The 213,683-nt window shown below is 37.1% G+C and overlaps 4 protein-coding genes across 7 annotated transcripts; 1 reads left to right on the forward strand and 3 right to left on the reverse strand.

The window, feature by feature from the left end:
• Positions 1–31,419: 31,419 nt before the first annotated feature.
• Positions 31,420–204,950, forward strand: LOC126382086 (5-hydroxytryptamine receptor 2A). 2 transcript variants are annotated; one of them, XM_050031811.1, is made up of 8 exons: positions 31,420–31,674; positions 121,358–121,843; positions 151,869–151,971; positions 155,601–155,730; positions 163,013–163,211; positions 186,086–186,209; positions 202,704–202,811; positions 203,148–204,950. In XM_050031811.1, the coding sequence occupies exons 2-8, from the start codon at positions 121,486–121,488 to the stop codon at positions 204,043–204,045; spliced, it is 1,920 nt and encodes a 639-aa protein (XP_049887768.1). In that variant the 5' UTR covers positions 31,420–31,674; positions 121,358–121,485; the 3' UTR covers positions 204,046–204,950. The 2 variants fall into 2 exon arrangements, with proteins under 2 accessions (XP_049887768.1, XP_049887770.1); XM_050031813.1 differs by lacking the exon at positions 202,704–202,811.
• On the reverse strand, positions 67,365–70,500 carry LOC126382136 (uncharacterized). The gene is made up of 2 exons (XM_050031903.1): positions 70,057–70,500; positions 67,365–67,965 (listed from the first exon to the last, which is right to left on the reverse strand). Exons 1-2 carry the CDS (start codon positions 70,328–70,330, stop codon positions 67,376–67,378), a joined length of 864 nt encoding a protein of 287 aa, XP_049887860.1. The 5' UTR covers positions 70,331–70,500; the 3' UTR covers positions 67,365–67,375.
• LOC126382065 (uncharacterized) lies at positions 138,452–145,570 on the reverse strand. 2 transcript variants are annotated; one of them, XM_050031758.1, is made up of 3 exons: positions 144,454–145,570; positions 143,868–143,969; positions 138,452–143,350 (listed from the first exon to the last, which is right to left on the reverse strand). In XM_050031758.1, the coding sequence occupies exon 3, from the start codon at positions 143,247–143,249 to the stop codon at positions 139,371–139,373; it is 3,879 nt and encodes a 1,292-aa protein (XP_049887715.1). In that variant the 5' UTR covers positions 143,250–143,350; positions 143,868–143,969; positions 144,454–145,570; the 3' UTR covers positions 138,452–139,370. The 2 variants fall into 2 exon arrangements, with proteins under 2 accessions (XP_049887715.1, XP_049887716.1); XM_050031759.1 differs by lacking the exon at positions 143,868–143,969.
• On the reverse strand, positions 173,726–178,679 carry LOC126382074 (uncharacterized). 2 transcript variants are annotated; one of them, XM_050031789.1, is made up of 2 exons: positions 178,651–178,679; positions 173,726–178,200 (listed from the first exon to the last, which is right to left on the reverse strand). In XM_050031789.1, exon 2 carries the CDS (start codon positions 177,101–177,103, stop codon positions 174,881–174,883), a length of 2,223 nt encoding a protein of 740 aa, XP_049887746.1. In that variant the 5' UTR covers positions 177,104–178,200; positions 178,651–178,679; the 3' UTR covers positions 173,726–174,880. The 2 variants fall into 2 exon arrangements, with proteins under 2 accessions (XP_049887746.1, XP_049887747.1); XM_050031790.1 differs by lacking the exon at positions 178,651–178,679 and having other exon boundaries at positions 173,726–177,415; positions 178,069–178,631.
• Positions 204,951–213,683: the final 8,733 nt, after the last annotated feature.

Raw genomic sequence — 213,683 nt, forward strand, 5'->3', positions numbered from 1 at the left:
CTCCAAGGGTTCTGTACCAAGTTTGGGATTTTTAACACCAGTACCTCTCATTATAAAATATTACTAATACAGGGCGTAAGTGACATCGTAACGAAAACTTTGAGGGATGATTTAGACTTTGATTCTGAGTCGATATCAAGTGTAATTTTCCATCGCAACAGTATCGAATTGAAAATAATTAATAAAAAAACATGGTGTTGCGACTGAAAATTCTTCTTGATATCAACTCAGAGTCGTGGTCTGAATCATCCCCCTCAGTATTAGTTACGGTATCAATAACACACAAACGTACTTGTATGGTTATGTGGGTACTTGTAATGGTTGTATGTGACATCGTAACGGAAACTTTGAGGGATGTTTCAAACTCTGATTCCGAGTCGATATCAAGTGGAATTTTCCGTCGCAAAAGTATAGAATTTAATATAATTTGAAAAAAAAGCAAAATTCATTTTGCGACGTAAAATTCCACTTGATATCAACTCTGAATCATCAATCAATCATCACCTTATAATATTACTTAGCATTTTACATCGACGTTGGTATTAATTACCATGTGTCTTATGGGTCGACAAAAAGAATGTTTTTTTGGTTTGTGATAATTTTATTAATCAGGATTTTAAAAAGCTTACCTAATCCTGCTTACTACCTATTAAGCATCAAAAGACACAAAAGTCAGACATACAGACCAAGTAGGCCACCAAATCCCGTCTTAAACCCACGCTCTGGAACCCTAAAACGTATGTAAGTAATACAAAATGTTGTCGTTTCAAAACGATTCCCGTAGGGATATTTGTTTTTGTCTACTATACGGAAGTGTTTTGTCTTTCTGTTTTAGGAGCTTGAATATTTAATACGTCAATTTATTCATGTTTATACTGGGAAGAAAAATGTCATGACTTTTATTCCTTGTCACATTTTACAAAATATTCCGGGAGAGGGTTTGGATGCCTTTCAGGATAAATGTACAGACAACAACATAATATAACATAGCATCAAGCCTTTATCACCAAAAGGGTAGGCAGATGTGTATTTATAGTATATTTATATAACCACTCCAGTTGATGGTAGGGCTGGCAGAGGAAGACCGAGAAGGACTTACGATGATCAAATTGGAGATGTCCTTAGAAAAGGTTCAATACGATCTACTCTGAACCGGCGTGCGTGTATGAAGCGATTGATGAATGTGGAGGAAGCAAGAGAAGTGTGTCAGGATCGAAGCAAATGGAATTCTATAGTCTCTGCTTACCCCGGTGGGAAATAGGCGTGAGTTTATGTATGTATGTATGTGTTATATAACCACTCCTCGCCAGCTACGTTTAAGTCCCATGTGGTAAGGGTCGAGCCATTACACCAGACACAAACCCTGGAAACCACGTGATATCAATTATCTATGATCCAAAGATAAATTCAGACTCATAAAGGTCGACTTCAGTAGTTTCGAGCATGAATCGGGAATCGAACCCATGACACTACGATGTACACTTGTACAGTCATGAGCAATATCATGTACCCACTTTAGAACCCTGTCGCACTATCATATTTGACATTTAATGAGACTTACGGTTTAATTTGTCAAAAAAGTTAATGTGACATGGTTACAAAGTGTATATACAGGGTGGCCCAGAAGTTCAGGTTCAAAATGAAAAATTAGAAAGAGGGGCTCATTAGCTACCAGAAACACCCCCATGTATGTTCAGCAATTATTTACGGTTTAGGAGATATGACCCATTTTGTACCTTTTTCTAGATTTTCTTCCATACTTCAGAAATAATCATTTTGTCGCTATCCCTTTCTTAATAATTATTTTATTTTACTTCACAACTATGCCTAAGGCTGTGTACCGCTCAATCAAAGATAAATCAAAGATAAAAAAAAAGTTATCGGAAGTCAAAGTGAGAATTCGACCAAAATTGTTACAGTTGTTAAAACTTCTCCGAAGAATAATAAACACATGAGATTGTCATGGACCCTGAAAGTATTTATAAAAACTGCTCCATTTAATAGGCTTTAAGAAACATTAATAAAAAGTACCCTTAATACGGGCAAAAAACTAAGTAATTAGCCCTCAAAGATTGCAAGACAGACAGATTAGAAGGAAAATTTGACATTCTCATACAATGTAGTTGCTACTTTCTAACGTTGTTAAAGGTGCTCAAAGACACATTTTCAGTTAAAAGTAAATAAAAATCACGCTTATAATCGGTAACAGGGTAGACATAGCAACAATCCGAAGACAAAACTTGCAGTCAATTTTGGTATTCGTATTTTAATGAAGGTACATAGATTTCAAGGAAAAAGTTATTCCCGAACACTGTTGGTGATTCATAGCGATTATAAGCGTGATTTTTATTAACTTTTAACTGAAAATGTGTCTTTGAGCATCTTTAACAACGTTAGAAAGTAGCAGCTACATTGTATGAGAATGTCAAATTTTCCTTCTAATCTGTCTGTCTTGCAATCTTTGAGGGCTAATTACTTAGTTTTTTGCCCGTATTAAGGGTACTTTTTATTAATGTTTCTTAAAGCCTATTAAATGGAGCAGTTTTTATAAATACTTTCAGGGTCCATGACAATCTCATGTGTTTATTATTCTTCGGAGAAGTTTTAACAACTGTAACAATTTTGGTCGAATTCTCACTTTGACTTCCGATAACTTTTTTTTTATCTTTGATTTCACTTTGATTTATCTTTGATTGAGTGGTACACAGCCTTAGGCATAGTTGTGAAGTAAAATAAAATAATTATTAAGAAAGGGATAGCGACAAAATGATTATTTCTGAAGTAAGGAAGAAAATCTAGAAAAAGGTACAAAATGGGTCATATCTCCTAAACCGTAAATAATTGCTGAACATACATGGGGGTGTTTCTGGTAGCTAATGAGCCCCTCTTTCTAATTTTTCATTTTGAACCTGAACTTCTGGGCCACCCTGTATAATACAGGGTGTTAGTGACATCGTAACGAATACTCAGAGGGATGATTCAGACCATGATTCTGAGTTAATATCAAGTGGAATTTTCCGTCGCAAAATTCATGCTATTTTTTAGTTTTTTTAAATTATTTTCAATTCTATACTTTTGCGATGGAAAATTCCACTTGATATTAACTCAGAATAATCAGCTGAATCATCCCTCTCAGTATTCGTTACGATGTCACTTACACCCCATACAAGTACATACAGTAGCCATACAAGTAGGTATGGGTGTTAGTGACACTGTATCGAATACTGAAGGATGATTCAGACCATGATTCTGAGTCGATATCAAGTGGAATTTCCTGTCGGAGAAGTCATGAAAATTTTAGAGCTTATTTAAATTATTTTCCGTTCTATACTTTTGCGACGGAAAATTCCACTTGATATCAACTCAGAATTATGGCCTGAATCATCCCTCAAAGTTTTCGTTACGATGTCACTAACACCCTGTATATATCAGTACTCGTGACCGTAAGCGCGCGACTCTTTCTCGCCTCGACATAACGTCACCCGTCACTCTCTCACAGTACTGCACAGAAAGAGACAGACGAAATCTGTCGCGACGCGAAAGAGTCGCGTGCTTATGATGCTAGGCCCGCTGGAAACCATAAATGTACAGAACATCACCCCATTATTTCATCCTACTTCTTCATGCCTTTCTAGTATAGGAACCTAGAATAATTTGGGCGTTAATATGATACCTGGCTGAAATTGAAAATGGGATGATGTATTCACTTTGGTACCATATCACATTAAGTTATTTGACAAATTGAACTGTAAGTCTCACTCTAAATGTCAAATACGTTAATGCGACAGGGCTATAAAGTGGGTTCGTAATCGACTGTACATAGCTGTACCCAACGCTAAGTTTAACGTTGCATAAGACCCTGACACCTGGATGAAGTCGGTCATCGACCTTACAACCCGAACAAAAGTAGAAGCACAGGTAGTAGATGTATATAAACATTCATAAGCTTCACCGAATGTCCTACAAAATATCTGCGAGGCCGGTTTTCAGCTAAAATTACGTAATGTGGGAGAAATATTCCAAGTATCACGAGGTAACGAAGCTGGCATTCAAACTATGTGGCGCGTCTGGCTAAGCTTTCAGTTTTATTGACCACAATAAAATAAAATATAGCTTGACACTGATTAGTTACTCACCAGACGGGGTATAACGTAGAACCCTTGCCCAGGGATACGGGTGAAGACCTCAACGGTTGCACAGGCGAAGATGACAAGACAGAAGGGGTGAGTCACAGGGACTGTAACCTAGAACCTGACGGAGGGAAACAATAACTGTCAGTACTATTCAGACGGTGTACCACAGGATAACAGTGCAACCCTTATGATACAAAATAGTCTAAACAATATATAAACGATAGATCCACTGTTTCCTACCATAACACCCTATTACGGACCCATACGATGGGCTGCGAAAATTATCGGCCGCTTTCATAGACCATTATTATCTTAGCAGACTATCAGGCCAACCACGTAATAGGAAAATATGGGCAGTGCAGTCGATATCTATCCACTATCAGGTATACATCTGACCATAGAGCGTGGAACCGTATCATGCTCGGCCGCTACAGAGGCGTCTTTATTGCATTGATATGGAACATTGATTTAACACTACCGTAGATAGAGCGCTTGATACAAAAATGTGGCGAAAACATCGCGCTTGTTTACCTATACATTCGTACACAGTGGTATATACATTCAATAAAATACACCAACACCATACTGCGCGCGCTGGCGGACCGGTGGGACTCACGGTTGCTGGCCCGATGGATACGACTGCACGCAGTCAAACAAATATAGTCTGCCGCCATCTGGGGTCCAACCGGCCTCGATGACTTATTTGTTACTAATACTAGATTTAAGTTTGTAATGTTACTAACAAATATGGATGTTTTTTTATAAGTCCGAAATAAACTTTTATTATTATTATTGTATGTCTTTTTCATATCTCGGGCCTATGGAGTCCCGGACTTTTGGAAGGCGTGCGTGGGGCCGAAGCCAACACGAAGAGGCCCCTTAAGACAGTTTAATCTAAATGTGGTGTGACACCAACCGGCGATTATCCCTGTATGCACTATGGGAGTGCACCCAAAGACAATCCCCGGTTCGTGTAGGACTATTGCAGATTATGGGAACAAAGGGAACTGGGCTATTGGGTTGGGGGTTAGTGAACCGGGATACTGGGGCTATGGGGGTAATGTTGGTAAACATGGATAAATGAGCAGGCGGTGACTCGCCACTCACTGGATGGGCCACCTATCTAGCCGACGCGACTGGACGGCAAGGCAGCAACATGGTTGTGAGCAGCTCAGGGTGTCGAGAGGTGTACACCGCTTTCTGCGAGGCGGTTTACCCGCCTCACCAACTCGCGACTTATGCATCTTTCACTTCCACCCTGCGAGCGTATAGCTCTAACGCCCCACTCTGGCCGGCCAATGAAGGCAAGCCAGAGGTGAGAGTCCTGCGGCCCCCGCTGGGGTCCACTCCGGCCGGCCAGTGAAGGCAAGTTGGAGACGGAGGGCCTGACCGACTCTCGGGGGATCTCAGCTCCGTGGTGTCGTCACTCACCAATACTGAGTGCACTGATGAATTCACCAGGTTCGCTGATAAATTCACCAATTATTATTATTATCATAAAATCGTGTCAAATTAAGAAAGTACGCATCGTCTTATTAATAATATACGCATGCACATTGTCTTACTAATATGGTTTCAGAACACTGACATCCTATAAGCAAATAGATATTCGATAAGGAGTTTAACTAAAAAGCGTCCAAACAGTCATGAGCAATATAATGTACCCACTTAAGGACTCTGTCGCACTAACATATTTGACATTTAGTGAGACTTACAGTTCAATTTGTCAAAATAGTTAATGTGACATGGTACCAAAGTGTAAACATTATTAATACTCGTGACCGTACATTAAGTTATGTAGATAGTATAAGTTCGTTCCCTCAAAGATGTTATGGTTGTTCAAATAAAGTACAATATCGGTTGAACAGTAACATTACACGCCGTTGCTTGTGACATGACGTACCACGGACACTTTTTCACAGAGAATAGCTCCGATTCTTGCATACAGCTCCTAATTTTGTTCTAAATTATACCTGTCACGTTCTTATCCCCCGAAAAGGAAAGGGACGGATGATTGACAAATCAATTTGAAAATTAATGAATAACCCGAGCGAATAAAATAGGTATCTCGCTCATATGCAATCCGTTTGACATGTGCTGTCAAATTAATAATAATTCTTTCGGGTTATTGCCCAATATAACATTTTGGAAGGGTTTTTAAAACTTCTTTATAAATATGCCTGTTGATTACCCGTCCCTTTCCTTTTCGGCGGATAAGAAAATGACAGCTATGACTTATAAGATGCTGTGTATTGAAATTGTTTGTTTATTTGTTATGCCAAGCCTATGGTTCAGCATTTAACAATTTCGGTATTTTTCTATGCGATATGGCCAATGTGTATCTATTTAGCTTCCATGCTCTATGACCAACAGTATACCTCTGCCCGTAGTGGCTTCCTAAATAGCTAACCAGGTCACGAGGGCGAGATTTGCGGCCCTTCCGATATTTATAGTTGCAATAATGCTTCTGAAACTTTTAGCCTTCGACTGGAATAGAGTTTTATCTTTGCTATACTTTATACTGGCACATGAAAAAGTGCGGCATTGAGCCATGTCAGTGGGAAAAGCTAACCGCTAAACGTCCGGAATGGAGAGCTTTGGTTCACACCAAAGTTCATGAATTTGAACATCGACGGCGCTTAGAGCTTGACGCCAAGCGCGATGAATTGAAAGCCATATTTAAATGGTGTACTCACATGCCCGCTATGTGTGAGGATCTTTTCCAATAAGATTGGCTATATAAGCCACATGCGAGCACATGAACGTTGGAGTTGAAAAAGTCACCGTAGCCGAAATCGGCTGGATCACATCATTATCATCATCACTTTATACTGGACATACGTCAACTTTGAAGAACTCTGCATCATCACTAATATAAGAGTCACGCTCTTGTCGATGTAGCATTCTCCATGCTACTTTTTTAGGAAAAAACCGGGTAATGGTTTCCCTCTTGCCTTCAGCCGCGCGGTACTCTGTCTGAGGCGAGTGGTATGGCGCTCAGAGAAGACTAATTCAAAGCCGTACTAGGACTACTGTCCTCCGCCCTCTTACAAACCAAAATGTCATGTGCCATAAAAAAGCAACACTCCGTGTAACAATGACGTCATTAATTTGTCCTAATCTCCGTGGTCGGAGGAGGCATAATTCACATCTTCATTGATATATAATTATGTTACTACAACTGGATCGTAGTGAAGACGCAGTTCCGAAGCTCGACTCGGCTTTTAAACCTCTAAATTAAAGCTAAACTCAAGAAAACTACCCAGTTTTCTATGTCATAGAGAAATTATGAAATTCCTGATTACTAAATCTAAAAGTGACACAAAAAGTATTATATCCATTTTGCTCATTTATGAAGATTAATTAAGTAAAAATGAAATGTGAGATTGATCCCACTGAGATTTGATCCCGGGACCTCCGGATCGTGAGCGCAACGCTCAAACCACTGGACTACGGAGGCCGTTATTTTTATTATTAATACAAGTTAAAATCCTATTCCAATTCTCCAAGTTATTCCAAAAATACGACAAAGTTAAAATACCCGAAAATAAACAGTCAAAGCTAAAGCGGCCGACTCCTCTAAACTGACATATATTCACCAGGAGAATTCAATTGTGGAATTGAATTTGATACTCACGTAGGGCTGCCTCTGTGGATTACTTAGTATAGCCAAAGGAGAAAGAGTTCCAGTTCTATTCCGGGTGAAGAAGAAATTCAAAATTACTTTGTGAGACTCTCTCCTCTTTTGACTCTTCTCCTGCCCTGACCCTTTTGTGTAGTATAGGTAAGTTCAGGTATAAAGAAGCATAAAAAAATCCATAGAATTTTATTATCCTATTTACCTATTCTAAAAATACTCACTAATAGACTAATTTCCAACTAGTCAAATCAGTTACTTTTTACTAAACGTCAAATCACGAAAATACTATGGAATTTGTATGAAAAAGCACACTGTGACGTCATAGAAAAAAAATGTAGGACTTGTAATTACGTTTTCATTTATGGAAATTTATAAATACTTTTAATAGAAATAATGAAATAGATTTCATTAGTTTTAGATTTGTATTTTTAGTAAACAAATTTTAATAATTTACCTTTAACCTAGTACACGACCCAATAGTGATTTAAAAAAAAATACGTACTTACTTATATTGTCTACATAAACAATTAATAAAAAAACAGTCATGTTTTATATTTTTATTCTCGGTAGTATGTTTCTTGAATAACCTCTTAGGCTATTTTTCCAAGAATAAATAAAAAGGGGCAAAAAAAAATAATGAATTGTTCACATTCAGAGACATGAGGAAAATTAAGCGCCAAAGGCTTTTCTTGCAGCTACTTTTCCCCGGCTATTTAGAGCGGGGCAAAGTGCGGGAGAGGGGGTTCTATACTTTCGTTCTATTATCTATTCTATGGTTATGCGCTATTTTCGGATGTAAGGCAGCCCTAGACCAAAGCGACGTCAAGCAAACTGACATCGTCGACACCAAATAAATCGTTTGAAATTTAGCCAACTTCTGTATCACCTTTTTCATTTTGAAACCCTATTTTTATCCCTCGCACTATCCCGTTATTCACAGGGTCCGCTTAACTAACCTGAAGATTTGACAGGTCCGGTTTTTACAGCGACTGCCTGTCTGACCTTCCAACCCGCGAAAGGAAAACCGACTCAATACAGGTTAGGTCACATACCTCTGAAAATGCATTCCTCGGAAATGTGGGTTTCCTCACAGCTGAGCACGTTTTTATCCAACCATGAATTCGAAAACAAATTCGACAATCATTGGTTTAGGCCTGTGCTGGATTCAAACCTGCGACTTCGAAGTGAGAGGCAAGCGTTTTACCAACTGGGCTACCACGGCTCAACCCTAAAACCCTATTTTTTATATCAATTATAATCATACATTGTTTTAAGTTTACGCGGTTATTATCATAATTAAAGCACATAATAACGGGTTCTTACCGCGTTTAAATGGGGATATGAGACTCCCGATATTTCGACACTGTTGCAAGTGCCATGATCACGGGATGACTGATGAGATTGGAGTGGAGTAGGTAGATCCATAATTCAATTAATTTTTTTTAATTGCTATGTCTGCCCGTAGAAAATTATGGATCTACCTACTCCACTCCAATCTCATCAGTCATCCCATGATAATGGCACTTGCAACAGTGTCGAAATATCGGGAGTCTCATATCCCCATTTAAACGCGGTAAGAACCCGTTATTATGTGCTTTAATTATAATTATAATCATGACGTTAGCTCAGGACTATATCCAAATGGGGTAGTCAGAGGTAAATCCATCGCAAGAAGAACTAAGTACCCTCACCTCATCGAGCTTTCTATTAGACCAACGTGATAGGTGGTGAGACGTATCGCCGTCTATAATGGCCGAGCCAACTATGTTAGTGAAAACTGCACTTAGGGGTTAGTCCAGTATCGGGATTCCAACCAGCGCTCCCACTTTAGAAGCAAGCTGGTGACTCAAAGGTCACAGTAACCTCGTCCTAAGTGACTCAATAAGTGAGTTTGTGAATAACAATAAAATACAATTATATCGTTCTTTCTTCGATGATAGTCATATACCACACTTCTTTATACTTGATTTGATAGTAAACCAGAAATATTCTTCTTCTGTCATGTGGGTTGTGACGTGAATTACCAACCTCAGCAACTCTGGTGTCAAGGTTATTATTGAGCCGCTAAAGCTTCTAACATAGCTCATGTAACGATTACTTACTGAAGTAAGTGCAATAAATATTAACCGGGACCAACGGCTTAACGTGCCTTCCAAAGCACAGATCATCTTACTTTCGGACGATTAAGTGATCAGCTTGTAATGTCCTAATCAAACTAGGGATCACATTTTGTTTTTTATAGGTCCACACCGGGATTCGAACCCGAGACCACGATCCGGAGATCGTGAGCCCAACTCTCAACCACTGGACCATAGATCTTATTTTAAGAACAATCAGGTGATTCTGCATGCAATGTTTAGGACAATAGTTTTTGACAATACCCCCACATCCAGGTTATGAGCACCATGTGCAATAAAATACTTAAATAATTTACTTCGTAAATACAATTCAAATAAAAATATATCTTTAATTTTAAATGCAATAAAATAATATAATTTAATAATTTTATATTTTTTATAATTTTAATAATATATATTATGTAAAATAATTATACTAAAAAAATTCTCCGACAAATACTCACAAATACCAACAACAAAATTAAAGTAAAGCCGTTACTGAAATAGCAATGTGAGCTAACGATTTTCCAAGAATACTGCCAACGTAAATACTACATATCCGCACCCAGCACATGCGTCACTCGAACCACAGTTTACCTTCCCAGTCATTTTAATAATTACTGGAATCAATTACTGAATCAATTTACATAGAAAAGTTTGTGCTATTTTAAGGTGGAGTATAAATTGTAGCTACTTCTAAATAAGTGGCAAATAGGCTCGCCCCCAATTACATGGGACATTAACATAGCGAGGATTGTGTCTATACACTGTATACTTCTGCCTACTCCTTCGCGATTCAGACGTGATGATATGTTATGTTCTTTTTCTTATCATGTAGGTTTGTAATGTTTAAAATTTAATGAAGAGATGATGATGATGAATGGATGTATGAAATAAATAAAATGTATGCAATGGGTTTACTCGAATTTATTAATTACTAAGAAAACCAAAGTTACACAAAAATATAAATAGGTATTTGGAACTTTTAAATCCTAAGGGTACATTCCAGGTATTCAAGGCCACTGGTCATTCGTTAAGCATTATTAAATAATAAGAAAGGTATTATAAAAACCTCCCTAGCTCGTTTGCCCTCGGCGGCGGGAAGGAAGCCGAGCCGACTAGAAGCAGCTACCAATAAGCTGTAGCTGTAGCAGTAGCAGAACAGCTGTACAAAACACCCGTCATAGAACAGAACAGCCTTCGTAAAACAGCCGTCACAAAACACCTTCGCAAAACAGCCACCCCAAAACACCTTCCCAAAACACCTCCTGTGGACAAAACGCACAGGGGTAAATCAAACCTCTAGGGGCGGAGGCACAACCCAACTAACTCCCCAAAATCGTATAAAAAGACTCACCTGTCGGAGGTCGAGAAGCCACGTATGCGGCCAACGTACGATGACGTCGATGCCACGACGCTGGGACAAAATGGCGGAGCAACGTGTCCACGCCACGGACACCAAAACCACACCTATTCGGAACAAATCGCACATTAGAATCCTGACCGCAAACACTAACACTCACGAGTCACGACAGATGACAGAAATGTATAACTTACTTACCAGAATAAAAATTTACGAAGATTTGGCGGCGCGTGCGACGGAGTTGCGGGCCACCGGTCACACGCTTATAAACCGCCTAAAAGAAAAACAATGACAACATATATCGACACTGATAATTACGATTAAAATGCTATAACGCATTGTAAAGACAAATTCTCACCCGAAATTCACACTAAAAATCGAAGGTGTGGACACACCCGCTCGGCGGAGCGCTGTCTGGGGAATGCGGCAGCTCGCAGGCGCAGGACTATATAAATCGCCCAATTCAACGCCTACGTCACGGACAAAGCTAGTACGACCTCAATCGTCCGTTAGATGACGCCGCCGTCGCACACTCAAAATGCAAGTTATTAACAAGTCCAAGGACAGGAGACACCGAAAATTCCCAAATATAATTTTGTATTAAATATTGGCACCAACATTCTTCAGCAGCTACTTGACAAGGGACTCCAAGATATAGCCTTCCGTATAATATCGGCACACGCCATCTTCCGGTTACTGGTGGAAAGTCGTCGACTGCGGAGCCCAACGATAGCAAGTCGATGCTCACGGACCTTCCATCGATCAAGGCGAGATGGCGCTGTGTTCAATACTACACAGAAAAGCTATAAAACGGATCCCCTGTAACTAATCCGGAGGCTGAAAGAAACGGCACTACAATACCTCCCCACCCAAAAGGATTTCCGAGTGAAAAAAAAATAATTAAAAAAAATAAAACAAACGAGGAAATCCCAGCTGGCCCTCCAGCTGATTCCTCAAACAAACCAAAACTCAAACTTCAACAAAAATATTCAAGTTTAACTTGAAAGAGAAATAACTTTAAAAATTAAAAAAAAAACAGACACAAATGCTATTCAAGATAAAGTCGAAGAAAAAAAATAATCCAAAAAATAAAAAAGTAAAACTATAGCAATGAAAATAAATAAAGGCAAAAAATGCCATTCAGTAAAAACAGTAAAAAAGAAAATCCTAGAAATACAAAAAAAAACTTAAAAAGAATAGAAAAAAAAATAAAGGCAAAAATGCCATTGCCGGCAGAGGCCGCACAACTTAAAAACTTGCCGAGACGGCACATAAACCACCTGTGCTCACCATGAGCACAACAACATCAGATAGCATCCAAGAAATTCTTCGCATCGATAGCGCGCACACGTGCATTAAAAACACGTAGATAAGCAAGTCGCAATGACTCATCCCAATAATAATACGTGTCCGTAGCAACAACTACGTCCACCAACAAACACTGACGACTTCAAGAGGCATCAGTCATAACTACCACTCCCTCAACATCTTAAAACGGTGGGGAAGTGACCTCACCTTACAATTGGCGAGTGCTCGACCCCAACCAATAACAAACCACCCGATTAGGTACTAATCCCTACCTACCGCTAAACAAAAAAAAAAAGTAATAAAAAAAAACGACCCAACTTGTTGATGGCGGCGCGGCGAGCCGCCGGTGCGGCCGCGCGTCCACCCGCAAGCTGCTCGGATATTAAGATAAAAAGAAGAAAAAAAAATGAAAAAAAATAAATAAAATAAAAATAAGTGGACATGTCGACAGTGGCAGTGTGGGGAACCTAGGGAATGCCCACACGTCCACCGTCCACAATTTAATAGGCCACAATTCGCCAGTGGCGGCGCGGCGAGCCCCGCAGCGGCCGCGCGTCCACCAGTAAATCGGCTCCTATACCTAACCTAAGTGATTCCCCAACGCTGCTGGTGTACCCACACCTTCAAAATGTGAAGATGTACTGCACAATTGGTAGTTTGGGAAGGGGCGCATGAACTACCTTGCAAACTTACAATACATACCTTACTGAATTTTAAATTCCCACAGTTTTGAAATCCTTAATGTGCCATTTACCGAGAGGTTTACCGGATTCGTCTTCTAATTCGTAAACTAATCGTGACAATTTTCTCACCACCCGACACTTTTCGTACTTGGGAGACAACTTTGCAGAAAAATGTTTATTAGCGTCACTTTGTTTAAATGAACGTTTCCAAACTATATCACCAATTTCAAAGTCCAGGTCGCGACGACGCTTATTATAATGTTTGGCGTTGACTTGGTGAGCTTTTGCCAATTCAGTCTTCACATTCGTAAATACTGACTTGAGCTCGCCCAAATCTATGGCGTAGTCCTTACGGGACCCGAACACCAACTCATCAACATCCTCGCACTCGCCGTAAACAGTACCGTTTAATATGGCTTCTCGGCCATAAACTAAGAAAAATGGTGAATATTTAGTAGCTATACTAACGGAAGTGTTAATAGCAAATTGAATTTTAAGTATATTAACATCCCAAGTACGATGATCGGCACCTACAAAACTGGAAATAGCAGTCATAATTGTACGATTTTGGCGTTCAACAGGGTTCACCTGCGGACAGTAAACAGGACCAAAATGTAATTGAGGAATGTTATATTTTCCAAACAAGGATTGTACTTCCCGGCCAGTGAATTGCGAACCGTTGTCTGATATAATTGTTTGTGGTATGCCATGTACCATGAACACATGATCTTCTAGCCTTTGTGCGATCACTTTTCCCGTTGCACGGCGCAAAGGGAATAGCAGACAATACTTTGTAAAATAGCAGACAACCACTAGTATATGGCAATTTTGCTGCCTTGACATTGGCAATGGTCCGACTAAATCAATACTAAGGCATTGAAATGGCCGAGAACAGATTCTAGGCGAACCCATAAGACCGGGAGTAGCCTGATTTGAAGACTTGTAAGCATTACAAATGTCACACTCGGTTATGTACCTAACCGTGTCTTTGTACATACCAGGCCAAAAATAACGAAGTTTTATTCGTTTATAAGTTTTAGCCACACCTAGATGAGCAGCCGTAGGTTCACAATGGTTTTCGTGTAATATGTTATTACGAAACTCCTTAGGTATCACCTCTTTCCATTCAAAATCGGAAGCTAATTTACTTTTTGTTTTAGTAAACCGAAATAGTTTACCGTTAAGGGATTGAAAATTTGCACAAGTTCTAGGATTTTCCTGGCAACGTTTCACAATATTCATATACCAATCATCCGACGTCGCTAGTGCTACGGTGGCAACGGGTACCGCGCGCGATAAAGCGTCAGGTACAACGTTATCCACGCCACGCCGATGTTCGATAACGAAATTATAGGGTGATAAACGGCAACCCCATCTCTCTAAGCGACCTGTAGGATTTTTTAAACTTAAAAACCACCTTAGACTAGCGTGATCAGTAAAAATCTTGAATTGCCTGCTACCCTCCAGGTATGGACGAAAATGTTCAACTACGTTAACTACTGCCAATGCTTCTCTCTCGGTAGCGGAGTAATTACGTTCGCAAGGTGATAAAGATCGACTGTAGTATGCGACTGGGTGTTCTTCTCCGTTAATCGTCTGAGTCAACGTACCGCCAATACCGAAATCGGATGCATCGCAGTGTACTGCAAACGGATGGTCAAAATTAGGGCAGGACAATACAGGTGCACTTGATAAGGCAGTTTTTAAGCTTACAAAAGCCTGTTCAGCTTGGTCGGTCCACTGAAAAGTTTTTTCCTTCCGTGTGGATGTAAGGGCGTTCAGGGGACCAGCGATTGTGCTAAAATTCTGAATGAACCGGCGGTAATAAGACGCGGTACCCAAAAAACGCTTGACATCCTTTTTACACGTGGGGGTGGGAAAGCCCGCAATAGCTTCAATTTTATCTGGGTCTGTACGTAATCCCCGTTCGTCTACGACGTACCCCAGATATTTTAGCTCTTTGCGAAAGAATTTTGATTTTGACAGATTGATTGTCAAATTAGCTTCTCGGAAACGTTCGAGAACCACTCGTAAGAGAGAGAGGTGCTCTTCAAATGAGGAACTAACACAAATCACATCGTCAAGGTAAGTGAAAACTTTCCCGCCAAATTCAGGACCGAACAGTCTGTCCATTAACCTTTGTTGTGTTGCGGGAGCCGAGGTTAAGCCGAAACACATCACTTTATAATGAAAAAGACCGCGGCCCGGGATAGTAAATGCTGTTTTTTCTTTAGAAGCATCGTCTAACGGAATTTGATGAAATGCCGATTTTAAGTCAATGGAAGTTAGGTACTTTGCTTCTTTTAATTGATCCAAAATGTGCGTTATGTAAGGTAGTGGATAAGAATCGTGTTTTGATACCTCGTTTAGCTTCCTACTGTCTAGACAGAATCGAAGAGAACCGTCAGCCTTGGGAGCCAAGGTGACGGGACTATTCCACGGGCTATTACTTGGTTCCACTACATCATCACGCAACATTTCATCCAATTGTCGGTTAAGTTCCGTTAGCCTTTCCGGGGACATCCTGTAATACCGTTGCTTAATAGGTATTGCATCGCCCGTGTCAATTTTATGAGTGATAAGGTGGGTCCTACCCAAACCTTTCACTTCTGAGGAAATTTCCTCGAAGGCCCTAAAAAGAGACTTTGCTTCTAGCTTTTGGGACTCCGAAAGTATGTCAAAACTGTGTAAATGCACAGGTGAAACTACAGGAGAACCCGTATATTCGTTAGGGTTCGTCCTACATTTATTTAAGATTTCGGGGGCCAAATTAAATGTCCACCAAAAATTTATTCCAAAAAGTAATTCGGACGTCACGCCCGAAATAACGTAAAATTTAACCAGCCTGGTATCCGACCCAACCGTGACTGGCAAGTTAACGTAACCATTCACGGGAGCGGTGGAACCGGTTGCCGACACTATAACGTCAATATCCTCAGCCCTATTCACCTCAAGGTCACACAAGGACTTCAAAACATCTGGAGTAATTATTGAAATCTCTGAACCTGAATCCAATAGACCGCTAATATGCGAATTAAAAATAGTAACCCTTAAAAAAGGCCTAATGTCATTTCCTTTTACAACATGAACCAAAGGTTTATCTTTCCTAACCTTTTTGTTAGAATCAAGAAAGTTCCTAATAAAATTTAGCCAGGACTGCCACTCCTCAGCGTTAAAATATTTTTTAGTTAACCCCTGGTTCGCAGTTATTAGTTTTTTGGATTTGCCTGCGTGGGTTTATTGCATTTAGGGCAAGTCCTGAAAGTAACATCTTTCTCTCCGCAACGATAACAAATAATTTGCCTAGGGGCCTTACAAGACTTTAATGAGTGACCATATTGTCTACATTGAACGCAAAAATCCCTACGACTGTCAATTGACGCAGACGCACAGCTACTAGGCTTGCCCTTGTACCCTAACTCCGGGGCTAGCACGCTCGTAGAAGCCAAAGGCTCCTTGAACGTCTCGGCTCGAAATTTCGCCTGCTCCAGCAGCTTACAATTTGCTTTCAATTCGCCCCATGTATCTAATTTTGATAATGCCAACTGTGTCGAATAAAACGGCCTAATGTTGTGAAGCACAATTGTCAACTTATCCGCATCGGCGATAGGTTTGCGCAGCCGCGAGAAATAGTTGCTCATTATACTTAAATAATGGTTAATGGACTCCTCAGAGCCTTGGGTTCGCGCGCGTATCTCAGCCATTAAACGGTAATCATAATCTAAGGGCAAGTACTCTTGTAATAATAACTCCCTAAGTGTTACCCAGTCATGCGCCTCTCCCCTCACTCCACGGTACCAAAATAATGCCTCATCCGTAAATAATTCGATTGCCGAATTAAAAAGATCCTCATCGGAAACACCCCGTGACGAACTTAGCTCCGACACACGTTCCAAAAACGAAACAACACAACCTTTGCCACTGAATTTGAGGTTAAGTTTAGCAACACCAGACTTATCCCTACTGCACTGCACCGTAACCACTGGCGATGACTCCCCTGGCTGGGATACACACGGCGCGAAGTCGTCTTCCTGCTGGGTACTGCTCCTGAAAGCAGTGAACAAGCGATCGACCCGGTCCGTGACCAACTGCATACGCCTTTCCAGGTCAACATGTGTTTCCTGATCTCCTGCAGAGATCGGGGACACCCTACCCAAGCGGTGAAACAAATGGTTGCCTAGCGAATGAACCCTATTTAAATTTTTAAGTGTCAGTCTCGATTTGCTACTGACGAGATCAGACAACTCCGACAACTTGACATCAATAATGCTAAGTTCCTCCGAAATGTTTCCCTCAAAAACATCTACTTCATCAGTTGGGATCTGTTTGGATAACACCCCAATTTGTTTTTTGAGAGCCGGGTAAGTATCCTCAGGCACTGCACCACGAATTAATACCTCGTAAACTATTTCATCTTTACGTAATAGATGAAATTTAATTGGACGTTCTTCCAATGCCATGATTAAAAAAAAAATGAATGACCAATGTACTTTAACAAAGATTTAACTAAGTACTAAGTTTTAAAGAAAAAATAATCAAAGAATATTTTCATTAACTAAATACCTACTTGAAAAGTAAAAATAAATGCAAATAAACAAAATGCAAATGTAAAAAAAAAAAAATATAGTTATTTGTAAAACTAACAATGTATAAATGTTGTTTATGTAACGTATTTAATCCAATTCAAAAGATTTACTTATTAGAATTTATCCGGTAATAGAATACAAAACTATTAAGCAAACAATAGCTCAACAATAAAAGATTGTACCACGTAATACTAACGAGCGTATCAAAAAAAACAAAACCAGTTTATTTGCTATAAGCTCAAAAGGAATGCAAGATAGATAACAAGCATGTAGGTATTTATGTATAGCCGTGGTTATACAACCAAGAACTATAATTTCACTAGATAGCAAGTTAAATGTTTAATTGAAATTAGGCCGAAATGCTTTTATAAATTGTTGCTTAATTTGAAAGAATTTACAAATTGTAAATAAACCTTGAGGGTATAAAACAAAAATTTAATTCTAAACTCACGCCAAGTTTCATAAAATTTTGAAGAAAAAAGCTGTATAGCAAAGCTAAGCAGTAAACTAGCAACAATAATAATTTTACTCAAGAATGTTTAAAATTTGAAGTTAAATTAAAAAAAAACCTTTGTAGGGTATATAATGTTTTGTTTTATAAAAGCAAATTTGTGATAAAAACAACAATTAAAGAAGTTTAATAATACGGAAAAATAGCTGCAACGCAGTATAATTTTTTTTTAACAATGTGATGTTATAAAATGCTATACGAGTTCAAAGTCCAAACTTTAAAAGTATGCAAAGCAAAAGAAATATATAATGCAAATGTAAATTTAAAAACACAGTTATACAAAATAGTAGGTATATGTAAATTAACTTGTTTCGTTTAAAGCACACATCAATATGAACACGATAAATCTTATTCACTAGGGGGTAAATGAAGAAACACCACCACCACACAATTTGTTCTTTTTACACGTTACAAAAAAAAAAAATACACAACGAATGACCAGCCGATCCTCGAGCGAAAGACCGAAGACCGGGGGCGTACCCTGAACCTTTAGACCTCAGTAATCGGGCGCCATGTAATGTTTAAAATTTAATGAAGAGATGATGATGATGAATGGATGTATGAAATAAATAAAATGTATGCAATGGGTTTACTCGAATTTATTAATTACTAAGAAAACCAAAGTTACACAAAAATATAAATAGGTATTTGGAACTTTTAAATCCTAAGGGTACATTCCAGGTATTCAAGGCCACTGGTCATTCGTTAAGCATTATTAAATAATAAGAAAGGTATTATAAAAACCTCCCTAGCTCGTTTGCCCTCGGCGGCGGGAAGGAAGCCGAGCCGACTAGAAGCAGCTACCAATAAGCTGTAGCTGTAGCAGTAGCAGAACAGCTGTACAAAACACCCGTCATAGAACAGAACAGCCTTCGTAAAACAGCCGTCACAAAACACCTTCGCAAAACAGCCACCCCAAAACACCTTCCCAAAACACCTCCTGTGGACAAAACGCACAGGGGTAAATCAAACCTCTAGGGGCGGAGGCACAACCCAACTAACTCCCCAAAATCGTATAAAAAGACTCACCTGTCGGAGGTCGAGAAGCCACGTATGCGGCCAACGTACGATGACGTCGATGCCACGACGCTGGGACAAAATGGCGGAGCAACGTGTCCACGCCACGGACACCAAAACCACACCTATTCGGAACAAATCGCACATTAGAATCCTGACCGCAAACACTAACACTCACGAGTCACGACAGATGACAGAAATGTATAACTTACTTACCAGAATAAAAATTTACGAAGATTTGGCGGCGCGTGCGACGGAGTTGCGGGCCACCGGTCACACGCTTATAAACCGCCTAAAAGAAAAACAATGACAACATATATCGACACTGATAATTACGATTAAAATGCTATAACGCATTGTAAAGACAAATTCTCACCCGAAATTCACACTAAAAATCGAAGGTGTGGACACACCCGCTCGGCGGAGCGCTGTCTGGGGAATGCGGCAGCTCGCAGGCGCAGGACTATATAAATCGCCCAATTCAACGCCTACGTCACGGACAAAGCTAGTACGACCTCAATCGTCCGTTAGATGACGCCGCCGTCGCACACTCAAAATGCAAGTTATTAACAAGTCCAAGGACAGGAGACACCGAAAATTCCCAAATATAATTTTGTATTAAATATTGGCACCAACATTCTTCAGCAGCTACTTGACAAGGGACTCCAAGATATAGCCTTCCGTATAATATCGGCACACGCCATCTTCCGGTTACTGGTGGAAAGTCGTCGACTGCGGAGCCCAACGATAGCAAGTCGATGCTCACGGACCTTCCATCGATCAAGGCGAGATGGCGCTGTGTTCAATACTACACAGAAAAGCTATAAAACGGATCCCCTGTAACTAATCCGGAGGCTGAAAGAAACGGCACTACAGGTTGTAAGGTGAAATACCAACCTCATCAACCCTGGTGTCAGGGTGCTTCAGAAGGCACGTTAAGCCGTTGGTCCCGGTTACTACTTACTGATGTAAGTAAGTAGTTGGCGGCTCAATCATAACCCTGACACCACCTCACAACTCACACGATAAAAATAAGTATATATTCATATCACGAACAACCTTCGCCTTTAGCTGAATAATTTGTTAATTCAAGTCGAAAATAGTCGCTTAATTGTTCACTATTCAATTAGTTGCGCAATAATTCAAGTTTATTTATTTAAGACCAATTTAAATCAGTTTATTTTGTATATTTAAAAATCAAATTTACATTTAAACAAAATTCATACATTACGACACTGTAGCCCTTGATGGGTTTAAAGTTCACGTCTGGGGGTGTTAAAATGGCCACATCGAGGCAATTTATCTAAAAAAGCAATATTGAAATTTGTCATTTGCGCATATAAAAAGTAAGTGCGCAATGCGCAGGCCTTTTTAACCCCCCAGATGTGCTCAAAAGTGACAGCTAACATTTCAAGGTCATCCCACCCAGCGTTGCCATTTCGTAAAAAATAAATTACCTACGACGTTTTTATTATTAGCAAGGAAATTTTGAATTTTTAATAAAAGATTTACTTATAGTTTTAATACTTATTATACAATTATGTGACAAGTAGTAGTAAAAATATACGTTCTTGGAATGTTGGGGATACCAAATTAATGGTAACACAGTGGTAACATACATACATACATAAACTCACGCCCGTAATCCCTAACGGGGTGGGCAGAGCCACAAGTAATCAAAGACAACTTACGTCATTAAATGGCGGCTTGTCATAGGATTGAGCATACCTGGTTTTCTTATACCATGGGTCACCGGCAAAAATGACCGAAGTTTCGGGTCAACTCGACCCGGCGGGGTCACCTACCTCCAGGTGACTATCACAGGCCATACCTAGAACCTAAGTACTTCTTCCGACCGTGAAGCTTGCACTTTGTGTGACGTCAAGACAGGAACTGTGCGGCGTTCGTTGCTACTTTCGTGTTAGTAATGACTGCGCCTTGTTCTTTTTAAGTGTTTACGTATTGAAAGTGACTTCGTTGTAAATATAAATGATTTTCATCAAACAAGGTTGAATTACATTCTACAATTCAGATACTTAATTGTACAAAGATGTATCAGTGCTTACCCTCATAAAGCCCTACTTCACTAGGATACCGGGACGCAACTGTGGTGGCGCTATTATGCAGACAAACAATCAAACATACAAACCAACTGTATGCAGAGTTGTATAAAGGGTGAGGTACTTGGTACGAATTTGTTGCCGGCAATCGAGTCTCGAATAAATTCCCGCTGATGGCGCAACCATGGTATCCTTGTGGCCCGTTGGGTGACGACAATTAACCTTTTTTTTTGTGTTTTAATAAAGTTTAAAAAAAATCACCTTCAAGGTTTTATTTAGAGTTCTACTGCCGTAGCCTACGTGCTACGACTATCGTAGCAGTCCGTAGCAAATTCTGAATTTAAACAAAGTTCGTAGTACTTTCAAAAACATTATGGGACATTTTGAAACCAAAGTTTTTGATGTTCTAAAACTTCAAATGAAGTTTGATTGGTTTTTCGTGGAATAATTCATAATTAAATTGATAAAGGTAGTACGCGTATAATAATTAATTTATATACTTTATCTTCTATTGAACAAGACTAAGTAGTTAAGTACTACAGTATAGGGGTAAAATTTTGAAAAGTTTTAAATTTAATTATTCATGTAGATAATTAATTTGCGTATAATTTACGCCCGTAATACCTGTAGGGGTCACATTAACTAAACTTACAATTATAACTTTACGCACCACTGAATTCTACTTTATATTTAGAATTAGGGTTTAGATAATTGATATCACGCGGTTTCCCGGATTTGTGCCCGGTTAATGGCTATAGGCTCATCCCTTGGCGAGAAGTGGGTGTGTAAACTATACACTTACCCCTTGGTATATACAGGCGTGATACTATGTTTATTGCTATGTAAATTACAAAGACAATTCAATGTACATTACGCAGTATGTGATTAGAAATATTTTGCTGTTTTACATTAGTTACGTAATGTACACCAAATACTCGTTGTAATAATAATATGTCATTATTGTACAAATGGAAATTAGCTGGTACAGTCATGAGCAATATAATGTACCCACTTTAGGACTCTGTCGCACTAACATATTTGACATTTAGTGAGACTTACAGTTCAATTTGTCAAAAAAGGTAATGTGACATGGTACCGAAATGTCTACATATTAATGTTCGTGACCGTACTTATAGCACAGGTTCTACCTATTGTAAGAGCCAGCAGTGTTTTAAATTTGTTAATCTTCTAGTATTATCTAATTGTACCTTCAGTTATTGATGTGACAGTTACAACAGTTAACAGTTAGCAGTCAACAGTTATTCAGTTACAGTTGTTGAATGAGTTGGTTGATGGGGTTGGTAATCCACCTCACAACTCAAACGATAGAAGAAGAAGAACATTTATTAAGCTGTTTGGAAAAATAAATACATTTCATTACTATTATTAATTTACAATTTTAAGTTTCAACGGTATTCGACTTACATGAGACGAAGGTTATGGATGCTGCAGATGTCAACAGCATTTTATTTCACCCAAGACATCACTTAGAAATAAATTTAAAGGAATTAGTATTTTAACTTTGAGAAGTGTGTCAGGATCGAAGCAAATGGAATTATATAGTCTCTGCTTACCCCGGTGGGAAATAGGCGTGAGTTTATGTATGTAGTATTTTAACTTTGCCATAACAAAGCGTCTTGAAAACTTAATAGGCATATCTAAAAAATCAAATAGGATAGTTTGGATAAATAGTGATCGGCACATTGTTAATACCAGGAATAAAAATAAACTTTCTTTACGACATGTAAGTCGACTGCAAAAGGTCACTAAATCTTTTAAGGAACAGTGTATATACGTTTTTACGAAAAGAGTCCAATTGACATTCGGAAATTTTCTTTTAACAGTTTTAAGCTTTTTAAAAAGGTTGTTATAAGGTTAGAGGTAATTCAGAAGATATTAAAGTATGGGATTAACTAACTGTCTGGGAATTGATATTAGGCAGCGAATTTACGTAATTGTATAACAATATATATATATTTTAAAGAACGTCTGGGGCTCTATGATGAGATTTTCTTTACAGCTTCTTTTCTCTGCCTACACAATTTGTAAGAAGCTGCAGTAGTTTTAGGCGGATGAAACTTTACATAAAAAATGACGATTCAAAGTGTAACTATGTTACCTACTAAATAAAGATATTTTTAAATTTGATGTCACTGTGGTAAAAGTATCATAAAAATGTACTAACAAATGTACTTTCCATAAATAAACTTTATAGTCTGACATGTTCAGTATTTATGTTACTGCCATTTGGGTGCTAAAGTAACTTTGATACAAGAAAAAAATCTGTACGAAATTTTATGTTTGATACGTGCAATGTATTTTAGTCAGCGTGACTGAATGAGTAGTGGAACTTATTCTTTTTTTCTTATATACAGCTGTAACTTTATTAATATTTATTAATAATAATTTCCTTTTGATATTTTTCTTTTGTGGGGGGTAGTTTTTTATATCATTTAAAATAAGAAGCATCTTGAGTTGAGGCAAAAAAATATTTTGATCATATAAAAATCTGTTATTTTTTTGTTGAAACAAAAAACAGTATTTTTTTTGGTAAAGCAAGTTTTTGCGTCTGTCCGTTTGCCTGTCAGAGGGTCTCAAAGTTCACTATTTAAAAGACTGTATCTTTTGAATCATGTTTGATACCTGGTTGAAATTTGCAGATAATAGTCATTATCATAGCGTATACATCAAGTACTTACTTAATAAAAAATCTGAACGTTAAAGAAGTAAAGCGTTTATTATTAAAGTCATTTTGCCGTCGCTCTGTAAAAAACGACAACACATATGATAATACATTATTTATAACGAAAATAGAGTCAACTTTAAACTTGAAAGATAATCAATAAAATACTCAAAAAGTAGTATACATAAAACAATTTTTATAATGTATTTATTTTTCTAACTTTGTAGTTAAACATCACTAGGTATTTCGTAACTTATCTAGGATCATAACATTATATCACGAGTTAAGCAAGTTCCATATTGTTGAAAAGTTTAAAGAATTTCCAGGCAGTAGCTCTCTCCTGAGTAAAATGAATAACAACTGCGATAACTTCTATCCACCTGGAGCGTAAAGTAGCCGCAAAGTTGCCGAGTTGGGACTAAGTAGGTAGAGTACTGCTGGAAATGGGAATATTGGTCTCCATCGTAATAAGGGACTTCCTAGGCTACGTTCTCCAAAAAAACATACATGGCGCTGTGTAGTTTCCGAGGTTCGCGGCTTCGCGCCCAACTGGGCACCCTCAGGCCTGTTGTCTTAAACGTTGTACCGGGTGAGAGCCTTCAGCGCTTCCCATTTGTCCGGCCAAGTAGTTAATGCCATCTGCGGCAAATGTACAATAAGTCACGTCAAAAAAAAGCTGTGCAGTGTAACCTTCAATTTTTTTTTTGTGCAGTGCCCTTACCAGGTCCATGTTGATACTATAAAACTTACTTCTGTATTTTTATATCACAACAATTTGTACGAACACATGGTCGCAATAAAACATTTCCATTTCTACTTCTATTCAATTACATGGACAACAGACAGACTTCTATGCATCTTCTATCTTTGTTTTTAGGAAGAAATGATGATTCTTGTTATTAAACCCAGGCACAACACATCTTCCACCCTTTATTATTCTGATCAAAATAAAGAGAAGCAATATAGGTAACAACATAATTGTATACCGTTATTTTTATATATGGTCTCTGCCACTACATTATATTTTGAATAAATTTGTACCGGAGCAATGATAAAATAGGTAATTATCACGTTAAATCTGTACAACGCCATCTATATTGTTTTCAGGGAACAGAAATCAGAAATCAGAATCATTTATTCAACGTAATTATCATGGATAAACTTGTTGAAGGTCAATGTAACATTTTTGAATTTACGTCATTTCGCAAGGTGTTATGGCTGAGGAGAAGAAATGACAAGAAACTGCAACAGCAACACATCTTTTAAAAACCAATGAGAATATACATTACGTAAAACCATTATAGACGTCAATACGACTCACCTATCACGTTGGCCTTACAAAAAGCTCGGTGAGTAGTACATACTGTCACAGTCTCCGTGGTGCATTAAAAACAACTGCCAAATTGGGTCGTGTACCAAGATAAATTATGCAATTCTGATTACTAAATAAAGACAGATCTAAAACTAACAAAAACTTTTCTTTTTTTCTATTTAACTTATTTATGAATTTTTATCACGAATGCGTTATAATAAGTGACATTTTATCACGTTTTCTGTGACGTCATAGTCATAGTGTGCTTTTTCATACAAATTCCTTAACAATTTTGTGTTTTAACGTTTAATAAAAAATAACCGATTTGACTAGAAGGAAACTAGCCTATTAAAATAACAATACCAGAAGAAAAATAGTAAAGTATGATTGGCTAGGTGCACCCGAATCTAATAGCTAATAATAATGTATTTTTATTTTCATACTTTTTTGTGGATTTGCCTCAGATAAAATTCACTATTTAGAAGGAATCACAAGTTATAGACCTGAAATGTTCCGTTATTTAAATAGTGAACAAAAACTAGCCTCACATAGCAAAGAATCAATAAACAACAGAACAAAACAAACATCTTAACTATTTCCATTTAAGGTACACAATTGGACTACTATGCCGAGAACGGAACTTGAAAAAGAAATAAAAAACTGAAGAGTTCCACTGTTTACTTGGCAGGAACTTCAATTAATTTGCCTCCTAGTGTTTGTATGTCGACAGCACTTATCGATTCCGCAAACACTCCGTCTGAAACCAACTTTCACACCTTAAACTTGTTTTACTATATTGGTTGTCGACTAAAACACTTCACCGTAAGCTGAGATACGTTTATCTGACTTTTGAAAAAGGAACCATTAAGAAAAACAAAAATACAAAAATCATGAGGAAAAGTGATCCTCGACGCGTGTGTATTTTTTATGTATTTGTATTCATCACTCCAAAGCCGTTGTAGCCCAGTTGGTAGAACACTTGCCTCTGACTTTGAGGTCGCAGGTTCGATTCCAGCACAGACCTAAACCAACGATTGTCGAATTTGTATTCAAATTCATGTTTGGATTATAAGTGATTACCACGTGCTCAGCGGTGAAGGAAAACATCGTAAGGAAACCTACAGGTATGTAACCTAACCTGTATTGGGCTGTTTTTCCCTTCACAGGTTGTAAGGTCAGACAGGCAGTCGCTTCTGTAAAAAACCGGACTTGTCAAATCTTTAGGTTAAGTAAGCTGACCCTGTAAATGTTGATATTGAATAAAGTTTGTATCAAAATGTACCTACTAGCGACATCTAACTTATGAAATGTGTAACCTGTCATATATTGTGTGTGAAGGTAAAAATAAAAATTAGTCTGCACTGAATAACCGACGTGTTTTACTACAGGTTATGGGCTAACGTTTTTTCCCAAGTGTTTTTAAGTTTTACTTAATACGGTCGTGTTGTGCAAGATGTCTATGAACTATTTAGCCAGTGTACCTAAGTTAAAAGGCAGAGAAAACTTTGATGAGTGGACATTTGCGGTGGAAAATTTACTCGTGTTGGAGGGCACGTTACATTGTGTGAAGCCAGTGGAGGGAAAACAGATCAAACCCGAAGATGATGCGAAGACGCGGGCTAAATTATCTCTAACCATCGATCCCGCTTTGTACGTGCATATCAAGAAGACAACGACTTCGAAAGAGTTGTGGGACAAACTCAAATTGCTGTTTGATGACTCAGGATTTTCGAGGAAGATTTCGTTATTACGTCACTTGATTTCAATAAGACGAGAAAATTGTGATAATATGACCACATATGTGACTCAAATAGTGGAAACATCGCAGAGACTAAGTGGTACAGGTTTTGAAATAACAGACCAGTGGATTGGATCATTAATGTTGGCAGGATTACCAGATAGATTTTCGCCAATGATTATGGCCATAGAACATTCCGGCATTACAATCACAGCTGACGTCATCAAGACAAAGTTGATGGATTCGGAACCGTTAGAAATGACATTAGTAACATCGAACGAAACGCAGAATTCTGAATCGGCATTTGCTTCAAAATGGGCAAAAAAGAAACCCAGAAATGGCAACACCAATCAGGGCGGGACGTCAATGACAAATGTCAAAGTGACAGGAGTGAAAAACAAAAACATAATTTGTTATAAATGTAAAACTCCGGGTCATTATCGTAATCAATGTCCAATGATTGAAAAATCAAGCAATAATAAAACAACGAATGCATTTAGTGCAGTTTTCCTGAGTGCTAAGTACAGTAAAGACGAGTGGTACGTGGATTCTGGAGCAAGCGTACACATGACGGCTATCGAAGATTGGTTGCAAAACACTTCGACTTCACAGAGATTACCAGAAATTATGGTAGCCAATCAACAAAAACTTCAAGTCTCGGGTAAAGGGAATGTTAGAATATCAACGCAGCAAGGCTATGATATAACAATCAAAGAAGTTTTATGTGTCCCAAACCTGACGACAAACTTATTGTCAGTGAGTCAATTAATCAAGAATAACAACAGTGTTTCTTTCACAAACAATCAGTGTCAGATATACAATGCGAAGAAGGAACTTGTAGCTACTGCAAAATTAATTGATGGTGTGTACAAGTTAGACATATGTACTACACCAGTGACAAGATGTTTGCTTGCCAGTGACAATGTGATGTTGTGGCATAGGAGGTTAGGTCACATAAATACAAGTGACTTGAGTAAAATGAAGAATGGCGCTGTGGAAGGTGTATACTATGAAGGCAGCCATGAAGTGACAAAATCGAACTGCGTGGTTTGTTGTGAGGGCAAACAGTGTCGTCAGCCATTTTCCACAGGCACAAGAGCAACAAAAGTGCTGGAAATTGTGCATGCTGACGTATGTGGACCAATGGAAACCCAATCTATTGGATTAGCAAGGTACTTCGTACTCTTTATAGATGACTATAGTCGCATGTCATTTGTGTATTTTATGAAAGAAAAGAATGAAGTGTTTAGACACTTTAAAGAATTCAAATCAATGGTGGAGAAACAACAAAATGCCAATATCAAGATATTACGAACAGATAACGGTGGAGAGTTTTGTTCAAATATGATGGAGAATTTTTTGAAAGTCTCAGGCATTTTACACCAAAAGACAAATCCCTATACACCTGAACAAAATGGTATGTCGGAACGAAACAATAGAACAATTGTTGAGAAAGCGAGATGTTTGTTGTTCGATGCTAAATTGAAGAAAGCCTTTTGGGCAGAGGCAGTATCAACAACTGTCTACTTGAAGAATCGTTCCATAGCATCAGGATTGAACGAAAAAACTCCATATGAGATGTGGTATGGACAGAAACCCAAAATGAGTCATATACGAATCTTTGGCAGTCCCGTGATGGTTCATGTTCCGAAAGAGAAGAGGACCAAGTGGGACAAGAAAGCCCGACAGCATATTCTTGTTGGTTATTCGGAGTATGTAAAGGGCTACAGAGTTTATGACCCAGTCAAGAATCAAGTCACTACCAGCCGAGATGTAGTGGTGATGGAAGGAGCAGATTCAGGAGGAACGTCTACAACAAGTGAAGCAACATGGTGCGTGGAAGAAGTTTTTCCTACTCCCGAAGTAGATGATCGTTCAGTGGGGGAATGTAGCAGTGAAGAACGATCAGAGTCAGATACGCTGTACTATACTGACAGTGAATCATCACAGCAAACATTCTTTGGGGATGAGGCAGATGAGACGTATGTTCCAGAATCACTGTTAACGAGTAACAGTCCCATCAGGATGCCAGAACCAGACTCTGAGATACCCCACAGATCTAAAAGGGAGAGACGGAAACCTGACCGGTATAATCAGATAACCTGGTTGGCCACTGCAAATCCAGAGCTGACTGTGACCGAAGCATTGAATAGTCCAGAGAGAGTGCAATGGAGGAAGGCAATGGATGAGGAGTTGGAATCATTCAGAAAAAATGATGTCTTTGACCTTGTGGATACCCCAAAAGGAGCTACAATAGTGAAGTGTCGGTGGGTGTTAAAGAAAAAGTACAAAAGTGATAGTGGAGTGCAATATCGTGCGAGATTAGTTGCAAAAGGTTTTAGCCAAACACGTGGAATTGACTATGATGAGACCTTTTCACCGGTGGTGCGGCACTCTACACTAAGACTATTGTTTGCACTAAGTGTAAAATTAGGATTGGACATTACTCAGTTGGATGTTAAAACTGCTTATTTAAATGGTTACTTAAAGGAGGACATCTACATGTGTGTACCTGAAGGTTTTACAACCAATGTGGCTGGTAAAGTTTTTAAACTCAAAAAGGCAGTGTATGGTTTAAAACAATCTGCTTTGGCATGGTATGAGAGAGTCAGTGATGTATTATGTAAAAATAATTTTAAAAATTGTACTCATGAGCCATGTTTGTTTACAAAGGTAAATAAAGATGTAAAAATCATTATTGCTCTATATGTAGATGATTTTCTTATTTTTTCTAATAATGAAAGTGAAACTGAAAAGGTAAAATGTATTTTAAATTCAGAATTTGAAATAAAAGACTTAGGTCAAGTAAAAGAGTATCTAGGCATGAATATCAATGTACATAGGAATTGTAATAACTATGAGATAACTGTAGATCAACATCAGTACATAGAAGAATTATTGCGAAAATTTAAATTGACTGATTGTAAAACAGCTGATACACCTATAGAGAGCAAATTGAATGTGAGTAAAGCAGAAAAATGTACATCAGGTATTAACTACCAAAACCTCATAGGATGTCTTATGTATCTAGCGGTCATGACTAGGCCTGATATAGCTTACTCTGTTAGTTACTTGAGTCAGTTTAATACTAGCTATAATATTGAACATTGGAACTATGCTAAGAGGGTTCTTAAATATTTAAAGAAAACTAAAATGTATTGTTTAAAGTTTAGTAATCAAGGTGAGACTTTACAAGGATTTGTAGATGCAGATTGGGCCAGTGATAATGTGGATAGAAAGTCCTACACTGGATTTTGTTTTGTATTGTCAGGCTCGGCCATTTCATGGCAGAGCAGAAAACAGAGAGTTACAGCTCTCTCGAGCACAGAGGCTGAGTATGTCGCGCTCTCTGAAGCTAGTAGAGAAGCAATATATCTAAGAGAATTATTGTATGAGCTGACTGGATCTTTAGTTACAATTAGTTTGAATTGTGATAATCAAAGTGCTTTGAAAATGGCCACTAATCATCAGTGCCACAGTAGATCGAAACACATTGATGTTAAACATCATTTTATACGAGAGACTGTCAAGGATGGAAAGGTACAGCTCTATTATTTGCCTACAAATGAGATGCCAGCAGATTTGTTAACTAAAGGTCTAGGTAGTACTAAACACTATAAATTTATGAAAGACTTGGGTATTGTTGAATTGTAATATAAATTATCTTTTGTTGTAGCAGTTTGTTTATTTTGATAAGTGGGGGTGTTGATATTGAATAAAGTTTGTATCAAAATGTACCTACTAGCGACATCTAACTTATGAAATGTGTAACCTGTCATATATTGTGTGTGAAGGTAAAAATAAAAATTAGTCTGCACTGAATAACCGACGTGTTTTACTACAGTAAAAATGAGATAATACTAGGGAGATGATGTACTCATCACTCCAACACTACAAGTACTGATTTTTTTTCTTTTTGTTTCAGTTTAATCTTTAGTGGGCCATATTCATGCAATGAGTTTTTTATTGAATAATCATTGTTTTACATTTTTCAGTAGGTTAGAGTACATATTTTATTTTTCTCTGTTGATTAATATTTATAAGCAAACAGGTTTCTGCATGTTAAGCAAAGATAAATTTCTAATACCAGATATTGCATAATTAAAAACAAAGTTTTCAATTGATGGAATGCTAATACGAAGCAAGATTTAATTTAAAGCGTCAGTGCAGCGTAGTTTACAGAATGGACCTTTTGCAACTGTGTGAGTGTAGAGCGGTAGACACAACAGGTGCGGCCGATGCCATTCGTGGACAACCGTCGCGAAGAACGCACGCATGCTCGCTTCGAAAATCGAACGCGGCCGTCGGAATTTCAAACTTTCGAATTCGAATCTATATAGACAATTACTCGTTTTAATATAAAAAAAGAGATTTTATTCCAAATACAAACATTTATTATTTAAAAAAAAATGTGATTGTGTTCCGACAGTTATGTGAATTTGATTTCGGAACGTAAAATTTAAATTGGTAGTCAAACTGAAATTGGAACGTGCTGTGTCGTCATTTGGAAGTATTAAAAGAAGGTAAGTAACAATTATTTACTTCGTTATCGTTTTAAAAAATAACTTTATTACATTTTTAAATTGTTATGTGCATTTGCATTATTTCTAATGCAAGTAAGTTTATAATATTACGATATAGCGTAAGTGGGTAAATGTTATAAAAATTATAACTGCACATAATATTTTAAATTTCATTGTATGTATCCATTTTTAACACTTATAATTCAAATTAAATTGTAAAAAATGATATTGTAAAAATTATTATAAAATGAAAAATATTAAATGGAATGGGTTTGAGTTATCAACTCTTTACACAAAAAAGTGTGAAAGGGGAACTGAACTATTTACCTATGTTCAGATTTTTCTTTAGGAACACTAAATGTATTCGCATGAGATTTACAATCTGATTTTATCCAATTTATTGCAATAGAAATAGAAATGTTTTATTGCGACCTTAATATTAGTATTGCAAATGTTTTCAAAGGGGTCTAAACTAACCTGTAATTGGGCAGGTTTTTCTTTTGCGTTGGAAGGCTCAACATTCAGTCGCGTCTGTAAAAACCGGACCTGTCAAATCTTCAGGTTAGGTAAGCGGACCCTATCTAAACGGGTAATGATGGCTATTAAGTGCTGTAAATAAATGTGTGTGGGTGAAACCAAGTCAAATCGTTAATAATTCAAATTCAAAAATATCTTTATTCAGTAGGTAACATAGTTACACTTTGAATCGTCAATTTTACATAACGAACGTCTCATCCGCCTAAAACTACTGCAGCTTCTCATTCTTAATATTCATATTAACAGGAATTATAATCCAAAATCATAAACATTACCTTATTAAAATGGCACTTCTTTTTTATTCGACTTTATGGTTTTGTTATTCACGTTTGACTCATAGATAATTGATATTTTCTATATTTTAACCAGGGACTTAAACGAAGCTGGCGAGTAGTGGGTGTGTATAATATACACCACTGCCTACCCTTTTAGGGTAGTAAGCGTAATGCTATGTTAAGTTAAAATGTGTATTTTTTATACCCATATCGTTTTGGAACAGTAAAATGTTTTGTACGCGTATTTAAGTAAGAATTCATTAAGCTGACTTAGTGAAATCTTCCGTTATGAGTTTGTTTTACCTTTTCCCCTTTTCAAATCAACAAGGGTACGACATCAAGGCCGAATTTACTTTTTAAAACAATTTTAAATACAGTTTTACATTTGTTTAATTAACTCAGTACGTACCTACATTGGAGATGAATCTTTAATCTACACACAACTAAATTAAACCGAAAATTCTAATGTTTATACTTAGAGAACAAATCTAACTATTTATTTTATTATTGAATAATGAATAATAGGTGCACCGAAATCTTATATAATATAACATTGAATAGCATAACATTGAACCATGTCAGGGGCCTTTGGCTGCTCAATAATAAATCTGACACCAGGGTGGATGAGGTTGGTAATTCACCTCACAACCCACACGATACAACCAATACGAGTATACGGCAAATTTACATTAACACTTTCAAGGACACAACGTCTACGGACGTTCCGATTCCAAGCCGTCATACTACCTATTATGAACCATCAATGACCCATGGTGTGTCCGTGTTACAAAAGTAAAAAAAAAAAATTAAGTAAATTAAAAGTCCGTATGGGGAATAATATAACCTATTTTACATGACACATGACTTAAGCTCACAACTACGTACATCCCTATTAGACTAGTGAGAGGTACATCTATTGCAAGATGAACGAAATACCCACACTTCACCGAGCTTTCTGTTACCATCGTGATAGGTGGTGAGTCGTATCGCCGACTATAATGGTCGAGCCAATTGTATTAGTGAAAATTGCTTGACTTTAGTTAAAACCTATAGTAAAGTTAAAAGGTAAATTTAACTCTTCAAAATTAACTCTAATTTCACTGTATTGTTAATAACTCAACATGCAGTATCGTTTCTTGCCTTTTCTTTATTGACGATAGAAAACCTGCGCCATTTATTATGTTGCGTAGCAGTATTACTACGCTGCGTAGCTACGCGTCGTAGCATTTATAGATTCGTAGCCCCATGTTTTTACTTCTATATTTGTTATTACCTTTTAGCGTAAACATAAAATAATGTGTGAGTTTTTTTGAGTTTATTAACTTCAATAAGCTCTTCGAGGAACATATAAAAGTGGACTGATTATATGACTTTATGATCTAATTTATACTTGTTTCTGCAGTCATATGCATGTAGTATAGTATTTTGAAATAAAGTGCGCAAATAATATTTATCAGACAGTATAAAGAGCGTATCCGACAAACGAGATTCATTAAACTAATTAAAATTTAATAATTAATCGCTTAACGCAATCACCAGCGGATCTCATTATTATTGTTAATTTAAAAGGATAATATAGCTTTGTTGTGACAATAATGCTATGCATGTATTTTCCATACATACACATACATTTATAAGTACAGAAAATCATCGAGCAGCCAATCCTGTTATTTTTTTTAGGTGTACAATTTTAAATGTTTTGTGAACCGCATCCTTTCAAGTTATTATTTACATTGTGAGGACACTCGCATTCTTAAGAAAAACGTTTCGGAGTAAACGTAAAAACGTTCTCGTGAGGGTAGCAAAGTCAATGGCCTCATCAACCCTGGTGTCAGGGTTACTATTGAGCTGCTAAAGGCCCTTGATATGGCCCAAAAAACCATATCTCACTAGGACACAGTCGCGGCACTAACAAAGTGTATGTTGACAAGTAGCGTTTATACCATTTCATGCATATGATTGGTGGAGCGACCGTGGTTGCGCCACTGAGGTGTCCTAGTGAAATGTGACCCTAAACTATCATGTTAACAGCGATAGTCTAACGATAACAATAAAAACAATTCCTTGCGTCGCAAGCCTTAACGAAGCGATTCTTCGTTATAAATGAAAATTTTATTTGATATTGCCCGTTCGTTAGAGACTTTAGCTTCTGAGAAATTGCTTTAGCGTCGATTTCAAAACTTTATAATATTAAATTAGTTACAAGTTGGCAAACCACTATTAACGAATAGAATGTAATGCAATTATTTTCTAGGCTATTAAACCTGTTTAGCTGTTTATCATTTCAAACGAGCAATCGACCAGGGAATGTCTTGTCAAATACGATGAAACTTTATTATCATCAGTTTTCACAGGGTCCGCTTACCCAACTTGAAGATTTGACTGTCTAACTTGCCTTTCAATCCGCAAAGGGAAAACCAGCCCAACAGAGGTTAAGTCACATAACTCCGAAACGTATTTCTCGGAAATGTGGGTTTCCTCACGATGAAACATTATAATGGGTAAAAATCTAACCGAATATTCCTCAAACCAAAATCAGAAATCAAATCAAATCATTTTAAATCTCACCTGTATAATAATTGGCTATGTGATAAATATTATGTTGTGTTATGTTGTTGTTATACAATAATAACATTTATCACATAGCCAATTTTCCAGGTGAGATTTAAAATAATTTGTTTGCCTCGCGGTATAATTATCATTATAATAAATATACTTGGTATCAAAAGTAATTGTGCCTTAATAAGATAGGTAGGTAGATTCATTAAAAACATCATAGAAGGAAAGCTAGAAGGAAAGAGAGGAAGGGGAAGACCAAGAAGAGCTTACATGGAACAGATTAAAGAAAAGGTTAACGTCGTGTCTTATAGGGAAGTCAAGGAATTGGCCTTTGATAGACGGGAATGGAAAATGCTACACCGACAAGAGCGTGGCTCTTAAATTGATGATGATGAAGATAGAGCCTTTAAGTATTTTATCACATACGTAACATAAGCTTACGACTATATCTCAATTGGGGTAGAAGGTTCATCCATGGCAATATGAACTTAGTACCTACACCTAATAAAAATAACCAGTAATAATCAGTTAATATTTATTTATTTATGTAGGTACCACACAAATAATTATGGTTCACAATATAAATAAAATAACCTGATGAATTCACGGGTATCAACTGCATACATTTTGTTGGTGGCGCGGCTATGACTCCACCATGGTGTTTTAACGGCCTCCGTGGTTCAATGGTTCGAATCCCGGTGGAGACATAACACAAAAATCACTTTGTGATCTCTAATTTGGTTAGGACATTACAGGCTGATCACCTGATTGTCGAAAAAGTAAGATGAACGTGCTTCGGAAGGCACGTTTAGCCGTTGGTCCCGGTTAATACTTACTAGTGTAAGTAAGTAGTCGTTACATGAGCCATGTCGGTAGCTTTTGGCAGCTTAATAATAATCTTGACACCAGGGTAGATGATGTTGGTAATTCACCTCACACACAACCCATACGATAGAAGAAGATGGTGTTTAATGATGATTGTGTGTGATGGTGTGATGGTGGTGGTGGTGTTGATGGTGTGTTGGGTGTGGTGTGTGGTGGTAAGATATAGATGTCACGCTCGTGAATTTATGTAGGTAACTATTTACAAAGACTTGCAGCACAATACTGAAGGACATATCTCGACATTATGCATCAGAATTCATATGGAATCCGCGGATGATTTCGTAATAGGTATTCTGTAGATTCCACATTTTTGAAGCGTTGATTTAATAACATTTCCGGGTTGATAAGTGTGTTTGTTAACTTACATTTCAGCTGGCAGCTTTTAAATTATGATTTATGTATAAGTAAATAAAAATTCGTTTCCGTCATTACAATAAAATAATAAAACTCATATCAACACTCGGCAGTGAATATTTTATGAATATTTCATTGCCTGAGGCACTATAAATTCAATTTCATTGTTTATATTATTGTAGGAGTTGTCCACATATTTGACTATAGGTACTTCAGCTTCACGTTTTTTTCGTTGTGACTAATTATTGGATATTATGTTACTAAACGTGGCTTTTAGATAGTGTGTTACTTATATATTTTTTTATTTTGGAGAGATAGAAGTAATGAAGACTTGTAATAACGAAACGGCTAAACCACAAATTTTAACCAAGGTTTAGAGTTTGTTAAGTTAAGGCGTGTAGACTTAGCGCTTGTAGAGTTAGCCCTTGTAGTGTTAGGGCTTGTAGAGTTAGAAGGTGGACTCTAAATGTGGTCTGGTAACTTTTTGCCAGTGCGATCTATAATGGTCTCGTTTTGGCAATATTTAAAATGAAAAATGTTTTTGGTGGGATATTATATTCAAGCATTTTTACAAAATCTTTTGCAACATGTACAGAACGCGAACAAAAACAACGTGGTAATTTGAAATGCGAACTCATTTTTTTTAATCCAATAGGCAGTGGAACTAGGCCATGTAACCTAAGTTTATACCAGTTAATATAAACCTACAATTTTTCTAACCGCTTCAATTAAATAGGCAATTGCTGGTTATAGAGATTTCCGTTTTGAAAAAATATTACCAAGGCATATAACAAATTATTGTTGGTATATAACAAATTATACAATGCATAATGGAATGATACATGGTAAAATTATTAATGTTTTTTTCCGCTCGTAACTAAATTATGTATCGCTAAAGGTAAGTATCAAAATCTCGTTTTCTTTTGTATTATTAATATTTTTCTTTATTTTAACTATTACCTTAGCACTTACTTTTGTAATACGTTTAATTTATTTCGGTCTATGCATCTGTGTTGAGTGATAGAGTAAGACACAGTATGATAAGAGAAATGATGATAATGATGGTAGTGTGTCGTAGGTTTTACCTAAATAAACTTTTTTACTATTATTATTTTTAGAAATATACATGTGGTGTATAAGATAATATAATAGGCTAGTTTTCAACAAGTCAAATCAATAACTTTTTAATTAACGTCAAAACACGGAATTACTTTGGAATTTGTATGAAAAGAAACATTGTAATGTCATATAAAAAACGATAAAATGTCTGACATATTATTACGTTTTTCTTGATTAAAATACGTAAATAAGTTAAATAGAAAAAAGAAAATGTATTTCGTTAGTTTTAGATCTGTCTTTATTTAGTAATCAGAATTTCATAATTACAATTTATCTTGAACCTGGTACACGACCCAATTACTAGAATTGAGAAGGGAATGTTAAGTTGGTATGAACACGTAAAGCGGATGAAGGATAGTGGGATTACGAAAGCGGTTTACGGTAGCAGAATCAAAGCTAATGGAATTCTAAAGCTCCCCTTACTAAAATTGCAATAAATAATAAATATATAGTCGTTGCTTTGTATTTATAAAATATATTATTATTATTTATAATATATTAAAACCATTATACATTTTATTATTGTATTTGTTATTAATATATTGTTATTTTTATATTTATTTTGTAATATATTATTTATTTAAGAAAATACAATACAAAAAAACTATCCACCGTAGCTTTTGTCAAAATTATTATTGTATATAAATGCTTGTATTATATATATTTTATGTATATATATATATATATATATATATATATAGATAAACGTTAAAAGTATTTAAATTAGTAGTTATTTGTCAAGCAATGACCAAAGCATAAATTATCGTGATGATTAATTTGTTGTACACAGTTGTGTGTAGGTATGTTATGCGACACAATGATGTATCGATAAATGACATTGTAATTAAACAGAGTGCGGTTGCGTAGTTATACTAGACTGTGAAACCTGCAATAAACGTGCAATATATTAAATCAGTTGGTATTTACCATACATACCAAGACTATCTAGTCTATGTATGTAGATACATTATATATAAATATATTCACAAATTCGATGGCACATTCTAAACTTGACGGTAGTCCATAATATAGAGTTGATATTACCGTTGTCAGTCTTATCTGTCTTTTTTAGAAAGCAGTAATTGTATTTATTCCACGTTAACTATTTTAGTAAATAACTGCAATCTTATTTTTATTATACTTCTAATATAAAAGTTACTTATAAAAGCTATATAAAGGTGCTATTCCAAACCTATATCAGTAATATCATATTTAACTAAGATTTAACGAAAGTCGACAAATACTTATGTTTTTGATAACAAATAAAAATATTGATATTCCAAAAATCAAGTGAAGCTGTGAACGGTAATATCATCTCTATATTATGTACTAACATCAGGCTTAGGTAGTGGTATATTACCACCGAATTTTTGAGTTGCATCCACACTACTCTCGAAGATTTTTATGCGAAGTTTTAATATGATCATGATGGTCACAACTGTTCAACTCATCATCATCAATTTAAGAGCCACGCTCTTATCGGTGCTGCATTTTCGATGCTACTTTTTTAGGGAACAATAGGGCAGTGGTTTCCCTCTTGCCTTCCGCCCCGCAGTACTCTGTCTGACTGTTCAACTCATCGCCCATATAATGGTAAACACTCGCTTTGTCGGTTTATACGACAGAAGATAAAGCAAATGAACGTGTTCTTTATATTTTATTCGATCCTAGTCCTTATATAGATACAACTCGTAGTTGTTTCAACTATTATTTTCTTGAAAAGTTTTAGTGAAGTCAATGTTTGGCTAACATTCAAACTTTTGCCTAAAGTTATAGAAGACCTTCTATAAATCTTCTCTAAGTAAGTTTTGAAAACCTTTTATCCTTTTAAAGGGTACGCATTATTTTCGCTTTTGCCTATACAAAATCTTAAAATATATCGGGTGAAAATTTTACGAGCAAAATATTTCAAACAAAATTAAGTTAACAACTGTAATCTTATTTTTCTTTTTGTATGCACTATTTGTATTTAGAACTTATTTAAGAACTAGGTAAGTGATTATCTGTATTTTATATCGACAAGTTTGAATTCATATTTGGATCATAGGTTGGTACCACGCGGTTTCCAGGATCTCTGGTGAGACTGTGTTATCTTAGTATACGACTCGACCTGATGTCGTGTGTTGCATCAAAATGCTCAGTTTTACCACATAATCTTTACATTACATTACATTTGGGATAAGGCAGTATGCTCGCTTCTATTCATGGGACTCAAACACAGCTGGCGAGGAGTAGGTGAATATTATATACCTACCCATTCAGGGTACAGGTGTGTTTCTGTGTTATCATCTGGGGATGGGACTATTCAGACTAAGCAAAATAAAGAAACATCCTCTCACCCTAAACGCACATACAGTCTCCGTGACGTCGCCGGTAAAAACCTTTACTTCACACAACAAATAAACGAAATTTCAAAGCAAAGCCACAGTCTAAGCGTAGTTCAACGGCTAAACGCAAAAATAATTCAAACCATAAATTCCAAAGATAAATTGGCGCAGCAAAAAATGAACATTCTTTTTTGTAGGCCTTTATTGATAAGAGGAATATGGAAATTGGACTAAATTTTAATCTGATAAAACATCAAACATCATAAACATCAAAGCTATATGGCACGTTTTTATTTGTTAAGTGGCAGAGAGCGAAGGTAAGATAACTTTCACATATTAATTCCTATCGAATTCTGTCAAATTTTGTTATCGCAAAACAAAACACACACACATACATAGACCACGTTTCTACTCGCAACTCCGCCTTGCCCACGCCCCGACTCCTTCGCGCCTCGATGCCTCCGCGCCCACGTTTCGATTCCGCTTCGACTCCTTTGCGCCCACGCCTCAATTCCTCCGCGCCCACGTCTCGACTCCGCTTCGACTCCTTCTCGCCACGCCTCGATTCTTCGCTCACGCGTTGACTTCGATGCACCCACGCCTCGACTCCGCCGCGACACCGCCTTTATTTCTGTGTAAGCAATGCGTTTAACTGGTTGTTTATCGCTCAGATACATAGGTATTGTTATTGCTCAGAAACATAGTAAAGTTGTTGTTAATACTTCAACTTTAATAAATAGAATATTATCGATAATAGGGATGATAAGTTGATAATACAAACAATTTCATTTGTAAGATCTACTCTGAGCCGACGTGCGTGTGTGAAATGATGGAAACAAATAGAATTCCTGAGTCTCTGCTTACCCCGGTGGGAAATATGCGTGAGTTTATATAATGTATGTGTGTTTTGTAATACATAGACAAACTTTGCGTGTAAAGAACTTTTACCTGCCTAACCGTCCGAGTGTAAAATTATATAACTCGAAGCGAAGGCCTTTCACAAGTTGCCTCTCAAGTCACATATCAGAAGGTACTTCCATCATCTTCCATTCAAGACCACTTGTGGTGTGTAACAGGCCGGAAAATAACTTTCTAAAAGGGTGCAACGAAACGCTTTGTTAGAAAATTCGGGTTGCCAGCGAAAACGGTCCGTATTTATAAGTTCGATTCGTCTCGATTTTGGGTTCGGTTTTTTATACCTGTACTAACGGAATAGTAATAGTTTGGAATACTGATAAAACTTTAATACTAGGTTTTGTGTTCTTTTTTAAACGTGACTTATTGATAGCAGAGCTTATATTATGCGGTAGGTAGGTCTGAATTCGACTTTATGAGGTTCAATTTATTTATGGATCATAAATAATTGATATCACGTGGTTTCCAAGATTCGAGCCCGGTTAATAGCAATGGGCTTGCCCCATATTACATGTGTATTAAATATGGTGTATTACACACCTGTGCCTACTCCTTCAGGGGTACAAGCGTGAGATTATCATCATTATCAGCCATACGACGCCCACTGCTGGGCATAGGCCTCCCCCAAGGATTTCCACGATGATCGGTCCTGCGCTGTCCGCATCCAGCGGCTTCCCGCGACCTTCACCAGATCGTCGGTCCACCGTGTAGCGGGCCTACCCACTGAGCGTCGTCCGACACGTGGTCGCCATTCGAGAACCTTAGGCGTAATGTTATATGTTGTTGATATTTTAATAGTAATTTTAGCAGGTACATAAGCCAGAAAGTTCATTGCCCTAGTTCGTAGAAACGTGTGAAGTAGATGCTATTAAAACAGCAATAAGTACATAATATAACAGCACGCCTGTACCCCGAACGGGTAGGCAGAAGTGTATACTAGTTGCTGACCAGTCCATACACTCTATTACAATTTGTCTTAATGTTTACTGTCTGTTTATTTGTACTCTCTTGTGTAAGTTGCTTTTCTTGCGTGATTTGATTGCAAGTTAACGGCCTCCGTGGTCCAGTGGTTGAGCGTTGGGCTCACGATCCGGAGGTCCCGGGTTCGAATCCCGGTGGGGAATTATTATAAAAAATACTTTGTGATCCCTAGTTTGGTTAGGACACTACACGCTGATCACCTGATTGTCCGAAAGTAAGATGATCCGAGCTTCGGAAGGCACGTTAAGCCGTTGGTCCCGGTTACTACTTACTACTTACTGATGTAAGTTAAGTAGTTGTTACATGAGTCATGTCATGTGATATAAATTGTCACCGAAACATGAATTAACTTCACACTCATGAAGCCCAATTCTTCGGGATTCGAATGTATTATCGCAGTCTAATTGTAATCCGCCGTATTGCATAACGGCTAGCCGTTTTATATTTCAGATTCGTTTTGGCTCAGACCAGTCCAAACCATTTCAAGTGGTTTTTAAAGTACTGAAAATTTTCCAATAATTTAACTTGCGTCATTAGTGTCCTTCGCTGTACGATGACGTCAGACGCTCTGCTTTAACACCCACTGGAAAAAAAAACACTTCAGTTTTTTTATCGTTTTGTTACGCAACATACTTCGATTACAGCGAAATCAACAGTCCAGGGTCCTCCATATTTACGCTATAGTATGTACCTCTCAAAAAACACAAGGGCCCTCGCGTTAGAAGGTCCCAAATCCACTTACATCGGTGTTGGAGTGGACTCTTAAATTGCGCATCGTCGACGAATCGGGAGTATTTCATTAAAAATAAAATAAAATATTATAAATAAATATAAGCTTACTGGTGTTAATTCCTGTACGGTCACGAGCATTAATATGTATACACTTTGGTACCATGTCACATTAACTTTTTTGACAAATTGAACTGTAAGTCTCACTAAATGTCAAATATGTTAGTGCGACAGAGTCCTTAAGTGGGTACATTATATTGCTCATGACTGTACACACCATCTAATTTAGTTTTAAATTATATATCTGTCATTTTCTTATTCGCCAAAAAGGAAAGGGACGATTACCCAATCGACACGCTTAAAATTTTTGGAACACAAGTCAATTTTAGGGAGAAAATAACCTTCCCAAAATTTTATATTGGCCAATAATTAAATTGACAGCACGCGTGAAACAGGTTGCATAACAGCGAGATACCTAAATAATTCGCCCGGGTTATGCATTCGTTTTAAAATTAACTGTTAAAAAATCTTTCGTCCCTTTCCTTTTCGGTGGATAAGATAATGACGGATATTACTTAAAATAAAATTAGGAGGTGTCTGCAGGAATCGGGGCCATTAAATTAACTTCTTAACTTATAGTATAGTAAGATGATGCCGTGCTTCGGAGGATACTTTAAGCTGTTGGTTCTGGATATAAGTCGTAAAATACACGTCTACCAACCCGCAGTAGCAGCGTGGTGGAGTATGCTCCATACCCCCTCCGGCATAGTCGCATGCCTCGGAATCGCGTGTAACTATGCGGCGTATCTATCTGCCTCCGCTAGTTCAGAGCGCTGCAGTTGCGCTTTTGTCACGCGACTGTCGCGCTGCTGTTGCAAATATGTATGGATACATGTTACGCTGCTACAGCCCGACTTAGAAGCGCCTATTATGTAAAAGCGACGCCTAGCGAAATGCGACGTTATACTGCATAGCAGAAATGAAATTCATGTTCGCTCTAAATAAAAATTCATTAATGCTATACAGGCCAACAATTTTATTCAACCCTCATACGATCGTGACATGCATGCGTCTCTATTCATATTTACAGAGTGCGTCACTGTAATTGAGTGGAGTGCTGAAAGACAGAAATGTCAAGGACTCGTGTTTTTGCATGATAAGAGTTGTATACACTCACGATTTTTTTTTATATAACTTATCGTAGATTTGCCGCAGATAGCATTAACTACTCGGCCGGACATATGGGGAACGCTGAAGGCTCTCACCCGGTACGTTTAAGACAACAGGTGAGAGTGCCCAGTTGGGCGCGAATCTCGGCTCAGGGCGTCGTCTGAGAGGAAAAAATATTTGAAAGAATTAATCGGCCCTAGTGGGTGGGGAGGGAAATCGTCGACCATGCCGCCGGCGGGGTCGGTATCGGGTTCCTTACGGTCCCGAGTAAGTACTAACTTGTATACAGTAAATTGAATTTGAAGTCTCAGTCATTAAAGTTTATTACGGCCTCTGTAGTCCAGTGGGTGAACGTTGGACTCAAGATCCGGAGGCCCCATATATCACACAAATCACTTTGTGATTCCTAGTTTTCTTAAGACATTACAGGCTGGTCACCGGATTGTCCAAAGTAAGATGATCCGTGCTCATTAATCCGTTGGTCCCGGTTCCTATTTACTGATGTAAGTGAGTAATCATTACATGAGCCATGTAATACAATAACCCTGACACCAGGGTTGATGAGGCTGATATTCCACCTCACAACCCAAACGATAAGAAGAATGTTCATTACGACACACACGTAGCTAATCATAATACCAAATGTATTTTACTTGACCCTGTAAAAAAGAACATAAAGGGGACATAGTTAAATGTCAATGCTAAAGTGGTAAAAACCTCATAAAAAGCCAGGCAAGGGTGTATGCAAGGTATAGAGCACGGAAAGAAGCCGTGCTCGGTGCTACTAGAGACGCCTTTACTCTCACATGGATGGATCCATGAGCCGCACGAGTATCCTCTTTAGTTTTATGTCTTACATTTAAAATATTGTATTTTCTTAATATTAAACAGTTGTGTAGGTAACTTCTTTAATATTAAATAAATATTTCATCTACCGATCTCTTATGAGTATCAATTACGGTGACTTTTTGTTGGTTATCCATCATGTTAGCTATCCCTTATTAGTTGACGTGTACTATTAATGTACAGTCATGAGCAATATAATGTACTCACTTTAGGACTCTGTCGCACTAACATATTTGACATTTGTTAGACTTACAGTTCAATTTGTCAAAAAAGTTAATGTGACATGGTACCAAAGTGTATACATATTAATGCTCGTGACTGTATTTGGTAGCAGTCGTAATGTTTGACAATTTTGACGAACCCGCTCGTATTTTCATTGATTCGATTCTGCGTGATCCGGTTACTAAACAAATATAATAACTTCCTTTCGTCCCCTCACCACCCGCGCGGTCCCTGTCCTAAAGTACAAGCACATAACGTCAAATAAAATGTTACCATACCAATCGTATTAAAACACACATGATTTACGCTATATACATTTATGCTACATACATTAACTCTAAGTTTTCTCAGATTATGGTTAGGTATATTTTTAGTATATATGGATTACATTATATTGAGTATTTATTTAATATATGTACGTATAGTATAGAGTATTTATTATATTAACTTTTAGGTATTTATTTATTTTTTATTTTTTTTGTTGCACCATCCCGCATCCAAGCTATAAATGTTTGTTTCCTTTTGTTGGTTGCCTGGAAGAAATTGCTCTAGAGCAATAAGGCCGCCCAAATTGTACTGTATTCATGTGTTTTGTCTGATTGTTGAATTTTTAGTTCTGTGCAATAAAGTATATTTGATTTGATTTGATTTAATTTGATTAACTCACGCCTATGTCCCACCTGGGTAAGCAGACACTATGGTATACTGTTTGCTTCGATCCTGACATACCTACTTATATTGCTTCCTCCACATTCATCAATCGTAACTATCAAGCTACATTAAGTTTTGTTCGGTTTGCAATCGCACATGTCCCGCGTCAGCTATTTTACCTTTTACGCAATTGTATAATTAGTTCACGACTCATCAAGGTAGGTAGTGTGTACTCGCGTTTTTGTGTAATTAACTTTAACAAGAAAGTGATCAATAAAACGCATTTTTTACGCTATCAAGATTGTTCTCATTTTGGCTCCACATCAGTTTATCTAGATTATCATCTTATCATCAAAAGATCATACACGTCTAGCAAGAGACTGTACATTTTTTTAAATATCAAGATTACCTATGTTTAAACTAGTCACCATCCTAATAGTCATCACCAATTAGACTTTCCAGCACCATCTAGGCACCAATCGCGAAATCGTTAATTATTATGATTTCCGCCTCTAGTATAATGATGAGCTTGATTTGCTTCCCTGCTCTGCGGTATCGATTTGCCTCAAGGCTACATGTCAAGAAGACAGCATTTTTCATGCCTCCACAAAAACCGAATAGCTGCGTTATATGATAAATAATGTCAGTGTAATATAACAGTTAAGCAGGCTTCCATAGCAACCGTTCATCGCAAAAGAAGCTTTTAACCTTTATGAAACTTTTTCTTTGAGCGAATGAGAGAATGAGTAACTCGTTTCAATACACAGTTGCCTGGAAGAGATTGCCACATAAAAAAATGGCTCCTGACGGACTATACAGGGTGTGAGTGACATTGTTACGTATACTGAGGGGGATGATTCAGTTCGGATTCTATACTTTTGCGATGATAATTATTAACACCGAATAATGAGTTGAATCGTCCCTCAAAGTTTCGTTACGATGTCACTAACACCCTGTATTTACCAGTACAGTAATTTCAAAGGCATTTTGGAGGAGGAATCTCTAAAAATATTATTTTCATAACGCTTACTAAAACTTTTACGTCTGGCAAAAATTAATTGTCAAACCGATTAATTTATTTGACATAAAATAGGTTACTTGACAACTTAGTCACGTGAGATACTTTTTTCGAAACTTCATAATGAAAGTTTTCATTGAAGTTCATAATAAAAACTGTCCTGTGACGTCATAAATAAAAGCGGTTAAACGTCGTACTCATTGTTACTTAATTCATAAATAAAATTAAAAAATAAGTCGAAAGGAAAAATGACATTGATTTTTGATCATCTTAGTCTGGGTTCTTTTTTTTTTTTGACGTGAATTATTGTATGTAGATTTGCCGCAGATGCCATTAACTACTTGGCCGGAAGACTGGCTTATATTTCTAGACTAGCAATTTATAATTTATTTTAGATAAGATATTTTATTGTGTATAAATTTAGGTACAATATACTTGCAGTTACAGTAGCTATATCATAGTCTCACTAAATTCTACCTTTTCAGGCTTTTACACAAGATTAAAATGTTAGCATATTATTATTATTGTTGCAGTCAATCAAATAAAACTAAGGTAAGTTTCAAATAACTTGACTAAAAATAATTAATTACAAGACAATGTCAAATCAAAACATTCATAAACTCAAAATATCAGCAGTAAAAACAAATTTAGTGTGTTTTAAGATTAATAAATTCCTTTACACTATAATTAAAAACATTTATCGGCTAGCCACGTCATTAATGCAATTCTAATACCCAGTCAGATATTCTATTTTATTTCCCTTTTAAATATAATATCTGTTGTTGTTGTTTGTTGTTGTAGCTATAAATGTTTGTTTCCTTTTGTTGGTTGCCTGGAAGAAATTGCTCTAGAGCAATAAGGCCGCCCAAATTGTACTGTATTCATGTGTTTTGTCTGATTGTTGCATTTTTAGTTCTGTGCAATAAAGTATATTTGATTTGATTTGATTTGATTTGAAATCTGACATATTTAAAACAGCATCACGCCTGTATCCCCGAAGGGGTAGGCAGAGGTGTACAAATATACCCATTCTTCGCCAGCTATGTTTATATGGCCAGTTATTTTTGTTATTGAAGTGTGAACTTTACATAAAATACATTTTTTTTTGCTGAAAATATCGGGTCGGGTTAATTTTTACTTACTAAGAATGGCTACAAATATTGTCCCGAAGTAATAGCTTTGAAATTCCGCAGAAAAATCTACATATATTATTCAAATAACAATTCATTCGTAATGGATTTCCGTGAAGTAACGCCTATCTATAAAATTATTATCTAGAAATCGAGAAGGTAATATACATTTATTATTATTTTACACTTTACAAACGGCTCTAAATCACAATTTACATTATGGAACTATTAATATAGGACTATTTATGAATTTGAACAGAAACAAATAACTGCCATCTGCGAACTTTTGCTTATTTTTATCACCTAGTTGCCTGGAAGGAAATGTTAAGTTGGTTTGGGCACATAAAGCGAATAAAGGATAATAGGATTACGAAAGCAGTATAATAAAGCGAAGGTTGGTGGTAGGAGACAAAGACCTAGAAGGACGTACATTGACCAAATTTATTTATTTAATTATGTGGAGGAAGCAAGAGAAGTATGTCAGGATCGAAGCAAATGGAATTCCATAGTCTCTGCTTACCCCAGTGGAAAATAGGCGTGAGTTTATACATGTATATTATGCTTGTGTATGTGTTGTCTGATAGAAATCGATTTAGTTTAAGTTTTTTTAATTATTTTTAATACTTTTCTCTCAAAATTAGATGTTAAGAAAATTCTGGGACACATGCGCTCGACAAAATATCACCTAGTAAAGACATTGCTTAAATGTTTACAGAAACAGAAGCACTACACATTTACAAACACTTAAGTTGCGTTATAATGGGCATTATACACTGCCATAAATACTTGTAAGCCATCAACTAAATGTTTGACATTTATTTAGGTCCTATCCTTTGGGATTGTTGAGTGCCTATTTAGCAAATACCCAATTTAAGCGGTGAGAGAGAGGTTTGTTTTGGGCAAATAGAGGTCTAAATGGGTGATTCTGACACCTGTACAAATATTAGCGAAAGGCGGACCGTTATTTACAGGCTATAAGCGGAGAGTTTTGGCATGAACACTAGTGCTTGGGAGACTCACGCTAATATGAGACTAGATTGGCGCCAGGATTTGTCTGTTGGAGCGTGAAGACCTCGACTAGTTGAAGCATCAAAGGCTTTGCTTTCACACCACTGTTCCTCCTTCGACATACATAAATGCATGCCTATTTCCCACCGGCGTAAGCAGAGTCTATGGAATCCATTTGGGGGAGGCCTATGCCCAGCAGTGGACGTCGTACGGCTGATGATGATGATGGAATCCATTTGCTTCGATCCTGACACACTTCTGTTGATTCCCTATAGCCAGGGGCACAAATTCGTGTCCATGGGCAATCTGTAATAGCGGTGAAGAGCTACGTGAAATTTCCCAAAAATTGTTGTGTATTTATGCAATAATTGTTTCTTTTACAATTAATCACGTAACTAAGTATCCAACTATGTTGGATAGGGGCGCTAACGTTCAACTTATACAACTAAGAGACAGGTCACACGTAACCGGTCCGATGCGTCGTCGCAACGTACTAAGTTCCCAGAAGATGCAACGCATCGCATACTACATTAAACATAATAATAATGCGGGTCTAAGAAGCAATACGGCCTTTGCCCAGCAGTGGGACATTGATTAGGCTACAGAAAAAAAAAGTAATCAAAGAGAAAATTTAATAGAAAAAAAATAATTCGGACGGGACTTAAAACAGCTCTTGTCAAGCCGGAACGAGCGTGTTAACCATTACAGAAGGAATGTCCATGTGAAATTTTTCGGTCTACGTCGTCATTAAACCGACCCCACTAACTAAGTAATTATACAGTTTTTCTTTAATTTCAGGTAAGCAAAGACGCTGCGCGATGAATGATGAAACATAGACAAGAGTTCACCAAACTTAACTAAGATAATAAAGCTAAGCTAAGCTTAAGTGGCTCGCTATAATGGCCGTATTAACACATAACAATAGAATATTAATTCTAAATTCAAAAAATATTTTACGTCACTATTGTTATGTGTTGCAATAATTTGCAAGTCTGTACTGATTGAAAAGTTTGGATTTATATGACTGACTGCAACTCTCTGTTGATAATAAAGTACATCTATTTGCTTCTTTAAGGTAGTTATTAATTAATACGAAACTTGATGAGCGGGACAAACGTCAAAACGGCCATCATACCGTGCTGCTGGTTTATGTAGTTTAATTTGTTTCTAGATAGAAACGGGTAATAAAACTGAATCAATGCCCTAAAGTAAGCCAGTAAGTAAATTTTTACAGAACTGCACTGCTGATACTTATTGACTCGTGTTTCGTTAACCTTTCCTGTTTAAACAGACTTCATATTCAATTTGTCGTCACTGCGTTGTAGCGTAACTATGTTGGATAGGGGCGCTAACGTTCAACTTATACAACTAAGAGACAGGTCACACGTAACCGGTCCGATGCGTCGTCGCAACGTACTAAGTTCCCCGAAGACGCAACGCATCGCATACTACATAAACATAATAATAATGCGGGTCTAAGAAGCAATACGGCAATTTAACTTAAATTTTGTGATTGTTAAATTAATCACAAAATAAAAAGTGTATTTATTTTATTATCGGAATCGAAAGAATTGGGAAAGGAAAAATTTCAAGGAAAAAAATCAAATAAATATTTTCTTACCTATTTAGGTATATACTTTTTCGTGCGCGATTTTTCCGTAGTCTAGTTTTTAAACTTTTATTAACCACCCTAAACCACAAGTAATCAGAACACAGACATCATCATCACGATCATCAACTTTTGATACAAAGTCTTAAAATTTATATAATGAACCTTATGATAAGTAGTCAATTTTGGTGATGGCACCCATAAATAATGTTCCATCATAATTTCTCTGTCAGGATTTAGGAAATATCCGGCAACATGAAGCAAATATCAGCCCATATCTTCCTTTGAAATTCTAAAAGGATTACGGCCTTAAGACCATACATTTTCGATTATAATAATGTGACGTGTCTTTGTCATTTAAGTATTGCGAAAAACAACGGTGAGTCACGGCTCCGACGTCGAAATCGTCGATATCGTGTAGTGTGGACTCACTCTTATACAACTAACTTGTTGGCCAACTACTCAGCTTGCTCACTGCATATTGGACTAACAACTTGTTATGATAAGTTTTAAGCGACGTAATGATGTTAAGTCCATCGAAGTTCTGATTATTATTGAGTGGTGAAACTAATGTTATAGCTTGCGATCTCGTAAAATCCGGAGTCGAATTTGCAATTCATTTTGAAGTAAGTAGGTCGACTTTAAAATAATATATAAACTCCCGACTTTTTCCCAAATGAGGTAGTCAGAAGTACATCCATCGCAAGATAAACTTAGTACCCACACCTCATCGAGCGTTCTGTTAGACCGACGTGATTAAAGCCTTGGATACGACGTTTGCTTTCTCTTTAATCTGTGCTGTGTAGGCTTTTCTTGGTTTTCCCTTTACTCTCTTTCCTTGTAGCTTCCCTTCTATGATGTTTTAAATATATTCGTCGTATCTGTGTGTGTATTCATTAATTCACTATTTTTTAATGTTGTTTTTATCTATACTTATAATAAATCTGTAGAGAGGTCAATTCTGTACATTAAATATTTTTTCAAAATAACTATCAGGGGGTGATAAGTGGTCGATACTGATGCCAAAAATGCAATCAGTAAAATTTTTGTCTGTCTGTCTGTCTGTCTGTCTGTCTGTCTGTCTGTCTGTCTGTATGTTCCTTATAGAAACAAAAACTACTGGACGGATTTTAATGAAACTTGGTACAATTATTTTTCACACTCCTGGGCAGGTTATAGTATACTTTTCATCACGCTACAATCAATAGGAGCAGAGTAGTGAAGGGAAATCCTTTTGTATGAAAAATCTAAACCACTCAAGTTAGACGTTTGAAATTTGGCATGCAGGTACCTTAGATACCGTAGAGGTGCACTAAGAAAGGAATTCCCGAAATTCCTACGGGAACGGGAATTAGCGGGAAAATCCTTTTGTATGAAAAATCTAAACCACTCAAGTTAGACGTTTGAAATTTGTCATACAGGTACCTTAGATACCATAGAGGTGCATTAAGAAAGGAATTCCCGAAATTCCTACGAGAACGGGAATTAGCGGGAAAATCCTTTTGTATGAAAAATCTAAACCACTCAAGTTAGACGTTTGAAATTTGGCATGCAGATACCTTAAGTACAGTAGAGGTGCACTAAGGAAGGAATTCCCGAAATTCCTACGGGAACGGGAATTAGCGGGAAAATCCTTCTGTATGAAAAATCTAAACCACTCAAGTTAGACGTTTGAAATTTGGCATGCAGGTACCTTAGATACCGTAGAGGTACACTAAGAAAGGAATTCCTGAAATTCCCACGGGAACGGAAATTAGCGGGAAAATCCTTTTGTATGAAAAATCTAAACCACTCAAGTTAGACGTTTGAAATTTGTCATGCAGGTACCTTAGTTACCGTGGAGGTGCACTAAGACAGGAACTCCCGAAATTCCCACGAGAACGGGAATTTGCGGGAAAATCCTTTTGTATGAAAAATCTAAACCACTCAAGTTAGACGTTTGAAATTTGTCATGCAGGTACCTTAAGTACCGTGGAGGTGCACTAAGAAAGGAATTCCCGAAATTCCCGAGGGAACGGGAATTAACGGGAAAATCCTTTTGTATGAAAAATCTAAACCATTCAAGTTAGATGTTTGAAATTTGGCTCGCAGGTACCTTAGATACCATAGAGATGCACGAAGAAAGGAATTCCCGAAATTCCCACGGGAACGGGAATTAGCGGGAAAATCCTTTTGTATGAAAAATCTAAACCACTCAAGTTAGACGTTTGAAATTTGGCATGCAGGTACTTTAGTAAACTTAAAGCTTAGTTGCAACAGTATATTACAAAATTCCCACGGGAACGGTAGTTAGCGGGAAAAAACATTTGTATGAAAAAATCAAATCTAAATAAAAGGAGAAACTGACTGACTCAGTGACTGACATATCAACGCATAGCCTGAACGGCTAAACGTAGGCATTTGAAATTTGGAAGGGACATAGCTTAGATACCGTAGAGGTACACTAAGAAAGGAATTCCTGAAATTCCCACGGGAACGGAAATTAGCGGGAAAATCCTTTTGTATGAAAAATCTAAACCACTCAAGTTAGACGTTTGAAATTTGTCATGCAGGTACCTTAGTTACCGTGGAGGTGCACTAAGACAGGAACTCCCGAAATTCCCACGAGAACGGGAATTTGCGGGAAAATCCTTTTGTATGAAAAATCTAAACCACTCAAGTTAGACGTTTGAAATTTGTCATGCAGGTACCTTAAGTACCGTGGAGGTGCACTAAGAAAGGAATTCCCGAAATTCCCGAGGGAACGGGAATTAACGGGAAAATCCTTTTGTATGAAAAATCTAAACCATTCAAGTTAGATGTTTGAAATTTGGCTCGCAGGTACCTTAGATACCATAGAGGTGCACGAAGAAAGGAATTCCCGAAATTCCCACGGGAACGGGAATTAGCGGGAAAATCCTTTTGTATGAAAAATCTAAACCACTCAAGTTAGACGTTTGAAATTTGGCATGCAGGTACTTTAGTAAACTTAAAGCTTAGTTGCAACAGTATATTACAAAATTCCCACGGGAACGGTAGTTAGCGGGAAAAAACATTTGTATGAAAAAATCAAATCTAAATAAAAGGAGAAACTGACTGACTCAGTGACTGACATATCAACGCATAGCCTGAACGGCTAAACGTAGGCATTTGAAATTTGGAAGGGACATAGCTTAGGTACCGTAGAGGTGCACTAAGAAAGGAATTCCCGGAATTCCCACGGGAACGGAAATAAGCGGGAAAATCCTTTTGTATGAAAAATCTAAACGGCTTAAGTTAGACGCTTGAAATTTGGCATGCAGGTACCTTAGTTAACTTAAAGCTTAGTTGCAACAGGATATTGCAAAATTCCCACGGAAACGGGAGTTAGCGGGAAAAAAACATTTGTATGAAAAAATCGAAACCGCGTAAGATAGATGTTTTCAATTCAATTAAATTATTTATTGCATTCCATGTAGTACGATGGGGTGTTACATAGGCATAGGAACTAAAACATGGACCCTGTAGGGCACAGCAACGTTGAAGGGAAGAGAGGAAGTGTGTATTAAAATTAAAACTCAATGAACAATCAATTAAAAAAAAAATCAATTCAATCAATGAATTAATTGAATCTAGCATGCATGCATACCTTAGTAAATATAAAGTTTATTTTTGGCTGTATTTTGAAAAATGGGAGTTATTGGGAAAAAAATTGTATGAAAAAATCTAAACTGCATAAGTATGCACTCCCACACACACAAAGATCTCTCTCTTATATAACACGCCACGCGGACGAAGTCGCGGGCAAAAGCTAGTATGCAATAAAGCGTTTCGTATTGTCTCTTCTATCGTGTGGGTTGTGCGGTGAATTACCAACCTCATCAACCCTCCATAACATAAATAGCCTATAATATACGTCCCACTGCTGGGCACAGGCCTCCCCTCAATCAACCGGAGGGGGTATCAACCCTATATATTATTATTTATTTGTATTGTATTGTTTGTCAAAACATCTGTGTATATTTTTGACTAGAAAAAGACCCAGTTGGTGCGGTTTTTTACCAGGCTAGAGCTACAATCTCCTGATTTACGTCGATTTATCACTCTGTCCGTTCACCTCTTTGTTTGTCGGACAAAGGGCTGCGTAATAAAGACCCTTTCGTAGGAACTTCATTACTTCGATACAGATATCAGCAAGATTATCAAAAGGAGATTAAGTTGGTAATAATAGGGAAGGCTGATGATGTTATAAAATTCATTTATTTTTATTTACTTTTTTAAATATAAGCTCGCGTTCGACTGCCATCTCACCTGATGGTAAGCTTACCTATCAAATGCTTATTCACTCTCGCCTTGAAGACTCCCACATTATAACGAGCTGGAATAAATAGATCTTTCACCCAAAAATAATGTAAAGCTAGATAGCGCTTTATTTTTCTTAACAATTAAAATTTTTTTGGATTTCTTCCAGTAAACCTTACAGGATAAGATTTTTTCTATAGATACTTCGAGGTACATTATATTTAAAATAACAATCTGGTATTTTGACTATTGAGTAACTTAATTTTACCTTATATAGTACAACTATGAATGTGGACATAAACACTTTTCTTACTGTCTCTATTAAGGGGAAGATACTATGTTCAACATTAACACTTTACTAAACTATCAACTCAAAACCTTTTAAATAATGAAAAGGTTCTTGTTAGTCTAATCAATATGTCCGTGTCTAATCATATAATTGATTGTTTGATTGACGCTCGGTATATATTGTATTGGAGCAAGTACAGTCGCAAATCATTAGAAATCAAATTTTAGCCATTGTAAGTATGGATATATCAAGGTTTTAAAGTATATTTGATTTGAATAACAGTCCTTTAGAAGTTATTGAGGTGCTTTGATTTTTAATACTAATTTAAAGCTAATATTACTCTATGGTTCTCATACATAACATACATAAACAGCCTATAAACGTCCCACTGCTGGGCACAGGCCTCCCCTCAATCAACCGGAGGGGGTATGGAGCATACTCCACCACGCTGCTCCAATGCGGGTTGGCTATGGTACTCGAATATCCATATTATACAAGGCTCGTTTTCCCAATAATTACATTTTCCTCAATAAGAAATTTCCTTAAATTATATTACGAGGGCACTTAAGTTGTTTTGTACAAATATTTATCATTCAACACTTCCGCTAATAAGTAAAACAAATGAAATTAACTACCTAAAGAGAAGTATTAACGTCAATTAAGATGATTGGAGTATTTTGGAGCTTTTTACTATTGAAAAAGAGTAAATTTTGCAGGTAAGAGAACACTCACTTCTTCTTATCGTGTGGGTTATGAGGTTGATTACCAACCTCATCAACCCCGGTGCCAGACTTATTACTGAGCCGCTAAAGGCCCCTCTATAATGGCTCATCTAACGACTTACATCACTAAGTAGTAACCGGAACCAACAGCTTAACGTGCCTTCCAAAGTGCAGATCAAATTTTGTCGGACAATCAGGTGATTAGCCTATAATGTCCTAGCCAAACCAGAGACCACAAAATGATTTTTGTGATAATGTTCCCACCGGGATTCGAACCCGGGGCCTCCGGATCGTAACACCAACGCTCAACCACTGGACCACAGAGGCCGTTAACACAGTTGGATCGACCATTATAGACGGCGACACGGCTTAGCACCTGTCACGTTGGTCTAACAGAAAGCTCAGTGAAGTGTGGGGTAATTAGTTTATCTGTGATCGATGTACCTCTGAATTGAGGTACAATTGGGATATCTTTTTCCTCTATTTACTCCTGCTGGCTGAAGGATAGGTAGTAGTAGCAATGCCATTAAAATAAAAAAAAAAACTTTATTAATCCCCACAAAAGACGAAAGACTTCATCTTCATAATCCATGTACTCCTTTCAGAATCAGAATCAGAATCAGAATCATTTATTCAACGTAATTATCATGGATAAACTTGTTGAAGGTCAATGTAACATTTTTGAATTTACGTCATTTCGCAAGGTGTTATGGCTGAGGAGAAGAAATGACAAGAAACTGCAACAGCAACACATCTTTTAAATCAATGAGGGTACATTACAAGTTATTTAATAACTAGAGGAACACATTCAATACCAGACATTTTTATCATTTAGGTAATCATTAATCTTATAATAGGCTTTTTTACATAAAGTAAGCTTCACGTGAGCTTTAAATTTGTTCTCTGACAAATTTAAAATATTATCTGGTATTTTATTGTAAAAACGTATACATAACCCCAAAAAAGATGAATTTAATTTACTTAATCTAGAATTTTGAACAACAATTTTATTTTTATTCCTTGTATTGTAAGTATGCCTTTCACAGTTTCTCGGAAGGAGAGATACATTTTTACGCACATACATAATGTTTTCATAAATATATTGACTTGCGACCGTCAGTATATTTATTTCTTTAAACAGCTCCCTTAAAGAGTCCCGACAACGCAGATTATAAATAGCGCGAACTGCCCTTTTTTGAATAATGAAAATAGTTTCTACATCAGCGGCTCGACCCCACAATAAAATAAAATTTTCTTCCATAGTATATGTAGTAGTTTAAGTATTGATATTTATTTATTAAATATTGATATTATTTAGTTATGTGGTTTATAATTATACTCGTAAGTGTATCTACCTTTGTGTTTATTTTTATACGTACAAGTATTCCCATGCTGCACTATCCCGCTATCTTACATAATATTAAAATAAATATCCCCTATACTTAAAGGTTGTCTGGAAGAGATTGCTACTTAGCAATAAGGCCGCCTATTGGACTCATTCTATTTCTCTTTTGCTTTTGAAGTATTTGTTACGTTATGTTAAGACTGTAAATGGAAAAAATATAACCACATACTTTAAACCCTATGTTCATTGAACTATACCAGGGTTGATGAGGTTGGTACTGCACCTCACAACTAACACGATAGAAGAGAAGAAGATAGACTTACAATTTTGCAATGAAAAATACATACAAATATAATAATATTATGACTAATTGCTCTAGATATGCGGCGGTCCTTGCACTAAGTTCAGCTTGTATCGCAGGGGCCAAATCAAATTGCTTACTTCTTGCTTGCTTGCATGCTTACTTGCATGCTGAACCGTCGCCTAATGACAAACATTAACCCATAATTCTTCATTATTTCTTACTTTAAGACGCGACAGTTGTTATGCGTTCTTGAACTTCCATGACGTAAACGGTACATTATATTTTATTAAACTCCGATCGATAGTGTAATGATTTATTTAATTACACACGACTTAACTACCGTTTTACATTATTGAGTCGAACCCAGTCTTAGCTCGTGTCCTGGCGCAATGAACCTATGGACTGTAGTCTGAGAATAAATGATTTTTATTTATTTATTTTTTTTTTTTTTTTTATGTAAGTGATGATAATAATATCATTGTGAACTCATCATCTCCCCATTTTTTCACAGAGTCCACTTACCTAACCTAAAGATTTGACAGGTCCGGTTTTTACAGAAGCGACTGCCTGTCTGACCTTCCAACCCGCGAAGGGAAAACCAGCCCAATACAAGTTAAGTCAGAATGTGGGTTTCCTCACGATGCTTTCCTTCACCGCTGAGCACGTGATAATCATTTTATGATCCAATATAGAATTCGAAAACAAATTTGACAATTATTGGTTTAGGCCTGTGCTGGATTCGAACCTGGGACCTCAAAGTGAGAGGCAAGCATTTTACGAACTGGGCTACCACGGCTGAACGAATGAATGGCTTTCCAGACTACGTTCTCTAAAAGAATATAGATGGTGTTGTCCAAAGTTGTCTTCGTTTAACCTTCTAGTTTTTGGGGATAAATGATGGTTACCTCTATTTCCTCTTCATCTTTATAATCTATCTACTCCTTTTCTTCCATAGTATATGTAGTAGTTTAAGTAGTGATATTTATTTATTATAACAATTGTAATTATGTGTATTATTATTATGTAGTCGAAAGTGTATTTATTTTTATACGTACAAGTATTCCCATGCTGCACTATCCCGCTATATTGCATAATATTCAATATCTCCTATACTTAAAGGTTGCCTGGAAGAGATTGCTACTTAGCAATAAGGCCGCCTAAGGTACTAATTCTATTTCTCTTTTGTTTTGTATTTTGTTTTTTCCTGCTTGTGCAATAAAGTATTTGTTATGTTATGTTATAACACCCAAGCAAAATACATCTTCCACCCATCATTATTCTGATCAAAACAAAGAAAAGCAATATAGGTTGTCAACAAATTCTATACCATATCTGATTCAAATACCGAGCAACAATTATTTTTATATAGTATCTGCGATTACATACATAGTATGTTTGAATAATTATGAACCCTAGCAATGGGAAAATAGATAATTATCACGTTAAATCCGTACAACGTCTCTATATTGTACTGTATACCATGTATTTAGATTAAGGAAATAAAGAATATATATATATATATATATTATATATATATACGGTGAACGTAGCTTGGAAAGTCCCTCATACATAACATACATACATAAACAGCCTATATACGTCCCACTGCTGGGCACAGACCTCCCCTCAATCAACCGGAGGGGGTATGCAGCATACTCCACCACGCTGCTCCAATGCGGGTTGGTGGAGGTGTTTTACGGCTAATAGCCGGGACCAACGGCTTAACGTGCCCTCCGAAGCACGGAATCATCTTACTTTTCAGACAATCAGGTGATTCAAGCCTGAAAAGTCCTTACCAAACAAAGGACAGTCTCACAAAGTGATTTCGACGATGTCCCCATCGGGAATCGAACCCGGACCTCCAGATCGTGAGCCTAACGGTCTAACCACTAGACCACGGAGGCTGTTAGACCACGGAGGCTGTTAAAACATAAAAAAGTCCCTCATAATTAGTTATAAATCAATGAGTTAAACAAGCCGGCCATAGGATGGGTGATCACAAAAAAAAAGTTTTTATCTCGAGCTCCTCCGTGCTTCGGAAGGCACGTTATGCCGTTGGTCCCGGCTACATTAGCAGTCGTTAATAACCATCAATCCGCACTAGGCCCGCGTGATGGTTTAAGGCCCGATCTCCCTCCATCCATAGGGAAGGCCCGTGCCCCAGCAGTGGGGACGTTAATGGGCTGATGATGATGATGATGATGAGTTAAACAATGAGGTTTTGATTTTAAAAGGACTTTCAGTCTTACGACTTTAAGCACTTTCCAGGGTATGTTCTTCAAAAACAATAGCGCTATCTATATTGGTAACCTGGAAAGTCTTTCATTACAGAATGACGTCATTGCTAGTAATAATATCAATCGGCAACGCTACTGAATGATGACAAGCAACATTGTATTAGAGGTGATACGTTAGGTCAGGTGGCATTAGCTACTTAGACGGACAAATGGGGAGCGCCCAGGGCCCACCCGGTAAAAAACGTGATAGCCGAACGAAAAATTGAAAAGTGAATGATCTACTTTGTAATTTTTACAAAAAACATAATTAGGTACTTAAACTAATATGAATCAATAACGTTCTTGTGAGACTTTGCTATGAAATGTATTCTAGGCGCTAACAAAAAAATATTTACGACAGTGATAAAAATGTCGCCTTTCGTCAATCTCATGCATTTTTGATCTACGTAGTCGTTACGTAAGCATGCTGCAATATTATTGCTACAATAGTGACCCTGAGAGATCGGTTATTGATCTCAACCCAAAGCAGAAGAATCCCATACATTTTTACTAGTTTCGCTTTTCAAAATTGTCGATTAAATCTTTCTTTTTCAAATTACATCCTCCCAGATGACTGCGCACTCTCAGGCCTGTTGTCTTAAATCTACAATAAGTCACGTAAAAAAAAGGTTTACTTACAAAATCATTTACAGTAGGTACTTTACAAAATAGATAGGATTTCATCGATGACCACACGTTACCGCGTCTTCTGTATGGAGCTGACAGACATTATAGTTCTGAAGTTGTATTTAAACAACCATAATAGATGATCATATTATTATACCATAATGATGAACATAACGGCCACCGTGGTCCAGTGCTTGAGCGTTCTGCTCACGATCCGGAGGTCCCGGGTTCGTATCCCTGCGGGGAAAAATCACTTTTTGATCCCTAATTTGGTTAGGACATTGCAGGCTGATCACCTGATTGTCCAGAAGTAAGATGATCTGTGCTTCGAAAGGCACGTTAAGCTGTTGGTCCCGGTTACTACTTACTGATGTAAGTACGTAATCGTTACTTGAGGCCTTTGGCGGATCAATAATAACCCTGACACCAGGGTTGATGAGGTTAGTCTTTCACCTCACAACCCACACGATAGAAGAAGTAGAAGATCATTTATTTAGATGAGCATTCTATATTTTTACCCTTTACAGTCCAAGTAAGAAGTGGTTATAAAAATACACCTTGAAATAATTTAAACCTTTTTAATACTTACATTATGACTAACGAAATAATATCAGATCGCACAAAGAAAATTGATAGGGCAAACAATGTTATTCTCTTTGACACACAATGTATTATAAATAACCCCTACTCTATGTGACGTACACCTTGTGTCTATTTCCTTTTAGTCAAAGCTATTATTGAGTTCTGTTGTGAATAAATAAACAGTCTTAGCATGGTCAGGGTCGCAAAAATACTTGCCTATTATGCTTCATTTAAGGTGGAAATGTCGGACGACGCTCAGTGGGTAGGCCCGCTACAAGGTGGACCGACAATCTGGTGAAGGTCGCGGGAAGCCGCTGGATGCGGGCAGCGCAGGACCGATCGTCGTAGAGATCCTTGGGGGAGGTCTTTGCCTAGCAGTGGGCGTCGTACGGCTGATGATGATGAAATAAACAGCGATGCATGTGCCGTGCGCCACGCCATAGAATAAGGAATAAAACTACGTATAGAACAACAACTCTCCGCTCCCCACCAGCGGCTGAGCTAGGTTTACCCCCCCCCCCCCCCCCTAGAACATTTTTTAGACGTGAATTGTGAAGGATGCGCGCGGACCTTCTTTAATCTTTTATCAGTGTACTTTACATGTGGAAGTAACTGATGAATTTAAAAGCTTCTTTCGTAAGTAGTACTACCTGCCTGAGTAAGTAATGACAGTTAAATTAGGCACTTATTGTAATTGGCAACCCTCAGACGTCACACAAACAGTTGCGCGTATTGATAAATGTCAATGTGTAAAACAAGGTTGTTTGTTTGAAGTGTCCAGGGTGTGGCCAAACGTCGCGCTAATAGTGATCTACCAGTCCCGGAAACATTCCCACTTTGGAAATACAGACTGTTTATGGTTTATGATTATTCGTCTAAACATGTCTTGAGATAAACATGATGTGATTTACACACTTCGTTAATGCCAAGTCCATTCGAAGCATTATGAAATGCCTAATTGATTCAGGTGGTTTCCAGGATTTGAGCCCGGTTAATAGCAATACGCACGCTCTCTAATATATGGTTCTACTACTAACACCTCTGTCTACTTCTTTGGGGATACTAACGTGACTAAAAGCTTATGTTATGTGTTAAATTCCTAACAGCTTTAAAAAAATCAGTTGATTTTTTTAAAGATTAAAATCAATCAATTTATTAAAACAAAATCCCTTAAAACCCTAAATCAGCTCATTAAATATTCACACCTTAAACCGCTCATTTACATAAACTTTTCCTCATTCACTTTCTTACAAATTTTCCCTTTTAGATTTTGTGTAAAAATCAATCTATAAAGCCAGAAACCCAAATTAATTGGGTATTGAACACTTTAACAATTGAATGTCACAGGAATATAAAAAAACGGGTATCATGATTTTAATTGAATCTTTTCTAGTCTTATAACTAACCTGTTTCGAGCTGGTTTTTCCTTCGCAGGTTGTAAGGTCAGATAGGCAGTCACTTCTATAAAAAAACAGACCTGTCAAATCTTCAGGTTAGGTAACCGGAGGATCTGAAAAAAGGATATCGGTAGGGAAACTGATATTAGGCAGCCAAATTACTAAAATTTGTATAACAATATTTTATGTTATTTTTTAAAGAACGTATCGAGCCCTGTGCCTAGGTTTTTCTTGCAGCTTCTTTTCCCCGGCTATACAGGTTGTGAGAAGCCGCAGAAAATTTAGGAAGTTGAGACGTTGGTGGGACGTTATGTAAAAAATGACGATTCATGGTGTAACTATGTTACCTACTTAATAGATATAAACTTGGATTTGAATTTGGAGATAGGAGTCGAGTTAAAGCACTAAAACCAATTAATATTAATTAAAAATTCAGAATGTATCCACACAGTTCCAGGAAATTGTAATAAGACAGGTAGTTCTAGCTAATATTTGAAAATCAGTCACTTAAAGCGCAACCATCTCGTTACTTTAACCATCTCGTTACTTAGGTACCTATTCGTATTCTTCCTTTATTATTTACCCTTAGTGAAACCAGTAAAATAATCGGAATCCTATAAGTTACTCTGCCAAATTATACCAATTGTTCGTTATTTAAACATTTCCCACGCATTTGAAATTCCCGCCCTTTCCCTTTGCCATTTGACAAGGACAGACGGAACGACCGCCATATTTAAAAAGAAACCACTTCTTCCGATTGCCGCGCGGACGACGCAAGTACCTCGCATCAAATATTAAAGAAAACCTCAAAAACCTAAATAAAATCTACATGGAATGCATTCCCGACGATTGTGAGTGTTTGTAAAGTGAAAACAATATTGGATTTAACATTGGCGAGACAAACTGTAAGTTTTTTCCTAATTCTTCCACTGTCGCAACCCCTCCATTATATTTCATACACCAATAGTTATATTAAAGTCGACAGAAAATTATAACATTCCGTTTTTTGACATTATTCCTGCGATAGAATTCGCCACCGTTCCGTCGGACGTCCAATTAAAACGCTGTCTTGAATTGACAGATGTAAAAGAGGGGTTTATAACGGGTTTATTCGTCTGCTTTGAGGGGCAGCCTTCTGAAAAAAATGAGTCGAAAATTCAGAACGCGCGCGGTCTAAGCTGTAGTATTACATTCTGTAAACCCTAAACGGTTCTATACGGTTTTAGGGCAGTGTTTTTTGTTTTTATCATATTTACGCGAGTACGTGATTCCATTTTTTTTCGGACAATATTTGTTTGTCGGACAACTGTATGTCATGCGCTAATTTCAGATTAGCAATGGCAGTCAGAAATAAACAGTTAGTACGATTTTTAAACCTAACTTGTTCTTAAAAAAATGATACTAACATTACAAAAATGCGACTGTTTCTAAGAATGTATGTTTATGTTAGTATGTTTGTGTGTATTTCACGCAAAAACTACCGAATATACGTGTCATATTGATGGAATTTAGTTTAAACATCAGAATAGGATAAAGACAATCGTTTCTGTAAAAAAATCTCACCTGTCAAATCTTAAGGTTAAGGTCATGTGAAAACGTTAGTTATTAATTAAAATGCGCAAAGGTGTCACGATTCCCAGTGTGCCCTCAAGTTTGTCTTCTTAATTTTTTAGCCGAGTGAGACTCCTCAGCGCTCCCCATTAAACCGGCTAAGTACGCCATATGCGGCAAATCTGAGTCTACGTAAGTTACGTCAAAAAAAGTCAGCATTTCAGCATTGCCACCGGCCGCTTCCGGCTCGCCCACCGCTGTAACTGCCTCCGTGGTCCAGTAGTTTGAGCGTGGGGCTCACGACCCGGAGATCCTGGGTTCAAATCCCCAGGGGACATATCACAAAAATCACTTTGTGACCCCTAGTTTGGTTAGGACATTACAGGCTGATAACTTGATTGTCTGAAAGTAAGATGATCCGTCAAGCCGTTGGTCTATTATTTACCGATATAAGTAAGTAGTCGTTACATGAGCCATGTCAGGGGCCTTTGGCGGCTCAAACCCTGACACCAGGGTTTATGGGGTTGGTATTCTGCCTCACAACTCACAAGATAGACGGAGACCGCTATAACCATCTCTAAGGCCTAACAGCTCGGAACAGTTACCCTCAATAGCAAGTTTGACAATTTAACTTCAAAGCATTCTAATATCTCAGCTCGCAGTTTGGTCGGAATGGACAGTCCGCTCCTATTGGTCGGTATTCTGAAGCGTATCAGTGTTTAACTCTGCGTGACCAATGACGACCTAGAAACTGCCAATTCAGTAATGCGTCACTCGCCACAACTGCAAATTACTGGCATATGACCTGTGTGGCTTTAGAAACTGCTTGAAACGGGAAAAAAATTGTTCAATAAGAATTCAACTCCTATAAGTGGCTTGAGGTTTTAAATTGCTCGCGTTCGTAAGTTGAAGTAGGTCGCATTCTATTCATGATAAGTTAGTTTCCGACTAAGTAGTCAAAAAAAGAACGTAGGTTCATCTTTATGGAGTTTGTGTGAAAATGTAGATCGTGTTTTATTTTCAATCTTACATAAGTCATCATCATCACTAATTTAAGAGACACGCTCTTAACGGTGTTGCATTCTCCATTCTTGTCTATCAAAGACCAATTCCTTTACTTCCATACAAGACACGACGTTCGCCTTCTCTTTAAACTGTTTCATGTAAGCTCTTCTTGGTCTTCCTCTTCATCTCTTTCTTTGTAGCTTCCGTTCTATGATGTTTTTAATAAATTCGTCGTGTCCAATCACCTTAGCGCTACTGTGCTCAATAACCCTCAATATTTCCCTCTTTTCCCTTACTCTTACTAGCATTTCCTAATTAGTAACTCTTTCAGGCCAACTATTTCTTTTCATCCTCCTCCAACGCCACATTTCAAAGACCTTGAGTCTCTCTCTGTCTTTCTTACATAAGTAAGAGACAGAAATGCTTTTGTACTTATTTCAGATTGTTTCTATATCGTAAATCATAATCAGCTCATAAAAATTGTGCTCTCTGTACCTTATTTAGCGCTTATTACTATCGGCCCACTACTAGTAAATAGTAGTGTAGTAGCAGTAGTAGTGACAACTTCCGTGGTCCAGTGGTTGAGCGTTGGGCCCCGGATTCGAACCTTGGTGGGAACATATCGCAAAAATCACTTTGTCTTTGATCCTTAGTTTGGTTAGGACATTACAGGCTGATCACCTGATTGTCCGTAAGATGATCTGTGCTTAGGAAGGCATGTTAAGCCGTCGGTCCCGGTTACTACTAAGTATGTAGTCGTTAAATGAGCCATGTCAGGGGCCTTTGGCGGATCAATAATAACCCTGACACCAGGGCTGATGAGGTCGGTATACCACCTCACCCCACACGGTAAGAAGAAGAAGAAGCAGTAGTAGTGTTTTTAAGACTATACAGGGTGTTAGTGACACCATGCCGAATACTGAGGGGTGATTCAGCTCATGATTCTGACTTAATAATATCTACTGATAACTACGGATTCAACCGTTGCCTAATCGATAGGATATACTTGCGAGAGATTTTGCTGTCTATCTTATACCACATCCCGGACACTTCATACAAACAATACAAGAAATAAACATAAAATTGCTATTCAAAATTCTAGATTAAGTAAATTAAATTCATCTTTTTTGGGGTTATGTATACGTTTTTACAATAAAATACCAGATAATATTTTAAATTTGACAGAAAATAAATTTAAAGCTCATGTGAAGCTAACTTTATGTAAAAAAGCTTATTATAAGATTAATGACTACCTAAATGATAAGAATGTCTGGTATTGAATGTGTTCCTCTAGTTATTAAATAACTTGTAAGTAATGTATATCCTCATTGATTTTTAAAAGATGTGTTGCTGTTGCAGTTTCTTGTCATTTCTTCTCCTCAGCCATAACACCTTGCGAAATGACGTAAATTCAAAAATGTTACATTGACCTTCAACAATTTTATCCATGATAATTACGTACGTTGAATAAATGATTCTGATTTCTGATTTCTGAAACAACCTAGCAGAAATACAATTCGTCAGAAATTTCAATACGCTTGTTTCAAAACCGCACACCGAACACATTCTAAGACCCATTTTACTAAGCCTAAGTGCAGCTTGTAATTACGGTCCTACCTCGGTTGAAACCTTCAACATACCAGCACCTGCTCACTAGTTAACCCTTTCAAGTTATTTCTTTGACAAATTTTAGTCATACTGTAAAACTGGTTACTAAGGTATAAAATTCATCATCCTCCTAGCATTATCCGGTTTTCACGGGGTCCGTTTACCGCACCTGAAGATTTGACAGATCCGGTCTTTTACAGAAGCGACTGCCGGTCTGACCTTCCAACCCGCGAAGGGAAAACCAGCCCAATACATGCTAGATCACATACCTAACCGAAAATGCATTTTTCGGGAATGTACTTAGGTTTCCTCAGGAAGTTTTCCTTTACCGCTGAGCACGTGAATCATTTGTGATCCAAACATGAATTCGAAAATAAATTCGACAATTCGAACCTGCGATCTCGAAGTGAGAGGCAAGCGTTTTACCAACTAGGCTAAAACAATTCAAGGCTTATTATAAAGAGGACCAAAATTTGCACAAAACGACCATATTAAATGACGTAAAGATTATATACATTATTTAACTTTCCACATCATTCATTGCTTCTTTACTATCGCGCAACGCAACTTAACGTTTGTGTAACTACTCAATGAACGGTGAGTAAATCGATGTGGCGGTCCAGACAGAAATATCTTGGTGCGGCTGCGTCACACGCCGACGTGCGTGAGTTAACAGGCGACATGCGGACTCTTGTAATTTAGTGCTTAGGGCATATCTCCCTTTCATCAATCAATCAATCAATTACTTACAATCAATCAATTACTTTAATTCGCAACGACATATACAAAGGACATAAACATACGAATAAAAATAAGCACAATAGACGGCCTTATTGCTAAACAGCAATATCTGCCAGGCAAACTTAGGGTAGGAAGTTAATGTATTGGAGCACGGGATGCTGCAATAAAATATAATGCCGCCAGCATAACTAAAAAATACCGTAAATATATATATATATATGTATATGTGTGTATTTTTAATGTGATTCAAGTGCAATAAAGAGTCTTTGTATTGTATTGTATTGTATGTATATATATTTACGGTATTTTTTATATATACACACATATATTTACACCAATTACGTAGGCTGCTGCCGGAGGATCGAAAAAAAACCGAAATGATTTATAAAACTATTTAATTTCAGTAATTGAAATTACAATATTTAAACTTATATTAATTAAAACTATAAGAACCTAACTTGTTCGATACAAGAATAAGTAGTGACAATCTAAAATTATACATCAAAAAGTAAATGTCGAAATAGTGGGGAAATAATATTGAGTCTGCGGAACGTGTCGTCGCTTGTCCTCAATCTAGATGTTAACGCTAACGAAGGGTTTGCTGCGTCGGCAATAGTCTTATAGTAGGCATATGTAACACCTCCCCCTAAGATGAGCAACTATTTTAGCACGTTCAGTGAAAATGTTGCGGGGACGTTCTCCAGGGTTTGAAGTTGTTTCTTATTTCCAGGTTTTTCATAAATATGTCGTCCAGGGGCTGGCGATGCTGGATCCTCAATCGTCTTATGATGCCATAGCCGGTAGCGACGTAACACGATGTAGAGGGTGAGTGCGCCTGCACTTAATATCACGATGTAGAAGGGTATGGTGGTGTGATACAGGGCGTTTGGTTGCGCTCGTTCCAGTTGAAGAGGAGCCTCCATCATGATCCTATCTTCTATCTCATGCAATCCCTTGAGATTAATAGAGTGGAGATTAATATGAGATGTAGTGGTAGGGCGTTTTTCTTCATCATATGGTATCTTCATAAGTTTCAGAGGCTGGCCTTTTATCTCATCGTTATCATTGGTAATAGTGAACTCCGGTGTTCGCAGGTAGCAGTTGACGGGGATAGTAGCGAGATAACTTCCCTGCAGTGAGTTGATGTCTTCTCTTCCGCAGGTTAGGCGTACTTTCGTGGGTTGTGGGAAGGACACGACGTAGTGCTGGTCATCGAGCTTCTCCATGGCTTCTCTGGATAGTGATACCTCTGTAAAGTGGCAGGAATTCTCCAGAGCTTGATTAGTAATGAGATGTTGTATACAGTCAGACTTGGTGCGAATCTGGTGGTTAATGTTCTCCTCGCAGAGATACCAGTTATTTAACTTCGGGCATTCTGCCTCTATGTACACGAACTTATTCTCAGTATTGATTGCTATGAAAGGATAAGAGGGGATGAGAGCTAAGTGCTTTTTATTAGGCACTATAGAGAGTCTATACAAGTCATAAGTACTTTTTGAAACTATAGGGAATCTAAAAATGATAACTATTTGCCTATCTATGTAATAAAACCCAGGTTTAATCATATCGTAATATTCTCTCAATTCTAAGTTTAAAATTTGATCTTTATTATAAATTAATTTTAATTTACGTATCATAGTTTCTAACACTTCTACATCTATCATAGAATGATGCGTGCTAGAGGCACGAATAAAAGCTAACGTATTTTCCAACCTAATTATTTCTGACATAAGGTCCTCTACATTTTCAGTGACTATTTCTAAAATTTCGCATATTTAATTAAACTACTTTCTCTATAGGTTTCCTTGTCCAAAAGTAACTCTAAACTGGCATTAATTTTATTTTGGTTCTCAATCAGCTGGGCTAATGCACTGCTGTGTCGTGACATCCATTCTTTACTCAAACTAACGTGATTATTTAACTCGGATACAACTTTATCTTGATTTTTCTGTAAGTAATTGATAGCGTTATTATATTTCAAAGCGTCAGTGTAGTCTAAGTTACCAGATATACTTTTTATTACAGAGCCCAGGCTGTCTACAAGACCTCTTTTAGCGCGGTTTGGTTCTAATGATCTTAACTGACTTAATACTTTGCCAAGCTTACTCGTAAGATAAGTTATTTGTAACTCGTATAGAAGGTAAGTGTCGTTACTAAGTCGCGAATTGTAGGTAAGTAATTGAGTCTGTAACAGATTAATTTTGTTTTCAATCTCGTCCAGTTGTACGTATTGAAGGAAAGTATGGTAATGGGTTGTCAGTCTAGTAGCTCCAAGTTTGTAAGGTAAAAGTCCAGGTCCATCGTCAAGGCTTTCAAGTCTTATCTCTTGAGGTCGAGTCAGACGGATCACCAGTAACAGCGGAATTCTGTAACAATTTAGGAACACGTTTCAGGCGCGATTTAGCCACGGGGCCACGTTTCTTCGAGGTATAAATATGTATGGGTAAGTCGGCGAGAACAGTGTCCTGGGTATAACGCGGTGCGGTTTTTTGTCGGCTCGCGAAAGGATTTTTAATAAAAACTTGTTGTTGCGGTGAATATTCTACTTCGGGCTCGCGGTCTTTATTGCGGCTCTCTATTAACGCGGTACGATTAGCAAGTGAGGATTCGTTAACTATTTCATACACTTTTTCCATTTGCTCTTTATGATTTTGCGTGTACTGTTGCAATAAGTGTTGCGTAAGATCCATGTCGAGGGTATCACGTGCGTCAAAATGTCCAGTCAGCAAGTCAAACGGTCTGCATTTAGTAAAAGAGTGTATAGAGCTATTGTAAGCGATAATTGCATATGGGATAAGATTGACAATTGGCTCGTCCTTATGTTGCAATTTTAATATTCTGAGGTGTTCAAGTACAGTCAAGTGGAAACGCTCTATGTTACCATTGTCATTTGGGGAGTGGGCAAGAACTTTATGATGATTTATCTTATGAAGTCGGGTAAATTCAGAGAAAAGTTGGTTGGTGAATTCAGTTCCATTGTCAGTTATTATAGTCATAGGGAGACCGTGATGAGTACAGTATATCAGTAACGCTTGCAAGATACTAACAGCTGTGCCGTCACGTAAATGGTACGCTTGTCCGTACTTCGTGAAAACATCGATGAAAGTTACGTATTTTTCACTTTGCACAGTGAATAAATCCATGTGAATTATCTCAAACGGTTTTGTAGCTGGAGGTACCAGATTAAATTGTGGTCTAATGGGATTCCTATCGTATTTAGCTTGTCCACATGTTGTACATTCGTTAATAAATTTAGTTATGTGCTCCTTCATTTTAGGCCAGAAATATCTTCGTGATAGAGCGAGATAACACTCGTGAATGCCGCGGTGGTTAGTCTTACCGTCATGGTAATGGCGAATTATATCTTGTTGGCGAAGATATTCCTTGACGTTCTCCAGTTCAACCTTGGATAAAACAAGGTTCATAGAAGAACTTTTGAACTTGTCCTGGATGATCGGGATGATAGAGTACATGGCTAAGGGTGGATTTATTAAGATTGCGGTTTTGACTTTAGGGTTGACATATTCTTTTATAGCGTTAACTACATCGTTCTCTAGATTTGATTCGGACAATTGAACAGCTACACTCGTGTGAGTGTCGAATGGCTTAGTCATTACCGGTTTACGTTTAACGTCACTAACTACAGTGAAACGGATTTGTCGGTGAAACTTATTAAGGGGTTCGTCTGTAATTGGGACTTCTAGGATGGGATGTTCGTTAGCAGTATGTACGGTGTTAGTCGATGAGTCAGCTAGAGTCGGTGGTTTTTCAGAAGGGTTGCCTAGGAGTGAGCTGAGCTCCTCAATTTTCTTAATTAAGGACTCAACCTCCTCATTATGGATCTCAATACGAGAAAGGGCGTCGGCATTAGTATTGTGCTTGCCTTTCTTGTATACAACTGTGAAGTCGTACTCACTAAGTCTTAGTCGCCATCTAGTTAGACGTGAATTTGGTTCTTTTAAATTCATCATCCACTGGAGTGGTTTGTGGTCAGTCAGTATCCTAAACTTACGTCCAAAGAGATATGGTCGGAAGTACTTTGTAGCCCAAACTATGGCAAGAAGTTCTTTCTCGATGGTACTATAATTCATTTCGCTCTCGTTAAGAGTGCGAGAAGCGTAGCACACGGGCTTGTCCGATCCTATAGGCCCTTGGGATAATATAGCTCCAATAGCTACGTTTGAAGCATCTGTGGTCAGTATAAACTCCTTATTGAAGTCAGGGTACTGAAGTATGGGGTCATTAGTGAGAAGAGTTCTACATCTCTCGAAGCAGTTAACATAGTCGGAGTCTAACGTGATTTTTCTACCTTTTTTTAAACATTGGGTAAAAGGTTTTGTTATGCGAGCAAAGTCGGGGATGAATTTACGGTAATAACCGAGAAGACCTAGGAACTGCTTAATTTCCTTGGGGGTTTTTGGGATTGGATACCTCTGTATGGCTGAAATCTTGTCCGGGTTAGGTTTTATGCCATCACTACTGATGATATGACCTAAATAAGCCGTTTCAAGTTTAAGGAATTCCGATTTATCCATTTGGATCTTAAAATTGGATTCTCGAAGGCGTTGGAAAACCTTTTCCAGGTTAATCATGTGTTCCTGAAGGGATGTGCTGAACACAATGATGTCGTCAAGGTAGACAAGGCATATCTCGTTTTGAAGACCTCTAAGGACATTATCCATAACTCGTTGGAAGGTGGAAGGCGAGTTTTTAAGTCCCATAGGCATTCGAAGAAATTCGAAATGACCATGCTCGACGTTAAAGGCTGTCTTGGGGATGTCCTGCGGGTCCATTTCTACCTGATAGAAACCACTTGCCAAGTCTAAGGTAGTAAAGTACTGGCATTTCCCTAGCTTGTCAAGGACATCGGCAATGTTGGGTATCGGGTACTTATCATCTATAGTATTTTCGTTAAGTTTACGAAAATCGACTACTAGACGCCATTTTTGCTTACCAGAAGCATCCGCTTTCTTGGGTACTACCCAGATGGGTGAGCTCCAGGCAGAGTCCGATGGTCGTATAATACCCTGGTCTAACATCTTAGCTATCTGATCTCTAACTTCCTGTCGGTGAACGAATGGGTAGCGATAGCTTTTCGTGTACACGGGGACCTCGTCAGTTGTTCTAATGCGATGTTTAATTTTATTGGTGAAAGTTAGGGCTTCACCATCGATATAAAAAACGTCTGCGTAACGGGAACAAAGAGTAGTGAGATTAGCTTTTTCCTCTTCGTTAAGATGGTCCGTACGCAATCGCGATACCACGTCCTGCTCGCGCAACATAGCTTGTGTGGTGCGCGTGCACTCTACGTTGAACAACTCGGCTCGGGCGGGGTGATCGAGTGAAAATATAATGTCGTTTGACGTTGTATTTTCGACTTCTAAATAGCCACGGTTATTAGATACAGTAGTTAGACACTCGTAAATCATACAGTTACAAATTACCTGCTGTGGGATGATGACGTCACCGTCGGGTGCATCAATGGGGATTCGAATCAATTTGGAAGTACCGGCGGGGATGATATCCTCATAAAGGTTAACATTATGTGAATTGTACATTCTTATTGGATTTATAGCAGATCGCGTAACTAAATTACCGTGCTTTAAGTCAATTTTTGCTTCCCAAGTCGTCAGTAAGTCCAATCCTATAAGTCCATCAAAGTAGTCATGAAAACGGTATACAAATAACTTGATACTATCGTTGTCATTGAACTCGGTGAAACAAGGTAACGTGATAGAATAGTCGTTCCTACTTGTGGCGTGAACATTCGTAACTTCAAAGGGATCGTAGTTGAGAGGAAACTGCGAAAAGTATTTTTCAACAGCTTCGGGACTAATAAAAGATTGATTTGCACCGGTATCTATTAAAAGTTTAAGTGGTGGATTTGAAATTTTTATGTACGGCAGTTGACGTTGAGTTTGCAAGTTTAATTCTATTTTGGCTTTTTTAATATCGAAGCCGTCTGAAAATCCTGCTCAACCTGGCTGGTGCCTGGCTGTGGTTGACCTTCATCGCTCAGCTGATTGTCTGTCGTATCGCAACGATATGCACTGGTGTCATATTCAACAGGATAAGTATTATCGTAATCCGCGTAGTAAACGTACTCAGGTTCGCAGTAGTACTCGGAATTGTAATATGAATCGTCGGGACTTGCACACTCATTCATGTTCATTTCGCGGGTTTTAAAATAACTTGTTGGTGGTGGATTGCCTGATTTACGCCAATCATGTCCTGTCATCATAGTATGGGGTAACTGTTTAGGGACGAAATGCTGTACACCACTCATGGGTTTAGGAAAGTTTTGCGGTGAATGATTTTTGGGTGGTAACCGGAACACGTTACTATTGGGGTTGTAATTAGGTGGTAGAGCGCGGAACATTTGTTGCGTACGAGTAGGCATACGAAGTTGCGGCTGATTTGGTGGAACGTGGAATTTAAACGGCTGAGGCGCGGGTGGCATAGCGCGTTGTGCCATAGGGGCTGGCCAGTTGAATGGTATTGGCGGCGCTTGGTAATTCTGATTAGACGGGGTGGACTGCTTGTATTGGGACCTTGGTACATCACTACGCTGTTGCAAATACATAGCGTTAAGTTCGTCCTGCACATACTCGAGAGCTTTCTCGATGGTCTCGGGACGCATACACCGTATTCGGGACCCTAAGGGTTCTTTCAACCCTCGAACAAATGCCTGCATAGCGACCTTCTTATATAAAGTTCGCTTTGCCTCAATAGTCGTCTGTATAGAGTCATGTAATGTCACGTAAGTCATTATCGTGCTGAATAAGGTTTGGCATTCCGCGTAAAATTCCTGCGGTGTTCTATTACCCTGCGTTGCTAATGAGAGGTCATTGTACAGTGCTGTCTCGTCACGTTGATCCGAAAAATTATTAACTAACGCCGTACGAATACCCAACCAATTATCAGGAATCCCATTGGAGTTGATAATGCTTGCTGCGGAACCGGTGATTTTATTAAGTATTCCGTTTAATACACACGAGTTAGTTAATTCACTACCTGGATCATTGCTCATATATTCGATTACTATCTGATCACAGATTCTAATGAATCTTGTGAGCACATTCGGGTTCCCATCAAACTCCGGGACCATGCGCAGTGCTTTGTAGACATTATCTCTATCGACTGCCATTTTTATATCCTTACCTAATGAATTTAGATTTATTATCCTATTACTATCTACTACGTGGCGGCGAGCCTGTCGAGATGCAGGTTCCCGCGGGAGGGAATTTTTCGATGGATGAAAAATTGTGTAAAACTAAAGAGAACTAGGGGGTAAAAATAGCAAGCAACACGAGAACAGTTCAAGTGTACTCACATATATATCTCATCTCTGGTTCCTCTCTTGAATCGAAGTCTGGATTCTCCTCTTGGCGGCAGCTGGTTCGTAGATTCAGGATACTCAGGAACGGAGCTCAATAGCTACCCGAGAGATTTGCGGCGATCACTCTTGATGTGCGAAGAGTTATGGTGCCCACGGATCTACTCGTGAGTATCCTACCGACTGCGCCAATTACGTAGGCTGCTGCCGGAGGATCGAAAAAAAACCGAAATGATTTATAAAACTATTTAATTTCAGTAATTGAAATTACAATATTTAAACTTATATTAATTAAAACTATAAGAACCTAACTTGTTCGATACAAGAATAAGTAGTGACAATCTAAAATTATACATCAAAAAGTAAATGTCGAAATAGTGGGGAAATAATATTGAGTCTGCGGAACGTGTCGTCGCTTGTCCTCAATCTAGATGTTAACGCTAACGAAGGGTTTGCTGCGTCGGCAATAGTCTTATAGTAGGCATATGTAACACACCTTTCACGGGCAGAGACCAGGGGTCATTGATGGTTCATAATATATAGTATGGTTTCATAATACACCTTGGAATCGGAACGTTGTTAGACGTTCTGTCCTTGAAAGTGTCAAACACATATTTTAAACTGCTAAACTTAACTTTTTAAATAAATATTTCTATCCTTCTATTCTAGATTCCAAATAGTCGTCATCAGGGCTCGGCGACACAAGCTTTGTCTCAATGATCGTAAGAGATATGGAGCATATTTCACCACGCTTCTCGATGGAATACGCTACATATCTCAAAGATTAAATGTAACTAACCAATAGACAAAGTCTATCGAAGAAATGAAGAATTTGTAAAATACTTTAATGAATATTCATATTTAAGAACCCTAATATATATTTAGTACTCTTATTCTCAAAACTAGTACACATGGGCCTTCAAAAATATAACGTAATTTCATACATTTTAAGCTTCTAATCACCTACCATTTTTCTAGGATAAAAAATATCATGTAGGTTAAAAAGTGCATTATACTTTTCACATTTTATTAGCCATAAATCACTAAAATATATATTTTTTCCGTATTAGGAGCTATAAAAGTCAACAATATCAGCAAGATTTATATTCGTAGATACGTTCATAGCTTCCCTTCCCTAATTAACCTATTAATTCTCCTTTTGATTTACAAAAAATGTTTTCAACCACGCAAACTATTTTAAATACGGAGTTCCAAAATGTCCTAACAATTAAAGCAATTTGTTTTATCTTTAATTACACAGTGGAAATCGTGAGAAAATGTTGTAAAAATGCTAATGAAAATAAAGTACACTTACTTAGTGTACACACAACCAAACTACAGCACTAAGTGAAGTGATGATACTAGTAAGTGAAGTGTGTGAGTGAGTAAGTGTGAGTCTAGTATGAGAAAATGACATTATATACGCATGAAAATTCCTCTAAGGTTTACAAGGAAGATGTCTTCTAAACATGAAACAAAGGGAAAGGGTTGCATGATAGATAAATCTAGAATAGATAATGAATATACTTACACATACATACTTTTCATACAACAAAAGCTTCTTACCTAGAACATTAAGATTAATTCATAATAATATGCTTAATACTGATACTCGAGTTGACCTATTTTTCAGTACCGTTCAAAATGTAAAAACCTTCCTGACCAGGGAACCTAATTTCAATTTCTGGCTGTACTTATCCAAGTCTGTATGGACATTTTAAAAGTTCTATATTCACTTATGGTAGCTTTTTATTGACATTAAAATTTGTTTGTATAAACAAGTTTGTTTTTTTTAAAAAAAAAGGCTGTAAGCTACCCAAATAAAATATAAAAAAATATCTTATCTTATTAATTCTATTTCATTCCATTCCTGTACAAAGGCCTCTCGTTGATAATTTACTCTTTTAAATTCTGCGCGAACTCCGGCCAATAACTCCAACAAGCGTTGAGGTCGTCACACTATCTTATTCGGGGTCTACCCGACGGATCCTAACATCAATCGTCGATTCCCGCTACGGTGAGATTCTTTACGGCGAGTGGCTTGATGTAGCGTTTCGGTGCGTTTGCTTTATTTTCCCTCTACGTCGAACGAAATTTGACGTATGGTAAAAACTGTTTGATAATAATTATAGCCAAAAAAAGAACCAAACAACAGAAAGTAAGACAATAAGACATTGTTACAAAATGGCTTTGTTGCAAAGTTATAGCAGTCACCACCGCTCCGCGCGTGTTCTTATAAATTACGAGTATCACGAGAAAAACGTAAAAGTTTCAGGTTAAAACTTGTGTTTTTGTTCTAAAACCACTTATAACTTAAAACAGACCACTCGAGTGAAGCAAAGTATTAAGTTGAGAGGTAGTTTAACTTGAGTACGATATTCAACTCGAATAGAAATGTATAGTTAATTTAATCTATTTCAGGTTTGCAGCAGCTTATTTTTACAGTTCCATTAATCGTGCAAATCATCTTTTTCTTAGCGTTATCACATTTACTGAAGATTTGACAGCGTTGGGCTCACGATACGGAGGTCCCGCTGTCATATTCCGGTGGGGTTACATCATAACAATCACATTGTGATTCCTAGTTTGATAAGGATATTACAGGATGATCACCTGATTTTCCGAAAGTAAGACGATCCGAAACGTGAAACCGTTGGTCCCAGCTACTACTAGCTGATGTAAGCACGTAGAAGTTAATGAGCTAAGTCTGGTGTCTTTTGAATTATAACCCCGACACCAAAGTTGCTGAGGCTGGTCATCCACCTTACAACCCAAACGATAAAAGAAGATTTAAATCTATCTATTCACAGCTCCAAAGATATTCCAATCACAGACCGACTCGAGAAAAGTTAAATGAAAAAGTTAATCCTTCGCACTGAAACATCGCTGGCGTAAATCTTTAATCGGTCGGAAATAGAGTTCAGTTCATCTGGAACTCAAGTCTCGGAGTTGGCAAGACTTCATCAAGTTGGATTGTTTTGAACCTATAAGTTGTTTGAGTTTATCTCGAAGATATTTTGATGCATCTCTTGCTTCCACTGCTGGGCACAGGCCTCCCCTCAATCAACCGGAGGGGGTATGGAGAATACTCCACCACGCTGCTCCAATGCGGGTTGGTGGAAGTGTTTTTTCGGCCAATAGCCGGGACCAACGGTTTAACGACAAGCCATCTCCATCTCACAAGTTATAAATAAGCTCTAGATGAAGCTATAGATGAGCTAGATTATATAATATCATTGTAATAAAGTTCATAAGCTGAACTAACTGGCTAGACAATGACCCCGATTCCCGCAGACACCGCCTAATTTTATTTTAAGTTAAGTATATCCGTCGTTTTCAAATCCGTCGAAAAGGAAAGGGATGGATGATTCACAGCTCTTAATTTTAGTAAGAATGAGTAAATGAATGAATAACCCGGGCGAATCAAAAAGTTACGTCACTGGTATGCAATCCGTTTGACGTGCTGTCTACTTAACTGTGTCGGGTTATTGACTGGTGTAAAATTTTTAGACGGCTGTTTTAGATTTGTGCTTAAAATTGACGTGTGTTCCATAAATTTTATGCTTGTCGATTACCCGTCCCTTTCCTTCTCGGCGGATAAGAAAATGACAGATATAACTTAAAATAAAATTGCGATTGTTGAAGTTAAGCAACTTTCGCCAAGGCCGGTCATAGGATGGGTGACCACAAAAAAAAAAGTTTTCATCTCGAGCTCCTCCGTGCTTTGGAAGGCACGTTAAGCCGTTGGTCCCGGTTGCATTAGCAGTCGTTAATAACCACCAATCCGCACTGGGCCCGCGTGGTGGTTTAAGGCCCGATCTCCCTATCCATCCATAGGGAAGGCCCGTGCCCCTGCAGTGGGGACGTTAATGGGCTGGTGATGATGATGATGATGAAAATTAGATAGTATTTACAGAAATTAGCACCATTGTTAGTTGTTTTAATTTTAACGCTAAAAGATGCCGGAAGACCGCTTGTAATGAGAATTTTCCTCTTCTATCGTTTGGGTTGTAAGGTGGATTACCAATCTCATCAATCCTGGTGTCAGGGTTATTCCATTGGTGGCTCCATAGCCACCAAAGGCTCCTGTCATGACTCATGTAACGTCTACATACAGTAACCGACGTAGAGGTAGTAACTGGCGTTGTGCAATCAACAAAACACTACTATCAAACGTACAGTCGCACCACCGTAATGTCCCTCCAATCTTTCATTTTTTTTTTCGCAATCTTTTAATTTTAAACAAGGCCGCCATTTGCCTACCCAGTTAAGAATCTTTTGTATTTTACTTTTATTTTGGTGCAATAAAGTATATTTATATTTGACGTCCTAGATATGGCTCTTAAGACATGCCCGAGATACTCATAATAGACATTCCAAACGTATTATTTTCTATTTCTTTAGTCCAGGAGAAGCAAGAACGTAATACGAACAGGGGGTTAAAATGACCACATCGAAACAATTCATCTAAGAAAGCAATATTGCAATTTGACATTGGCGCATATAAAAGTAAGTGCGCAATGCAAACAAATGTCAAAAAGCAATATTGCTTTCTTAGATGAATTGCTTCGATGTGGCCATTTTTACCCCCCTGGACGTATGGAACAAGCTGCTCGGAATCAGGGAATCATCTTACTTTTCCGACAATCAGGTGATCCTGCAATGTCCTAGACTGACAAAGGACTGTCTGACTAAATGATCTGCAAGTGTCCCCATCGGGAATCTAACCCAGACTTCCTCGTTCATTTCGTCACTTAATATCTGGACATTGTACAGTACAGTCCTTTCTACTTTTATACAATGTACATTCGACCATGAGGTCACGTACGTTTGGAAGTGGGAGTGGATGTCCGATTCATTTCCGCTTAGCGAGAATCGTGTTCCAACGCGGAACGCTACCGACGATTGCCAGCGAAGATTGGCCTACTTTTGGCAAACTTTTTGCAATTATCCAGTTGGTATTGGGTGAACTATGGTGGCGTTTATCTACCTGTTAAATATAAAAGGGCTATACAAAAAATAAAAGGCTCACTCCACCCACGTTTTGTCCTGGGAGCGAGGCACTTCAATCCAGGGTATTACTGTCACAATTAACACAAGAACAGTTATTTTAGCATGCAGTTGTTTTTTTAGTTTTTTTATTTATTTATTTATTTATAAAGTACAACCACATCACAATATATTTAAACATTTTACATTTATAAGGTTACGGTATTGTGACTAATATATATGACAATTACGGCGTACATAACTTATACAATTAAGGGTACTTAAGTATTTAAAAATAAAGTAAAATTAAAATTACACATCAAACTTAAAAATTAGAAATTAGAAAGATATAAGTATATGTAAAAAAAAAAGTAAAATATAAGTAAGTAATTAATATCTGTTGAGCTTTAAATAATCAAAAATTTTTCTCATATATATATTCAGCGTTTTTGTTTTTTTTTAGTGATGTTATTGTCTTGTCTTTGTGTGTGGCGTCCTTTTATAATAAACAATTTCTATTCTATTTTCTATTCTATTCTATTTTCTTTGATTAGTTGGCGGGAGCGCGAACCGCGGCCGGCGATAGTTTTTTCCAAGCTGACGGTGGCGAGACGCGTTGCGGCGGATTTGAGAACCGCGCGGCTTCCGCGTCATGTGCGCGAAATAAATGGTAATTTCACGCGTTGGAAGGAGGGAGGAGCTTGTACCTAGTTAGATTATTAGTCCAAAACCCAACATCTGGTTTCATCTTTGTTTGAGGTTTACGCGGTTATTATCATAATAATTAAAACATGTCACCTAACTTCGTGCTCCAGTGATTGAGAGTTGAGCTCACGATCCGGAGGTCCCGGGTTCGAACCCCGATGGGGTCATAATACAAAAATCACTTTGTGAGCTCTGTTTTAGTTAGGACATTTCAAGCTGATCACCTGATTTTGAATTTCTGATGTGAGAACGAAGTCGTTACGTGAGTCAAATCAGGGGCCTTCGACAGCTAAATTAGGGTTGACTGGGTTGGTAATCCACCTCATAAGCCACACGATAGAATTCGAAGACACATAATCTTTGCAACTTTGTAAAGCACAAAACCGATTCATAAGATTAAACATAGACACTCCTTCGTACCCGGACAGGCGGTCGTCACTTTCGACGTATATTAAGTCCAACCATCAATCTTGTCTGTCAAATAAGCATGGGGCGCCAGCGGTCAAACCATGTTGGCTTTCAGAAATTAGTCAAGGAAATACGGATGAAAATGGATAATATTTTGAGGAAAAGGAAAAAGTACTTTTTTCTCTAATACCGTCGATGGAATTTGGCACTTGATGGAATTATGTATATACGTATAGTGGAGAATATGTATAGATGAGATCCTATTTTTTTTTAATAATATAATTTTTGCTCTTGAGTGTAGCATTCTTCATGCTATTTTTTTGGGAAAAGTAGGGCAGTGGTTTCCCTCTTGCCTTCCACGCCGTAGTGCTCTGTCTGACGCGAGTGGGATGGCGCCTAGAGTAGTCTATTTCAAAGCCGTACTAGGTCTCTTATTCTCCGCCTTCGAATAGTACTGACAGTTACTGCTGCCCTCAGTCAGGTTCCAGGTTATAGTCCCGAGTAATGAAGTCGCAGTTCCTGCGACTTGCCTCTTCCTCTACCAGTGTCCAGCTAGATTTACCCTGAGTCTCATTGCGTGGACTGTCTGTCTGGTTAGCAATTACGTGTTAATGTGAGAACAAGATTTTTGTATCTCAAACGGAGAAACAGATTCTTCATTAAAATGTAAAAATAAATTTATCGAAAATTTGCGAACGAAATTTTATATTCTTCTGAAGAAATAAGTTTTATAAGACTTCTATAAGAAACAAACTTTTATAAGACTTGAGGAAAAAGGAAAAAAAAATATCCAGGAATCAAAAGAACGGACCGTTCGAATTATTACTTTGAAAAATTATATATAAAAATATGATGGATGAAGTGATTAATTAAAAGCCTGAGCTTAAGCGGCTTAAATTAATTTCAGATAGGTATTTTCAATAGGAGCGCTAAATTCTGAAGTGTTTCAAGTACTTACCTAAAACTTATTATCCTTGAAAAGGCCCTTTTAATTCGATTTTCCTTCTTAAGAATAAGTTATTTTTAAAAATTCAATGAACATTAATTACTTTTAAAGAGCAAAAAGTAAATAATTTGCATTATAGTTCACGTTTGAAGTCTCGGCGTGCAGTTTTAACGACTGCAAGTGTGTAATGGCGACTGCAAGCTACTGAGCTTCAGGCTACTTGAACGGTTGTAATACGGTTATATTTCTCGGAACATTCCAAATGACTTCCAAAATCAGTTTACAGTTTCGATGCAGTAATGCCAACTTTGACAAACTGCTTCCAGTTAACAAATTAAACCTGTAATCTGTGTCCCTTAAAACTACAACTATTGCGAGCAGTAACAAGCAAGCAGGCGGACAGTGCGCTTACTTTACTTGCTAAACTGTTTTATTTATTCTTTTGAAAGACGTCGGCTGTCTTCGAACAGATTGATTCTGGAACTATTGACCAAGACACACGCCGCATTTAAATATTATATCCCTTCGGTTATCTTTTTGGCCTTCGAAGATAGTTTGGGTATCTTTCTTTGTGTAACCAGAGTCAGTCGATAAAGTTTTTTGCAATTTGAATGTGCCTTCTAACTCTTATGTATGTGTATATTAGATCTACGCTCCCTTTGTAGTACATACTGTATAAAATTAATTATATATACGCCAAGTGCATACGCCATTTAAATCTTGGTCAAATCCAATCGCCGGCGAAAAAAAACAAAATGGCGGAAAAACAATATGGCCGCCATACAAAATTTTGTTTTTTCAGAAAATGCCTCGGGGGTAAAAAATATGTATAAGAGGTGTGATCAAGTAATGACAAGTTGAATATAGAAATACTTTTTGATCTTCGTAAACTCCTCCGCATTAGGGAGACACCCTATGGCCTGGCAAAAATATCAAACTTGGAAAAATTTTTTGTCCACTAAACCTTTTTAAGTCTTAGTCAAATTCAATCGCTGTCAAAAAAAAAAACAAAATGGCGGAAAAACTAGATGGCCGCCATACAAAGTGGTAGGTTCAAACAAACATAGGACACGCTAGCTGCTTTAGCAGCGAGCGAACCACGCGAAATCTTGTTAATTATATATACGCCAAATGCATACGCCACTGTAAGCTGAATTATCTAATTTTCTGAATAGTAAAACGATTCCATGAAGGCATAATGTTCAGCTGTTCCGGATCCGGAAAGAAATCCTGAATCTACTTAAATAGCACAGCCATTGTACTTTATTTATCTTAATCTCATCCGTTCTTAAGACACTTTCAATTACAAAGAAGTTACTGGTTGAAAAACATTTTTCTCTTAAGTAAAGGTACTGAAGAACAAAAAGATGGGACTGCCAACGATACTGGATGTACAATAGCGTTCTCTAAGTAACACAAAGATAATAATGAACTGACAACAGACAATTGGAATAAAATACAAGCAAGTTCTTTGTAGCATTATTAAAGTATGTACTTTGGAAGAAATAGTGACAAATAAGTTTAACCTCGTAAGGCCCGGATTTCCAGACACAATAGTTAAACAGTGGGATTTGGATTTTAAAAGGCATTTGGGCCTTACGACCTTAAGATAGTCACTGTGATCCTGTGGTACATTGGTTTGCTTCAATCGCGGAACGCTGTTTCGAATCCCCGTATCGGGTAAGATCGGCGGCTGATATGAATTGGTGCGGGGCAGAGAGTTACCGTTCTATACACACATACATACATAAACAGCCTATATACGTCCCACTGCTGGGCACAGGCCTCCCCTCAATCAACCGGAGGGGGTATGGAGCTTACTCCACCACGCTGCTCCACTGCGAGTTGGTGGAGGTGTTTTTTACGGCTAATAGCCGGGACCAACGGTTTATCGTGCCCTCCGAAGCACGGAATCATCTTACTTTTTCGGACAATCAGGTGATCCAAGCCTGAAAAGTCCTTACCAAACAAAGGACAGTCTCACAAAGTGACCGTTCTATACGTATTCTTTATTCTATTTAGTGCTATGTTAACAGTGTTAACGGGTACATCCTTCCTTTCCGTAAACTAACACACATTCTCTCCGCTTCCAAACTTAATTCAATTCATCCACTGTCCTGGAGTATGCATATGGGAAAGTGCAACTCACAGGGCGAATAACTAATTAAGGAACCACTATTTTTCACTTCTTTGCTGTATTTAGTATAAAAATATGACTGACATGACTGGGAGCTAATATTTTAACATTGGCATTGGCAAAATTCTGTAAAAAACCATATTTTGATGTTATTGTTTGTTTTTTAATTCTTTTTTATCTTTCTCTGCTTACCCCGGTGGAAAAAGGCATGAGTTGGTGTATATGTGTATGTGTATTTTAAAGTAAAATAGATATTGCAGTGACCATAGTTATAAGTTGTGTTGTTGATCTAATAGCGATAGCTCTCCTGTATGCAGACTATGGAAGACTACTAAAGTGGACAAATTGAATTAAGTTTGCAAGCGGCGAGAGAGCGTGTGTTAGTTCTGTGGAATGAGTTTCTACTCACACTTCGAGGGATGTTCTATTTACGCTAGAACATTCTAGAAACAAAAGATAGCATTATCACCTCTACGCCTATAATTGGGTAGTTTCCTAGGTCAAAGATAAACTATGAAATTCTGATTATTAAATAAAGTCAAATCTAAAGGTGACAAAAAACGTTTTGGTTTTTCTATTTGATTTATTTATGAATTTTAATAAAGAAAACATGTAATAATATGTTTGACATTTTGTCACGTTTATCTATGGCGTCACAATTTGCTTTTGCATACAAATTCTGTACCTAGTAATTTCGTGTTTTGACGTTAAGTGAAAAGTAACTGATTTGACCAGTTGGAAACTATCCTATTACTGGGGCCTTAGCTAAGTTTCTAAGGATTATGACAAGGCTTTTTGGCGGGAAACGGGAACGGGACAGTTGCTTTCTTCATTGAATAGTCTAAATAATTAATAAGAAGTGGTGTTTTGTGGTTAATGAATCGCATTAAGTTAGTCGGAAGACATTCGCGAGTGTTATTATATCGAAGTATTCAATGAACAAAGTGTATCTGCCTATTTTCGCTTCGTGCCAAGAAGCCGCTTCATAACTCGAAAGTTTATGCGGACTTTTGAGTTAATTCGTTTGGGGTTCGGAGTAGGAGTCTACTCCGAGGGTGGGGGCTTAGGTTTCATCATCATTACCTTTCATCATTTCATCAATCATCAAGAAAAAAAATACGTAAGACATGGCTGTATGGACATAGTTCCCTTTGCCTTACCCTTCGGGGAAAAACAAAACAAAAAAAAAAGGATTATGACAATCGCCAGGGACAGTGATAAAAATGAATGAGATTGACATAAAGTGAGGATGATTGTCACAATAATCGTTTTGTGATTTATTTTCAGTTGTACGTGTCATTTTCTTATCTACTGACATACAAGCGACGGATGATAGACAGTTGTCAATTTTAAAATGAATGAGTGAAAAATATCTTGCTGGTATGCAATCCATTTGCGTTGGCTATCAACTTAATTCTGACGAGTTATTCGCCAACGTTGCATTTCAAAAGTAACATTTTAAGAGTGCTGTTTAAGATTTCAACCCAAAATTTACGTACGTATTTAAGCCGATTACCTACCCGTCCTTTCCCTTTTCGGCAGGTAAGAAAATGACAGGTATACATTGAAGTAAAACTAAGAAGTTTTTGCTGGAATTAGCGTTACTATCTAACTTAGAACTTAAGAACTAGGTATTTAGGTATCTAATCAAGTTACAAATTAGATTTCCTTCGCATATTCATGATCGTTTCCTTTGATGGTGGATGCAAAATGGTGATTAACACCGACGTTGGGAGTAATTAGTGCTTGTAGTGAGTAGATGTACTTTGACGAACGCTGTGATGTCTGAGGAAGCAGAGTAACGAAGCGATTATAGGCGGATAGTGTCTATTGCTGAGAACGTTACCTGAATAGGGAAACTGCAAATTTAGTGTGAACTATTTTTTTTATAGCTCACGACTATCAAGATCAATTGGCTCAACCATTATAGACGGCGATATGACTCACCACCTATCACGTAAATCTAATCTTATTCTTCTTCTATCGTGTGGGTTGTGAGGTGGATTACCAACCCCATCAAGCCTTGTGTCAGGGTTCCTATTGAGCCGCCAAAGGCCCCTGACATGGCTCATGTAACGACTACTTACTTACATCAATAAGTAGTAACCGGGACCAACAGCTTAACGTGCCTTCGAAACACGAATCATCTTACATTCGGAAAATCAGTTAAAACATTAAAATCAGTTAAAGATACGTCCCCACCGGGATTTGAACCCGAGCCCTCCGGATCGTGAGCCCAACGTTCAAACCACTGGACCACGGAGGCCGTTGGTCTAATAGAAACCTCGGTGAGGTGTGCTCTGAATATCCCAATTGGGATCGGGAGTTTATGTGGTCAGGATCACGTGCAAAATAAAAATAAATTTGGATTAATTTTTGTCGTAACTTATTGTCGATTTGCCGTAGATGGCATTAACTACGTGGCCGGAAAATAGATTTGAAGGGATGATATGGTACCTCATACCTATTAAATGGGAATTAAACGTACCGAGGAGTGGGTATATTTGATTCGGTTAGGCGTGATGCTATGTTATATTATGTTGATGGCTATTCACTACTTGAATGGATCACTATTTGACCGGTTGACTACTTGAATGGATCACTATTTGACCGGTTCACTACTTGTATGGATCACTAGTGAGTTGGATCAATAAGATGGATATGATGAATAGTGACAGATCTGCGAATTCCACTCGGTATTCGTAACGATATTGCTTACACCATCGAGTACCTACAGGTAACCATAAAAAACATATAGGCGTTAGCGACACTGTAACGAATACTGAAGGATATTCGACAATCATTAGTTTAGGCCTGCGAAGAAGAATAACATGTTATAATCTATTTAAAAACAATATTTTCGAATTTTCCGCCTTATCAAACTCGATCAGATGTTACGTCGGTGTAGTAAGTACTTAGCTTTTATCTATAAAACCTTTCACTGTGACAAATGGTGTCCTATTTATCAAAATGTACTTAGTCCGCCTTTTTTGTGTCTCTAAGAGTATCCTTTGGTGAACCGCTATCAAGTTGCCGATAAAATACGTTCTTGTAAGAATATACGGACGTTTGATATACAGGATGTTAGTGACATTGTAACGAAAATTTTGAGAGATGATTTAGACTATGATTCTGAGTTGATATCAAGTGGAATTTTCCGTCGCGTAAGTGTGGAACTGAAAATAATTAAAAAACAATCAATTTTTATTTTATATTTACGACAAGAAATTCCACTTGATAGCAACTCAGAATCATAGTCTGAATCATTTCCCCCAGTATTCTTTACAGTGTCACTGACACCCATACGTACTCTAATGCTCACCGTATTAATATGGTATACACTTTGGTACCATGTCACATTAACTTTTTTGACAAATTGAACTGTAAGTCTCACTAAATGTCAAATATATTAGTGCGACAGAGTCCTAAAGTGGGTACATTATATTGCTCATGCATGACTGTACTTGTACATGGTGTAAGTAACATCTTTTATGTGTAAGTAACGGATACTAAGGAGGACGATTCGGTTCGTGACTCTGATTTCTATTATGAAGTAGAATTTACTACCGCAAAAATAAAGAATACAAATGAGTAAAAACACAATATTGATCATGAATTTTGCGACGGAAAATTCCACATGAGCTGAATCACCCTCCTGAGTATTCGTTACAATGTCACTTACACTCTGTATACTAAAATATTCACGTATACGTACGCCTGGTCTACTTCAGCGGCGGAAACTGACAAAACTTTCTAAACTTAATCAGTAATAACCTAAAGTTGCTACCGATCCGAAGTTTATTTGAAGCTTGCCTTGTTGCGCTTGAATAACCTCCGTGGTCTAGTGAGTGTTACGCTCACGCTCTGGAAGTCTGAGTACGATTCCCGTTGTCGATATCACCTTGTGAGACTGTCCTTTGTTTAGTTAGGACTTTTCACACTTGAATCACCTGATAATCTGCAAAAGTTAGATCAGGCCTGTGCCCAGCAGTGGGACGTATATAGGCTGTTTATAATTGTTGCGCTTGAGACTGAATGCGTGAGTGTTATAAGTAGGTACATAACATAGCGCAGATATTCCCAATTGGTGTAGTTGAGGTAGGATCGTCGTAGCAAAATAGTTCATAAGCACTCAGGCCTCACCAAGCTTCCTGTTAGACCAATATGATAGGTGGGGAGCCGTATCGCCGTCTATAATGGCCAAGTCGCCGATCTTAGTGAAAATTTCATATAAGATGTATTTTAAAGTCCATTATATATTTTTATAGTTTCTGTAGATAATGGTTAGGTACATTTTTGATAAATAAAATATGTATTATATTATGTAATACATATTTTATTGCGTAAGTACGCATAGAGTATTTATTATGTTAACTTTAGTTTTTGTTTAATTATGAATTGGACTGAATTTGAATTCATATTAAATTTGTGCCATAGATAATCGATATCCGTAGTTTTCAGTGTTTGTGGCAATAGGCTCGATCCCTATTAAATGCACATATATGTAGATACATTCGTAAAATCGGTCCCGTATCCCTAATGCGGTAGTTAGAGGTACCAGCTCGAACGCGCGCAAAGCTAAACGCGCTTTTTTTTTACTCCGGCAACGAAGTTGTCAATTTAATAGAAAAATTCGACGTATAAAATAATTTTGCAGGTACACTTATCTATCATTAAATTTTCTTATAAAGATTGCTTCTGCCGTGATAATTCGTACTCTCTAGTATCTTTACCTCCCTCGGCCGGGTGTAACTCAGTTAGCGGTCGCTTTCGAAACCTCACTTTCCCTGATTTAAATGAATTTTGCAATTCAATTTGCTCCTATTTCGGTAAATTTAAGGATGAGAGGCTCCTTCAAAAGTGTTTTTGGAATATTTACCAATGGTTATTGGGTTGTTTAATGAATCAAGAAAGATGGTGTCGCTTCCATCTTAACACGTTCACTGTGTAACTGTAAATTAGATATCGACCCGTCCCGTGCATTGTTATTATCCGATAAACACATTGGAATTTATGCATATAGATACACTACGGCAAGAAAAGAACAATCCGAAAAGCATCCCGTCGGATTTTCCCATTTTCCCTATTGCCCCACATATAAAATACACCACCTATAATTATGATTGCTTTTTTATTTCATTTTGAATTTTGAAAATATGTAATTTTACTTATTTACCGATTCAAAAACGATAAACTAGGTAAAAAAAAAAACTATTATTAATAATAATTATAAGCGAGTCTTCAAAAACGATAGCTTAGTAATATATCTACCTGTAAAATAGGTATTCGATTGTCCGCAAGCATTTATAATAAGGACCTTTCAGACTACGTTCCCTAAACAAACTTTAGATGGCGCTGTTCAGATTTTATATGATATTTACCAATTTTCTCATTGCTTGTGGTACATAAACTTTCAAAAATATAATGTAATGGTGTAATGAGTAATGTTCTTTTGATCAGAATAATGATGGGTAAAAAATGTGTTCCTGGGTGTAATAAAAAAAGTAATCCAAAAACATACAGGATGTTAGTGACATCGTAACGAAAACTTCGACGGATGATCCAGACCATGATTCTAGATCATCGTAAAAGTATGGAACTGAAAATAATTAAAAAAGAAAACTAAAAAATTCTTGAATTTTCCGACAGGAAATTCCTCTTGATATCAACTTACAACCACCGTTCAAACCACCACCACAACACCACCGTTGCACACCGTTCAACCGTTCGTTTCCGTTCGTTCTTTCCGTTTTGATTGGGGCAACTACCGTTATACAACCCCTATCTATGGAGTAATGAAAATGGAGGTGATTACTCCACCGGCAAGAGCGCAGCTCGTAAATAAAGAGAGAGATCAACTTACAATCATGTTCTAAACCATCCCCTACGATGTCACTAACACCCAGTGGATAAAACATGCACATATCTTTTATCCCTGAAATTAGAAGGATAAACGAAGAAAACTCTTATCAGCGCCATTTATATTGTTTTTGATGAACGTAGTTGGAAAGTCCTTCATTAAAAACAGTCACCTACAAGAATTATACACTTCTCATCAAAAAAATCGAAACACTTCCGTTTTCATTGTTTCTGTCCGAATTTAACACAAAAAAGAATTCATACGATGAAAAAAAATACATAAATGTATAGCTGGCAGTTTGGCCATTACAGTAATAAGCGAAAATTCTAAATTCAAAATTAGAATTTCATTTGTTTATCTTATAAACGAAATGAATCACTGTTTTGAGACAAATGTGTGTTTAGGGTTGGAGTACATTTAGCGTTTAAAAACTAAAAATTGGCGCCTATCCTTAAACTTTTTGTTTTTTATTTCAATACTGTGACTTTGGGACGTCTGAAAAAAGGTTTTTTTTCTAAAACGTATGGATACTTCGCCCACAGAAGCCGCCCAAGTTGTGGCATTGCTGGATTCTGGCCTTAGTCAGCGTGTTGTGGCTGCAAGACTGCATCTAAGCCTGTCATCTGTTCATAGAGTCTATAAACGTTATTGGGAGACTGGTTTGTTCACGCGCCGTTCAGGATCTAGCAGGAATCGGGTCACTTCTGAGCGAGATGATCGATTTATTGTAACAACTTCTTTAAGAAATCGACGCCTTAACGCTTTTCAACTGCAGCAGCGGCTTCGTGTTGTACGAAGGGTGGCTGTAAGTGACTCTACAATTAGAAGAAGGTTGAAGGATCGTGGACTGGTACCGCATAAGCCAGCAAATGGGCCGAAATTAACTGCAGACCATCGAAGAGCGCGCCTTAACTTTGCACGTGAGCACCTAAATTGGTCATACCTACAGTGGAGCAAAGTTCTCTTTTCTGATGAGTGTAAAATTATGCTGTATGGTAACGACGAAAGGAACAAGGTCTACAGAAGAGACGGAGAACGCTATGCACAATGCTGCATTGAAGAAAAGGTCAGCTATGGTGGCGGTTCGTGGACGGTTTGGGGAGGAATCAGCGCCGACGGTAAGACAGAGCTTGCTTTCGTGTCTGGGCCACGTCTGCCTGCACTAAACTGTCATCGGTACGTCGAAGAGTGTCTCGAGCCTCATGTGATGCCCTATACACATTTTATTGGCAACGGCTTCATATTCATGCACGACAATGCTAGGGCTCACACGGGATTATCTTAACGAAGTCGATATCTCTATTATGGAATGGCCAGCAAGAAGCCCGGACATGAATCCCATTGAACATCTGTGGGATGAATTAAAGAGACGAATTCGAGCAAGAGATCCTGCCCCAGAAACACTTAGCCAGCTGCAAGATGCAATCCAAGAGGAATGGGACAATATACCACAGCATGTGATCGTGACTCTCATCCGATCGATGAAGAACCGTATGGAAGCAGTAATTAGAGCTCGGGGAGGGAATACAAGTTATTAAATAAATGTTTTTTAGCTTTTTTTTCATTTACGTGTGTTGTTTTATACATTTCCTTTATACTCCATACGGAATAAAAATGACTCATTTAACAAAATACGAAACCTATGAAAAATTCATTTAAATTTAGAACATTAACATTAAGATTTGATAAGCTCATATTACTCACTATTAAACGACATTTAACATTTATTCCTAAATGTACACATTTTTCTGATAATCCTGACAAAACGTAAACTTGCAAGGTGTTTCGATTTTTTTGATGAGAAGTGTATTATATTTCTCGTATCTGTTACTCTCTCAGACTCTAAGAGCACAATAATTAGGTGTTCTTTATTCCAAGCAACGTAATTAAGGCGCTGGCAACCGTCCATTTCCTTTTTGTCTTTAGAAAGTAGATGGAGACGGGATTTATTTAAAAAAGTGCTTAATAACGTCTAGGGAAATAGCTCTTTTATAATGGAAAAAGGTTAAAAGAGATTGGTAAAAAGAAAAGAGAGAAAATTGAGGCGTAAATAGATACCCCCATCTAGGTAACACGAAATATAATGCATAATACAGTAGGTATTTATAATCATGACTATAAGTTGGAAATTCGGTGGAGTTTTTATCGAAACTTGATGGCAGACCATAATATAGAGTTGATATTACCGTTCATCTTACATTTTATTCGTTCTTTACTAATTTACTTGTCACTGTAATGTACTTCAATGTAAGTAAGTAAGTAAAATGTTTATTTTTCATGACAAATACAGAAAATATGGGTACAATAAAAACCCCACAAAACCAATAAAAAAAAATACAAAAAAAATATCGAAAATATTGATTGGTGCACTGTATGGAAACTATATCGCAGGACTAACATATTTAAGTAAAATTAAATTAATGTTATACAAAACAGTCGAAATAGTTTTATGTTTTTTTTTTGCCCTGGTAACGTATAAAATATTTGCTAGTTTATAAAACCAGGTTTTTTTTTGTACCCCTGTAGTACAAGGTGGACAGGGACCTTACGTATCAAACATAGACCTCTCTACGCTCAGGCTCTATGCCATTAGATCGTACCATAAAACCAGGTTGAGCGGTGAACGGTAATATCAACTCTATATTATGGACTACCGCCGAGTTTAGGTAAATGTGCCACCGAATGACATTACACTATAGGTCCCCTGGTCACTAACCTATTGGCCATGTAGATACTCAATTATACGGTCGATTGAAGAGGACATCCCTAACATAATGCCTAGTCGGTTTGTAAGACTTACTTGGCTAAATTAGCTGCTAAACATATTTTATTATGACTCTCAGTTCAGCAGTACATAAATACTCATAAATTAATTCAAGGCCCCCGACGAACCATCCGTCATTTCAACCTTCCCTAATTTCCCTTCAACCATTTAGCTAAGAACATTAGCACTTCGTGATTGGCCACAAAGAGAGCGAATTAAGACGCCAGTAAAAAGGGCACAGAGCAAAGAGAAGTGCCTGTAATTGTCTCCGGAATGGAAGTGAAAAAGCGGTCGCAATAAGCGGAGGCGGGGCGTAATTGCCGTTGACGTGGGGCTAGAAGAACTGCGGGGAGCGATTTAGTGATTATTTTATTTTAATATTAAATTAATTTATTTTATAATTAATTTATTTTATATTTTGTTTCAATTTTTGTCTTTCGTTTGTTACATGATGTGGGAAAGGACTAACGTATAATTCCCAATTGAGATTGTTACAGTTGCGAGATGCCTTTGAATTCATAATTGGATCATAATTTTATATTGTAAAAAACCAGAACTATCAAGTCTTCAGGTTAGGTAAGCGGACCCCGTGAAAACCGGATAACACTTGGTAGATCATGACTACCGAGTTGGATCATTATTTTTGACCGGATCACTAATTTATTATTCGGATCACTATTCGATTACATCTTTATAATAATGACGGATCATTACATGATGGATCATTGCATGATGGAACAATATATGTCTTTTAGTTTAAATGTGTATACTGTAAATCTGTAATGCCTCAGAACTGGCCTCGAATAGAGCAGGCAATAAAAATAAATCACTCCCTCGACAACATTGTTCCGTGCCCTTTCTATACAGTATGTAGCGACCTGCAGTGGAGTGTCGCGATTCATTTCCGCAGATGCTATGTTATGAACAGATGTATTATAACTCTTTGTTATAAATTATCTTTTACGTCAGCCTCACAGAGCGACGCCACTCAGGTGTTTAAGATCGGTGGGTCAGGTTTCAGGTTTTAATGGGGTGGTAGCAAAGTTCGACGAGTCTCGTTTAAAAGATCTCGACGAAAAACGCCAAAGACGTAACTCGTACCAGGCCCTGCTATAGTTTAATCGTGTACTAGGTTCGAGATAAATTACATAATGAAATTCTGATTAAGTGCTAAATAAAGATAGATCTAAAACTAACAAAAAAGATTATTTTTTCTATTTAATTGATTTATGAATTTTAATCGAGATAAACGTAATAAGTCCGACATTTTATCACGTTCTTCTATGACGTCACAGTGTGCTTTTTCACACAAATTCCATAGTAATTTCGTGTTTTACGTTTGGTAAAAAAAAAACTGATTTGACTAGTTGGAAAGTAACCTTTTACCATTTAATTTCGAAGGACATAATATACGATCCCGACGACCCGATTACTCTAGCCATAGAGGCAGTCAATCAGCTCGCGATGCCAAACACTTCAGGACCCCGATACCGACCCCGCCGGCGTGGTCGACAATTTCCCTCATTCAGCGCTTATCGCTATCGACCCACTAGGGTCGATTAATTCTTTCAAATACATATTTTTCCTCTCAGACGACGCCCTGAGCCGAGGTTCGCGCCCAACTGGGCACCCTCAGGCATGTTGTCTTAAACGTTGTACCGGGTGAGAGCCTTAGCGCTCCCGATTTGTCCGGCCAAGTAGTTAATGCCATCTGCGGCAAATCTACAATAAGTCACGTCAAAAAAAATAATGTGTGTGTTATATGTGCAATAAATAATTATTGATTAAATGATTTGGTATTTTTACTGAGTCGTTAATTAGGATATCAGAATTAACCGTATCTGTCTATGTATACTGTTTTAAGTATAGGTGTGTTTAACAATGTGTTTAACAACAATTTTTGACTAAGTAACTCAAAATTCTGTGGTCTCTGCCTGCTCCAACGGAAATGAGCGTGATCGTATTAATGTATGTATAAATAAAGCAGACCCATGTAATAGAGGGCGAACCTATTGTAATAATATAAAAACTTTACTAAAAGGTTATTATAAAGTTAGTGATTATTTAGAAGATACGAATGCGTGGGATTAACTGTCTGAGAACTGATATTAGGCAGCTAAATTACTCAATTGTATAACAATATTTTATGTTTTTTTTAAAGAACGTCTAGGGCCCTGTACCGAAGTTTTCCTTGCAGCTTCTTTTCCCCGGCTATACAGGTTGTGAGAAGCTGCAGTAGTTTTAGGCGGATGAGACGTTCGTTATGTAAAAATTGACGATTCAAAGTGTAACTATGTTACCTACTGAATAAAGATGTTTTTGAATTGGAATTTGAATAATAAAACACTTTATTGCACACAAATTTACATAAAATTTACAGGATAAACTTATTCTAAGGTGGGCAAATTCGGCCTTATCGCTAAGAGCGATCTCTTCCAGACAACCGTCGGCAAAGGGTATGGTACATTTGTACAGCTGCAGTGTAGCGCGCAAATAAATATATAATATAAAAATATGTCGTTGTGTTATTGTTGTTGTATGTATATGTATTGTTGTATAATATATGTATTGTATAATATTTATATTGTATTATTAAACGGGCACAAATCCTGATTACTACGTGATACGTTGGTTGGCCGGTACGACTTGCCGCTGCTGAACCGCTGGGTGCGATTGCACGCTGTTACATAGCTGCCCGCGGCATCGGTGACTCGGGCCTGTACAGTCATGAGCAATATAATGTACCCACTTTAGGACTCTGTCGCAGTAACATATTTGACATTTAGTGAGACTTACAGTTCAATTTATCAAAAAAGTTAATGTTACATGGTACCAAAGTAACATATTAATGCTCGTGACCGTACCATGTGGCTTATTTTTATATTAATCTGTTACTAATACAAGGTTAAGCTTTCTGTAACTAACATAATATGGACTAGTTTCCGAAATAAATATTTTGAATGTGAATTTGATATCAATTATGATCCAAACATGAATTAAAATTCATAAAGTTGAATTCATTGGTTTAGAACTGGAGTCAGGATTCAAACTCATGACGCTTTCGATGTAAGTAATCCGATGTATTTCGATGTAAGAAAACAGCCAATCAGCTGAGGCAGCCAATCAGCTCGCGACACCAAACACTTCAGGACCCCGATACCGACCCCGCCGGCATGGTCGACGACTTCCCTAAATCAGCGCTTATCGCTATCGATCCACTAGGGTCGATTAATTCTTTCAAATATTTTTCCTCTCAGACGACGCCCTGAGCCGAGGTTCGCGCCCAACTGGGCACACTCAGGCCTGTTTTAAACGTTGTACCGGGTGAGAGCCTTCAGCGCTCCCCATTCGCCCGGCCAAGTACTTAATGCCATCTGCGGCAAATCTACAATAAGTCACGTCAAAAATAATAATAAATGTACCTAGGTCACGTATACTTTGATACATAGAGGTATTAACTCAATAAGCAATGCGATAAACCCACCCACACGAAATCGTGATGGGTGACAGTAACAATTCTATTTCTGTTGTGTGTGGCGTAAAAGACCATTTATTACATTGAGGGTAATTTGAAGATAGCCGCCAGTCTTCGGGCACTTCCTTCCTGAGACGGCCTTTTTCCTAGCTTCTATTGTAGTATTTTTCACTGAACCTTCCGTGAATAGTCCATTATTTTCTGTTTTAGGCGTGACTTTTTGCTCCGATTGAAAGAAATTATGGAACTTAATTTTTGAAAGTGAAGTTAGGTTTATTTTTATTACGTCTTTTTACGTAGTAGGTATACAGGGTGTCAGTGACATCGAAACGAATACTGAGAGGGATGACTTAGCTCATTATTCTGAGTTGATATCAAGTGGAATTTTCCGTGGCAAAAGTATGAAACTGAAAATAATTAAAAAAAGTACTAAATTTATCATGAATTTTGCGACGCAAATTCCACTTGATATCGACTCAGAATCATGTTCTGAATCATCCCCCTCAGTATCCGTTACGATGTCATTAACATCCTGTATTTATTCATTAACTTCCACGAATAATCTTATTTTTCAATTTTAGGACTTACTTTTTGCTCCGATTGAAAGAAATTACGGAAATTAATTTTGAAAGAAATATTAGGTTTGTTTTTATCACTACCCATATACCTACATTGCTTCTCTAATATATGAAAGATTGATTGATTGAAAGATACAAGATGCATAATACATTGTTTTAGGTTTACGCGATTATTATCATAATAGTTCTTACCGCGTTTAAATTAGCGATATGAGACTCACTGACTCACTGACTACTTTTTTATTCACTGACTCACTGAGTCGTCATCCCGTGATCATGGCACTTGCAATAGTCTCGAAATATCGGGAGTCTTATATCCCTGATTTAAACGCGGTAAGAACCCATTATTTTGTGTTTTAATTATTATTATTTTTTTTACATTTTTTAAAATGCATATGTCTGTTATCCATGAAATTAGAAGGTTAAACGAAGCCAAATTTTTACAGCGCCATCTACTTGTACTAAGCCTGGAAAGTACTTCATTGTAAAAAAATTGTGGTTTTGATGAAGAAATCATCAGAATGTGAATTTAAAAAAGGCGCTTAGTTTTTTTTCATTAGGCGACGACATATACCGTCGTGATATTAACTTCAGGATAGATTGTGTGAATTCGATATAAACTTCATGTAGTTATGACTTTAACATCCCGCAGTTGGTTACAGTCAATTAGTGTCGACACACTTGTCCATCGCTAACCGCATAATTATGAGATTAAACGAACTTACCTGTAAGTGAAGTTCTATCTCAATTATACGAAGCTCCTTGTTCGAGAGGTTTTTTAACAGTGTAGTCTACGTCTTATGCTCCAGCATCGTCACAATTTTCAAAGCTCATATCCAAAGCTAAAAAAAAAAAGTTAGTTTCCCGCTTCCGAGCGCACCTGTCAACTAATGTCATTATGTTTAAAGCATGTTTCATGGACAACTCCATCACCTGTGGAAGCTTTAGGGCGGGATATTAAAATTGAAGGGAGGGAGTCCTCTCGAACAAGGAGCTTCGTATAATTGAGATAGAACTTCACTTACAGGTAAGTTCGTTTAATCTCATAATTATACTCGCTCCTTGTTCGAGAGGTTTTTTAACAGTGTAGATGTTTAAAGCTTAGTTGGGAATGAAACATTTAAATTGAAACGAGTACCAATAATATGATTATTCATTAATGAATAAAGTACATTTTTATCACAAAGGCTAATTCAGCTGCCTATGACTTTAATCCCGATAAAGGCAGTCAGAGGCACAGCCGTTGCCTGATAAACTCAGCGCGGCGTTCCACCAAACGTTTTGATATTATCATGTAAAAAACAATAAGAATAATTACTGTTCGCTAAACAAGTTTCACCAGTTCTCAAGAATGGAATCGATATTATGTATGTTATATATGGTTATACTATACTGTACTAGAATAGATACATAGTTCTAAATAATAAAGTTGAAGTTAAGCAAGTACATTAAATACCTATTTCACATGACTATCAATTTCACAACAAAAGAACTACACAAGAACAAATTTCTGATGGAAGCTCAACATCACAATTGGCTATACGAGCCTCACAGGGACCTCACCATAGAGCAGATTTCCGAAGCTCTTGAACAACCACGATAGTTGTAGTCGAAAGGACTGTGAGAGTTTATCATATAGTGTAACACTCATTTTTCATTGGCACACCAAGGTCTACAATAATTATCAAAGTTACACATTATTTGTTTACATACATAAAAGAAGAAATACATAAAGAACGGGTAATGACGCGGGCACCCAGACACAAGATTGATTGTAACATCCTGTGCTAAGTTGGCAATTGTTGTCGACATTGAGTAGTTAAATGAATCCTAAGACAACATGTCAAATTGATTAGAGAAAATACAAATATAAGTGTAAGTAAGAATTTCGATACATTTATTCAAGTGACCTTTTTCATTAAGATATTCAGAACCACTGATCTAAACTTTCCTCTTTTATTATAAGATATTGTTAAATGAGGCTGAAAGTATAAAGAGGGGAAGTACATTTACATTATGTACTTGTGTGATAATTATCTTCGTGATAATTAAGATTTTGTTTTTATTAAAATAGATTACCTGAGCCCACGTTATTTTGTATTACCTAATATCGACCATATGGGCTTGGTAATAATATTTAGTATATTTTTTTTTATGTGGTAATAATAAATATAACTTGTTGTGGAATCTTTTACTATTCCTCTATGCAACCTTTCACCCACCAATCAGATGTTAGAACAACGTACACACGACACATCAACACACGAACATTGTTTACGCAGCTATCCCTTTAGTGTAATAATTATTAAATTTGTTTTTAGGACAGTAATAGTAACGTCCTATTATTTACTGGAAAAAATAAATAAATGGATAAAACATATTTTACCCTTAGGTATGCAGTTACATATAAGGATAACATTAATTTATTAATTATCGGTCGTGTAGGTATATTATCATTGTTTGTAAAAATCATCCTTTTTCTTTAATCTAACCTAACATGATCCCGTTGTTTGCACTGGGATTCACTTCTCATACCCAACCTGAAGATTTAATAAGTCAGGTTACTTAGTGAAGGGACCTGCCTGATTGACCTTACAACACTAACCGAAAAATAAGATAAACATATATTTATCATAAAAATATTATTGTTACTTCTCCACTGCAGTTTGGTTCCGATTGATTGAGTGGAGGGACACATCCCGTATATTGCTGTTTATGTTATGTAACATTAATGTTGTAATTTTTATATAAATTGTAAATACACACCAACCCGCAGTGGAGCAGCGTGGTGGAGTATGCTCCATACCCCCTCCGGTTAATTGAGGGGAGGCCTGCGCCCAGCATTGGGACGTATATAGGCAGTTTATGAATGTAATACTTGAAGGAAATTTTCATTGAAGTTATAATATTATCAGGTAGGTACCTCAATTTATACTGAGATTAGTAATGTTATTCCTGATTAACAAAGACAGGATTTGAATCCCATGTCTTAATGATAATGCTAAAACTTTTAGTGATAGACATTTGGGATTAATTTTACCAGAATTTTGAAAAGTAAATATCATGAAAAATATATTTGCTTGTGCAAATTTTCCCATTGTAACTTTGTAGGGAATTCTTCCTCCTCATGAGGTACTATTCTTAAACGGCCTTGCTGCCTGGGCCACTGTTGATACTAATGGCTGTGAGACTGCTAATACATCTGGTTGTAGCTCTGCTACTACTGCTGGCTGTAGGGCTGCTGGTTATGGCACTTCTGATCATGTCTGGTTGCATTACTGCTTTTATTGCTGGCTGTGGGCGGCCTGCTGATACTGTTCCTTGTGGGCTTTCTGTTCATGCTGTTGGCTGTGGGGCTGCCTGCTGATACTGTTGTCTCTGTTCCACAGATCCTGCTGCTATCTCGTTTACTCACTCTTCGGGCAATGTTATTCATTATTATTTATGTGCTATTTGAATTTTATGATGTTGGTTGAAAGAATTGAATAGCAGTTAATGGTTCTCTAACCATGTCCTGTGTACAGTTATCTCTTTTGGAAGTAATCTCGGCTATTAATACTTTGATTTCTAGCACAGTTGAGGTTGATTAATAGAACAGAGGCTTTTAGGTTTTGAACTGTCGGTTATTTCTTCAGAATTTGTACTCTCATTATTTTATAATGAACAATTTGACATAATAGTCTATTGTTTCTCAGCATTAGTCTAATCTTGAGTTTCAACATGGGTAGGTAAGCCCCGACAATTAAATCGTTTATCTTCAATTCCACAAGTGACAAATCAAACATGAAAATAAAAGTATAAAAAATAGTTGGTCTATGTTCTAGCTATCTACTAGCAAAATGCGATACTTGTAGTGGTAGCTTTATGTTATTTGAGTTGATACCATAAAGTCCATTGTCTATCCTCTAAGTGATAGCTCTAGGTATGGAAATGAGAAATAGGTATATAGCGCTTGCCAATGCCGACCCTAATCGCGGTAGCTCTTATGTTAATAGGGTTCATACCATCAAGTCCATTGTCTATCCTCTAAGTGATAGCTCTAAGTATGGAAATGAGAAATAGGTATGTTAGCGCTTGTCAATGGCGACTTTCTTAATGGTATCTTTTACATTCATTGTGTCTTCAAGTCCATTGTCTATCCTCTAAGTGATAGCTCTAGGTATGGAAATGATAAATAGGTATATAAGCGCTTGGCAATGGCGACCTTCCTGGTGGTAAATCTTTTGTTAATTAGGTTGATACCATCAAGTCCATTGTCTATCCTCTAAGTGATAGCTCTAAGTATGGAAATGAGAAATAGGTATGTTAGCGCTTGTCAATGGCGACCTTCCTAGTGGTAGCTCTTATGTTCATTGCATTGATATCTTCAAGTCCATTGTCTATCCTCTAAGTGATAGCTCTAGGTATGGAAATGACAAATAGGTATATTAGCGCTTATCAATGGCGACCTTCCTAATGGTAGCTCTTATGTGCATTGTGCCTTCAAGTCCATTGTCTATCCTCTAAGTGATAGCTCTAGGTATGGAAATGACAAATAGGTATATTAGCGCTTATCAATGGCGACCTTCCTAATGGTAGCTCTTATGTGCATTGTGCCTTCAAGTCCATTGTCTATCCTCTAAGTGATAGCTCTAGGTATGGAAATGTAAAAAAGGTATATTAGCGCTTAGCAATGGCGAACTTTTTAGTGATAGCTCTTATGTACATTGAGTTGGTACCATCAAGTCCACTGTCCATCCGCTAAACGATGGCTCTAGGTATTAAAATAAGACATAGGTATATTTGCGCTTTGCAACAGTCTTAGTGGTTGATTTTTAAGTTAATAGGGTTGATACATCAAGTCCATTGTCTATCCTCTATTGTGATAGCTCTAAAAGGAAACAAATAGTAAAAATCTTTTTTTTTTGTGACAGATGGGGACAATCAGGGACTGAAGACAAGGCTTAGGCCTATTTTGATCGTGATTTTCGAATATTAAATTACTAAAGTCAAGACTGTATAGTCCTCAGATCTTTGCCTGCCTTATATAAGGCGAATTTAAACAACAACAACATCGGAACAAAGTATAACATTTAAATCACTGTTATAACACGAACACGATACAATTTTAATATTATTATTATTTCTGTTAATAAAACTAGTTACTTTTATTAGTAATAAGTGCCGACTTAAGTTACTTCTTCGAATGTTAGGATTATAAAATTATAACCTCAAAAAAAGTAATTTGTTTTCGACAATAAAAGGAATCAAATTGAATTGATCATAATTATAATCTTCTCTTGTTTTAGTAGATGGATAATGTTAAGACTTACCAGTTTAATCCACATTTTGTTTTATCAAAAAGAACTTACGCTCGTCGTCTTCCACATTTTTTCTTTGGTACTGTTTCTAGCTTATTTAAAGAAAAAAGCACTTGATTATGTAAGTAACAGATTTGTCGCACTACATCAATCATGTTTTTGCGTTAAATATTAGTTTTCAATTAGTTTAAAATACTGTTTATTTACGGAGGCAAAGTGACGCGCCGGTGCACAAAAACCGTAATGACATTAGTTGACAGGTGCGCTCGGAAGCGGGAAACTAACTTTTTTTTTTTTAGCTTTGGATATGAGCTTTGAAAATTGTGACGATGCTGGAGCATAAGACGTAGACTACACTGTTAAAAAACCTCTCGAACAAGGAGCGAGTATAATTATAGTTCAATAAATTTTCCAGACCTTTTCATTCTTTGTTAAAACTCTTGGAAATGAGTAAGCAATTTTCAAATAGTCATTATACGTGAAACTTACATTTTATAGCCTTCAACGTAGACTTTCAGAAGCAATAAGTCTTTGTAAGTAATTAAGGCAGTATCAAGTAAAAGGTTCATTTTAATGAACCATTAAGCTTCTGCAAATTCTAGAGACTATTAAATATAAGACCACATATTTAATGTATTTTTCAAATATAAAATACGAATATACTTTATTGCACACAACATACAAAACAAGTTTTACACACATGGACAAAAGACACAGTATAATCTGGCGGCTTTAATGGCAAATATCTGGTTAATACACGGTGTTAGTGACATCGCAACGAATACTGAGGGAAATGATTCAGACCATGATTCTGTGTTAATATCAAGTGGTATTTTCCGTCACAAAATTCATGTACGTTTTCATAAATGTTATTTTTTATAAATATTTTCAATTCTATACTTTTGCGATGGAAAATTCTACTTGATATTAACTCTGAATAATGAACTGAATCATCACCCTCAGTATTTGTTACTGTCATTTACACCCCGTACACGTACATACAAGTGTTCATACAAGTAGATAGGGCTACACTTGCGTGTGTGGGTTTCCTCGCGATGTTTTCCTTCACATCTGAGCACGTGATTTATGATCCAAATACGAATTCGAAAACAAATTCGATTATTATTGGTTTAGACCTGTGCTGGATTCGAACCTGCGACCTCAAAGTGGGAGGCAAGCGTTCTACCAACTGAGTTACCACGGCTGCGGCACGTTTATGTATGTATGTAGGTATGTATATTAAGTAGAATTATTATGCTTTGCAGTACTATCAACAACTATAGAATTCACTTTGTTGTATAAGTTTACATTGTGGTTGAGGAAATAGTACGCTAATTCAAAGTAAGTGTATGGATATTGCGATCTAATTCGTTCCCGGAGATTGTGGCGTCTTATGTTCGCGGAAATATTACTAGTAGCTTTTCCCCGCGGGTTTACTCGCGTGTATTATTTAGTAGTGCTAAAACTTATATCAAAATACTAAACTTACAAAAGGAAAATAAAAACAAAAAACAACTACAACAAAAATCTTAAAACTTATATTCAGGGTTAGTGAAATCGTAACGAAAACTTTGAGGGATGAGTCACACCATGATTCTGAGTTGATATCAAGTGGAATTTACCGTCGCAAAAGTATGAAACTGAAAATAATTTAAAAAATACACTTAAATTTTCATGAATTTTCCGACATGAAATTCCACTTATAATCAACTCAGAATCATGGAATTCTGAATCATCCCCCTCAGTATTCATTACAATGTCACTAACACCCTGTAGAAAGCTAGGTAAGTGGGTATATTCTTCTTTTTGTCGTTTCAATGGCGTTCAGATATTTCGAACTCAGTATATTCCCACATTTGCGAACAGCATTATTGGCAGCATTCATAAGCTAACTCCTGCGTGCAGGTATCAGGGCACGCAGAGCAAGACGTCGGATGACTCGAAACATATAATTCAAACTCATAAAGTCAAACATACAATTCAAATTTCAATTGAATATCTCAGGTTTGATCCTTGAATAGTCCCAAAAACGGATTTCCGAAAATATAATGAGTAATTTCCTTTAATCTAACTTACCTTGCAGAGAATAGGAAAGCTGTGGAATATTAACATAAAATTCATCAATTTGGCCTTAGACATTATATACTATTTTTAGACGTTCTTGAGATACCGACGTTAAGGTTGGTTTTATTTTTTTTGCGGACAACTTACAAGCTACACACTTGACTGCACATGCAAAGTTATCATCAATAATAGAAGAAATAAGAACTAGCTCAATCACAGGTCGTCACAGCGTATATAAACCAGAGTAACAAAAAATATATAAATTAACAGAAATAATGAATTAATTAACGAAATAACGGTTCGTTAATAAGTATTGATATTTTATTCAGTTCGTTTAATTTATTGAGAAAATTATTGGAAATACGAGAATCGTCTGGTTTAAATGATTGCGTTCAATTAATTTCATTTTTGATTTGCAAAATAATTTTCCCGGCTTGGTATCTTTATCGAAATTTAACAGAAATATAGGCACCTACCTCTATATTTTGTTCATTTATTTTAAAAATATCTTACCATCTATGGCCAGACACGCACTACAAGTTTTTCGCCTCGCGACAGAAAAAAGCAGCGGCATAATGTCGCACTTTGATACTGTACCAAACAGTTTTAAATCGTATTGCGCGCACTTGACGGCGGAGCCACCGCAGCGGCGCAGTATGCCGCTGATTTTTTCTGCCGCGCGGCGAAAAACTCGTAGTGCGCGCCAGGCCTATTTCAGGTAGTAGAGTATGTAAAAAGGGTTTGACTCATCGTGATGTGAAAGTTTGTATATCTCCCTGTAGCCTTATATCATTCCCTGAAAATGGCATACAAACAACCTCGTTTTACACAGACACTACACATTGACGTTATCGCACACGCGCAGTTGCGCGTGTGTGTGACGTCTGAGGACTGCCAATTATAATATATATTTTAACCGTCATTACATAATTAGCTAGGTAGTAGTACTATTTACGAAAGAAGCTTTTATAATAATCAGATAATATATATTATAATAATTTAACACACACTTTGCAAACAAATGAAGCATCACAATATAAATGAAAAGGCTTGACTTAAACATAACTAAAATAATTGCATTCACATTATTTTTACATTAAGCTCTTACCCTAGGTTCAATTTTATTGCATATTATTAGCATGTTGTTTTGATGAAAAATCACCGTGAAAAATAAATATTTATAGCCCCTACAAAGGCGCGCCGGCGCGGGCTATTACTGTGGGATCAAATATTCGTATCAGACGAAAGAATGTCGGCGTATTAATTCAAAATTCGAACATGTAAACTAATTTGAAAAATAAAATAAAAACAACGGTCCGTGCACCCATTGCCATAACAAAAAAAAAAAACAAAAAACCGTCCGTGCGCTGCCTTCACGATTCAAGTCTAAACTATTTCCGAGGGTGTGTGAGGTAAACCCAGTTCAAACAATGGTGGGGAGCGGAGAGTTGCTGTTCAATTCGTATTATTATTCCTTATTCTATGCTTATAGTGCAAACCACGTAAGCGCTTTTAGAGTTGATTTTCTTAAACAAAACCTCGATTTTGTTTTCATTGGTTTCAATTTGAGTAAAAATTGAAACCACTTTTTACCGGGACTGAGGAGTCTTGAATTTAGCCTTGTGTAAACTACCTATATATTTATTAGTAAATTAAGCTGTTAGCTTAATAATGAATATAAATAAGAAAATAAAATAAGAACGCAACAAAAATATTCGAAGTTCCTCTCAACTTCTTTAGCTATAAACATAATTCACCGTAAATCATCTTAGACTACTCCGTTTCGTTGATCTCCTTAGGAATTCCTCAGTAACATTAGCCTAACAGAGGCAATTGAATGCGGCAGTTCACCTCAACTCAGCCGTATTTCCCTTGAGAAGGATATCGTCAAGGCGCAGAATTTAGGCTGCCGCAGCTGGTTTTGCGTAGAATAATTCTAGGCTTCTCTCTCTTTATTTAAGAGCTGCGCTCTTGTCGGTGGAGTAATCGCCTCCATTTTCATTACTCCATAGATACCTAGATAAGGCGTGTAGAACGGTGGTTGCCCCAATCGCCTTCCGTTCCGTAGTACAACGACCAATTTCTCAATCGGTGATGTCCTAGCTAGAGCCCTACTAGAATTCATTTCCTCGGCCTCCAACCAGTACTGATACCGCTGCTGCCCGGCATCAGGGCAGCAGCTTCTAGGCTTAGTAAATTTAATTCATCTTTTTTGAGGTAACGTATACTTTTTTACAATAAAACACCAGACAGTATTTTTAGATTGTCAGAAAAATAAATTTAAACCTAAGTCAATCCTACTTTATGTAAAAAAGATTATTATAAGATTAATGCCTGGTGTTAAATGTGTTTCTCTAGTTATCAATTGACTTGTAATGTATACCTAAATTGATTCAAAAAATGTATTGCTGTTGGAGTTTCTTGTCATTTCTCCTCAGCCATAACACCTTGCGAAATGACGTAGATTCATTCGTATGACAATGATATTAATTTCTTTTTACGATTTTGTACTAATGACCATTAATTTCACCTTGTGAGTGCTATCACATACGATGGTACGTGGAGGAGTGATGACTCCTGCATCACTGAATAAAAAAAAATCAAAATGAATAAAATTATGTCCAATGTCATTGGGGGTAAGTCTATTGCCTTCAATCGGGCCCAAGTTCTGGAAACCGCGTGATATCAATTATTATAAATAAATAAAAATAAATAAATAAATAAATCTATGATCCAAACATGAATTCAAGCTCATAACATCGAATTTCATGATTTAAAGCCCAACCCAGATTCGAACCCAAACAGATTGTACCTTCCTGTCAATGCATAGTTTAAATACCAGCACGGCAGAGGTACACAAACTAAGCTACTAAATCTTCGAAGTTAAACATAAACTTTACTTTGTAACGAGTCCGTCCCACTGACCATCCCAGTCGGCCATAACAGGGTTGGACTGGCCATACAGTCGAACCTACGGGCCACACACGGGCTTGGCTTGCGTTTTCTTCATTTAGAAAGAAAGGAAGAAGCATTTATTACTTCCGGACACCACATACACAGACATTTATCATGTGGGTTATGAGGTGAATTACCAACCTCATCAACCCTGGTGTCATGACTCACATAACGACTACGTACTTACATCACTAAGTTGTAACCGGGACCAATGGCTTAACATGCCTTCCGAAGCACGGATCATCTAACTTTCGGACAATCGGGTCAGTCTGCAATGTCCTTAACAAACCAGGGAATACAAGGTGATTTTTGTGATAAGTTCCCACCGGGATTTAAACCCGGGATCTCCGGATCGTGAGCCAAACGATGAAAGAAATGAAAGTATCTTCTGATAGTATCCCATCTAAAAAGTCACTGTGGTTCTGTGGTTCACGGGTTAGCTCCTCAAATGTGGAGAGCAGTTTCGAACTCCGTTATCGGACTTGCACCAATGAGTTATTAATTTATCTTAAGTGCAGTTTTCACTAACACAGTTGGCTCGACCGTTATAGACGGCGATACGGCTTACCACCTATCACGTTGGTCTGACAGAAAGCTCGATAAGGTGTGGGTACTTAGTTAATCTCGCGATGGATGTACCTCTGACTACCACAACTGGGATATAGTTGTGAGAGTATGTTATCCGTATGTTAGATGATCCGTGCTTCAGAAGGCACGTTAAGCCGTTGGTCCCGGTTACTACTTACTGGTGTAAGTGAGTAATCGTTACATGAGCCATGTCAGGGGCCTTTGGCGGCTCAATAATAACCCTGACACCAGGGTCGATGAGGCTGGTATTCCACCTCACAACCCACACGATAAAAAAGAAAAGATCCCATCTACCGTCGTCTAATCTCGGGAACCAGGCTTATGGTCAAGCACCTGGGCCCTTCCAGCCCAGTCCGACCCTGCTCCATCCCTGACGTTATCAGCTTAAATACGACTTGGGCAAGTTTCAGCTCCACTGCGACGATCTTGGGATCTAGATCTAAATTAAGGACCTTAAGGTACGGTTTGTCTTTGTTATAGTGAACGTTTGGCTTTATAAAGTTAGCATTATTTCTTTAGTTGTACTTTTAGAAAATCTTGCCACCTAGTTAAACGAAGAGGGAAGATAGTACTTCTAGTGGTTGTTAAAAAGGCTATATTAAAGCAATTTGACATTTGCGCATGTCAATAAAAATGTTAAATAGCAATATTGGTGTTTTGAATGAATTAAATATGCCCTTTTAAAACACAAATTTTAAACCTGTTTAGAAAATAGTTCGCGCCAAGACATAGCTCCATATTAGTTCTATGCAGAATTTGCGTCATTAGCGATGCAGCCGCGGGATTGTTTGCGTGGCGAGGACTGTATTTTTTCCCGTCTGTGGAAGCAAAAAGAGAGTTATGTGTTTCACAATCTAGTGCGTTCCGTATTTGGACAAATAACAATTGAAAATCCAATATACCTATTATCACAAAATAACGACTAAGTTTAAAATCTTTAACCCGGCAAAATCACGTTCTAAAAAATAAAAAGCGAAACTCTTCCTCTATCGTGTGGGTTGTGAGGTGGAGTACCAACCTCATCAACCCTGGTATCAGGATAACTACTGAGCCGCCAAAGGCTCCTGACATGGCTCATGTAACGACTACTCACTTCAGTACAAAAAAAGGGAAACAAGAATACATTTTTCAAAAATCCTTTTGAATTGAAGTTTAAAAGATAGCGTTGGTAATCTATCCTAAGAATTTGCTTACCACGGCATATTCGAGATACAATAATTAATAAATACTTAAAAGAACATTTATATTCCAAACAGATCATCATTGAAGTTTCAAAGCAAACAAGCTGAAAATCCTTCTTCATACATCGGGATTCTAAATGTCTTACAAAATTTCTTTTCTTGGTAATCCACAATCTAACGTACCCTACCAGAAGCTCAAGTTCCATAATAATTTATGGGGCGCCGCCACAAATGGTCTAAATCCAAGGTGATCAACGAAAATGTACGTCGGAGCTGAAGGGATAAAAATTCGGAATTGAGATTCCAAGTTTTTAGATTTACGTAATACGATGGTGGTTAGGTTATCTGATGGCAGATGGCAGAGCAATTTGTTTCGCATGTGATGGTTTAACTTTGTCGGATTCGGTACCCGTAAACGGCCTCCGTGATCCAGTGGTTGAGCGTTGGGCTCACGATCCAGAGGCCCCGGGTTCCAATCCCGTTGGAGATACCACTCACTTTGTGAACCCTAGTTTAGTTAGGGCATTGCAGGCTCGTCATCCACGGCACGTTAAGCACTCGGTCCATGTTACTTGTTTAGTGTTGTAACTAAATTTTCAAACGTAATTGTCACTGCCATATATTGCCGTCTCGGTTTCCGTCTCTCCCTTCTTCCGTGTGGATCAAGGAAGCCGTTGATTTTTTTTATGAACGCGTAATGGAAGTAAGAGAGGCCACATAGTGCAATTGGGTCCACTGCGACGCCAACGGTGATGTTTCGTCGTTCTACATTTATAAAAAAATAAATAACAGAACACTGCAACACGGCTCATTGCGGTACCACGCCAGTCAATACATTGAAATCAGAACGTTTCGATGACGTAACTACCAACAAAGACCAATGTCTCTTCACATATTTTCAACGGATTGATAGACGACATTGCGGCTGGAAATGGAAGCCGCTTACCTAGCAATTGGCGCTTCGCCGTCAATGGTCCAGATTTAGAAGGGCAAATGACAGAGCTCTGTCACTAATAAATCACCAACATCAATCACTTACAAAGCGTTGAAACGCGGGGATTGACAAACGCAATGCAATTTAAAACTCTGGTTTAACACGAACGCGAATAACAATAACATGCTAAGGCTGGTATTTCCGGACAAAATACCGCGTCCAAGTTTTTTATGGCTGATTTCTGGTAGTGGTTGCCTGGAAGAAATTGCTTCAGAGCAATAAGGCCGCCCATTTGTACTATTGCTAAAAGTTTTATTAATGTAAAATGTACGTTTTGTTTGTGAGCAATAAATTATATTTGATTTGAATATACTTAGTTTAAACAATGGGTTAATATTTTAAGAGGACATTCGGTCTTACGTCTTACACACATACACACACAAACACGTCACACACATACACTTACAGTCATTTTATAAATGCGAAAGTAACTATGTCTGTCTGTTACCTTTATGTTTAAACCGCTGAACCGATTTAGATGTAGTAGAGTTTAAGAGCTAAGGAAGAAGAAAGAAGTTTTTATCCCGGATATCACCTCTTAAGGGGATGGAAAAATAAAGTCGCGGACTACAAGCTAGCAAGCTAGTAGACATCAACTCAAGTCCGTAACGGACCCAACCCGTAACGGACGGGTTACGGACTTGACACTCGTCTCAAGTAATAAGAAGACAACAGCATCTACTATCATAAGATTCTAAGATGGATGTAATGGAAGTGAACAGTTCATTAATCATTATAACCCATTATGATATTATTATAAAGAACACAAGACTCCGAAGCCAAACCCGATGCCGTAAAGCATGTGAATCCGTGGTAGCCTAGTTGGTAGAACGCTTGCCTCTCACTTTGAGGTCGCAGATTCGAATCCAACATAGGCGTAAACCAATGATTGTCGAATTTGTTTTCGAATTCATGTTTGAATTGAATGATTATCACGTGCTCAGCGAAAGGAAAACATCGTGTGGAAACACACATTCCCGAGAAATGCATTTCAGAGGTATGTGACCTAACCTGTATTTGGGTTGGTTTCTTCGCGGGTTGGAAGGTCAGACTGTAAAAACAGACCTGTCAAATCGGCGTAATGCTAGGGAGGTGGTGATGATCATATAAAAAACACAAGCAAGGGAAGAAACACAACAGAAAGTCATCTCTTTATAATCGCTTGAAAATCAAGTCCACAATAGAAAAAAAAATCATTGAACAAATCACAAAAAAAACAAATAGTAAAAGAAGTAAATACTACAAAAGTGAGTCTGTTAATACTATATCAAACTGATTTACGACTGCGCACAATAACAATAAATTATCATGGTCACAATATAAAGCTAAAACAGAACAATAAATAAATCCAAACAAGAGTGGTATTGCCTGAAATGAAAAACCGATACTTAAATACAACAGAGCGCCTATTATTATTGCAACGCAAACTTTACCTGCGAACGCAAACATTTAATACGGAAGACGGCATAGTTATGTAGATATGCCTATATCTATATATGCATATATATACAGTCATGACAGATATATACATATTATATCTCTACAGGTGTGGGTTATGACTGTAAATTTCCGTTGAAAAATGACTAGACAAAAAAAACGAACACATCGAAATTCAATTTAGTTACATTCATACATACATAACATAACCAGCCTATATACGTACGTCCCACTGCTGGGCACAGGCCTTCCCTCAATCAACCGAAGGGGATATGGAGCAACTCCACCACGCTGCTCCAATGCGGGTTGGCTATGGTTCTCGTATATCCATATTATACAAGCCTCGTTTTCCCATTAATTATATTTTCCTCATTAACAAAATTCCTTAAATTATATTACGAAGGCACTTAAGTTGTTTTGTACAGATATTTATCATTCAACACCTCCGCTAATAAGTTAAACAAATGAAATTAACTACCTAAAGAGAAATATTAATGTCAATTAAGATGATTAGAGTATTTTAGAGCTTTTTGCTCTTAAAAAAGAGTAAATTTTACAGGCAAGAGAACAACTTACTTCTTGTTATCGGGACCAACGGCTATTACATTCACAAAAGGCAATTAGGAATCGATAAGTAATCATAGGAATAGTAATTACTTACAGTCGACGAGGTGACTTATTATTTATTAATTTATTTATTTTATTTAAGGAAAACCAACAGTTATAAAATACAGAAAGTAGACAAAAATATTATATTATAATATAATGACCCCGATTCCTGCAGACACAATAATCCCAATTTTATTTTAAGTAATACCTGTCATTTTCTTATTCGCCGAAAAGGAAAGGTACCTATGACTGACAGCTGTTAATTTTAGGAAGAATGAGTAAATTAATGAAAAACCCGGGCGAATAAAATAGGCATATGTAACCCATTTGACGCGTGCTGTCAACTTAATTCTGTCGGTTTATTGGCCGTGTAATTTTTTTAGGCGATTGTTTTAGATTTCTGTTTCAAATTTAAGTACGTGTGTTCCATAAATTTTATGCTTGTCGATTACCCGTCCCTTTCCTGTTCGGCGGATAAGAAAATGACAGATATAACTTAAAATATAATTAGATGGTATTTACAGGAGCACCATTATCTAACTAAATATTACAAAATTAAGTAATTAATAATAATAATAATAATAAAGTTTATTTAGGTAAAATCTACGACACACATATACATTTACAACATTAAAATATACACACATTAACATTAATATTTAAGTAGTTGGAAAACATAAAGGTATATGGGTGCCGCAGTTCACCAAAAAAGGCCAGGGTTCAGTGAAAATTTACCCAGAGGGCAACACTGATTTTCAACCCACGCCGATCGGTGAAACGCGAGTACCCGCACAATAAATTTTAAAAAATAAATAAAGAGTACAAAAAAAAAACGACAGTGTTACACATAGAAAGCAGAAAAAAAACAATAAAAGAAAGAAATATTACACTAAAAGAAGGATCTATAAGTGAGTAGTGAAAGCAGTGTGTAGCTATGGCTAATTAGGTACATAATAATATAGTTACAAAAAACAAACAAATCTGTTTTAATACTACACGTGTAAAACTTAATAACAAAGTTAGAAAAAACTAAAAAACTTAATAAAAAAAAGTATCGCTGTGGTCCTGTAGTCTTCATTCTCAAACAGGGAAAGCGCCGATTTGACCCCCATTACCGGACATGTGCTAATGAGTTATTAATTTATCTCAAGTGCAGTTTTCATCAACACATTTGTCTCGACCATCGTAGAGGGGGATACGGCCCACTGTAGGGAGCGCTGGTAATTTTAATAAAACCCCACACAAACAATAGAATGAACTGTATTACTTAGGATATTAATTTAATTACAAGATCCAAACATTGAGACGCGTTGGCTTGCTCGCGCTAGAGATGTGACTGACCATAAATGGTAGACTATTAGGTATGTCCCATACACCCACAACCTATCACGTTGGTGCCACAGAAGGCTCAGTGATGCATCTCTAGTCAGAGGTGGTAACCCCAATTGGGATATAGTCGCGAGCTTATGTTATGTTATATTTTTTTTTTATTAAGATGGGTTTGCTCATATTGACTTCGTTCTTCCATGAGGAGAAGAAGAGATCGACTGTGGAACGAGCTTACCCCGAAAATGCCTATTTTATTTTATGCCCACAGTCGATCTCTTCTTCTCCTCATGGAAGAACCCGTGATTCAAAGGACCCCAGGTTATAAGATACAGGAAACACCGACGCCGGCAGCCCATTCCATTCCTTGGCTGTGCGCATTATGAAAGATGAAGCGAAGCGCTTGGTGCAGATTAGTGGTATGTCAATTCTTATATTGTCAATTCTTAAACCTCCCAATGTGTCTCAGCGGGCTTCCGAGAATATAATCAGAGTTCTGAATAGTTCCTGCCAAGTTATTTTTAACATTCGCTACGTTATCTCGTTGTACGAATACGAGATCCGGGACGGGATATTATAAGGTTTTATTCCCACAAGAAATCAAAGGAAAGCTGAATGCGGTAAGAAAATGTCTAAAACTGAGAACAGTTTTAGACATTTTCTTCACAATGCAACATCCGCTACCGAGATTACCATGTGAGAGACGAAACAATGTTGGCGAAAGGAATAAACATTTCGTCCAAACTTTTCGTTTCCAATGGTCTCAATATTCGACTCTAGTGTATATAGTTCTTAATACTTTTTATTTGAAATTCTCTCAACGATGAAGCAACTTTCTTGTAATATTTTAGTAGATACACCTGCATAATAAAATCAAGGAAAATTTTGGTATGCCAATAAGGTCGCGACGCGCTGGTCATCTTCGTGTTAAGAGGCTTTAATCCTTCTGTCGGTTTTTACGATGACCCGGCCCAAACCAAAATTCAAGTTAGCAAAAAATACAAGAAAGAGAGAAAACATTTATTACTAGATTATCATTTATTAATAGATAAACGTCACTGATCAGCTTTTATCAATTTTGAATATTCGTTTTTTATTTTTAATATTTACATAAGTATTTATGTTTTGAATATTTTTTTATTTTATCTTTTGTCTATTTGTTGTGTTATATGGATAATGTTATATGCATATACAAGAACAACAAGTTTTTGTATAACTATCAAAAAATCGAAATAAAAAATTACTAAGCCTAACTACAGTAACATAATTATTACTGGCATCCTGTAAACAAATAGTCTCACATTCGCTAAGGAGTTTTGTTGAGCCGTCGTTTCCTCAAATTAAGAATAGATGTTATGTTTGTTCAAATAAAGTGCAATATTGGTTGTACAGTATCGTTGCACGCCAAAATTGTATTATGTTAAATAAATTGTACAAATATAAATATAATTAGTTATACTTATTTATAGCTCATTGTACAGATGAACGTTAATACTTAATAAATGTTATACTTAAGTTACTATGCCCTGTTTTTTCGGCGGGAAACGGGAACGGGACAGTTGCTTTGAGTAATCTAAATAATTAACGGTTAAACGAACTTACCTGTAAGTGAAGTTCTATCGTAATTATACGAGTGCTTCGTTCGAAGAGATTAGTAACCTGTAAGATGATAAGCTTGAACACAATGTAGTAACGCATAGTGACACCATTCATTGCACACATAGTTGAAAGCATATAGAAAAAAAAAAATAACAAAGTAATTCTTTTTTTTTTTTTTTTTAAAGGGTAGTCTTATATTGTCTGCCCCACTCGGATAGTCTCCGCGCGCTTCATTAGTTTAGGGCTCTGTTTGCGATATTTGCAGAACAGATTTGGGGTCTAGGGCGGGCGGGGGTTACTAATCTCTTCGAACGAAGCACTCGTATAATTACGATAGAACTTCACTTACAGGTAAGTTCGTTTAACCGTTAATTATACTTCGTGCTTCGTTCTCGAGATTAGTAACCTGTAAGATGATAAGCTTGAACACAATGTAGATGTTGAGAGCAGGTTCGGGAAATATCGCAGTAAAGAAAACTATAACGAAATGTAGATGAAATGTATAATTGTCTAGTACTTATTATTATAATGTGTCTAGATGATTACAAACTAAATAAAATTACAAATTATTATTTAATATAGCACGAGCCAACTCTGCCTCGTTTGTGGTCATGATGGTTCTATTGTAGAATTTTCCAAACGTGGTGGAGTTTTGACTCCAACTAGCAGTTTTTCAAATCTGGTCAATGCTAACCCCTGCGCTGTATGCCTGGGATGTGGCAGCGTGGTGCGTGCTATGTGCTGAAAAGATTGACACATCCACACCAGAATCTTTCAGTGTAGACTTAATCCAACGACTGAGTGTTTATATGGTGACGGCTTTATGAGGCCGCTTAAAACTGATAAAAAGGTAATCTGACTCTCTAATTGAGGCCGTTCTATTTATGTAGCTAATTAATGACTTGGCTGGGCAAATCCCAGGTTTTTGCAGAAAGAAAGGACTGGATTATTCGTACCGACTTTCGAAGTTTTGATGAGATCTAAAATTTTGATAACAATCTTATCTGGAAACATCTTAATGTTATAAATATTTATTTTCGACAGGGTTTGTACCCTATGGGCGGTAACCAGTGCCAGTAATGTTACACATTTTTTTTTTTTTTTACAAGTTTTTCCATTGATATGGCCTCGTTAGGGTACAGGTAATCTAGCACGCACCCAGTGTCCCAAGTGATATCGTACTTGGGAATAGTAGGTCTTAGCCTAAACACACCTTTGAAGAACCTTTGAATACGATAATCCGTCGATATATTGGGTCCTAAAATTAAGGACAAGGCTGCTCTACAGCAATTTAACGAACCATATTGATTGCCACTATTATATAAATCAGTAAGGAACTCCATGACTTTAAATATTGATGCATCGTATAAAGGTGTGTTATTTTGTTTACAAAAATCATACCATTTATTAATATAGGTGTTGTACTGTTTAAAAGATGAATCAGCTAAAGAACTAATCATTATAATTATCTACTGCCGAGGCTGGTACGGACCGTCGCAATAGTGCTGCCCGGATTATATTCCGGCAGCCAGGGTAAGGTTCGAGTGAATGTTCCTCCTGCTCGAATGAGAAACGATTACATGGTCATTTGAACTGAACTCAAAAATATGGGACGTCAAAAGACTGCGGAAAATTGGGTACCAAGGTTGTGTGGGCCACAACGGGACGATCATGATACCGGTCGCTTTGTCGGCGATAATCTTGCGCAGTGTTTTAAGTATCTTCGAAACCGGTGGGAAGGCATAAAAATATAGATTCTTCCAGCTTATCGTATATGCATCGATAGCGAAGGCGTCAGGGTTCCTGTGACAAGATACGTACTTTTCACATTTCTTATTCAGTCTACTGGCGAACAGGTCAATGTCTGGGGAACCAAACTGTGAAACTAACTGGTCAAAAGTAGAATTTTCTACCTCCCATTCTATGTCTGGATGTGAACGTCGGGATTCAGTGTCAGCTACGATGTTTTCTTTAGATGGGACATATGAAGCCTTTATAAAGATTTTCCTATGTTCACATCATTGCCAGATCTGTCTAGCAATGTCAGTGAGATGTGGGAATTGAATCCCGCCCATGCGGTTAATGTAGGATAGCGCAGTAGCGTTGTCTATGCGAATTAAAACTGGACAATTTTTTAAATGTTTTGCAAAAATTTTAATCGCAAAGTAAGCAGATAAGCACTTCGAGATAGTTAATGTGCATCCCGCGCTCCGACTGTGACCAAGGCCCATTCGCGGTGTCACCCCCGCAGGCCGCGCTCCACCCCGTAGTTGAGGCGTCAGAAAATATTTCAACCGCGTAACAGTCGTCTCGAATACGGTGCGCAGGGCTCTCTATAGCACGTAGCCACCATTGAAAGTCCGAGAGTAAGTTTTCCTGGATTTTCATATACCTGTCATAGTCATCATGAGGTTGTAAGTTTAAATACTTACACCGTTCTAACTGTTTTGTATATAACATTCCATATTCCACTGCGGGACACGCAGACACAAGAAGTCCTATAAGTTGAGCAAATTTTCTAATTTTACACCTAGTAATGTTTATGATATTTTGTAACTCTGCTTTGATATGTGTTTTCTTTTTGGGGGGCAAAGTTATTTGCATAGTATGTGAATCCAAGATGAAGCGTAAAAATTTACATGATTTTGAAGGGGTCAACTGACTCTTTTCCCTATTGATTATAAAACCAAGAGCGGTAAGTAGATTAATAGTTGAGTTCACGTTGTAAGAGCATTCAAGATATGATCTTCCTAACAATTGAATATCGTCAAGGTATATTGTGGAAATATGTCCAGCTGCTCTAAGTAGACTGATTACAGGCTTCATTAACTTAGTACATTAAACTCATAAAGTTTATTGTTCCACATAAATCTCAAGTATTTACGAGAATCTTCGTGAATTTTTATTAAGAAATAGGTCGACGGTGGCCATAAAACAGTCCTGTGACATTAGTTTAATTGATGTACGAATATCCTCTAGCTTAAAGTGACTTGTGTCAATAAACTTATTCAAGTTAAGTTTAATATAAAGCGCATTTGACCATTAGGTTTTGGGCGCAGGAAAACACTAGATATAAATTGTCCTTCGCAGTGTTCGCATGCTGAAATGGCGCCGATACCTAGTAGGCTATTAATAGTCTCTTCAAAGCATTGCATTTCACTGCTAGAGTAGTTTGGGATCGGTTGTACATAATGTTGCACGACTGGTCGGGCAAAGATAATTTTATAACCTTGAATTGTATTCAAAATATTATGGTCGGAAGTGATAAGTGACCACTGCGAGTAAAACTGTGCTAGTTGTCCAGCGTACAGTACCGGGTCTAGCGGCGGCGGCGCGGCGGCGACGACGTCCTGGCGGCGGCGGCGCGCGTGCGGTTCGCCCACGTCGTCGTGGCAGGCTCGCGGTTCTTCTGAGCCCCGGCACCCGTCGGCCTGCGCTGCTGCTGCGGTGCTGGAGCTTTCCAGTTTAAACCTTTGTTTCCCTGAGGTTTCTGCGTTTGAACAGCAGATTTTTTCCCCACCTTGTTTATCACCTTAAGCTCGGCGCCCGATTTGTTTACTGTCTTAGCCGTTTTCAAGGTATCGGTTAAGTTTTCTCCGAAGAGATATTTATCTACTTTGGAAGTACTTAAGTTTTCTTTTAGATCCTTTTTAAGGGAAAACATTGCGAAGTTTCGTCTAGTGATGGATTCTGCCCCAAGGACTGTAATAGCCGTGGCGAGTTGTTTCTGCCGGGATTCAATAGCCTTATCCCTCTTGTACATACTATCGGGCAGAGCAGCTTTGATTTCGGCGTTGAGTATAGGCGCGCCGATGAGGCCGCAGTTACCCGGAATAGGATGTTTGTCGACCAGTTCCTTCCGAACATTTTTATCTAACCCATTTGTCGCAAGGTGTTCGAAACGGGATGCTAGGTCCTTATGTATATCCGGTCCATATTGTATGGTTGCCGAGGGGTCATCGCCGAGAATCTCTAACAATGCGCTGTCGAGGACGTTCTCTGCAGCAGGTGGGGTACTCGTGGTAGCCCGAGCTTCATCCACGGCGGCGGCGACGGCAGTGGCGGTCGCAGTCCTCTCAGCCACCGCGTAGGACGGTCCCGGTTCGACATCAGAGTTGGGTCCGTGTAGAGTGACGATCAACGCCGTCCGGTCGCGCCGATTTTCTTCGCCTAGATGACAAAATTATACACGTATAAAGATACGCGTCGTAACTAGGGGGTGGTATGACTCTCACAGAATCATACGTCAGCAAAATCCGAGATTACGAGATAGTCCCACAGACGTCCCTGTACCCGAAAATTAATGTAAGGTGTATTTCCCATAGAAAAACACGCAAACATATTTTAATTCCTGAGGAATTATTCGTGTGAACAAAAAAGGTGCCTAAATATCTATACCTATACCGTACTCGTGGAGGACTCCCAGAGAGTCAACCGATTGAGCATAGTAGGTATGTGGTTATAAGTATCTAGGTACTTATATAATATATAATTATATATTTGAATCTGAGCACGTTGTGGAGGTGGAAAAACTCCCAAAGAGTTATCCGATTGCCGATTGTGCCGTAACGAAATTTGAATTTAGAACAGGCAGATTGTTGGTCATGTTTTGACCTTGACCTTGTTTTATGCAGTGGCGAGATAAACACCTAAAGTGTCTGACGAAGCCGTACATAATAAAAATTTAAATATCGAACTTGACGAAAATTATGAAAGTTTGTACTACTTAAATACCTTGTGGGTTCTTCGAAGTAGGCGATGGTTCCCGTGACGACGCTTCCGACGATGATGATTCAATAACTCGAGCACGAGGTCTTCGTGAACGCATTATCATGCGTTCTAATGTTTTTAGACGTTTGTTAATGTGATTCACGTCACCAATATCCTCACTGTATCTTTTGGACATTATTAGCTAGTAAAACTATTGCATTCTAAGAGTTTTTTCTCGAATTATAGGTCAATTATTTGAACCGTGCAGAATGGCGGAGCACACAAAAGCGAATGAAGCGCGCGGAGACTATCCGAGTGGGGCAGACAATATAAGACTACCCTTTAAAAAAAAAAAAAGAATTACTTTTGTTATTTTTTTTTCTATATGCTTTCAACTATGTGTGCAATGAATGGTGTCACTACGCGTTACTACATTGTGTTCAAGCTTATCATCTTACAGGTTACTAATCTCGAGAACGAAGCACGAAGTATAATTAATACGAAGTGGTGTTTTGTGGTTAATGATCGCATTAAGTTAGTCGGAAGACATTCGCGAGTGTTATTATATTGAAGTATTCAATAAACAAAGTGTATCTGCCTATTTTCGCTTCGTGCCGGGAAGCCGCTTCATAACTCAAAAGTTTATGCGGACTTTTGAGTTAATTCGTTTGGGGTTCGGAGTAGGAGTCTACTCCGAGGGTGGGGGCTTAGGTTTCATCATCATCACCTTTCATCATTTCATCAATCATCAAGAAAAAAAATACGTCAGACATGGCTGTATGGGCATAGTTCCCTTTGACTTACCCTTCGGGGAAAACCAAAACAAAAAAAAAAAAGTTACTGTGCCCTATCAGGGTGTCACAATGTACCTACTATATCTTATACCTACCACCAATGTAAAACTGTGACCTGCAATAAATTATGATTATGATTATGATAAAATGCGCCGCGGATACTTTTTTACAGAGATTGGTTTTCTATTTGTTCTACAAGACCAATGCATATCATACATCAATAAATGAGCCAGTCAGCCAGCGGGATCCCATAATGCTTATTTAAAATTCGGACAGAGAATTTTAATGAGTTTTGAATCGACCCGATTAAATTTTAAACGGGTCACGGAACTTTATAACTAGTTAGCTAATGAATATATTACAATGGCAGGATATTTTCATTTGTAGCTCTTGACAAATAGATTAAATTCTAACGCCATCCTAGTGCTTACCTAACCTGTAGGATTTGATAAGTCTGCTTTTTTACAGAAGCAACTGCCATCTGACCTTCCAACCCGAAGGGAAAATAAACCCAATTACTTACAGGTTTTGTAACTACTTATAACAAGATGTTTTTATACAGGTGTTAGTGATATCGTAACGAATACTGAGAGGGATGGTTCAGACCATGATTCCGAGTTAATATCAAGTGGAATTTTCCGTTACAAAATTAACGTTTTTTTTTCAGTTGTTTTAAATTATTTTCGATTATATACTTTTGCGATGGAAAATTCCACTTGATATTTACTAAGAATAATGATCTGAATTATCCCTTTCAATATTCGTTATGATGTCACTAACACTCCATACAAGTACATAGAGGTAGCCATACAAGTAGGTATGGGTGTTATTAACACCGTAACGAATACTGACGGGGATGGTTCATACCATGATTCTGAGTTGATATCAAATGGAATTTTCAGTCGAATAATTCATGATTTTTTTTATGATTTTTTAAATTATTTTCAGTTCCATACTTTTGCGACGGAAAATTCCACTTGATATCAACTCAGAGTAATGGTCTCAATCGTCTCTCAAAGTTTTGCGTGTACCTAATTTAGGTTTTTTTAAAGTGTACCTAATTTAGGTTAGTATTGTGAATTGCTGAACTTAAGCTGAGATGTGCTAGGATGACAGATAGTCAAAGCAATAAAAAATTGGTAGCCAAGTTTGCATTTCAAGGCAGACCTTCAGCCCAATATAGGACTTTATGAGCCATGTCAGAAGGCTATGTTTGACACTGGAAAAGGCATGAGAGGTGCTTACTCCCAGCTTCATTCCGTTATAATTGTTCCATGAAATACGACTACCAACTCTGCAAAATCGTAGGCGTTTCCCATTTCAAAGAACTTCCTAACAACTGTGATTATAATAATTACTATATTAAACTTGGTTGGTTTGAGTATAAAATTGGAGTTGTTAAATTAATTAATTAATTTGTTATTTTGAATGACGGATAATCTCAAATTCGTAATTAAATTATTGGCCCGTAATTAAATGACAAGAGTGGCTTTTGCTTCATTCGGAATAATAAATTGTTTAGGATATTCCTTTGAATTTTAATAAAAGAATTCTATGTTATAGGAATTGTGAGTGTGAATGCTTATATTTTGACAGTTTTTGGGTTTAATACTCAAATTAAATCCTAAAGAATGGCTTAAACTGTCTAGAACAACACCAAGGGCGCTAGGACACGTAATAGTATAACTATTCATGACAACTGCATTTTCCTTGCCCGTTTTACCCGAATCTGAAATTCAATAGACATTACCCAAGGCCGAGATTTCCAGACATAATAGTTAACAACAATGGGGTTTGGATTTTAAAAGGACATTCGACTTTAAGATAATTATTTACTACAAAAAATGCAATGACACGTCCTTAATGTACATTTTCTTTCTTTACAGATGCTACGTTACCCAACACTAAAGAACTGCACACGCCAACAATGAACCCGCTGACCATCTACCACATTTACGAAATAAGATGAGAATAGTGGGAACGAAAATGAAAATAAAAGCGCACGGTTGCAACAATGCATGAGCTTGATCTCAATCGACTTTCAAGCGGTACACCAGACACTTACAGTTGGGACATCTTAAACTACTCCTTCTTGACTTACAACTTCAGTCAGTTCTTGAATGACAGTCAGTTCCTGAATGACAATCAGAACACGACTTTGAGTCAAGAAGTAATTGTTAACAATTGGTGGGCTTTGGTAGCATTGGTGCTAGTGGTCTGTACGGCAGCTGGAAATGTATTGGTGTGCTTGGCCATATGTTGGGAGAGGAGACTGCAAAACGTGACGAATTACTTCTTGATGTCCCTGGCAATAACTGATCTCCTGGTAGCTATACTGGTGATGCCTTTGGGGATATTGACGTTGGTGAAAGGTAAGCAGTTTCTTACTAAACTTTGGTTACATTAAGCAAAAATGAAAATGCCTCGTCCGCTAATTGCCTAGAAGGGTTCAAATATGAATCACAAACCGTACATATGAATTTAGGCTCAGAAATACTTGTCTGCTAAGTATAATCAAGTTTAACACTAACACATAGTCAAAGTTAAGATGGATGTGTGGTGTGACCAGAATGGACAAGATTAGGAATGAATATAATAGAGGAAGTCTGAAAGTAGCGCCGGTAACTGAGAAATTGAGGAGCAACAGGTTAGCATGGTATGGGCATGTAATGAAGAGGGATGAAAGGCATAGACGAGGAAAGTTATGAGTATGAATGTGGATGGATATAGGGGTAGGGGATGACCCAAGAAAGTGAGGATGATTTGTATAAAGAAGGATTATGTGTGTGAAAGGTGAGATGACGACTGACAGAAATGAATGGAAGAGGAATACCATGTTGTGCCGATCCACCTAGAGTGAAATAAGGGCAGGAGGATGATGACTTCTACACATTGTCACTTAGCTCAAAGCGATTGAAAAGTAACGCTTACAGGCGACACCCCGATTTAACCCGTTCATAGACAGAGACAGGTGAGTACCTATAACGCAACCGAATAAGCCCTCAACACGACTATATCCTTTTTTTTTTTTGACGTAACTTATTGTAGATTTGCCGCAGATGGCATTAACTAGTTGGCTGGACAAATGGGGATCGCTGAAGGCTCTCACCCGATACAAAGTTTAATATAACCAGCCTGAGGGTGCCCAGTTGGCCGCAAACCTCAGCTCAGGGAGTCGTCTGAGAGGAAAAAATATTTGAAAGAATTAATAGCGATAAGCACTGATTGAGAGAAATCGTCGACCACGCCGGCAGGATCGGTATCGGGGTCGTGAATGACTTTATCCCGTCAGACTAAAAGTTGTCTAAAACTCAAAAGTTATCCCTTCAACGCATAAAACAAACGATGCCAATCACCCCAGCAACCTGTCGTAGCATCCGATCGTGAACTTGACATTGTAAAATTCCATCTCTCAGACATTTTTGCTTCTCATAAAATTTAATTTCATTATAAAGTGTCGACGGACAAAAATAACTTTCTAACTAGTTTGACAAATTGCCTGGAGTTGCTTTAATTACTTGGGGGAAGAACTTTGGAGGTAAACAGGTGAAGGAACAGCTGAGTTCTGAAGAAACATCGTCGTGTTTTGTTTGGAATTACTTTTGGCGGTAAAGTGCAAATTTCTTGGTGACTCACAGATGTAAAAGACATAATATTAAAAAGAAAGGCAGATAAACGTAGATAAAATAGCGTCGCATCTTGCCTGTATCTCCAAAGTGGTAAGCAGATGCATACAGTAATATACACCGACTCCTCGCCAGCTGTGTTTAAATCCCATGTAATAGGGGACGAGCCTACTGGCACAAACCCTGGAAGCCACGTGATATCAATTGTCTATGATCTAAACATGAACTCAAAATCATAAAGTCGAATACAGTAGTTTACAATCGGAGCCGGGATTCAAACTTCGCGGTCACGCGTTCTCCGAATAGGGCTGTCACAGATAACAAATATTTCTAAGCTCTTCATTTCTCTCACTAAGCATCACACCTGTATCCCCTAAGGGGTAGGCAGATCTCGTAAGGCCGACATTTCCAGACACAATAGTTAAACAATGGTGTTTTGATTTTAAAAGGGCATTCGGTCTTACGACATGAAGTCGCACATAATAGGGGGCGAGTCAATCGTCATCATTTATCTCAGAACCGTCAGAAATGTTTACTGAACATAAAGACACCTGCCAAACTAAAAGCTGAGAAACCAGTGACGGCAAAAACGTCGTCAAATCAAACATCAATATTTTTTAAGTTAAATTGATAGAAGTGAACATCGACAGATAAACTTCGGCTGTTCATCTAAGAGCCTGTCAAAACTTATCTGAGCGACGACAGCATCGTGTTGAAAACTTTATTGGGTAAGAGAATGACAAGGAAAAGGCGACTTTTTGGATATTTTTTTATTGTCACCTGTTGCGTGACAAATGCGATTGATGTTCATAATTATAAAGGTGACCTTCAATCTAGGGTTGCCACTTTTTAAACAAAAATATATTTAGTGTTTTTTGACAGTTTGCTTCTTCTTGTCTCTTCTTCTTGTAACGTGTGGGTTGTGAGATGGTTTACCAACCCCATCAACCCAGTAACAGTGACAGTTTGCTAACTTTAAAAAAAGAAAAAGTAGGTGTCCTATTTTTTCTGTTACAAATACATACACGTTTAACTCTCATTGCAGTAGTAAAAGACTACAGAAACTACTTACTACAATTTTGACACCATTTCATTTCGTTTTTTTTTCGGTTTTTATTTAAATATCGTATTTTACACAGTCTTATAGGGCGCCGTGGGGGACTTTGCAACAGTCTTATAGGGAGCCATGGAAGCCCAGTTGGTAGAACGCTTGACTCTCACTTTGAGGTCGCAGGTTCGAATCCAGCGCAGCCCTAAACCAATGATTGTTGAATTTGTTTTCGAATTCATGTTTGAATCATAAACGATTATCAAATTATATATCGAATTATATCGATCGCTTAATAAACGATACGAATGCTATCTACGTAGATGGATGTCAAACGGCTATTGAACGTACACCCGATATAATTCAGCCTGAGAATGTTAGGGAGTCGATACATTTTGACATTGATAAACGACGACTCAAACAATGGCTTGTTGAGCAGGCATTTTACAGGTTCAAAGTAATATTTATTTTTATTGTTACTGTACAGTGTAATAACTATATAAAGAATAAATAAAATAAAGAAATAAAATAAAATAAATAATAATGCAAATAAAGAATATTGAATATTGAATATATTTAGGACTTGTAATTTTTATTATCATTAAATAATAGACTATGTCTGTTCAGTGAGATAAGGCCATTAGGCCTATTAATTTAGTCAAAAATAACTTAATCGTATTTAATTTGTAAAGACAATTTCTGATTTGGGCTATAACAACTTCGTAAAAACGACCTTAACAATCAAGGTAACTAAGTTTCGGTTTACCTGAAGTTATTTGATTATAGCTTAGAAACTTGTCAGTTTCTCCGCCTATTTGATTGGAATACATATTTATAGTCTAACTTTTATTGACTGCTTTTATGAACATTACGCGTTGTGAAACTCAAATATAACATTTTAGGTTTTAGCTTGAAGTTGTAAATTCTAAAACCGACTTCACCGAAAACAGTCTTAGCCAAGTTGCGAATGATGACGGCTATCGACAGTGACAGTGATAAAAATATATAGTATTGACGTGTGATATAAGATTGGCCATTGGCCATATTGAAGCAATTCATCTGAACGTGTAATATTACTGATAGTTGTTGATATTGCGCACTAAAAAATTCATATGCGCAAATGTCAAGTTGGGACATTGCTGAAGCAACATTGAAGCAATTCACCTAAATATACATTTGACATTTATGCTAAATAATAGAGCTCTTAGAGCTCCCCATTTGTCTGGCCAAGTAGTTAATTTTAAATAACGCATAAGACACGTCAAAAAATCTTCTTTTATCATGTGGTTTGTAAGTCAGAATTATTATTGAGCCGCCAAAGGTCCTAAACGCTTATAATCATGTGAGTTTACATTATAAAAAAAATATATTTAAAATATGGTCCTATTTATTGCTCATTGAAACAGGCGGGTAGTTGATAAAATACGTGTCTTGAACCTCGTCACGTTCCGAGGATAGGCTGCGGCGAGCAGTTTGACGTCGTACCGTCGTGTTGCATACGAAATGAGCAATCCTCTGGCTTGGCTTACACTGAGATCAGATAGCTAGGCATTTATGCATTGTGCTGCAGACACTGGGGTATAGTATGTTATCTGGAAGATCGAGATTTCTAGTAACAATAGTTAAACAATGATGTTTGGACTTTAAAAAGACATTATGTCGACTTTATATTGTAAAAATACCACATAGAGCGTATAATCGACATAAGCTCTCTCATATGCTTTTTAGAATAGGTAGAAAGCAGTGAAACATAACAAACAAAGCCCTCTTATGTTATTTTATATTAAGTACACATTTATTAACGTATGAAACAATAAAATATTTCTCCGAAACTCTTACTCATGGGCAAATCAAATCAAAATCTTAAAAAAATATATAATGCACATTTAATACGTAGACACCATGATTATTTTAAAATAAGTACCTAAGTATTGTTTGTGCACCTAATTATGTTTCATAGTTTTTATACTTACATTTTTATTAGTAACGTGTTTTTATTATATATTTTATGCAATATTTGGAGTTAAAACCTAGAACCGGAACATGTCTGAGAAGTTATGTTATCTGAATAAATGTTAAGATATAGTATCGTCGTCAGATAGACATAATTATTACTCTAGCTAGCCGTCTTCGATCAAATAGGTATTCGTTATATTCGACCATTTAAAGCTAGCTATAGAGATGGCCGAAAAGCTTGCGACAGCAAACCGCGGTCCCGAATAACAACCCTTGTCGTTATTACCTTGATGTAAGCCCGTAAGGACCAGAGCCGAGGTTCGTGCCCACATAGATCCTGGCATGTCGTGTCAATTATTTCACCAAACGAGAACCCTCAATACTCCTTAGTATGTAATTCTACTAACGTGACACAAATCTACGACGAAAAAAATCGATCCGCCATATCTGGACTGTACCATACATCATTTGTTGGCGACAGGACGACAGGCCCCTTTGTCTTTACAAATACAATGCAAACTGCTAACATAATATTGTAATCAGCACTCGTTCGGAATGCAAAAAAGTCAACTTCTTTTGTTCTTAACGTGCGGGTTGTGAGGTGGAATACCAACCTCAACAACCCTGGTTTTGGGGTTATTACTGAGCCGCCAAAGGCTCCTGACATGTCTTATGTAACGACTACATTTACATCAGTAAATAGTAACCGAGACCAACGGCTTAACGAGCCTTCCGAAGCAAGAATCATCTTACTTTCGGACAATCATGTGATCAGCCTGTAATGTCCTAACCAAACTAAGGATCACAAAGTGATAACAACAACTGACAAAGAAAGAAAAGCAAAATTAAATAAAACACCAAAAAAAGGAAAATTCAACGTTATAAAAAAAAGGAATTAGCAAAGCGGCTGTCGCCAACATAGCACTATGCTAATGAACTTCACAACACTGGTTTCTGTACTGTAACAGATCTAATTCGTGCGCATTGAAGCTGTTGTAAAATGTGATCTATATTGGAAATATTAAAACCTAATAATCTAATAATATTATTATCTATATTGGAGAGGAAGGGAGAACATTTATGAAACAAATAAAATAGAAGGTGCAGGTCGTGTCGTATCAGGAGGTGAAGGTTTTGGCGGGAAGAAGAGAGGAATGGCGATTACTCCACCGACAAGAGCGCAGCTCTTAAATAAAGAGAGAGATTGGAAATATAAACATTAATTATACTGAACTAATCTTTCTGTTTAAGATTAATCACGCCACGTCAAAAAACGCTACTGCGTGTCTTCAACAAAATTTGATGAGTAATTGATGAAGTTCACGAAAATAAAATAACATCCAGGGTTGATGCTAGTGACCTCACCTTATGGATCACACAGCCTTCCATTAGGGCTTTTGTTCGCAAATTCGTATACACCGTGATACAGACATTCATTCATCAATGCCAGATTCTCTTTTGCGCCTAATCGCGAGGCGTTGTGGAATTAAATTATTTTCTTAGGGTAACCCTACGCGGGTCGATTGAGCGCCTGTTTCTATGCATAATAGTGACTGTAGCACAATGGTCGGTTCATCGTCGAACACAATAGCGGGGTGAAGGAAAGTTCAACCAGATGGGGTACATCTGTCTACTATAATATTGTATTGATACTCGCATACTCAGATACAGGGTATTAATGACATTGTAAGCAATACTGGGGGGTATGATTCAGACCATGATTCTGGGTTAATATCAAGTGATAAAAATTCAACTTGATTTGAACTCAGAAAAAAGAGCTGAATCATCCCCCTCAGTATTCGTTACGATGTCACTAACATTACACACATTGACTTATATTTATTTTTATGTCGGGGTTAATCTTTGTAACTATTGAACCAATGGAAACTATATTTTTATATTATTTACGGCATAATATATATAAAAATATAATATAGTATATAATTATATTAACCCTAGAGTAATATAAGCATTATTTATTTCTGACCGCATTATTTTGAAGAATATTTATTTTGTAATTCATATTTTGTCATATTTTTATGTTTATAATATATTAATTGAAAATTATATGCGTATTATAGTGTTACGTCAATTGATTTATGGCTAATTGTAATAGTAAGAATAATATTCAAATTATTAGTATAGTCATTTTGTATTTACTGTATACTCTATTACATTATTATGTGTATTATTATGTGTATTTGGTATACTCTTCATTAACTTGTCAGTAATGATAATGATAATATAAAAATGATGATAGATATTAAAAAAATATTATGGTATTTTATATTTATTTTGAAATGTCAATGATTTTTTTATACAGGTGAATTTATCAGTCAGAAAAAAGTCTTAAACGGAATATAATAGACCCAATCGGATTTTTATTGCGATTTGACATGCACGTAGGCGTCATTACGGTTCATAGAAACATTCCAAACATAGCACGAATTTTTGAATGCGATTATATATGAGTGAAATTATGATTAATGAGACATTGAAATCCACGAAATGTTACTTATTACTTTGAACTTTATCTACCTATGGCAATATATTAATAAGTAATGAGATAGACCAAATTGTTTCTATTTCTATAAAACAGAGTATTAATGAAGGAATTTCCAGGCTACGTTTCCCAAAAAATATATAGATGGCGCTGTACAAATTTAACCTATTTCCTCATTGCTTGGGTACATAATTATTCAAAAAAATCATTACATTATATGCATCTACCATTAAATTTCCTAAAATTCGTGCTATGTTTGAGGAGCTCGGTGGCGCAGCGGTTAACGCGCTCGGTCTGCGATTGTTGAAGTAAAGCAACTTTCGCAAAGACCGGTCATTGGATGGGTGACCACAAAAAAAAAAGTTTTCATCTCGAGCTCCTCCGTGCTTCGGAAGGCACGTTAAGCCGTTGGTCCCGGCTGCATTAGCAGTCGTTAATAACCATCAATCCGCACTGGGCCCGCGTGATGGTTTAAGGCCCGATCTCCCTACCCATCCATAGGGAAGGCCTGTGCCCCAGCAGTGGGGCCGTTAATGGGCTGATGATGATGATGATGATGACCATTAAATTTAAAAATAATTGTTACTTGATATTTGGATTTGATACGGTATAGAATTATGTCGCTACCTATATTGTTTCTCTATATTTTGATCAGAATAATAATGGGTGCAAGATGTGTTGTGCCTAAGTATAATAACAAGGGTCATCATTTATACCCAAAAACAGTGATAAAAATGCATAATAAATGTTATCCATGAAATAGAAAGGCTGAATAAAGATAAATTTGAATTTGAATTTGAATTTGAATTTGAATTTGAATTTGAATTTGAATTTGAATTTGAATTTGAATTTGAATTTGAATTTGAATTTGAATTTGAATTTGAATTTGAATTTGAATTTGAATTTGAATTTGAATTTGAATTTGAATTTGAATTTGAATTTGAATTTGAATTTGAATTTGAATTTGAATTTGAATTTGAATTTGAATTTGAATTTGAATTTGAATTTGAATTTGAATTTGAATTTGAATTTGAATTTGAATTTGAATTTGAATTTGAATTTGAATTTGAATTTGAATTTGAATTTGAATTTGAATTTGAATTTGAATTTGAATTTGAATTTGAATTTGAATTTGAATTTGAATTTGAATTTGAATTTGAATTTGAATTTGAATTTGAATTTGAATTTGAATTTGAATTTGAATTTGAATTTGAATTTGAATTTGAATTTGAATTTGAATTTGAATTTGAATTTGAATTTGAATTTGAATTTGAATTTGAATTTGAATTTGAATTTGAATTTGAATTTGAATTTGAATTTGAATTTGAATTTGAATTTGAATTTGAATTTGAATTTGAATTTGAATTTGAATTTGAATTTGAATTTGAATTTGAATTTGAATTTGAATTTGAATTTGAATTTGAATTTGAAATCTGTACAGCGCCATCTATATTTTATGGGGAACTTAGTCTGGAAAGTCCCTCTTTACGAGTATAAATGGCAAATAACTGACATATTAGCATTCTACATCAGGGAGCTGTAAAACATACCATCACTATGTGTTGTGTGTGTGTTATGCGGAAAGCCACGGGAGCTCCGTGGTTCCTTCGCAATGAAAATCTGCACATTGACCTAGGTCTGCCAACCATTGCCCAATGGCTCAAATTAGCTTCCAAACGTTTTTTCGATTCTGCTCCGCACCACCCAAACCCCCTGGTAGTTGCGGCTTCCGAGTACATTCCGCTTAGGGACGGTACTGAAAAGTATCGGCGTCCGAAGGACGTAATATACGATTCCGACGACCCGATCACTCTAGCCATAGAGGCAGCCAATCAGCTCGCGACACCAAACACTTCAGGACCCCGATACCGACCCCGCCGGCGTGGTCGACGATTTCCCTCGTTCAGCGCTTATCGCTATCGACCCACTAGGGTCGATTAATTCTTTCAAATATTTTTCCTCTCAGACGACGCCCTGAGCCGAGGTTCGCGCCCAACTGGGCGCCCTCAGGCATGTTGTCTTAAACGTTGTACCGGGTGAGAGCCTTAGCGCTCCCCATTTGTCCGGCCAAGTAGTTAATGCCATCTGCGGCAAATCTACAATAAGTCACGTCAAAAAAAATGTGTGTGTTATATGTGCAATAAATAATTATTGATTAAATGATTTGGTATTTTTACTGAGTCCTTAATTAGGATATTAGAAATAACCGTATCTGTCTATGTATACTGTTTTAAGTATAGGTAAGAAACATTAAAATATTAAAATAAAGATTCAATGATTAAAGCTTGATGCACATACAATCCGGAAAACGGAACAAGACGGCCGAATAAACCAAAACCAAGAGTTATGCCTGCTACGCTATTCCGAATCTGTGTACAGTTATGAGTAATATTATGTAACCCTGTCGCACTATCATATTTGATATTTAAAGAGACTAACGGTTTAATTTGGCAAAAAAGTGAATGTGACATGGTATCAAAGAGTATATACATACTCGTGACCGTAAAGAAAGTATTATATTAAAAAATATATGGTATGAGGATGAAGAGTAAAAAATAGAACACATATCACGCCTGTATCCCCGTATATACAGAGGTGTATAGTATATAAACCCACTTCTCACCTACGACTCTTTCTCGCCTCGACATACGTCACCCGTCACTCTCTCACAGTACTGCACAGAAAGAGACAGACGATCTCTGTCGCGGCGAGAAAGAGTCGCGTGCTTACGGTGCTAAGCCCGCTGGTGTGTTTAACTCCCTAGAAACCACATTATATCAATGATATATGCGCCAAATATTATGAATGGGAATCGAACTCAAAACACTAAGATTAAGTCACGCATTTTGAGCAGGGTTATCACGGATTCATCAACAGGATATATAATTGATATCATAAGTTTATTATACTCATTTTCTTTCATTTCTCTTTCTAGGTCAACAATAAGTACACTTACCTTTAATCGCCTATTTAAAAATCAATCTACGTAACCACTATATAATTTTCGATAACTATTAATTGTTAAAACACCTCCACCAAACCGCAGTGGAGCAGCGTGGTGGAGTATGCTCCATATCCCCTCCGGTTGATTGAGTGGAGCCCTGTCCCCAACAGAGGGACGTATATAGGCTGTTCATGTATGTATGACTATTAAAAAAAGTAAATAATATAATTCAATTAAAGATAAAATTGCCTTTAAATTGCAGAAACTTATTCGTTTCGTTCGTGCACCGCCTTATTAATTTAAAAAGTGACCGCGCAGGTAATTTATGCGAACACCAGTGCCGTAGATTGAACAATTTGCATAGTGAAAACAGGAAACAGTGACAAATTACACTTTTTATGAAAGAATACCTTTTACTGTTTATAATATTCTTGTGTAGAGCTTGACAGAATGATTTAGAAACCAGTATATTTGTTGTGACGTCATTAGAGCTTCAGTGCAGGGGAGGTAGCTAAGTTGCAAACGATTATGACAAACGACAGTTGTTTTAAGGTGACTTATTGTACATTTGCCGTAAAGACATTAACTATTTCGCCAAACCAATAGGGAGCACTAAATGCTCTCACCCGGTACAAACATTCAGACAATAGGCCTGAGTGTGCCCAATTGGGCGCGAACTTCGGCTCAGGGTCGTCTGAGAGGATAATATTTGAAAGAATTAATCGACCTCGTGGGTCGATACTGATAAGCGCTGAACGAGGAAAACCATCGATCACGCCGGTGGGGTTGATTTGTATTTCTCCGTGCAATAAAGTTTTTATTCATTCGTAATGATAAATCCATCTCAAAAAGTCAACTTTACAATATAAGTACCAAATCTTTTTAAAATACCAAGAATTGTAAAAGATTCAGATTGAACCCTAACACAACCACGAAAGAAAACGTTGTAAGTTCAATGCCCGAATAAAACAACAAATAATTTCACAACAAAGCTGACGGTAATATAAATGAACGATAAATCAACTACATGTAGAAAATATAACAGAAACAAGGGTTACGGTTGAATTACCCGGCAATTTATTAGAAGAAACTGTTTTTGCTGTAGGCGTGATAAATAATGCCCTAATTAAAATAGGCCCAAACTGACGTGTAGAAAATGGCTAACGTATATCGCCCGGTCGAATCGACACTGATCTGGCAATAATCTTGTTAACTTCACCGTGCCTGTCTCGATTGCTGATGTTAACAAGATTATGATCGACTGTCGTTGCGTATTATTGCATATCTTACTAAAAGTTATCAAGTTTATAGTGATGCATGTCAACGCGTGTCTCTGTTTTAACGAATACACTTATCTATCACTAATGTTAACAAGGTTGTTGACAATCGTTGCGTATTATTGCCTGTCATGCTAAAAGTTATCAACTTTATAAAAATGCATGTCAACGCGTGTCTCTGTTTTAACGAATACACGTATCGATCACTGTTGTTAACAAGGTTGTTGTCGACAATCGTTGCCTATTATTGCCTGTCACACTAAAAGTTATCAAGTTTATAGGAATGTATGTCAACGCGTGTCTCCGTTTTTACAAATACACGTATCGATCACTGATGTTAACAAGGTTGTTGTCGACAGTTCGTCGTTGGGTATTATTGTCTGCCTTACTAAAAGTTATAAACTCTATAAAAATGCATGGCAATGCGTGTCCCTGTTTTAACGAATACACTTATCGATCACTGTTGTTAACAAGGTTGTTGACAGTCGTTGCATATTATTGCCTGTTTTACTAAAAGTTATCAACTTTATAGGAATTCATGTCAACGCGTGTCTCCCTTTTAACGGATACACATTAACAAGGTTATTATCGAATGTCGTTGCGTAGTATTCCTGTCTTACTAAAAGTCATCCACTTTATATGACTGAATGCAAGTCAATGCGTGTCTCTGTTTTAACGGATATACTTAGTAGCCACATTTGAAGGTTACCTTTTAGTAGTAATAGGAACCTCTGTGCTCAATTTCTGTAATCTTCCCTGGTGTGTTGTGAAAACCGACAGCGGTAAATTGAGTCTCTATTTAACACGATGAAACATTAATAGAGCGTCGCCGCGTCGTCGGGGGATTGGTCACCAGTAACCATACGCCCTATAATTATTCATCTTACCTACGTTATATTAACATCAAAGGTAACGTTCGGGGTAGGAATATGTATGTTCTAGAATATTTCCCAATGAGGAACTTTCCATACTGAGTTCCTTAAAAAAATAAAGATGACTCGCTCTCTATTACAGCTGGCGGGGAGTAGGTGTACTATCCTATCCTTTCATAGATACAAGGTGCTACTTTGTTATGTTACGTACGGTCATGAGTACTAATATGTATACACTTTGATACCATGTCACATTAACTTTTTTGACAAATTAAACCGTAATTCTCGTTAAAGTATTTATTATATTAACTTTTAGGTATTTATTTATTTTTATTTTATTAATTTTTATTTTTTTTTTGTTGCACCATCCCGCATCCAAGCTATAAATGTTTGTTTCCTTTTGTTGGTTGCCTGGAAGAAATTGCTCTAGAGCAATAAGGCCGCCCAAATTGTACTGTATTCATGTGTTTTGTCTGATTGTTGAATTTTTAGTTCTGTGCAATAAAGTATATTTGATTTGATTTGATTAAATGTCAGATACGATAGTGCGACAAGGTTCTAAAGTGACTATTATATCTATGACTATAATATATAATATCACGCCTATTTGCCGTTGGGGTAGGCAGACACCACGCAATTCCACTTACTACGATCCTGACACAAAAATTTAGTTACGTTATATTGTTGTTTATTGGCTACTATAAAAATGGCCATTTTCTTTTATATTCTAACGACATGATTAATGAGCCTGGGACACATTAGAAGCTTACGTATTACTAGAGTGAAAAATAACAGCCTACATTTCTCTTTGGGCTCGCCTTTTACTTAATTAGGAAGTTTATCAAGTAAATTGGTAAGTGAGTGAAAGGTCTGAACAACACCCATTTGTCCAGCATAATAATTAATACCGTCTTAGGAATTGTAGTGTGGGGTAGTTTTACTACGAAATAGTGGAAAGAGGTTGGAAGAGCCAAGTGAGCGCGAAACGCGCGCCATACAAATATGAGCAGATGTTTCACACTTCAACAAACTCTTTTTCTTTGATGTATTTTATTTGTTTCAACACTTGTTTTGTATCTGTGTGTTTAGTCTATTATATATTATTATAGTTTCCTTAGATTATGGTTAGGTATAATTTTAGTTAATATGTATTGTAATATATTGTGTATTCATTAATATACGTATGTACGTATAGATTATTTATTATATTAACTTTAGTTTTACTTTTAGGTATTTATTTTTTTGCACCATCCCGCATCCAAGTTGTTGGTAAATGTTTGTTTCCTTTTGGTGATTGCCTGGAAGAAATTGCTCTAGAGCAATAAGGCCGCCCAAATTGTTGAAATTTAGTTCTGTGCAATAAAGTGTATTTGATTTGATTTCATTTGATTTGATTCAACTTTGCACTCCACTCGACTGCAAACATTGTAATACACGGAACTCCGCGATAGTTATATCAAAAGGTCGTCTTGTGCGTTATAACCTGCAGCGCAGAAAATCATATCGACTATCATGCAAGGAAAATTTCACTTGATATTAACTCATAATCATGGTCTGAATCATCTTCCCCAGTATTTGTTACGATATCACTGACACCCTGTATAATCCACAGAATAGAAGAAAGATGTTGGAAGGCCCAAGTAAGAGCGAAACGCTCGACATGCAAGTATGAGCAAATAGTTCTGACTTCAACTTTGCACTTCACTTATCCGCGAACTTTACGACGCACAGAGCTCCGCGATAGTACGTATATTAAAAGGTCGCCTTGTGAATTATAATCTGCAGTGCAAAAAATGAAATACTAAGTTGGCGACTATCATGCAAGGAGATCCCTCCATATCCCATTTTTTTTTGACGTCACTTATTGTAGATTTTCCGCAGATGGCATTAACTACTTGGCCGGACAAATGGGGAGCGCTGAAGGCTCTCACCCGGTACAACGTTTAAGACAACAGGCCTGAGGGTGCCCAGTTGGGCGCGAACCTCGGCTCAGGGCGTCGTCTGAGAGGAAAAATATTTGAAAGAATTAATCGACCCTAGTGGGTCGATAGCGATAAGCGCTGAATGAGGGAGCCTCCTTATCCCAGAAACGCTAAAGACCTTAGTATGATCGGCTATTTATCAAAAAATACTTTTGTAAGCAGTATCTTACGAAAAGTAATGATAAAATTGCAGCCTATCACATAAAATATACATTGCCGGTAAGGTGGCTATGGAATTTGAGAAGCAGTAGAGCTATAGTTATCGGTTTGTAGGAGTAGTAGTAAAAGAGAGTAGGGTTGAATCGGCGACAGCGGTTCTCATACAAAGTGCGCGTACAAAATCTCATACGAAAGGATCTTTCTTCTTTTCCGTGGTAGTTAGAAAGAAAGAAAGAAAGAAAGAAAGAAAGAAAGAAAGAAAGAAAGAAAGAAAGAAAGAAAGAAAGAAAGAAAGAAAGAAAGAAAGAAAGAAAGAAAGAAAGAAAGATAGATAGATAGATAGATAGAAAGAAAGATAGAAAGAAAGAAAGAAAGAAAGAGAGAAAGAGAGAAAGAGAGAAAGAGAGAAAGAAAGAAAGAGAGAAAGAAAGAAAGAAAGAAAGAAAGAAAGTTTAGTCAGTACAACAAACAATTATAAATAAGGCCCTGGCTCCTAAACTAGTATAACTGTATTTCAGAAGCCAGTGGCCCCGATTCCTGCAGACACCGCCTAATTTTATTTTAAGTTATATCCGTCATTTTCATATCCGTCGAAAAGGAAAGGGACGGATGATTCACAGCTCTTAATTTTAGCAAGAATGAGTAAATGAATGAATAACCCGGGCGAATCAAAAGGTACGTCGCTGGTATGCAATCCGTTTGACGTGCTGTCTACTTAACTGTGTCGGGTTATTGAATGATGTAAAATTTTTAGACGGTTGGTTTAGATTTGTGCTTAAAACTGACGTGTGTTCCATAAATTTTATGCTTGTCGATTACCCGTCCCTTTCCTTTTCGGCGGATAAGAAAATGACAGATATAACTTAAAATAAAATTAGATGGTATTTACAGGAATTAGCACCACTGTCTTCCTAAATTGACATACTAGTTACTTATTTACACGTGCTTTCCAACTTTTGTACCCGGTTAATGGCAATGGGCTCGCCCCCTATTATGTGGGACTTAAACATAGCTGGCGAGGAATAAGACACCTCTGCCTATCCCTTTGGGGACACAGGCGTGATGCTATGCCGGCGTCTCTGGTCTAGTGGTTAGGCACCGGAAGTCCGGGTTCGATTCCCAATGAGGACATTGTCTAAATCACTTTGTAAGACTGTTCTTTGTTTGGTAAGAACATTGCAGGCTTTAATCACCTGATTGTCCGAAAAAGTAAGATGATTCCGTGCTTCGGAGGGCACGTTACGCCGTTGGTCCTAGCTGTTAGCCGCAAAAGACACCTCCATCAACCCATAGTGGAGCAGCGTGGTGGAGCATGCTCTATATCCTCTCCGGTTGATTGATGGGAAGCCTGCGCCCAGAAGTGGGAAGTATAGGCTGTTGATGTTTATGATTGATATATCCTCCTAAGACCGAATGTACTTTATAAATCCAAACCCCATTGTTTAACTATTGTATCTTGAAATCTCGGTCTTAAGAGCATAAAACATGACTTATAGTAGATTTTCCGCAAACGACATTAACTACTTGGCCGGACTAGTAAGGTAAAAGGTGCAAAGAACTTTTCCGTACTCACTAGAATACTTTACACCAGACAGTTTTAATTGGCACTTAGTTCCTTCAGGCGTTTTGAGCATCCAAGCATGTTTTAACTCCTTAGAGATATAATTTATAATAACATTATTGAAGACGTGCCAAGTATCACGTCTACTTGATACGTGGGTTGGGACTAGTCTGACGCGATAATGGAGGTCGCTTGGGACCCACGTGGTTGAAACTTAGGGGGAAAATCTCAAGATTTATGGAACCAGTATTGTTTCAAATTGTTGCTATTTACATGATAAATACAAATTCTTTTCATGGCTGATTCCTTGTAGTCTTCTTATCGTGTCGGTTGTAAGGTGGAATACCAACTTCATCAACTCTGGTGTCACCAAGAAAAGATAGATAAATAGATAGATAAAATACTTTATTGAGCACAATGGACACAAAGTGCAGAGATAAGGACAACATACACAGAAAAGCACAACAGGCGGCCAAGAGCTGCGGGTTCAAGTCAGAAATTTGTTTGATTTAAATTTTCTCTTTGTGAACTTACTTGCATGCTTTGTTGCTAGAAAATTTAAAAAATGGCCGTGACATGCGGTCGGATAGAGAGACGTGACGAATCCGTAAGGGTTCTGTTTCTTTCCGTTATAATAAATTAACATTAAAAAAGTATCATTAAAACTAAAGCAACCAAAACAAAAAGGTAAATAGATTATTAGAAATAATGATACCATTAAAAGTTTATATTCGTCGAGTGAAAACTTAAACTTTTATTACAATATGAAACACAACATAGACTAAAACTAGTACAATAACTAACACAGACAAAACGAAATAATAAAAAAAAAAACAAATACAAAAACGTCGTTGAAGTAGTCATTGGGGTAGAGGTGGCAGTTCATTGCACGGAACTTCCAAAGACATAACTTCTCACAACACTACATTCTGACAACCTAATATTACCCCAAAAACTGAACTAAACTTTGCGAAAACAAAACAAGATGAAATAAGCATTGTCAATCGGGAATCCGACCCTAATGAACATTATTACTTAGTGAAGGCTGTTCACTATTTTGATTGATAAAAGAATGTTCTAATGCAGCAGGGCGTTATTAACAAAAAGTCACTTTTACAATCACTTGTTATTTATTTATATATGAAAGAAAACAGTTACAAAACACAATACACTAAATACACGTATTGACGCTGCGGAGGTTGGGCGAACAGAGAGAGAATGAAGGGAAGAATGAATTTAGTATGAATCCTGTGAATGAATACTAAACATTTCTCGCCACCCCTAAAAAGGTGAAAAACTTAAAATAAAGTTTATATAAAAATAAATGTTTGACTTTAGGAGTCCTGTTTTTTATTTAAGTAGCAAATAGAACCAACCTTAATATGTAGACCATTATTATCACAAGATTAAGATATCCTAATATCATTAATTAGAAGAATAGATCCTTAAGTATTAAGTACACAAGATAATTATTATCTACATCAATAGCAACAAAGGCAGTAAGAACATAGTAACAGTAAGTATATTTGGTAAAGGTAAGTAAGGTAAGTAATTTTAATTTAGTAAGTTAAGTTAGGGGTAGTGTTACACAGTAGGCAAACTATAGTCAAACTTTACTCTATATAATTAATAGATTGAGTATGTACTTAATAAAGTATGAATATTTAAATGGCAAGTATTTTGCATATTTTACAAAACAAATTTATAGCAAGATTTAAAGTAGATAAAATTATAGGATTAACAAGGTAAGATATATTTTTTTTATGTTATTATTATATAGATAGGATACAAGTTATAGGCTAAATAGAGTAGGTATGATATCATTCAAAGTTTAACATTATGCATAATACGAAGGTAAGTAAGTAATTTAAAGTAATTTATCTTAAGTTAAATAGCTTAATACAAGCAAGTAGGTACTTAAATTAGGTAATTTATACATATGACAAAAGTAGTTAGGTACATTACAAAGTATCATTCAGTCTTACTTGGCAATAAAATTAATTTATGTATAGGTCTAGTAAAGTTACCTTTAGAAGTACGAACAACTACTGATCTAATTAGACCATCAGTCTTATTAATATTCGTAGAAACGAGTCTGCCCAAGGGCCAAAAAGTAGGAGGAGTAGCCTCATCTTTAATGATAACTAAGTCTCCACAATTTAAGTTTTTATGAACATTAAACCATTTATTTCTAGTTTGCAATTCTGATAAGTAGCAAGAATAAAATTGTTTCCAAAATCTTTGTTTTATTTGTATTATTCTTTTATAAACATTTAATCTATTTTCATTAATGTCAAGCTGATTAGGTTCAGGTAAGTCAGTTAGAGCTGTGCCAATGATAAAATGAGCAGGGGTCAAGCAAGTTAAGTCATTAGGCAAATCAGTTATAGGATATAAGGGCCTAGAGTTCAGAATCCCTTCTACCTGTACCAACACAGTGTAAAGTAACTCATAAGTCAGTTTAGTACTAAATAAGTATCTTTTAAGCAATGATTTAACAGATTTAATGCCTGCCTCGTATATACCGCCCATATGGCTTGCTAAAGGAATAGTAAATTTAAATTCAATGCAGTTTGAGGCGCAGAAGTCTGTTATTTCACTGTAACATTTGTCATTTAAAAACATCTTATATAAGTCATGTAATTCTGATTTAGAGCCTTTAAAATTGGTTGCATTATCAGTATACAAACAAGTAGGAATACCTCGTCTAGATACAAATCTTTTCAGGGAGCATATAAAGGCTTGAGTGGACAAATCAGTGACCAACTCCAAGTGAATTGCACGAGTAGCCATACACACAAATAAACATATGTAACCTTTAGAATATCTACAGTTTCTAGTCATAGAACTCCTTATGGCTATGGCGCCACTAAAATCAATCCCTACGTGGGTAAATGCACGAGTAAGCGTGACTCGAGGTGCGGGTAAGTTAGACATTTGCTGTCCACAGACTGATCCACGATACCTAATACATCTAGTACAAGAATGTATACATTTCTTTACTTCACGTCTACCACCTATAGGCCAATATGTAAGTCTTATGTTGTAGAGTGTGTTCTGTATGCCAGCGTGAAGAAGTTTGTAGTGATAGTGACGTATGATCAGTGTGGTTATGTGGTCTTTGTTTGGGAGTATGATAGGGTGAGCCTGATTGTATGGTATGTCTGAGTGCTGTATGCGACCTCCAACTCTTAAGATGTTGTCATTATCTAAGAAAGGGTTCAGTTTTCTAATAGGGCTAGAAGTAAAAGTATATAATTTGTGAGAGTTTGTCAGAGGTTGGGTATGTATGTTAGTGTTGTGTTGTAAAGTCTCTAATTCTTGAATTTCCTTATGGAATGAATGATGTTGTGTGGCCTGTAGAATGAAAGTCTGTGAGTGTTTAAGCTCTGAAACAGATAAATGAGAAGTAAGTTTATTATGCTTGTTTTTCAAATTATGTATGAATCTGAATAAGTATGACATTGATCTAGACAAGTTAGTATAGCTAGAAAACCTTTTAAAATGCTCATAGAAAAATGAATAATTAATACCTGTTGTAGAGCAAATATTAAACACTTGAGCAGTAGATATTATATCATCATTATTCTGTGTTATATCACTATCCATTGGAATAGAGATAGGCCATAAAGATATGTCCTGTTCTAGCCACAGGGGGCCTTGCCACCATAGAGAGCATGATGGTAGTGCATTAGGCATGACTCCTCGAGTGATTAAGTCAGCTGGATTCTGTTTAGTGTTCACATAGTACCAGTCCTCACTGCTAGTAGTGTCAATAATATGCATGAGACGGTGAGTGACATAAATATCATGTTTGTGTTTGAAAGGTGATTTGATCCAACTTAGAACGATGGATGAGTCTGTAAATAAATACAAATTATGTATAGTAATTTTATTATTAGTAGCTTCCTTGAATTTAGTCAATAATTTAGCTAAAAGTAGTGCTCCACACAGTTCTAATCTAGGGATAGACTGTTGTTTTTTGATAGGAGCAACTTTGGACTTAGCAGTTACTAGAGTGCAAGTAGGTTGTTTATTAGGATATGTTGCCCTTAAGTATAAGCAAGCACCATAGGCTTTATGGGAAGCATCACTGAATCCTATTAGAATAATTTGTGTAGGAACATCAGAAAAATAAAACCTGGGAATGTGAATGGACTTTAAAGCATGAAGTTGGCTCATTAACTTTAGCCAAGTTTCTAATAAATCATTAGGTATAATAGAGTCCCAATCAATGTTATTCTTCCAAATGTTCTGCATGAGAGTTTTAGCTAAAATAGTAGTAGGGGCTAGCAAACCCAGAGGATCAAATATTTGGGCAATTTGAGATAAGATATTTCTTTTAGTACAGGGGGTATTCTCTGTGAAGTTAGGTATACAAATATTAAGTGTATCTTGTGTAGGTAGCCACTGTAAGCCGAGAGTTTTAACCGATTCATGAAGAGTAAAACTGTAAGTGTTGTTTTCATCTAGTAGAGTGTTATTTTGACTTGAGGGATTTAAGCTCAATATGTGTGTATAAATGTGAGGGTGGTTAGTAGACCACTTATGAAGCTGAAAACCTGCTGTCCCTAATAAGTCAGTAAGCTCAGTACATAATTGGATACATTGCTCTATTGATTGAGCGCCACATAAGTAGTCGTCCATGTATGAACTAGACTTTATACAGTCTGATGCATATGGGTGAGTGACAGTGTGTCTGTCAGCTAAGTCTAGCATAGTGCGACAAGCAAGGTAAGGTGCACTTTTGACACCGTAGGTGACAGTATCTAACTCTAGACATTGTAATTGTTCAGACTTTGAATTTCGCCATAAAATTCTTTGTAAAGGTGTATGTTGTGGATTAATTCTGATATTTCTAAACATTTTAACAATATCACAAGAAAAAGCATATTTGTATAGTCTGAATCTTAATATGATATCAAAAATGTCATTATAAATGTTAGGACCTTCATAAAGCACATCATTGAGTGATAAGCCACTGGAAGATTTAGCACTTGCATTGAAAACAGTACGCATCTTTGTAGATGCACTATCTGGTTTAAGTACTGGTAAGTGAGGTACATAATATGCATGTGAGTCAGTAGGAGAGAAGCTGTGGATGTAGTGCGCATGGCCAAGCTCAATAAATTCATTGATAAATGCCTTATATTGAGTATAGAGGTCAGGGTCCTTAGTAAGCCTTGATTCCAGTTTAAGTAGGCAGTGATAAGCAGTATTAAATGAATTACCTAATTCATTCACTTTCTCTGCCTGTAAAGGCAAATCCACAGTATATCTACCAGTATCATCCTGTGTAGTGGTTGAGGTGTACAACTCCTCACAGTATTTGTCTTCAGGAGAGATTAACTTTTGTGTAGACAGTACTTCCTCCTGTTCCCAGAAAGATTGGAGTATGCCATCTGTGGGAGTAGATGATAAATGCATGCTAACAGGTGTAGTGCAGTCAGAAGTAAGCTCACTAGAATCAGGAATGTAAGAACCTGATACAACCCATCCTAGGGTAGTTTCAATTAAGAAAGGTAAGCATGAACCAAGTTTTATACGTCCTGTCAGTAGTATGGAGTAGAAGAGCTCAGCTCCAATAAGCAAGTCAATTGAGCTAGGTATGAAAAAAGTAGGGTCAGCAAGTGTGTGTGCTTGTTTAGTTGGTATGTGCCAGGTATGTGTAGGTATATAGTTGTGTGGTAGCGGCACTGCTATATTATCTAACACTATGAATGTGAGATCAGCCTTGTAGTTAGTATAACGTGAAGAAATACTAGTATGAATACTCATTTGGGATTGTTTTTGGGTGTTACCTACGCCACTAATATTACAAATATCACCTTTACATGCAAGCTGAAGCATGGATGCCAGTCTGTGGGTAGCAATGTTGACCTCGCTACCTGCGTCCAGGAGAGCTCGAGCGTTTATCCACTTTCCGGATGCATCTTGGATTTGGATGATGGCTGTGGAAAGCAATATTTGATGTCTGTTAGTATGAGATGAAAGCACAGTAGAAGGCGTAGCGTGAGTGTGTGTAGTGTTAGGCAATTGAATGTTGTCAGTAGATGCATGTGGTTGCATTTGAGTGTAGCCAGTGTTAGGTGTACCTATAGAAGTAGCGGTTGCATGTGGTTGCAGGGGAGTGTAGCTAGAATTGGGTGTACCCATAGAAGTAGTGGTTGCATGTGGTTGCAGGTGAGTATAGCTAGAGTTAGGTGTACCTATAGAAGTAGCAGTTGCATATGGTTGCAGGTGAGTGTAGCTAAGGTTGGGTGTACCCATAGAAATAGTGGTTGCATGTGGTTGCAGGTGAGTGTAGCTAGAGTTAGGTGTACCTATAGAAGTAGCAGTTGCATGTGGTTGCAGGTGAGTGTAGCTAGAATTGGGTGTACCCATAGAAGTAGCAGTAGGTAGAGAAACAATGTTAGATTGCACCGGAGGTAAGTCATTGCAATATAAATCCGCAGAAGCAAAGCTAACCTGCTGTTGCTGTAGATTTCTGTCCATATGTATACTGGTGTGATGTCTACCATGGCATGTTAGACATTTGTATTTTGAGCACACATGATTTGCTCGGTAGGGCTGTAAACAGTTATAACACAATGATTTAGCTTTAATCATTTTTATACGATCATTAACTGAGAGTTCTAGGTAATTAGGACACTTGTGCAATTGATGTTGGTTTTGACACAATATGCAAGATGAATTTACGGCAGATGTGACATGGGATGTTTTGACATATGTCTTATCAATGTACTTATCAGCATTTAACATTTCAAATGCAGTTCTACGCGCGTTAAGGAACTCAAGCAATTCACACATTGTAGGAATCGTATTTTCCTTTCTATTGAGCTCCCATGCAGCTCGCAATGAATTATCAAGTTTTTGAGATATTATAAACACTAATAATGCGTCCCAACTGTCAACTGGTAGCTTAATAGCCTTTAATGAGTCTAAACTTTGTTGTAATGTTACTAAGAAATCTTTAAGGTTATATCTCGTGATAGTTGCAAAATTTGTGATCGATTTCAAGTGATAGTTAACAATTATTGTTTTATTTTCGTACCTTCTTGATAGAATTTCCATGGCCTTGGTATAATTTTCCTCCGTCACTAGCAATGAGGATATAAGGATCGCTGCTTCTCCCGTGAGTGACGACTTCAGATATTGTAATTTGTTGACCACTGGTATGTCGGTGTCATCTACGGAAGCCATGAAGATATTCTTGAATGCCGGCCATTGCCGAATATCACCATCGAACCTTGGTAATTCCAGTTGAGGTAACTTAACGCGTGGTTTCTTGTACATGGTATCGTGATTCAAGGTCGAACTAAGCTGTTGATGATCTGTTGACAATCGTGCGGTAATAATAGGCCCAGTTAGTAAGGCGTCCATTTTCGACTTCGCCAAGTAATATTTGTCTTCAAAAGTTTGTCGTTCTTGTTCGTAAATCTCTTGACGTTCTGGATCATCGCATTCGCAGCACTCGATCGCAGATTGCAACTCGTCGAATCTAATGAAAATTTTCTCCAGTTCGGCTTGACGCGCCTTGATCTCATGAAGTGTATTGTTCGTAGCACTATAACTTTGTATGAAATTACATATGCGTGTGAGTTTTCCTTTTAATGAACTTCTCTGTTGTTTTAATTGTTGTAATTCTTGAAGATTATCTTGTTCCGTCATGTCGAAAAAATAGCACGTAGTAAAACAATAGAAAAAATGAAAGAAGCCTGATGACGTTGAAATAAGCCTGTCGCTTCTTTTTTTTTGTGTCAATTTTTTGGCCTGGACTCGAGTGTTTTAAGACCGATATTGACAAATATAGGTTGCTTCTGCCCGCCGCCCGCCAGAGTGCAGCACAATCTGAATGAATTGACGAATGTTGAAAGAATGGATCACTTGGTCACGTGACGACCTCCTTGAGACAAAGATTAGACACAATTTTTCACAAAATGGCGATCTTGTTCACGCGCACAATGACCCTCACGACTCGAAGGACCACAAAATGTTCACTATTTTGATTGATAAAAGAATGTTCTAATGCAGCAGGGCGTTATTAACAAAAAGTCACTTTTACAATCACTTGTTATTTATTTATATATGAAAGAAAACAGTTACAAAACACAATACACTAAATACACGTATTGACGCTGCGGAGGTTGGGCGAACAGAGAGAGAATGAAGGGAAGAATGAATTTAGTATGAATCCTGTGAATGAATACTAAACAAAGGCTATTACGGGCAACAAACATTTGGTCCGAGCAAACCCTGGACGGTGAGGGCAACCCAATCAATGTTCATTAGAAGCTTCAGGTTGGCGATGCGGATTTGTGTAAAGTGAACTAATGAAACGTTAATCTGCTGCTGTTGATGGACATCTGATGAGGGTCCCGGTTTTGTGTTCTGTATAAGTAAGACGTAGGAAGGGTTTATCGAGGTTAGGCTGATTTCAGAGCGTTGCGGATGGTTCGAATAGTCTTCATAATGCTCTAGAATGAAGATAAAATGCGCGTGACAGTTCGCAAATAAAAAAATAAACAATCAATGAACGTGTGTTTAAATATTTGACATAAGCATAACATAAACAGACTAAATACGTCCCACTGCTGAGCACAGGCCCCCTGAATCCACCACGCTGCTCCATTTGGGATTTGGTGGAGGTGTTTTTACGGCTAATAGCTGGGCCTAACGGCTTAACGTGCCCTCTGAAGCATGGAATCGTATTGCTTTTTCAGATACTCAGATGATTCAAGCCTAAAAAGTTCTTACCAAACGAAGAACAGTCTCACATAGGGATTTCGACAAGTGGAATCGAACACGAAACCAGATAGTGAGCCTAATGCTCTAACCACTAGACCACGAAGGCTATGGAACTAATTGACAGCCAAGTAAAATTGAACTTTGCTTGGCTATCAACTACTTAACTCGCTCACCGCATAATTTTTTATTGTATAAATATACTATATTATTCCGCACATACGCATATGCGGAGCGTATTTCAAAAGGAGTACAGTCATGGGCAATATCATGTACCCACTTTAGAACCCTGTCGCACTATCATATTTTATATTTAATGAGACTTACGGTTCAATTTGTCAAAGAAGTTAATGTGACATGGTTTCAAAGTGTATACATATTAACATAACATAACATAACAAATACTTTATTGCACAAACAGGAAAAAACAAAAGAGAAATAGAATTAGTACAATAGGCGGCCTTATTGCTAAGTAGCAAGTAAAAGTAAGCTAAGTTGCTAAGTAGTAGTAGTAAGTAAGTAGTAGTGTATTAGTACTCGTGACTGTACATTACTATAAAATAACTTTCTAGAGTATGCATTCACATGCGTTTTTGCACGAGTGACTTTAGTTAGGTTAGTTAGAACATCATAACATTGCATCACGCTTATTGTATCTATGTACATATATACCGCGATGTCCGTGGCCTCACTCGGCAGGGCCCGCAGAATACCAGCGTCGTGGCTCACGCCGCGACTTATGCTGAGCGAGGTCCTTTTATTCCGGACTCCACCGCAGATGATCGGACCGTCAGTGCGTTGCATTTAGAATACTTAGTTTTATTATTATTGTTTTTATGATTTTGGTTTGTTTTTCTTTTTGTTTTGGTTTTTTTTTCTGTGTATTTATCGATTTCCGTGTGGTTTCTGTCCTGTGTTAAATGTAATGCACCTGTCTGTCTGTGTCTGTGGTGTCCGGAAGTAATAAATGTTTCTTTCTTTCTTTCTTCTTATATCCCAAAGGGGTAGGCAGAGGTGTAAAGTAATGCACCTACTCGCCAGCTACATTTAAGTCCCGTGTAATAGGCGGCGAGCCTATTGCCAATAACCGGACATAAATCCTAAAATCTATGTAATATCAATTATCCATGCTTAGCATTATCCCGTTTTACACAGGGTCCGCTTACCCAACCTGAAAATGAAAAATGGTTTATTACTAGAAAACAATACAATGAGGCACATAAAATAGGTTGGCTACTTATATTAAAAATATATCCAAATAAACAGAGGATCCCTAACTAGGCGGAGCCTGTATATTCTAAAACCGTAAAAAAATGGATACATGCTACTACATGTGATGTTGGCGCATAGTTTGCCAAAGGAAACTTAAAATTAAACTTACATCTAAGTATTAGAGCGAAGGGTGTGTGTGTTAAGTAGGAATATGAATGTGTGAGTATGCGAGTTTAGTGTATGCGAGTATAATAGTAGTAGTCATAGCGATAATAAGTCAGTAACAAAATAAGTGCATATTATGTGTTTATGTATGTAAGTGTGTATGTGTGGGGGTCAGAGTTATGACGAATTTATGTACGTATATGAGAGTGTACGTTGAGTTTGTGTATTATGAACGAGTATGTTACGCGAGTATTTTTAAGAGAAGGTAGAAGATATTAAAGATTTGATAGGTCCGGTTTTTTTACAGAAGCGACCTTCTAATCCGCGAAGGGAAAACCAGCCCAATACAGATTAGGTCACATACCTCCGAAAATACATTTGTCAGGAATGTGTTTCCTCACGATGTTTTCCTTCACCAATATTTTGTGACATGTATTAAACTCATAAAGTCGAATTCAGTGGTTTAGAACCATAGCTGGGTTTCGACCCCGTGACACTCGCATTATACATATATATGTCACCGTAAAATTGTAAATAACGTTAGATTATAATCTATCTCGCGAGATTGTGAACTGTCGAGAAATTGTGAAACGTAATATACTGCTTACAATTTAACGTATTATTATTCGTCAGATTATAATCTATCGAAGTAAAACTGTTAAATCACAATCTTACAATTGTCAAATTGTCAACTGTCCGACGGCTGTCCCTGATTGGTCGGCCTTACAGTAGACCGTTCTGTGTCCATAGAGTTAGGAATAAAACACAGGTGTCAGTCAAATAAAATAAATGCTCTTCAAGATTGTGAAATCAAGTACGTATTTATTAATTATTTAGTAAGTAATCAATAATTCTGACATCACATGGTAAGAAAAAATGTATCAAAATTAAAAAATCTGAAACGTATCATTCAGTATACTTTTCGTGTGTAAGATAAACATGCTGGCGGCGTAGGGGTGGCCCAAGGGCCACCCCCGCCGCACCCTAACCTACTGTTATGCCTTGTAAAAATTATGACAAAACACTATTATTCTAAAAAAGAATTATGGATATCTATTTATTAATCCCAAAAATAAGTTATACCTAACAAACCAGTATTCCTAGATGTTATTATGGGAAAGTAAAACTATTATGCTAAAAAACGTTATGCAAAAAGGATTATGATAATTAAAATTATGACAAAAACATTTATGCATTTTAAGAGAATCCCAAATTAACATTATGCTCACTTTAATAGTTTTGTAACTCTATGGTATAGCACGCGAGGTGCGTTTCGTATCACAATTTGACGGTTTCACTTCGATAAATTATAATCTACCGAAATTTAATACGTTAAATTGTAAGCAATATGATACGATTCATAATTATTCGACAGTTCACAATCTCGCGAGATTAAAATCGATAGATTATAATCTAACGTTATTTACAATTTTACGGTGACATATACATATATACACATAGCGCGATATACATATAGGTACTAACACAGACAGACTACACAATACACATTCATGGAATTCGTATTTGTTTATATTATTACATTTGTTTACTAGTTTTACCTATATTAATAACTTTCTTTTTTTTATTCTAACCTTAAGTATTTACGTATACATCTTTGCGATAATATTTGTCTATGTACACGTACACTCTAATTCTATTAAAATAATTTGCTATATATTATAAAGTATATTTTGGAATTGAATTGGAATATAATACACCATTAACACATGTTTATGAAATACGATGTTCGTGCGTCACCCAACAGGGTCCACATAATATCAGCGTCGTGGTTCACGCCGCGACTTGTGCTGAGTGAGGCCCTTTTATCTCAGGACGTCCACCACTCCCTTATGGTCATTTCGACAAACATCCGTCTTGCTTTTTTGTAATTGTTTTAGTGGAAATTTGATATGATGTTGTTGTCTTTTTTTGTGTGTGGCGTCCTTTTATAATAAACTTTTTCTATTCTATTCTATTCTATACACTCCATCGTGATATTTTCAAAGCCATAACCTGGAATGGAAATCTCTCTTTGATGAATATATTTTACACGGTGGAAACGACTGCCAGCGGTTAGTTTCATACAAAATACGATAGTTTGAACACGTTTGGTGTGGCTTCACCTGTCAGATACACGACCACGCCTTTTGACACAAAGAGTTTATTTAATGCAGCTGGTATAAAGGGTTTGGTCGGAGATGGACGGTTTTTGAGGAATTGAATAACGCTTTGCTAGTAGATTTGAAATATTTATTTGCGCGCTCCGGTGCATTCTGTTGATATGTATAAATATACATAAATCATGTATCATGTAATTTATAATACATGATTCTGAGTTGATATGAAGTGACAGAAGGATTGTGTCCTATACCATGATGGACTAATGTTATGGGCGATAGGCTGATCCCTTATCACCATAAGGTTTATCATATCCAGCTTACGAAATCGTATCAACGGTGGCTGCAAGTTGTCTTGATTACTTGTGGCTCTGCCCACCCCATTAGGGATTACAGGCGTGAGTTTATATATGTATGATCAGTTCCATACTTTGGCGACGGAAAATTCTACTTTATATTAACTCATAACCATGGTCTGAATCATCTTCCCCAGTGTTCGTTACGATTTCACTGACACCCTGTATAATCCACGGAATAGGAGAAATAGGTTGGAAGGGCCAAGTAAGCGCAAAACGCGTGCCATACAAGTATGAGCAAATAGTTCAGACTTCAACTTTGCGCTTCACTCGTCCGCGAACTTTACGACGCACAGTGCTTCGCGGTAGCATAAGGTCGTTGTGACTAATAAACTGTAGGGCAAAAAATTAAATACTAACCTACCGACTATCACGTAAGAAGATCTCTCCTTATCACAGGATAGCTAAAAACCTTAGTATGATCGGCTATTTATCAAAAAAATACTTTTTTTATGCAGTATCTTATGGAAAGTAATGATAAAATTGCAGCCTATCACATAAAATATAGTTTCCAGAATAAGTCGCTACGGAATTTGAGAAGCATTAGAGCTATCGTAGTTATCTGTTTGCAGTGAGGTTGAACCGACGACAGGTTTTCATACAAAATGCGCGCTAGAGCTTTTCCAACCTCTTTCTTATATTCCGTGATATAATCTATCAACAATTGTCTGGAAGTGATGCTTTTAACAATAAGACCACTTTGCCCTCTTTAAGTGTTTTACTTTTTCTTTGTACCTGTCTGTGTTTATGTGTGCAATGAAGTATTTTTTTTTTCATTTAGGATCAATTTTGTTGTAATATTTCTTCTTTAAATGCTGTCCTCTTTTAATAATTTTTAAATGCTGTTTCGATGAATTGACTCTTTATCGTGTTGATCACAAAACATAGTTGTGATTGGCTACTTGAAAGTTTTCGAATAAGTAATTGAAAAATTAAAAACGCTTATTTTATTTATCTTAAAAATAAATTATTTTCTAGATAAAGATTTATATTAGATAGATAAAAATAATATTTTCAATCTCCTTACAGTAACTTTAAGAAATGTAGTTTTTTTTTAATTGCGTCAGATCCGTGCGTTTATTCACCAACTAGTGTAGTGCAGCGTTTGTCTGCTTATGTTATGTGTCAACATTGTTATGTAAATTATTTTACCACCTTTTTGTATTTTATGTGTTCTCATTATTAAATTGACTTGATTTGATATGGATCTGATATAACATGACGTAGTCGTGAGTTCCTATAAGGGTGACGTATATTCTATTTAGAAAAATCCCTTCAAAATAAAGATAAAAAAAACATGATGTAGTCAGAGGTACATCCATCGCAAGATGAACTAAGTACGTGGGTACGTGTGACCTCACCGAGCATTTTTAGACCATATCATGTTGGCCTTTGTCTATGTGGAATGTGCTACGGAATGTGTCTTACTCTGTAGGAGATTATCCAAAAACCAACTCTTATTAACATCATAAAAGAAACCATCGTGCAAAATTTTATTTAGCTATTCCCAGCGGGTTGGGCTTTGTGTTAAATTAAGTCAGTCAATTCATCCATTGTTTTAAGTTTACGCGGTTATTGTCATAATAAAAACACATAATAACGGGTTCTTACCGCGTTTAAATCATAAACAAGCGGCAAAGAAAGAGGGTAGACAGATATATCTACCCGTAGAAAAATATGAATCTATATACTCCACTCCAATCTCATCAGTCATCCCGTGATCAAGGCACTTGCAACAGTGTCGAAATATCGGAAGTCTCATACCCCTGATTTAAACGCGGTAAGAACCTGTTATTGTGTGTTTTAATTATAGTCAATTTATCTCTTTAAATTTTAGATGCAATATTTTTAATATTCCATTTCTTTATTTCCAGGTTACTTCCCACTACCGGCAGAGTACTGTCTCACGTGGATTTGTCTCGACGTGCTCCTCTGCACTGCATCCATCATGCACCTCTGCACGATCAGTGTTGATAGGTACGATTTTGTCATAATTATAATTATCATCACTATTATTATCAAAATTGTCACTATGATGTATCTATCTTTGTATTTTTTTTTATATGTACAAGTATTCCTATGCTCCCAACCCCTTCAAAGAGGGGGTGAAATTTGATATGGGACTTTTCGCAGTTTTCAAGGTAGGAAGCTAAAATTTGGTACATTAGGAAAGGGGAACCGTGTTACGCGGACAAAAGGTAGTTCCATATAACATAAACATAAACAGCCTTTACACGTCCCACTGCTGGGCAAAGGCCTCCCCTCAATCAACCGGAGGCGGTAAGAATGCAGTTCCATATAAAACTGAAAACTCAAGATGCGCTTTCAGCTTTAGGCCGCAGGTAGTCATCTGATTAATTGTGCCTCTAACCACTTGTGTTTGAGTAATTTACAAAACATTACATAATAATGGTCCGTGAAGACATTCAAAGCAAAGACGTTCTTTACAACACCGTTTTACAGGAATTCTGCCCAGAAGTGTATACAAAAACTGAATTAAACAGGGTCTTAGTGACATCGTAACGAAAACTTTAAGTGATGATTCAGACCATAATTCTGAGTTGTTATCAAGTGGAATTTGCCATCACAAAATTCATGATTATTTTTTAGTTTTCTTAAATTATTTTCAATTCTATACTTTTGCGAAGGTAAATTCCACTTGATATTAAGTCACTTACACAACAAGTACATACAAGTAGAAATACAAGTAGATAGGGTGACATCGTAAGAAATACTGAGGGAGATGTATCAGATCATGATTCTGAGTTGATATCAAGTGAATTCAATTCATAAAAAGTTTAGTGTTTTTTTAAAATTGATTTCCGTTCCATACTTTTGCGACGGAAAATTCCACTTGATGTCAACTCGGAATCATGGCCTGAATCAGCCCTTAAAGTTTTCGTTACGATTTCACTAACACCCTGAATAATATAACATAGAAGACGGAACACTTAGATACGGCTGTAACTGTAGGCAAAGGTGTATAATATATGTACCCTTTCCTTGCCAGGTATACGTTAAATTCCCACTAACCGGGCACAAATTCTGGAGACCAATCGAATATCTAAAACCCAAACACGAATTCAAAGCTATAAAGTTGAATTCAGTGAATTATAACCCGAGCCGAGATTTGAAATCATAACACTATCATAATATAAGGCTGTTTCCATTTGAACAGAAAACGTGAGATATACTTAACTCCATTTCTGTATAAGAAAATAAATATAATATGATTTTATCGCCTTGAAATAAAGTAGCTAGCAATATTTGGCCAGCCCATTAAGACTTTTACTTTCCATTATGTAACAGGAAAAATAATATCACAGAAATATCGCCGTCATTTCCTCAATAGAAGTTTGAGTTATGGCAATGTAAATATTTTGGCAGGTATATCCTTTAGTTGCTACTCATCTAACCCATATCAGAATATAAGCTCACGACTATATCTATCCGAACTGGGATAGTCAGAGGTACATCTATCGCAAGACGAACTCAGTAACAAAAGACATATCGTCACTGGTAAAGCAAAATTACGTAAGCGCCAATATCGTAATATTGCAGTTAATGTTATAATGTATTACTAGATATAGAAAAAGAAAAAACTATGTAATCTTACGTTGACGTGTTATAAATTGGATAAATGGGTAAAAAGTTACGATAAAAAAAATACTTAGGCTATTCACACTGTGCCGCGCTTTCATATACTACTTAACAGAAAAAGCATTCTATACGCTGCATGAGATTTAACGAATCTTTGAGATACTGATAATTGTAAATGTACGTATCTTTTATTTTTATTTTTTAACATAATCTTTACTATTTTTATTCCTGGTTTTCTGTTATCATTGTGTAAATTTTAAGTTGTTGTAGTGCCGTTATAGGGTTCCTATTTGTACTTTCCTCTATTTTTAAAACATCAGGAATGCAATAAATATCTTATCTTAAGGGCTTCGACGATAACCGTCATTAGCTCGTTTAAAGCAACGCGGTGTAAATAAGGTCTTAGCATTCAAAGAAACCAATAATAACCACTTTAACGACCTCCGTGGTCCCGTTGAGCGGTGGGCTTACGAGCTGGAGGCTTACGTTGTGGTCACTAGTTTGGTTAGGACATTACAGGCTGATCACCTGATTGCAAGTAAGATGATCCATGCTTCGGAAGGCACGTTAAGCCGTTGGTCCCGGTTACTACTTACTGATGTAAGTTACAAGTCGTTACATAAGCCATGTCAGAGGCGTTTGGCGGCTCAATAGTAACCCTGGCACCAGGGTTGATGAGGTTCTCGATCTCACAACCCACACGGTAGAAGATAAGAAGAAGAGAAGATAACCACTTTCCTTTCACTTATATGGGAAACCCTGCAAAACAATAGGATAAGCGGGTTCACCCAATTTATTTCGGTCCATTTCCGTCAAAATACCGTTATAAAAATGAGGTGAAATGTTCGGCTATTATGCAGGGGTGTAAACCGGAAAATACATCTATATTTTACGCGTCGTTGTGTATATTAGCTGTAATGTAATGTTCATTGTTTTCTTCACAATATTTCGTAGCTTTTTTAAAATACTTCCACGATTTAGTATCTTCAAACATATAGGTTAAGTTAGGTTAGTTTTTGACCCCCCACGCAAAAAGACGGGGTGTTATAAGTTTGACGTGTCTGTCTGTGGCATCGTAGCTCCCATACGGATGATCCGATTTTAATGCGGTTTTTTTTTGTTTGAAAGGTATATCATTCGAGAGTGAGCTATGTTTAGTGGAAATCGGTTCAGTTCTTCAAGGTCATCAGATCGTTTGTTAAGTGTGATAGGGATGTTACACGCTCAGTTTGCTTGCAAGTATATGTGGGATAAGTTATTTTTTGCATTTTTTACCTTTTGTCATAATAATTGAGTACTTTTTTTGGTCTGGGGTTTTTTTATTTTATTTTTTTTTTATTTATTTCTATGTACAAAAATGTATCATGCCCTCATCCCTATAATTAATATTATGATAAACTGATGACAATAGACAGCCACTTTGGATACGAAGTCCTAAGAAGGATTATGATCCATATCAATTTTCTCCGCCCCGCACCAACTCGGGTGCCGACCTCACCCCTCTGGGTCTTACTTTAGTCTTAAATAGCCGTAAGCTATTAAGGAGAAAAGGGAAAGCACGCGGATTGTATCTCGCTTGCAGTTACGCGTTAGGCGGGACACTGTAAGATTGTATTTGAAAGAAAGAAAAGAAAAGAAAGAAAGAAAAAATAAAATAAAAAAATAATTGTATGAAGTGAATTTTAACACTTTCCCCCACCTTTTGGTTGTCTGGAAGAAATCGCTTTAAGCGATAAGGCCGCCATTTGCCATGTAATTAGTTAAGAGCCTTTTTGTAATTGTTCCTTTTTTATTTTGGTGCAATAAAATGTATTTGTATTGTATTGTATTGAAGTGTCCAGGGTGTGATGTAGGGATCAGCTCATAAATACTACATCGCCCAGTTATATTACATGTTGCTTCTCACACCATCAAGAATATACGTTTCTTTACGTACATAATAACAAAAAGATTGTTCCACTAGTATTCTTGCATCTCTTTTTTATAAGACTCTTATTTCTCTACAGGTATCTCTCCCTCCGGTACCCAATGAGGTTCGGTCGTAACAAGACGAGGAAACGGGTAACAGTGAAAATCGCCTTCGTCTGGATACTCTCCACAGCCATGAGTCTTCCACTGAGCCTCATGTATTCAAAGGTAAGATAAGTCATTGTTTTCTTTCCGGTAAATCCGGGAAAACGCTTGGCTCTCAACCTTATAACCAATAATTTACGAATTTGTTTTCGAATTCATGTTTGAATCATAAATAATTATAACGTGCTCAGCGGTGAAGGAAAACATCGTGAGGAAATATTTGGAGATATGTGCACATATCTCCGTAACGCATCTTTCATTCTTACCTAACCTGTATTGGGTTGGTTTTCTCTTCACGGGTTGGAAAGTGGCTCTTAAAATAGTGATGTGAAATCACTAGAAGTTAACCAAATTAGCCACCTTTGTTATTTGTGAAATTTGTGAGAAAAACAGCAATTTAAAAAATAAATGTAATTTATAGACAAAGTGAACAATAAGAATTTGCAATCAAACTTGAAATCGAATCTGAAGAAACTGTTAACAAGTTTTACCACAATAAAGAAGAATAAACTTTAAGGTAATACACACAGCCGATTAAGACATCCAACTAAATGCATCACTTTGTATAAGTAATTTATGGCCAAGTAAAAATATAGGAATTTAATCAAAATATTTTTAAACAAATAAATAATGTACTGTGTACGGTCACGAGCATTAATATGTACACTTGGTACCATGTCACATTAACTTTTTTGACAAATTGAACTGTAAGTCTCACTAAATGTCAAATATGTTAATGCGACAGAGTCCTAAAGTGGATACGTTACATTGCTCATGACTGTACTGTGTGTGTGTACTGTATTCATGTGTTGTCTGATTGTTGATATTTAGTCCTGTGCAATAAAGTATATTTTGATTTGATTTGATAAATCCCAAATTTGGCAAGGTTATAAATCTTAGTACAACACTGTGATTCAAAGTTATAAAATAATACAAACACGTTTGTTTTTCATTTTTATTTATGTATTTTTCTCAAACACAAAATCAGATAAGTGTAACAAAATATGGAGGATACAATGTTTTCGCACATGATAAATAGTTCTTTTAATTATTCACAAGTACATTGAAAAGTACATTGACAAGTGCATTGAAAAAAAAATATCCATGTACTAAATTAATCAGCATACTGTACATTGCTCTCCGTTCTTCAGAGCCTTGTGCCATTAAAGATTACTCGTAACCTTTTTCGAAACCTAATTTCAAAATGTTCTTACAGCGAGTAATTCGAGAAACTTTTGGGTCAAAATTGTTGAATGGATTAATTATGTAATCGTTGCTTTTAGGAATTTTAGATTTAAATTTATTTAGATTTATATAACGAAATTAAATAAAAACCTTTGGCCCTTAATAAGAACAATTTTAGAGCAGATACAGTTACAACTGTGTAAAAGTGCTACTTTTTCCCTAGATCGCTGCCAATTGAATCTTACTCCATTTCATGGGTATAATTATAATATACAATATTCAAATGCGGCAAATACTTGCATGACTTTAATCCCTATATCCCAACAAGGGATAAAAGAATCAGATGAAATGCTTAATACTTACCGTAAATACGTACTCAACGACAAACCTCCTCATCACTAATTTAAGAGCCACTCTCTTGTTGGCGTAGCATTCTCCATGCTACTTTTTAGGGAAAAATAGAGCAGTGGTTTCCCTTTTGCCTTTCGCCCGCGGTACTCTGTCTAAAACAGTGGGATGGCACTCAGAGTAGTCTATTTCAAAGCCGTACTAGGACTCCTGTCCTCCGCCTCTGAATAGTACTGACAGCAGGAGCTGCCCTCTGTCAAGTTCGTGGTTACAGTCCCTACGAGTCGCCTCTTTTGTCCTGCATTGCCGTACTGATGGCTCCCATCTCCAACTCGGCAACCGTTGAGGGCACAACAGAGACAACAGAGTAGAGAGCCCAGGGGTACAGTCATCTTCACTGCCCTCCACTAGAGCAATTCCTTTTCGGCGTGTCCTTACCGCGGGGGTAAACATAACATAAACAGCCTATATACGTCCCACTGCTGGGCACAGGCCTCTCCTCAATCAACCGGAGGGCCGCGGGAGTGGGTGCCTCTTATTTCAGTAGGCCGGAGTGAGATGGTGGCTGAGTTCGGATGAGGACCCAAATCTACTGAGTATAACGTAGAACCCTTGCCCAAACCTCATATACCACATTAAAAGTTACAAAACGTTCCTACAAGACTGGCAAAAATCCTTATCCTCTTAACTTTTGCCGACGATCTTTCCACATGACAAACCTTGACTCCATTCGAGCAAGCTGACATAATGCAAACCTAATTCTATTATCACGCATGAGGAAACAGGACTCAGTTGTTGAATAATTAAATTGTTATAAACAACAGTGAACCTTATCAATTATGCTCCCCTCGACGAAAAACTGTAACTCCCAAGATTACATTTTCGGGGCACTGCCTTCGTGAATTTGGCAATTTGTTAAAGTTCTGATTTTATTGGTAAGAACGGGAACAATGACAATGGTTTCGTTCAGAGACAGGGGGATTTCTGAGTATTATATCTAGTATTATATCTGAGTAATATTAATATCTGTCTATATAATCTTCTATCGTCCGAGAGGGATTGTGTCCTCTAACATGATGGGCTAATGTTATGGGCGATAGGCTGATCCCTTATCACCATAAGGTTCATCATATCCAGCTTACGACATCGTATCAACAGTGGCTGCAAGTTGTCTTTGATTACTTGTGGCTCTGCCCACCCCATTAGGGATCACGGGCGTGAGTTTATGTAGTATGTATGTATGTATAATCTTCTATCGTGTGGGTAGTGAGGTGAATTACCAACCCCATCAACCCTGGTTTCAGGATTACTACTGAACCGCCAAAGGCCCCTGACATGGCTTATGGTAGTAACCAGGACCAACGTCTTAAAGTGCCTTCCGAAGCACGGATCATCTTACTTTCGGACAATTAGGTGGCTAGCCTGTAATGTCATAAACAAACTAGGAATCACAAAGTGATTTTCGTGATATGTGCCCACCGGGTTTTGAACCCGGGACCTCTGGATCGTGAGCCGACCTCGGAGGGCGATCGAGCAAACTCAGTGTGGCCGCAAAAGTTCTTAATAATAAATAAAAAAAAAACTATCGATTTCGATAATGAGTTGAATGAACTGTCATATGATTTATAATATTCATTTTGAACGTCCCGGTGGTAATCAAAAGCTATCATAAGTAAATTTTATCGAACGCCCTTAATCTTTACGACTCCACAACAATCCGTTTAATATTGCGAATATGGTAAATTTGTATTGTTGACATTAAGAAGAAAACTGTGTAACTCGAAGGAATATCAATACCATACATGTATTACCGCAGTGGAGCAGCGTGTTGGAGTATGCTCCATACCCTCTCCGGTTGATTGAGAGGAAGCCTGTGCCCAGCAGCCCACTGCTATATGGGTATATAGCAGTGGGCACATACTGCTATATACTACTATATACCCTAATAGCCTATATACGTCCCAACGTATATAGGCCATTTATGTTATGTTATGTTACATGTATTACATCTTTCATCAATTTTCACGTGGTTTCAACAGTTTCAACACATGCTCCTCTCAATTCTTACTAAAACATTTTTTACAATACAATAACATACATAACCAGCCTATATGCGTCCCACTGCTGGGCACAAGCCTCCCCTCAATCAACCGGAGGGGGTATGGAGCATACTCCACCACGCTTCTCCAATGCGGGTTGGTGGAGGTGTTTTTACGGGTAATAGTATAACTAAATAGTTTATGGCTAATAATATAATTACTTTTTCGGACAATCAGATGATTCAAGCCTGAAAAATCCTTACCAAACAAAGGACAGTCTCACAAAGTGATTTCGACAATGTCCCCATCGGGAATTGAACCCGGACCTCCAGATCGTGCGCCTAACGCTCTAACCACTAGACCACGGAGGTTGTTACAATACAATACAATACAAATACACTTTATTGCGGGTACTAACTATAAAACATTTTTTATAATGCCTTTGCCAAGTTACACCTGTCCTTACCGGCTTGATTAAAAGTTCAACTATCGAACAAAAGCTTTATCGATCGGCCCCTGAATATAATAACGGTGTTGCTGATAAAAGGAATTCATCACTGCACCAATCAGCTTCCGATCTTGATAAGATACTTGGAAACCAACCCTTTCTACCGCAGGGTATTAGTATTGGTCCCATATTATTCAATATTGATTGTTTCAAACTAGAACATTCCGAGAGACTACGATGAAAGTGAAGTCACTTTTATAAAATTATAAATGCTTTCAAAATAGGTATGTTATTTAAAAACTATTGGTAAATAGACCATATATACATATTTATATAAACTTATGCAGAATCAAAAGTAAAATGTTATTTATTCGTTTTACATAGTAATAAACACCAACAAACAACTCTATTAGTATTACTTGATTGAATCACCAAAACTTCACTTGTCAAAACTATTATTTATTGACAGTTACTTGTGCAAAGTCAAAGAGAAGATTAATAATAATTCTGCGAACCAATATACGTGAAGCCACTGAAGGTTGTTAACACTGAAGAAATTAATGTTGAAGTTATATTGGAATTCTCACTAAGAATAATTAATTGCTAGAATTGTAATAACTATTATAACAGGTTACTAACTTCTGCAGGTATTTCTTTGTCAAAGTTATCGACAGCTTAAGTCACAGTGATTGGCATCGCTGCAATATAATTAGTTTCGTGTGAAAGCGACGAGCCCTGAGCGCAATCTTCTTCTATCGCGTAGGGTCGATGACGGACCTCCATGGTTATTAATGAGTCATAGAGGCCATGACATGATTTGAGTAACGATAACAATAATTACTGAAGTACATCAAAATTCAAATGTTTTAGTTTTATATGGAATCATAATCACTATCAATTATAGAACCGAGAACATCGATTTTTGGTTCGTTAATTTGAAAAGTTCGGATTTTCGTATTGCGTCATCAGAAGATTTCAACAATCTGAAAATAGAGAAAATGATAAAGTATCTATAGAGATCGGTGTTAATTTGTGGTTGGTGCCTCTGTAGGCGATGGGATGGGATTACCAATGCGGTACGGTTCATAATTATTATCCATACTAGGACTTCACACGGGTGTGAGTTTAAAAGTAAGTAAAATAAATAGTTGCTAATGTTGACGCAATTATAAACGAGGCACATTCCACAACACATTTTTAACATAGCATCACGCGTGCGTCGTTGTGTATATGTCACCGTAAAATTGTAAATAACGTTAGATTATAATCTATCTCGCGAGATTGTGAACTGTCGAAAAATTGTGAAACGTAATATACTGCTTACAATTTAACGTATTATTATTCGTCAGATTATAATCTATCGAAGTAAAACTGTTAAATCACAATCTTACAATTGTCAAATTGTCAACTGTCCGACGGCTGTCCCTGATTGGTCGGCCTTACAGTAGACCGTTCTGTGTCCATAGAGTTAGGAATAAAACACAGGTGTCAGTCAAATAAAATAAATGCTCTTCAAGATTGTGAAATCAAGTACGTATTTATTAATTATTTAGTAAGTAATCAATAATTCTGACATCACATGGTAAGAAAAAATGTATCAAAATTAAAAAATCTGAAACGTATCATTCAGTATACTTTTCGTGTGTAAGATAAACATGCTGGCGGCATAGGGGTGGCCCAAGGGCCACCCCTGCCGCACCCTAACCTACTGTTATGCCTTGTAAAAATTATGACAAAACACTATTATTCTAAAAAAGAATTATGGATATCTATTTATTAATCCCAAAAATAAGTTATACCTAACAAACCAGTATTCCTAGATGTTATTATGGGAAAGTAAAACTATTATGCTAAAAAACGTTATGCAAAAAGGATTATGATAATTAAAATTATGACAAAAACATTTATGCATTTTAAGAGAATCCCAAATTAACATTATGCTCACTCTAATAGTTTCGTAACTCTATGGTATAGCACGCGAGGTGCGTTTCGTATCACAATTTGACGGTTTCACTTCGATAAATTATAATCTACCGAAAAATAATACGTTAAATTGTAAGCAATATGATACGATTCATAATTATTCGACAGTTCACAATCTCGCGAGTTTCAAATCGATAGATTATAATCTAACGTTATTTACAATTTTACGGTGACATATATACGGTCACGAGCATTAATATGTATACACTTTGGTACCATGTCACATTAACTTTTTTGACAAATTGAACTGTATGTCTCACTAAATGTCAAATATGTTAAAGCGACAGAGTCCTAAAGTGGGTACATTATATTGCTCATGACTGTACACATACTCCTCACCAGCTATAAGTCCCATATAATAGGAAGGCTAGGGGGCGAGCCTATTGCCAAAATCCTGCAAACCACATGATATAAGTTATTCACAATCTAAACATGAATTCAAACTCATAAAGTCGAATTCAGTGGCTACATGCAATGCGTAGTAGTCATGAATTATTCACATCCTTTTGACGTTTCATTCCATCAAAGGCCGGCAAATATTTGCTGTATCAATATTGTTCTACCAATTGGCTATAATGATATATTGAAAATTAAATAATTTATGAAAAAAAGTGATTGATTATTAAAACTTGATTTTATAACCTTAATAAGTACATTAGGTGAAAGGCATGGGTGAGATAGGAGTGCAAAAGAACCTCCTTAAATGAGGCGCTTAATATAATGCACTACGTTTGACCCAACTTTAGGCTGCAAAACCCCAATCGAAACTCCAATGACAAGAATATTTCATGCTGAAATGTAAGTAGTGACCGGGGCCAACGACTTAACGTTGCTTCCAAAGTATAGGGAGGTCAAAAAAGCCACATTGAAGCAATTTATATTAAAAAGCCATATTGACGTTCTGAGCTGATTGGCCGCATCTGTAGCTAAAATATCGTCTTTGGCAATGTTTGGGAGACCTAGGTCAATGTGCAAATTTTTATTGCGAAAAAACCACGGGGTCACGTCGGATAAAAAGGGGACCGGCCTTATGCTACACAATAGGGTACTTGACAGGATCAAACATAAATTATAAAATGCTATACCAGAAATGGAAGCCATTCTCAAATGATCAATAAGAAATCTAATTATTTTTTGCAATTTAAATAACAATAAGTACGGCTTTTGGATGCTTTTACTGATGACGTCACAGGCCAGTATAATTCCATGGAAAATTTTCATAAAAAGTATCTCATCTGACTAAGTTATCAAAATTTTATCCTATTGCTGTAATGTGACTTTTAAAATCCACCAGTAGACCTTCTTGTTTCAATAATCAACCAACTTCATTTTTCTCCAACAGAACGCAGAATCGGTGCTGATCGACGGCTCGTGTCAGATCCCAGATCCGTTGTACAAGGCGATTGGCTCCGTCATCTCGTTCTACATCCCTCTTGGCGTGATGCTGTTGACTTACGCGCTGACGGTCCAACTGCTGGCTCGACAGCGGAAAGGGCTCGGAGCCGGGTGGGCTGCCGGCTGGCTGGGTGCGACTCCTATCGGTATTTATGCATGCTACTCTGATACTGCAGTTGACTTAAGCGATCATTACATTTGCCAATCCATCCTTCCTCATGCGTCAAGGTCACGGGCGCGACGATGCGGATCGTGTAGTCTAATAGCAAATTGGTGGGGCGTAACCATGGTAACCACGATATCGAGTCTAATAGCGTCGATATTCCCAATCTCGATGTGACCTTGACTCATCGATCTGGGTGGATTGGGAAGTGTAATTACCGCTTTTCTTTTAAACAGAGTCAGGAACCTTATATACATACATAAAGTCACTCCCATTTCCCACCAGAGAAGCAGAGTCTATGGAGTTTCATTTGCTTCGACACACTTTCCTTAGACATACTTGAGGGAGCATCCTCCACATCGATCGTTTCATATAAGCACACGCAATCTTTTATAGTTTCCGAGTTTCTATACACACGCCCAAAGAACTGACGATTCTGATGATTTGAGTACTCTAGCCCGAAAGAGGCGACCAATCACCTAACAGTAAACACTTCAAGGCACCGATACAGACCCCGTTGTCGACGTTCTCCTTCGTTCAGAGCTCATTCGGGACTGGTTTTCTCAAAAATATCATCTCTGGCGACGAGAGCGATCAGTCATTCTGCTGGCCGAGTGTCTTAATCAGTTCTTCTGTCTACTGGATAACTTATGGGTAGGTAAGCTATATGACAGTTATAAGGAAGTGGTGAAACATGTTAGTCTCGTAAAACACATAATAACGGGTTCTTACCGCGTTTAAAGTGGGGATATGAGACTCCCGATGTATCGACACTGTTGCAAGTGCCATGATCACGGGATGACTGATGAGATTGGAGTGGAATAGGTAGATCCATAATTTTCTACGGGCAGATATATCTGTCTACCCTCTTTCTTTGCCGCTTGTTATTATGTGCTTTAATTATGATAATGGTGCTAATTCCTGTAAATACCATCTAATTTTATTTTAAGTTATATCTGTCATTTTCTTATCCGCCGAAAAGGAAAGGGACGGGTAATCGACAAGCATAAAATTTATGGAACACACGTCAATTTTAAGCACAAATCTAAACCAACCGTCTAAAAATTTTACATCCGTCAATAACCCGACACAGTTAAGTAGACAGCACGTCAAACGGATTGCATACCAGCGACGTACCTTTTGATTCGCCCGGGTTATTCATTCATTTACTCATTCTTCCTAAAATTAAGAGCTGTGAATCATCCGTCCCTTTCCTTTTCGACGGATATGAAAATGACGGATATAACTTAAAATAAAATTAGGCGGTGTCTGCAGGAATCGGGGCCAATAACCGCGTAAACTTAAAACAATGTATAGTCTCGTAAAACTTGACAAATTGGATTCACTTTTTTTATTGATTATAATTACTTACAATTAGATACATTACACCAACCCGTAGTGGAGCAGCGTGGTGGAGTATGCTCCATACCCCCTCCGGTTGATTGAGGGGAGGCCTGTGCCCAGCAGTGGGACGTATATAGGCAGTTTATGTTAGATACATTCTCAACCTACAGGACACACGTTGAATAATTTTGTGGTATGGTCAAGGTTAAATACTTTTTAATGGCTTTCGTTCTTTTTTATTGTAAAAGGACTTTTAATATTAACCTTAAATATTAAAGTAAATTTAGTCCATTAACGCGGATCGATACCCGAGCCTAAGGCACGTATAATAACTTACTCTTTCAGCTTTCGGAAGCTTCTAACATACTTTATTATGTAGCTGAAGGTTACATAGAGATCATCATCATCATCATCAGCCCATTATCGTCCCCACTGCTGGGGCACGGGCCTTCCCTATGGCTAGATAGGAGATCGGGCCTTAAACCATCACGCGGGCCCAGTGCGGATTGATGGTTATTAACGACTGCTAATGCAGCCGGGGCCAACGGCTTAACGTGCCTTCCGAAGTACGGAGGAGCTCGAGATGAAAACTTTATTTTTTGTGGTTACCCATCTTATGACCGGCCTTTGCGAAAGTTGCTTAACTTCAACAATCGCAGATCGAGCGCGTTAACCGCCGCGCCACCGAGCTCCTCGAGATTACAAGGAAGCAAAATTAATGTTGTCTGAACTAGGTAAGTACTTCAATTTCCTTGCCCTAGGATTTACCCCGTTTATTCCAGAATCCACTTACCTAACCAAAAGAAATTGTTAGACATCCGATCTTTTGTAAAAGCGGCTGTTATCCGACCTAAAGGAAACAGCAGACTAATCACAGGTCAGATCAAATGATCCACCAAAATTATTTTCTACTGTTAGATAACATGTTTATTTACGAAGTCCGAACTTTATTGTATCTACTATGCCATTCTAATCTTCAATATTAGACATTTTATTTCGAAGTGACTTATTGTAGATTTGCCGCAGATTCGACAATCATTAGGTTACGCTTGGCGGGTTAAAAAGGCCACATCGAAGCAATTCATCTAAAAAATCAATATTGCAATTTGACATTTGCGCATATAAAAGTAAACTAAGTGCGCAATGCAAACAGATGTCAAATAGCAATATTGCTTTCTTAGATGAATTGCTTTGATCTGGCTTTTTTAACCCCTCTGTGATGCATTCGAACCTGCGTGCTGCTTCTATCAACTGAGCTACTGCGGTTCTTGACGCCACCACGCTGTCCTAGTGTAAAATGGCCCTTGCCATATTCTATACATTTTATTAGCTCCCAATCCAGCATAACAGCAAATCTATAATCGGTAGTAATAAAAATATGATTTATGAATGGCGTGCGTGCTTGTGTCAAGGGAATAGTATATGAAAGAGTCATTTCAAGGTCAACCAATATTGACAATGCCAATGTCGTCACCGGTCCTAATCGATCGAAGTGTCGTATTCCATAAAAATTATACTAGACTATGACAAATGGAGGACTAAACCAATATACATTATTGCGTACAAGGAAACGATGTATACGATGTGTACGATGTACTAGGTACCTAATTGGGCGATGGGCTGGTAATTCGGCTAGTTTTGGAAGTCACCGTAAAAGAATCAGAACAGTTCGGAGAATTCGTGACTTACATCGTAGTATTTCGTGATTTCTCTTTTGAAGTATAGAAGATGGTGACTTGGATTAGACACCTTCACTATTATATGAGAGGAATTGTATTAAGGAGAAATATATAAATAAATAAATAACAGAGACACGTAAGGTTTTGAATTGTTAATTATATTAATATATATTAAAAATGTCATGACGTAAGTAATAAGAGAGATAAATTGTATTTAGCATAATTATACTTTTATGTTCTTACTTTGAAGCAGCAGTAGTTCCTTCAGAGGAACTGCTAAAGGAACTACTGAAAATAGAGGGTTTTTAGGCGGATGAGACATTCGTTAAATAAACAATGACTTTCAATGATTTAATGTCACCTACCTGCCCCCCTATACCTATGTTACCTACTGACTAAAGATATTTTTGAATTTGAAAATTGAGGCCTTAAGTTTTGGGACTGCAGAGTTTCCGAAGCATAATATAATGCTGGTACTCAATGGATCCTTATTCTATATACATTTGAGCAGAGTAAATCATAAAAACTAACCTTGTGTGCCTGACGAAGTTCGTAACAATCTCCGTGGTCTAATGATTAGGGCGTTAGGCTCACTATCTGGAGGTTCGGGCTCGGATCCTTGGGGACATTGTCGAAATCACTTTGTGAGACTGTCCTTTGTTTGGTAAGGACTTTGCTGGCTTGAAGCACCTGATTGTCCGAAAAAGTAAGATGTTGCCTTTAAAATGTTGATCTCGGCTATTAGTCGTAAAAAATCAACACCAACCCGCAGTAAAGCAGCGTGGTGGAGTATGCTCTGGTACAGCTAGCTCAGCCGTTGGTGGGAAGGGGATAGTTGTCATTCTATACGTAGTATTATTCCTTATTTCCTCATTCCTTGTTCCATACAGCACAAAATATTATACAGTGTGTTCCTATAAAACTCAGACGTCATCAATCACTTGGCGCGTCACTTCCCAAATGACCGCCTCCTCTATCTCGCTTCCGTCCACATTTCCTTACCGCGCGCTTGTAGCTTCGCTGACTCGTTCTGTCGCTTGAATAAACTTGAATACTTATTTCCTCTTGTAAATTAAATCATGAATTAGGCTACTTCACAGCCTAGTAAACTGAGGTACTTTTTACGAAACATTGTTTTTGGTGAACGAAGCCTGGAAAGTCCCCCATTGGAATATAGATAACGGCCTCCGTGGTCCAGTGGTTTGAAGGTTGGACTTACGATCCGGAGGCCCCGGGTTCAAATCTCGGTGGGGACATATCACAAAACTCACTTTGTAATCCCTAGTTCGGTTAGGACATTACAGGCTGATGCCCTGATTGTCCGAAAGTAAGATGCCGTTGGTCCCAGTTACTATTTACTGATGTAAATGAGTAATCGTTACGTGGGGCCTTTGCGGGCTTAATAATAACCCTGACACCAGGGTTGATGGGGTTGGTAATCCACCTCACAACCCCACACGATAGAAGGAGTTATAGGTATGCAGAAACAAACACAATCGTATAAAATATCAGTAAGTTTAAAAACCTATTAAAACAGTGCCCTGAAATTTGAGTTCTCTGCAAATTGCTGCAAAATTAAACCTTGATAGTTTGCTACTCATAGCAATTACGGTGGTTCGGATATTAACGTTTAAAGTATCGGAGAACTTTCAAAAGCTGATTCATGACCAAATGAATCAGAATTACCAAATATTATTTCCTTAATTCCTATATTCACAACACAGTAAAATAATAATTGTTCAACAAGAGAAGAAAGTTATGTTTTGTGTTCGAGTGCGGGGTTCAAATTACAAACTGGTGAAGTATTTCAGAATTTATGCTTACTTTATATTTATTTATTTTTTATTTTTCTTTCATGTTCCAGAAAATAAACACATTTGTGTCTGTAGGTATGTGTCATGCACCAAATCAAATCACTAAATCATACCAAATCGCTTTCAATCGTTGTCATCATCATCATCAGCCCATTAACGTCCCCACTGCAGGGGCACGGGCCTTCCCTATGGATAGATACGCGTAGGGAGAACGGGCCTTAAACCATCACGCCCAGGCATCAGGCCCAGTGCGGATTGATGGTTATTAACGACTGCTAATGCAGCCGGAACCAACGGCTTAACGTGCCTTCCGAAGCACGGAGGAGCTCGAGATGAAAACTTTTTTTTTGTGGTGACCCATCCTATGACCGGCCTTTGCGAAAGTAGCTTAAAAACCGTTGTAAAATAACGTAAATATTGCAAACCTGTTGAAGAGAAGGACCTTTTGTAATACATATTTAACCCCAATTTGCTCAATAAAATCGCAAAAATATAATCACCAAAAATAAACTCGGTTCAATTTGGTTTTCCAAGCGAATACAATTTCAAAACATTGGTTAGGCATTAAGCATGCGTAAGGAAATAGGTTGAGCCGAAAATACCGTAGCCATATAAAATTGAATTCATGAAATTAAGAACCGCTCTTATCATAAAAATGTGCTTATTCTATAAAAAGGAGGAACCTACAGATTATAAAACATTCATGCGAAAACGCTCCTTGAAATCCGCTTACAACGACCGCATGAGACGAAAAAACAAATTTAAAATTATACTGGAAGAGATTAATTTTAACGATATACCGAATTCTCTTGAAACACAAAGATTCGTAAGTAAACATGGTTCGAGTATGTAATTTATGTTTATCTTTGTAGTCAAAGTTAATTACTCTCTTTGATTAAGGCAGGGAAGCGTTGTACTTTGTGAAAAAGATTTAAACACTAGAGTTGAGGAAGTTTACGCACGAATAGTTCATAGATTATAGTCATTAAAGAGAATGAATGAAGGGCGCGGATTCTAAACCCCTGATTTCAAATTTATGGGTTCGTATTCGTATTTGCATCATAGATAATAAAATTGATGTCTCCAGGATTTGTGTCCGTTTAATGGCAAAAGAGCTCAAGATCACGACGCGGCTCTCCTCAATATGCCGGAATCGTGCTCTAAGCTTCTTCGGACATATTATGCGGTCTTCGAAGCACAGTCTGGAGTAGCAGATCATCGTTGGGCTAATGGATGGCAAACATGCGCGAGGAAGGGCGCCTACGAGGTGGTCTGACATCGTGAAGAAGACGGTGAGCGGCAGCATACAGAGGGCGGTCCACGCAGCATATAGCGTACCGAGTGGAAAACCATAACCTGTGGTCAAGGGAACGACGAAAGAAGAAGAATGGCAAAAGGCTAGCTCCCTCTTACATACATAACTGGCGAGGAGTGCGTGTATGATGCTTTACACCTCTGCTTATCCTATCGAGGATTAGCGATCAGCGTCATGTTATAAGTTTTTTTTTCACGACTCATTTGCCAAGGTGCGTCGTGCGCTGTACGTGAACAGCATGCAATTGCTGGTAGATTTTTTACTCAGCATTTGTTTTGTTTTTTTTTTTTTTTTTTTGACTTGAATTATTGTAGATTTGCCGCAAATTGCTAAAAAAAACTACCCACACAAACACCCGGTACAAAATTTTAGACAACAGGCCTGAGGGTGCCCTGTTGGGCGCGAACCTCAGCTCAGGGCGTCCTCTGACAGGATTCTATTCGAATGAATTAATCGACCCTAGTGGGCAAATAGCGATAAGCGCTGAATGCGCTGAAGGGAAATAGTCGACCACGGTGGAGGGGTCAGTATCGGGTCTTGAAGCCTTCGTAGTGGACTGTACAAACTAGCGCTTAGTTTACTCTTTAAATTCACTAAGGGGCTTAGGGTAACATAGATCCACCAGTGATTTCAAGCAAACTTTGCGGAAGTCTTGGTAGACTTGTAGTTTTCCCATTAGCTCTTATGTAAGACAGCCTAAACTGCTCAGTATTACCCTCTGGCGCCTTTTCCAGGAAGGTTAGAAACTGGTTTTAACCGGTTTTAACCCACTGGTGAATGGGCATTATCTAGGTACTTAAATGTAGTTTTGAACTTAGCTTGGTAACCTATTCTGCTTTGTAGTTTTACTTCTTCTTTGTTGAATAAATAACTTAACATAATATAGCATCACGCTTGTATCCCCAAAGGGGTAAGCAGAAGTGTGGTATATATACCCACTCCTCGCAAGTATGATAGGGGGTCATTCTATGGCTATTAACTGGGCACAAATCCTTTAAACCACGTGATATCAATTATTTATGATCCAGACATAAATTAAAACTCATAAAGTCGAATTCAGTGGTTTAGACCCCGAGCCGGGAATCGAACCTGGCTCACTATGTTACTCACAGACTAATAAGAAGATACTACGTATCAGACGACTTACTCTCATAAATATTTTTAGTGGTAAAAACGGGGTAAAGTTGAATTTGGTATTCTATAGTTTTGATTAAACTTCTAGCTTTAGAGCAAAGCGAATAAGTTAATTCTGCCAATTTATAAGGGAATATAACTTTTCGTAGCTGTAAAGTTTTGTTTTACATATTTACATTATAAAAGAAAACTTCTTTTAATATCCAACATTTATTTTTGATTTTAAAAATGCTTTTCCTTGTATCGCTGACAGTCGCGCAACTCAACTTTCAATCCGTCGTTTGTGTTTGAAGTCTATTTATAATGTTGAATTAAAAAATCACCAAAAACAAAAAGAGTCACAAGGTTAATGGGTCTGTCGGCTCGAAAACACATTATAACTTCTGGATATTGTCACTGTATAATCTCGACGGACTTATAATGGAGTATCACAGGAAAATATCAAAAAACTTCATCAACAACGAATTAACGTATGCGCATTGGACGACGGCCATTAATGTTGTAACAACGAAACGTCAATGTCACTGAGCCGTCATTGTCGTAAAATGGCTGATCGGGGTTGAAGTCGGGTGTGCGAGGGGCGAGGTTGACATTGCCCCCGTCGCCTATAGGCCGAAAACTTTTTGTATGATAGTGAATCACCCGTGATGTAACTCACCCGATAAAGTGTAATACAGAACCAAAAAAATCTGCAATCAAACCTTACAAATATTAAACCTTTCAAGTATACCGAATCTCAACCGATTTATGAGATTACTGCGCACCTAAAATCCCCTACGTTTACATCATTAAGAAATCCAGCTTTTTGAAAAAGGATTAAGATCCCGTCTCTCGTTTTGCAAATGTTTCCAGGGCTTTAATCGTTTTTAAGCGAGAAAAGTTTTTGTTTACAAAATGTTCTTAATGACCGTCACTTGGTTAAAGTTTTAATTCAGAGTTCCGTAGTTCAGTATCACAAAATTAAAAAAATATATTTTTAATAAAGTCTCGTCGGAATTTCTTCTTAGGTAAAAGTGGTAGTTGGACGTTCAATCAAGCTAAAGTTCTCTTCAAACTATACTTAGTAAAATCATGTCATATAAGATATTCAACTTAATGCCTTAAAATATTCAGTCACAAATAGGTTATTTTTGTATTATCTAATTAAATAGATAGATAAAACATTTATTTGGTGACTACGTACATCATCATCAGCCTTACGACGCCCACTGCTGGGCATGACTACGTACAATGCATACTTAATTAAAAAAAAAACGATACAGACAGGCAATACAACAACAGAGACAAAAAAATAAAATCAAGTTATAAAAAAAGTATTTTAACTATATAAGAATATAATTTAACAAAACGTTGGTTTATCGAGGACTAAAAAGGGTGTCAAAAACAAAATTGAATCAGGGATCGTGTCCTCTCGATACTTGGCCTGAAAATGAAAAATACAGTCTCAAGTTATGTATGAATGCAAAATTATAATCTACTGTACGTTCTTACGGAACCTATAAAGCCTGAATGCTACTTGCGTTTTATTTTCTTCCCTATTTTTAATTCTTCGTTTGTTTCTGTAGAATGGAAATACTGTAGTGTTAATGAATGGATTTCGTTCTAGCGTTGAACACGGGAGGAACAAAGGCTCTTACACAATACGATTCCAAAGTAGCTGTTGACAGCATGAAAGCATTTGGAGAAAGTAAAAACGAGTCTTTAGATACAACGAAACTGGGTTTAATTAGAATTCTGTTAGGAACAACAGATAATTATTTCTTAATACATATTGTATAAAAAGGAGATATTTTCAATCAAACTCTAAACCTATAAACATTTTCATTCAAAAGGTAACATATATTCTCTACAACCGTTGAGGTCTTCACCCGTATTTCTGGGCAAGTGTTCTACGTTATACCTACGTAGGTCTGGGTCCCTATCCAAACTCAGACACCATTTCACTCCGGTCTACTGAAGTAGGACGCGCTGAACAGGAACAACATAGATAGACAGGCTCATCAACCCTGGTGTCAGGCTTATTATTGAGCCGCCATAGGCCCCTGACATGACCCATATAACGACTACATACTTATATCAGTAAGTAGTGACCGGGACCAACGGCTTGACGTGCCTTCCGAAGCACGGATCATCTTACTTTTGGACAATCAGGTGATCAGCCTCTAATGTCCTAACCAAACTAGAGTCCACAAAGTAGTTTTTGTCATATGTCCCCACCGGGAATCGAACCCAGGACCTCCGGATCGCGAGCCCAACGCTCAACCATTGGACCACGGAGGTCTTTAAAGTGGTTATTGTTGGTCACTTTGAATGCTAAGACCTTATCTGCACCGCGTTGCTTTAAATGTCCTAACTAAACAAGGAATCACATGGATATTATAAAGACTTGTACTTGACTTTGTATTTTTGTAAAGTCATTTAGATTGAGTCATCATCAGCCCATAAACGTCCCCACTGCTGGGGCACGGGCCTTCCCTATGGATGGATAGGGAGATCGGGCCTTAAACCACCACGCGGGCCCAGTGCGGATTGGTGGTTATTAACGACTGCTAATGCAGCCGGGACCAACGGCTTAACGTGCCTTCCGAAGCACGGAGGAGCTCGAGATGAAAACTTTTTTTTTTGTGGTCACCCATCCTATGACCGGCCTCTGCGAAAGTTGCTTTACTTCAACAATCGCGGACCGAGCGCGTTTACCGCTGCGCCATCGAGATTGAGTATAATACATCAATTAATTAAACATTGCCACGTCAGTTACTCTGTTTAAAACGAAGACGGTAAAGCCTCAACGGTGTAAGGAGAGTGATTGGATTGATTTGTCAAAGGCTCCACAAAGCTGCGTAATACTACCAATTTGTCACCCTGACAGTTCGTTCCCATTGCCAGGATCATTTGTCGAGACATGTTTTTCACGCATTATATGGTGAAAGCGCTTTAGGATAATATGTGTACAATCAAAAACGTTTTATAGAATTCGTTTTTTGAATTTGTTTTGAGTATCGACAACGGGAGTTGCATTTTGAAGGCGGGGAAGGCCTAAGACTAGAATTTACGCGCCCAGTATATTATGAAATCCCTTTTTATTGTTTTTTTTCCAAAATAGTGTTTTCCTAATCGTGGAGAGGCAAACATAAATTTCAAAATATGATCATTGAAGAAATCCTTGGGTATCGGGACGGTGAAATTTATTTAATGAAATAAAACAGCAGCGTCTTGTCTTGTGTTGTATTGAGAGAAGCGAAGAACGAAAGCTCCGCGAATGAATGTAATTACAAAAGTGTTTCCATATTTAAAATACAAATCTTAAATATATTTATATGTTTTCAACATAACTCCCAACAAGGCAAAAGATAATGCTTCGATAATGGACTGTAAGTATATAATTAATAGGTAACTGATTCAAATGTGTGCGATAACTTTTGCATTTGTCAGTGCTATGAAGAATAGTTTGAACTATCTATTACAATTACACATTCAACTTATTATTTATAATATTATCTATTTATAGTTTTAGTTTAAGTAGGTTAAGTTTAGAAGATAAGTACTTTTAATTTATCTAGCTTAAGTTTGGAAGGTAAGTACAATTATGTAAGTATGGTTTACTAGTATATAAGTTACTGTAATTTTACAATAAACATAACTACAATTATTTTTTTTTGTTTTTCACTTAACCTTTTTAACTTTTATGTTATACAACCACTGAGGTAAGTATTACTGGTAAGTACCTATGTAAGTATCTAGTATTTATTTTTTACATTTATAATTAAGTAAAGTAAATTAAATTTTAAGTTTATGAACTTGTTACATAGGCAGCTAGTAATAGTGAAATCAATTATTTGCTCTTATAGTTATTATTCGATTATTTACTCTTATATATAACTTAGGAATTGTTCCTTTTACAAACGTAAATTGGTAAGTAACCAGTCTTAGTGACATAACTATAATTTAGTTAGGAAAATGAATAGTTTTACAATTCAACTTAATTAAACTTATTAATTAACTTAGCCTAAGTCTCTTGGCATCCTCTCAGGCACAATTAGGTTACCTGAGAAGCATCTAGGCCTACGAGAACTGGACAACCTTATACACAGGTAATAATAATAATAGGTAGTTAGACTGAGCCTGATAACAACTTACTTAAATTGTTAGGTATTTAATTTAAAGGCAATATGCAAACTTTAGTTATAGAAGTTTTGTGATAATTACCATTTGCTTTTTTAACTTCCATGGCTCTTATTTTTCCTTTGTAAATCTAAATACCTTTGTGACTCTAGCCATTGGCCACGTCATGGGGGGTGTGTCCAATTCTTTCAGAATGACAAGATCGCCTATCTTTACATTTGGCATGTTATCTTTCCATTTTGGTCTATTCTGTAATACATTTAAATATTACACTCTTAATTAAGCGTAAAGCATTGACAATCCAATAACGTTGGTTTAAACTAGACAAAATTAATTTTTGACTTGCGTGCAAAAGCTTGTTATGTTCATTTTCAATTATCATACAAGTAATTAGAGATTGCCTAGGTAATATAATTTGATGCATTTGGTTATATGGCAAACCAGAATGTTGCAGTCTACCTCCTACCCGGAGAAGACCGTGAGCATCTATAAACGGGTTAAGCCCTCTTAAAGAAGCTTGTACTTGCATACTGTTTTGCAAAGCATTTAAATCTTTAGAAAAATACTTGAGCTGTTCGTGCTTTATAAGCAGAGATAATGCATTGTTAGTCTCAGCAAAGGAAACAAAGTTTTCTTTAATTTTGGCCGAGTTAGGTTTAGAATTATTACAAAATCTAATGACATATGCAAGTACACGTTTCATTCTGTTAATATCAGAATATTTGTGAATAAAATTATCAAGGAATGACGACCCATTTGAGCTCAGCGATACCGCCGCACAGACCGCCTCGTTCTGTGAACATTTAATTTCAGGAATGTCCTCGGGTAATTGGTAAGTACAATTTTTAAATTTATAATTACAATCTGACATTTCCTTAGGCCCTGACCACCATAAGTGGTGATTTGGTAAGTCGCAGGGACTTGTTCCTCTGCTCAAGCAATCTGCAGGATTTTTATCTGTCTGTATATAGGACCAATTAAAGTTATTAGTACATTCAGTAATTAATTTTGTTCTATTCGCAATATAAGATTTTAATTTGATTGGATCGGTCTTCAACCACGCCAATACGACTTGTGAATCTGTGTAAAGGTGAACTTCATTTACTATCTGTTTCTGACTAATAGTATTGTATACTTTTGAAGCTAACTTGGCAAGTAAAAGCGCAGCGTTTAATTCTAAACGTGGGATGGTTAACTGTTTAGGTGCAATGGGATTTATGCGTGACTTAGAGCATAATAGTGACATTTGAACTTTACCTTGCATGTCAATAGTTCTCACATAAATTGCACAACCATATGCCACATTGGATGCGTCTGAAAATGCTATTAATTGAAATGTTTGATGTTCACTTTTACACATTGTATTCCTTTCAATATGAATACTTGACATGTTAGTTAAGTCATTATAAAGTGATTGCCATTTATTATTTAATTCTGGCGGAGGAATAGAATCCCAGTCTGTTTTGGACAGCCATAGCTTTTGCATAATATGTTTGGCTTGCACAAAGATTGGTCCAATCAGTCCAAGAGGGTCATAAAATTTACTGATAAAACTTAAGATTTCTCTTTTGGTCTTGACAGATTGCTTAGGCGGGGGGGAAAATTTAAAAGTGTCTGAATTGACGTCAAAATTCAACCCTAACGTTTTAACATCTTTTTGCATGTTAATTTCTCCAGAATACCTCTGTTCCTTGGGAATATCCTGTAAAATACTGGAATCGTTGGCTGACCATTTATGCAAGAAGAAACTACCTTTAGATAACAATTGTGAAAGTTGACTTTTTGTTTCTATTATTACATTTAAATCATTATGAGTATACAATATGTCATCAACATATGTTGCATTTAGAATTACTGGGACAGCCAAAGGATATTCATTTTTAAATCTATAAGCTAACTCATTTAAGCACCTTGTTGCTAAAAAAGATGAGTTTTTTAAGCCATAAGTAATAGTGTTTAATTGTAAACATTTTATGGATTCATGGGGGTCATCTCTCCATAATATATTTTGGAGTGACCTCTGACTTTTTTCTATTAAAACATTTCTAAACATACGCCTAATATCGCAAGCGAAAAAATATTTATTTAGTCTGAACAACAATAGAGTGTCGAATAATTCGTTTTGGACCACAGGGCCATTCAACATAATATCATTCAGAGAAATTTTATTTGTTGTTTTCATAGATCCGTCAAATACTGTACGTAAACGAGTACTAACTGCATTTTCACGTATGACAGGGTGATGTGGCATAAAGTATACCGCATCTTTGTTAAAATCGTAACTAGAAATATCGACATAGCTGGCATGGCCAAGGTCTATGTATTCATGAATAAAACTTTGATATTCTTTGAACAAAGCTTCATCTTTATGGAGCCTTTTCTCTAAATTCAAAAATCTGCGCATAGCGAGAACTAGAGAATTCCCTAAAGTATTGTTTACATCGTAAATTGGAATCTTTAAGGGCATTGAGACTTCAAATTTATTGTCAACAAGTTGAACCGTTTCATTAAAATATTCCTCACAATATTTTTGTTCAGACGTGGGGTGCTCAGGATATATTTCTGGTACAGCCTCAGATTTCCAGAACTGAATAACATTAGAATTTAAGTCTGTTTTACATTCTTGACAAAACAAAGAAACAGGGGTACTCTGAAGTTCATGGGGAGACTGTACGGGGACTTTTCCTGCAACCAAATAACCAAACTGCGTGTGAACGAGTCGGGGTGTCGCGGGATCGCTGAGCTCATTGTGCTGGTCCTCAAGCTGGGGCAGCAACGCCTGAAAAAAGATGTCAGCAGCTAATAAAATGTCTATCTCGCTTGTTTTATTGAATGTGTCATCGGCTAGTAATAAATTTTTTGGAATGTTAATAAGTGACAGGTCAAAACTGTTTTGTGGCAAGTTAGTAGTTATTTTGTCCACCACTAGGCAGTCAGTATTAACTTTATAGGGATAAGCACATGAAAATATGTCCACTTGCAAGGAACTTTGTATTTTCTTTCCAGTTTTAGCAATGCCAGAAACCTCTGTGTTTGTAGCTAGTAGATTTCTCCCAATTAGATTAGCTAATTTAGTTGTAATGAAAGATGACTGACTGCCAGAGTCTAATAAAGCCTTGACTATCAATTCCTGCCCATTTCTAGTTAATATTTTTACTTTGGCAGTAGGTAACAAAACTTGGTTGTTGTCATTTAAGCCTGACAGCAACGTTACCCCACCCTCAGTACTAGATGATGATGTTTCATTTCCATCATGCAAGAGCGTGTTGTGATTTTGCTTGCAGTGAGTGCATTTAAAATGAAAGCGACATTTCCCTGTATGGCTGTTTAAGCAGGTTTTGCATAGCTTTTTAGCTTTTATACATTCAACACGTTCTGCAATCGATGCAAGCAAAAACTTGGGGCATGAAAATATTTTGTGATCTGACTTACCACAGTAATAGCACTTAGCTACATGATTATTTGTTACTGCAGCAGTAGCTTGTACTTTCCTAGCGCCGATGACATCATTGTTGCTCGAGTTTTCGAGAGCTAGAGCTCTTGTTTCAAGATATTTTATGAAATCTGTAAAAGTTGGGGATTGAGATGAGTTCCTATCCAAACAGTAAGCTCTATTAGTGACTGGGTCGAGTTTGCGAGATAGAATGCATACAAGTATGCTGTCCCATTTGTCAACGGGTTCATTTAAATTTTTTAGAGCTGCTACATGCTGTTTTGCAACAGAAATTAAATTACGTAACATGGTTACATTTGGCCTGGGTATCGAGGCAAGATCCAATAACTTGGATATATGTTCAAATACAATTTTGTGACTATTATCATATCGATCACGCAGGATTGTCAATGCTTCACTGTAACTTGAGCCTTGTATTGGTAAATTATTAATAAGATCGAAGGCTTCTCCTTTTAGAAAACCACGTAAATACACAAACTTTTGAATGTCAACAATGTTAGAATCGTTATGTACAAGCGCCGTAAACAATTCGATGAAAGGTTTGTATTCTAGGTACTTGCCGTCGAATGGTGGTATTTGGATATCAGGGAGTTTTAATTTGGACGTGACGTTATTAGAACCGCCACTTGGCTTTGCCGCCGCCGCCGTCGTCCCGAATCTTGACTGCAAAGTAGTGCGCAGTAAGTCCATACACACAAAGTAGGCCTCTTCAACAGAAGTGGGATCATGGTCGTCGTTGACCTGAACAGTCAGGTCTATATACTCCTTGAAGATGGACTGGGCATGTTCTTGCTTCGTGCGTAACATTTGTTCGGATGCGGACGCGAGGAATTCCGACGTTAGCGAGTTGCGTAGGCGCGTCATCGTGCCTTTCACATATTTCCGCCTGTTAAATAGCTCGTTGTCGCTTGCCATATTGCTGACTAATTACGTAAACAAGTACTGAAAAAATATGGTCGCTCGGTATACGAAAACGTGGTAAAAAGATGATGCAATACAATTCCTGTTAAGATTGGGATCGAGATCGATTGTATTGAACGACAACGTTGATTGCTAAAAATCGCTCACTTCACTCCGAACTTCGCGTTTTTTGTAGCAATGTTAATGTTCCGTAATATGCTATGAGTGAGTGAGATAGCAATATTATTTGTATTGCGTTGTCCTTTGTCTTCGGCGTGTTTGACGAAATAAAATCGTTACAAATAAACGAACACTATTGAAGTTCTTCTTTGTAAATTCGGTTACACGCAGATGAAGATTGCTTTCTCCGGTTTTGAACACTTCGACGTCGGTGTGTCCTTCCGCCGCGGCAACGATGATTGAGTGAATGAATGAAGTACAATCTTACCGCGTTGCTCAGGAATAATGGCGACTGGAATGGACTCACAAACTTGCCCGACGTAAACTTCTGACGCAAAAATCGTGCTGATCCGTCGCACCGTTTTGGCCGCAAACACCTGTAGATGAGCTGCACACTATGCTCACGTTGCTCGAAGGACCATGAAGAAATCCTTGGGTATCGGGACGGTGAAATTTATTTAATGAAATAAAACAGCAGCGTCTTGTCTTGTGTTGTATTGAGAGAAGCGAAGAACGAAAGCTCCGCGAATGAATGTAATTACAAAAGTGTTTCCATATTTAAAATACAAATCTTAAATATATTTATATGTTTTCACTAATGTTTTATGATTAAGTTATGTATATTTTACGAAATTAATAACATAAGTACCGGAATCTTACAATATAAAATTCTACTTGATATCAACTCAGAAAAATGGTCTGAATCATCCCTTAAAGTTTTCGTTACGATGTCACTACTAACACCCTGATATCAAACTATACTACTTCATATTTTTATTTTTAAGATTTTACGAGTATTGCTAATTAAACGTATCAAATTATAAAATTTAATTCCTCCTTTTGCTTTGCTTATCTTTTTCATAATAAGTTTTAGGATTGTATTGCTAAAAAAAATGATTATTACGATGTACTCTGAACCGGCGTGCGTGCATTATAATATTATAATATGATTGGTGAATATGGAAGAACCAAGAGAAGTGTATCAGAATCGAAGCAAATGAAATTCTATAGTCTCTGCTTACACCTTTGCGAATTAGACGTGAGTTCATGTATGTATGTATATTATTGCTAATTGTTACGGAATGTAATTATTGGATGCTTACATACATACATAAACTCACGCCCGTAATCCCTAATAGGGTGAGCAGAGCCACAAGTAATCAAAGACAACTTGCAGCCCCTGTGGATACGATGTCGTAAGCTGGATATGATGAACCATAATATATATTTTTTTTATTTATTTATTCCAAAAAAGGTACAATTTTTCTTAAAAAAATAATTTCGCCAAACTTATACCAGTTTGTTGGCGGGCGCTCTTATAACTAAATGAGTATGCACCTTTTGTTGCTTAAAAGAAATTGCTAAATGCTTAACAACTATTACAATGGTTTGATAATCGACCTTACTACCCACTTAGTGATAAGGGATCAGTCTTTCACCCATAACATTAGTCCATCATGTATTGGATGCTTTTGGAATTAATATAAATGATAATAGATTGAGTTCCGCGGAATCCATCTTTTAGTTATCAATCCACTTTACCTCTGACACCATGTGACGACACATCTTACGATTTTCACAGAAAATGTCATTATTTTATGCAAAGATCTATTCTTCCGTGATAACAAAATCAGAATATGAATATAGTGTGGGGACACAGTTCTCAGAAATACAAACTTGCATGTTAGCAGTTTTTGCATATAGAGCCAGTTGTTCTCCACCTCGCGCTCCCATCGCACGCCCGATAATTATACATTTGTAACGTTAATAAATGTGTCATAATAAACTCAGTTCAGTATAAATCAGTATATTTTATTTAAAGTCGTCCCTGCATAAGGCCCTTAAGGTTCTATCAGAACATTGGTGACCCCTTGACGCGAAATAAAACGCGTATTTTTGAGAACAACTCGCCCACGGAAACGGTCACGTCGGCGGTTCCGTGTGGCCCGGGCGTGAGAGCGCGTATAAACCGCGTGTGGCATTATAATCAGTTACGAGTATACGCGAGTGAATAAGAATAGTAAAAAGAATAAAAAGAAAATATAGCATGACGCCTATATCCCGAAAATGTATAGCATAATATATACTCCTTCCTCGCTAGCTAGCCGTGGGGTAGCCCAGTTGGTAGAACGCTTGACTCTCAATTTGAGGTAACTGGTTCGAATCCCAGCATAGGCCAAACCAGTGATTTTCGAATTTTTTTTCGAAGTCACGTTTGAATAGGCCAAACCAATAATTTTAGAAGTCACGTTTGAATCAATAAATGATTATCACGTGCACAGCAATGAAGGACAACGTCGTAAAGAAACCCATTTCCGAGAAATGCATTTCGGATATGACCGAATCCTCGCGGATTGGAAGGTCAGACAGGCAGTCGCTTCTGTAAAAACCGGACCTCTCAAATCTTCAGGTTATGTAAGCGGACTCTTTGAAAAACGAAATAACTCTAGGAAGATGGATGATGATAGGAAGCGAGTTTTTTGTCATTAACCGGGCACACATCCACAAGGTATCAATTATCTACGATTCAAACATGAATTCAAACTCAAAAAGTTGAATTCAGTGATTTAGAGCTCGACCCGTGATTCGAAATTGACTCTTCGATATATCTCACTGCAAACAGGACTAACACGGTAGATATGAATAAATAACCTTTCCCATACATATAAATAAGTGTAGTTACTGTTTTTTTGCCCCAGTATTTTTCGTTATTTTCCTATCGAACCTTATTACATTTAAATAAGGCCTCAAATTTTCTATTTAAGAAGCATCCTTGACCCGTCAAAAAACAAATTCTCTTCCGTAATGGTCGTCCTTTGGGAAAATAAACATAATAAAATGTTATACTTGTCTTAAACTGGACGTAATAGAGTGGAGAATATTTTTAACAGAAAAAGAGGACTGAAAAAGTACGCCTGTTCAAGGCAAAGTCCTTTTTGGGTCGCTATTGACAATTCTACGCAGTTGTTTAGGAACTTTTGTCTCTTTATTATGGTACCTTGTTGGTGATGTGCCGTTTTTGCATACCCATATTTATGAAAAGGGTGCCACAAAAGCCCTTTTGAGTTTTTGTATAAGTTGAATGAACTTTGCGCAAGCATCCTCTTTTTTAAGTTCCAAAAATGAAGTGGTTCTTATAAACCACATTTTTCTGCTTCGTATTTTCAACTAATGTTGAATTGGAAAAAAATATTATTATTATACATCATTTGGACAACGCTACTTGCTTTGTTTTCGTATAGTAATTTGAAATTTTGAAAAAATAAATTTAATTTTAATTTATCCAGCCGTTAATGGCAGGCACGAAACAAATTTAGCTTGGTGTCTGAGTCTTAAGATCTGGAAATTGAACCCGGGCTTCCTAAACTCGAGCACCAACTCCGATAATGATAATGTCCAGGAAGACATTGGGGGTGAAAATGGCCACATCGAAGCAATTCATCTAAGAAAACAACATTGCTATTTGACAGTTGTTTGCATTGCGCTCTTACTTTTATGTGCGCAAATGTCAAATTGCAATAAGGCTTTCTTAGATGAATTGCTTTGATGTGGCCATTTTAGCCCCCATTATCAGACTTCATCTGTTTACACGAGCGACCTAAATGTAGGATACATTCAGTTTTGTTTGTATCTCCAACTAGTGCAAGAAGATTTTGTAAATGTTTTAACTTTTCCACATGCCTTGCATGCACCACGATGCAAACACGCCCAGCCCGTGCAATAAGCATAAAATATCCTATTTTATTGTCCATTATTTTTCTTATATTTACCCATTTATAAATTCATTCGGTAAATTCACCCTGTGAAAACTGGATAACGCTAGGAATCTAACAGAAAACTCGGTAAGGTGTGGGTACCTAATTCATCTTACAATTAATTGTACCTCTGATTACCCCAATTTATATTATATTATGCTAGAGAAATGATGATTTTTCTTACATTCGCATTTACTTTCATCTTGTTGACGTTGATGAGTTTTCACAGTAAACAGTGTTCCATAAATTTTAATGAGGTCTACTTATTTATAACATTATGAAGGAGATAAACTTCAGACTTACTTATCATTTTTCTTTTTTATTTAATGATTACCCATCAATCATTAAGCGACAAATGACAGTCATGGTAATTTAATGTAGTACCTTTTAAGATCCCTTTATCAAGACTCTACCTTCTTTAGGTGATAAATGAGTGTAATGACCGCGAACATTCTACGAGGCTTGTTCAGGTTTTTTGGGTTTGATGGGTTTTCTCTTGGCCCCAGACTTGCCCGAAGGCATTGACAAAGCCTAAGATGGAGCGAGCTCGCCCAGAAGGTGCCTGTTCACTCACTAAAAAATCACTGTTACAGAATAGATAAGGTCAATTTTCGTATTGTTTGTTTGAAATATTCTGATGACGAAATCAGAAGTATACAGCGCCTAATGCCTGTGGAACAATTCATATTAATAAAATTAAAATCGACCTTCTCTATTCTGTAATACTGATTATAATTCCATATGAAAGTTTTTACAGCGCGTACGGTTCTTAAGAATCTATAGAGATTTAAAGCATTATACGTAAATGCCAGTTACAGTTGCATTCAGTTGTATTTTGGATCGAAACAAATATATTTCCATAGTCTCTGCTTACCCCAATCGGAAAAAGGCATGAGTTTATTATATTATATTTGCATTTAGTTCGCACTTAGCAAAGTGTGTCATGCAAATGCCCAATTTAGCTCCAAGTTTCGATTTTCCTATTTCTATTTAGGGTCAGCGGTAATCCGTTAAAAGCTTTTATGTTGGACGCTACCAATGGAACCGAATGTTATCCTTAAGTTCAGGACCGGACGGAAGGGACGGACTTACCCCAAAATTTATACCAATTTCAAACATGAAAATTTAACTACGCATTGTTTTATTTTTATTACACTTTTTAGGCCATAAATTAAATGTCGTATTTAGTGCCTGTTTTCTTATTCAATGATAATAAGACATCGCTTCCGAATAGGTCGAATAAAAAATAAATAAAATAAAAAATAATAAATAGGTAGGTATATGCTGCATTAAAAAAACAACAATTCGAACAACTTGGTCCATAGATTCCTTGGCTTTGTTCGAGAGTGCAAGTTTACTGCTCCCATTTCCCGTGTGTTCTAAGTTCCGACATTGCAGGTGAAGTGAAATGCTGTACGTCAGACTATTAAACTTCCAATTTGCTCTGCTCTTCTAACCTGATAACGCTAATTCGGGAAGTAGAGCTAATTTTATGAACCGTGTCAGAATATGAGTAAAGTTTATTAGATTAGATTCCACTGTTTCCAATCGATAATCTGTCGATAGTTGAAAGAAAATGAATAGTATAGATATTTCGATAGTATACGCTTGAATACCGATAGTATCGACAGTATAGATGATTTTCAAGGTCATCTATCAATTTAATTTGCAGACACTGCATTAAAAATACTCGGCACAAAAAGTGTACCTACAAACTAGATTTAAAGCTAAATTAAAAGAGCATTATTTATACGAGTGAGACAAAGTTCCAAACCGGTTTGTCAGAGGCAGCTTCAAGGCAGCACCTATAACAAAATGGCTGACTTCGCTGCTAAGACCACAATATCACATGACAAGAAAACTGCTGAAACTAAAATTGGAGCCAGGACGTCGTTTAACATAGATATCTGTCGGCAAGAAAGACCTGGAGAACCCAGAATAGACTATTCTGGCGACGAAGGATTAAAAGACCCATCCACAAATAAAAATAGGAAAAGACCGGAAGAAGAAGAAGAAGCTATATTTAGACACTCATGCAGTGTGATGTACGTGTACTACAATAACAGAGTAGAACGTATTAGATTGTGGGTCGTGAAACGGAATAGACCAGTTAAGAGGATTATGGACTTGGAATCTACCGCGTAAACCTTTTGTTAACCAACAGAAGCTGTTACGTAGCTCCAAGGCCACCGGAATAATATTTATTTATCTGTAGTTGTTGGGTTGCTTACATTTTCTTACTAAACACGTGCTAAAAATAATTATAATAAATATATAACATAAACAGCTTATACCAGGGTTTCCCAAACTATGGGTCGCGACCCACTGGTGACGGCCTTTGACGGCTCAATAGTAACCCTGACACCAGGGTTGATGGGGTTGGTAAGCTACCTCACAACCCACGCGATAGAAGAAGAAGAGCAGCAATTTCTATTACATACAATAAAATGGAATAGTATAATTAATTTATTTTTAACGCTCGGTTTTACTGTGGGAGTAGAGTTCGCTCAAAAACATTAGGGAAATACATAGTTAACTTAGATATGTCTTTTTGTATAAGATGTTTAAATAACAATTTACGAAAATTTCTATTGCACTCCTATCATATGTCGACAGGCAGCATTCGGTGCTCGTTTACGAAGTGTTCTGTCACCGAAGTAATTAGTAGGCACCCTGTTTTATAGAACTTAGAATATTTTCTCTCTTTTGCTTATAGATGAAAGGATAAAGAATATTTAGGGCAATAACTTACCGAGACGCTAAGGCCACGTTGCCAAAAAATTGAATTTTCATTGAAATGACTTCGTTGTCAATGCGTCACCTCGCCAGGGTAAATTGACCTGCCATACAATTCAATATGAACTGTTTGGCGGCCGTCGCCAGCGACGTGGCCATTTTGGTAATAGCTAGCTGTTACCCGCGACTTCGTTCGCATGAAACTTTACTATTAAAACTACAGAATTTTCATACAATCTTTGCTACCAGTTTTTAACCCCTTAAGGGTTGAGTTCTGCAAAATCTAGTCTTGTGAGCCACTAGATCCCTATGCTAAATCCTAGCTAGCAGTTGCTGAAATTTCGTGACGAGTGAGTGAGTCAATCAGTGACATTTAGCTTTTATAATATATATTATATTATATAGATTTATTATTTGTCCACAGATCGCCGTTGTACCTGGCGAAGGTTTCTGGGCAACAGAACCAGTACTCCTCAGCATTCAGCAGCTTCAACTGAGACTGAACTTCCACCCATAGATACGAGGGACCTCTGGCTGCAGGACTCAAGGTTCGTATGATGGTGATGCACCCAAAGGTTGCCTGTAAGAAATTGTTACCTTAGCAATAAGATGCCTTTTGTGGCATTTATTTGATTGCATTGTTAATGTTTTCTCTTTATTGCACAAAAGAAACGTAATATTTCTTACTAGTTGTACGCCCGCGACTCCGTTTTCGTGCATTTCAGTAATAAACAATGTAGCTTATATCACTCAAGAATAATATAGCTCTCTATTAGTGAAAGAATTTTCGAATTTGAAGGTTCCAGAACAAAGTTACAAAGCTCCTACCTCATCTTTTTACAGTAGTATTAGTATTAGCTGATGTGCAATGAAGAATTTTGGTATTGTCATGGTAGATTTAAACATTCATATTGCATGTAAATCCACTGAAAATGTAGCAGAATTTCTATTAGGGTAAATCCGGGATAGGGAGAGATGGCCAATGCGTTTTTTTTTTAATATATATTTTTTAAACAATCTCTATTTTTATGTTAACATTCCACAGTGAATTGATTAAAGTTTAAATATTATTAGTTCTTCCTCTATCGTGTGGATTGTGAGGTGAATTATCAACCCCATCAACCCTGGTGTCAGAGTTATTACTGAGCCGCCATAGACCCCTGACATGACTCATGTAACGACTAAGTACTTACATCAGTAAGTAATAACAGGGACCAACGGCTTAACGTGGCTTCCGAAGCCACGAACCGGAGCCGGATCTTTTTACTTTTTGGACAATCCGGTGATCAACCTGTAATGTCCTAACCAAACTAGGGAACATAAAGTGATTTTTGTGATTTGTCCACACCGGGATTCGAACCCGGGACCTCCGGATCGTGAGGTAGTGGACCACGGAGGCCGTGGTGTGTATAAATATTAGTTAATACTTTTGTCTTTGTCTTCTTCTAATCCTTTTATCTCCAGTTGGGATGTAAGGCTCGATATGACAGATTTCCACTTCTCGCGATCTTTTGCGGCTTTTGTAGCTTGCTCCCATGACATGCGCAGTGTTTTTAATTCCCGGTCAACCAAGCGTAGCCAGGTCTCCTTGGGCCGCCCCTTTTTCATTTTCCACGCGCACACCAGGCCAGAACTCGTCAGAACGGGTGTTCCACAGGTCTTTTAAGGACATGACCAATCCACCGCCATTTACGTGTGCGGATATCAGCCTCCACAGTATTTTGTCCAGTCAACTTCCACAGTTCTGAGTTTGTAATAATTTTAGGCCAGAAGATCTTTAATATTTCCCGTAAACATTTATCAATAAATACTTGGAGTTTGCCGGTCAGGTCCATATTTTTGTAATGCTCGACTATCCCGGACTTACCCTATCGTTCGAAAAACAGATTGACTACCTACATAACTTTGTACTACGAAGTAACATAACTGTTTTGAAATATTCTATTAAAGTTATTACTTATTTGTAACTAAACAGTTATGTAACTTAGTAATACAAAATTGCGGTAGTAACTCTGTTTTGTATACATTAACTAAAGTTTAGCTGAATACTTTTGCAGTGTTGTACTTGTGTGGAGCTTAGACAACGTGGTGTGTCTGTGTTCGTTTATTATCTGTCTATGTTACATACATACATACATACATAAACTCACGCCTATTTCCCACCGGGGTAAGCAGAGACTATAGAATATACCTGTGTGTGTGTCTGTGTGAGACTATATCTGTCTGTGTGAAATTATCTCTTTCCTTAATGCTTGAAATGATTTCCTCTATAAATAAGCGGAACTGTTTTTTTGTCTTGCAGATAGTCTATTTATCTTTATGTTATGTCACAGAGTAAAGAATAATACTGCGTATAGAACGGTAACTCCCCTTCCCGCACCAATTCGTATCGGGCGTCGAGCTAGATTTACCTCACCCCCTCTAAGTATTAAATATCAAAATAAATGTCATATTTTTATTTCAATTTTATTGTGTATGTGTGTGTATTGTGCATCTATGTAATACTAATATTAGTGAGTAAGAAATCATTGTTACTAACCTGGGTCCAAGTTACCCGTAATAAAAACTATTTTTTTTTATTACTTTAGTGTTAAATGGCCGAAGCGGCTAAGGAATATGAACGAGAGCATGAGGACTGTATCTCGCTGACACTTACGCCTTACGCGACTCACGATAAAAATGCGATTTTTGGATAAAGTGTCCCAGGTGTAGATTTGTCCTGTTTACCATAAATATTATTATACACATAATCTTCTTCTTATCGTGCGGGTTGTGAGGTGGAATACCAACCTCAGCAAACCTGGTGTCAAGGTTATTACTGAGCCACCAAAGGCCCTGACATGGCTCGTGTAAACCTTCTAATCTCTCCATAATGATGGAATGTCTTTATATGTAATAGGCTTTTTTGACGTGACTAGTTGTATATTTGTCGCAAATGGCATTAACTACTTGGACGGACAATTGGGCGCATACCCGGTATATAATTAAAGACAGCAGGCCTGAGGGTGCCCAGTTGGGCGCGAACCTCGGCTCAGGGCGTCGTCTGAGAGGATAGTATTTGAAAGAATTAATCGGCCCTAGTGGGTCAATGCCGCAACACGCGACAACGCCGACGGGGTCGGTATCATATTATAATGGGCTGATAATCTGTCAATAATGGTCATTTATATCCCTGATAAGACTTCGTGTCAAAAGTGGACGCGTAATTACTCATGGCTCTGCTCACCCCATTACAAACTACGAGTGTTATTTTTTGTATATACGTCAATCGTATCTGATAACATTAGGTTTTTTATATTTATGTAGGTATTTGAACAACCATCAAACAATTGAGGATCGTTTATCAAATTATTTTTCGAAGCATTGTTCGAAGGAAAACCTGTTGTATTTACACAAATATGATATCGTGAATTCTGGTTCAAATATGCAATTATTACACTAGAGAGAACATCTATAAATTGGATATTGGTAACAAAATTATTGCCCTTTATTTATTTTGTGTTTATTTATAGGCTGATTGTAATGTTATGAATGCCGTAATGGTACCTAAATAGCACTTTACGCCCGAGCTTCGATAGTAACTACGAACCATTTAGGTAACATAAATCTGAAATATTAATAGTGATTAATTTATTTATTTATTTATTTATTTATTTGTACACAATGAAACAGACACAAGAAACATACAAAGAAAACAGATAGTACAGGCAAGCTTATCTCTAAACAAAGAGATTTCTTCCAGCTGACCTACGTGACAAGAGAGACTTTCAACGTATAATATTATATAGATAGACATACATACGCGTACAAATTATTTAGAAATGTAATGTTATTATTTTATAAATAGAACAGGTAACAATGCATGTATGCTTAACTATATAGTTAAAAGATCACCGGCAGGCAACATTTTACTGTCTAATTACAATAGGGCAACTTACAATACGACCTCCGTGGTTCAGTGGTTGAGCGTTGGGCTCACGATCCGGAGGTCCTGGATTATGGAAAAATAACTTTGTGGTCCCTAGTTTGGTAAGGACATCATAGGCTGATCACCTGATTGTCCGAAAGTAAGATGATCCGTGCCTAGGAAGGCACGTTAAGCCGTTTGTCCCGGTTACTACTTACTGATTTAAGTAAGTAGTCGATACATGAGCCATGTCAGGGGCCTTTGTCAGCTCAATAGTAACCTTGACACCAGGGTTGATGAGGTTGGTACTCCGCCTCACAACCCACACGATAGAAAAAGATAGGACAACTAAGGTTAAAAAAAAAATTAACATGTGGCCTTAAAACAATTCTGTGGGCTCAGCCTACCCCTGCTTGCTTATTGATGGTTCAGTCCATGTAGGTACTTAAGAGTATGTATTTCCTAGTCTAACACTCAGTGATGTGTCGTTCCCGGGAATCTTCCCAAAGTCTTTAGTCCCTAAAAAAAACTCTTTAGTCACTAGCTGTTTTTTTTTAATTGTTCTTTCTAGTACTCTGATCCTATCTGTTTTAAAGGCAAGGAAATAAAACTCTTTTTCATATATTTTACCCCTTTTTGAGAATGTTCTCAAAGGTCCCGAAGAACGTGCTCGCTGTGACACAATAAAAAAAAATCATATTAAAAAAACCCGACTGCAAACTAAGAAGAGGAAAAGGGGCTTTTTTATTTACTTAACGAAAATTTTGTGCATTGTTATGTAAGTACCAGCCTTCTCTAGTAACTATTTTTGACTGTTCCTGCCCTCTAGTGTCGAGTAGCGGAATCAACAACTGACAACAATCTTTCGCTTCTTGTCAATAGATGGCGTTACCGAATTATTTATCGATAATATATTGTAAAAAAAAAATAGATGCAAAGAATATCCCGTCGGACTTTCGGGATAAAATGTTCTATGACACTCCGGTAATCAAAATGAATCTAACGATACCTTATACATCAAAATACATCCAGCCGTTTAGACTACAGGAAGCCACAAATAAACAGACATTCATACACAACATAACATAAACAGCCTATATACGTCCCACTGCTGGGCATAGGCCTCCCCTCAATCAACCGGAGGGAGTATGGAGCATACTCCACCACGCTGCTCCAATGCAGGTTGGTGTAGTGTATTATACATAATTATATACACTCGAAAAACATTACCCTCCTCAGCAGTCGGGTAAAAATATCCCAGATAGACATGAAATCAAAACGCTAAAAGGGCATTATGAGTAACAAAATTCTTAGAAGCACACGTAACGTTGTACTAATTCTATTTCTCTTTTGTTTTTTCCTGTTTGTGCAATAAAGTATTTGTTATGTTATGTAACATATACATGTACTTAATAAAGCAATAGGTTATGGCATTTCTTCTAATTAAAACACATAATAACGGGTTCTTATCGCGTTTGAAATAGGGATATGAGAGTCCCCACTTCTCGACTCGTCTTTCTTCTTCTTTTTCTTCCAGCCTTTTCCCATTTCTCTTCATCATTCTTTTTCATTTCTTCTTCTTCTTCTGCATTTTTTTTCTTTAGAGCGAATAAATTTTATTTCATTTCTATTTGGGGTCGGCTCTCCTAAACCTTGGTCGCCAGAGTGGTCTATTCTAAGTCGTCTTTGGATCTAAGCTTTATTTCTCCAGGTCTTTCTTGACGTCTTGGCTTCGATTTTACTTCCAGCAATATTGTCGTCATGTGATTTTCTGGTTTTCTCATCACATGTCTATAGCAGAAGTCTTGTTTCTTCCAACCGGTTGAACGTAATGGCGTTTCATTTGAATAATATTTTCTATTTGGTATCCATATATTTACAACTATTTTTAATTTAAAAAAACACAAAAATTTTCAGAAATATTTAGACTGAAAATTCCACTTGATATCGACTCAGAATCATGGTCTGAACCATCCTCCTCAGTATTCGTTACGGTGTCACTAACACCCATACCTACTTGTATGGCTACCGTATGTACTTGTGTGGGGTGTAAGTGACATCGTAACGAATACTGAGGGGGATGATTCAGCTGATTATTCTGAGTTAATATCAAGTGTAATTTTTCATCGCAAAAGTATAGAATTGAAAATAATTTAAAAAAACTAAAAAAAATCATGAATTTTGCGACGAAAAATTCCACTTGATATTAACTCAGAATCATGGCCTGAATCATCCCCCTGAGTATTCGTTACGATGTCACTAACACCCTGTATACAAAGGTATTTGTTACTTTATAGCTGTAACTCGATTTATATCCCAAGTTTAATGTCGGCATTAATCCGAGATAGAGCTATAATAAACACAAAATAGGAAACGGATGTTAATGAAACATTGCCGCTCATAGATTTTTGGAAATGGGAGCATATTAAAAGCCTTATTAGACTATATAATGTAGCTCGGAACGCTCCCGTTAAACGCTTTTGTGACGATTGACTTAACGCTTATAAAGTCTAAAGCCGTGACTAGTAATCGTCATCATCTCCCTAGCATTTACAGGGTCCCCTTACCTAACCCAAAGATTAGACAGGTCCGGATTTTTACAGATGTGGCTGCCTGTATGACCATCCAACCAGCAAAGGAAAACCAGCCCAATACAGGTTAGGTCACTTACCTCCGTAAATGCATTTCTTGGGAATGTTGTGGCGGGGTGGTGAGTTTCCTCACGATTTTTTCCTTCACCGCTGAACACGTGACAAACATTTATGATCCAAACATGAATTCGATAACAAATTCGACAATCATTGCTTTAGGCCTGTACTGGATTCGTACCTGCGCCCTCTAAAGTGAGAGGCAAGCGTTCTACCACGGCTCAAGTCGTGAGTGGTAGTCATTTTAATGAAATCTCTGCAGAATTGTAACATATTATGTATATCACACCCCGGACACATCATACAAAAAACCTCGTTTTACACAGACAGTAGACATTGACGTTATCATACACGCGCATCTGTGTGTGTGACGTTTGACGCCCAAACGATTGAAGAATAAAGTAAGACTGATGGGGTGAAGCTCAGACGCTGGGTAGCAGAGAGTCCCCGTTTTATACGTAGTATTCTTCCTTATTCTATGGCATCATCACAGCAAAAGCCATTTTCGTACACATTCCACGAACAAGCGATAAAATTTATCATTTTGATACATTATCGCGTAATTTATTGAGCAATCTGTATTAGACGGGTGGTAAAGAAAAAAATCAACACCAACCATGATACTTACACTCATATACAAGGTCATAGTGACGTTATAAAGAAAACTTTGATGAATGATTTTGTGTTGATATCAAGTGGAATTTGTACTTACATATTAAATTTGTACGAGGTGTAATTAACGTGGTATCGCATACTGAGAGGATGATTTAGCACATGATTCTGAAATAGTATCAAGTGGAATTTGTCATCGCAAAAATATAAAATTTTAAACAATTTACAAATACACAAAGGAAACATAATCATGAGCTGAATCATCCCCCTCAGTATTCGTTACGATGTCACTAACATCCTTTGTATTTTATACTAGGTATAGTCATGAGCAATATAATATACCCACTTTAGGACTCTGTCGCACTAACATATTTGGCATTTAGTGAGACTTACAGTTCAATTTGTCAAAAAAGTTAATGTGACAAAGTACCAAAGTGTATACATATTAATGCTCGTGACCGTACATTATCTTTTCGGAAAGTGTTTTTGTTTTTTTAAAAAAGCAGTCTGAAAAGAGATATAACATCACTGACAATACTTATCTGCTACTAAAATAAGCGGGAGAAAATACATATATAAAACGAGGTAAGCAGAGAATGGAATTCCATTTATTTCGATCCTGACACACTTCTCTTGCTTCCTCCACATTCATCAATCGTTTCGTACACACGCGCCGGTTCATCGTTCGAGTGGATCGTACTGAACCTTTTCTAAGGACAACTCCAATTTGGTCAATGACCAATTTAAAAGGAATGATAGCGAGATCCGTTTGTTTGTACGAAGCCACTGACAATGCCGTAAGCGTGGCCAATTATTGGTCAGCAAAAATTTTGTTACTCGCAAAGAAGAAGATTTGGTCAATGTACGTCCCTCTAGGTTATCCACTGCCAGCCCTACCACCAACCTTCGCTTTATATACTGCTTTCGTAATCCTATTACCCTTCATCCGCTCTACGTATCCAGACCAACTTTACATTCCCTTCTCAATCTTAGTCACTATATCGTCTTTTACACCACATATTTCTCTTATTACATTGTTTCTCACTCTATCACTCAATGTATCACCGCAGATGCTACGCAACGACCTCATTTCTCATTTTGACCAAAAATATATTATAAAATATAAAAAACTTTGTTTACAAGGAAACTGCAAAAGAGCTGTACTTATGTTATATTTTGCAAAGACCTTTATCAAATTGGTTGAAAATATTCCACGAATTCGGGGGCTGTCGTACAAACAAACGGATCTCGCTATCATTCCTTTTAAATTGGTTAAAAATATTTTTTCGCGAAAGCATTTTTAAATTGAATCGTATATATGCTTTGAATATGATACAGAAGTATGCGTTTACATGTCCCATGAGATTGCTACATTCAACCCTATGTTTGAGAACACATTCTTTGGAATACAGATTTATTGCAAAGGAATAAAATATTTGCTTCATTTTACTTACGGTCTTTACCTTTTTGCTGTGATTGGATGGTAACAAGTTAGCATACGATTCATTATTGCTTATGACGACGCTATGCTATTCGTGTGATTAACTGATAATTGGCGATTTCAATGAGGGACCTTCTGGGCAAAGTTCACCAAAAACAATATAAGTAGATAGCGTTGTACAGCTTTAAACCAATGATTTTCGAATTTGTCTGGATCTTAAATCAATGATTTTCGAATTTGTCTGGATCTTAAATGTTTATCACGTGCTCAGCGGTGATGTTGTAAGGAAACCCACATACCCAAATACAATGCGTTTCGAAAGTGTGTGACCTATCATGTATTGAGCTGTATGTAATCCCTTCGCGGTTTAGAAGGTCAAACAGGCAGTTGCTTCTTAAAAAAGCTGACCTGTGAAATCTTCAAGTTAAGTAAACATAGATAAGTGGCTGAAAAAATGGAGAATAAAAGCCAGTGTCTCAAAATCTGTGCATATCACATTCTCTCTCCGACAAGGCAACTGCCCTGGAGTGAAACTCGGCAACCAAGAACTGCCTCATAGTGATGCTGTCAAATACCTGGGGATTCACTTGGACCGAAAATTAACTTGGAGGACGCACATAGAAGCAAAAAGAGACCAGATCACTATTAAGTACAGAAACCTAAATTGGCTTCTGAAAAGGAATTCACTACTATCCACTGACAACAAACTTCTAGTCTACAATACCATTATAAAACCGATCTGGACGTATGGAATCCAACTATGGGGCACTGCCAGTGCCTCAAACATCAATATCATACAAAGAGCCCAAAACATGATCTTCAAAAGCATAACAAATGCTCCATGGTTCATCAGAAACATGGAAGTACATGAAATACTGAAGGCAAACACTGTGCAACAGGAAATAAGATCTACTGCGGCACGGTACAAAATCAGACTGGAGCACCATCCGAACCCCCTGGCTGAAACGCTCACAAAGCCTACCCACCAAAGACGACTGAAAAAAGCCGCAGTAATGGACTTGAGCAAATAGACTGCATGTCTTACCTTAAAGAAGAGAGCGTTCCATTGGGAAAGTAATCTCTGCACTGCCCTACCAACACCTAATCTGCTTATAGTCGACTGACTGATCGCAGATAAAAACGGAAAAAAAAAAAAAAAAAGTTAAGTAAACGGACCTTGTGAAAAGCGGAATAACGCTATGGAGATAAATTGCATGTCTCGGCGCGATGCTATCTGTTTATAATCCTAATATCGCAGATCCATAAGATATCAAGGAGGCGATACATACAGCACGATAGTACCGTTAGCCAATCTATACGATCATCCATGTCTTTTCTTCAATCGCATTTAAATACGATATCGCTAAGCGACGCAATTTGTGACGCATCGTCGTTACGATGCATATCTAATGCGATATATTTAAGTTTTTCAATCAGTCACACGTGCGGGCGATATTGACAGATCGTATGTTTGCTGTGTGTAACATCGTCGATTTCATCGGCCGCATGTCATTGCGATATTCCAGCGATATTCAGTAATCAGTCGTAAGATGTTGCGTCTTGAGGAAACAAAGTTAAGGTTGTTTTTATTATAAAGTTAGTGATTATTTAGAAGATATGAGTGCATGGGATTAACTGTCTGAGAACTGATATTAGGCAACTAAATTACTCAATTGTATAACAATATTTTATATTTTTTTTATAGAACGTCTAGGGCCCTGTGCCGAGGTTTTTCTTGAAGCTTCTTTTCCCCGGCTATAAAGGTTGTGAGAAGCTGCAGTAGTTTTAGGCGGATGAGACGTTCGTTATGTAAAAATTGACGATTCAAAGTGTAACTATGTTACCTACTGAATAAAGATATTTATGAATTTGAATTTCTGATTATTTGCAGCTCTGCCCACATTTGGTATTGTTAGGACTCCAATCCAAAAAACAATCGATTTCCAATTAGAATCCTAACAATAACAAATGTGAGGTTAAGTAGAAACTTTATTGAATGGAATATGTTTATACGGTATGAAAAAAAAACCTTGTACTCTGAATACAATGAAGAGCTATCTCATTGCAGGCATACGTTTCATTCGAATAATTGTCGAAATGCAGGAGTTAATGAAAATTTGTTGAATGAGTGCTGATTTCCACAGTGCGTTAAAATTAGATTAAATGCATTCCATACACTTTAAAATTACATACCTACGTGTACATTCACGCCCGTGAATCCCTCATGAAGTATGCAGAGCACCGAATAATCCAAAGACTTAAAAAAATCTTAAAATGGATATAATGAACCTTATAGTGACAAAGGATTATTAGCCTATAGCGCATTAACCTCAAATCTCTAATCAAATCGTAAGGTTGTCCCTCGAAGAACTACCCCATATAAGTAGTACATTTTAGAATAGAATAGAATAGAAATTGACAATCAATCAATGTCTTTACTGTGCTAGATATTTAGGTCATTTACATTTGCAGTTGTTATTTACATTATTAAATCGTCCTCTAAATACTACCTTTGCAGGCATACACAAGTTTTAAAATACACATTACATGGAACTTAAATAATAAATATCAACATATTTGTCACAATTTTCGCCATTAGGTCATAAATAAACTGAGTATGTCACAGATTTCTTCGGCAATACACAAATTATGCAATTTTGGACAATTACACAAAACAAACAAAAATTATAGGACATGTCAAAAATATAGAATAATAAGACAATTACACAAGGCAAACAAAATTATTAGATATGTCAAGAATGTAAGATAATATTAATAACATTTTATTTATATTGTAGGAATTCATGCAAACTATAAAAACACATTTCTACCAACCATGCCTTTACAGAGTCGTTTTTTATAAAAGGACGTGGATAAACAAGGCAATAGTCTTGTTGTGTGTTTGTGTATTTCTTCGAAGCAATGACGTCATAAATCGTCTGAAACAGACGTATAAGGCCAATGATGATGAGTCTTGTTGTTATGAATAACGGATCTGTAAATCTGTATGAATGCCACATACTCAGAGTATTTGCCGGAGAACGTTGATATATTAATACTAGACAGTTATGGCCTACAAATTGCACCACTACTGCCTGACTACTGGGTTCCTTGCGAACAAACGCTCTGTTTCTTTTTTCAATATTTTCTTTTAGACAGTTACACAGTGAAAAACAATTTTTTATTCCTCGTCTACATAGAGTGTTAGTGAGAGACCATAATTCTGAGTTGTTATCAAGTGGAATAATTCATCCGTGGAAAAAGTATGGAACTGAAAATAATTACCTAAAAAACATAAAAAAAATCATGACTTCTCCGAGAAATTCCACTTGATATCAACGCAGAATGGTGGTCTCAATCATCCCCCTCCGTTACGATGTCACTAACTACCTGTGTTTTCTGTGTTTGACGAATTTCAAGCCTTCATGTTATAAGCCTCATACTCTATAAAAGCCGATAACAATTTGTCCCATTTGGTAATAAATGCCCCAGTGGGATATTTTTGGACTTCTTTTTCGTTAGACACAAAATTAAAAATTATTTTACAATACCTTTTTTGTATCCACGTTAATATTTCAATTAGTCAACTCCTCTCCATAAACAGCATCTGTGTGTGTGACGTCTGCCATACGATTGAAGACTGAAATAAAACCGACCGGGGGTGAGGTAAACCTAGCTCACACGCTGGTGGGGAGTGGCTAGTTGCCGTTCTTTATTTAGTAATATACAGCATATAGTAACTATGACAATTCAAAGTGTAACTATGTTAAATGGATAAAGATATTTTTGAATTTGAATTATGCTAATGACTCACAACACACAACTCCATAGGAATTTACGTATAAATAGATAAAGTGGATACCTGGATTGGGTCTAAATGTACAGTGCAGTTGCTACATATTGACTGGCTTTGAACGATTGGATGAATACCGATTCACATAGTTTCGCATTCAGATCGTTTTCAGTACGCAGGTACGAGTACCAAATAATCTCCCGTGTATAAAAAAAGCCTTTTAGCCATTCGTAGTTTTGCAACTTAAACAACAACATAGTATAACATAGATATACAGTATGAGTCCGTATACCCGAAGAGGTATCCTGATCTACGGTCACGAGTACTAATATGTACACACTTTGAAACTATGTCACATTAACTTTTTTGACAAATTAAACCGTAAGTCTCATTAAATGTCAAATATGATAGTGCGACAGGGTTCTAAAGTGGGTACATGATATTGCTCATGACTGTATTATAATACTGGACTGCTCGCCAGCTATGCGACAACCATGACCAAATAAAGGTACTTATGATCCAGTCTGCACGAGGTGAGAACCGGCAGCGCTTCTCATTTGTCCGTGGTCTCTCTCTCTACATTAAGTACAAATCTACATTAAGTCATGGTAAAAAAGTCAGTTTGCTTGTCCTCTTCACCAGTGTGATTTGACCAATGACCGACTTCATCCCCCCCCCCCCTGTCATGTCATGTAACTACTACGTGCTTATTGTGATGTTTCCCCGCATTCCAATCCGGGGCCTTCTGAGCCCCACTCTCAACCACAGGCCCACGTATGCCGTTGCCAATTTGATGGTATATATTGCGTTATTAGGTTAAACCCATGCACTAGTACAGTCATGAGCAATATAATGTACCCACTTGAGGACTCTGTCGCACTAACATATTTGACATTTAGTGAGACTTACAGTTCAATTTGTCAAAACAGTTAATGTGACATGGTACCAAAGTGTATACATATTAATGCTCGTGACCGTACCTATACGTATACCCTGAACAATACATCAAAAATCCTCATTCTTACCGTGTCCAGCCTCACTGTGTAAGTGCGAGCGAAACACACAATCCACTTTCCCCTTTACTCTTTTAGCGGGTTATGATCATTTACACCAAAGTAAGATTCAAGAGGGGGTGAGGTAAATTAATCAGCGTCATAGTTGATACGAGTCCGTGTCTAAAAAGACACCTTTGTTTATTCGAGGATTTGCAATACATAGTTTCTATGTATTCAATTTTATTTTCAACATCATAAGCGTTTAAAGCCTGACAGATACAAATAACTTTAAATCACCTTTCAGGAGGTTTATCAACTTTAACATACTTTGAGAAACTGCTGTTTAATTATTGAAGACGTTTACTTTATATTGTTTTGTCTTGGAAGCTTTTTGAACTTTATAGACTTTAGACTAATTCAATTCAAAGTCGTAGACTTTACGATCTTTATTTCTCAGTTCATAGAACACTAAGAAGAATAATTACGTAGCTGAATGAGCAGCGCTTTAGCGCGCTTTAACTTTCTTTAGAAATATTATATGTACAGTCGGAATGAAACGATTCGTCACCAATCAATTATACCAACATATCGGCCCAAAAAAAGGACTGCCAACATTTTAATACTTGTTGTCATATTTGTTGTTTTTTTATTTATTCAAGGAGCAAACAAAGAAAACAGATAGTACAGGTTTGCTTAACTCTAAACAAAGAGATTTCTTCCGAATAACATTAGTAATATTATTTAAAAAGTCCGGGACTTCATAGGCCCGAGATATGGCAATAACATACAAATAATAATATTATTATTAATAGTAATAATAATTATTATTATTATTTATATATTTTTTTATTATTTATAATATTAGTAGATAGACATACTTACGCGTACAAATTATTTAGAAATGATTTATACGAATATAAAACAAAATATAAACTTAAACCTACAACCCAAATTTAAATAAATTATATATAATACATATTCTATCAATATATAAACATTAATAATATCAATATAGTTACGTACATTATATACATGGTAGCCTCTCTGTAGCTGTTTCCGGCAAAAAAGATAAGTCCCGTCAAATAAAATATCAAACACAAATCATCTCTCCAACGTTATCCCGTTTTCACAGTGTCAGCTTACCTAACCTGATGATTTGACAGGTTCGGTTTTCATAAAAGCCACTGATCCAGCACATTGCAGGTTAAGTCACACACCCCCGAAACCTATTTCTCGGGAATGCAGGTTTCCTCAATATGTTTTTCTTCACCGCTGAACATGTGATAAATTTATCCAACACAAATATTTACAAAACCCCCTACGCGCCTAGGCTGATTGAAACACACGTGTTGTGTCAAAACTATTAATTTAAAAGCATTAAAAATAGATCGAAACCTTTCATAGATACTGGTATGTAACTATTTATCTCTTAGGTGTATCAGACACATGGTCCAAAATCGCATAAAGCTAAAGCTTTGGAAGTACTGTCGAATGTACTGTAGTGTTGTCGATGGACAGTTTATCGATAGTCTACAATTAAAAACGGTGGTCGGAACTGTGATGATGTGACCACGTCTGGGCACATAATTCTGGCTGGTAGGAGTGTTATTTTAAAAGTTAATATTTAAATTAATGAATATTTCGTACGTATTCCTCTTCATCGCTAACACCCATACCTATTTGTATGGCTTGTACGTACTTTTCCGGGGTGTAAGTGACATCGTAACGAATACTGAGAGGGATGATTCAGGTCATTACTCTGAGTTAATATAAAAAAAAATTGCGACGGAGAATTCTACATGATATTAACTCAGAATCATGGTGTGAATCATCCCCCTTAGTATTCGTTACGATGTCACTAACACCCTGTGTAGGCAAATGAGTTCGATAAACTATCGATAGTTGAACTATCGATAATTTGGCAGCACCAATATATCAGACGTTTATGTATAGCTATGTCGGTTTTGTGAATAAAATGGATCATGGAACATTCATCACTTTTTTTTATTGAAATCTGACTATCCGTGTAGGTGCATTTGGATCAGCCATTGACTTTTATTAACTTACCTGCAACCCTTTCTACTGACGCCCGTGATTGCTTAAGGAGTGGGCAGGGCCATAAGTAATTTTAACAACTTGTAGCCACTTTTGTTAAACATATATTACACATCTAGTTCTTAAGTCATAAATGTCAAAAAATCTGAAATTGATTTAACTTAGTAATTAACGTAGATATGGCAAAACAAAAATCGTTAAAGCGCTCTACTTACTGTAAAATTTAAAAAAATACATTTATGACCTTAAAGAACTAGATGTGCGATATTATAATGAACCATATAGTGATATGTGATCTGACCATAATTATAAAGGCCTATCATCCCGTTTTTATCTCCCAATAAACACTATAATGGTGCTGTTTCCAGTACACAACATCTAATTTTATTTTAAGTTATACTTGTCATTTTCTTATCCGCTGAAAAGGAAAGGGACGGATAATCAACAGGCATAAAATTTATGGAACACACGTCAATTTTAGGCAGAAATTTAAAAAGCCCTTTCCATAATTTTATATTGGCCAGTAACTTAAAATTAACAGTTGTCAATCATTCTTTTCCTTTCCGGCCGATAAGAAAATTACAGGTAAAACTTAAAATAAAATTAGGATGTGTCTGCAGGAACCAAAGCCCGATTTCGTACATAAAAAGTTGCCACCGATTATTACTTTGTCCTTTCTCTATTTTTGGTGTTCGTATTAAATTTCTGGCAAAATGAAATGTTAAGAACCTCAGAACAATTTTAAAGATCTTTCTAATGATATGTACCTGTACATAAACGGTGTAGATGTTTTTTTTAGTTTTCTAGTTTGATATTTATAGCCGTCATATTAGTAAAATTAATAAGTATCTAGCATGCATCTATACGTATAAGTTGAATGCTAAAATGAATTTATTGTAGGTACCTACTTCTTTTTTCCTATGTATTGTTACATAAATGTACTTTTTGTTGTTGTTGTTGTAGAGGTATGTTTGTATAATCTTTTTTTTTCTATCGTTGTCGTTGACAGACCTCAGCAATTTTGCAACCAAAATAATAAAAAAATCTGCAATAAAGAGTGTTGTGTTGTATTGTAAAGCGCGGTCACGAGTACTACTAATATGTATACACTTTGATACCATGATCACATTAACTTTCTCGACAAATTAAACCTTAAGTCTCATTAAATGTCAAAGATGACTGTACTGTTGCTTGCTGTTTGCTCGCAGGCCATTGCCAAATTGTTAACGCATTTAAAGAGAGACATGGATCTTGTGGATATAGACAACATTGACGGGCGCTGGCGTGAAGCATCTCTTATAGTCTGCGAGTAAGTGCAGTCACCGCCTGAGGTATGTGAGTGGTGAGACGGAGGAGGGGGACACGATTGGCAAGACTGACGCTGATTGACTGAGCTTGAGATTTATCAGTCTACCCAACGTCTCCTAAATTGCCTACGTGTTGTCCTGACATCCAACCTGAACACCAAAATCTATAACAAACATCTTTCATAAAAATGTTGCTGGTCCAAAATATCCTTGTCACTCTATATTATGCAATGTCTGTCTCAATGTATTGTGTCGTATATCATGCTATATGTTGTGTTGCACAGTGAACCGGCTCCATCAGCAATGAGTGCACTGCATCACTTTGGAGCTGAGATGTTGAGGCTCTCACGCGGCTTGGAAGCTTCCGCAGCGACTAAACCACAGTACCGAGGGTATATGAATTGGCATTATTTGTTCGCGTCCAAATTTGCAAAGCCTTTGATGTGGCAATGAATACCGCAATCAATGTTCGACTCTAAACGGTTCCAAATCAGAAGGCCTACCATCAAGTAATAAAACCCGCTCAACTCAGGCGTTTGAAGCGCTCTACTCAAATAATTACTATTCTCGTTGACATTTTGCATTGATGTCCAAAAGTGAATAGCAATAAGCATTTATGGTAGATCTTCTGAGCTTTTGCTTCGAAATATGAATGACTTTTTTCATTATTTTTCAACTTCAGAAATTTCATGAGGTGTCATTATCTGATAGAATTTATTTCTTCGCAGGACGAACATATCCGAGCGTGGTGGAATGCTAACACCAGGTTCGTTAAGTGTATCTTCAAGTTCACCATCCTCTATGCTCCAAGACAGACGACGTCCGTCATCTGCTGATCCTAATTGCACTCCCATACATAGACCTAGAAGCGCTTCTGATGACGAAAGCAATGATGGTCTGCTAGCTCCTTCAACTTTGACAGCAAAATCCCGAAGTTCTGAAGACGGCCTACTTCTGCCTCCGCCATGCACCTGTCCGTACTTTGGAAGTGAGTCTACTCCTCCCAGAAAACCAACAGAAGTTATTATTGTTCCCGGGGGAGATATTAATGGATGTAACGGATATTCTAGGAATGGGAATATGAAAGATGAACAATCAACGCCATTCTTTAGAAGATCTAGCCGCGGTGCAGCGTCGATGGTAACTTGGGATGAAGCTAGGAGATTCAGAAGGGGGTCTAGTTTTGGAGGAGCAAGGACGACGCTTTCAACTCCTGCAAGGAGTATTCGCCAAAGGTCCATTAACACTCGACCTCAGCAGTCAGTGACTTCAAGTCCCCAACGCCAAACTCCGAGAACGCATCACTCTAGAAACTCCAGTGTAATTTCAAGAAACTCCTCTCGACACGGGAGAATATTGCGTTTAGAGCAGAAAGCGACTAAAGTACTGGGGGTGGTATTTTTCACTTTCGTCGTACTTTGGGCCCCGTTTTTCATCCTAAACATGGTTCCTGCGGTGTGCCCGGAATGTGAAAGGAGAATTTCTCCGTGGGTGTTCGATTGCGTGCTGTGGTTAGGTTACGCCAGCTCCATGGTGAATCCGATTTTCTACACGATATTCAATAAGGTGTTCAGACAGGCATTTAAGAAAGTCCTCAATTGTCAATACTGTTCCGGAAGAAGGTAGCCCGCACCCTGGGAGCGCGTCCGTCCAACCTCTGACCCAGGTTTTGGCGCTCTCTCAGTCCACAATAGAAATGTGCGATCTCAATTCGTATGAATTATGAACTCAGAGCTTTAAATACGCTTTTAGTATTAAACGCAGCAATGGTACTAGATCGTGAATCTACTTCTTTCACTAATGGATGTATATTTTTTTAAATGACTGTCACTCGTTACAAAATTGCGCACAAATAAGTTATCGCATGATCAGATAAAACTCTAATAGCTATTGGCCTAACGAGGACTGTGTATGCTTAGGAATATAAATTTAATAGCCCATTATAGTATGAAGATTTATTTGTGAAATAACCAAATCGATGTTATCACTTGTTAGGTCGTTTTGCTTGTTTTAATACTGTCAGAGCTAGAGATTAATGGCACGATAACTGCAGACTGTTAACTGTAATTTATTATCATTACGAAAATTTGACTGACCTTTAAGGTGCGTACAGACCAACGACACTCGATCAAGCAACAACGTGGCTGCGCGGTCGTTAGCAACGCCAAGTCATTGGTCTGTAAGCGGCCTTATTGTTACTGTTGCTTTCTACTTAAACAAAACTTTGATTTTATACCTAAATCATATCGAGTCCAACTTACGTCATGATTTCATATAATCAAATCTGATTTTATTACCGTCTTTGACTGATGTTATAATATGCCTTCACGTAAACATAATATACCTCCTGTTGACATAAAAATTTCCTATCCATAATTTTTCGATATAGAAATTCATTGGTCGCGTCTGAACGATTAAATAATTATCACGAAAATGAGTAGCAGATATCGTGTTAACATGTATCTCATAAGTTGTCGTTGGAAATTTTTGAAAAAGAAGAAGAAAAGTACCTGTATCAAGATTTTTTATCATAAGAGAAAAATTTATATTTGCTTAATAAAAAAATAGTCTCGATTTGTATACAAAATTGTTTTTTTTAAGGGTAATAAATCAGCGCGGCATAAACAGGCCTAAAGTAATGATAAGTTTAGGCTGATAATGAATTTCCGAGTTACGTTCCACTATAAAAATCTCTCTCTGTGATCTGGTATATTTAAAATTACAATTGTTCTGTTACCAAAGTAGACAAAATTTTCTAGAGAAAAGATAGTTTGCTGTAGTTGAAGGTTCTAGTCACGTAAATAGTCCGCCTTATTTGAGATCTCATTTTATTTCTAGGCTAAGTAAAGACTAATCACTGGATGGCAACTATTACCTACTGTAAAATACTTCATGTAAACCTAAGCACAATAATTATGTAGATTTTGGCCAATTTAATAGATTACATTTGACGTTTTCCATGCTGGCTGCCATTTATTTTGATGCTGTGAAATGTGATCTACATTATTATAAAATTGGCCCTAAATTAGTGATCTCTTCACTGTTAGTTTGCTGTTAAAATAAAGGGTAGTGTCAACATGTTGGGTAGGCTAGAATAGGCTAGGTGACAACCTAGTTCAAATACGATACCTACTTTTTTCGACATATCAATTCGGTTATAATATAGGATGGTCCAAAGCACACCTCGGACACTTCACACAAAACACCTCGCTTTACGCAGACACTACACATTGACGTTGTCGTACACGCGCATCTGCGTGTGTGATGTCTGACGCCCATACGATTGAAAACAAGAGTAAGAACGAGGGGGTTGAGGCAAACTTAGCTCAGCCGCTGGTGGGGAACCAAGATTTGCCGTTCACGCTCAAAATGAAAATGTATGTGAATACAAAATAATGACGTTATCAATAAAGTGCATATAATAATTTACCCTACCTACACGATTACCTATCACTTTGGCCTAAAATAAAGCTCGGTGAGGTGTGAGTACCTACTTCTTCTTGCGATAGATGTACCACTGACTACCTCAATTACGATATAGTCATGAACTTTATTTTATATTATGTGGTGATAATAATTTATCTCTGACCAGCCCAAGATGACCAAAAATAAATTAAATTTTTCTTTTTTAAATGTATTTATTTAAAAATTTAAATTTCGAATTAAGTAATGATGGGTACTTACGTTTATTTTACCGCTTTTATTGATGACGTGGCACGAACAGTACTTCTAAATCCAATGGGTTTTTAAGACTATTTTTTACAAGGTTATATAAAACATAATAATAAGTGGACTCAGTTTTTCACATTTAGGCTCTAAGATCGTCCATTATGCGTGGTCATATAAGATGATATTATTATTGAGAGCCATCTAGTAATATTACACGCAGATTCTAGTCTTTATAACTGTCCAACCGCTGTCAACATGTTGATGTTAACCTTTACATCTAGTCATATATAAATAACGAGTCGCGATTGATTATGAATAAATACTTATCAAAAGAAAATATTTGTTTGATGTTAGTTTGTAATAAATGTTTACGATATCATAAATACTTACGGGAAAAGATTTCATGTTTTTACATTGTATAGAGATGATTACGTTGGCACAAGGAAATATTATAGTATACAGTCTGTTAGGGACATCGTAACGAATACTGAGGGGGATGATTCAGACCATGATTCTGAGCTAATGTCAAGTGGAATTTTCCCTCGCAAAATTCACGTATTTTTTGTGTTTTTTTTTTTATTATTTTCAATTCTATACTTTTGCGATGGAAAATTCTACTTGAATTATTAACTCAGAATCATGGGCTGAATCATCCCCCTCAGTATTTGTTAAGATGTCACTTACACCCTGTATACTATACTAAATTATATGTATAAAAGAGTAACTTGTCACAAAAGGAAAAAAACAAATGCAATATCGGTGCCAATTTCAACTGTCTGGTTTATTAAAATGGAATGAGATAAATCCAAAACATTACTATTATTGCGTGTATAAAGATAAAATTGTAAGTAAGTATATTAAATGCGCTAACGCTTTTGTAGATTGCCATGAAATAAGTTTTATTATGTTGATCTCATTTGTTACATAATGTTAAAAAATAAAAGATTTATTTGTTATAAATAATAATAAACAAAGATTTATTAATTTATTTTGTTATTGATTTAATAATTGTAAATAGGCACCTACGCCTATTCACATAATCAAAATCACCAAACAATATATTGTACAATCTTAATCATGATTCTGAATTAATTTTAATTTGAAGGTTAGTTTTTATTACAGCGAGCTCTCCTTAGTCGGCAAATAAAAACATTACTATTTATATTAAGTTAATGCATAATAATAACTTAATGCAGAAATGATAAAATGATATATGGGTCGTTCTTCTTTTTTATCGACAATAAAAAGACATTTTCTCGATTTATCGGATTTAACATCTTTAAAATTATAACAGCAATAAATATTTTAAAACATCATATAAAGATGTGTCTGTAGAGGACTATTTAGTGGTTCTCTTTATCTTGGTAACATACTTTTCTTTGCAGGCGCATTCCAAAAAATATTGTGACAGAGTGGCCCTTTTCATCGGAGACAGCATTTCAATATACCACTCTGTCACAAAATTTTTTGAAAAACAATGAAGCTACGTTAATAACTAATTGAGGAACCGATTAGTATTTTGCTTGTATTTTGAGTATAATAAGATAACTATATTTTTGGACAATGGAAACATGAAATAAAATTCTAAAACATAACTTATTAAAAGCAGTACGTAAGACAGATCATTGTCGATAAAAAAGAAGAACGACCCATATTTTCACCCAAATTATTGTATTGTTTATGATCTATTCAACACTCTTATTGACGGGGGCGACAGAATTCATAAAAATATATTTCCCGGGCGTATAAAATAAATGTACTTATTTATAAATACCTGAATTGTTTATATATTTGTTTCTTTACTCTAAATCTATTGCAAATTATTCGTTGAATGTCGGCCTAGTTGATTTCATACAATTTTATTTAAAAACATTTGTTTAAAAAATTTTTGAAACGGTTTTCCCTAGCTTGTCTTTGAAATATATCAAAAATGGCTGTTGTATTAAATTGTCATAATTTTGTTTCATCTCAAATAAATAATATTAAAAATTAAATTGTTATAAATATAAATGTCACTTAATACTTAATAAATGTATAATTGTAAATATTTAATATAAATAAGATTGGTATAGTGTATTGAATGTTAAGTGGAAAATAGATGCCTATTACATGTAATATGTAAATAATAATGATGTTTCATAAAATGTCGATAATTTAAACAAATAAAACGATTTGATCGTATTTTTGACTTTCATTTCCGAGCTAAATACCTACAAGGGGTACATACAATTAAGCCCGTCCTATTTAACGGAATGGGCAGAGCCACTTTTAATAAGAAGTCCTAAGATGGATATATAAATATGAACAAATACATACATTTCTTGAAATTAATCCAGTGTGTTAGTGACATTGTAACGAAAACTTTGAGGTATAAAATTCAGACCATGATTTCAAATTATATGAAGTGCAATTAATGAAGTGCAAATTATATGAAGTGCGTCACAGAAGTATGGAGGATAATAAAAAAGAAACACTAAAATCACCATATTATATGTATTTTCCGACAGGACATTCCACTTGCTATCAACTCAGAATCATGGTGTGAATCACGCATACGTACTCGTAAGGCTACCCGTACGTACATGTACAGGTTGTAAGTGACATCGTAACTAATACTGAGGATGATTCAGCTCATTGTGCTCAAAGTGAAATTTTCACACGCAAAAATATAGAATTGAAAAGAACTTGAAAAACACAATAAATAAACATCATGTATTTTGTGGCGATAAAATTCCACTTGATATTAACTCAGAATCCTGAGCCGGATCATCCCCCTCAGTATTCTTAACGATGTCACTAACACCCTGTATTCATAAAAATCATAGACACTATTTCGTAGGTATGGTGGGGAAGGAATTATGTGATACAATCTTAATCACTAAACACTAAATAAAGCTCCAAGGGTTCAATTTCCGATTGCATTACTTTTAGAAAAGTAAAGAAAATGGTTATATACTTAGATTAAAAACATAATATAATGAACACTCCGTAGCTGCAGTTATTTGAGATTAGGTGTTGAAAACATTCAGTATTTTACAGTTCTTTTTACAAAATTACGTCCGTATTCTCTAAATGTACGCCTAATATGGCTGGTGTATCGAAGACATATTTGTCTAATCAAAAAGTAGATGGAGTCAACGTTTCTAAGGGCCATATATTACTAGAACTTCATGATAGCACCACCATAGCCACCGCCACCTACAAAATGTATATTGACACCTGTAGGCTCTGCACGGTACCCGCGCCTCGCGCGGAGCGAATTATATCGAGGCCTTCGACTAATAGCCATTTGACGTCCATCTACGTAGATAGCATTCGTATCGTTTATTGGTCGAAGCGCTAAATATAATTCGCGCCAGACACGGCGCGCTTGTCATGCAGACCCGGCTGAAGCCTTACCCAAGTTGTAAGCGATTATGACAATTGACAGTGACAGTAATAAGTGTTTCGAAAGTCAAACAAGCAGTCGCTTCTATAAATAAAACCGGACCTGTCAGATCTTAAGGTTAGGTAAGCGGCTCCTGTTAAAAACGGGATAATGCTAAGGAGATGATGACAGTGACAGTAATAAAAGCGTGTGAAATTGACATAAGGTGACATAATCCATAAAGGACTTTTATCACTGTCAGTGTCGATTGTGATAATCGTTGCAACTTGAACGTTGAGGTTGTGTTTATACAACTATACTTATACGATACAGAGAAAAATCAATTGAAAAGCTATACTGACACATAATTATACCTATAATTTTAACTTATATAATTATAATTATACCTATAATTATAACTATAATTATAACTATAATTATATTATTATTACGTTTAATTATAATTACATGTGCTGTTGGTGGCGCGGCTGTGGTTGAGCCACTATAGTCACTTCTCCATCTTTTCCATCAGCTTCACATAGTCACTTGTGGTTTATTTACCACCGTGCATAGCATGACAGACACTACACTTAAATACTGCAGCAATGTTCTACGATACAGCCGTCACAAACACGCCACCTTAATTATGTAAAACCACCCGCCTCCGGAGAATAATCCTCTGTTCTTTGAGGAGCACATTTAAGGGAAATGAAACTTTAATCAGACCGTCCAGACATGCAATGTGCACACAAAAGAGAAGCGTATGGACTTATATATGCGCGCGAGTGCTCGCGTTGATACAACAAGCGTAGGAGTAAGTATGTTAGAGAATTTGTTACTTTAAAGAAAATGGCTTGCATAGTCCAGTGGTTGAGCGTTGGGCACGCGGTCCGGATGGCCCGGATTCGAATCCCATTGGGGGTTATTTTTTCTCAGGCCGACGTCGCTCTATACGAGTGTGGGTTGTGAGGTGAATCACCAACCTCATCAACCCTGGAGTCAGGGTTATTATTGAACCGCCAAAGGCCCCTGACATGACTCATGCATGTTACGACTACTTATTTACATCAGTAAGTAGGTAGTAACCAACGGCTTAACGTGCCTTCCGAAGCATGGATTATCTTACGTTTTGGTCAATCAGGTGATCAGTCTGTAATGTCCTAACCAAACTAGGGACTACAAAGTGATTTTTGTGATATGTCCCCACCGGGATTCGACCCTAGTGTGATTCAGACATTGATATGTATATTTTAATATTACGTTACTATACTAACACGTTTCCTAAGTAGTTGTGCAGTAAATTACTTCGCATAATTCGCTAATAGTCGTACCCCTCCCTTATGCAGCAGCGCATGAAAGAATATGGAATAAATATGTTCGAGCTAATCCTTCAAATGGAAACGTAATCACATCTATAGGTATAAACATAGGGTACAGAATGATCTGCACATTTCTGATTTTTCATTGCACCGACGTTAATTTAATCTCCAGTATCGCGGATACACAAGTTACAGGAATCTACTTTTAAGGGTGGGTAAGCGGTTACCAACCCGCAGTGGAGCAGTGTGGTGGAGTGTGCTCCATGCTCCCTCCGGTTGATTGAGGGGAGGCCTGTGCCCAGCAGTGGGAGATATAGAGGCTGTTTATGTAAGCGGTTAAGGGAGCAAGGTCCGGTCCGGACATTACCTAGCGCAGCATGTTTCCCTCGCCATCCAACGGGGCAACGCTGCGAGCGTGATGGGCACATTCGGTCGAGAGGTGGTAAAAGTGAGCATTTTTAATTGAGCCTATAGTTAGAAAGAAAGAAAGAAAGAAATATTTATTATTTAGGACACCACAGACACGGATTACATATATATACATTATAATTACATCACATCAGAAGTCAACGCATACACGAAATATACATAGTTACATATAGTTACTTGCATGTACTTTTGTTTCTTTTTGTTTTTAGTTTTAGTAGTCTACTTTTAAGTGTCCATTTTCTAACACATTATTATTTTCACATTTATTTTATTTTTATTTATTTATTATGGACAACTTACAAGCTACACTCTGCACATGCAAAGTAACAGACAATAAAAAAATGATTAAGAGCTAGCTCAATTACAAGTAGTCACAGCATTCATAATCAAGTGAACAAGAAAAACAAGATATAAACTATATTAAAAAATAAAAATAGAAATAATTTTACAAAAAGCAGCCAGTGCAATGTTTATTACCAAGTCGGAAGTCTTTTACGGGTAAATCTTTTTCTTTACCAGTGGCTGGTTAGGTTGGCGTCACAACGATCAGGAGGGTTACAAAAGTCACATCGAAGCAATTCATCTAAAAAAGCAATAGAGTGGCTTCTTTAACCCGGGCCTTAGAAACCTGATTGTTCCGAACTTTTGATAATAATCCACACAAGAAGCTTTTGACATCGATCACCAACACCATTAAACAAACAAAGATGCTTTTCACAAAGCGCGCGGGATTAATATGAGATTAAACGAACTTACCTGTAAGTGAATTTTAATATCTCGCCCTAAAGTCTCCACAGGTGATAGAGTTGTTAATGAAACATGCTTTAAACATAATGAAATTAGTTGACAGGTGCGTTCAGGAAGCGGAAAACGAATCTTTTCTTTAGCTTTGGATCAGAGCTTTGAAAATTGTGACGATGCTGAAGCATAAGACGTAGACTACACTGTAAACCGTCTCGAACAAGGAGTGAGTATAAAAAAACATAACACCCTAGGTACTTACAACCTTCAAGGTTTCAATTTACACATCTAAACAGGTCAATAAACTTATGTATAACAAACAGTACAGAATGCATATTCTACCAGTTGAGTTCATCGTTCAGTCAATACTCATACGTGCACACCAGGGAATAGCGTACAATTCAACATTTAATCTGTTTGTGAAGTTCTAATATCACTGGAGGTATTGTGAAGCGGTTTTCATTGTGAGACGGTACATAATAGTACAACTTGTAGGTACAATAATCGAGCAAAACTATTGGCAAATATACCTAATATGGCTAGTGGCAATAATCCGTGATCGCTGCTCAGAAAAAGGCTTTGGAGTACTGCCGTTCTCATTGCTGATTGCGAACATGATCTTATATTATGTAGCTATATTGACAAGTCACGAGTACGGAAAGACGATGATAGGTCGATAAAGATGCAAATTCGCCGATAGGTGGCGTGAGCAGGAGGGGGGGGTGAAGTCACTCAATTGCCTGACATTACTCAGTTTCGATCGGAACGCGAAAGGCGACGGACGTCGCCTCGTCGGTAATTGTAGGGAGTCGCAAAATGTGAAATAGGACCTAGCCCGAGCTCCTTTCACATGTCCCTTGATTCCGAGTGTGTGTATGTAAAAAAATATAATATGATTCGAACGATTGTGATTTTGTCTGTGGATGGACTAAAATGACATTTAGTGGACCTGGACCTGGACCTACATTCGGACTTTTACCTAAAGTCAGACCTGGATCTCAGATGCAGTGGCGCTTTGTTCACTGTTCATGATGGCGAGTACTGCGGCGGGTGAGTCATATTCATATTGTAACTTTTTCATTGCCCATTTTCATTTCATGTTGTGTTGGTGTAATACAGGGTGTTTGTGACTTCGTAACGAAAACTTTGAGGGATGATTCAGACCATGATTCTGAGTTGATATCAAGTGGAATTTTGATTTTTGTAGGTAGCAACAGAAAATAATAAAAAAGACACTAACATTTTCATTAATTTTCCGACAGGAAATTCCACTTTTGCTATCACCTCAGAATCATGACCTGAATCATATCCCTTATTATTCGTTACGATGTCACTAATAGTTATATAGATATTCTAAGTACGCAGCGCAGCTGTAGGTAGCTTTACACTTTTACAGACCCTGACCAAACGTCATTGAATTTTTATTCATAATAGTATGATGTAGGATCGGAATATCGCCTGTAGACGTTGTGTCCGTGAAAGTGTTAAAAGGTAATAATAAAAATAAAAGGTATATATCTTTTTGTTTTTTGGTGGTGTACCAGGGATCTGGTACAGTCGCAAGCAAAATCACCTGATTATTGTCAACCGGGTATATACCTACGACCTTAAGGTCGAGAGCCGTACACGTTAACGTCTTATTTTTGTGTGTGGCGTCCTTTTATTTTGTGTATGCATTAGAATTTTTTTAGGCTAAATATACATTTTTAAGTAAATTTCATAGGTCTCTGCAGCCGAAC

This window comes from Pectinophora gossypiella, chromosome 3 (assembly GCF_024362695.1).
Source record: "Pectinophora gossypiella chromosome 3, ilPecGoss1.1, whole genome shotgun sequence".
In the NCBI taxonomy this organism is placed as follows: Eukaryota; Metazoa; Arthropoda; class Insecta; order Lepidoptera; family Gelechiidae; genus Pectinophora; species Pectinophora gossypiella.

Excerpts from the sequence above, each read along its gene's own strand:
- LOC126382136 (XM_050031903.1), bottom strand. The coding sequence starts at position 70,330 with ATGACTAAGCCATTCGACACTCACACGAGTGTAGCTGTTCAATTGTCC. Across the intron at positions 67,966-70,056 it reads AATTCGCCATTACCATGACG|AGGTATCACTATCCAGAGAA; the intron begins GTAAGACTAACC and ends GCCACTTTACAG.
- LOC126382086 (XM_050031811.1), top strand. The coding sequence starts at position 121,486 with ATGCATGAGCTTGATCTCAATCGACTTTCAAGCGGTACACCAGACACT. Across the intron at positions 155,731-163,012 it reads TGAGCCTCATGTATTCAAAG|AACGCAGAATCGGTGCTGAT; the intron begins GTAAGATAAGTC and ends TTTCTCCAACAG. Across the intron at positions 163,212-186,085 it reads GCTGGGTGCGACTCCTATCG|ATCGCCGTTGTACCTGGCGA; the intron begins GTATTTATGCAT and ends ATTTGTCCACAG.
- LOC126382065 (XM_050031759.1), bottom strand. The coding sequence starts at position 143,249 with ATGCTTCAGCTTGCATGTAAAGGTGATATTTGTAATATTAGTGGCGTA.
- LOC126382074 (XM_050031789.1), bottom strand. The coding sequence starts at position 177,103 with ATGCCCTTAAAGATTCCAATTTACGATGTAAACAATACTTTAGGGAAT.